The sequence below is a fragment of the Blennius ocellaris genome, assembly GCF_963422515.1.
Source record: "Blennius ocellaris genome assembly, chromosome: 6".
Lineage (NCBI taxonomy): Eukaryota > Metazoa > Chordata > Actinopteri > Blenniiformes > Blenniidae > Blennius > Blennius ocellaris.
This window is the reverse complement of record NC_137655.1, coordinates 11,687,132-11,975,489: the sequence shown is the minus strand read 5'-3', so window position 1 is coordinate 11,975,489 and position 288,358 is coordinate 11,687,132. Positions and strand designations below refer to the sequence as shown.

The following is a 288,358-nucleotide window of genomic DNA, read 5'->3' as shown; positions in this document are numbered from 1 at the left end:
CACCAAGACCACAAGATCATGCCCTACACTCATGGCTGCAGGCAAACAGTCCTGCAGTGTTTAGAAATGTACCCATCCACCCATCCTCGATACTGCTTTATCTGACTTCGGGTCACTGGGGAATGAAGCCAATCCCAGTTTCCAATAGGTGAAAGGCAGAGTAGACCCTGGACAGGTCACCAGTACTTCACAGGGCAAACACAGAGATACAGACAAAAACACACACACTATTTTCACATATATGGTCACCTATAACAAACTAGTTCATTTTATATGGATGTCCTTGAACTGTGGAATTAACCTGAGTACCAATATCATATGCAGAAAAAATCATTCAGACTCAAGTCCTCAAGCTTAAGATAAAACAACTGACTTTTCTATTCTATTTCTATTGGTGATGATGTTGATGACGCTTATAACATTTTTATGGATTTGTGGTTTATCCATTATGTATTTGATCATCATAGAGAACCTCAGTACATACAATAAACTCCAGTTTTGTATTTTGTTTTCCATGAGACATTGTTACAAATTCTCTGAAATTCACTGTCTCTTATGGTGCACCTCTTTATTGGTGTTTTTTTGTTTTTCTTCTTCTCGGCACTAAAATATATCTTCTGTAAATAACAATTCATGGTCAGCAAACCCAATAGTGATGAATAAAGGTTAAAAAATGAGTGATGCAGGAGAAACATAAAGGTTAGAGAAGCAGGCTTGTGTGGACTTGTGATCCCAATATTGATCTTCAGCTGCTCTCTGAAGTGTAAGTCGGCTCAGTGGATAATACATCAGACTTTACACTTACTGGGGACCTTCAAGGTGTTGTGTCGAACAGAGTCATCTAGTACAAGACAAAATGAAAATATATGATCATGTAAATGCACTGAACAGACATACTATTTTAAACAATACATATAACATATTGCAATAATTTTGTTGGACAATTGGTTGAACCAACAAATTTCTTGCAACAACATTTTATCGACAATAATACATGTTTCTGATACACCTTTTCCTCTTTTCCTCCACCTATGGTGTGTTTAAGGGAGAGAGGGGACAAAGAAGAGAGTTTGCATGGTTGTACCATCTCCCGGAAACCCCTTCTGATTGACAGGTAGGAATTAGCCATGTGTAAACACTTCACGCATCCATTTGCATCCCATCATCCTCGGTATCACTGATCTCAAACAACCTTCTTTCCCTATTGGTCCTTTGCACATAGTGTTTTCTGCTGTTTCCTGCATTTCCACTGTTTGAAGGAGAGACAGGAGAAGAGGGAGAGGGAGCTGGATAGACAGACAGTATTTTGCTGTGGCAGGTTCTCATGACAGTTTGACTGAGGGTCACCTTTTTAAAGGGAGACGAGGTGATCAACAGTCTTAGAAAAGTTTGTTTGAAAGATTTAACCCCAGATTACAGGAGCGTGAACTCATCCTTTACATGTAAAGTTCAATAGTGAAAATCAGTGGTTGCAAAATACTTAAATGAAGGCGCCTGCAGTTTATTTGTGCCAGTCAGTGAAAGAAGAGTAAAAGAATGTGCAGGAAAAATGGAGCAGATGGAGACAAGTATTACAAGAAAGTAGCGGGTGTCTGTGACAGAGGCGGTTTCTAAAGGTGAATTTGAATTGGAGGTTAGAAAGACGAGGATGTTGAGATTTTCATTCTGAATGACCAGGATGAACAGTGAAAAATGAGCAGATCAAAATGATAGCTCAGGTTGATCAGTTTAGAGATTCAAATGGAACAACCTGGGTGAGATGGTTTGGACATGTGCTGAATGAATCCAGTGGCTATTTTGAGCTCATGGAGAAAAAGAGATGCCTGGCAGGAAGAGAAGAGGAAGACATCAGAGATGATTCGTGGATATACTAAAGGAGGATATGGAGATGGCCGATCTAACACAAGAGGATACAGGGGATAGGGAATCAGGCAAGAAAAGGAAGAAAGTTAAGGGGGAAAAAATATGAAGCCTCTCTTTGTAGCCTCACCTAAACTCACCAAACCAAAGCAGCATACATGCAGAGTGGATTTTAAAGGGAGTGATGTTTGGGGCCCTGAACAGTGAAAGGTTTGGGAACTCCGACTGTGAAAAAGCCTCTCAGACTTTGGTCATCTGATTTAATGTTTTAGCATCCTGTTTTTGTAACATTCTGTATTTTACTTTTCTTTTTCTATGCCATTAAATTATGCAGAGACACTGCTGGTGACCATATGATCAGTAGCACATGTGATCACATACTAAAATAACAGTGTCAATTCAAGCCGAGGTGGATGCTGGTTGTGAATATTTTCAGAATCCAAGCTATTTTTATGTTTGTGCACCTGTTAAATGCAGAAAACACAATGTAGTTAGAAGATGTCTGAATAAGGCATAATAACAAAACACTTTTGGAAGTTGTTAAAAGCGGCCAGCTGTTCCCTACTAGAAAATATTTCTGATACTCAAAGGAAAAGGATTAAACAAATACAGAGCTCTGCAAGCTGAAGCCCAGCAAAAATGATTGTATCGTTCTCCGTTTTATTGAAACTGATCATAAAAAAAGCTTTGACTGCTTGAGATTACACATTCCTCAAACAGATCGAACGGAGAATTTCTAAGATCTTCTATTCCTCCTTCATGATCCTTGTCATGCTTCTCAGGCATTTTTTGGAGAACATTGTGGTAGCGTCTATTTCCGTTTTGCTCCTTGCCAAGAGAGACGATCATGCTGCCTGAATCCAGGCAGCAGTGGTATTGATCAACAGTCATTTTACTCACCACTTTCAAGGTTATTGATCAATCCTGAGAAGGTTGTCCACTTAACAGTGGGGAACTTTGAAATCTGCAGGAGAAAACAGTAAGACGTTGCAAGAAAAGATTTACGAGGTCAAACACAGCATATCACTAACATTGCTTTTTCCTTGTAGCATTCAGCAATTTCCATAAAATATTGTTATTTTCTATTACACATTTAACACTCTAATATTCTTCAAAATGTACAGTATTCTCTTAAACAACACAGTGGTGGCAAAAAATATTGGTAGACAGTTTCATAAATGTATAATATGGGACTTTTTCAACTTGATCAATCATATTTAAACATTTATCAAATGACTACGCTCATTGATGCTTAAGGTAAATCAGTCTGTACTGTGCAGAGGTCATACGAATGTGTTCTGTCTACATGCTGACGCAGTTGTCAAACTGTCCAGACATGATCTACCCAATGCAACAAATTCTGTAAAAGTAATCATTTGGCATGGAGCAACCACTCTTTGTAGCTTCAGTTACTGGCAAACGTGACAAATGCATTTTGATTGTGTTTTACTTTTGTTTCCAATTTCTGTCAAAAAAGTAAAATTCCTGCTGACTGAGTAATAATGATTAAGGAATTGCATTCACAGACTAGAACAGTCTTTATTAAATGTTATTTTTCAGTCACAAGCAGTTGTCTTTTTTGTATTTGTAGAGGCACATCGAAACTTATGGTGTAATATTAAAAAGTTGCAGCCATGCAAATGATAAGTACTGGGAGACTAGAGTTTTATAGCTCTATTATCTTCACTGTAGTAGGATGAACACACTATTAGTCTCAGAAACCATGACATAAATGCCCACATGAGAAGCAATTAACCCCCACTTCAAGTGAGGCACCATGTATGTATGTCTATGTAAGTGTATGAATGTACTTGCATATCGATGCTTCATTCTGGGAAATGGGTGAGAACAAGCAGAGATAAATGTTGGGTGATGTAAGGTGATGCACGCATCAATCCATTAAGATGCCTGGCTCTATGCGCTAATATGACCCTTAGCATGAATAAATTTGCCCTCTGACTATTTCACATAAACATTTTAAAATATTAATATATCCACTTGAGCAATTTTTGTGGCTGCACCAGCACTGGTATCTTGTTTCCTCTTGTAGCCACTACACTATGATAAGGCTGGGACATCCTTATCATAGCACAATACAGTCTTATTTATAAATCAAAACAAGGCATACAAGCGCCTCACTTTTTTTTTTTTTTTTTTTGCTGTGATACATGACCATGACTGCGTTTCCTTTATAGGGAGGCTTCTTCAGTTGCCTCTGTACTTGAGTTTGAGCACGTTCAAATGACTGACAAGCAAGCAGCAGCTCATGCAAATCAGGCAGTGGTACCAGAGTTGAACCCCTGCATCTGTCTTGCTGAATTCACATCTGCACTGCTCACAGTATCAATTACAACGGCACTTCTGTGGGCGCATGTGTGTGCTTACGTGTGAGTGCTCTCAAACACAAGTGCAATGGTACTATTGCTAATATTTATAGCCACCTCTTCTGCTACAATCTTGTTGGTTAGCAGTAACACTTAGAAATGTTTGCTTCAGTTTGACAAATGCTAGAATAACTTAATGGGCCAAAACTGGGTTGCATCATGGTAACATATGCTTATCCTTGGTTTGGCATGACAGTCATTTGACAGTCACATCTTGTAGGCATGGCACATGTCAAACATTTAGATATTGTTTAACGTTTCATGTCTAAAGATGAATAAATACATCTAAATAAAGTTTGTGTCAAAGAAAAAAACAGATTTCCAGTTTAATAATACCAATTTAAAGTAAAATCAAATTCAAAATGCAGATCTCATGATCAGCTATAACAACCATGGAATGAATCATCCATATCATTATCATTATTATTATCATTATTATTGTTGTTGTTGTTATCGTTGTTCATTTCAAATCAGTTTTCTAGTGGTTTTTATTCCACTATCAAAGCAAGGTGGTTGTGACTTCTACAGTATGAATGTGAACAGAAAAGCCTTCTCATGAATCCTCTGTAATCTGAAGGCACCATCTCATTCTCAACAGATGGCACACAACACCAAGTCTGACTGAATACCAATTTAGTTTTCCCATCTGTTTTCTGCAGCTTACTTTAGATAGCAGACATTCGACAGGGTGTTGCGGTGTTGTTTTATCCTCATATCATTTGTTGTTATTTGATTCCAATATATTCAAATTCAACACACTTTTGTGACAGCTTCATTACCTCCTCTCATATGTATATTTTTTATTGATATATCCAACGTATTGGAACTTTTTTGTGTGTAAATGTCATTCCTGCAGGAAAAAGTTGTGATGAGGTCAATACCGGTAATACCAAGAATCAGGGAGTGTAAAAGTCGAGCTGGCAGGAGTGGTTTACACTCCTAGTAGTGTCATTATGATGCGACAATTCTTTGACCTTTTCTCCTTCCATCCCATCATTTACCCCCACACAGCTCATTTTCATAATACAAATTATTGTTTAACTGCCAGTATTCACCACACCCTGAATGCACAACCTGAATGACTATGACTAAATATGTTGTGAGGTTGAATGAAACCATGGGAGTAATATGGTGTGTACTGGTCTGACAGGCAAGCCAGCTCTCAGGTCAAGGGGCAGAGAAAGGCTGCTGTACTGGACTTTTTTTTATTTATTTTTTTATGTCACACCCTTCACATATTGTAAATAGACAGATACATGAAGCAGCCAGCAAATAAAAAAAGTAACACAAAATCGAAGACATTTGCATAAATTAAGTTATTTAATACTGAAACCCAAAACACACCTTTGAACCCTGACTTGGTCACACAAACATGTAGACACACAACTGAACCTATATGAGGTGTGTGTCCCAATGGGTGTTAATGAGGGGTTATAAACCCAGAAAAGTCCCCATCTCCTGGAGTCCAGGGTCAGTAGGGGCACAGTCTTAAACCAATGAATTAAACATCAGTCTATCTGTCTGGCAGGTATAAATATTTCCCTTCCATTCAGACTTGAGCACTGTGACACAAGGCCAAAGCCTTTCCAGAGTCCCTGACACAATTTGACATAGCGGGGGAAGATGATGATTGTCGTGTAATGATACAGGGTGAAGCAGAGTTGTTGAGTAGGTTTTACTACATGGCTCGTAGAATTATTTCCTACTGCAGTGGTGCATCGTGCTTGCGTATGTGCATTGGTACATGTCTGTGCCTTTGGAGATTGAAAAACAAACAAACGTGTGTTTTTACATGGAGAGTAAGGATCACCTGCTGATAGGGGAAAATCAAAAGAACTGCTGTTCTCTGTGACTTTGAAAAAAGACATTAAACTTCAGGAGTCTTAATGATTGTTACCTTAACTATGAACTCACAGTCGCTTAGCCAATCTGGTAGACACTGAAACATTTCAATCAAACCAATAAAAATGCACAATGATAATGAAATATTGTTTCAATATGTATTTCAGTTGTGTGAGGAATTTCTGGAAGAAAAAATGCACTTAATTGTTGAGAATATCTTTAACACAGAACTGTGGATCGAGGCCATAGGGGTGTTCTGTTCAGAAATTGGTGAAGAAAACCAAATCATTTCTTCATTACCAAACTACATTTCTACAAAAGTGTTGCAGATTGTTTGTTTACTTTCAGCCTTTAGCTCTCTGTTGGCAGCCTTGACAAAATATCTTGTTTCACCCCAACCCCAAATTCTGACCATTTCTTTTTCTACTCTTCAAACTTTTGAGTTTGTACTCACCCAGGTCTTTCCTGAGGTCTGAGAATGAGAACAAAGGCCTTTGTTTGAAATCACAAGGTCGAATGGAGGTCAAGCCAATAGAGGATCAAAGCATGTGTTCCCAGGCACTGAGGAGGAACGGCTGCCTTTGATCTCCACCTTACTGTGGACAGGATGGTGAACTGCTGCTCGCTTCTTTGGATGTGTGTTTACTTTACCTCAAGGGTACTTTTCTAGAAGAGAATTTGATATATTCTCTGTTAGGAGAAAGAACAAGCAGAAGCACACAGATTTAGTAGATGCTAAGAAAAGGCTCTTTAACACAGTGACAAGTGGTCCCTTACGTAACAGGTTAGAGTTCAAATATTACCATCATTACTGCTTTTGAACAAACTATTCATGATGCCAAAGCTACATTTCAGAGTTTTATAGTACGGAAATGATGGAATTGTTTGACATTAATGGGTCCCAGGGTCAAAGTGAGACATCAAATTCACTAAAGCTGTGGCAACCAAACTTTGCTATTCAGTTGCCTTCCCTTTTGATTACTGTAGTTTTATCAAATAGACGTTGATGGTTAATATAACACTGTAGCCAGGCTGGCAAAACTACAGACCTGTGTGGAACCTTTTATACGATAAATCTGAGCAGTAAAAATTTGGTGAACTTTTGAAATCAGTTACATTTTGATCCTCTACGACTTAATGCCCAGAAGGATTATTGCCCTTGCATTTTCACACATAATGCATAATGGCGGACTTCCTGTTGGGTTTAGAGTATGGCTGTCAGTGCAGCTTGATGTGCTGTACATCCCTAACACATGTCTTGGACATAGGTGAAACATGTTATATGTGTTGCCTGTGGTAGATGTTACAAATGTGAAAACAATGGATCCATTTTGCTACCTGTGCAATGACCATAAAATATGAAATGGCTTACCACTTCTGATGTATGTAAATGTTTACAAAGGGTTGAGCATGTTTAGACTGGCAAAAATGCAGCAGTTCATGCAGTACCAGAAGAAAGTAACATTTTAATAATTCCTTGCATCCTAATAGGGTCTCGCCCAGCTCTGCGTGGGCTCGTATCCTGACAATATTACCAGGAATGTAGGGAAGAAATATCTTGATTTATATCTTTTTTTATTCCTGTATTATCTATTCCTGTGTCTTCCGCTGCCTCTCTCTTCACAGTATGTTTTTACAGCACAATGTCAAAGCTGGTAAAGCTTTTACATGTACTGCTACATGTTTTTTGTGAGGGACATAACTTAGAAAAGATGACAGCTTCATTTGTTGCAAATTAAATATTATCAGAGATGACCTGGCAACATTACAACTCTTTTAATCCTGGTGATTATGGGCACTAGAAGGAAAAATAAATAGTTTTGCACTATCATCTGCTCAGTCTGATGTGTTTCAGTTACAGATAGCTGTTTTGGTTGATTCTTTTCTGTTTTCAAGATATCAATACATTCGAGGAGATAAACATTTACAAAACACATACAAAAATGTACATCACTTGTCCAATCATGTCTGAAGAAATAGTCAACAAATAAAAAATCCTGACTAGTTGGTGTAACTTCTGCAAAACAAGACAATAAATGTAGGCAGTCATTCTGGGACTTGCATTACTATGGGAGAAGTATCTTCTCCTATTTTTCTGTTTATCAGATTGAATATTGATGACACTATCATGTTCTAAAATATTCTGAGGGTGACGTTTTAGCTAAAGTGGACAGAGTGAACTTTGTTTGCACCCCAAAAGAGGATTGCTTCATCTGCTGGCTCAGAACACTTTGTGATAAAAATATTTCTATACAACCACACTGTGATGACATTGGTCAATATGCTATAAAATGTGGGCTACTAATGGTTAAAATTTTATCACACTTTAACTGCCTACATTTCAGCAACATATCATGGAAGGATGGGAAGTTCCAGATTTTTGATTTGATATTAAGAATCCACAGATAAACATGTTTTGTTTGAGCCTTTAATGCTTCATGAGTTTTTTCACTGGATTTACAGTTGCAAAGAATACTGTGTCTCTCTCATCATATAAATAAGTCCTGATGCTGGACTCTGGTCATAAATCACGAGAAAAGGAAATTATTTAATAGATCTTATGAGATGAATCACACAATGATAAAACTGAGAATGCAGCTGTTTTGTTGTTGTTGTTGTTGAAAACAGTAGGTTTATTGAGAATGTTCACTACACAATGTTATTTAAACAGAACCAATAGCACAATAGTCATTCATGGTCCGGAGTAACTACTTACTTCACTCAATTTCGACTTTTATTACAGGTCACGTTACTGAAGCTGCAATGTGAGTGCAAAGGTAGGTATAAAGCTTGTGAGAAGGTTAGCAATATTGCTAATGACAGGAAGTAAATGGAGTACAGCTGAGGAAGCTCAGAAGGTGATGTAGGTTTGTACAAAAGGGTAGACAGGAATGGTGGGGCGGGTTGCTCTCAGCATTGAGGGTCCAATAACGAGTAAGGAAGACCCTGCAGAGAGGACGGAAGACTGTGATCGATAAGGTACACCGTGAGGAAGCAGAGAGATGTGTTGGGGCATTTGCCCAGGATTAACAAGGGCATTGTGTGAGCAGACAGTGAGTAAAAGACAACATTTAGCTGAAGGTATCTGCTATGTCTGGAGGCTGTTTGTAAAAGCATCCTCTTTGGAACGAAATATGATGAGCAACCATGACAACTGAACCCTTGTAGTTCAGTACCCAACATGCCCATTATTTTTATCGTAGCAGGATTGTTGCGTCACGCTTTAGAATTAGAAGCCTCGGGATTGGTTTAAGCCACAACCAGGTACTCGGGTCTTAGGCTGAAACCATTGAGACAAAAGCAGAATTAATGTGAGAACAATAAGACAAGAGACAAAATACAACTCTAAAGTTGGAAACCTTGTACTTCTACACAAGATATGTGACTATGGATGAGGGTGGTATATGAAACCGAAGCAGTAGATTTCCTCATTCTTGCAGCTGATGAAGAGGAGAGGTGAGTCGCAATGTTCTTGGGGAGATTAAGACCAACTCTGCTTTAGAATCAGTCTTCTGCAGAAAGTATGGGAAATGGCAAACACAGGAGTCCAGAGCAGTCTTGGCAGCCAGTCATCACGTATGGCTTCTGACCAAAGTAGCAATGTTCCATCACCAACAAACAGGTCTTTTTGTTTTACAGTGAATCTCCCACGCTTTATCACAGCAGTATAGTTTACTGCAGCTGCCTGTCCAACTATGCAGCTGATCTCCGGTGAGACTCAAGTGAGTCTGCTAAAAGGACAGCATCATCAGCAAAAAGCAAAAACGCTTTCCTGACCAAAGCTTGACAATCACCCGACAGAAAAAAGAGACAATGCACAACCTTGGGGTGTTCAACAGCCACCTTGAACAAATCCTTGAAATACAGAAACGGGATAGCCTGGAGTCTGTAAAAAAAAAAAACCAAAACCAATTTCCTTGTGGAATAATATGTCACTCTGAATGAACAACAAAAATACGTGGCTGGAGACAAACTTACTTTAATACTAGGCTTAAGCATGTGTAGCCCTGTGTAAAAAATACAATGATAATTGAAATGTGTAAATACGACAGAACCAGTAATACTATTTGTTAATACTTGTCGAAGATACTTGTTAAAGTAGATTTAAAGCTGGTTACCACCAAGTAAAACCATGTTTTGTTGAGTTTAAAAGTAACGTTTCTGTTTTTCACTTGGTTTATGTTCCTTAAAACTATTATTTCATTGTTATTATTATTCAGATGGATAAAAAAACAAACAAACAAACAAAAAAACAACTACTTTTAAAAACCTGAAGCCAAATGAAAATGTAAAGGGGTTATCATGATAGCTGCTCAAGTTCACAGTATTTACTGTATATACTGAACAGTTTGTCACCATTAAGGACAGGTTTTTGTTTTTGGGTTTGTTTGTTTTTTAATCAGTTGGGACTTCAGAAACTGAGATATACAGCTAAATAGCAAGTCACCTTGTCTTTCTGGGGCTTTAATCTCATTTGATACAAAATGTTCCGTGGTGCTCGGAGAAGATGGAATAATTTGTGTGTTCTTGATTGGGGGGTTTTTTGGGGGGTTTTTTTGCACTCAAAGCTTCACCTGACTGAATGGAGGCCCTGAACAATAGGGAATGTTGAGGCCCTTCTTGTTCCCGCTGTGCTCGAGGAGGTTGCTGGACCACGGCACGAACTATGCATTCACTTACACAACCAAACAAATGCTTCTTGTTTGTGGCTATTTGGTGTTAAAACTATCAGTAAAAGTTGGAAATCTCATTCTGAAATGTATTTTTTTTTCCTTTTTACAAAAGTAGTAGTTTACAGCTTATTGGAGGTAATTCAAAAGTGACACAATTCACCATGTGTAGTATTTGTGGTAATTGTTTCCATATACAGTTTACTTATGACTGATCAAAAACAATATATTATTCTTACAGTTTGATAAAATTATATTTTTAAAAACAAACTCTAATAGGTCTTTTGCAAGGACATGGGAATTTTTGCCAGAACATTTTGGAGCCTTTTCTAAGAAGTGTTGGCTCCCCAGCTTTTTGAGGAACTCCAATTAAAAAACAATTTAGCACGTGGCTGTACATTGGCAAGATCACAGTATGTTTCCCCCAACTTTTTTGTTTCAGGTGTTTTTTTTGGTCCAATTCTTGAAATTCTATTTTACAAGTTCCAAGTCACTTTTCTGCCTCGACAAACAAGAAAATTTTTCTGAATAGGCTTCACAGAAAATTGAACAGCAGCAAGTTTCAATCCATGATAATCCAACATTTATTTCATACCTTGACTAACTCCATAGTTTTTTTTATTTCCCTTTTTTTCCCCCTTCTCTGGATGGGACAGATTGATTCTTACATCCACCATTTTCATGCTGTCATCTTATCAAAACAGCCAACTTAAAGTCTGCAGACATCAGTAGAGGACGCTCTCTGTCCTGTTTCTGCGCTACCCAACCTGATCTTTTAATAGAGTAATGTGTGTGATGGTGTGTACAGCTAAGAGCTCTCTCCATTTCCACCCCCCCTCCTCCTCCTCCTCTCCAGTCTGCAAGGGATTTGCACGAAATTCATTTAACATTTGTTTCGCTTGCACCAGCAACCTCGGTCACCGTCAGAAACTGTGACATTTGAGGAGGAGTTAGGCCAAAGCCCTGTGCCCCTCCCCACCAGAAAAGAGTGGCTTGTTAAATTGCTTCTTGTCACGCAAGCCTCCACTTCTAGTTTTTAATTTATTTATGACCTCGTCACTGAAAAGTAAGCCATTGTCATCCTCAATGGCTTAGTCATTGTCATTGTCTACCTCTGTGGAGTAAACTAAAGATAGAAAGAAAAAGAAATATACACATGGAATCTAATGCAACATGTGGCCAATTGTCCCACTTTAGTCATCACTGTCTCATGTTTGACAATTTAACATCTACAGTATGTTCATGTTGATACAATGACACTTTAATGAGGTTATATGCTCAAAATCATTCATTCATTCATTCATTCATTAATTCATTCATTCACTCATTCCGTGAAGACTTGCATTACATAGGTGACTTGCATCTCTCTCGCTCACTGAGGTCATTGAGGCGAGTGGAGGATTTATGAAGCTCACATCCAGTAATGTAGAAACCAGCGTTGGCCGGGGCAACAGACAGTCACCATAGAAATGGTGTATTTGATTGTAGGCAGGTGGACTTTGAAGGACAATATCTACGATATTTACTGCATTAAACCACAACATGGCAACAATATGTCACCTCGCATGATTAAAACACAAGACTCCCACCCCCACCCCCTCTGCGCTTCTCTCTCCTTCATCCGTTTTGGTTTCTTCTTCTCCCACTGACACGGATGCAGAATAGAGAGTGCTCCTCTCTTTAGAAATTTGAGTGCAGTGCAAGTTTGTAAACACTTGGGGTCACTAATGTGTGCGCGTGTGTGTGTGTGCGCGTGTGCGTGTGTACGTGTGCCTTTCAGAGAATCAAAAACTAGTGCACATCTTTGCTTCGTGAACAATTGGTAACTGCTCACATCTAAAAAAAATTTCACTTTTATCAATACTTTTTTTCCCCAAAGAAATGTTTCCTCTTCTTTCAGTTTATGACTATATTGAATATAATGACTATATTCTATTGTTTATGCTTATTACTTCTTACACACTTTTTTTAATTAGAGGTTTCCTGATCTGACTAAGATTTGTTGCTTTTCTCTGGCTCTCTCTTCTCTGGTGTCATGACTCTCGACTATGTTGACGTGTTTCTCATGATCCTGAGCCCCAGGCTCTTTGCCTCTTGGGTCTATCCCAAGTCACTTTAAGTGTTCTGTGTTCATTTTGATATTCACCCTTTGGAGAAGTTGACTATATACAACTGAAAATAACCCTTTTTTAGGTATTAAAAATGTTTCACCTCATCATTTCAAGTGTGAATGTTACTTAAAATATTAATTAAATGAATATGTTTCTGTTAAAATTGCCTCCAAAAAAATTAATAAATGCAATTATATTAAACCTAAATGTAAAACAACAAATTTGACTAATGTACAATACATTAATCCAAAAATAAAAAAGTGTGTTGGTGAGCTTCATTGGAGTCATTGTAATTTTTAAGTAATTTCTATCCTCTTTTTTTAAACATATTTTATTTATCTTCATTATTTCTTATACAATGTATTCACAAAAATGTGCATATAATACACATCATGTGTAATATGTAATTTGTAACATGTAATTTACCTAGTATTTAAATCATGAAAAGCTTTGTTAAAAAAATCCGTCTCTCAAAGTAAAACCATTTTAGAATTAATTCCGGCATTCAAAGCTTGCATCAGTCAAACCAGACTAAGCATTTTCCTTCGTATTTTACTTCTTCTACCCTTCTGCACACATCTGTCTCTGCCTGCATGTGAGAGACTGAGTTGGAAGTGCAAATTATCCTCTCAGCATGCCCTTGCCCTTGCAGACCTGTTTTGATTCCTCTGTCCTCCCTCCTCTCTAGCGCTTTCCCCTTCCTTCTCCTTTCCTCCCGCTTCCTCCCTTTAATTTCCCACTTCACAGTGTGTTGGACAGGTTCTGTCTTTATCACAAGCACCATTTAATCTGCTTTGGAAAACACACTGTACACAATTGCAGAGCCCTAATTGATTTATACAATGTAATTACTCCATTCTCAAACGTCTCATAAACGACAAACCTGGTCCCAGAGCCACTAATTAGAAGGGAACAGGATTTGCGGCTAATATAATTCATTATTTCCAAATTAGAGCCAGATAAGTTGTCACAATGTAATGATCAGGCAAATGCAAGCAGTTGTTTTTTGTTGTTAGGTCTCTTGTTTTTTTTTTTCTGAAAAGAGCAGTTCAACATACTCATGCCTATTAATTTTATGGCCTGCCTGGTGTATACTCTCTGGGAGACATGTACACAGACAGCTACAGGCCCAGTGCCTTCAATACTACCTTGACTTCAAATTGTACACATGCATAGTTGATGGCCAACTGCTGAAGCAGTTTTGTGCCAATTTCCTCCAACAATTGTCGCTATTTTGTTTGAAAATGTAGACTATCTACAAATGTGTTGTTCTTTATTTCTCTGCTATCCATTTGGCCACACATGTCCCATTCAGAACACACAACTGTAAACTGTATTCTCCAAACTGGTCATCATTGCACACATGTTGTGATATTCACTGGTTCTCGTTGTCTCCCCACATCCCTGTGTATCTTGGTACAAAGGATGACTGTCACTTACAACACCCACTCTGCTCACCATATGTTGTTGAAAATTGACAAAACACACTTTGTAACTGTTTAATTTTGATTCAAATCATCTGCACCAAAAGCTGGACTCATCTGTACAAAAAAATAGATCATTAAAACATTAAAATTATATAATTCGTCAATTCACTCATTCAAGGTAATGAACAGTCTCTTGATACAAACTGCTTCCAATCATGACCCACTGACTTCCGGTTGGTGCGTTTCTTGTGTGGTTTGGATATTGAGTGATTTTACTATGGTTTTCAAATTTGACTTGTGAACTCGACCTATTGATGACCTTCATTTTGTACTATCTTTTAGCTCCTTCAATCCTCTCCTTCAAAATGCCTGGATTTTATATAACTGCAAACCAATCCTTACTATGTTTTGACCATGTAAATGTAATTATTTTCTTTCAGTTGTTTCATGTGTGCTCGTACCTGTGAACATTTATTTAAACAAGGATACTGGGAGTGAAAGGAAGGATAGACCTGCACTCTGAGCTATGAATTCCCCTGCTTAATCATAAATACCAACAAATTGTATCTCCCATGCACATTGATTAAAGCGACTTCAAAACATCAAATACAGTACTTGTCTTTTAAAGGTAAAGCAGAGAAATTACCTTTCAAGAGTAAAACCCAGAGGATTAAGTGTAAACCTCTCACAATAGGCATTACATTTATTACACTCATACATGACCAGTTGAATGAAAGGACAATACTAATACTAGTTTGATCAATCAGGATGTTTTTAAGGACAATCTCACGCAAATCCTGTAAATGTATGCAGATTTCTCACAAATGCTCAGCTCAACCTATTTACACATTTTTTTCAGGCAGCATAGATGTATACTGGGTACAAAGCCATCATTAAAAAAAAATAAATAAATAAATAAAATATGCGATGTTTGAGAGTTGCAGATTTGAAACCTTCAACTCGGAGAAAACTCTGAAAAAAATGTTGCACTTTAGTTGTCCTTGAACAAGACCCCCCCCCCCCCCCCCAGCTGTTATGGTGTTGTCACACTCTGAAAATTATTGTAACAACACGAACAGGAAACTTGCTCTGCATGTGGATCACTATATTTTCAATAATTGTATATGTTCAAACATGGTCATCCATGTTTTTTGGGTGTTTACGCCAAGATGTATGTTGACCATTGTTGACAGGTGTAAGATTTCTGTGGTCAAAATGCTTTGTGTGTGTGTGTGTGTGTGTGTGTGTGTGTGTGTGTGTGTGTGTGTGTGTGTGTGTGTGTGTGTGTGTGTGTGTGTGTGTGTGTGTGTGTGTGTGAGTGTGAGTGTGTGTGTGTGTGTCAGTTTGATTGCAAAAACTAATCCATTCTATGCCTGATGTTTAGGCTATTAGAACAAACAGCCATGGGGGTGTGGCTGTCAACACTCATTAGCACCGCTGTCACTGTCGCCACTCCAATAATTACTGCCACTGCAAACTCACCATTGCTGCTGAACTCGGCCCACAGCCACCTGAGACAGAAGCAGCCCACAGCAGTCTCTTGAGTCTGTCAATTAGCATGAGTCTCAACAGGTTTACTCGCACATGAATGTCTTTTTCTAATGTCCTGGTGAGATGGGCAGTTTTGCATAAATAGTGGGGTCACAAGAGGTCAACTTTAATGACTGTGCAGCTTGCTCTGTATGCACTGGCTGTTTGCTATCATTCTGTGTAACTTTTGTTCATTTGTGAAGGATGTGTGATGGTTTGGACATTTCAAAACAGTATATGTACTTGTATTCACAAAATACCTGGGCGGGCTTTTTGTGGTTATATTTTTCTTTCTGCATTTCAAATATCACACTTACTGTTTTATTTTTTAGGTATGAGGGTCTCATCAAATTTACCGTTATTTACATTTATATAACTAACCCTAATACATTTGCCTACTTCATCCATGTGTCATGTATGTCTTCATGAAATTCACAATGTGATGTGCTCAATGCACCTCTGGCACCCACCCTGTGTATTCGAGGGTTCACACTTGTTTTCAGGGTTTTATTAATTTAAAACAAACTCTGGGTCAAACACTACATTTGTGCGCTTCATGTGTGGACATGTGGACACTGCTCGTTGTCTGGTATGAATGAGGTCATGCTCAAAAGAGCTCAGCATATCACAAAGAGAGCAAACTTCATTCATTCATTCATTTTTTTTTTTTTTTAATCAGAAGAGACCAACACTAAAGAGTTCACATGTCTAAGGCTGTGCCGGTGTCATTGTTCATGGGTTTTCCAGGATTTGTAGGCCATGGATGAATTGTTTCTTCTTTTTGTTTTTGTTCTGTTTTTTTTTTGCCTTCCTTTTGCTGTTATTTGATATTTCACTTTTTGCTTACTTTTTTCTTATTTCAATTGCAAAACGTTTTACCTGTAATCTATGTAGATCCATTTCTTAAGACTCTTAATATTTGTTTTGCTTTCAACAATCCATGATAATGATTAATCCAACAATACAAGTGGGGATTTGCAGGTCTTATGAATGACTGCAGATATTTAAACTCAAATGTAGAACTAAAAATCAAATGTGATCTTGCAGAGGTTGTATTCAGTTTCCACAATCAAAGTTTGCGTACAATACGTAGATTTACAGACAAATCAGCACATTTAAAAATGCATTTCTATGTGGCTCCCTCTGCCTTGATATGTGTGGCCAGGGTGTTAAACCCTCCAAAGGGAGAATAAATACAATAATCTATGTGTTAGTCTTTGCCGTTTTCATGATAATATTTTTTTTCACCCTTACATTTCACAGTTGTGGTAATAAGCTCTGGAGAAATTTAATTGAAGAATCCCTGGTGGATGATCGAGCAGTAACATTTAATTTTCTTTTCTTTAACTTAAACTTAAATAGATGCAGATACCAGTTTGAAGATGAGATGAATACATTATCTCTCTGCATGACTTCTGTTAACCAGATTATGTCCTCCCTCTATCCATTTTACACTTCCCAGACATGGTGGAAGCTTATCTCTTCTCTTAAGTTGTTATATAGCCTATCAGTGTTTGAATTTGCAGCAGAACAAATTAGAAATGCCTCTATGTGTCCTAATGTTGATACACGAGAAAGCATTTGACTTTGGCAAGTCTGTGTACCGGTAGTCTTGTTTACCCACTTATTGTTTTGCAAGACAAACCCTGAACACATTTAGTTTTTGTAATTTGACATTTCTAATATGCATGTTCTCGATTGTTGTGGAATAATTGTTTGGCTGTAATGTGCTGGATGCTGGGTGCTCTTACTGCAGCGCATCATGAATACCAATGTAAAATACCAGCATGAGCAGTCATGCAACCATACTGTTGCTGTCAAGTGCAAAACATTAAATAAAAAAAAAAAAAGCATTCAAATAAATACTTTTTCTTTTCTTTTCTTTTTTTATTTGCTCATACTTTATTAATCACCCTTGGGGAAATGTACTGTATTTACTGGATTGACTTCCAATCCAATCCAACATTATTTATATGGCACATTTAACACAACAGCCAAGCTTGACCAAAGTGCTTCACAGTGAAAAGTAATAATAAAACAACCTGTGAGAAAAAAAAAATACTTGGAAAATTTATTAGAGCAACACAACACAACATGTACCTCATACAGGCTGGAAAGTGGAAAAAAAGATATAAACCACACTGTATTTTACTGCATTACAAATATCACTCGTGTCAAATCACATCATTAGCCTCCCTGACTGACAGTGTGAACATATATCTCCTTGGAAATGTTGCCTATACTGCACCTCCTGACCACCTAAAAGCTCTGAGAGTTCCAGATCGAGAACTTTTTTTTTTGTGAAAGAAGGTGCACTGTCTTCAATGGAGAGTTACATACAGCAGGCTTCCTTTTAAATCCGACTACATCTGCCATGACATTGGGTGAAAGAGAGAGTGTGAGTGCTGAAGGGAACAAAAATAAATGTGAGAAAGCGAGTGAGAGAGGGAGCACGCTCAGGGTAAAACAGGCCAGCAATGCTGGAATAGGAGAACCAAGGAGAGGTCGATCCAGGGTCGGTGAAGGCCCGGCGGCCATGGATCCTTCTCCAGGAGGACAGACTGTGATAAGGCCCAGGTTGCTCATACAGTGCTGAGGTTTATGAGGGCACCAAGATAACAGCCTGCTGATAGGACCAACCAACTCAGCTGGACTACAGATAAGAGGCAAGGACTTGTTGCCCTCGACAGGAACAAGACTCCTAATTTCTACAGGACCTTCACCATTTTCCTGCTGTGGCACTGCTGCTGTTCCTGTGGCCTTAAGTTCCAGGGATGCGTATAATTGTTATTTCTCTATGTCTGCTTTTTCTATTTTTAATTTTTTTTTGCTTATTCAGCTATATTCACATTACCAATCAAAATGAACTCGAGTGAAATGTTGACACCGTTTTATGCAAATTGTTTATGATTTTTCATTGTTCTCCCTTAATTTTCATTGATGTGTTTTTAAATTAATCTTTTATATCAAGAATTATATAGTAATTAATGATTTTCTCTATTTTTTAACACAATTTAAATATTAGAATGCAAATAATTATTTTAAAATGACTATTTAATACTTTTTGCACATAACTAAAATTAAAAAGAAAGCAAAATGCAGACACTTTACTAAGTAAAAAAATAAGTCTGTCATTGCATGCATGACAACAACACAAACGAACAGAAAAAAAAGCCACAAGGTAAACTAAAATTGGCCTGAATTTTCCACAGAGATCGACCAAATTGAAAAGTCCAGTGGTATTAACTAATAATAAGTATAGATTAGTAAACTCCATGGAAATGGTAATAACAAATTTCATATAGTTCATCCATTTTGTATTTGTATATCGGTGTATGTTGCATCATTTTCAGCTTCTCAAGACCCTTCGGGGTCAGAGTGGAGTCAATTTGCTTCTATGATTACAATTTTGAGAAGGTTTTGTTATTTTGTTATTTATCTTCTGGTTGGTCACTCTGCTTGGCTCCCTCAAGAAACATACTTTTATTGAGTTTGCATCAATACATTTAGCATGTTTCTCAGTATTGCTGAAAAAAAATGAAATCAATGTGATCAGCTGTTTGAATTGAACCATCTGTAGTAAATATGACGGTTGTGTGTGAGGGGCCTGACCTCCACCCAGAGGTGTGATGGACCTGAACGTACCTTTTTATTTTATTGTGCCTCATCTGAACAGCACGGTAGTCAAACCTCAACGCGGTATCCTGTGGACAAAAGACATTATGTAGGAAATGTTTCATTTGTTCTCTGATCTTCAACATTTAGCATTCCCCTCACTCTTCTCCAAGCCCTGCTCCCATTGTTTGAAGTTAACCTGGCCTGCAGGCCACGTTATTACCTTAGTATTCTAAATATACGATTTGGGAATGATTTATCACTATCCACTGACCCAGCCTCCCTCTGTGCTTGGCTCGTGCTGTTTTATTTATTTATTCTGATCATTTTTATGACAAATTGCAGCAATTGGTGCATTTTCAACTTGGTCAACATTCACTGCTCAGGGACAATGGAGGAGTCAGTGTCAGACAGTAGGTAATTGCTATTGTGAGACAGACCACTGTTTTTATTCTCTCTCAGCATTTGAAAATGATAACAATAAGATGGAATGTTTACTCATGTACTCATTTAGTCCGATGAGTCCAATTTATCCTTCTTTTTCTGAAGATGTGATGAAATTAACACAATTGAAAATGATTTTTTAATGCTCATCTCAATAAAACTGATACCTTCTCAGTACAGATTCATTGTATGCACATAATTATCTGTGTATGTCTTGTGGACAAATGTCAGTAGAGATCAGCCCATTATGTATTTACGTGTGATGAATAATGCACCATAAAGAGTAGCTTTACAGGAGTAGTTACATCTGCTCCATTATTTACTGTGAGCAAAGGTGTTTGGGGAGCTCAGTCACGCGATGGGCAAGCTATTCCAATATAGCACCATCTCATGCAGTCTGCCAACTTGTAATCCAACCAAAGTTAACTTTCCAAGTGGATTTTTTTGGATACTTCATGCTTTGATTGAACTTTATTAACCTTTTTAGCTATTCTATAAGTGTCATAAGAATTTCAGAGAAATTCAAATCTTATTTCGTGCGTGTCATTACTAGAAACCCTTTACTCTCCCATCAGAGTTTGTGCTTCCTACAACCCTCTTTCTTAATTAAATTTTTGCTGGAGATATTTAAGGATATGTTCATCATCTCAGCTGTCATCTGTTTACACATACATATGTTTGCACACACGCACAGAATGCGTCGCTCCATCTGTCCATCCTTGCATTTGGCAAAATCTCAGCCAGAATGGGAAATGAAGAGAGGGTAGATGAAGTTATTCATTTGCTTGCTGTAGCTGGTGTGAACACTTTTGTGACTGTACACTTATGTGGATTTGTGTAGTCAGGTAGGACGGTTTTGTGTCTGTGTATGTCAACAGTCTCCAGCAAGTCGAACTCAGTGAGCCAACTCCCCCCATGGCTTGCCTCCTGCTGTTTCTGTATCGCGCACAACATCGTGGGGGTGGGGTGGGGGGTGGACGGCGGGGGGCTGTTGGGGATGAGGAGCGACTGAAACCAATACAGCTACAAACCCCTGTGGATCTGTACCATAAGCTCCATTATAAATGGCAGAGCACTTCCCTTTCAACGATGTATTATATCCAGGTGCAAGTATAAATTCAGGTGGCAAGAACTTTTATGGGACCTATAAGGAGCCAGGGACAAGAAGTGCATGCGGGTGTGCACCAGTAGGGAGGCTGCATCCATTTGACAGCTTCAAGGAACAGTATTAGCTGTGCAAAGACGGCTTGTTAGCAGATGTTGCATGCAAATATCTGAAGGTCTTTTAACTCTTGAAAATTTGAAAAAAAAGTAAGAAACCATTGTAATACATGTAAGTCAATGGCGCATAACATAAATGTAATGATGGAAATGACTTACAACAATTAATGTCTTCAATTATTAACACTTTGGACTTGATTACTGAACATACCAAAGTGTTGGATGTAATGTAAAACCAATAAGTTTGTGTTTCTTTTGCACTGGTACAACTCACCTGGGAGCATGTAAAAGACCTCTGGTTGCAATCTGTCCTAGTTACTTGCTAAGCAATTCCTTGTCTGCTATCTTAAAACAATTAGACTGCATCTGAACCATTGGAACCATTTGCCTGCTTCCCCTGAATGCTGTTGCTGTTGTTGTTCAGACAACTTGTCTTTTCCCCCCTCCCGTTTTCCCGTCTGTTCTTTCTTTTTTCCTCCACATCTTTCATACTGAACACTCTTTATCCATGACTTTTGCCAGCTCGCTCACACTCTCTCGTCCTCTCCTGAGTCACCTTCACTCCTCCTCCTCCTCCTCCACAGCGTCCTCCACCTCCTACTCTGCTGTGTTTTATGGCTAAAAGCTGTTATTCCGCTCGGCTGCAGCCCGACTCCTCTCTGTAATATTTCATTCATCAGAACAATTAAAGCGGAACATTGGTTTCCAGGGTGATAATTAGGGTTTGATGAGTGAACCTGAACGCCACCAGGACAAGACAGCTTGATTACTCTCATTTGCCGGTCTCTGTGCTATTCCAGGGTTATTATCCATTGTCTTGTCAAGCAAATAGAGGAAGAAAACAGCCATGAAATGGAGCGAGGTGAGACCCAGAGAAACAGATAGAGATGGAAGCGTGGAGGTAGGAAGAGTCATGGGAGAGTTTGCTGGAAATGAGTGGCTTGTAATAGGAGCGGGTCTTTCAGATAGTGATACACCACATTAACTCAATCCCCTGCTGCTATTCAGTAAAACACCCATGGCATCTCCTAACCCTGTGCTTTGCACTGGGGAACTTCCTCTAGGGGAACTTCCCGCAGTGAACTCCAGATGCTCAGCCCCCGTTCTTTTGATGATTCTACTTTTATTTATAATTCTACATTTCTTCCAAATATAATTTTATTCATGAATTGAGCCAGCTCACTTCCTATCTATTTAAGATACCTTCAGGCAAAAGGGTTCATACACCCACCCAAATAATTATGTAACATGCAATGCAATGTTTCCTCTCATTGAAATGCTCGATGAAGAAAAGTAGAATAGTGTCCTACTGCTCTAAGACTTTTACAACCAGTCAAGATGTAGGTTATAGTCACATAAGGTATTAGATGAATGTATTACATGACCTAATGTTACTGACTTTTGACCACAACAATCTAATCAGTTCACCCTTGAGCCTCAGTAAGCATGCTCGCCAGATATAATGATTTTCCTGAAAGCACTTGTCAACAGTAATGGCATGGCATCCTTTTAGTATTTTGTCACCATAATCTACCATACCAACAATTGTATTTGACCAGACTCGGATCACTTCTGAATAGCTGTGAACATTTGTTGTCAAATTGAGGGAAATCTGTCGAGGCATTGTTGAGCTGTTGAGTCAATGAAGATGGAACAAGGGGACCGACATCCAAAACATTATCACCATACGAGGAAAATTGGTAGACAGACTGAAATTGGTGATTCTTTTTTTTTTTTTTTTCAGCCCAGTAAATCACATCAAATCAGTCACTAATGAGTTTTCAGATGGATTTGTTCACATTGTTTAGTCGCATATGGTGTGAACACATTTTTCAATGATAACAATGCTTTGGTTTTCCACAGAAGAAACTAATTCTGATAATTTTTCAATGTTTGTGCAACCTGATTGTGCACCATGTTTGTACTGCTCTCTACAGGGGGCATTTCTGCTTACAATCAGTCGGACTCAAAGTGCACAAATTGTTTTAAACTGCAGCCACAGTGACACTGAGTGACTGGTGCTACTTACTGGCTTAAAGTAGCTTTCCTCACTACAAACTATCTATTGAGTGAATGTCTCACTGACAGCCGTTCACTCTCGAGCTGATTGTAATCATGTGTTTCTTGACAGGTTGGGGTCCTCAGCAGATCCCGCAAGCCCCTGCCACTCTGTATGTGACAGTTGTTGTTTACAGGTTTAAGTCAGACTACCTCACGTCATGAAATTGAAAGGGCCCATAAGCGTTTACACTGTTTTATAAGTGTACAAGTCCCTAACTACAAGCTGTTTACAAACTACTGGTAATTGCTAATTGATCTACTATATCCATTGGTCGAAATGAGGCAGGATTTAATTGTGGGTTTTATGTCTGCTGGAAGCATCACCTGTGCTTCAGTAGTGCAAAAACAGGAAACATTAGGCAGCTTAAGCTTGAACTCCTTCCATTGAAACACTTAACAACGCTGTTGCGGCCTTCTTTCTATTACATTATCTGACTGATGCAACCACTGGGTCTTCTGTGCTAACAAATTAATTGCTAAATCATGTATACATGAATCAACAAGTGTTTGCATTGTTTGATATGCTACAGCATTACTCTATTGTTCTATATTACTTCAATTCACAGACATTTCTGAGTGGGTAGCGATTTAGTTGCATTGTGTTGCATAGTAATATTATTGTCACCCAGGCATTGAGGTGTGTAAGTGTATGTTTGTATGCATGTGACAGTTGTTGGTCCCTTCTTAATTCACTCTATACAGTATATTCCCTCAGAAGATTAGCAAATCAATTAATCTGACATTAACTATTCAAGGTTGTGACCCAGAAGGATCAACCAGTGAAAGAGCCATTTAATCTTGACCTTCTGAATAACAAGTAGCACTCTATATGTGTCAATAGAGCTGTGTTTCTGCTTTGCAAGTTCACTGTGAACTAAGTTAACACTCAGTTAACACACAAACACACAAAGAAGATGTAAAGTGTGAATGCAGTATGCATGAAGCTGTGATCGAGTGAAGGGGAGTTTGCACCCAACAGTGACCCAAATCCGTGAAAAGTTTGCATTTGCATGACAGGTAAGCAGCTGCCAGCCCCACCCCCCCCTCCTTTTTTCCTAAATGTAAATATTGTTGACCTTCTGGAGAAACTGTTTCTCACAGCGTGCAGTGCTAGAATAATAGCTATGTGATGTTTGAAGCCAGTGCTGACCTCACCGCGTGCACACAAAACATCTTTCCTACCAAGTGGAAGTAAATTGCTTCAAGTGCTTCCTCCCTCTCCTTTTTTAGGGCAGCTGACTGACATTTCATGGGGCCGTGGCACTTACATCTCAATAGTAATCACTTCAAAGTTGCGACGCTCCATTTGCTTAACGATTAAGCACGGAGAGGAGGCTGAAAGAATTTTGCTGCTAATTCGATGCTTTAATGAGCCTGGTAATTAGAGCTAAATGTTAATGAACAGTAGGTGCTGCAATTCAATGCCTGGGCAAGGGTTTCATCGAAATCCAATGGGACGGGGCATCTCGGAACTGCTTCAGTGCCACAAGATAAATAACAGCAACATAAAACTTGAGCAATGGTGTGCACTGCAAAATAATGGTGTAAACAATTGGTGAGCTGGTGAATTTAGTGAATGGACAAAAAGGTTGTACGGGTTAACAATGGGCAGCAACTTTACAGTCGTTTGTCTCTTTTTCACATTATTGACATTTAACTAGTTTTCCCCCGAATAACAAAAATCCTAATAATATCGTGACTCTCCTTTTTAATTTTTTAATAATTTTAAATATCTGTAAGAACATGATAAGGTTGGAAAAATTAAAGACTGGAAAGAAAATGGGAAGAAGTGCATGGGGAGAACTGGGTGGGATAGGTGGGGGAGGGGAGCAGGACAGCTGACATGAAGTGAGCATGTAGCCTGTGTGTGCGTGTGTGCGTGTGCGTGTGCGTGTGTGTGTGTGTGTGTGTGTGTGTGTGTGTGTGTGTGTGTGTGTGTGTGTGTGTGTGTGTGTGTGTGTGTGTGTGTGTGTGTGTGTGTGTGTGTGTGTGTGGGAGAGAGGAAGTGGTGTTCCCCCTGCAGCAGTCTGTCGGCTCTGCGTTCACGGTGGCTGAGCAGAGTGGAAGGCGCAGCCGGCCCGCAGGGAGCACTTGGCACGCCATCAGCTCTGCGCCGGGCACGCTCGCCGCCCAGCCAGCACAGCCCAAACACACAAGCATCGGCGATCAAAACAACGCCAAACAAACACACACCAAACACACTGACGACATGTGGGTGGGAGGGACGGAGGGGAGGGCGCACAGACACAGTCGCAAATTGGCGTGCCTGTGTCTGGTGCTTCGGCTTCATCCTGCTCTTGCTTTTGTTTACACACAAAGGTGAAAGCACCACTTAATTATACATTCACATTCAGAGTGCATACATCTAATTACCACTTATATTGATTCTGAGATGTAGACTTTGAATTCATTATTACACAATTAAAAATCTGCTGTATAAATTAAAAATCTAACTTCATTGAGCAGTGTTGCCAAAAGCAATATTTGCTTCCAAAGTCTGATTTGTTTTGATTTTACTTAGTGCATTTGAGCAAAGTACATCAGTCAAAAATGGCACTTTTATGATAAATAATTATGATTGATTATAAAGAATGTCTATATTGTTATCATAATTATTTCAAAAGATAACATTGTTGACATCTTGGGACAGAAATATTAAATATCAGTTGAGAGATTATCATAATATAAACTTCAGTTAATGTAATTTGTAATTACTGCTTTTGAAGGGTCATATATTATAATTGAAGATTACCTGCATTATGCTGTACTTTCTTTATAATTTCAGTTTTACACATGCACACAATGATACACAGAAGTAATTATCAACATTTTTGTTTAAGTTACTGAAAATGTGTATTTTATTACAGTTATTCAGCTCTATAAGGAGTAAACTATGAGAACCAATAATAACCTGTAACTTCTGGGTTGATTTTAATTCTTTTCTGATACGAGGATTGTTTAATAACATACACAAAGTTCACTATTTTGGTTTTGAAGCTAGTTGGATGGTTGTTATTTTGATATAATCTCTCTACAAATCACATTATGAAGAGTCTGCAAATCTCTTTATAAACAAGTAACTAAGATGACGGATTTTTCACTGAGACAAGAATATATTTGATATCTACACAAAATCTCACTAAATTGTTTTTATTATTTTTGATTAATTATTTAAATTGTGAACTTACTCTGAAGTGGAAGCAGTAAAATCAGTCCGATAGTGTAAAGAGTTCTTGAGTCAGTGGAATTACACACTAGAAAAAATACTGAAGTACAATTACCGATGCTTACTATCAACTGTAGTTATTTGTAGATTGTTATATCCTTGCCTAGCTATTTTCTTTTTTTTCTCTTTCTTTTTGAAGAGCCACAAATTTCTCCGTGAATATGGTATCAAATGTAAATTTTGAGATGCAGAATAATCAAAAATGGATGCAGAAAGTGCTAAACTGATTGATATATTCAAGTGATGGCCCCTGTTGAAATATTGCATGCATCTGCTGTTTCCCACATGATATTACTGAGCATTTCATCAGTTTCACAAAGTATCATCAGTATCTTGGCATCCACTGGTTAAGAGTGAAATATCTTGCTCCTCTCTCGCCTCTTCATAAGAGAGAGGCACTGTGCCCTCCCCCATCGCTTCCCTTCTCTTGTTTTCTGCTCAGCGCCAGTTGTCTGTGTGCCAGTAAAGCCGAAACAAAAAGAGACATAAGTGGCAGTACCATCAGGATTCTGGCATGTTGAAGAGTGAACAGAGGAGAAGACGGGGTTGATTTTTCAGTTGATTTCAATCAGCTCACTTTACAGCACAAGAGCCACTCTATCACCAGCCTCCAGGCAGCAGCTCATAGGATGCCTGAATATGCCAGCACAAGTGCCAATGGGAAGCCGGTCCCAGTTTTCAGGTTCCCTCTGGACCCTCCTGATAATGGACAAAACAGGTCTATTTATTGCTGATGCTGCCTCGGGTTCAAAACCTAAAAAGCGCAGTTATTTCGAGGCTTGTGCGGCATAATAGAGGCTGAAAAAGAAATGCCTCAGCAGGGGATGGAGGTTACTGAAGTAAACAAATAATTAGATCCAATATGACGATAATCATCACGGGGTTTATAATTTAACTTTCATTATTGAGTTCGATCCATATCAAGCCATTTTCCTTAATTCTACTGTGGAGATAATCTCTTTACATGTTGGCAGCAAAGGGCTCTAGTGGATACAATTCTGGTTCAAGTCTTGACTCTGGAGTGTTTACTGTGTGCAGTTTGCATGTTCTTCCTGTATGTGCAAGGGACTTTTTTTCCCCCCAGACACAATAATTTGTGTCTCCATTGTTAGGCTTCCTTTACTTTTCTCAACAGTCTTAATGAACTGAATGTGAACTAGTTATATTTGGTAGCGGGAATTTTTTTCTTTTTACGCAAATGTCCTTGTAAGTTTTTACACCACAGGTTTTCAAAGCACTCATTAACTCTGGCTGTAAAGAATGTAGTATCACCAGTCAACCATGATACACTAATTAATTAACAACTTCAAATTTGATGTAATTAAACAGGTTGTCAGCTCTGGAGTCCAGCCTCGAGACCATCATCACTCACCCTTTCCTGGATGCCCCACACACTTTGACTTGTATGTAATTAGACAGGTGTGGCCATTTTGATTGCTTTTTTTCACGTTAATTAGTAGTGGATAATTAGTTAGAAAGAACACTAACCCCAGTGATAGTGCTTTATCCTCCAGAAATGAAGAAAGTCAAATAGTTCAAATGTTAAAAGTTAAATAGTTATAAATATTTTTTATTGAGTCAACAACACAGTCCTTTTTAAATTCTTCTTGTTCTTCTTGTTCTTCTTGTTCTTCTTGTTCTTTTTGTTCTTGTTCTTGTTCTTCTTCTTCTAAACTAACAGGAGAAATGGTAACTATGGTTTGGTAACTTTGGAAGTTACGTGAATGTCAAGAGGGTTCAGCATTGTAGGTCTTGTATAAATAATGAACAAACCAAACTTTCACTTTTCAAACCTGCCAACTGATTTTATAGTAGGTATTAAATTTGCTACTCAATGAAACACTGTGAACTCAGTTCTCCATCCAGTGAGACATAATAGGAGTAATGATTGTGGCAATCATCACTATGAGTTCTAACTGAAAGTATTCAGCCCTATTATGCATTGATTGCTGCATGAAAAAAGTTCTAATAATAAGTGATTCAGTTCATTCCAATGCAGAAGTGGACAATTATATTGTACTTTCTCTTTAACACCCTACTTCCTTCTTTCTTGGCCTTCTTAAACATTAGCCTGCACTTTGTAATTTGACATCAACATTGTCGTCTTCGTGTCAGCTGGTATATTTGTACAGTTGGACATTTCAATAAATCTTCACTGAACTCATATCAGCCACATGGAAACTGGGTGCATACTGAGTAGTTGTTAACAGCATGAAACCTGAGCTTTCCTATGATTGGTCGATTCCTTTCCCCCCCCCCCTCTGATCTGAGTATCCTCTCTTCTGGGAAATTGTTTGAATTATCATGGAGAGCACAGGAGTCATTATTGGCCAAATACCAGACTACCTAATGTGTTTCACATTAAAGGATATTGGTGTGAGCTAATGTTTGGATCCATAGGAAATATATGTGCTACTTAGAAATCTGATGAGTCTTTATTTTTAGCCTACAACTGTGGCACCTGTCACACTTGTGAATTTGCACTCAACGAGACATATCTTTTCCACCATGGTTTATCACATTTATTTAAATGTTTTCTAGTGTCATCAATGAGGCTACAATATGGATATCAAAATGTCATTAAAGGTCCAAACTTTCATGGTATAGGACGTGTTTTAAAGGCCAAGTAAGGATAAAAGAAAAACAAGAGAAGCCATAGGTTTTCTTAAGATTAAAATTCTGTGAACTTATCTTCTAATTACACAGTTTCTTAAGCACCATATCATGCTTCCACTTCGTCCTATAAAAGTTAACCAAACCCTTAAAGATAGAAAAGGAGTGCTTCATGTCAATGTGCCTGCAGTAACAGCATTATATAGTGTTATTTAAGGCAACTGCATCATGCCATGCTACTGTTCTCAACAGTACAAAAAGTCTACAGTATTAGCACCTATGAATTATATATTCCCTTTCTTCTATTTTTTTTTTAAAGTTTTGCTTCAGTAAAGACTGCTGAAGCAGTGAGAGATGGATAGAAAAGGACTTCTTTTCCTTATTAATAAATCATTATCTGAAAATCCACACATGCACAAATACAGCAGCATTGAAGACATAACTTTACAGTACACATTGTTTAAGGTAGTGGGCAGCCTTTTTCTACAATGTTTCGGTTTAGCGTGCACCTGGAATAATATAGCACATTAAGAGTTAATTGATTGTTATTGTATCTGTGAAAAATCTGTAGTTTTATCACCTTCAACCATTAATTTTGTGTCTTGTTGTTGATGTGCTGCTTTGATACACACAGTACATCAGAGTACATATTAAATTCTAAGACAGGAAGTTTAAAATGCCACATTTTGTTCTTTCAATCAGATGGTATTTTATAAGCTTGGTTGAAAATGCCGACATAGAAGAGCCAATTATTAAATCAATTAATTGCTGCTCTGTGGAGTGACTGCAAATTGGACTGTCACCAGTCACCAATAAAACATCAGCTTAAGTCTGTCTGTCTCACCCAACAGGAGCCGTGGCGCTTGTTGTGTGTGGTGGGCGTTTAACCGCAGGGGTGGGTTGGCAGTGCAGTGGGGAGAGAGATGAGCAGGGGGTATTGGCTGATACTTGAAACACATGTGAGACCTGGCGTGTCCTGCGTCAGTCTGGCTTCCTCATTCCCCTGTTGGAATCAGTTAAATGATCACAGGGGATGCTTCCTGACATGTACAGGTGGCTGTGTGTGTTTGTATGTAAACTGTCAGTGTGTGCATCCGTGGGCATGAATATGTCTTTTTTCTAGCCACCATAAAAGTTTCTTGGAGCTCTTTTGTTGTCCATCCCAAAAAGAAAAGGCTTTCTTTCCTTCACTGTCCGGGAGGCAGGACAATGAAGAGTCCCATTGCCCGGCCCGCTGCAGTGATCATGCGGCTGTAGTGAGCCATCAGTCAAAATTAACAGCCTCATCGAGCATTCAGGACGAGCATCAATTAAAATCAGTGGAGCTCAATATTGTTTTATGGTATATTTACATTTTAAAGCTTGATTTAATTACCCAGGGTGCTGGGAGCTTTGACTGAGGCCCTCCCTCGCACAGCAACCATATATCACACCCTACCATTAAAATATGGATGAGACATAGAGGACAGAGCGAGACAAGACTCAGTGGCCAAAGAAACTAGCTCAAGGAGGGCGCAGAGTTCAAGTAAATACTTCAACTCATGATTGAAAATAGAGACTGTTGCATTGAATTGTTTTTCATTTTACATCTATCATCTAAAAGTACTTAATTTTCAGGTGACTTCAACATTAGTTCATCAGCTTTATTGTGCCGTAAAAATGATGTATTAACGAGGGGAGAAAATCAAAAACACTCACATCACAAGTAGGATTTTGTATATATATATATACTTTTCAAATATGTAACAATTTCTGCCACGATATCTACTTTGTTACCAGTTAAGTCACACGTCCCTTCTAACTATATTCATATATTTAATTATCGGACCACCATCTGGATTGTAATAACTAATAATTGTATTATTTTAACTGCGTGAGATGCTTTAAAACTACATCACAAACTACATTTACAAAAAAGCAATAAGGTAGTATTTGCGTATTGTATTGTTTTCCTGAGAAATCTGCTTTGCATGTAGAGATTTTGTTGATGTAAAATGTTTTGAAAGCTTGCTATTAGCATTATATAAATGGTCAAAAGTAACAAACAATTCCAGTAGTTAGTTGCGCTGATTTGAAGCAAGGCAACAGTAGTTGTATTTGAGTAAAACAGTTCAATACTCTTTTCTACCTGTTACAGTTACAAATATACAGCAAAGCATTGTGTCTTGAATCAAGACAAAATAGTTCTTAATTGATGCATCAATCATTTGAATAGAGGAACTTGTCAGTCAAAGAGGCCGTGTTGGAAAATATCACCATGGTTATTGCCGGACATTAGGGTGATCCAGAGCCTGTTGTTCCTGTAGGAGGTGCTGACAGTGTTGCTTAACAAGCTTTCACGCTGCATTGGCAGCAGGCAGTAGCTATCCATGGTGCTGAAGCAGCACTACTGCACATTTGTTCAATGCAGGGATTTTGTTCTCCTCTCACACACTGCAAAGATCATTTGTTTGGGTCAGTGGATTTTCTCTGCTCTTCTTTAGGTGCATTTTCGAAGATTCTCCTCTCTTAACCAAGAGCAGAATATTTGCAGGTGAATGTGTTATACTGTGTGGGATTAGTCAGCACATCATAATTCGGCATGACGTCTAATTTACTGGAAATCTTAAAAGGAGCTTTTTTGCCCTCTATAGAAGTAGTCCCCAACCCCCGGGCCGGTCTGTGGGTTGTTTGGTAATGGGTCACATAGAAAGAATAAATAACTTACACTATTTCCATTTTATTTATTATCTGAGTCTGTTTGACGTTTGTGAATGTTTGATTTTGAAAAATACATAGTGCTCATATTAAAACCACAAGCTATCAAAATGAGTAAAAAAAACAGCTTTCGAAAGTTTCTTTGCAAAAGGGAAAAGGCCCAGTGAGGAGACAGAGGAATAGCATACAAGTAAGAAGAAATACATACATACAGTGGATTCACGTTTATTATTATATTTATGAAATACCACAGTTTTTGTGTTGGTCATATCATTTTATTTTGTTGTATTTATCCGTCACACCTTAAAGGCCGGTCCGTGAAAATATTGTCTGCCTCTGTGGCGCAAAAAAGGTTGGGGACCGCTACTCTGTAGGACCATGAATAAAAATAGAAGAAATCATAGTTTGACTGTTGGAGAGTCGCAGCAGCAGGCAAACCTCACCTTCAATGTCATAGTAACAAAATTAATATGGTGGGTAACATTGTGAGGCAGTTACTGTGTCTTTAGATGTAGCTATCATGTCTGGTAACATGACTGAAGGCTGCCAACATTCACTGAAAAAATGAGTGCTGGCAGATGGGATGCTGATCAGCCCATCCAAGTCTAACTTCATGGTTCTCCCAAAGAAAATAATATCATGTGCTAAGTAGGCAGGGATGGAGATTGCTACTTACTGTACAATCTTCACTTCAAAGTTCTTGGATTTTGCTCACTGGTGATTTAGGAGGGATCATGAGATCAGCCTCTGATTCAGACAAATAGATATGGAAATACAGTTATTGTAAAAGACTGTTGTCGATTGTACGTATTAGATTTTCACCATCAGTGTGTACAAGTACATGTAATACATCAGTAGTCTTGTTATTTACTTGTGCGTTTTCTATTAGACTGTTACAGATTTAAATGTTGCTGTGCAGTCTTCTCTATAAAGTAAATAACAGCATGCAGTTAATAACTGGAGAAATTAAAAATGAAATAATTAGTGATACCATTGAAGTAATTTGTTTGACTTATATCAGTTCAACTCAGTTTGAGTCACAGTCCTGCTTTCTTCCATAGCAGCATCATTTGCTCCTGTTATATCACATTAACCAAAACTCATTAATTACTGATTGCTGAACAGAAAAAGACTGAGTTGGTGTTTCTCCATTTTTCTAATTGTTTTCATTTAGCATCACTTCACAATATTGCTGAGTTTCACGCCAATGTAACACAAACACTGTGGTGTGATAATGCGCCACATGTCTTGGATGAAGCTTTTTTTCTTTCTTTGACATCAGTCTGATAGATGACAACTATCTCAGTATCTCTTTAATGCCTCTGTATCTCTGATAATGTGTCTCATGTGTAAATTTTCTGATACGTGTATTTCTCAATGGGCCACACAGTCAAGGTTCTTTTGTTTTTAACATTTTCCAACCAATGTTTATAGAATGGCAAAAAAATGGCCCCCAACCACAAGCTCGATGAAAATGGGTGGATGTCGATCCATCTTTACAACAAACTATCTACATTCTAAAATGTAATACTTACGTGTGTGTGTGTGTGTGTGTGTGTGTGTGTGTGTGTGTGTGTGTGTGTGTGTGTGTGTGTGTGTGTGTGTGTGTGTGTGTGTGTGTGTGTGTGTGTGTGTGTGTGTGTGTGTGTGTGTGTGTGTGTGTGTGTGTGTGTGTTTTTATGATCCCAGTTGTGTTTTAATCCATTGCATGTGCACACGTCTCCCTTCAAACATGCTTTGTTTTTAAATCAATTGCTCTGAATAAAGCATTGATGTTATTTTCCCAATGCTGAGAATTTCAAAAGCAACATTAAGGCAACCCTTTATACCTGTCTTATAGATGGCAATTGAGAGTTTGGAGTGAAAACACAGTTCTGGTTTTGAAAAAAAGAGCACAATACTGTGAAAAAGTAAAGAGTTCGCCAGGCTGGGATTTGATTTTTGTGTGAGTGCCATGGCTGCAGGGAGTGGAGGGGGGTTGGCGGTTGGGTGATTGTTGGACTGGAAGAAATGCTGCTGGCAAAACAAATAAGGTACAGTAAAATAATGACAAAGGAGGAAGATAATATACAAGAGGAAGCACTCAATGTGGAGAAGGATGGAGTGTCTTGAAGGTGTGAGAAGAATGAGAAGTGGTAAAAGGACAAAGTGATGGAGAGAGAGGAATAAGATGTGGAAAACTGAAGGGCCATTGTATAAGGTACAATAATGATGAATTGTTAGAAATAGCATCCGTCGTGACATACATATGGAAGAAAATGGAAGAAAAAAGAAAACAACAGCAAGAAAGAAGGAGGCTGATGGATGAGAGAGCAAGAGTGAGACAGAGAGGAAACCATGTATTAAGTCAATGGATAATGATGTGTCAAAGCATGACCAAGCTGTGAAAATGGGAAAATGTCTTTCATCATCACTAAAGTGTCCTCTCCCTGACCCCTTCAGGTGAAAATTAAAATGGTGGGGACTCGATGGAAAAACAGTTTCAATTTACTTCTAAGTGGAGTAACATTGATTCTGGGTTGAAAGTAGTGCCTGGAGGCTTACAGACACCAGGGACTGAGCACTCTCCCTCTGCCTCTCTTTTTCTCATTTATCTGTGTCTGCATATTGATTTCCTGTATTTAATCACAGGATTCTTAATTATTTTATCTAAATAGCAGCTCTGATATAAGGTTTATTACAACAATTGTATTGTAAGGACACCTAATGGTGTTCAAAATGCAAAGTAAAACCATCAGAACATGTACAATTTAAAAACTGCATTAAGTATTTTTCTGCAAGTGTCATTTGCATATTCAGTTCATATTCTGAGAACTTTTCCATGAGTTTAAAGCATGTAGCCTATCAGATATTTTTGTAACTGGCCATAATTTAATGAATATTATGCTGACTGTGGCTGCCATGATACCAGCAAAAGCCTACCAGTGTAATGATTAGCTCCCTGAACTTTTGGAACAAGAGTTTCTCGGTTCATTTCATACTGTGAGCCAAACAACGTGGTTTCAAACCATTTTCTTGAAGTTTACATTCAGGCAATGTAAGTTTGAAAAGAACCTAACAGGAGAGTTACCATTCGAAAATAGACTGATACTGCAGTGTTTACTCATTTTGTCTTTGGTTTCATTAATTACACGCAATGCAAATCAGGGTTGACGTCAACAAACCATCCTGTTGAGCTGACATATGTTGTATACAGTAGATAGATGTTTGAGTGCTGCCCTGACCCAGCTAAGACTATGCCCTGGACTGGTCTTTTGTCCTGAATACTTATATTTTCCGAAATAAATTATTAATTGTATGAGAAAAAAGGCAGAGTAAAGAACCTCCAATCTCTTTCGACATTAATGACCCAAATATTCAAAGTTCATCAGCTTGCACAGGAACTCCATCAGCCCCGCCACCAGCTCCACAGTTACTTTAGATGCTCAGTGTTATACCACACTATTTAATATTATTATTTATTATTTTAATTTGAAAAAAATTTATTGCGTGCAATATGCAAGTAAATAATGACAAATGTATTGAACTGCTAACCTACATGTAATGAGAAGTGAAATGAGACATACATTTGCAAATATATTACAAATATAGGTTGACTTTGTAGGACATCGCGCCCTGGCTACGAGGCTCCCTGGAGATTTGGTCCCTTCGTCCCATAGCGTGTGTGCTGTAACCCAGCATGGAGGTTTTGCCAGTTGCGTGACCAAACTGTGCTTTGAGTGCAGGGGTGAGAAGGTAAAAGTGTGCCTCAGGCATTTACACACACACACACACACACACACACACACACACACACACACACACACACACACACACACACACACACACACACACACACACACACACACACACACACACACACACACACACACACACACACATCTTCAAATGTCTGCATGAAATGATCAACACATACCAAAATGATTGAGTCAGCAAAAGCAAAAGACAGCTAGGTATATTAACCAATAACTAATTTTTCAAGGTTTTTCTTTTTTTTTTCATGATTCATGCACCTAATTTAGGCAAACTGTTACATCCATGTTAAGACACACTGAGTGATGGCAACATTCTCAACTGTTTTTTTGAAATATGGCCACTTCACTGTCTTGACAGTGTGTTTAATTTTCAGGGAGAGTAACACAAATCAGCGCTAATATCTCTCTCTTCAGGGGGTCCTCATTTTGTTCAGCAATTAAAACCAAGTTCACAAACTCTAAGAAGCTTCATTTAGCACAAACTGCTATTTCCAGCAGCTGTAGAAACTCTTTGATGACAGATATTGGGTAGAAGAATTGCAAAGCGCAGCTGATGCATTACAATTAGTTACTACAATCATTTGAGATTGTGTAATATTGCTCAGTTATTGAGTAACCACTCGAGATGCTTGCTGAAGTACATGTTTCCTGAGAACTAATACAAATGATTGTTCAGCAATTACCTGTATACTGAGTAAATTGCCCCACTTTTGAAGATTTTCCCCTATTGGCCTTGGTAAATTGCAATGCTTTACTCATATAATCACAGTGATGCAACACGTATGAATGCTTCAAGAAAAAATAAGAGCTGCGACACTTATTGACTTATGCTGAGCGAGAGACAGTATTGATTTCCCAGTCAGAGATCCAGAGGAGGCATGCAGCAGTGGGGAACAAGTGTGGGCATATTAACTCACATTACTGTCTCGACAAAATACAGCAGGAAAACAAATTTACTTCAATGAACAGAAGGATAAAGAAAAAAAACCCTGTTGGATTTCAGGCTCCGGGGCCTCATTTATAAAGGTTGCTTACGCACAAAACGGGTGCTGAAAGATGCGTACGCCACTTCCCACGCATAATTTGTGATCTAAAAAGATTAACTTTGCGGGAGCATGTGCGTACCGTACTTCAGGCCTCATTTATACAACGTTTAAGTGAAAACAGAAAACTTTTGCTGCGTTTTGGGTGTTTGAAAAATTCCTTGAAAACGCTCTGACTCCATCTCCATGAAAACATGGAAAAATGCTATTGTTCTGAAACACAGCTATCATGGATGCAGACCATGGTCATAGGAAATAGTTCATCTGCACATGCAGGATTAGATGGAAAATAACAAACGGTTGCCAAGAGTGTCATGACCCCCAGCCCATATTCTCCTGGGACTTGGTATAGTTGAGTCACCTGGAAAAGCAATCCAACTTTATTGTTTGTCCATACAAATGTTCGTGTGCACCCCATTGTTCATGTTTATTTATTGTTCTCCGAGTGCATGTCTGTGGTTTCAATACAAACACTAACAACTGCGCCCACGAGTGGCTCAATGTCAAAATGACATCATTTTTTTATCGTTTCCATGTAAACAGACATGTTGTGCAAACACAAAACTGTCCTGCACAAAAATGCAAAAACAAATGGAACTGGGCATAAATCTTTGAAGTTGGAGTAGTTGGAGAGCCCATAACAGATTATTTCATGGTGGAGACATAGAAATTAGCAAGAAATTATGAAGTCAACATATCAATTTCTTCACTTCTGGGAGTCTCCTGGTGTATGAGTCAACGCATACTTCATGTTCCACAATTATGTCCGATGGAAACCTCCAGTAAATTGCCTGTAGGTGTGAAAGTCAGCATGTTTTTGTGTTTCTCTGTTTGCTCTGTGATAAACTGGTGAGCAGTGGTTTGCACCAGATTACTCAAGTAAACAGAACCTAATGCATGTTAAAGCCTCATTTGAATATTGCTCATGGTGTTAGTCTTAGTTGTCAAACTGAAAGGGCTTTCCATTTGCATGTACCTGCAATTTGGCCCATTATTTGTAGATTCTTAGTAAATCAAACTACTTGTTGCATGAAGCAGGGACACAACACAAGCAGAGAAAAAAAACAACAACACATCAAACATAACAAGGTACATTAATTCAGTGATAAAGCATATGCAGGTGGGATATTTAAGTCAAGTTGTGCACCACTTGAAGCGTCTCACTCACACGGTGCATCTGTGTGTCTTGACGGCATGTTATAACATATGATGCGGGTTGTCACGCTCACCTTGGTCAAGCACAGTGAGGTTAATGGCGGCCACATCAGCAGGTGACTTAAAAAGCATTTGGCTGTTATAATTGATGTTGCAATTACTGCCCAGAGACAGCTGAAATCTGCTCCCCCTCCAGCTTTATGGCAGGAAATCCAATGTATCTTTCTAAAGGCTCAACTTTTCTCCTCACTCTTCTCCTCTGACAACTGTCTTTAAAGAGAAAATCATTTTATCTCCTGGAGGCTTTTCAGATATTTTTTTCCCGCTTCATTTTAGATTTAAATAATTCATTTGGAGCCAAACTCACTTGAAAAATTTAACAAGTTATTCATTGACCAGGAAATCAGTAGTTGAAAGTGTTTTATAGCAACGCATTGCACACGAAATGGTCAATTTGATGGGTCTGCAGCAACCAACTAGAATTAATGTTGCCATTTAACCCACAGTCTCCAACACTCTCCAACACTCTCCTGTTGTTTCCAGTCAAGTGAAAACAATTGACCCCCCGACTCAGGTTAAGCTTCCAGGTGAACCAGTCCAGAGATGGGTCAGAACAATGCTCTGTCAAGGCATCAGATGCGTTGATTTGGGTTTGGATAGCCCACCCCTCACCTAATTAGAGCCTTGTGAGACCTCCCAGGTGGCCACTCGTGGCAACCTGCAATATAAACACAACCTGTCTGTGTGAGAAGCCTTCCTGAGTAACACTGAGTTGATTTCACACAGCAGGTGGGGTACTTTGACTGTTATTACCTGAGCGCCTTTATGCAGACAGATGCCTGCTCAGTAGGAGGCATTCAAGTGAGCTGCACGCACTTACACATGCCAGGGTGCACATTCAAATCCTGATCCGTGCACACATGTCTTAGAATGCAATTATGGGTGTCTCCTCGTGGAACATGACAAGATCCATATTAGTATGGTGGTGTTGGCCTTGCAATTCTAAACAAAATATTCAGTTAAGGAAAAAATATGGATGCATTTTATTGAGGAATGTTATTTTCTTTGGAGCAGTGAAGGAATGTAACTACTGCCAGTTATAGACCTGGGGAAAATAAAGAAACATCAGTCATAGTCTGAAAAAATTTAAATGATTTTGGTCATATTATAAACAGATATTGAACAAATGATTACTATTTTAGTATTGACGTGTTTGTTTGTTTTTTATTATTATTATTGCTCAATTTTTTTTATTTTTAGTCACTGGTTTAGCTGTAGCTAAAATACACATTAGCTGAATGACAAAACTATGTAATTTCTATAAGAGATAATTAACTGAATCATTTATGATAAATAGCTAACTTAGAGCTTCTGCAAAAATCAGTCATAACAAGATTCCAACTTTATGATTCAAGAGTGTGAAGTCATCCACACTTGTCTGAATGTCTTCTGGTGCGACACCCTGTTGTCGAGTGACATTTCCAAAGTTTACATGTCAAGAACAGTTGGTGTGAAGTTGTGAAAACGGAGATGGCAAACTTCTAAATGTAGTGCATTTACGAAACGGCATGATGACAAAGTACCATGTCATATATAAACTAAATGAAAATACTACATAATCCATCCAGTCATACATCCATACATAAATCCATACATCTATCCAACCCCCTTCTCTCCTCTCAGGGTCGTGCAGCGGTCAAGTCAGTCCCAGCTGTCTATGGGCAAAGATACATCACAGACAGGTTGGCCGTTCAACGCAGTTCAAATACTTTTCCCCTACAGGCAGTTTAGCGTTATCAAATATTTACTCAAGCGCATGTTATTGGACTGTGGAAAGAAACTGGACAATCATTAGACAAATCCTCATACATGCACAAGGATAACATGCAAACTCAGAAACACAGAAATACTGACAAGTCTGAGTTCACACTGGGAATATTGTAGCTTTTAAATGAGAGCGCTAACCACAACACCACTGTGCAGCGCTAATACATATACAGTACATACATATATTAAATCTATATATAATATATATTCTATATATGGCCAGTTCAGGGTCATGGGGCACTGGAGCGGAAATAGACTAATCCACACACACTCACGCACACGCGCTCGCACACACCTCTCCCATCTCCAGGCATATTTAGAGTCACCACCTTAAACACATGTTTGTGGACTGTGAAACCAGAAACCAAAGCACAGGGAGAACATGTGAATTCTATCCAGAAAGGAGTAGCGTTAATGCACAAACACACAAAGCCCTTTTGTAATATTATTACATTGTCAAATATCTATATTATGCTTCCAAACAAAAGTTAAATATGCATTGAAATGGGGACACGATAATAGGCTGCAATTATTTTTTTAAACATTGAGTAAATTGCATTTGTAATTTAACTAACATGACTTCCATTAATACATACGTTACACACAGTGCATATATGCATATGGTGTATATATAGTATATTATCTTGTTTTTAGTGATTTCAGAAGTCAAAGTTCTTCACATAAGATGCAAAAGACAAAATGAAAGTCCTACATTTAGTTGATTTGTCCACCCTAGCTTCTTCCTAACATCGAGTTTATGCTGCATTGATTTCCTCCCTTGCTTCTGACTTTAACATTGCAGACAATTTTATTTTAGATATAAATTTTACTTTACTAGTAAACCGCAACAGATTTTATGCTACAAATTTTAAGATACAAGAAGACCAGTGTAGCCGACACATTATCGTGCTTGCCGTGAAATTGTTTTTTACAAATTTTCCAGGAGTGGATTGTAAATATGACAGGTGACATACTGTACTGGTGCTGATGAGACATCATTCTCCCTTGGTTTCACTTTTCAGTCCATTACCTTTCTGTATGCTCGTTTCTTAGGGCTTAAAGCTTCTCCTAAACCGAAAACACACCAATGCATGATGATAATTGTCATCATACAATTTCTCCTTGTTACACACACTACCTGTCAGGCTGTTGCAGTTGTTTGAGCTGTCACAGTTGCATTACTGGTTTACTTGACAGTTTCTCGATGCATCTGTGTTTCTCTGAGACATTGTTGGTAGTGGCCGGCAAAGCGACAGGGGCTTGTGGCTTCGCACTTTACTAATTGGTACGCCTGTCAACCTGCGCTGCAATGCCATTGACCTTGTCTTTGTTTTGCTATCTTTCCATGCAGAGAGTGCCACCATTATGTCATGGTCTTGTTAAGAAGCTTTTCACAGCATGGTTTAGATTTTTACTGTGAAAAACAAGATGGCTAAATGAGTAAGAGAAATGTAACCTATAAGGGGCAGACATCATAAGTTCTACTTCTTTCTGCTCCTTTTCATTCATATGAAATGCTGTTGTTGCATTGTTTTAAATGAATGAAATAAATAATAAAATGAAAAAATAATAACAAATGAAAAAAACCTGTATGTTTTAAGAAGAGACGCGTTCAATCTCCCGGTGGGTGCTTAACAAAGGTTATGATTCGTTTATTCGTAAGCCCTTCATGACAAACACTTGGAGCAATATCTTGCTTTATACAAGCTTTACGTGCTCTAAATTAGATACTGTTATCATCCATCCATGTACATCACACTTGATCTAAATCAGCTCATTTTAGCTGATTATCAGTGAATACATTAACATATCTAGACAGACCACCAGTCCATCACAGGACCAAAACAGAAAGCATTAACCACTGAACCACCACCAAGGTCACATTGTAACACAAACCTACACACATATAACCAAACCAAATCTGTGTTGTAAACAAATCTAGGAAACATAATCACTTCTTTAAATGACCACTTAAAGATATACTCATTGGATTTATGTCCAATTTGTTTGTATAACCCTCAGTAAATATGCAAAACGTTGCAGACGTTAATGTATACATGTCACTGTGAATCATATTGCTTTAAGATTGAATGTTTCTCGGGTGGATCTCATGTGCGATCGAAGGACACCATTAAGTGACAGCACTGTCATTTTTTATTTAAATTTTTTTGTGGTTCGTGATTACAGATTATTTTGCTTTTAGATCTTTCTAGAATATGTTTGGATGGCAGTGTCCCAGTGAGTGCACTATATCTATCAGGCACTCAGAGACTCACTCTTAGAATACTGAGTGATTTTCCATCTCATGGTTCATGCAGTGCCAACACTAAATGGCCTAAATTCAGCAGAGATGACATGTACATATATATAAAGAACACTTAAGGTTTCATACATGTATCACCTTTACCTCCATCACAAGCAACAATGAACATTTTAATCAACCTGAGTTTGGATGACAGTCATGTTACCTTACAACAGAATGAATACATAGAAAATAACAGAATAAACCCACTGATTACTAATATTCTTTTCTAATCCAAACTTTACCACAAATGTTTAAGTAATGAGTCTAATGCTGCTGTAAATGGCAACTACAATATTTTGTGCTTTCTGTATAATTGGAAAAAAGAAAGGTGAGGGAGGTTAACTTTGGTTTGGTTAATTGAACCATTGCTTGAGTTATTGTTTTTAGTTTATTGGTGTTTTAATAATTCAGTCATTTGTGTTCTGAATTTGTCCAACGCAATTAAATGTAAACTTCAAACTTTAAAGACGTTATATTGATTGACGTTAGATTGCTCATGATGCTAATGTTGGAAATGAAAGCTCGTTCATTGTCACTTAAACCCAACAGTTGTTTTTATTTGTTTGTTTTGCCACTTTGTTCGTTCTCTCTTTTAGTGTCTTATTTATCCATTTGATAATCCATTCGTCCAATTCTTCATATAATTCTTCATATTCTCTGGTTAGTTAATCTGTTCACTCATTCATTTGTTTATTGAGTTGTTTATTTGTTTTGTTCATGCATTCATTTGTGTATTCTTTCATTATTCTTCATAATCTGGTTCATTGATCAGTTTGTTTTTCTTTCCCGTGTTGATTCTCAAATTTGTGTTTGTTCGTTCATTCGTTCATTTCTTCTCTTATTCATTTAGTTTCTTGTTTGTTAATTAATTTTTGTGGTCCATTTGTCTTCACATGAGTACATTGAATTGTATTTTTTTAATTATCTCATTCATTCATTTATTCAAATTTAGCAAGATATTTAAATTTCTTGTCATTTCTGTGCTATAGTCAAATTAACAATAAACTTAATTTAACATCTGCTTAAAGGCAGAAACACAGAAATAATATTTTTTCAATATACATGTACAGTATATAAATCAAAACGTTAAGAGGCTAACCTTCCCATCGATTTTGAAAACGTTTAAATCATACAGTTCATAATGTGAACCAGAACAAAGTGGTTCCTTTTGCCAATTAATTTCGCAGGTGTAATCTAATGCTATGAAACAAACCATATTCCCACCCTTCATGTAAACTTGAAAGCTGTGAATGTAATGGATTGCTGCATCGCATGCAGAAAAAAAAGAAATCAAAACAGCAACCATTTCCTCATCTCAAAATGTGTCCTTTTTTCCCCCACCTTGTCATTGCTTTCATCGGCTCTCTCATTACTCACATAATTCCGTTACCTAGCACCAAGATGAGACATCAATTCCTCTGCCACTGAGAATTGCAAATTAGCTTTGAGTTAGCTCTTGAGGAGATGGGAGGAGACGGGAGTGGGAGGAGGAGAGGAGATAAGCTGATGAGTATGTTTGAATTAGCCCTCGCTCGCAGTGGGAGAGAAACATCGCTGAGAAATCTGAGAGACTTTCAGTGACAAATTGGGGTGTTTTAATGTCATGAGTGACGACTTGCATCAAAACAGCACGCCGCGTTGGCTTCACTCTGGTGTGGCTGGGAGCTCACTGAGTGGTGACTGGCCAGGGGAAAATTAACATGCCGCCAAGCTTCAGACTGGCTTCGCAAGGTCAGTTGACCGGAAAATAATGAGCAATGAGCTAAACATGGGGAAGTTAGACTAACTGGTCAGCTAACCGTACCGAGGATGTGGTAATACAAATTGAAAAATGAGTGTCAGACTCTTTAGAAAAAATATTTTCTCCAATACTCATTCAGTCAATTACACATTAAATCGCTCATCTGTGTTGGACCCAAACCGACTGTTTATCAAAGCACAGTGTCACTCTCCATGTGTTTAGTCAAACACTGCTTCCTTTTGATATTTGAACATTTTTCCTCATTCTCTTCCACAAAGGCCAGACAGGGACAGATTAAATTTCAAGCATAAATAAATATTGTGAAAAGGTCACCTTTCCATCTGTTATTTGTGCAACCTCTAAAAGTAATTACATACAGAACGGTGTCGGCAAAGCTGTTTGTGTGGTTTCGTTGTCTAAACAGCCTATCTCCCAAAGCTCATTTCATATACACCTGTGGACTGTGTGATAGTAAACAGGTCCAGTAAACAGGAGTAAATATAAAATCTGATTGGTTGCGCTGTGGCAAACTGACTCAATTAAAGGTTTTAAATCTAAATTGCACAAGATGTGCTGATTTGTATGGAAATGTGCATGTACATTTAAGATCAGGAAGTTGGTTTTAATTCATACATGGTAGTCTCCTTAGTAATCATTGCTGGTTCTTTTTTTTTTTTTTTTTCAAATATCCTTCTTCAAAAAAGCACTACTAAAATATGTAAATCTTTTAACATAAAGAGCACTGTATGCCAACGTGCATATTATCATAAAACAATGGCAATAGACGTCATGGACTCATGGGCAGCTATGCATGTATTATGAATGACATAATATGCCGCGTCTACCCTGCAGCACAGCATTGCGTGCTTGCCTCCTTTTAAGAGAGGCAACAGAAAGAGGTCAAACGTGACATCAGGGGAAGGCAAGTGATGGCAGTGAAGGAACCACACTGCAGTTTGAAGAGAGAAAGGAGAACTTTCTCCTGGGACTGATTTTAAAGGCCAGGTGGCACTCAGTGCTGTTGAACATTTGATTCAGGTTATGCTGCCTGTTCTGCAAAAGGGGGGTATTTTCTTGTGGAATTATATTTGAGACCTTTCTACAGACTACAGGGCACTTCATATATAATTTGCAGTTATGTGAAAGAGGAACAATCTTGTATTTTGATTGTGCTAATCTTGCCACTATGTATTTGCTTGGGTTTGAATGTTTGCACGCTTAGTAAGAGTTCAAATTAGATTGTTCTTTTGTTTGACCCTCCGCCACCACAACAATCCTGGATAATAATATTCAATAGCTTGGCTTGATATTTAAAAAAACATGTATTTGATATGTATAAAAAATGTATTTCATCTGGTGACTGAAGAGGAGAAATCTTTATTTCTCTCCAAATTCAGAGGACAGAAGAAGAAATGACGGACCAATTTGGACTAATTAAACACAGCTAAAAGAGACACAAAAGTTTAGCTTAGTAGTCCAGATGTGGGGCTGCCGTCCCGTGCCTTTTTCATCAAGATATATACATATAGTATAGCACCCGACGCTCATCACTCTTCTGGTGAAATCCCAGTGGTCTTTAAGATCTGTAGTACCTGTGTGAGTTTTTGAATTAGTTTAAAACACATTTCTGACTTAAGGGTCTCGAGCTCTCAATGAAAACCAGCATTGACAGCAAAGTGCTGACACAGAAAAAAAAAACCCATAAAACGTACCATCTCAGTTTGTAACGTTGACACAAACACCCCAGATATGCAGACATGTCTTTCTTTATTTTGTTTCTTTATTTATTTCAACCTCTTAAATGCAAGTTAGTCTTATTTATATAAAACCTATTGCGACACAGCTTTCCCTTGGCGCTTTCACATCCAATTTGATACAGAGGAAAAATTAAACAAAAAACTCTTCCACATCAGCAAGCATTGGCGACCGAGGAAAAGAAAACCTCCTTTTTATCTGTTAGTAACCTCCAGCAGATCCCGACTCTGAGGGGACAACTTTCTGCTTGCAGCAGGTTGAAGTTTGAGATTGTCACAGAGAATAAGAGAGACAGCAAGCTATTCCATACACAGAGGACTTGATAGAGGAAGGGAACACAAATTACTACAGGCAAGAAACACTTGAAGCCTGATTTCCTAAGATCCGGCATGAAGGGTGCTAAATTACCTGCTCACACAAATGGAGCGCACTTAATTTGCGCACCTTTTTGCTACTGATCTACTCAGAATAACTCCATGTGACATTGTGTGCAAAAAAGGAGTATTCATTTGATGGCTTTACATTTTACACCCTGTTTACATGAGAATGAACTGATGGAAATGGGATCTTGTCAGTGGTTGTAGGTGATTTGATGGCGGAGGAAATGCTTCTCATGGTGGTAACAGCTGCTAAAGACTGAGCCAAAAGTGTTGAAACAGGTGCAATCATAAACAACACAAGCATTTTTAGGGCTTGTATTTGACAGTACTCATTGTACACTTATCAATTAGCATAAACTTCTCCCAAAAAAGTACAAGATCTAGAAGACACGGACAGTATTTCAAATTTGTGAAGGGAAATGTACCAAAAACACAATAAACAAAAGTGGTACTGTGCTCTTCCATCAGACACGATTCCCCTTTAGTGGATTAGCTTATACATGATTTTTGCATGCAATATCACATTTTTGCCTATTATTACTTGTACAAATCTTTAATAAATCAGATTGTCTTCCAGCAGTGTGCTGTTGATAGCTCTGACAAATCTGGCCATCAGTCAGTTTATTAAAATTTTAAGATGGCACAATGGGAACCCATGAATAACCAGAAGGTTTACAAATTCACCCACTTCCACCCACATTGCAACTAAAGTCTGTGTAATAAATTCAGATTTCTAATTGTACATTTCTTGAGTACTCTGCGCTCTTGAAATAAAATGAGATTTTAAAAGTCTTTCTGTGTATCTTTCTGCAGCGTTAGAAAATACCCATTGTCTCAAGTCTGTCCACTCTCCAAAATAAAACAAATTTATTGTGCTGCAAAAGTATCTTGCTGAGCAGCCTTGCAAATATTTAAACACCCATGTCGCCCTCCAACTGAATGTTCTTCCTCATCTCCATTGGTCTTCAGTGGGGTTCAAAAATGATGCAGGCCAGTGATTCCCAGCCATAGACTCACATTTCCACAACTATGAAACAAATGTAATCATATTTTATTTCACTCATGATTAGAAAAAAAAATGTTTTGTTAATCATCAGTCATGGAGGTGAAAATGTTTTGTGGAAAACTGTGATAATTTGACAACTCTTCATCACACACAAGAAAAAGGTGCAAACATGTCAATGAAATTCACATGATGTCAGTCAATTTCTGCAGTGCTATGAAACGATGAATATTATGTGAGCAAACATCATGTATGTTATCTTGTGACACTCACAGGTGGAAAAAGGTCGGGGTAGACTGAAGGTGGGCCAATTCAAAAGATGTGTGATAGAAAAATAAGGTTGAATTGAATTTTGATCTGTTGGCAGAGAACCATCAGAAGTTGATCAAATTGTTGCCTTTTCAGTAGCAACACAATTCAATGTGACAGTAGAAACCACAAAGGGAAGACATGCTTTCTGACATTTCATTATGTTCTTCATTAAAGAGCATTGTTAAAAATTGCACCATGTTGAAAATGTTCTTTGAAAATTCAACTAGATAATACAATTAGATTAGTCAGATTTTTCAACTCGTACCTCCGTGTACCAACTCAAATAGAATCATTTTAAGTTGTCGTTATAAGATTATCCTGTGTGAGGCCTCTAAAATAAAATTAGTTTGTTATTTTACAGCTGAATGTATTGCAATAGTATTTAATTCCTTTAAAGTATAACATTGGCTTAAATAAAAACCAGCATTGATGGCAGCAGATGCAGAATATACATAAACACACATCAGATATGATTGATTCTTCAACCTCATAAAAGTTACACAAATGCAAACTGGTTTATTGTCAACCTAAAAACATGCCTAATTGTATTGTACCAATACAGTTTGGATGGAGCATGATGTCAGTAAGGTGGATGAAAACAATTACAAAAGTGCATATGCATACTTTCTGTCAGCATTAAAAAGTGAATGATCCACGGTGGGATTGTGGAGTTGTGTTTTGACACTCCAGGACTGCACTTTTAAAACTCGGCCCATCTGTACCAAGGTCTAATCTGAAGCAGCTTGTCGTAAACTCTTTGTTGGCCTCGCAACCCAGGAACCATGAGGCTAATAACATCACTGTTGTTAAAATTTACTGTGTTTCTACACGCAGGAGTCAGATCCCTCATCGATCAAAGTAAATCAACTCTCACCAAACCGTAAAACATCATCTCAAAGTGATACCGCTAATGATCTGCCCCAGCTGACGAGACTCTCCGTCTGAAGGGCTGCTGCTGTATCAAAGCCATGCTGTCTGCCCCCCCCTCCCCACCCCATGGTCTCCTCACACTTCATCCAATAATGGGAATTTACTGCAGATCTTTTTTTCCTTGCTCACTTGGTGAGATAAACAGCCTGATGAATCAGGCATAATGCACAGGCTTACGGGCACAGACAGCGCGCAGCCCACAGTAAATATGTGCAGACAGGATCGGATTTCAGCATTAGCAGTGAGGAGATGCATTTATTTGCCTCTCACCCAGACTCATAACAGCACTAAGCCTCAATTACCACGTCTGAGAGGTGCAGATAATACATGCAAACGGCACCACTCCCAACCATTACCAGCACATATCTACAGTTTGGTTTTTTACACTGTCGGTCTCAACCACACTTCATTCAACAATGTTTTTTGACATATTGTCAAGTGATTACCTTCTCAATAATGTGTGTGTGTGTGTGTGTGTGTGTGTGTGTGTGTGTGGCATCTCATCAGGAGGTGAAGAGTGTGGTTTCACATGTTTGGCTCTTAAATGTAATGTGAGTTCAAGTGACTGACTACCAGAACTCCAGGAGTCCTGATGAGATTCCATGCGAGATAAAGCTCTGCACTTAACTCATGTTTCCTTCGATTTCCTTCCATTCCTGGCACAGTGGTTCGTGCTCTCACCTCACAGCAAGAAGACCCGGATTCAAATAGAGCCTTTTTCTGTGTGGAGTTTTCATGCTCTTCCTCTGTGTGTGTGTGTGTGTGTGTGTGTGTGTGTGTGTGTGTGTGTGTGTGTGTGTGTGTGTGTGTGTGTGTGTGTGTGTGTGTGTGTGTGTGTGTGTGTGTGTGTGTGTGTGCGTGCGTGCGTGCGTGCGTGCGTGCGTGCGTGCGTGCGTGCGTGCGTGCGTGCGTGGGTTTCCTCCCACACACGAGGTTAACTTATGTTAACACGTGAGGTTAATTTATGACCCTAAATTGCAGTGGTGACCCATACATTTAAGACCGAGGTCTTCACAAGTGCTGGATCTGAGTCAATACACCATTTAATAACAAAAACCATGTTGTCATACAGAAATGCATTATGCATCACAGAAACATACTCATGCAGCCAGAATAAATACCTTTACTGATTAAAACAAATGTGGGCTTCACAACTCTCCTTCTACTGCAGCTACAGTAAAAAGCGGCTGTTTTTCCCGAAACCTCTCGGGGTCAAGGACGGTGACAAACCTCAGCTTTTGGTGGTCTTGAAAATAATGTAATGGCAAATAATATGATCCTAAATCCTGCCATGGAAGTTGTGAGCACAAATAAATTGAACTGGACCTCCGTGCACTTGGAGTGCTGCGGTGCGTTCATTTACCTCTTGGAAAAGTGTCGTCCTGAAAATGGTTTGGACAATAAATGTGCAACAATATCTCTTTATCCTCTCCTTGAGCTATTTTCGGTTGACAAAACCGCTATTAAATAAACGCAACTATAATTTTGTTCGTGCAGCTCTACAGATGCAGTCAGCCTACGCGAGAGAGTAAACGCTCTGACGATCCAATCAGAGGGCATGAAAGCGCTGATGTTACCCTGGGCCTACTAGCAGGCCCTGAGTCGCCAACTCAAAATCTGATTGGTTGAAGCATCAGCGTGACTGACACTTATTTTACGCTGGAGACGCCTGCAGAATTGAATGTGAAGGCTTCAGGCAGATTTCTTCACCCTGGCAACAGATGATGGCTGTAATGTGATTTGTTAAAAGCTTTAATATGGACATACACAACGTAGTGGGGGGGATAAGCTATGAGAGGAAGAAGATACATCCTTTAGATTTATTGAACAAGTATTAATAGACAAGATATAATCAACATCAGTCTGTGATTCAGATATTTTTCTTCGGCCTGCAGAAAAGGCCTTCCAGGCCCTGACGGCCCGCCACTGTTAAATTGCCCCCAGATGTAAATGTGTGTGCTTTTCTGTCTCTTCATTTGTTCTGTGACGGACTGGCGACCTATTCAGGATGTATCCTGCCCTTGCCCATAGTTAGCTGGGATTGGCTCCAATGCCCTGTGACCCTGAAAAGGATTAAGTGCTATAGGAGACGGATGGATTTCCTTTTTTCACAGGGATCATTAGGCATTTAGGAGCGTTAATAATGTGGAAGTCTATACATTTATGCATCAACCAACTACAGCATTATGGCCACTGACTCGTTTAGTGAACAACACTGGGATTGTCTTCATGATTGCATTTGTTACTGTGTGGGACATATTGGGCAGCAAGTTGACGTTTTGTCCTCAAAGCTCATGTGTTAAAAGTAAAAAAAAGAAAAGAAAATTGCAATCGTTGAAGTGATTTTGGCCAGTGTTGGAACAGTTACCGTGAGAATGTAAAGTGATTACTGATTACGAGTTACGTATTTAACAAGTGACTGAGTTACTTTACTGATTTACTTGTTTTTAAAAGTAACTAAGTTACATCACAAGCAACTTTTTAGTTACTTTCAGCAGCTGGTGACAACATGCCCCCCTCGATCTCAACATAAAAATGACAACCAATTTGCCCAAAAACTGTGTTCTGATCACTGCCTGGCCTCCTCCTGCTTCATAGTTGACCTTTAACCTTCATTCTTTGTTGTATTTATATCTTAACCATGGTTTTATTATCAGCTTTGTAGTATTACTCGTATTTATTAGCACATAGTTGTAGTCTGTTGTTGCAATATTTATCTATTTATTTGCACTACCCGCTCTATGCGACCTTTTAATTGCCCCCCACCAGGGGGGACAAATAGTCTTTCATTGATTAATTGATCCAGAACAGAAAATATTATCACTAGGACAGGATAAGCAGTGTAGAAGATGGATGGATGGATGGATGGGAAAAAAATATGTTGTTTCACTTTTCTACCAGAAAGAGACGTCCTTTCAACGACCTGAAAAAGATGACTTCTTTTGCTTTTCTACCAAATTTTGATGTAGTTTAAACAGAAGGCAAAATCTTTTAAATGTTTTTTTAATCCATTGTTTTGCAGGGTGGGTATTCTCAAGTGCAAATATAACCATGACACGACCACTAGAAGATAATTTACCAAGATGTTTTAAGTGGAAAGTGTGTAAAAGCAGGGTTTCTGACAAAGGCTGGTTGTGAGGGAACACTGGTTTGGACTCTAGTGTGTCCTGTCATTAAGCTTTGACAGAACTGCACCACACAATGTGTATCGGAACTCCTTGAAGTGGATGTTAATGGGTGCACTCAAGTATTTGGATGGCAGTGTTCACTCTTCCACAAATGAACCCCATTAACAGAGTATTCGCACTGCAGTTAATTTTTATGGGAACAAACCATCTCGCATCGTTTGGCCAATGAAGTGAAGTTCCAGCAAGCAGGATGTAAAAGGCTGAGCTTTGTCTCAAGTTCTGTAAGACTTGACCTGAACTTTGCTCCTGATTAATGATGTTCTCTGTCAGACTTGAAACTTGCCTTGAATAATTCAGAGCTCCACTCACATAAAAATGATAGAAAACATATAAAACTTGCAGCTTTTGTGGTTTTCTTCATCTCTGCAGGTGTTCCTATAGCCAGTATAAGAAGGCTGTGCTCGGCGAGCATGTGCGCCGCAGTGCAGCGTTTGCGGGCTGGTTGTGCCATCGGCTCCCTCCCCTCTTCTTTGCCCACTGGATGTCAGCCCTGAATTGTGTTTTGATGTTTCTTCAGACCTACAATTGAGCTCCATTCTCAGCAGCCAAAACAGACATTTGTCAATTCATATGCATCAGGGCACTTTTTGCCCTCCTCCCTCTCGTCTCCCGCTACTTTCTCTCTCAAATGTGTCCTCCCCCTTTTTAACTCTGCTGCACTCAGTAACACCAATCCAGTGTGAGGATACGAGTGGCCGCGAGCCCCCCTGCTGCTTGTGGTGTCACATGTGATTACCATTATTTATAAAACTCACTCAGGCTCGGTTGCGTTGTCGGCCTCTCCCGGCCCTCGTCCCTGCACACTACAGTCAATATTTGCACGCAATCCTGAACTGTTGAGAGTTTCCATGGTGGTGAGAGCCTCCATTACATGAAATATTCAGGGCGCACGGAGACTCCCGTGAGGCCCAGCGCAGGGTTTTTACTCCGATTTGATTAGACGACATGATTTTTTCATGAGCTATGACAGTCCTGTTGAATTAGAGTCAGCTCTGAATCTTTGTGATAGTCACGGAAGCCAGAGAAGAAGAGGAGGGAGGAGAAGAAGGAGGAGGAGCAGGCTGTCCTCTAACTCTGTCTCTATGTAGCCCTCTCTGCCTGACTAAGGGGGCGGGCAATTTTTAGAGAGAGAGAGAGAGAGAAAAAAAAGAATCCTTTAAGAAATACACAAAATATACATCACGTGGAGACGTTCTTGATCTTATGTAACATCATCTTGACATTGACATAAACAGTCCCTGATATCACATTATTTGGGTTTTATCTTTTTAGGAAATATGTTGTGAACTGACATTTTTTTGTGACAGTCTTTTTATCTTTTCTTTAAAAAAAAAAAAAAACATTAAAATCTGTGGCCCAACTTTTTTTCTTTTTTTTAAATATAACCCAGCTAAATTAAGACATTATAGTTAATGGTTACTCACTTTATAGTGACTGAACAGGACTAGGCAGAGGCATAAGGCTGAGATCTATCTTTCAATGAAGTTGGTTTCAATTTGATATAATCCCATAGAAGGTGTATCTTAATCATTCTATGTCATGTTTTACTTCTGGAAAAATGTACATTTCTATCCTGACAACACATCTCACGTGTCAGGTGGATCCATACAATAATTCACCCTTTATTGGCAATACATGCTCTCGCATATTGCAATTATCCCTAGTAATTTAGGCTGAACCATTTATAATGACTAATTACGGCTAAGCTGTGCATGATGTGACGAACTCGGTGTTTGTGAAATGGTCAACTTGAAAGTCTTTAGTATGTGGATACATGAGCGAGCGTGAATTAAAAGTGTAACCATGGTTGAAAAAAAATAAAGGCAACACGCACAAAACCATCCTATGATAACAGCGGTGCCATCAACAGTTACGGTGTTATGAGTGTGAAATGAGCATTGGGAGCTTCTAATGGTAAAATCAGTCATGCTCCTCCACACAAACACAGCTTATGCTAATGCAAGCTAACAATACTGTATTGTCACTGTGTGGGAAATGTTAAGTGTTTCAAGCAGGGCCAATCCTGAAAGCCAAAATGCAACATTATGTAGAAAGAAATATTCTAGTTCTTCACTAGTTAATGACATGAATGAATTTCTTTGATAGAGCCTCTTTGTTGTGGAATATTAAATTGTAAATATTTAACTGTTTAATATATTTTATAATATGCAAATAATAACATGTTTGACTTGTAGGAGGACAACATGAACTGGATTATTAGGTTACATGGAGTTAAGGACAAACCGAAATTAAAGTGATTATTTAAGCAGGCGTTTTTTAAAGCTTTATTAGGAGCAAATACACAATAAAATTGTCCTTTTCCCAGCTTTACTCTTTCTTCTTCAAATATTTGAGAAGCAATCCTGATCACGAGAATTGACTGGAGGGTCAAAAAAAGTCTCAACACACACATTCTCAAAACCAAATCAATTGATTTGCTTAATTAATTAAAGTCTCACAGAAATGACATGAAAATTTTATATAAACCATCAGTGTAATAATATTAACAATTGAATGAGGAGCATCTACTATAATAATAATAATAAGAATAATCCCAAACCTATTTTGATGTCAAACCACAAAAGGACTACTTTTACGTCACTGTCAAAAATTTAGCAGTGAGGAAAATAAACATATTGGACAGTGTGATGACACAAAAAAACACACAAAGGCGCCGAAGAAGTTGTCTTGCATTCCATTATAGACATTACTTTTGTGTATTTCATTTACATTTTTGGGGGGAGAGTTGCAATGTTGAATTTGTGTGTGGTTCTGGTACTTTCTCATATCAGAAAAATACAGAGAAAAGGCAGATGTTTCTATTATCCCAGACACATGCAGTCGAATGCCTCAGTGGAAGTCTTTCAGTGAGGCTGCCGTGCCACAGCTGCTGTTTTGCAAATATAGTTTCTTGCTCAGTGAAGGTCCCGACATACCCACTCCTTGAACTACCACATTCTCTGATATGGCTTTAGGAAACATTATGAAATATAGATAGGGTTGGCAGACAAACACAAAACTCAGTAAATCGCTTCTACTGCCATTTTTTTTATCAACACTTACTCTTGATAAGACGTTACAGTAAATTATGTGACTGTGTTGCATTTCTTTTATTTAAGCGAATGTGGAAAAAGCTAAATATTGCAGTGTGCTACTCACGCTTGGCTCAGTGATGAACAGTTACTGTGATATTGTCAGACATTGGTACTCCTCACTGGGATGGCCAAGGTCATTCTCTACACCTGCCTTTGGTCCACTGCACCAGATGATTGTCGGCTGAATCCAACATTGTCGATTTGGCCTTTTGATTCTCACAGGCACACAGACACACACCTGCACGTGCACGCACACAGACTGTGCTAAATTATTGGCGCCTGGCTTTACCAGACTGATTCCCAGCCTCCCAAACACAGACTTGTTTATGTGTGGCCCAGCTTGAGACGTTATGACTGGTTGTGGCTCTCCATTGCGCACAGAATTACAGCAGTGGAAGTATGCTTGTGTGCGTTTTCAAAGCACTTCTGTGAACTGTCGCAAAACCACCCCAACTGTTTGTCAAAACTTGTGCTGGCCACTGTATCCTCGCTTGACATGGAAATAGTCTGAATGTCAATCCAGGTCCAAAAAAGAATGGACGGACTTAGAGAAACAATGTTTTTTTCCCGCGTAAATGAAAAGTCAATGTAATTGAGGCAATTTGTGTTTATTTTCTTTTTATAGACCTCCTGTGCACAGCAATGCCAAAACCTTGTCAAGATGAATACGCACTCATTCAATTCAACCTCCTGACCTCCAGTGCGTTTAATTTCAATACTGAACATGTCAGTAGAAGTTGCAGCAAATTGAACCCTGAACCCATCTGTGTGAAGCATGAGTCTTCCGAATGTTGTTGTCATTGCCATCAATTGTATTTCTTCATCTGTATTGAACAGTTCAATGTATCTGAAGTAAATTCCCACCAATCTAGCTGATGGAAGATAAATATGAAATATTCCACTAAGTGTCAGATGGGCCTACAATATAGATGTTAATAAAATAATATTTAAAATGTCACTCTTCATCAGCTAAATTATTGTATTGCATATTAATAATAACAACAACAATAATAATAATAATGATTATTATCATCATTATTATTATTATTATTATTACTACTACTACTACACACTATAAGGATATTTAAGTTACATAATTTTTATTTAAAATGCTTCTTCCATTTAAAATGATAATAAAAATATTGAGATTATTGAACATTTTGGTATGCCACAGAAAATATGTGCATATGGATGTTTATTATATCAGATTTATTTTCTATTGTAATATATATTTCACTGATTACATTTTTATTTAAATAAATACAATAAATAAATGTTAATCAAGGTCACCTCTGACTATAGATATACAAAATGTCCACATTTTGTGAGGTCCCTATATTTTCATTGAATAAAACTGACCTAATTTTCAAAGTGTGTTTTCATGTGTGCAGGAATTTCCAACACTATGAAAGACATATTTGTGGGAATGGATGAAAATATGAGCAATCCCTGTGTTCCCGCAGTGAAATTCCTGCCTTGTTCCAACATGGACACCTGTGGCTTATAGTCAAGTGCGGCCTACATATGTACTATTTTTTTTATTTATTATATTGCGCTGCGGCTTATATCCAGGTGCACTCAATAATTTGAACCCTAAAAATCTGGTATATTTGAATTAAAATATTTTCTTAATGTATAATACTGTACTGAATACTGTACTGAGTATCTCACAATGAACATTGTGAATATCTCAAATGAACTTGCTTAATGACAGCAGCCACCCAGTGAAACAACTCAGTAGAAGAGGCTTCTTAGGGTCAACAGACTGGAAATCCCTGGTTTTGAGCTAAGTGAGCTATTCACTCTTTTCAGTCAGTTGAAACTCCTTTGTACAGTTTTTGAGGACCGCAGCACCACACGGCTTCTGTCTGCCAGTGATGAAACTCCGTCTGGCTCATAGAACACCTGAAAATACCTGATGATGGAGAATTTTGATAAACTGAGCTGCAGACTGAATATTTTCTCTAATTTTATTTCTTGTGGGTAAAATCCTGACCAGCTTTTGGAATGATCTGTGCCTTTTTCTATTCAAATAAAACTATATACTAGGTATATTTGTGCGATATACATTATGCATGATAAAATCAGGAAATCTCGCAAGTAAATGCCACCCATCACAAATGCAGGGTGTGTGTGTGTGTGTGTGTGTGTGTGTGTGTGTGTGTGTGTGTGTGTGTGTGTGTGTGTGTGTGTGTGTGTGTGTGTGTGTGTGTGTGTGTGTGTGTGTGTGTGTGTGTGTGTGTGTGTGTGTGTGTGTGTGTGTGTGTGTGTGTGTGTGTGTGTGTGGGGGGGGGGGGGTCGTAGCGTAGCTCTCATCAAAAAGAATAGAGTAGAATAGAATAGAATCTACCCATGCAGACCTCCAATTAATCAATTTTGTCAGGAGAAAAGGTCAGGTTTGCATACTCACTGCTCTTAAGGGGCCATGCTTGCTGTTTTATCTCAGAAATGTGTTGCAGTGGTGGAAGCCTGCTGCTCTGGAACAAATCAAAGCCATCACTTGAGTGAACTGCTCTTTCTGATGACTGGGGGATCCAACTGAGCGACTGTGTCTGATTGTTTGACAAACGTGTCAGTCCGACTAAGAGAGCTCCACGAACGGCAGGGTGACTTTTACAGTGTCCCACCTCTCCCTCTAGATTGCACATATCCTGCAGTATATGACAGCCATTTTAGCTCCAAATTGATTTTGAAATGTCACTTATCACAACCAGTTAAAAAAAACTAAAGCGAAAAACATGTGCGCTGAATAGCACTAACATAGCAACATTTTTATCAAATTGATCCTCAGGAAACCCACGCTTTGACGTGATCATCATAAAGAATATACAGTTGCCCAGAATGTGGGATAGTAGTTTGAGAAGACTGCTGCATGTTATCACTGATCTAATTGAAGTGGTAGCAGCGACATCGTCACTGCCGTAGGGTGTGAAGAAATGAAGAGTACAGACTGTGGTTATCTATTATGACGCTAATTATAGGAATATGCCTTGGGCTCGGCAACTGTCCGTGGAACTACGCTATCTGAAATCTATTCCAAAACTTAAGAGTGCTTTACAAGGTTAGAAGAGGGCTGAAATAGGCATCATAGTGAATGTGGTTGATGTTGTATTATCTGGCTGCATTATCTCCCAACAAAAACAACAAAATTAGCTTGGAAATTAAAGAAAAAAAACTTTGATTGGAGTCATTGTTTTCCTGCACGTGCGTCAATGTGCATGTGTGTCCATGTGTGCTTGTATGTGCACAGCTGTGTGAACGTGATTATAGTGTGACAGCTGGTGACAGAGTGCCCGACTGGAGGCAAGTGAAGAGGTCTTAAATAAGGCAGTAGCTTTCTGAGCAGCTACACTCTTCTCTGTACACTTTCCCCCTCTCTGAAAGGCTGCAATTACCATGTCAGCTGCTATACTGCTAACATGAAGAAAATAGCTTAAGCTAATTATTCACTCTCTCGTTCATTCAGTATGAAAGGAGAGGCCTCGAAAACAGATAGAAAGACTGAAATGGACAGTCTTGGTAATGCCTGAAGCAGCAGACGGATTAAATGTGCTTTGCTGCTCTCCAGATGTTAACATTCAGCACACTTTGTCAAAACATTATTATGTTTCCACTAAAGAGAGACAGTTGCAAGTTTATCGTCGATCATTGAAAACTGAAAGGCTGGTCGTCTAACAGCACTGGGCTTTGTGTAAAGCCTATAAACTTGGATGGTTGGAGAGTTTTCGGTGTGGACTTTAGCTCAAAACAAAGCATCTACTATAATTCTGTTCTAACCTCAGCCTCAAATCTTCTCAGACTTCTCAGAGTTAAATCGTATCAATAGCAGCAACACTTGAGAATTCTTGCATTGGGATGTCTCATATATGTGACATAAAGTGGTTGCAGAAATTATGACAATCTCACTGGGTAAAGTCAGTCAGTTTAAAAAGTGATTGAGTCTGGTCTGAACCAGATTAGTTTGATTTAACCACGTCTATCAAAAACCTGTCGTTTAAAAAAGAGCTCAAACCTTACGTATTCAGAACGACAAAATTAACATAATCCAAGTGTTACACATGTCTATCAAATGAGATCAATAACAATATAATTTTTGTCAGTGGTAGTTTTGTTTGATAAGATTATGATGTATGTTTTGCTTCCACTCATTGACATAAGTTCAGAATTATTTTTTACCTGCCTTTTATCTAGTGAAAGAATAGTTCTCAAAACAAACGTGTGCCTGATTTGAACTTTTTGAAAAGGCAAAGATGAGCCTCAATTTGTGTCGTCATTGTAATTAATTTATGTGGAGCACAAGTTATTTTTTTTCATCTAATAAAGTACTTCACTTATTTGAAAGGGAGTAACTTGCAACGAGCACAAACACTCTGTGTCTGCTGTCCATGTGATGACCAGCAGATGATGAACTTAAAAAAATATATTTTTTAGCATCTGAAACTCAGCTGCCTTCATCATTATGATTGTTTTCTGAGTATGTTTCTCACCTGCTTCGTCAAAGTGTTTGAAATGTAAATATTCCTTTTTTTTTTAATGACTTCTCTGTTTGGGTCTGTCACTTTTGGGGAGTTTGTTGATGCTATCTGTGCTTACTTTGCTGCTCATCAGAAGGTAAGTGTCCTCTCAGTGCTGCATACATTTATATTTATGAACACATTGCACCAAGTTTCCTTCCTGTCCTTTGAGCTCAAAACTTTCACAAGTTTTAATAGCATCAGTCTCGGCTCCGAGGTCACTCGGATATTCAGCCACTTCTGGCAATTTGTGGTCCCCTGGTGTGCGACATGTTTAAATGACTTTAAAGACTTCAGAGTGATGCTGATCTTTCCACCAATGAAGCTATGAACAAGTACTTTGTTTTTTTTCCCTCATTTATGATGCCTTAGTCTAATGAGAGAGTGTTTCAAATAACCCTGATCACTTGAGGGAAATGTATTCATGGAAATCATTTCTAAATAAATAAAAAAATTGTAAACTGGAATTGAAGGGGAGATTATTTTTACATTGACATCTAAAATGTCATCAGTGCTCAGCCTCTGTGTCTTTAAAATGCATGGTAGGCCAATGAACTATCAATGAATATTCATATAGCCCATTTTTATCAGGGGGACAATGGAAAACGATTTGCAAAAGGTTTCCTTGCTGGCCAACAGAGCCTCTCTGTGTGGGAATTTCATATTCCCCCTGCGAGTGTGTGTGGGAGTTCTGGCTTTCTTCATCGATCTGCAAATGTTTTTTTCTAAGTTAATTGTATCTCTAAATCACTTGTAGTTGTGTGTGCATCCATGTGCTTGTCTATCTCTTTGTACCTGCTGTGTTGGATGAGTGACGCGGTGAGTTTCACCTTGTCGGCTGGTGTAAGCCCCCAATGACTGTCGTCCGGATAAAGAAGACGGGTGGTGAAAACAGTGGAAGTTGGGTTATACTGAGATTACAAATTGCCACAACTATTTCCAGGTAGATAAAACAGTATTTGAAAGAGAGCTTACGTCATCACAAATATTGATCTTGATCTATGACATAGTATGTACATGCAGTTTTGTTGTAGTTCATTTTTTTATGGTGTTTAGGCAAGGTCTTTTCCTTCTTATTTGCAGAAAAAACATACATGCATATTTCATCAAGCGCTTGACACCCCCAGCCAATGGCCCTCTCACGAGCGTGTACCTGTCCATGACTGACAGCAGATTCTGCCCTGTCATTGCTTATATTGCTCATACCATTGATTAAATTGAGTTGGATGGGCCCCTCTAATCCCCCAGGTTATTAAAATATTGCTAAAAATAAAATAAAGATGGGAAGATGGACAGACACCTTCAAATGACAAGAAAATCCATCAACAGGCTGAAAATCAGTGTTGATGCAGGGCTATTGATACCACCGCTTTGTCCAGGTGATTTCATCTAACTTAAAGGGACAAGGTAAAGATGCATCAACTTTTTTTTCTTTTCTTTTTTTAACTATGTGATGCCCTTCTGTAGGACTATAAACCACTAATTTTAAACCGTTAAATCAACCAATCTTTTCTTTCTTTTCTTCCATTTAGCTGATCAATTAAACTACCAAGCAGGATTGGAATGGTAAGAGTTGGCTTGTTGGAGAGTGCATGGGGCTTACTTTTGAGGGGCATCTCACACTTGAGAAATACGTTTCGGGCTTTTATATGTATTTGGATATTGACCACATCATTAATATATCACATGGTCACATTTGAGTGATTTGAAACAACAAGACAAACAGCAAGCATCATGCCAGTCTGGTCTTCATACGGCCGACTACTCTTATGAATTCCATTTTCTTCCATATCTAATGAATCTTGATCCAATTGTGTTGGAGGTTTGGGCAATGACTGCAAACTATTAAATCTCCAAAATGATTCCAAGTGAAATTTGATGCTAATTCCGATATTTTCTTTGTGTCACCAACTAGTGGAAAGCTGTTGCAGCTCAGTGAGCTATGGGCTCCAATAAATGTGTTTTCACCCACAGATGTCAAGTTTGTTGACTGAGTTATTATTGAGTTGTTTTCAGAGTAGATAAATATGTTTAGACAGCATCGGTTTGTTGTTTTAACAGGGAAATTGCAGTGGTTCTGAGCTAACTTCAGTCTGGCAAAAAGAAAAACACAAAGTATGAAAAGAGAGGTCCAATGGGAGTTGAAAGTTGGTTCACATTAGATTTTCTTGTGACTTGCTCAAGAAAATATTGGACTGGGAAAAATGTCCTAAAGATAAACTTGTTTGGAACAAGTTAACACAAGTCAGCTTAGAATTTTTAATTTTTTAAATTTTTTGGAGTTCAGTCAACTAAGCATGCAGTAGCATTGTTCCAATACTAATTTTAATAATTCACAAAATATAATAGAAGAAATGCAGCGTGTCTTTTAAGCTGAACTTTTTAGAGCAGACAAAATCTAGACAGGCACAACGATGCTCGGCTCACACAGAGGTCAGACGAACCAAACTCTGAAATGGCAGATATGACAGGACGGTGCACCCTCACCCCATTTAGCCACTGTGATGGATGGGTCATTTTATACACCATTAATCCTTTCGTTTGTCAATTACTTATGGAAATTGTGGTTGAGGATGTGGTGGGGGTGGGAAGGTTTCAGGAGCTAGCAAGAGACTAAATGCCACCTTGTATCACTGCTGACTTTAATTACCGAACCTGTCTGAAGAGAAATGGAAACACTCATCCCCCAAAAAGGATGCAGTGGGTGATAGGTGTAATCAAGCTTATTGGAATCCTGATTATTATCAACACTGTCATTTCCATTTGGATTCCATTTAGTATTTGCGTTGTGAACATAAACTGTTGAGTGCAATTCAGTGTTTTTGTTGTCTAATAGGCATTCACTATGGGACAAGTGCCTCACTGATTGGGAAGAGTATTCTCAGCCTCCATGAGAGAACATCATATGTAGAAACAATGGAGAACACAGAGGATTTGTTCCTCAACACATTTTGAAACTCATCCACTGAACAATGCGTTCACAGAAATTGTGGGATATTATGCAATTACACAATTTGTCATGCTACACTCCAGGGTCTGTCACATTGTTCCTTCCTTTTTGTCAAAAGTCTGGAGAGAAGAGGAGCACATTAGAAATGTCCTCCTTTCAATGAAAACCATTCAGCAGGTTATTTGCAGTACAGCTGTGAAGCACATTTGCAAATTGTAACAACAAAAGGGCCTTCTTTTTTGTTGTTAGTTATGGAGTATACCTGTACTATAACAGTTAGAGGAAAATAAACATTTGTGGTGACAATAAGTAAATCCAGGAGACAGAGTGAACAGACATGTTGATTCTCAATGGCCATTGTTGTGGTTTGGGGGAGAGAAAAAAAGATTTATGAAGAACTGCTGTCAGTTTCTGAAAATTGTCTCAGCTTGTGAGGTTGTCCTGTTTCTTTCCCTCATCTCTAAACGATGAGCGGATGTCTCTTTAACAGCTGGGGTTGCCGACACACCGGCTCGCTGGGCTGATGAGCTGCTCTCTCTATTTGCTCTGCTCATTCTCCTGAGCGCTGTGGCCATCCAGATTAGAGCCCACGGCCCATTAAGCAGCCAGGGAGGTGGGGAACCTGAGTGGTGCAGCACAAGTGTGTGGAAGTGTGTGCATGTCCAGGCACAGTGAGACAGTCATTCTGGAGAAAATAATGCCTGCGGAGTTTGTGCTCTCTTACTCTTAATAATCAAAAAATGGCAGGATTTATTTTCTTAAATGTCTCTACTTGACTTGGTCAGTTGAACATATATGAGGAGTTATTTTAACATGGAGGCCTGTACCAAAGTTCAATCATAGTTAGGCTGCGTGTTCATTCGTGACTGTGACCACACTAATTTGAGGCGAATACATTATAGAAGTATCTGGCTGCAGGAAGGGAATATGCTCTTGTCAGGCTCTGCTCCTCTGGACTGTGACATTACACAGAGAAATTAAGCTATCATGTCGACAAGTACAGTTCTTTCACAGTGTTTCTCATACATTCCATGCTGAATATCCACCTCCTAATTATTTAATTTAAACAGATGGTTCTTTTTGCACTGTATTCCCCAACTGTGGAAGAAAAGTAGTAAAAGTGTTCTCAACATCTCACACCAGATTAGACTTATTTCACATGTTCATGTCTTCCATCCATCCATCCATCCATCCATCCATCCATCCATTATCTACCGCTTATCCAGGGCCGGGTTGCGGAGGCAGCAGTCTAAGCAGGGATGCCCAGACTTCCCTTGCCCAGCTCTTGCCCAGCTCTTCTGTTGAAACCCCAAGGTGTTCCCAGGCCAGCCGAGAGACATAGTCCCTCCAGTGGGTCCGAGGTCTGCCCCAAGGCCTCCTACCGGAGGGACATGCCCGGAACACCTCCCTGGGGAGGCGTCTGGGGGTATCTGAAACAGATGCCTGAGCCATCTCAGCTGGCTCCTCCCGATGTGGAGGAGCAGTGGCTCTACTACGAGCTGCTCCCTGGTGACTGAGCTCCTCACCCTCTAAGGGTGTACCCAGCCACCCAACGGACAAAACTCATTTCAGCCACTTGTATCCGGGATCTCGTTCTTTCGGTCATAACCCATAGTTCATGACCATAGGTGAGGGTAGGAACGAAGCTCGACCGCTAAATCAAGAGCTTCGTCTTTTGGCTCACCTCCTTCTTCACCACGACGGACCGATACAGTGACCGCCGAACTGCAGACGCTGCACCGATCCACCGGTTGAGCTCACGCTCCATTTTCCAATGAGACAATAGAAGATGGGAAAGAAAACAGGAAATATCAGACAATATGTATTTAAAAGATAGAGAAGTGATGAATGGAAATGAAAAATGAAAATCCAAATGAAAGTATGACTGAAAAAATAATGAAAAGAGAAAAAGTAGAACTGGGATAAGCTGCAAGTGAATTCAAAACAAATGAATTACAATAATTAAAAATAAATAAAGAGTAAGAAGTATATTGAGTGAACCACGGTGTTCTATAGAGCCCTGCACACATGAACAAACTTGTCACACAGTGTAATTCATGTTTGGTTGCAGTAAATGTAGTGTGGGGATCCATTGACCAATATCTTCTCACCTTTCTTCCAGAAAAATGCTAAGAAAGCTAAGCAAACAAAAATAAAACAAACAAGGTATTCGATCAACAAATAAAACAAAAACAAACAATTTGCCACACCTTAAACAAAAATGTAAAACAATGACCCAATTTTTCACAAACAAACGACAACTATAAAGTATCAGCAGTCAATCAGCATCCTGTTTTGTTTTTACATACTCATTATGTGTTTTTTCACACTTAGGTTTTGTCAAAGGCACTTTCAAGGCTTACGTTATTTTGATCCTATCATTTTAAAATCAGTATAAATAAACACCAATGCATCTCTTGAAAAGTGTGAAATTGAACAAAAGGTGACAGTATGTCATGATTGAAGTTGGAATAAATTCTTACTGGAGATCTCACATTAAGCTTTCTCCTTCCGGTTATGGCATTGTTGACACTGAATGTGCAAAAATAAATACATGTAATCATCAGTAGTGAGAAACAGTTTTAAAGAAACATGGGAATAACTCAATGAGGCTACTTGCTATTTAAAGGGTTAAAAAAAAAACGGAAACGTCGGCGTGACCTTTGAGATATTCTCCAGAATATTGCACTTATCTGCAACTCTATCTCTCTAAAAGCATTTTTCAGGAGGCATTAGGAGAGGCAGTCACTCCCAGCCTTCCCAAAGTCGTTGTTCACTATCTGCTCAGCACCACACAGCAAACAAAGATAGTAGCAAGTTGCTGCTGAGAACTCAGATATTTTGCTCAGAAGTTGGTGAAGACACAAAAAGCGATAGACCAAGTAAATATTAGACATTTATCATATGGTTACAAACACAACTTCAAAAGAATGGTAGTGTTGTTGTGCTATTGCTGGATGTACAAATAAGTAACTGGGGCACATACACCTAAAAGAAGACGTTATCAGTTTCCTTTCGAAGCCTCGACTATCTTGTTTACAAAATGACAATGCAGCACCAAAAACATCCAACGTGCGACATAACTGAGCAGGTTTATGACGTTGATGATGCCATCACAGCTTTGCGTCAATCTGAACTACGTCTGTTCATATGCAGGATAAAGCTTCAGGAGTCTTTGCTTACAGGCCAGAGGACTTTACACAAGCACATCATGTAAATCAAAGGATGAGGAGACAAAGGACACTGTAATCCCAATTGGTTTTGAATTGTTGATTTTTAAATGTTCAATGTCAGCCTTCCCCTAGGAAAATGAATGAAGCTTTGCATCAATAATAAAGTGTCCCTCAGGACCAATGCAGTAATAAGGAATAAGAAAACAGTTTTGCTGTTGTTTGCTAAATCCTTTGTGTGCCATCAATGTGCTGAAGAAGAGATTCAAATTCTAATGTATAAACAACATAAAACAAAATGCATCTTCAATAAAACATTGGGGTGTGAATTTGTGAACTGTGTACATTCACATCTTGACCCAGCAAACTGATTGAATTAAGTGATTTATCTCTGCTTTAAGTGCAACACTGATGGGAATAATTAATACAGAGACTTAACTGGTTTGTAGACAGCAGCTTCACAGTGACTTTAATTACTGTGTCTGCTTGGATTGAACTTAATCAACAACAGTTACTATAAAGTAAAACATCTTAACTGTTTTAAAATGGTCCGATTTTACTTGTAGAGGATAAACTGTGTCCTTGGATTTGAACAAAATATATTTTGCAGACTTTTATATTCTTGCTGGAGGTGCCTCAAACAGAAAAAAGTCATTAAAAAGCTGAAACTATAACTCAAGCCAATGCCTGAAACTATAACTCAAAGTCTAAACTATAACTCAAACTCAATGCCTGAAATTTCTTTAAATGCAGGAGCAGTCTGTTTCAGATGATGCAAGCTTCATTACAAATTTCAAACTATAAGACTGACAACTTTTTTTTTGCCTCACTCGCTTCCCACTTCATTCTCTTTTTTTAATGTAGGAAAGCTCGACATTATCCATTTGGCTGCACACATACGGTCTATGAAAATATTCTAATAAACCATGTGAAAAAATAAGCAGGGTTGTGTTTGGCGTCTTATTTATTTGTGGTGAAAATGCTTCTGGTCATTCAATTCTTGACTTAAAAGTGAATATTCACTTTATTTAAAAATAAAGGCCACATTTGTAAGGAACATGCATTTGTTGGATGAGTGTGTGGGTTGAAGCCAAGGAAGATTAATCCACCAGTCCCAAATTATCAGATATTTTGAGTGTTGTTTGAGGCATACCAAACTAAGCAGCTGCTGTATGTAAATGAAAAATACAGGATCATTCACTTGCTGGTCAAGTCACTTCCTCCCACATGTCCTTGCTTGATCTCAATATGTATCATTTCCTGAATTTAGAAGAGTTTTGAACTTGCTTTTAGCTGTTTATTCACATGTAGGAGGAAAGAACAACAGTCACAGAGTGATCCAGAAAGGTTTGAGTCATAGGCTTCTGTTCACAATACAGAGAACTTGCAAGTCAATGCTGTAGAGTCAATCGTTATACACAGATGAATCACTATTTCTTCTTTTGCTGCTGCCGCCTTTTATTTTTGTTCTCTGCTCTGATAATTATATGTACGTAAACACAAGTAAATTGGAGCAGTTTCAAAAGTGGAACCCCCTGCCGTGGCTAACACGGAACGTTCCTCCTTCATTGTTGAGGCACGGGCCATAAATGCACCATCTGATAACAGAATGACGATGAACAGGGTGCAGTGGGATTGGGTGGAATTTCCCTTTGAGTTTCCTTTTTTTTAATCAGAAGCTTGGATTCAGTCCACAGGGTACTTCTGTGTGGCCTGGCACTTCATTGTGAGCAGGACATTAGTGAGCCTATTAGCGTTATAAAGTCTCATTGTCTCTGTCAGTTGTGCTGATGTGGTCTCGTTCCAGCTCTTTGCTTGTGATGAGTACAGATGGACGGAGCTTGTTCTCTCCAGACAGGGGGAATCATAGCTCACAGTTAGGCCCCCTATACACTACAGTCATACCTCATTGAGCACTATTACAGCAAAGGAAACCAAATCATTGGCAGGGAGGAGGGGTGGCAGTAGAGGACCTCTTTTGCCCTCTTTTATCATCGTTGTCGTCACTGGTTTTGCTCGCCGTAGCTTGAAAGATGATTTAAATCATCAGAATTATGTTCTGCCTTTTTCAATGTGGCAGTACGGGAGATTGGAAAGAAGAAGTTATTTTGCAAACACTGAACGCAAAGGTTTTCCTTTAAGTAGTTAACAAGAGTGCCATTTCAGAACTATAGGACAAATATGCTAATCAATTTGAGCAAAAACACAAGCACTTTGAAAGGTTTGCTGCGGAGACACATGGTGGTTGGGGAGCACATTGGCAGTTCACGCACTCTCAACAGCCTGAATTTTTTTAACTTCCTGTTTTCCTGATGGGCCCCACAATATTTATCTATCCTTTTATTGCTGCAATACATCTGCACAGTGACATTAATAGCTTGATCCATTTCTGTCTGAGTTTGCCATCTCCCTCCAGCTACGATAGACACAACAAGCTTCTGTGGTCAATATATTCTACTCTTCAGCCATGCAATGTGTTTGGACATAGTGAGTGCTGCACAAAGTCAGTAGGCAGTTGTCAGCTTCTCTGCATTTTTTTGGTGATTGGCTGGAATCTAAGTGGTGGTGACAGATTGTAATGTTGATGTATTTACCTCCTCCGTGCTGACAGGAAGCTGTTCTTACATCCTGATTGACTGGGCCTCATCACAGCAGCCCGCTTGGCTTTGTTTAACCCGGTCAGGTTGGGGAGGGTTTGCTTACTCACTCGATGAGGCGTCCATGAAGATGAGAGGAAGACCTTCCCTAATCTTGGCTGACATTGGCGGCTTGGCAGGCAGAGCAGCTCACTGTTGCACTGCGAATAGCTGAAACTACGCCTCCACTGGGATAAAGTTTGCTGTACTGACAAACCGAGCGGAAGACGGTTGCTCCAAACCAGCCTTATTGGAATGATTCCATCCATCCCTCATCCATCCATGATACCAATTTAATATTGTTTTTTCAAATACTTTGGTTGGTTTTGATTTCCTAGATTAAGGCATAGTTGTGCTTACTGAAATTAAAACAAAGAACTACCATATGATAACATAACACTTCCTACTCATCAGCTGCTACATGTAACTTCGAGCTCAAGCCTATTCCAGATATTAGATGCAGGGAAGTTTGCCAGTCCACCACAAGAATAACTAAATGATGCACACATGCATTCACATACATAAAAACAGAGATATTAATTTCACATATTACCTTAACAATGTTTCTTAATTGTGAAAAGAAACTCGGGATAGTAGTTAACACTCGCCTAACAGCACCTAACACATTTCTGTGTGGACTTTGCATATTTTCTCTGTGTGTGGGGGTTCTACAACTAATTGTTCTCGTTCCAAAATATGCATTTGAGATGAATTGGTGACTCTAAAACTGAACATAGGTGCAAAGATAATGTGTGTGACTGTCTCTCTGATTTTACCCTGTGATGGACAAGCAACATGAGCAGGGTGTACCTTGCCTTCACCCACTGTAAACTGGGACCTGCTCGGGGCCGAGCAGGATAGAAGTTGAACAGAAAAATTGAAAGAAGCTGGAGTACAAAGAGATAACCCACACAGGGAAAACATGTAACTTCCACACAGTAAAGCTAAGAGTCTTCTGACTTTAGTTCTATAGCGGTAATCACTACTTCACCATGGTGCTGAGTTAAAAATATGATATAGTAAATTACGCTATATTTATAGTTGTATTTTGTAATGTGAGTAACTATTCTAACTGTATCCACTCATATTACTGTATCCATTACCATAGTTCATAATAGACTTATTTATTTATAATAAATAAGCCTAATACAGAGGCTCCATCTGTGAATGAATAGATCCACTGGTACAGAAGCCTGATGATTTATCCTCATCACTTCCACCGCCTCTCTTCCTGCTGTTCAACTTCATTCTCCTGGTGTGTTCTGGTCAAATCTGACTGAGTTACTCATTTCCCTTTAGTAACATTGCACTCACAAGGCTTTGTGACTTTCTGCAGATGTGGTATTTGGACCTGTAAGAAAATATTGTATATTTTAGACTTTTTTTTTGCTTTGTGCAAACACACACGTCCGAGGTTCTCGGCTCAGTCTCTGACAGAACAATGGCCATCAGACTGCAGGTGAACCTGCAAGTGATCTGGACCTCACATTTAAACGTGACACTATTCTGGAGGAGAAGTCACTGCAGGTTGACAGTGAGGAGTCTTGAGAGGAGGAAGTGTCAGAGGTTGAAGACGACATTGAGTACAGCAGAGTGGGAGGACACCGACGACACTGATGAGGATGAAGATCCAGCTGACGTTGTGATTTCCTTTCAGTCCAAGAATTGAATTTTTTAATGGACGTCATCTCTACCAGAGAGAAGAAGTCAGAGTTAGTTAAAAATGTTGTGGTATGCAATACCCTGAGCTGATGACATCACGTACAGCCAGTGGAGGTGTTTTTTTTTGCATGTCATTGTGTTGGAGGGGGATTAATCAAGGACGATGAAAGTTACATGAAGTTATTGAAACAAGATGTGCCAACTGTGTGCACCAATAGTTTTTAGAAAAAATTTGAACAGACCATGCACAAAACTCAGTATATTTGACATTTTTATATTCAGATGATATCATGACACTGCCTTTTAAAGAGCTACAATTAAGTTAGGTTTCTATTATGTACACCATTGTTTTTGCTTTTGATAAATTGAAATTTCAAGTTTGATTGCGGTTACAAAAAAGCAACATTTGGAAAACATAAAAGGTCATATCCTCTGTGATTCAATGGTACAAATATATATATAAAGGTAAATATATCCTGCAGGATATACACAACAGAAGTGTAAAATGTAATTATAAATTCTCTAGATAAGTATAATTGTCGATATTTAATCGGAGAAAAAAATCATGTGCAAAAGTGACACTGCAATGTTAGCTTATAATAATCCATTTAGAATTTCGAGGGGAATACAATGCCGCTGAGTATTATACAAAGATGACAAAAGTTATATTGCTCCAATATTTAACTTAAATCTACAAGACGCTTCTCCAGTCAGATGTACCAGGTTACCTTATAGAATAGCACCTAGAGAAGTTCAAATCTGAGCAATTAAAAGAACACAATCAGTGATCTAAAACGTCCCGGTGTGGAAAATGGCAAGAAAAAAAAAAGCTGGCATTTGAACCATATAGGCGCACACACACAGACGCGCGCGCGCGCCATTACCTTGTCAGCTAACCCCCTCTAGTGCTGAGCATCCTGCACACAGATGCGCACAGTCTCCAGCCATAGAGCCGCTTCAGTTGCTCTCCCGCCGCATCCCGTTCATTCCCCCAGTCACCGTGCCCGTCTGGTAGCAGCAGACAGGGAGCCGGCAGAAAGCGGCGGCACACTGTGGTCCTCCACCGTCCTCCTCCTCCGGTCCGGTCCTTCCGTCACGACTCCGTGCGCTTCGAGGACGCTCCACGTCGCTGTTTCTATAAGTCTGTGAAGGCGCGCAGCAACGGCTGCTGAAGTCCGTGGACGTTTTTGCAAAGTTGTTGGGAGCTAAGCGTTTCTCGCCTTTTGTGAAAATTGAATTTCTCTGTACATTTTCTGTGACTTTCTCCGAAATCTCTCCAGTCCGTGACGGGGCTGCTTCTCAGCAGGTGAAAGGATGGACCGTCATACGGCAGCTCTCTTCGAGCGGGATCAATTCTAAAAACAAAACAAAACACCAGAACCAAACCTTTGGATCGGAATTTCTGGAGGAATCCAGACGCGTTCTGTATTACAGTTTATTTATCTCTTCTCGGGAAGAAGTATCCAGATCAAGTGGTGGTAGATGTTGCAGCAGACATGAGTTTCGGAAACAGATTTGTCCTCCTCTCACTCTTTCTGGGAATTGTCCTCACTCGGCTCAGCCTCTGCAACCAAGGTAAGACCCCGGCAGGAACCGACATCCACTCACACCTGACTTTGTGTCGCTTTTATTCTGTTTCTTCTCTCCCTGTATGCACTCCGTTTAACTTGTGCTTTTCAACTTTCTCTTCATTTCTCATTTAGTGTACGGCACTGTATTGAAATCAGTGTGTGACTGCACATAAACATAGGATATATACATCCTACATCCCAAAAAACAAACAAACCAAAAAAAACGGTAATAAGTTTGTGACACGCTCCAATTCCCCGTATTGTTTTCATTATTATTTTCAAAATGACTTAAATGTTAAGATTTTTTATAAAAGCTACTTAACTATTTTAACTCAACCTCCCCGTTTACAAATGTGATTCCACGCGATTACTCGCCTTTGATAATCTCATACCAAGCACTGTTTTCACAAAAGCGCACTATGACATCGCTCAGGCTGAGAAGTAAAGTTTATTCAATTAATACTGCGGTCTTGACGGGTGACAAACGAAAGCCTTCGTGTCACATATCCTGAACCTGAAGTCCAGCATGTATATGTTTCCCTGCTCCAGCACACCTGATTCATATTAATGAGTGGCAGTCAAACTCGGTTGAGGCTTGATTAAGCCAGCAGGTGTGTTTGTGGCCAGGGAGGCATCTAAAACATGCAGGGCAGTGTTACTTGAGAAGCATTGTGAAGAAAAAAAAAAAGATCCTGCGCTGCAACAGATGAATTAAATCAGTGACAGCGTGTGCACGTGTGTTCAGTGCAGATTAGCAGAGACTGTGAGTGGATGGGCCCCGAAACACCGCGTGGGAATGAGTGATCACAGGGAAACGACCCTGCATGCGCCCCTCTTTATGTCTGCGCACGCGGTCCACATGCCCTTTGTTAAGCTCCACGACTGAGTGCACGGTGACAGGGTCTGTCGCTGGCTTCTGTGAGGAGGAGTGTGGGTTCTTTCACACACACACACACACACACACACACACACACACACACACACACACACACACACACACACACACACACACACACACACACACACACACACACACACAGTTGCTGTATCGGTGAGGTTTAAAATAGTTTTATTGATTGCGCGTGAGAGCAGCGGGATCTACCCCCCAGGTTATATTTTATTGTTCTCTCTGTTCAATAAGGAGCGATGCTGCTCCCTGTTCTCCCGGACAGCTGCTACATTACAGGCTCGCTGTGTGTTTTTCTCTGCCACAGATTGAATGATTGAACAGATGCCTGCTTTCTACTGTACTTTTAGTCTTTCATATTGACTGGTCTGGGACCTCAGTGGCTCAATTGCAGTTGTTGTCCACCACAGAGCAGCTCAGTATGGAGGAGGAAAAAAAAAAAACCCGATGAGAAAGAAAAGTGCCTCATTAGATGTGGCGACATCTCACTTTGTTGTCTTCATGATTTTAAAATTATGATTGGATTCTTGCTGTGGATTGCAGCTCACAGCTTTAATTCTTTTATGCAGCTTGAATAGTCGATGACTGTGGCTTTCATTATTATAGTAGCACCCTGTTTCAGTAATTCAGTCACCCCATGACCATAAAGAAGAAACTTTCTTTAGTTTGTTACAATACACACCATGTTAGAGTGGTGGTCCGTGGACAAAACTCAATAACATTACACAGAGGGGGTGTAGATCAGTGCTTTTGAGCAGAGACAAGCAGAACTTCAAAGATTGGGGATTTCATGGACAAAATTGGCTGGGATGTCAGCTGTTGAGAGAACAATAAAGAACAATCACCTTCTTGCTTCCTGGGATGCCTCTCACAGCAACATACAGAAACCCAGCTGGGACGGCAGACAGTTATTAATAACGCTATCTTCGCTCACTGCCAAGTGAGTAAACCCGTTTTCCCCATCTAAACATCTCTCCCATTATCTTCACTTTTATTAATTTCCCCCTCTACTCGGCTGATCTGTGAAGCTGGCAGTCTAACTTTCCCAAATCTCATTTGTGACACTGATTCGTATATTCCTCAAAGAATTCTCCTCAGTCGAAGACTGCCGATGCTGAGAATAGTGGGAGATGATGACTCTGTTTCACACTGATGGATTAAAACAAAAAGAAAGACAAACGGATGAGTCAAATAAAACCGTTTTTTTTTTTTTTTCTGGTCAAAGGCATCTCAAACATCGCTGCACCTTTGTAGAAAACTCACTGTTCACCCCCGCAATTATCAGAGGTGGAACAAGTATTATAGAAGTAAACATGTTTATTACAAGTGAAAGTTTTATTGGGACATTATACAAAATGGCTCCAAGCAATTATAAAACACTCATTGAAAAAAAGTACTGAGTTTTAGTCCTTAACAGTTTAATGCTTACTGCATTATTAAGAGCATCCTTTTGACTCGGTGTACTGGTAGAAAATGTTTTCAATGTCCATTTCTTAGATAAAAAGTCAATAATTGAGATCACTTTGTTGTAGTTTGTCCAGTAAATTATTGCAAATAACTTTATCTGGTAAATAAAGAACCTTATTGGCAACACAATTGCAGGTTAAAATAAGAATTTAAATTTGACGCTTGACTTATGACTGCAGATTGCACTTAACCATTGCATGCTTATAATCATTATTGCTTGATTACAATAATGTGAGCATTTGTATTTAGGTACTTCAACTCCTTTTCATGAACAACTAACAAATTAGTTTTTTGCTGTTTGCATTGATTTCTATTGAAGGTGGATTCAAGCTTTTCTCATGCGACTCCCGCACTTCACTGATCTCACTATTATCAGATGGAGGAGATATTCAACGGTGGCTTGTTGTTAAGGAAAATCAATCCGCTAGCAAATCCTGAGCAGGCACAAAAAATGTTAACACTGCACCTTTGAATCCAAAGCCTCTGTGTTCGTGTAACATTTAGGGGAGAGTAGTTATTATGCTGGCGAACTAATGCGTTGACTCAAATTCATTTCATATTAGGTCTGTTTAAGGCAGCCAATACGATGTCCACTCGGGAGATTAGTACAAGTAGAGAAATGTTTGTCTGTTGCCTGTAGATTTATCCCTGTAAGATATTTAATTGTGCTCCATGTGAGTATTAAGTGGAGAACATGCCGCTATTTGTAATAAAGGGTCTTGCCACAAAGTTCTCCAGAGAGATTGAAATGGCTCCAGGCGGCAGACTGTTAATTTTGTCGGGGCTTGGCCTCCTCGGAAGTATTCCTGTGTGATCGTTGACTCGTACTCTGTGTGAGAATTATGCCCACCTGGTGCACGGCACTTCATATTTTATCCCTGATGAAAATAACTCTCTTTCCCAGTCATGAATTATCGAGCAAATGTAACTCAGTGAATGCTGTTGAATGTTTAAATCTGCTGTGGTCAGACTTACTTTCCTTAGGATTTGGTTTGACCTTCGCTGCAGATCGATCCATGCTCAGCTTGACACTGGAAGACTGTTTTCAAGGTTTTCTGCTGAAAGTGAAAAGTTTCTGTCTGCGCTGGACTGACATTTGAGTTGGAAGAGGTCTTATTTGTCTGCAGTATTGTGACATCAAGCCTCTTCCAGAAGTCCTGCTGTAATTTGTTAGTGGTGCTCTAGTCTTTGTTTGTGAAAACTGGCTTTGAACACGATTTTGAGAGTAAATAGCTTGTCGACATTGAATAGTTAACATGAAAAAGCCTTGTTATTCAATGGATTGTTCTGGTAGCAGTAAATATCCCAGGCAGTTAACTAAATCTGTATGTGCTTGTATTGTTTGTGATTAACCTTTTAGATTGAAAATTGACTCTGCCATAAACATAACATAATTACAGTATGTTATGAATATTTTGAAGGCCAAACTAAATAAGATATAAAAGCAGAAAGCTAAATGGTTTGCACAATCTCAGATTGTGCTTTTCTCCATGAGCAAGGTAATCTGATGCTTATCTTATTCCACAGTGCCATAGAGCTCTGCAGGCAGACCCTAATCACTGATGTCAGCGCACTCTTGTGGATTGAATAATAGCTAGAAAATGCCTGTTGTGGCAATACTCGTTGAACTGACTGAACGCGGCCAACAGTGCAGCTTCACATCCGACCTAGCTTGAACCTACTGGCATTAATTCCCTCTGCTAATCTGCCGTTCAAACACGCTTAGTTATTATCAGATCTAATCAACCACATTCAGAGATTTGCACTGCAGCCATTTATTACGGTGTCGAGTGTTTGATGTTGGTGAAGTGCAGAGAAGTGGCTGTCATGCTTGTCAGGTTGCTTCTGTTATGGATAGTTTTCCATTTCACACCAAATCATCTCGTCATCTGTGGAGCACCTTGCACTTTGTTTACACTACGAAATGACAACCGTGAAAAAAAACAAAAAAAACAACTGGTGGCGCCAACTGTCACAAGTTAATGCTAATCAAGCGTTCTTTTATGCCCTTTGAGAGTAGGATTATACTTTTTTTTTTTTTTTTTGACCAGAATGATTATATGGGATTTTTACAAATTAAGACTGAGTTTTAGCAATAATTTGGAAAGGTGGAATTATTCTTTGTTTTTTGAACTACAAAACATAATCCTTATTTGTGACCATTCATTTAGCATAGCAGATACCCTTTGAGTCACTAAGAATCCACTTCTCTGACGCATTTATAGTCACACTTTTCACAAATATCACAATGCTGCTTATATTCCAATGAATTCACTGCAGCTTTTGTCAAGTCATTTAATTAATTGATGGTTCCTTAATCCTCACAAAAATGTATCATTTTTGTTGCTTTGTATTTACAGTCGGTGATGTTCATACTTGTCAACAGCCAGTATTACTGAATCCCCACACTGCTCCCACTTGTAATTTACATGAAGTAACACTCGAACAGGCGGTTTTGGGCGTGTTGTTGGAGCTGCAGCTATTTTGGGGTGTTTGCGTGGCCTGTGAAAGCTGTGGGCCAGACAAGAGATGTCATCATTCTACTGGAGCTCCATATATTTATGAGTTGGCCAGCTCATGTTCTATTTATATCTCACCAGTGGAAGTCCCAAAGGACCCTCAGCTTCAGGCAGGGTCTGTGGGTGCCTTGCTGGAAGATAACTCTATACAGAATGGTTCCGAGTTGGTGAGAAACACAAAGCAAGGATAGATGGTCTTGATAGAAAAACTGCATGCAGGATTGTTTTTTTGTATGTACACTGGAAAGCATGTTCACGAGATACAAAGCCATGTGTCAACTACAAGTGCGAGCACAGATCCATTCCACTGCCATCATCTGACAATGTCACTATATTTTTTTCTCATAAACCGTCCATTTATTATTGTGGTTTGGAAGAAATAAAAAGCTAAAGCGACAGTGTATGTAGCAGGTTGCTGTAACACAAAGCAAACCCTTTAAATTTAAGGTTTCTTCCCCAAGCGCTGCTGCTTTCGTAGGTTCACACCTGTAACTGTTAGATTGTCAGCTGAAAACACTGGCAGCAGAGGTGTTTCATTTTCAAGCATTTCTTTTCTGCCTCTAAACATACAATCTCAATGCTGCACCTTATTTTGCTGTAGAGTTCACGAAGAGAATCAGGTGGACCTTTAAAACGCTTCTATTGAGCTTCAACCATTTTGTCCGGTGTGTTTCATTGTGGGAACACTTATGTATTTTCCAGCCATCAGTGCAGCATTATCAGCTGAATCCGTTGACTCTGCCTCCCACAGTAATGTACATCAGCTGTTCTTTATATATGGTGAGGCGAGGTGTGAATTAGCTCGCTGCGGAGAGCTGCACAGCCAACTCTCAGCAATTAGGCCAATCTCCAGGAGCAGCGCTGCTCACCTACCCACAGTAGCCTAATGGCGTCCATTAACACCGATGGCAGTGCCAGCTCGTCCCCCCAGCCTGGCACTGACTCGGCCATGGCACAGACCCGGCACTGGTAGGCAGAGAAAGGCATACAGCGATTCTGGAGTGCATCCAAAACCAGCCAATAGAGGAAATATTAAACTAAGCTAGCAGTGCAGAGAGGATGGGACTGGAAGATGAAAGGATCAGCATGAAGTCTCTCTGTGCTGCGCTGGACAGGATGGTCAATCAATAGATAATCCGCTGCATTTCTATATAAATCAATGTCCATTTTCTGCACTTAATCTCATATGTCTTCAGCACAACAGGAGTCATGAAGCACTTTACTTTTGCTGTTGGAGAAAGATAATTTTCTCATCCTTAATCATAAAGTATGTTATTAGATGTACTTTGCGCTTTAATAATGGGATCGTCTGAAAATCTGACACCACCATAAAGTGCCCCCTTCTGTAATCTCTGTTGTTAACTATTTTACCATCTTGTTGCAAATGTAATTTTCTTTGTTTACTTTTATTTCCTTGTGAAGAAACTAGCAGCATATTGAATGCCATCGTGTCTATAGTAATTTGTCATTTGATGACTCTTGTTTGATTATGACAATTGTGTACATAATTTTCTTGTCAAAACTGTAATTGAAGATATCTATTTTGTGACAAGTTCCAACAAAAGTTAAATATATATAGAATGTGGAATGGCAATGCTGATATCTGTAATGAGAAATATCCAATGCGATCGAAAGTGAGTGAAATCATTTGTGCTATGGAGAATGGCTTTTTATATGAAATGCTCATTTAGATTGAGACATGCACACTTTTTTACCAGTCTTTTGTATAAATGTTAAAAGCACTTATTGGTGCTTCATATGTGAACGAAACCAAAATGTATTTGATTATTGTTTTCCATATTCAGTGTCTTGCTGTGCATTTTGTCTGGTTTAATGACATGTGCTTGTCAAAGTGTGTGGTGGGCCTCCACTGGGGGCACCAGAGACTCAGAGGAGTGACAGTCTGGGGTTCATGGGTCTGCAATTTCTCGTTTTGTTTGGAGAGCAACTCATCAATCATCAAACTTGATGAAATTTTATTTGCATTAAAACACATGTTTCTAAAAATAAATCCCGTGTATTAAAATGTTATCCGCTTCATAAGTGTAACAGTTATAGCAGCTCCCTTGACCCAATGTTTCAAATTAAAAGATTTTAATTGGAGCACTTGACAGAGATTATGCTTTTTATTGACTATGGATCCCAACGGCTGTTATTTATGTATTGTATAATGTGAAAAACCTCTGGCAGTAAAGCAAAAACTACTACTTTGCATGAGACAATCCTTGTGCAGTTTGAACAACCTTTGCTTTCCTCTATATGCTATTCATTTAAATCAGGGCTGTCAAACATGCGGCCCGGGGGCCAGAACCGGCCCACCAGACGATCTAATCCGGCCCGCCATGTGATTTTTGAAGTGTGAAGTATAAAGATGAAAACTGACAGAGGCTGATCAAAAAACACTAGATTGGCAAAAATGACATTCAAAACCACCCTTGGTCAGAATTTGACTCCCAACATTAATGCATCTGTGGAGGTCACATAATGCAACACCTTTCACAATAAAAAATTAGTCCAACTTATGTGAAATGAAAATTTAGACACGTAAACTCAAAACAATTTCCAGATGATAACAAATTATTTTAATCCCGAATACGATATCCAGATACAGATGACTGAGGTTTTTTTTTTGGTGGTTTTTTTTGCAAATATAATATCTGATTTCCTTTAATATGTACCTACCTGTATCTACCTTTTATTGTCAACAAGTTATTGAGGACCACTAAAAACCCTTTCTTGGATGATTTCTTTGTGGAAAAAAGTACTATACCCTTCTAAAAGCCTTATGTGCGTGTTTAAAAAGTTGCTCTCTCTTCATATGTACAACGCTTTCCTTGAACATGATTTTTCATTGTTTAATATTTTCAATTGTAATAATTTAATCAGGCGAACTGACTGGAAGCAAGAAATTTACAATTTGTAACAATTTAATTATGTGTTGTGTGACTGCCACCATCATACAATTATTAGTTTGGAAGAAATGAGAAAAAAGTGCACAAATGACCAAATGTGGTCACTTTCCTCATAAAGTGTTCAGCTGTATTTTAGTGCCAGTATTTATATTGACTCTTAGTTCTCATGTAACTTCTCCTGTGGGGTTTCCCCTCAGTGCTGCGCTGCGATGTGCCCATTCAGCTTGATACTAAACAGATGCTACAATATGTCACAGGGATGTGCACCATTTAGATTCTCTTTGAGGTGAGAGGAAGCTGAAGGGCATTTAAGTTAGGTATAACACACATGCAATAGTGAGCAGATGCTCGGACAACTTCTGCTCGCAGGCTCCATTAAATGTGTTCTGCCTCATGACAAAGAAACAGATTAAAGTGTTCACTCGTTGTAACTGCTGCACAAATATACAGATTTCACTTTGTAATTTGCTAATGATCACAATCACAATATCATAGCAATGAAACTGTTTCTTTTGATGCACATTTGGCTGTAATAACTATCCCAGAGTAATGACGTTAATGGAGATTTATTCAGGCAAAGATGTCACTGATAGTGATGTGTGTTGGTTTAATGAGCCCCCCAAGGACCATTTAGAGAGCTCGGAGTGGACATTCATGACTGACTGACACTTAAAATTCAGTCCTCATTCGAATGGAAAATACGCTATGATTTGTCAGAAATCTGTGTCAGTATCGATGGTGGATGAACTACATTCAGGCAATAGAGCTGTATGCCAATGGATCTTTAAGGAAAAAAGTTTAAAAGATATTTTGCATTGGTCACTTTCAGCAATGATGACTCATCATGCGAGACAGACATGGTTAGTTTTAAATGACTGTATACCTCTTGATTCTAATGTTGCTTTTCTGCCAGCAACCATTCTCACTTTTTTCCACCCTCTCTACCTACTTCATGATGCAACACACTTAATTAGGACAAACTGTGTCTGTATTGTCAAATGCACTCTGTTTTTGGCACATTTGACTAGGTGACTGGAGGGGCTCCATCGAATATTTCATCCTCTTTTAAAAACTTACCAGGACATCTGTCCGTCTACTGCCTGTAGCCTAATCTCATCACGAGTGTGGGCAGTGTTTGAAAGTACTGTGTAAGAATGGATACACAGGCATATGTTGTTGTGGTGGCATCACACTGAGGCTGATTTCAGGGAGTTGTACCTGCTCCTTTTCACTGTAAATCACTTGGCACTGGGAGAACTGCTTTCCTCCTGAATTATTAAACATACTGTCCTTGAGAGCAAGACAAAATATTGACAAGAATAGCAATCTCTTCAACATTGAAATAACTTATTTTTAACACTACTTGAAGGTTATGCTCAAATGAATGATATGATTTTATCGCAATGAGATAGATGTCACCATATATCAAACCAACGCTTTAATTTACATGGAACCAAGCCTGCATCTTGATTGAAATTTTGCACAATGAATCACATATTTCCAAGGCACTGAGTGGGTTGATGACAAATAGATCAGCGTTTTTATCTCACACAAAGTCTCCGTCGTGGCCTGCAGAAGAGCATATTGTTGTTAGATTGAGGTAAAGCCGAAGATGGCAGAGGAAGGAATGAACTGTTGACAGCAATCTGACCACAATCCATCAGTCCACAAATTGCATGGCGAGTGGCAAAAATGTTGCTCCCACTGTATGTGCTCATGCTCATAAATATTCCTCCAAGAAACACATTTTTGTTAATATGAGAAATGTCTAGATGAGCATGCTTATGAATGATATTTCAATTTGCAGTGTGAAAATAGGGCTGTCCCTGCCTTGTCAGATTGCTAATGGTTGTATTTTCTCCCAATGTTTCCCCATTTTAGTTGTGCTGTTGGATACGACATCTGTGCTTGGGGAGCTTGGATGGAAGACATATCCTATAAATGGGGTAAGAAAGGCAACCCTGCAATTGATTATTGCTTTCTGTTTTAACTCTCCATTGTTTTGTTAAGGTCTGTGGCTTTTGATTCATTAATGAAATGAGTTACATTGACATGAAGCGGTATCACCAATCACGTATTCCCATTTTTTATTCTTCTGTTCACTTCATTCCCTATCACTTCATGGCTTACTATTTGACAGCGTTTTATACTTGTTAATGTTTTTTTTTTTTTTTTTTTTTATAAAAATTTCAGTGTCGTCTTCCTGCCGTATACCCCCAAAGTTTTTCACCCTCAGGAGAAGTTGAAAGATCTCTGTTAAACATTGTGCTCGCTTACAAGACACGCAATGACTGCCTCTGTAGTACGTTTTTCAGTATTTTTGTCCGTCAGCTATCCAGAAGGGATCATCTCATTTTGTTCTGGCAGTAAGTGCTTCTGGCTCCATGGCACTTTATTGTCTGTCTGAAAATCAGAACTTTGAAAACAGTAGCAAGTGCCAAACAGAAGGCATATTGGCATCATAAAATATGGATGTGCTGACAACAAACTGTAATGTCTTTAGATCAAAACGTGCGTGTTGCATCAAAAGCATCATGTCTTTCTACTGTCAAAAAAGCCCTGACACTCAGATTTGAAATATATTCTCATGCAGTGCGCGTTGAAGGTGGACTGATTATAAATCCACCACTGGCTTTAGTCTTATTTCCATTAAATTTGACACATGCCAGTTCATGACACTTTGAGATTTTCAGAACTTCTTTGAACTTTCAGGTTTGATTTATTTTGTGTGTGTGTGTGTGTGTGTGTGTGTGTGTGTGTGTGTGTGTGTGTGTGTGTGTGTGTGTGTGTGTGTGTGTGTGTGTGTGTGTGTGTGTGTGTGTGTGTGTGTGTGTGTGTGTGTGTGTGTGTGTGTGTGTGTGTGTGTGTGGATATTGGCCCAATAACTATCCAATGTACTATATTCAATTAACGACTCCTGATGTTTTTTTTTTTCAAAGGTTTGTAATTATTGGAGCTTGACTGATTGTATATTAACAACAAAGTATGAGGGCAACAGATTAGAAAACCAAACCTTCAGATATACCTTGAAGTTTCATTACTCATGTAGCGAAGTGGTTTCTATATTCCATCTATACATCTCTTATCTGCTTTATCCGGGATAGGGTGGTATGGATATAAAGCTAATCTTAACGAACACAGGACAGAGAGCAGTGTACCGACTCGGGAGGTATCCAGTCATATCTGTCTTATTTAAAACAAACATAGATAATCAAGCATGTTTACAGCTGCACTCAATGCACCACACCTGTCTTTGTGACATTCTTATCTGTATGTATGTATGTATGTGTGTGTGTATATATATATATATATATATATATATAATATACATGATATTGGTAGCTCTTGTATGTTTCACCTGTGATGAACTGGCCTGAATCAAGCAGAGAAAAGATTCCTGCAATCTGTCTTGTTTTAGGCTCTAGATAGGCTCCTCTGACCCTTGTGTTGATAAAGCTGGTACACCAATTTGCTTGAATTGACAACACAATTTTCTTTTTTTCTATACTGAATGTCCTTGATGGTGATTAATTCCACTGATGTCAAATTATTCGATCTATTCAAAATTTTTACATTCCATCCATTAAATTTCTATACCTGTCATTTAAGCTGAAGCCTACTTTAGTAAGAGGAAAATGAACTATTTGACTGAACTCGGCGAGAGTGCCAAACATTAAAACGCAGGTCAATATTCAAATTGTAAATATATATTTAGATGTTATTTTCATATATTTTAAGCATATTGTTGCATTAGAAGGTAAAAACAAAAAGCCCTTGCGCTATCTTGACTTTAAATAATCTTAAGCTTGGAGGACTCCAAAGTTCTCCCCTACAACCTTCTCTTTCTCTCCATCTCTCCTTGCATGGCTCCTGGGCCCCATATCAGGGTTATGGAGGTGATTACATCATGTAGGTCGTGGTGACAGCCGCCCACAGCGTTAAAGAAGAGGAGGGAGGGAGGCTACTGCCTCCATGATTAAGCTGTCAGTCCTCCCCCATCCTCACTCATCCTCTATCCTCCGATTTACCATTAATATTTAAGGCGTCGAGGTGAGAGGGCCTGAGGGAAGGTGTGAAGATCTGGGGAGGTAAAATTGTTTAAATCCTCCTCACTACCTGGCAGCCCGCAAGAGCAAGTCAATCTCCACCATATTAGACACAGCCCGGTATCAGGCCAATACAGCAGCACACCATGTAGCTGCCTATCAGAGTCACACAGTGGTCCAAGTTCTGGATATAACCTGCTGTCAGTCAGTCCTGGCCAGTGCTCATCTTAAAATAATTTCATATGCAGTAACTGCTCCAGAATGATTACCTGATGATGGGTTTTTTGGGAATAGAGCTGTCGTATGATATAAAATTGAAGGTGAAGTAGAGGGGCATATTTATGGAGGAGTTTTTTATCAAACGCTTGTAAATACTTCCTGTAACAAGAAGATGGTGAGTGGCTGTACACTGTGGTGGTGTGCAGGCTTTCTATTGCGGTGTCAGAACTATTTTATACAATTTGATTAACGATCATCAAAAAAATTACATTAAGTTCATTAACAGATAACAGTCACTTGGGTTTAGTTGTGGGATGGCCTGTCTGTGTTGAGTGAACATGTTTTCACGCTGATCATTTAGGTTTTCCTTCATATAATAAGTTCCTGCCACAATCCCAAAACATACAAGGTAGGTTAATTGTTTATAGCTGTATACAAGTGTATCTCTGAGTTAGCCCTCTGGTGGAGTAATGATGTGTCCAGGGTGCACCGTTATCATTTTCCCAATGTCAGCTCACAGTGGATTCAGACCCTGTGAGCAGGTTTAGAAGATGTCGGGAATTTGTCCAACAATGAGAGTGCAACAGAAAAAAAGCCCCCAAACTTTCAAATGTGAGGTTTTCAGGCACGTATAGGAGTGAAAACGAGATCATGCCTTTTTACTCATTCCCTGGTGGGTTTACACACAGATTTGTTCCTGATGGACATCAGAGATTATGATATCTTTCAGAAGCTCGAGTCGGAGTTCATTGCATGCAAATTGTGAGCAATTTGGCTGAAAGGGGGTTTTAAAGTACCCTCATTGAATCCCTGAGCCACTACAACTATCTGAGTACATTATTGAGTAGATTTGGATGGAGGTAGTGATCGTACCTCCATCCAATTTATTTTTTGGGGCATATCTTTATAGGCAACAAGAATAGCTGGCAGGGGTCTTGCTTTTGACAAGATTGGCAGAAATCAGATTGACAGACAGAATAAATGTTTTAATGGTGGTCTGATTGCGCTGTATTGTTTATTTTAACCAGGCAACATTAGCATAATTGTACCATTTAGAACATGCTAGTAATTAAGTGAGTGAAACATTATACATAGACAAATTGAATTTTAAATACTGGCACTACTAGTAAAGACAGTGAGTACTCCTGCCATCAGCCCGAGACAGTAGTTGTCATCCTTTAAATGTCTTAAAGGTGTTCTAATATATTGTGCTTCAACAGATAGTTCAAAGCTTTCACTTTCAAAAACACTGTGTTATTTTTCTACCTTGCAAATGTTGCACTAATTGCTGGTTTTAAGCAATAGTGGAACAGAGGGTAGAGAAGTGTGGGAGCTTGTGTTTTGCGGTCCACAGGTTCAAATCCCATTGCTGACAGGGTCCTGCAGCAGCTCACTACCCCTAGTATGTCTTGGCTATGAATAGAATGGATTAAATGCAAATAAATACTTGTGTTATAAAATTTGTTTAATGCATAAAAATGTATTAAAAAATCCAATTCAAGTTAATTGTATGGCTTTATATTACTTATTCAGATAGTTTGAACTGTGTTTTTTTTTTTTGTGCATGTTTTATTCCTCAAAATTTAAATTCACAACAATATAAAAGGCATGCCTGAAAATGTACCCCTTCCAAGTTTGTTTGAATAGGGTGCTAGAGGATATTGTACTTGTGCATTTTTCTCTTAAGAATTATAACCATATAATTTTTGGAAGGACAAACGTCCTTCCAAAAATTATATGGTTATAATTCTTAATATCAGAAAGAGCTCATAAACTAATGTCACCACTTCACTTTGCATTTACATGTTCACTCTTACTTATTTGCTGGAGGCACTGGTTATGGTTAAATGTTACACTTAAATTGTAGCTGTTGCGAGTTCATCAGCAATGCCTGACTATAAAATATTCGCATGGCCGCACTTGTGTGTGATTATCACAGTTGTCTGGGAATACTTTTAATTAAAATCAAAATTACAGGGAAACTCTGAGACACTTGAGCTACTTAATTGTGGTTGGTTTCCACTCATCCCTAGATTGCATCCCCCTGTTGGTCCACATCCAAAGTATCTACAGCAGCATTAGACTGCTGTGAACAGATGTTTATTCATTGCAAACATGAACATGTGTGTTGGTCATGCAAAGCCTCCAGTACCAAGGTGTCCTTTGATTATTTTATACCTCTTCTACTCAGAAAGTAAATAGACCTGTTTCAGCCACCCCGCAAGGGAAAACCATCCAAGGAGGATTGTTATGTTTGTTAATGACTTGAATCTTCTTATATCCTCTGGGTTAGAAAACACAATCACCCTCAAAGGTTATTCTCATTAGATTTGTGCATATTGAACCCAAATTGATCACTGCTATGTTTTTCAAGCATGTTGCCTCTGCAAATTTTATTTATTTCTGCATAATTTAATAAATATGTGCATTTGAAAATATAAAAGGCACATGGGTCAGTGGAGACCAAATGTTGGGAGATTTTCATGTGGCAGAGATGTGTCTCTATTCCCAGTGTTTCTCTCCACATGTTGTGAAATGCTGAATAGTGATGAAGAACACGGTGTCACAAGGGTAAATGAGAGAGAAAGCGGGAGAAAGAGAGACTAGAAGGGGAAGAGGGTTGATTTGGCGTCTGCATGCAGCCACAATAAGCTCTGCTCAGAATGGGCAGACACCGTGCTGAAATATGCATGAGTCATTTCCCAGTGGTGGTGCATGCTTGTGTCCATGTTTGGATGTGTGTGTGTGTGTGCGTGTGTGTGTGTGTGTGTGCATGTTGGGGGGGGGGGGGGGGGGTTGATTTCCACAGCTCATTTATTAAATTACAAGAAACAGCTTCAAGGGATTAAGAATGCATAATGTTGCCCTTTGTTTCTACTCATTAAAATTACGATGCTAACTGAGAAAAATGTTCGAACACAAACAATCATAGTTGTCCATCATCAAAAGGGAGTTAGTAATCCTTTTTTTTTTTTTTTTTTTTATATCTATTCTCAAGGATCCCAAGGATCCAAGAAGTCATATCTACTGAGGCCAAATAAACAGTGTTATGTAAGTGAGGAGCAGAGAGCTGGCACATTGTTTTACTGCTGCAGGAACACTGCTCAGTCAAATATTAAGCTGTTTGACCTCATTTCCACACGAGCTTTAAGCTCAGAGTGAGACATTTATGTCTGTATGCACTCATGTTTTTGGGCTATAACTCTGTTTACACAGTCACATTTTGTAGTGCAAAAACCAAGTTGTGACAAAACCATAATTTGAAGTGCATTTATTTCCATCTTTTCAACAGCTACTGGTGACAGCTCCAATATTTGACAGTTGTCTCTCTTTTTGATATATGACGGTGTCCACATGCCCTAGACTGAATCATGCTTATGTTGTTTCCAATGAGCCATACCAGGATATCGTTTTCCCAAAAGTTGGATTGAGGTTTTTTTCATCTAGGATTATTCACATGTATCCATGGATAGGTGAAAGAAGGAGGTACCTAATAAAAAGCAACCTAGCCAAACTCGCACTGTTCTACAAACCTTACACTTTGATTCTTATGATCTTATCAATGATGGTTTGCTCACTGCTGCGACTTTATGAAAACTGTATATTGAGGATAGTAATAGATAGTCTCAGATTGACAGACTGTCATAATATGTCTTTGAAAGGGTATTAATGCAGTGTTTCAGTGCTTTGTGTGTGAATAGAATGAACAGTAATATTTTAGTAATATGTTAATTAAAAACAGTAAAATACATTTAGTTCATTACAGTTTGAGCTGAAAAGAACAAATGGACTTGAACATCGAGGGCGTCAAGTACGTAAGAAAGATAATGTTAGATAGGATGAGTTTGTCAGTTTGAAATATAAAACCCATCAGAGATTGTCTTTGATGGCTCAAAGTTCAAGTGCTGATTGTTTTCATTCAATCGGATATCCTTAATAATCTCGAAATAATAAAATAATAAAAATAATAAAATAATCTCTTCTCTTATACATGTTTGGGTGTTAAAGTAATGCTAAATAGAAGACTTTGCAAGATATTTTCCTTCCCAAATGCAACATGATGTGAAACGGTACAAAGTTTTTACAAAGATTTTTTTCATCGTTTTCCCACAACAATTGGCCCAAAGTTCTGTAAAAGCATTGGTGTGTCAGTTTAGGAAAAGTCTTTTGGGGAAAAAGAGGATTGCCATCAGAGTTAGATTTTGACTTTGCAGGATGTTGGAGGGGATGGCAGGGGAAAAGACAATTGTGAAGAGAAAGGAGACAAAGAAAAATGGTTGTTGGGGATGATTGGATCTAACGTATAATGAGTAAAATGACTTACACATTAAAGTGCTTCCACACTCATGGATACACTTGTACACCCTTTCAAGCCTCTTTACTTCCCTGCATTCCTAATCCTTAATCTTTTTTATTGCAATAATTAACCACAGTAATTGATTGCAACTGTGCAACCCAAGGCTTATCTCAAAGCATTGCCTCCATCCCTAATACTATTAGCCTTGAGAGTCCGCCTGAACAACAGTGAGAAGAAGAGAGAGGAAAATCTGTATGTCAGTGTCCTTCATAGCTCAGACAAACTTCTCTATGGCGTGCTGCTGAGTGATGGCCGGCAGCTCTGCAAGTAGGAAAAAAATAAATAAAAAAGGGAATAATCCAGAATCACTCCACTTCTCCCCATGGAGGCTCTCATATAAAAAAGGTATGATGATTTAGCACACCAGTGTTCGTCTCAGGGACCTCTGCCATAACCGGGCTTAAGCAGTGCTGGGGGATTCCTTAATTGGCTTGTTTCTTGTCAGGGACACGCTGAGGCCAATATCTAATGCGCTCCCACTCGGCATCTCACTGACAGCAGAACATATCCTGACAGCTTTTTGGGCTAACCCTCACCGTGTGAGGAATACAGCGAAGTTGAGTTAGTGGAAGAGAGGGAGCATGTGGGAAGGACAGAATAGATGCAAATGGAAAACAGAGAAGGGGGAAGAGTGAGGAGATTATTAGTGCCGAGCTGAATACATGAATGCAGAGAGTCGTCGGAACTGAGAAAAGAAAACGGATTGTCTGGTTGCTCTTCGAGAGGTAGTTCAGACACGCATGTCCTTCTTCTGAACAATGAAAAGCTGTGAAATGCTCCCAAATACACACAGGTCAAGAATTTGGCCAAAATAAAAAAAAGTCCCACACTCGTTTTCTAAGCAGTATTTAAAAAAAGAAACCAAAAAACTGTTAAGTGATTCCACAACATTAGTTTTATAATGGATCGTCTTCAATACATTAATCGTACAGCTCACTTTCATGACCTGCTGAATGAATCAGTTTCGCCTATAAAAAAGAGAGCCACATTTTTATTGCCGTTACTTTTAGCAACTCCATGAAACACATTAATACAGAGAATAAGAATCAAAGAAGCTCTGTGATCAACTGGAAAGGAAATGATTAAAGCACTGGGCACTGTCAGTCATGGCGACTGAAGGAGTGCCAACGTTTGAGGAAGCAAATTAAATTACACAATTTATTAGCTGAATGCCATTCCTCCCACTTTTTTCTACATCCTTTTCAAAATGAATATTTTGGTAAAATATTTTTGTAAATCTGTAAATCTGTCCCGTTTTCCAACCACATATTTGTGTGAGGAGTACCTGCAGCAGAACCTATTTCTTTGGCCAACATGTAGCACATAGTTTGGAAAGCATGCCGCTCAGTGTGTGAAGTGGGTTGTTTTCTAATGGCAAGGTTGGCAGTTCCCCAGCACACATCTGTGTCAAAGTGTCCTTTGGCAAGACACTGGACCACAAATTCTGCTCATTGGAGGTTGATTGCCATTGCTGTGATTGTGAATGAGTGGATATTGAGATTGCTGTGGCTGAGGAAATGTGCTATGTAAGGGACATTTACCATTTAGAGGAAAATGTATGCTAAATGTGCAGGATGCCAATCATATGTACTGATTACTGTGTCCCATAATGCAAGTGGGAGGGTGGTGAAAGTTCCCCTGTTCCCTTTTCAAAATAAATAAACAGTTGGTAAATTGTTAATTGGTTCATCATCATCACTATTCGCTGTGGAATATTGTTGGCCTGTTTGATAGCTATGTCTGACTCAGCTATTTGATAAAGAAATCAGTGACATTTCCATTTTAAATTATGTAAAATGTGACTCAAAATCATGCAGTGGAATCTGCACTCTGTATTGGAGCTTTTCAGTGATAGGGGCTTTTTCTAATATGATATATAAAAAAATAGTGGACTTACCAGGAGTGAGTCATTTAAAATGATAAAAAAACAACAACATGTTGATGTAACTGAAGTATAGGTTAACATGAAAACAAAGCTATCATCCCATGCACAATTGTGTTCAGAACATAAGCTTACATCAAGCATTGCAGTCTGGGTTAGTCAAAGCAAGTGTTCATCCCAGTAGACGTGCAGCTTTATTCCTCATGCTGCTTTCCATTATTAAACCAGGAGTGCCAAGCAGTATTCTCCCTCTTCCTTCACTCAGTGCTCTTTGGGACACAAAACTAGCAAGTACAACAATGGACTTGGATTTAATCAAATGTGGTCTCGCTCTTACCTTATGTAGGATATTGTAAGCTGCATGTTTGCTCAAGAAATAATCAAATTTTAATTATGCTGTGGATGATTCATATGTGACATCCTGATGGGATTTCAGAGCAGAAGCCAGTATTGTTTTGGGAAATTGGTATTTGACATTTACTGCGGCAGTATTGTTCATTATGTGAGCACTTCACAGACTGAAGAGTGGTATAAGACCCTCCTTGTCTGTATCAAGGCATTTTTGTTTGTATAACCTTTCATCTCATTTTTTTCTTCCTCTTGTCCTCTTCCCCTCCGTGGTCTCCAGAATTTTTCCACTCAGCCTTCCTTTGTCCAGCCTCCTCACCTCCCTGTCCACTTCACCTTCAATGCATTTTGATGCTAAAGCACAGAAAGGGAAAAGAATAAAATTTCTCTGAGTAGGGCATGTGTATGAGATGAGCTGACAAATGCAAGCAGAAATGTTGTACTCTAATACATAGCCTGAAAGTAAGCAACAGAGAGGAGACAGCTGAACAACGAAAGGTTAAAACTAAAAAACAACCATTACATTCGTATAGACCTTTAGACAAGCAGCAATATAGACATGGGGTTAAAACACTTTTCCAGCACTTGGTCGTGCCTCAGCACACACGAGCAGAAAATCTCAAGTAGGATTGGGACATTTGAGAAACAAAAATATTCACATAAAGGAAAGCTAAAAGTCACGTTTATAAAGTTATTATATGTTTCACCTTAAGTAAAGTCTACTTTTATTTATTTATTTTCATTTGAGCACTTAGGTTGACCAATCCCATTCATATGTAGCCTTGATACAAATACAATGAGTAGTTGGAGATTCAGGGACCGATGTTAAGGCCCATTTATACGACAATGTTTTCAAGTGAAAATGCAAAACTATCGTGACGTCATGGGAGTCTTTTTACACGACAATGGCCCATAACCACTGAAAATGCAACTTTTTGAAAATGGCTCCCAATGTCCATTTTTAAAAAAATGCTCCAACTCCATCAACGCATAAACGGAGGAAAACACAGTTTTTCTGAAAAGCTGCTAGTGTACATGTGCCCCGTAAATAGAACATAGTTCTTCTGCAAATACGCAAGTCAATAGACAATTACAGACATGGCAGCTTCCAGAGTGACGGGACTATTTTCTCCTGGGACTTGGGAGATTTATGGTTGAAAGTCAGTGTTAATGACAATCCAACCAGGCTGTCTGTCCATATGTATGTCCATGTATTTGCCATCGTTAAATGTTTATAATGTATTGTTTTCCACGCATGTGTGTGTGGTTTCATTACAAAAACAAACAGCACATGCTCGAGGCCGTACATAAAAAAAACCCCATCATTGTGTGCATTTCTGCCATTGCAATTGAAATGGTCATCAAATTCCAAATGTTGCTATGTAAACGTGAAATATTTATGAAACGAAAACTTAAAAATTACCGTTTCCCTGTAAACGGGACCTTAGTAGTGATAATGACATCCTCTATCTAATAATCCTGCCTATCCTCGGATTCAAACCAATGGCATACCAGTCACTCTCTAAACTTGTGAGTAATCTTTCAGACAGTAAAACAAGACAAATTTTACCAATATTTTAAGTGATAAGATGAAACTATATATACTATACAATATGAAGTTGTTTTTTTGTTGTTGTTTTTTTCTGACTGGTCGCTATATTTAAATTTTTTGATTACATTCAAGCAAATAAATTAGAGTAGTAGACACGGAGTTCCTGATCACCAGGTGTTGTAAGGATGCTGCCATATGTGCACTCTGAAACTCACAAACTAAGTTTTGGGTGTTGATCATTTCTCCTTGCCTCTCTTTTCACCTCCGCACTCTCGTTGCACCCCTGCATTCACATACACATCCACCTTCACATACACACACATACACCTTCATGCGTGTGCCAAAAGAACAACAAGGTGACCCAGTTAGAGTAAATCTGTCCAAAGTTGAAGTGCCTTATCTCCAGTTGGATGTTTACTTCTGTCTGTTTCGCTTGACTTGCATCAGAAAGTATATTACAGTGACAATGATTTATTTCCACAGTATTCCCAACCTCAACTTCAACTCTGCTGTTCCCCAGCACTGGATTTACTGCAGTGCCAGAGTGATGATCAGTGCCTCAAAAAGACATTACAGCCTGGTCACGTCAGACAATCACTAGGCCAAACGGGGCAAGCAGTGAGGTTGTTATAGTTCTGTTGAGGCTTCACACTGTGATGCGAGATATCTGGCTGAGCAAATGCTTTCTAAATTGCTGTTTCATCTTATATTAGCACACTAGAATTTGTGCAAGTATTGTCTTGGTATACAAAAGCCTACCAAATGACAGTCTTTCTTTTCTTTCTACACTCTCTAAGCACAAAAGAAACAAAGCCGAAAAACGACTAATTAAATTTTCATCATCACATAAACAACTTTACAGGGTATTACTCAACTTATTTATATCCTATACAACATATTAAAATATTTTTTTTTCTACACTGACAGACCATTGTACTCAAATTCACACCTACATTTCTTAAGAAGCAAACTGGTTGAAATGCAGCAGAAGGAAATGTTTGACTGTAGGATGAGTGTCTTGCTCTTTCTATCAACTGTTGAACATCTTTCTTTGTCTCCCAGATTATGTGTGGTTGATTGAAACAGGATTTTTCTTTGGCGCTGTCTATATAGTCTTGTAATAGCTTTGTGCCTAGCAGAGCAATCGCAGTGCTCCATCAAGCTCTGACACATCCATTTGTCACACTTTCTGTGGTCAGATAGAAAACCAAGGGAAGACACACACACACACACACACACACACACACACACACACACACACACACACACACACACACACACACACACACACACACACACACACACACACACACACACACACACACACACACACACACACACACACACACACACACACACACACACACACACACACACACACACAGAGTAAATAACTCCAGGAATGTTGTCCCAGTACGTGAGGCGTTATCATATTTCAATGTGGAAAAGAAAATGCATCTTCACCTGTTGTATTGTTTGGATGTGGGCATGCCGTGAGCTGCTGAACAAGTAACTGAAGAAAATCTAATGTGACACTTTCAAATGGAAAAAAAAATTTCCAAACGGAGATTGATCAGCTCAAAGGTGACATTTTACCCCGGGTTTGTTCCGGGGAGTCGACGAAGTGACAAGCTTAAGTAGATCATGCATTATCAGTAGTCAAACGAAAGCATGGCTTTCCTGATGATGTCATTGGTAATTGTTGAATGCTTACATGTAATTTACTTCCACTGCTTAGCTTTGCATGGATCTCAAATGCAATAGATCTGAATGTTAAAGATTTTACAGCAATATATCGCCAGCACTTACTAAAACATTAAATATATAAATATACAGTGAATACGTCAGTGGAATTAACTAATAAGGCTTTTATGATAAAAAAACAACATTAAGCTTTAGCATCACCCACCTTGTGCCATGAGGATTACCCTTCAAAGCTCTTTAATCCTGCAGAATTGTTTAGTATGCACAAACTGTCAAAAATGTCAACCAGCAAGCCCTCAAGCCCTTTGCTAAATTTCACAATTGGACTGCCCCGAGGCTTTAAGTTATTGGGAAACAGGTCTGTAAGCCTTTGACTGTCAGGGTGAGAGTAAACTGGCTGTGGCTACTCGGCTTGTTCAGTTTTGTTTCATTGTTATAAAGTAACCAATAACATAAAAATGACTTAATGTGCCAAATTATTTCCATAATTAAAATAGTTTGATAAGCTTAAATGATTATTTTGAAATATGTCACATTCTAGTTTCTGCTTTCTTTTTCTTATTTCTTGTTTTTTACAGTATAATCACTTAGGAACAATCAAAAGATGTTTCTGAATCTTTTACTTGAATTGAACTGAACCCCTTTGAATTACCCTATATTTACCATTAACATCCTTTTGTCACATTTGTGTATCACACCTTAAAATAGCATTTTTTTTTACTCTCAGTGATAAAAGCCTAATAATTTCCACTGTCCTAATCAGTAAAGGTTATACTTCTTTGCCATGCAGAAACTGCGTGGTTCCTGTTTGTTCAAAAGGTCATATAGTTCTTGATCAGTTCAAGCATTTCACAGTTGTTGTATCTGTCACTCAGTTTCAAGAGAAGTGGTAAATTTTGGATATTACCAAATTTTCACATTCATATTACCAGCAAATCAAGCTCACAGGTTTCAAGTTTCCTTTCACACCTTGATTCATGTTAACAAGTCCTCAGTGATTGGCATAGTCTCTGTACTTTTTAAAGCGTTTGTCTCCAAGATTTCCAAAACATACTCAAAAACTGCAAATCATTGTAAGAGATGAAATACAAATGTTTGGAAAATATAGTATTAAAATTTGTGATTTTAAACAAAATTCACACAAGAACCAACCAAGTCAAAGCAGTTGAATCAGCTCAACCGGTCTCGTCTTGAAAGATGTTTTGTCCCTTATCCAAGTGGCTTCATCAGTTCATACTACTCTGCCTCACCAGAGTCTGAGATTATTCCCATCTGAACGCATGAGAATATGCATAAATAAGAACTAACATTCCGAATACACAATTATATCGAACATTGTACACATAGCACATTTAAAATTACTAATTTGAATGTCTATATGTGTTGCAGGTCCTCAAAAGGTTGTGTTTTCTTATATTGTGTTTTTCTTGAATGAGTAAAATAGAGCTGCTGTTGTGGTCGAGGAAATACGGGGTCACTTGGCAGACTTTCATCACCCAGAGTTAAACAGTTTATCTCCGCTGTCTCTTTTACAAGCAGTGAAGCAACTACAGAAACCTCTTGTTTGCTTCTCAGCTCTCCTGTTTAGCTTCGGTCTAGATGTTCGTTTCTGTATGGGGATGTTGATGGAGGGGTGTTTGGGGTCAGAAGATGGTTCCTGGTAGGGGGATATGGTTTCATTTCAGATGGATGTTTAGTCTGGCAAGCTCTCTAAAATGCACTTAACATTTTATACAAATTCTGAGAATGCTGAAAACCATACCTCACCACATGCTTTCTCTATCTATCTCTCCACTGCTCTCTCTCTTCTAATTGATCGAGCTGGCCAGACAATCCCGTATGGTCCGCACTCTTTCCAGTCAGGCTTGTTTAAGCCTTACAGACTGGAGTCAGATAGCTTGGCGGAGGGAAGACGTCTAATACTGTTACCAGAAAGACAGACAGGCAGGCAGGCATGGGTAGGAGATTGCAACATGCTAAATTGATAGCCGAGGGAAATGGAACAATCTTAGAAGCATAGTAATGGATGATCAGTACATATAACATGAAAAAAAGAGAAAGAGTTTAACATTATAAATCTTATACAATAACATATCATGCATTCCAAAACCTTCCAAGTGCCTGGTGTGACTTCTTCCGATCTATTAACAAGATAATTGTGTTCTGTATCATGTCCAATCTTATTACTTGATATTATACAGCCCTATCCTTGAACTATAGATTGTGATCAGTCAATTAAATTCAAGAAAGAATGAACACTTGAATAAAGGAAACCCATAATAAAGCAGTCCCAGATATTTCCAGTTTTGCCAGTCCTATGAAAGACTGATCGTGTATGGGTGCTCAATGCGTGCACCCATACAGCCCCTATCAACTTTTTATATAACATGCTTGAATTACATTAATGCATATTCGCATTATAGTTGAGCCTCAAACAGCGTCACCTTGCATGTCTTTCTTGGTAAAGGCTTATGCAGTGGGATTTTCTAACTGGATCCTGAATGATTTTGAAAACTGATTCACTGTGATTTTCTCCTCATAAAAGCCGAAGTCGGCTGGTAACCCTTTAGTGTAGTAATGCACTTAACATTTCTTGTTCTTTTATTTACATTTCTTTAAAAATCGTGAGAGATTGGCTATTCTAAAGTTGACTGAAGTTAATTTTCAGGTTTTTTGCATTTTCATTTTTTGATTAGAGTCCCTTTACAAGATTCACGATTCGTCTTCTTTGTTCAACATTTTCCTGTTAGGAGTTGCCCTAGCAGATCATCTCCTGCAGATACCCTCCGTTTCCTGTATTCTCCATCCTAACACCATACCTAGAAAATTATTCAGTGTGTTGTAATCTTATCTATTTTCATACTGTACCCAACTGTACACCTGTTTGTCTAATTCTATAAGACTTTTTTCTCCTGAAGAAATCTTGTTTTGGTCTGGTTGATGACTTTCCAAAGCTTCTCATTCTCATCTCAACAGTGAGCCCTTCAACATGTGAGAGTTACTCTTTGTTATTTGACATTGTTATCTTTCCAGTTGCTCCTGTGCCAAGAGCCTTCAAAAGAATTACCTAAGCTTGCAGCTAAAGTTATTTAATCTTTGGATTTAAGAACATACAGTGTAACCTTACAAAGGTGACAAAATGAAGCAAAACATATTAACACTTATTAGAATGTATTTGTGTGACAGTCATTGCTTTAACTATGGTATATCTTGAGAATGCAAACTATGGATCTATGATTTATTTGTGTGTTTGAGAAGGCAAGGGGACTGTGAAACACAGACTTTATTTGATGAATTCACTTTATAGTTTGAACATAGGTTTTAAATTTGATGGCTCCACCTTCTTGGCAATTTTCCTTTTTAGTTTTTCACTGAAGATTTAATCTGCAGCAGTCACAGAGCTTCAGAGATGTCCCACCATCCTAACCCCTCAGTAATCCTGGCGCTTATCTCAAAGTTCAATGTCTATCTTAAAGCATCCCCTCGAAATTGTTCTCTGCTTAGTATTTCCCACATCTTTCAAATTCTCTTGGGAGAATATTGACCCTCAAGCATACACAATTGTTGCAACACACACATCACCACATGCTGTTCTACATTAACCTCCCTCTACCTCTTGAATACTCTGTTTTACTGTCTGGTGACTATAGTTGCTGCTCATCTCCCTTCTGTTTCCCTCCTGACATCTTTCTTCACTTTACTGACAGCCTCTTAACAAAGAGCAACAGACTGGTAAATCAGGCAAGAGTCGATGTGTTGTGGGCGTGTTTGTCTGTGTCTTATACTGTATGTCTGCAGAGGGAGGATGGTATAATTAACAAAATGAAACATTGGGACCGAAGTGATATTTATGATATTACTCCAGATAACACTGTTATTTTATTACATCTGTTTAATCATTGCTTGTCGTATCACTTTACTGCCTGCTGGAACACTCTGGGGTATCATGTTTTGAAAGGTTTTAGATTGGGGTGGTTGTTAAATCAGCTCTTTAACACTGTTTTCGTTTGATCTGTAATGTGTTGTTGTGGTCGCTGTATTAACCATGCAGACCTCCACTGTAGATTGTGTGCTCCATCCTCTTTGCAATGTGGACGACATTTTATTGGCTTGTTGGAAACAACTTTGTTGGTATCATTACATCCTCCATTCATCAACAGTAGTTGATGGCAGCATAATATTACTGTATCTCAATCAATGCAATAATATTTGTGCAATACCATCTTGTGTGCCAAACCAATAAAGCCAATGTGGATTCAATTGAATTGAGACTGAGATGAAATGATTAGAAAGATGGAGGTAATGGTGACCTTTTCCACAGTCTGAAATGCCAGCATTGGCTTTATCACCGACTTCAGGGTTTGACTAAAATTGACACTGGTCAGGTGCCTCCTTTTTACCACAAAGCTGATTTAAAGATACTGCCTGAAAAAGAACAGGTCTGTTAATTAGGCTGATGGGCATGCAGACATTAAATCTCTGATAAGCCTCTTATCTAATGAATGCACATAAAAAAAAAAGGAAAAACAAGCTCCAAGTCATTTACAATTGCCGCAATAATGTTTCGAGTACAGCTGTCCCAAAATGGAACGAAGATATAACAGCGTATATTTGTCTGCATAGGCCGTATTTATGTGTGCCTGCATGGTGTGTGGTGTGCTTTCTGCTACCTGGATGACCTGCTCTTATCTAAGCCGTCTACGGCTGCGCCCCACTACCTCACCCACTGGCAAAGTCTGTGTGTGTGTGTGTGTGTGTGTTCATTGTACTGCTGTGTGCAGCCGTCACTGTGATCTCACATCAGTCAGATGCTGCTGAGCTACACATTGACATTCCAGACTGCCTGCCTGCCTCTCTGGCAAAAATAGATATGTAAAACGACAAGCTCGTTCCCCCCAGTTTTCCCACGCAGTTTGTCTGAGCTGGTGGGGGGGGGGGGGGAAAGAAAGGTCTCTGGTATGTGTCAGCTCAGCTGAGAAACAGTCAGCATGTATAAAGGCAAGTGACACATCACCATTTAGGCAAATGAGATAGAAAAGAAGTGGTTGAAATGAGTCAAGGGACACATCTCAAACCAGTGTTGATCCCTCAAATATGTAGTTTTACTGGCAGGTTTTTCTTTTTTTTTTTTTTTTTAAAGAGCAAAGCTGCTGATAAACATTTTTATTTTTTATTTTTTTTCACCAGTCATGACGATAGGTTGAAATCTCACCGTTGGTCTGAGGTGGATGTCATATTCGAGGCACCATTTAGACTGAGATAGACGGTGCAATTGTGAGCAGAGATGTTACATTAACATAAAATGACTAAAAGCCCATACTCAAAGCATTTACCAAAGGAAAATAGATTTTCATAATGTGGGTTACGATATGACTATTTGAACATCCACATTTGTTCAAAGACAAACTTCCTCCTTGGACACATGAGCAGCATAGTGCAGGTTACAGATATGCATCCGGGTGGTCCTTGTCCATTGAAAAAATATACACCTTTGATCCCCCAAGATATTTTTTGCATTTGATGACAAAATGTGGTTTGCAAAGTTTCACAAAAATCTAGGTATTTTTAGATGTAGATCAAAAGCCCTGAAGTTTGCTTGTTTGATGGGAATTAGGCATTATTTGCCAGGTGCATCATTCGCTCCTACTGGCCATACATGGCTTTTGTTAAGGAACTTTATAGACCACATTTTTTTTGTCAATTGGAGGATTTTGGGAAGGTAAGAACATGAGATTTCAAAGGTTTATTTAATAAGGGCCACCCTAATAGGCATGAGTCACAGTTTTGTTCTCGTGAAGTGCAAACATGATTCACTTAAACGCCCTGACTTCTAGAAATAAAGGCCATCAAAGTATATATCACATTTTATTTTAAAGAAGAGAGTAAGCATAAAAGTTTGTGTGCATTCCTACCAGCCTTGTTACATTTAACACGGCAAGCAGGAAGAGTGATGTATAACTGACACAACCACATGATAGATTGAGACCTTCTCTGGAGGCCATAACCATAAGTGATAATATACTGTAACAAACGACATAAATACCTCATGCTGCATTAAATATAAAACACTTCAGACATAAGACAATGGAAAAGTCATTCGTGTTAAGCATACAAAGCTTCAGAAGTCACCTGGCCTTGTTTTCATGTAAGGTGACACAATTGTTTTATTATATATTTCTATATAACGATGACATTTATCATCAGACACTTTGCTGTCTTTTTAAGGAAAATATATATGTGAATTTACAAGGTAAATTCATTTTGTATAGATGAGCTGTATTATGAGGGAATCAATAACCCCTTGATGGATGGCTCTGATCATTTCACTCGGTAGAGGAGCAGTTGTGAAACACCCTTCCCCCATTCCCTCCTTCAGAAACACGTTTATCTCTTGTCTCAACTTGCATGCCAGAGGATATTTCACTGCCAGCTCTAATACATTCATAAATGCGAAACCACTATCCTTTCACTCTTCTGTTGCCTCAGTGCCTGATCATAACATTTTGATGTTGACTTTAAACAAGTGTATACAAGTATTGTCTGAAAAGCTTGCCCACAGTGACACGGAGGGCAGAAAGTATAATAACCTAAGCTGTACACTGTGAATGTAAACCGCTCCCTTTGCTTTGGTTTGGCTTTTCTCAGGTCTGAGTTTGCTGATGCTCTTTTTTTCCTCTCTCTTTTAAGATATATTGCTTGTCCAAGTTAGTCTGCTCAGTTTCAAATGTTTGTTTCAGGCTGGGCTTGAAGAAAGCAAAGGCAGAGATGGTGAAGTATGTGTTAAAATAGTGCTCTGTTCAATTTTGGTTTATTGCAAATGGAAGATGAGCAAGTCTTATTTTGTGCCTTTAGCGGGGGTAGGAGAGGATTTTTTGCCACAGTTGCACAACCAAAGATGGATACATAGTGCAGTCAAATGTTTTGTTGTGTCCAAGTTTATAAAGCCCAGGTGAGACTCAGAAGATTTGTAAAATTGCAGAGGAGCATTTTCCTCAAACAGGCTATTTACCTCAATATGTTTAGAAGGCCTTCTCTGACCAGAGCTTTTGTAAATAGTTAAATTATTCTATTGTCAATGTCTGACCAAAGAGTCCTCGCAGTGTAGGGGAAATTTATTTAGCTGTCTGTTAAATCTGCAATCAAATGTGCCTCAGGGGAACTGCAAGCACTTAACATCATTTTATTAGCGTTTGCTCTCACTGGTTGTCATTCATTTTCTGAGGATTTTACATCCTGGCTAGATTACTTTCTAGAGAAAACACTTAATATGTGTCATTTCGGTGTGTTCTGTTAACTTTTAAAAATGATCAACAGGGAAAGCATCCAAACATGACCTCCAACCATCAGCAGTCTTTCAAATGTTGCACAGTTTGAACTATTCAGTGCCCCGAGCCAACTTTGACTTGGATGACTGAGGCCTTGACCAACATTGTGTCACTTTGTGAGAGCACCGCGGGGATGACAGATGGGTGCCTCGGCTCCACCCCGCTGGCTACCCATCCACTGTGATGGATGCGGGAATGAGAAGAGCACAGGGTCTTTGGATTTCATTTGCTCACCGCTGCTCACTTGCTCCTATTGATTTAGAGGTATGCTGGTGATGGGCGGTGGGATACTATGTTCTTGTGTGTGAGTGGAAGAACAATGTGGAATCTACTTGATTTTAATTGGTGATTCACTCCTTAAAGAATGCATATAAAGAAACGTCAGAAGTTTCAGGTTTTATGATAGATATCAAAACGACTATTTATAAGGCTGTTATTATATAACAGCAGTTTCAGTCAGACTTGAAAATAGTTGTTTTGTTGTAAAATGTGTTAGCCTCATCCCAACAACCTCACTGTTATGGGACATTTGAATTCACAATTAATAAGCATCCATTAAGATTTTCCAAAAAATCTACATTGCCTTAGAAAAACCACCCTGGCACAGTGATTGCATGCAAACCTCACACAGAACAACCCCAGTTCAGGAGCAAAAGGATCCTAGATAGGTGCTAAATACCACCCCACTGTGCCACCCAACCTGCTGCCAAACTGGGAAAGTAATGTTCTGAACTAATGTTACTTTTAGTTTCAAAATCTGCCTGCCAGTGTTTTTACTCGGTACTTTATTATTTAACCCAAGAGTGTGTCACCATGTGTGCAAATAACATTAAGTAATACTTATGACCCAAAGCCACTCAATACTCAAGCTTAATCATTTAAATAAATAAGCGTTTTTGCTGTGAGACTGATACGTGCCCTCGAGACAGCCCTTCCTCTGAGGCCAACATTCACCATCTAAATGGATGTGGCAGGTGCATTATTATGATCTCATTAATTGCTTCCGGTTTTACTTTTTTTTTAGTCTTGACAAATTTCAGAGCTGGACTCAAGTGTGTTCACAACATACCCAACTGAACTGTCCCTTTTTACCTATAACATAATTTCATGAATTCCAGCGTATGCAGGGACTCGGGCAGTTTAGAGATGAAGTGTGTAACCAGGGTGATTTTCTAAGATTGCACTTTAAACATTTTATATGTGGTTCAAATAATAAATCTTGCCTGAATGTCTGACATTTATCTTTAAATACAAATTACAGGTGTCTACCGTCTGCCCCCACATGCATTAAAAGATGCTACAATTTCCATCAGCCTCAACACCATGGTAATGACTATGAATGATAAATGACTCACACACATTGATAAACAATGTGAATTTCAGACATCAGACAATCAAGTCCAGTAAAGTAAACTGAACAGATGTTTCTGAGACAAATGACGTGCCCTCTAAGGCTGACGCTGTTTACAGCATCGGCTTATCTTTGTTAAAAGAAAACTGAAGTGCTAGAAAAGAACAATATCCCCACAACTTACTCAAATTAAAATGATCTCGACAACACATCTATTGTAAGAAGTGGAGAAAACGATCCCAGCAGGAGTTTACTTTTTAGCAGATCAACAATAGCCCGTTAATTTAATGTGTCTGACAAACAATAATAAACTGTGAAACCAAAGCGTGAGCACATTTTGCACACACACACCTCGAGGAATCAAGTACTTCTTGTAATCAACTCCACTATCAAAAGAAGTTCTGAAAATTTCATGAAACGATTTGCTGATATGTTGTGAATGAATGGTATATAAGTACAGTATGTGCTTTTGGAGTTATAGAGTTTGCAGAGAATATAGTCACATTAACATTATATTTGTTGCAGCCATTAAAACAGGACATTCCACGAGCCCATCCGAGACACCTCTATGACAATTTTAATACATGTTTTTTATTTTGAGTTTGACTCCTTTTATATAAACTATGAGTTTTAGGTAGAGGTACCGATTGTATTGGGTCCCTGGTGAGAGAGCAGCAGATTGTTTTTACAATGAAAATTGTATTGTATCAGTTTTCTCCATGTCCTCATTGGAATGACATACTTGGACATGTATGTGGGAACTGTGGATTGCTGTAGGTGGACAGAGGGCTTAAACCCCTTTACCCTTTGTTGCAGATTTGGCAGGCTTGTTCCTCCTCACAGCTCCCACCACTATGATGAGATGTAGCCATGACAATTTAATTTTTTTTTTTTCCATTGAGCTATTTGTGATATTATCCTGTACAGCCTGTTTTCATCTATTCCTAATTTGGCTTTTTATGAATCAGGGCAGCATAGTTGATGGAGTTGTTACCATTCCCTGTGGCAGTGATACCATTGTACACATAGAGAGCTTCATTATTTACATGTTGTCCCTGTGAGATTTGACCATTATGGGTAAAAACTTTGTTTTAGGAGAAGTGTGTGTGTGTGTGTGTGTGTGTGTGTGTGTGTGTGTGTGTGTGTGTGTGTGTGTGTGTGTGTGTGTGTGTGTGTGTGTGTGTGTGTGTGTGTGTGTGTGTGTGTGTGTGTGTGTGTGTGTGTGTGTGTGTTTTGGCCGTGTGATTGACTGGCGACTTATTCAGGTTGTAGCAAGTATGAATATTGTCAGCAGAGATCTGCTCTATTTCCTGCCAGGATAAGTCCAACAAACATGATGGACAGCTGAATGGATATTTTAGAATCATCTCGTATTTATATTTCTGTATCCACAGAGCTACACAATTACCAACTTCAAGCTCTTCTGGTCAGTGTACGTTGAAAGTATTATTATACTTCGAATGAGAAAATCAACTAAATTCTGATGTAAAACTGCATCAGTGACCGCTGTTAGTTCATCATTATTTCTTTGTTTGAGATACCTTTTTTGTTTTTTATATATGAAAATGATGCTCTTTGACTTCTCTTCTTTGTTAATTGCAGAATGCAGTGTTGTTTCATCTCTGAAGTGCTGCAGAGAAATAGTTTAACAACAAAAATTAAAACAAATCTTGGTGCAGTATTCAAGTTCAAGTTTTAACCTCATTTCCTCATTATTTGTAAAATTGTTATGCATTTGCTGTCCTATTGCCGCCTTGTCTTTTTTGCGAGTACGGACAGAGTGGACATTTTTTGTCAAACAGATGTGTTTAAGAAATTGCCTCAAATTATGTTACCAAGTATTCCACACAGATGTATTTAATGAATCACTACATATCAAAAGAGCTGAAATGAAAAGCAGATGTAGAGAATCACGAGGATGATGCATTCTGAACATTGCCACTCTTGATGGTGCAAGCATAATGAATACTTCCAGCACTGGGCAATAATCTGTCTATCATTTTTCCAAAGTGTCAATGCAAAAGGTTTTCTGACATCTTCAGTATTGTGAAGTGGGTTTTCGTTCACTGTCAAGTCCTGCCAATATCCCTCATTGGCACGCCCTTTGTAATTTAATTGAAAGTCTTCAAGTACACTGTGACAATCTATTTTCATAATCCTCCAATCAAGGTATTGACTTTCTTGTTGACATGCAGTTGTATACAGTGATTCAATGGATGTTGCCAGATATTGATGGAAATTCCGAAGTTAGGCCACACAATATGTGTGTATTGCAAGTTTAGAGGGAAAGTATCCCCCAGGATGGGGGTCATGACACCAAACGCAGAATCGCCTTTGGCTCTGAATTGAGCTCAATGGATCACAGGTTAAGACCAGTGATGGAAGCAGGCTTTATCCTGCATTTCACTCTCATCTCGGACTGTACTTTTGATAAAGCACATATAGAAGGAAGATAGGGTGTGTGGATATATAAAGGGATTCATGCAGATCCTTGTCTGATTTGCGAAGAAATCTCAGGCGAACCTTGATATACAAATCACACATAAGAAAAAAATATTTTTCATTCTTAAAAAAAAAATGCACAAACTGTCAGACTTTTAAACTACATAGCTGCAACTTTCAAGTGAGCTTTGGATGTTAAGCTGTTTCTGATATTCTTACAGTCCCAGTAGTATTAAGTCAGAGGGCGGGGCTTTGTGGTTACTTGTGTCATATTTTACAGTCCAAACCATCCAGGACTCATTAATATTCATAAGTTATAAATATTCTGCAAGGACAGATTTAATTTCTCGTCACTTCTTATCCCCCCCTCACATTTTCCCCTCTTATTTTAGTTGTGTTACTTTTTTCTCGTTGTTTGTTCTTTTCTCATCCCGTCAAGGAGCTGACATGAAGCTCCCCAGTGTGCATAGACTCTTCATCCATCTCCCTAATAACTATTTGTTGTGTGTGTGTGTGTGTGTGTGTGTGTGTGTGTGTGTGTGTGTGTGTGTGTGTGTGTGTGTGTGTGTGTGTGTGTGTGTGTGTGTGTGTGTGTGTGTGTGTGTGTGTGTGTGTGTGTGTGTGTGTGTGTGTGTGGTGCAGGTAGTGTTTTTTCATCAATCACAGAGGGAGGCTCCAGGATTAAATAAAAAATCTCTCAATCCCTTCAACAGTGGCACCACGCACGCACACGCTCGCACACTTAAGTGCACGAGAGATATGGTGTGTGTGGGGATGACGAGTTTAGAAAGTGCATCAGATAGAGAAGACAAACAGAGGATAGACATGGGGAACAGAAAAGGAAAAAAGAATGAGGAAAAGGAGACATATAGTTTGAAACAGAGAAATGAGGAGGCAAAAAAAGCAGGACCATGGTTGGAGTCTGGAAGCAAAAATGACGAAATGTTAAATTCTTTTCTTATATTAGATGTTATCTGTAAAGAGATAATGAAAAGGCTTCCCTAAAGAGAACTGTGCAGTCTGTTATGTTAAGTGAGTGATCACAATTAAAGCCCTTAAAATAAGCAATTAAGTGATCACTTTGTGCCACAAAGGGAAAAGTCAGATTGAAATGCTCAGTCCAGCTGCGCTGCTGATTCGAGTTTTATCTCTTCCAAAGATTTGGGTTAATGGGGCTGAGCTGCACCTTCTACAGCCAAAATGTTAGATACATGATGCACTATACTGGCTGCTCTAATTATGTTGAGGAACATGTCGTTGTAAAAAAGCATGTAAATACTCACGACTTTCACTTTGATGTCACAATCTAATATGAAACCAACTATACGGGTATTAGATATTATGTTATTATACTAGAAAAGTTTTACTTTTTTGTCAGTCAAACCCAATGTTGACTGAGCAACATTGATGCTGTGTTTACAAATGTGAGCAACAAATAAATAACATCCTTTAACTCCTATGTTTTATCTCTTCATGAAGCCAACCAAGGGATTTGTCTCCACCGTGCATTCATGCCCCTGATAAAGGGCTACTGAACTGAGTAGTAGATAGAGGTTGACCCGACTATCTTATATCTGTGTGTCAGATAAGAGCCGAGAGTGCTTCGTAGACATCTGCTTTATCACCTGGCTTAGCAGTGATGCTTAATGCCAAACCAACCTCAGCAAATCCGAGACGGAACAACAGGTTTTGTTTATTCCCACAACTGCATCAGCTTTAGTGCCGTCTAAGAAGGCAAAAGGGCTGCTGATGGCTCAGATGTTAATTATTATGTGTTGTTTGTATGTGTGTCTTGCATTTATCTTCAGAAATGGTAGAAGGAAACAAAACAAAAAAATGGCAGATGGAATGCTATAAGTAGATGTGAGTTGGAATGGATTTTTTTATTTTTTTATTCACTTCCATTTTTTTAAATTTTAGCATTAGTTGAGAAAATACATTTGGAATGACACAGTGAGACATTTGTTTGTGCACTGATTGTCATTTTAACAGTTCTCTCTGCAGATGTACATTATGGAAACTTGTCAACAGGTAAACAAAAAGTCCCCATAAGTAAAACACAATAGAGTTTAAGTGAAGAAGTTTATACTTGGAGTAAGGTGAAGCTACTGGAAAAGTTAGTAGTATAATATTTTCCTAATTATAAGATGCCGCAGAATATAAATCACTATCAAAAAAAAAAATATTGTGAAGAGGATTAAACCATCTAGTATACAAGGTGTATTTATGTTGCATTTATTTTGTCATGCTCAGATATAACTGGAGCATCAATAAGCCTCAGCCAGCAGCTGCTTTCAGCCCTCGATTAGCCTTCTTTGTTTCTCATCTTTTTCTTTTGTCCCTCACAAGTTTCTCAGACACTTCTAGCTCCCTTTCTGCTTCTTTGTGTCTGTTTCCTTTGTCTGTTATTTAATTTTAGTTCAAATTTAGCTGTATACCTTTGTTTTTTCAATGGCATTTCGCTTGTCAGTCAGAAGTAATAGAAGTTGGTCCTGGAGCAACATTTTCACCATCATACGGTGCTACCTCGTGGCATGAGATGATATATATTGGTATATTTTGACCACGTGGCCAGTCTGAAGAGAACTGTATTTACATTTGAGTTTAGAGGAAGTCTGCAGCACCGTATTAAGTTGATTATGTGGTGTGACTTTAATCTTGTGTCAAGAGTTATCTATTTGTTTTAACCTGAAAACTACTGCCAGTCTGCCGAGTAATATGAAGTGCTCCTTTTTCAAAAATTCCCTTAATGACTTAGTTTTCAAATCATCTTTGTATAGACCATTTTGAGAACATGCCCTGTGGCCTGCTCACAATGTCCCTGTAGGCTACAATGTGCCAGAAGGCTTCACCTGCTCGATACAGTTTCAAGGTCCTGCATGGACTTTTGCAATAATTGAGAGGCCAGTTGTCATTGAGATAACATAATGTAGAATCCTTATACAAAAATGCTTATATATTACATAGGATACAAATGCTATGGAAAATCAGCATCTGGGGGGTTTTGTCAAATTCCCATTTGACTCCTTGTATTCATCAGCAGACATTGATTCTTCTTTGCTTCGTGCCTTATGGCAGTGGGACAGATGTGTTGTTTACTCCTGTCATGAATGCCTCAAGCCCTAATAACAGCTGCAAATGGTATCTCCATCTGCTATGTATTAGCTTAGTTTCTTTCCAGAGACAAAATGCACAACAACGATGTTAACAGCACAACGTCCCAGCAGGGTCTCACTGTCTCTCCTTATTCTGTAGTGTTTTAATTAGACTGCATATTCAAACAGGAAAGGATAATCACATTAAAGGTGTGTTTAGTTTCTTCGCATACAGCCAATTCATGTGCAAAACCTTGTTTTTGTTTTTGCAAGATACATAAATGTTCACACCTGTTCTGCATTGACGATGTACTTGGAGATCATGTTGTATTGATTCTACTATAGATGCCGAGGTAAACAAGCAACAGACACAATTTCACTTTTGCAAGGTTTTGACAGATTCCACAGGTATCAGTACAGAAATGCAGACAAAAACCAATTTCGAGACCAACTATGCATCATATTTGCATTGACAGTATTGCCGCTGGGATTGAAAATGAAACATAAAAAATAAAAACTGCAGAAGAATTTAATTGTGTCAGTAATCTCTTGTCTACAACCAATCTCGTAGTGAACCTTTTTAAAGTACCGCTCTCTCACCTACTCCACGGTCGGTAATACAATAATTAAATCTTTTACAGCCGGTCATAACACACCGTCACTTATTCAGAGGGACATTTTGGTTTTAAATTGTATAAAATGTCTGTCTACTGCATTGTACCCAGCCGAGTGGCAGAAATGTAATGGGATCTCTAAATGTTTAATTCTGACTGAAGATGAGCAAACCAGCTATAGTTAGAGGTGCAGGTCTCAATAGGGCTCCAGGTTTCATAGTGTTAATAAAAGGAGTTCAGCCCTGGGCAAGTGGCCAGTAAAAGGACGAGCTCTCTTGCATGTGTGAGAGGGACTGGCTATAAAGGTCTCAGGCTGCAATCAATCAACCACACTTTCTGACATTTTCTGTTTTTTAATTATGCATGTTAAAGCTGGATGGCAAAGTACTGAGCTGTCCCAGGCTGGGTTTATCTAATAGTTTTATTCATTTTGAGAGAGCATGTGTTCCATTATTGACATATCGGTGATATACACATGGCAAAGTGCATAATAGTAGATCAAGTTTACCTTAAAATGTGTCTTTAAAGTACAAACATGAAACTTGTAATACATGCAACACGCACCCTATATTGGAATAATAATTAAAAAAAAAAAGTTATCCATTTTATTGCACTGCTTGAAAGACATTTGGGAAAAAATTGAAGTCTCTAGATTTTTTTTTTTTATATACAATTGAAGTGATTTATTCTACGTCTTGCTGCCATAGCTTCTCAACATCTGCTATGTGACTAGACGTTCAAGTCACGGAGGCCTGGAGATCAGCTGTGGATGGTGTTCAAAAGGGATTCAAATTGCAACACATTGACATTTGGGCTCATTTTATTGTCTCTTCATCATGGTGATTTCCTTTTATTCTCTCATGAAAAACAATTTCTTGAACTTGGACCTCCACACACTGTACCTTCTTTTTTTTTTACCCATTTTTGTTTGTTTGTTTGCTAAAGTGCAATTGCACTGTCAATATTATAGGTGCCGTTGTCTTTGGCTGAAGGTTGTTTCTGCGCACACTGTGCTCAAGTCATCGCGAGTATGAGACCTTGTCTCAAAGTCAGTTGAGATGACATGACTCTGTCACTTTGGTTTTCCACAAACCGCCCTGCGACCTCAGTCTGGATAGAGCAGGGATAGAAGAAGGATTTATGGGATTTGATTGGGTCCATCTAAAGTGAATTAAGTGAGAGTGATTGTCCTCATGGTTTAGCTTTCCAAGAATCATGAGCTCCTGTACAGACAGGTCTGCCAGCGATTACGTTCAGTAGCTTGCAGATGAGTTGCCGAAGACTAATCGGGTAACGACTACACTGGGAGTCTTCACACAGATTCTCAGGTAGCATATCATTGGTTATTGTGATGAGCTGACGGAATATCTGTCATCCCATCTTTTATGCCCGAGAGACGTACAACCTTGCACATTGACACTGAGGGGGCAATTTAGAGTCACCAATTAATCCATCCATTCCAATCTCACTATCGCCAGAGCACCTTGGAGAATTTCATCGACTTTGGCGTTCACATTCTCTTTCACTTATAGATTAACTGATTAGGTTTCGCGGATCAAAAGTTCTTTGTGTGTCTTCAACCGACATAAATGTCAATTGTTCCTTGGTCCTTGTGGGTGAAAGTACTTGGGTTTTTAGTGTTTGCAACAATGCATTCGTTATTTTAAAATGTCATGTATTCTCAAACCACCATGAACACAATCACCCTTCTTTTTAAATGGCAGAATATTAACTTAGAAACCCTTTAACACATTTCTATATTACCAAACATAATTTTAATCACTCTGACAATGTTATTTTAATTAGGTGATATCTGATTAAGTAAACACGTTTGTGTTTTGCGTTGAATCTCATAGTCAAGCCTAACCTTCATTATCACCAGCCTTACTTTGTCAGCATCGTGTTCCTACTCATTTCCATAGATTATCATGATGACCTTTTTCACTTCCCGACTCTATGTGGGAGACGTTGGGCATGTTTCTTTTGAACTGAGGCATAATATTCTTCTGTTTTCTTCTGTAGCATCTGTTTATTCAGTAATGTTCATGTCGGGATATCTTACCTCATAAGAATCATTGGGTACTATTTATGGAGTGAGTTCGGGCACGGGGTACAATTTATGTTGCATTTTGGCAGTTGAGCTATCAATAATGATTAATAATTATCAATGATAGTTATTGAATATGTGATTGAAATTTTTATCTGATCTGTATCAAACACCTCGGGAGCGCCACATGTTTAACAGGAAATGATGGCCAATTTAGTTATATCAGTCTCATAAGATATACAAAACAGTTAATTAGGAATTGCCATAAATGGTTACATTTATACAATTACCAGAATTAACAGTAAAGCTTGAATGATTTTGGAGTGCTTGATACAGAAGAGGTCGACATTTCATTCACCTTTGTGCACACTGTTTAGACTAATAAAACAAACATGTTTGCCCTGGATCAACTTGTCCATGTTGTACCCTGCTCTTCACCCATTGTTAGCTGGGAGCGGCTCCAGTGGTCTGTGGCCATGGATAGATGGAATGAAATGACAGTTCATGCTCATCAAAACCACAAGCAAGTGACATATTTAACAAACAAAATACAAAATTAGAGCAGACTGTCGCATGCATGTGACGGACCACGTCACATCTGATCAACAACTGTAATTCAACAATTACACCTTGAGGGAGGAGCAGATTAAAGCGAGTAGTCTTTGGATGATTGAATTAGAACATGTTGTTAAAATGGATAATGAGTGCGTGAAAGCAAACATCAGGTGTTGATTACCACTCTCATCAAGAGGTGATATTCAGCTCAGTGAAAATCGGCTTATTAAATGTACAGTACATGCTTATCAGGCTAGTAGCACTGGCAAATTAACCAGCAGCTCTGTCAAGACTCTCTGACTTGTGTTTGCCTATAAACGAGCAGTTTTCCAACCATTCATTAGAACAGGATCTCTCTTTCCAGGCTCGAGAGGGCAAATGCAAGGAAGTGTGCACTTGTAATGTAGTTATTGCATTCAAATACAGAGTGGTAGTCATACCAAAGCGGTGTGTGGCAATATCATTAAACTTCACTTAACCCCTCACTGCATTTGTCATTTGACTCTGCAGTGAGACAGTGTTGATTATAGAGTTTGGCTCCGAGCAGGAGACAGGTGTGCATGTTACAATCCAAAAGTGTGCAGTGTTTCATTACCCGTGCCATAATTGTCAGTTTGAGCCCCTGATGACCAAAATGTATGTTTATGGTAATGATGTGCAGTCGTTGGTTTAAATAAGACCATTCCTGTTAAATCCCCTCTCCCTCTTACAATTTAAATGTATTTCATACAAACTTTAATTCAGGTCTACGTAGTTATGTTATATTAATATTAGTGGAAGCAGCAGTGGTAGTGCTACTGAAAAATGTAACCCAACCATTTCAGGTACACCATATAAGCAAAACAGTCTGAATATCAGTCTAAATATATATCTCTTACTCACACATAAAGGCAAACTCTGCAGGTTTTGGATGGTCCAATGCTGCTTTGTAAGCGAAATGATTTGAGAGGCCTTTTTCCCAGGCAGGTAATTTGATTCTTGGAGGTCGATGTTAGGTGGTTTTGGGGTCGCCGGCTAGCCAGTCCCCACTCTAATAAAACCACAGTGCTGTGCGGGACCAGGAGGCTAAAAACCCCCATTAACTTCTTTCCCATCAACACAGGGACAGGTAACCTAATGACCCTGCAAAGCTGCCGTGCGCCCTGATCACGTGACCTGGGAGCTGCAGAGCTGATGACTAGGCAGCTGGAGTCAGACATCCTTCTCACAGAAAAACTGTCTCGATTCCTGAAGGAATAAAAGTAAAACAGATTGTTAGTTTACCTTTATTTTTCGAAGCGGCCTCGGATGGTCACGCCGTCTGTCTAAACTAAGGCTCATGGCCCCTCAATGAGATGTTTGATAGACATATATTTGACGTGTGTATACTTGATCTGCTGCAAATATTCTACTTTTGCTCATTTTATTGAAATAAAAGGTTTGTTTGAATCCAGATTGTATTTACCATCCATAAAACTCCCAACATGGTGACTCCTATTGTTACTAGTGACCTTATGCTCCTTTGGCTTTGGAGACCATCTGGCAAGGATTTTCACTTGTGCACAACAAACACCAAACTTCATCTCAAACATAATTATGTTCCTCAGAGTGCAATTCTTTTTCTATTTAGGTCCTTCACAGCGCTTTCTTCTTCTTATAATGGGCAAGGGCTGACAGATTGTAATGAAATTTTCTGTTTGCACTGGATGGCAGGCTGTATCCGGATTAAGTGACCCCAGTGGTGTTGCCGTTCCCAGACTAAAATATAATTTTGAGAGCTATTGGGATGTTGTTCTTTCTGTCACTCACTTTCATACTGAATACTGTCATCTGTCAGCATTTCCAGCGGCGCGTCAGGCATTTGTTCTTATCGATTAATTACTTTCTTCCCACTTTGTCTTACAATCATGTGTTTTCTCCCCCTTCCCTCTGCTGTCTTGTTATTTCTCCTTCAGTGGGACGCCATCACAGAGATGGACGAGCACAACCGACCCATCCATACGTTCCAGGTTTGCAATGTGATGGAGCCCAACCAAAACAACTGGCTTCGCTCAAACTGGATCTCCCGACAGGCCGCACAGAAGATCTATGTTGAGCTCCGTTTCACTTTACGTGACTGCAACTCCATCCCCTGGGTGTCTGGCACCTGCAAGGAGACCTTCAACCTCTTCTACCACGAGACAGATGAGACTCATGGCGTCAAGTTCAAGCCCGTCCAGTACACCAAGATTGATACCATAGCTGCAGATGAGAGCTTCACTCAGATGGATCTTGGAGATCGCATTCTCAAGCTCAACACTGAGGTGCGTGAGGTGGGGCCCATGACCAGGAAGGGCTTTTATCTGGCGTTCCAGGACATCGGTGCCTGCATTGCCTTAGTGTCAGTGAGGATTTACTATAAGAAATGTCCATTCACGCTGAGGAACCTGGCCTCATTCCCAGACACAGTGCCTCGTGTGGACTCTTCGTCACTGGTGGAGGTGCGAGGGGCTTGTATAGACCATGCTGAAGAGAGAGACACGCCCAAGCTGTTCTGTGGAGCTGATGGAGACTGGCTGGTTCCCCTGGGACGATGTGTGTGCAGTGTCGGCTATGAGGAGATTGATGGATCGTGTGTGGGTGAGTTTATCAGCCTTTCCATCATTTATTTTGTTTTCCATTTTCTTAACTTCAGCATCTATAAACTCTGAAATCACATTTTCAGAACTGATTAAGAAAAAAAAACACACAATACAGGTTTTCCCGTACAGAAGTATTGTTGTGCACCACACCCAAAACATACATAAACAATTTGTTACCGTGTTTGATTTGTCATTTCAGAAATTTTCTACCTGCATTTCTCACATAAAACTGTTAGGAACATGTCTGTGGGAATTTTCACAGATTCTTTCACAAGTTATCATTTAAATATCTTCTGAAACCATCCATCATTCATTTTATTTTATAAATGAAATTACATCCTAGAGTATGTAACAAAGTTAAACAGAGTTCAATATAAGTTATTTTAAGTATTGATCGATCCTTGTATCTGATAGATACATAACATTGAAGAATACAATTGCTAATAAAGTATCCGCAGGGTTCTATTTCCATCCTCTATCTGTCCGCTGTATGGCAGTAATTAGTGATTGTTTATCTTAACAACTCGCTCCCTACAGCTTCCGTTCATACCAACTCTTCCTGCGCTGTGCTGTCAAACATCAAACATTTCCAAAATGTGGTTGTTACTATTTTCATATTGCCCTCCCCTCTTCATACCTCCTTATCACTTATCCTTTATTCTCCTTCTTCTGCTCCAGAGTTATTATTAGCTTTTAACTCACTGGAGATTCAGATAAGATGAAGTGTGAGAGGTTGTGTGTGTTTTGAATTGTTAGCGTGTCATCAGAGTGCTTCTCTGCTGCTTTCTAAGGCTCGGTGTGTGTTTCATAAAGACGGTGTCATTGTTGTAAGAATCTAAATCTCCCTATTCAGTCTGAAATATTGGCCCAGGTTCAGGACACAGTTGTCAGTTTTTACACTTGTCCAACAAAGTTCAATTAAAACATTTTTCTTTTGTTATAGTTTGCCTGTATATCTGCAATATTTCATCAATGTGCATTTTTATTGCTTTTATGATAAAAAAATTTTTTTCACTTAATATCAGTTGACAATTAAATCAATTATTGCATCTGTTGTAGTGAAAAGAAATCACCAACCAACCAAAACAAAAATCAATCAAGAAAATCCATTAATATGTATCAAACTGCATGTGGAGTTTTGCATAAATTCCCTTCATAGGTTTGTAAGTATATCTGAGTAATATAAGCAATCTTAAAAGAAATATATATATATATATATTTCTTTATATATATATATTTCTTTATATACGTGAACTACTGTTAAATCCACATGGAAGCACTTGAGGTTCGGATGTAACAGACCTCCAGAAAATGAAATTATAAAATGATACTGTATTAATTAATGACATAAACATTTGGTATTTTACTATCAAATACATTTCACTCTCACATCATTTGGTATTATCCTTTTATCCTACAGTTGCTTTATATTGGTATGAATGCTGTGAATATTTGAAAGTTACCACTTAACAGGGCTAAAATAAGCTGTATGTTTCCCAATGTGCAAGATTCAGGACTTGGTTTTATATGACACAAATCCTTATCATGATAAGTGTGAAGGTTGCACACATTTTCAAATGTTGCTCAAATATTGAACTTGTCAGTGCCGGATTTTGGTCTTTTTTTTTTTTGCTCATAAACCACTACTGGGCTGCCATGACAGTCAAACATGTTAAAGCCAAACTCAGCAGTGTTTTTTTTTTTTTTTAACTATTCCAATGGACCAAATACTGTGTAGAAGTATCTTTTGCATGTATGAATGTGTATGTGTGATTGCACATTTGAGACACATGAGACAAAGACTGTGTGTAGGTGTGTTGCCGTGTTTATCACAGGTTTACCACCCGTTGTCCCAGGGGCTTCCTTGGTTTGACGGATTACCTCAGACGGCTTGGTCACAGTTTGATCTTGGGCTCTCTGATATGGGCTTTAGGTTATCACTGGCATGGCCACTCACTGTGAATGCTACCTTCAAGAAGCTCTAACGAAACTTCTCTTCAAACCCTGTGAAGGTCTGATGTCAGGCCAACAGACACACACAGCTGTGATCTACAGTAGATGGATTTCAAAAGTACACGATCAATATACTGGCAGGGATTTTAAACTTTAAAATAAAGATGTCATGAAAATAAAAACACACTTTATTTTCCGATTGTGCAGTGTGACATTCTTAAAATTTACAGCTAAACACAAAAGTATGGTAAGATGCACAATAGACACAAGTATTTCCTTAAAATGACAAAATACAGTTTATTTGATCCCTTCCAAAAATGATCTATCGATCCAAGATCACCACAGACTGCAGCCTTGCTTGTGGTGCTTCTTTAGAAACATGCCGCCAAGACTGCTCACTGGTTGTTTCTTTCCATCACCAACCAGATGTCCTTGTGTAGTTGATTACAATTCATCTTGTGATACAGGTCGCTTGGGTTTCTCAGCTGCGCTTGCAGCTGCATTGCAATCAACAGGCCAGGGGTGAGACTGCAGCTGTGATTAGTGCCCAGTTATTCAGAAGCAGTCCCTTTACTTGTGTCGATTCCTTTATTATTCCCCCCTCTATTCTTATTCATTAGTTCTGTGACAGAGCAAGATCAGCCAAGGTAGATACATGCTCATCTTTGAAAACTTTGAAGAAAAAAACCCTGACAGCAAAGTCATTGTGCTTTTGAGACAGCTTGAGGTGGATTTGCAGGCTTATTCTTTATCCTGGAGACAAGGACATGATGTGGTGCATCCCTGCTGTCTGCTCCGTGCCTTTCAGCTGGGCTGCATGTGTTACTCAACATGTTAATACATGTGCAGAAACACAGCCCTGCGAAATGAGCAAGTGGCCAACACTCAGTTTACTGATATATGCATTTGTAGTATATAACAAATTTGCTGAATGTTGCATTGAAATGAGTGTTGGTGGGAAATTGTCTCTATACCTTAGGCAAGTCTGTCTACAGGAGCTGCTTCTGCTCAACATTGTCATTTACAATTTCAGGCAACCTTTACATTGTTGCCCACAAGCCTAGATATTGGCCCTATATAGTGCATTAATTTCTATTACCTTCTTCCTTCACTCCCTTCTCCTCCAAACCTTGCTCTCTCCAAAGCAGATTTCACACTTGGGTTAAATTCAGCCCTTTGGGCAAAGTGATGGCATTTTACTGCAATGTCAGCCCCGAAATGCAGCTCCTGTTCATTGTTCCGGCTTTCAAACAGGCTTCGTTATTAAAAGCCTCCACACAAAGTGCCACTGGAGCACCTTGGGCATTGAAGGAGAAGAGTGAAGGGGTGGCTAAGCCAATCCTTCAATTCCCAGTTTACAAGCAGCTGGTCTTTTAAATGCTATGCCTGCTTGACTTGCCTGCAGATGTGACAGATTTGAACGATCTGTGATTTCAGTAAAATGCCATAAGTGTTCAAAAAACACATCATTGACCTTCATGCTCATCATATCTGCTGTTATGATGCAGAATTGACAGTTGATGCAGGTTCTATGGTTCTTGTAAATCAGACCGGTTAAGTCTTAGTGTTCAGAAGCTTCGCATGTGAAAGAGAAAAGCAACACTAATGTTTTCTATTGTTTGGTACATTATTTAAGAGATGATTGGTTCAGTGTTTAATACCCTAATCTGGATAATTGCAAAGGCCCTATTGGTGTCTACATTATAGTATACAGTCATTTAAAATACTTCAATTTTCTTCAGCACGAGTCTATGTAGATAGGTGAAATTCCTTGAGTTCTGCCTTGTGAAGTTTCATAGATACACAAGAAATATGCTGTCAAAAGGTTGAATAGGAGCTGTTGCAATTGTGAGGTACAAGTAAAGGACATGTTCTCCACAAAGCTCAAGTCGGAAAATCTTGGATCTGGATGCAGCTGCTTGATCTCTACCCATTTCCACATAAAGCATGAAATGCCACTGAGAGACTGAGCAATGCGCATTAACTCATGCTTTCCATATGTATAATCCTCGACATTCAAACAAAACAAATGTATTACTTGAAAGACTTTGTTAGGCATGTTCCTGAATTGAATTGAACAATGTCAGGATACATTTCAATGCCAAGTGTCAGTATGGTCGTGAGCCTAAAGTGTTCAACTTCATGTTATTTTTACAAACCTAAAAGGAGACTGAGACTGGTTTTCACTAAGACACAGTCTTGGATATTATAACTATAAGTTGAAGGGGACAGGCGTTGCAACCGTTGGTATTTTCAGCTAAAACTGTGAGAGCTGTCGAGAAAATGTTGGAGGCAAGCATGCGACAATATTTGTAGGCTGAGGAATCAGAGACTGCAATGGAGCATTTTAATGGCCCTTTAATGTAATGAGATAAATGTATCTGTCACATGTCTGAGAGGAAAGTTCTGAGTCCCTTTAAGAAGCGAAACTGTTTATAGTTACCGTCATCAATAGGTGCTGACATACAGTGGCTTGACTCATTCTCCCTTTTGACACATTGATTCAGTGAATTAAGCAAAATGTAAGAAAAAATGGGAAGGAAGACATGGTAAAACAGAAAATCTGTATCAGAGCACATCTGTTTCATCTGCTACACATGCACAAGAATGCACGTAGATGGGCTGCAGTTAATGAGATACTTATGATGATTCCACTGTTCTCCTAGAGGCAGTAACACATCCAATTCTTAGTGCGTGAATTAGATCCTTACTATAAATATGCCATAACCCCACAGTTCAGTTTGAATATTATCTGTGTATTTGTGACAGAGAATGTTCCTTTATTACTGTGCAACATCTATAAGCCAGATGCATAATGCTGTGAGGTTGCCTGTCTGATCCACATTGCACCGGGGAAGCCCTTAACACAAAACGAATCATAGTCATTCAATTATAAGCATCGACTCTTCAAAGATGCTAACATTTCATGTGTCCATAATTTGTAACAAAATAATGTGCTAGTCACACATTCTCACTCAAATGTATTTATCCAAGATGATTTTTTTTGAAGATCAATAAGCTTTCTCAAGGTTTCTTTGTAGATTTTGCTCTCAAGTGTTTCTCAGAGAAACAGCCTGTTTTCCAGCACCTTTTGTAACAACAATATCAGAACAATACAGTTTTTGTTCTTCTAAATATCCATTACTACATCCTTAATCTAAAATTGTTGGGGGGGGGGTAAGCACACAGACAATACTATATACTATTTACCATTGACACACCGATTCAAACATTTTCCAACTGTTGTTAGATTTAAACGAAATTGAACAGCACTTATATATTAGCCAAGTAGCAAAAACAAATACGGAAGTACATGAAGCAGAAACTGTTCTCTGCATTGTATAATACTAACAACTACTCTGGACTTCACTTCTACTACAGTCACCAGGCTGTATCTACAGTGTTTGCATTAACAGCTGTAAAAGTCCTTTGTTAAAGGTCCACATTATAGTGCTTCTTCCTTTGAATGACCTATGTGACTTCAGCTGAATCTAATTAGTAAGTCTCATGTCACAAGTATCGATACTTATATGTGCAGTAACTGTCACATGCCTTTTAAAGATGTTTATACTAACTCTAATCAGCAATGATGGTTTCTTAATAATATTTTACCAAGTTGTTTTAGACCCCAAACCAAACAACCTATGATATTTACAAACTAGTGAGCAGCCTCTTTAAAGATTAGAAACATGCTGAAAACAAAAACTGAGAAAGGAGTTAGCAATGCGTTTAACTTCAGGTAGTGTTGTGTTTTTTTTGTTTTTGTTTTTTAATGTTTACATTTTTTATCCTGTGTTCTTTGATTTCTAAAACAAGTGGTTTGTTTCACATGCTCTGTCCCGTAGTAGTTTCGTTATTTAGCATGCATCCTTTTGTTATTTTGGTGACGTGAACAACCATTTTTACATGGACTTCCCCCCCACTCCTTTCTAAACATTTGATGGATGTGTATGCTTGTTATGTGTTCCAATACGCTGCCTTTAAACGATGACAATCTGTACACTTTCCTTCTCTTCCCATGCCACACACACACACACACACACACACACACACACACACACACACACACACACACACACACACACACACACACACACACACACACACACAAACATCAATAAGTGCAATCCTTGCTGTTAATGCAAGAGGACCTTTTGCTCTCTAAATGATTGACACACACATGCATTCAGTCAATCAGTGTCTCTCTCCATCTCTCGCTCTCTTGCACGCTCCAGCTTTTCCCATCTTTCCATCCCTCCCAGTGTAAGATAATCCAGTTGATGCTGTTATCACTCAGTGTTTTACAGCGGCTCTTGTGTGTTTGTCGGGCTCCTCGTAAGAGCTCTCAGCAGCGCTATGAATAATGTAATCACAGTGTGTTTGTGAGGGTTTATTTATATGTACGTGTGGTCCTGTTTTTGTGTCATTGTGGCTCTTTCCTGTGTTGGGCTGAAGCAGACTGAGAGGAATCTGCTTACGTTTCAAACTAATGTTATGCTACAATGGAGAATTGAAGCACTGCTCATCTTTTCAGAACTTGATAAAAAGAAAACAACACACAAAATAAAAAGACAACAATATGCTGAGATATTTTGTGGCTTGACTGGTACTGTTTTATAGTCCATTAAGTTTTAAAGTCAAAACCAAAAATGTTTAGAATGGGGGGGGGGGGAGGAGGGAAAATGCCAGACTGGATTTCTCTCTTGAGTACTGAAGATAAAACCAGTCATGTTTTATGGAGGGAAAGTAACAAACTTTAAGGTCTCAAATGAACTTTAAAGAAAATCAACAATCTGCAAGTGTTATTAAAAAGAAAATGATACTAACTTGTCTCATCCAGCATGCCACTGAATGAACAACATGTGTCTGGGGGTAGTTACACATAGGTAATTGGGCAGGTAAGTGGAACAGCTGTGTTAATCTTAAATGGCATGCTGCTCTAACCATCTTGGCGAAAGTTTCACTGATAAGACATTTTCAATTACGGCATGAGAACCGTCAGACAACAATTACAGCACATATCCTTCAACCTGTCAGCCCACCAAATGAGATGTCACACACACAGACGCACTTACGGGAGGTGGGGTGCTCGGATGCAGACGCAAAGACACGCATAATGAATCCCGTGAAACTAACAGGCAAAATGCAACTATCTCTTCAACACACCCACACACTTGGCATCATGGGCAACACACACGCTAAATCCAGGGTGCACTCAGGCATTCACAACAGTGTGTTAATTCTCGAGACAACATTTTGCTCCAACAAAACACGCTCTAACAAACACACACAAAGAGACACACCAGGGGGCTCAAGCTGGCATCAACAACAGAGCGGTTTACAGACGGGCCACACGGCAGGGAGACACTGTGACATTTCAGAAAAGGATGGTTTTAGTTTAACAAGCTTGGGCCTTCAGGCTTAATTGGGAGTGTCTGGGGAGGGAGAGGGAGTGAGAGGGTGAGGGAGAGAGAATGTCTTCTGTGTCTTCTGAGCCTGGTCATGGATCGTAACCTGCCAAGCAAAATTTAATCTGGCCTCATTCAATGTCAGCGCTAATATGTCATAGATCTCATGTATCCAGTCTGTTGGGCATCATGCTTTCACAGTTGTTCACAATTGTCCCGGGAATCACAAATTCAACACAACCTCTTCATTAGGATCCCGATATATGATATAATGTGCCCCAGTCAAACAACTTTAAACAATAGATGTTTGAAATAGGTTTTATTTCAACTTGCAATGGCTTTACAGGAATATAGATTATTGTATTTTGCAGACATGTCCCAAATATTCCAGCTACTTCATTAACATACATCTGTAATGACACATTTACTGTTTTTCTTGATCACATTAGATTGTCCCACTGTATCTGTGGCCACTAAATTTGAAGTTTCATGAGCTGTAGATCTTGTGAGCTGTTGAAAAACTAGTTTGCAATGGATACAGTAGGTGAAACAAACACCAATGTAATGATATTCCCATGTCTTATTTCATATAATTTTCACAAATAACCATGACGTTCAAGTTGATCAAGTTTAGAATTGCTACTTATTTCAAGACTGTAATTTAAAGTTTCAGAACACAATATTCTGGAGATTTAAAGAAGATACATTTATACAAGAAAAAGATAACGGCAATATTAATGGTTTTATCCCTATATATATATATAAAGACCTGACTATGTGACTTACACATTTAGTCTCAAAATAACATGCTTCCCACAATGTTAATTATTACTTAGGAATACCAAGAAGTGTTAACAGCTATACGTCAATGCGATTACATTTTTTTTTTACATGTATTGTAACACTTTTATTAAATCAACGTATCTTGAAGCCATTAGCGCTAATCCCACCCACAGTTGTTACACTGTCTTTATTAATCTAAAATCCTTTTCCCCCCTATTTTTTTCAATCCAGAGCCCTATGTCATTAATCCCTGTGTGAACCCAAACAACACGGCTAAACTTGAATGCCCGGCTCTTTGCTTATTGTCTTGACAGTCTGTGTGCTGGCTTTTGCTTATGGTGCCGTCACAAAAAATATAATTGACCCTTTTGATGCAGTCAGTATGCTAATGCCGGTTTCCCCAGAGTTGTCATTAAGCTCAGTGTACCACTGAAAGGCGTCGAGTTTCCCTCCTAAAGACTTGATGGGGTTTGAATTATGCCCAGTGTAAATAGTTTGGTGTCAGCCCACCGCTGCAGTCTGTGTCACTGCATGCTGACAGCATGCCCTGCACACAATCAGTGAAAAAGAAACACAATCATTAGACGTTGTTTCAAATCAAAAGAAACAGCATGACATTTTAGCAATCATAACGCTAATGAATCAGACATCTGACTGCAAGAAAAAAAGTTAAACTCATATGTGGTACAGGATGTAGTTTGCTTCATGAAACTGTTTTACTAAGAGTAGTATAGTGATATTAATTCTGACCTGAATCCGATGCCGTTTACATGCTGTGTCACACCTTCAGCTAATCAAATTCAAAACAACAAGCCCTCGATGTGTCCCTCATTTTTTACGTTGGTTGTCTAAATGATTTCATTTAGACAAGCCAGAATAAAAAGGGACACTCTATTGTTGGTGTTTCAAGACACAGTTGCTTGCTTGTATCCCTCAAAGTAGCAACGGAAAAACAAAGCACATCTGAGGATTAATGCTTTACCTTGCTAATTAATTTAACAGAATACAAGATGTAGAATACAGAATACAGAACTACACTCGTTAATTAATAACCTTACCTTCACTCTACAGTCTGGTTTTAGTTGTTGGCATGTGGCTGATCTGTTAAATCATGCATGTGTGGCTATTACAGATCTTTTAATGTAATTTCAATGTATACCAGCGTGATTGTGTTACATCGCAAGCCTTGAGGTCAATGCAGTCAGTGTTATTTGGTAAGCTGCAGAGCATGTGCATTAAGACTGGAGCTCATTTGTGTAATAGGTTGTGATGCCACAGTTTGCCAAAAACATACATTTATGGTTACTTGGTGACTCTAAAATTAGCCCTCAGTCTGTATGCATGTGGGACTATGTGTCTCTCTCTACTTCTGTTTGCCCTGTGAGGGACTGGTAATCAGTCAAGGACATACCCTTTCCTCATCCATAGTCAACTGGGATTGGCTCAAGTGCCCTGCGATCCTAGATTAGATACAAATGTTATAAAAGATGGATGGATTGAGTACAGGATATAATAAACGATCCATTGTAAATAGACAAAGTAGGCTAGTGATGTGCAATACCACAGATTTTCTTTCTGATCCCTCGCTATGTAAAACAGACCAATGGTATTGCCGATACTGATCAGATACCGATTGGATTCAGACATTTTATAAATCGTGGCCACTTTCCTCGTAAGTCTTCCCCACGCTGCTGTTTTAACAAGTAGTCATTGGTAGTCACAGCCTCTCACACTGCACGAGACAAGTGTAAATAATCATGTCTGCAGACTGTACGAACACATGCTGGCTCGCAGCTGGAATGTGTTGCATATTGCATTATCGCATCGAATGATTCCATACACATGAACAGAGTCTCAGCATTTAACATTGAAAGAAATCCACAAAAAAGAGCAGGAGGAGAATATGGATGCGGTCATGGCTCATAGAGAGAGGACAACCTGGAGGATCATTTTGTAACAGGAGCTTGAGATTAGTACTTGTTCGCATCTATTTTACGTGAGGATTTCCTGTTTCAAGTGTTATGTTGCTCGGAAGAGGATGAAGTTGTGGGACCGCTGCCTCCAGGTGGAGACAGGAGGAGTGACACTATGAACGTTTCAGACCGTGATAAGACTTTCATGTTGTTTCAAACAGGAACGCTTTCTAAAATGAATGCTTTGATTGTTTTCTAAATAGGTGGGAATACTTCTGCAGGAAACAACCTGAGCACGGCTCCATCTTAGCTTAAATATATGTGTATAACTTTGCTGATTGTTAAATGTGTTCAAGCTTTTTGAAAGATTGCACACAGCATGGTTGCTGTTTTCACAGCTGAAAAATCTCAAAGCATGTCTATGTCCGCAGTCAGCCACTGTCGTCGCCGGCAAGCACAGTTGCACACAGCACAATTACCTTCTGTACCGTCTGCACTGCCAGTGCAGCAGGCTGGTGCAGCTCGAGGTCCGCAGTATGCATTTCCACACACAGACGAAATGGTCCCATAAACTGGTGAGAAAAATCTATGATGGATTAAATTAATAATATGCACATAAAGCATTCAACTTCTCTCACCTCGGTATGTTCTTTCGTAGATCATGTCACAGTAGCTGGTTAAAGAAGAAGAAAAAAAAACCTTGCCAATACAGACAATGTTGGAAATGCAAATATTTCAGTGAGGTAGCCTTTTTTGTAAAATCCATTCTGGACGGAGGGGGAAAAATGGCTGTGAATAACGTCTTTATGTGAATATATTGCACAAGTGTGAATAATGTGACTGGAGATGTTTTACTCTGCACTCTGGGCTGTGTGACGCAATGACTTTTGAGGTTTAGCTCTTGGTGGGATGAGGGTTTATGTAACCTTGCAGGGGTTTTTTTGTTTTTTTTGCTGCCATTTTGGTTGCTTCACTTTCCAAGAAATAATCAGCTATCGAACGAAGAGTCTGATGAATGCTAAGTTTCTCTGTCACATTGTTTTCAGATTTACATAAACTGATGAAGCTAAAGGGGATAAAAGCATGTTCATATGTAAAGTGTGTGAACACGACTGTCCTGTTTTGCATTTGTGATTCACGGCTGCCTCTGTTTGCTTATTTACATCACATCTTGGTAAAGCTTTACCTTCCTCTGCATCGCTTCAAATCACTCACTTGATGAGCACGAGACGCTCTCATGTTGTCGCCCTTCAATCCATAATTGGAAACAAATGCAGAGAGGTAGAGTGTTTAATTGACGTTGTCAAGCAGGGGGCGTGCTTCTTGGGCACCTAGAGATCTCCTCAGCTTTTTGCATTTTAACTGTTTAGTGAATAAATTATGTAGATTGTGTATGTGTGTGTGTGTGTGTGTGGGGGGTTACAGGGCTCATTTTTTTTTGAGAGAGAGAGAGAGTCCTAGTTGAGATGTGAACTTGCGGTGACTTCTGCTCAGCCCCCCCTTCACTGAGAGTTACTTCAAAGCCTGAAAGTGATCAAAGACTGCTGAAAAAAAATAAATTCCCCAACGTAGCGGCACCCTGCATACATACAGCGCCTGCCTGTCTCAACACCGCACACTCTCTCAGTCAGAAAACAAAAGCAAGCGACACCGTCTGATGATTTTTTTTTTTTTTTTTTACTTTTTTGTCTCCTCAAGCACAGTCCTGTCAGACATTGCAATATTTCAATTGATTTCCCTTTTCCCTCTCATGTGTGTGAATGTGTGAATGTGTGCATGTATGCGTGCGTGCCTGCCAGTGTGTGTATGTGTTCTATTTTAGTACGAAAGCCAAGAGACTGAATTAGTCATTAAAGAGTATGTATAGCATGACATGGCCCAGATAACACATCACAGGGCTCCATTGAAGAGCAGACTTGTCATATACCAAAGAACATTTAAGGAACTGGAGACAGCTTCTACCAAGGAGAAGAAACCCGTAGGAGAAACGAAACAGGGGTTATTGGGGGTTCAGCATCAGTTATGACTGTGTTTCATCTCTGTTGCAGTCTGTTGACACTACAAACCTAAAATAAAATAATTTATACTCGTGTGTCCGATAATTAACTCGTGCTCATCTACATGTTTTATCTGCCATGTCATAAATGAATCATTTATAAGCAGTTCTCATTAGCAGAAGAGGAGGGGATGAGGTTTTCAAACTTGGTGTAATTAAGATATCGCTTTCCAACTTTTTCTTGTGCATACTGATGGGCTGTATGCATGAGCCAGAACTGCTCCACTCACAGCTCAATCAACACAAGTGAGGACTCGTCTAATGTGTGAGCTGGCTCCGCGCCTGAATACAGAGATCGCTGTCCTCCAATCTCACTTCCAGCTTATCGGCCTCGTCACTTTGCTGTTCGCGACAGGCACCAGCTTACAGGATGTTTGTGCAAGAATTTAGTTTGCTCTTGAAATTACAAGTGGAACTTTCCCCCTTGATGTGGGAACATAAACACATCTTTCTTTCTTTTTTTCACTTGTCCCAGAAAGTGCCTCTCATAATTTATTTCCACCTTCATCACCCTCTGAGCTCCCTGTGAATCTGTTTCTGTTCGAGTGGAAGATGTAGCACTGATGAACAGACACTGTTCTAATTTGGTCCAGATTTTGGCCTAACACTTTTCTCAGTGCATCATATGTGACACACTATCCAAGAATAAAAAAAGGTGAAAATTGCTAATATTGGTGGCTAATGGAAAATGTACTTCCTTGGCAACACATTTAAAATATTGCACATAGTTTACACTTTTATATGAAATAAGTAATGAGTTCAGCTTGAGCCTCAAGCTTTATCAACACTGTCAAGACATTTTAATTTAAATTCTCCTGAGGGATTACTCCCCTGAGATGATGAAAAGGATTGTTGTTATTAGTCTGAGGAGCGCTTTCAAAATAAACTATGTATGTCGGTGTGGTACTCTGATGTGTCGTTATTGGGATTTAGGCTTTAATTGAGCCTCACGGCTCGGAGGAATGAGTTAAAAGACATTCTGGTTGCCCCAGCATTATTATGAATGTTGTCTTTCACAGAATTCGTGAACAATTGAGAGTTTTAGGAGAACTCAAACATAGTAATCTCATGCTCCTTTTTTCCGATTAGTTTTGATTTTTAAGTTGGAATTTCAGTTTTGCTCCTTCCATATTGCAATAATTCCCATATTGACTCCATTTCAAATTGTAATGTTTTGGTTTTTGCCCTGTAGGTATTGTTCATGCATCCCACTCTGTCCTTCTATCCTTGTCAAGTTAATTTAAATATATTTATTTTATTTATATTTGTAATTTTGAAGAAATATGAAATGAAGTGTGTTGAAAATAAGCTACATTTTAAAGGTATTTGCAAATGTATTTAAGATTGGGATTTCCTCTGTCTGAATGTAAATAAACATAGCAGTAAGTAGATTACAAATTGTGAATTTCTGAGACCTTTTTACTTATGTTTTAGTTCATCAAATGAAGATTATCTTTCACCAGTCACCAATAAAGTCTTTAATAATCACTTCAGCTAATATTTGCAGTTCTTTTAGTTAAGTGGCGTTTACGGTTTGTGCGGCATTGCCATGAAGAATATATTTTAAGTACACTATGTGTTGTTTTGTTTAAACTCACACAATCATAAATGATTTACAGGACTTTACAAAACTACATTTTTCACTTTGCACAATGCACAATGTACCGCATCTATTTTACCCCCTGCACAAATGTCAGCACAGTGACAGCAGCTTCCCCATTTCTCATTCTCTTCCCCAGCCGATGCTCCTATGTTCTCCTATATGACCAGTGCAGAAAGTGAGCCAATGACCCCGGGGTACGCTAGGCTTTAACTAGCAGTAGGTGTCTCCCAATATGCCAGACTGCAACAGCCAAGCTTGTTAGTCACACTAGTGGAACTACACACACACACACACACGCACACTCACATGCACACACACACACACACGTGTCCTGTGGATAGACTTAATCCAGCCATTGAATGCAGCAAGTAGTGATAGCAAAACTGGGTCAGTTCTGGAGAAGAGTGCGGTGAGAAACTGTCTCCCTGAGGGTGGATTGAGGTCTGAACTTTGGCTGACCCTCCTCGCCAACAAGTGCGCCCATACAATAAAGACCTCAGAATTTCAATCTGCTTAAATTAATGCTCACAACTTCCCTGATCAGCCTAAAATGCAGGCTTAAGCCTTGGGAAGAGTATTTCTGACACAGATAAAATAGAGTAGCTGTAATTGGGTTCTCTTCATGCTGAGATTATTGGGGAAAGAACTTAAAAGCAGAAGAGCTGCAAACGCTGGTGAGTCACTTCCCTCATGGTTTGTATTTCACTCGCAGGTGAAAATGGTGAGCACTGGTTTTTCTTTTCTTTTTTTTGTTCAGGGACCTTTATGCCTGCATTTCTTTGTATCTGTCTGGAAAGAAAGTACTTTGACTTGAGACCCTCAAACAGCTTTAAGGACCTCACAGTGATCGAGTGGTTAGCACTCAAGCCTCACATTGAGAATATTGCGATTTGATCCTGGGCTTGAGGGCATTCCTGTGCTGAGTTTGGTCATCCTCTTGTGTGACAGCTTTCATTAGACACCCCAGCTTCCTCACACGGTCCATAAACATGTGTCTTTTAGCTGATTCTAAATTGGCAGGAGGTATGTGGATGCGATTGTGTGTGACTGTCTGTCTCGTTGCTTTATCCTGATGGGCTGGTGGGACTTCTGGATTTTCCCCTGGCTTCCATTCTGCTGGAATTGGCTTCAGTCATCCGAGACCTTAAGTTGAATGAAGCCGGTGTTGGAGATGGATGTAGGAATGTATGGATAGACAAAGGTTTTGAAAAACTTCACACCAAGAGCTTTAAGAAATGTTAATCTGTTTCAAAAGTATGTTGCACGTTGGGGAAACAATGTTAATTGTGAGGTATAAGTATAGCCTTCAGATCACAGCCAAATAATTTTTTACTGACTTTTTGTTTGGCTAAACTTCCAAAAGCTTAAATAGCTACCACAGCAATGTCTGTTTGAACATAAGAAGTAAAATATGCCAGTGCAAAGGATAGGCCTGGACAAGTACAGACCTCTCAGCGACTCCTTGGGGCTAAAAATCATCTGCATGATAATTGTGATATGTAAATATTGATAACATGGAGTAGTAGTCAGAGCTAAATAGTTGCAAAGTTGCTGTTTCTCACTCGCAAAAGGACAATTATGTCAGAACAAGACCGTTTTTAGCTATGAACTAACAAATAAAACAGACGTTTGCACCAACAATAGTCCAATAATATTCCTCTCGATTTGTTTAATTCTAAATTGCATAATGTTTATAAAATTTGATTTTTTTATTGGCAACTAAAAATATTTTGATTATTTTTCAGGAGTGAAGCTTTCTGTCGCTGGAACAAGCCCAATGTATCACAACATCAATGTATATAAATGAGCAGAACAACATGATTCTTGAGAGGCACAGTGGAGATAAATAGTGCTCTAAAGACATGAAGTAAAAGTGTTCCATCCTCCAGCAAGGCTTTAATACTATTATTATTATTATTATTATTATTATTATTATTATTGTGTGTGTGCATGTCTGTGTGTTGGTAGTGTCAGGTGAGTGGACGACAAGAAGAGTCAATCTTTGGTTTTAAACAGCTTTATATGTGCTGCAATTCACTTTGTACTGACCAATTTTATGTGGTTACGAAGCTGAAAAGCATTGTAATAGAAGATAATGTAAATGTGACTACCCAATACCCTTTGCGTTGTGCATTCCTTTCCTCCCTGTGCACATCTGACTTGTGTGGTTTCCTCCCTGTACGATGGAGGTCGCATTGCGAGTGGTAGTACTGGCCCACAAATCAGTAGAATGTTAGAATATTGCCTTTTAGAGCCATTTCAGCTGTCATTAGTCTTTACAATGGTAACACTTTGTACCATTAGGCTTCAGCAACCAGTCAAATGGATAGGCCAACTGAAATTTATAAAACACCTAAAATGTAAAGTGGCTTTTTTTTAACCGCAGTAAAGGCCAGCAGTTAGAGACAAGAGCACTTTAAAATGTTCTATTCTTTATTAGGTGTGTGTTTGTCATAGGTGTGTGTGAGCTGAAGAATGAGGAGGGGCATCGTTGGTGTGCGTGCATTGTGTGTGTAGTTGTATGTCTTCTATTGTATTCAAATAGAAGATTTCTTGATCTGTTCTCAAGATGCAATTTTTATTTTTATTTAATTTTATTTTTTATCATCATTATTGGAACAAATGCAAATACATCTATGTTTTATTGTTTGTAATCTGCTTTGTAAGGTCAAAGCCTAATGACTTACTTGTGGGGAAAGATACTGAGCCCGAAAATCATTGAAAAATTATTCAAGAGTTAATTTATTGAGCGAAAATTGTATATAGGATAAGCGTTAGTCGCTTAGTTGTGATGTGATATGAAGTATTTATAGGGGAAGTGAGTATTTTGCTTAATTTCTGTATTTCTCCCCGGTTCTTTTGAACTGAAAATAGCAGATGAATACCAGTCACAGAATAATTAACTAAATAGTAGTGATATGAGTTGGGAGAGGTGTTTTCTGGACGATTCTGTGGCTTTGTTAATTGCTTTTGCTTCTCACTTTCCTAAATAACATGCAATATACCTTGCTGTGTTACCCTCTTTGCTTCAAAAGCATTTCTACTTGCAAGTTAATGAACCACAGCATGAAACACTTCCCTTTACAATATGAAAACAATGATGAAACTATGCATGAATGTAAGCCGCGTCCACATAAAATCAACCCCAGTAACATTAACTTCCTTTAAAAAAAAAAAAAAAAAGTCTAATGCATGTATCAGTAATTGTGTTAATGTCCACATTTTATACAAAGTGTTGGAAGGTCAAAGGTTTTTCAATCTGTGTACAATCTTGTTGTACTTGACATCTCCTCTATATGAACTGCATGTAAGGCGTTCACTCAAGTTTAACGTGTGTACATTTTGTGCAGATTAGTTGCCATATATTGCACTTGAGTCTGTTCATATGTACACTTGTTTGATTGTCTTTATGATCTATTAGCAGATGCAGCTGGTAGGCAGCTCGTCACACTCCTTACATTAAAGCTGATGTATGCTTATTGAGCAGCCAGAGACAGAAACCAGAGACCTGATTTATAAACCAATACAGCTTGTTTTATGAGGGATTGATCTGCTTGTGTCTCCATCGGTGAAGCGTTCTCCTTTTCTCCATTCAGACTGACAGCGTGTAATAACGACGTGACAGTGAAAGTGAGCAATGAAAGTTTACTGTTTCACCGGTCATTGGTAGCACGTTTCAGATATTTTGAAAAGTTCAAAACTTTTTTCCAAACAGAATGGTACATATTGATGCTGTACACTGTTGAACTACGTTCCAGGATTATTAGTTTTGCTAATGAGACAAGTATGTCTTGAAATAAAGTAATCCAAAATACCTATGCATGTCAAAAATAACACTTTTGCAAAGGTATCACAATTACAAAAAGCCACTAGTACTATGGGTTGAAACAGCATCAAATGAAAGCCATTGAACCAATACATCATCCCATAAAATAACAGAAAAGGATGAAAAATGTGATGTAACTTAATTACAAAAATGCATCGTTTATCACCTGTCAGACTCATTTTGTATGACATTTTTGTGTGTGATTAAAACTGTGGTGTTACGTGAAATTCTGTTGTGAAGGAGTCTGCAATCTAATCTTTTGTCAAAACCTCTTATTGACTTGAGAATTACTGACTGATACAATGTAATGGATGTTCTTTTCATGTTTTGATTTATACTTTGGATGCCTGTTAAAGAAAGAGCCCTTGGCCATCTTCTTATGCTACACTTGGATGTAGGGCTGTAAGGGTGTACGGTCACATGATTCACAATAACTTTATCCTGAGTAATAATGTTTAGATTATAGGCCGTGATTACCATCATGTGGGTGCCGGAGCACCAGAAGACCTCACTGTGTCTGACCCAAACCTCTCAAAGCCAGACACACACACACACACACACACACACACACACACACGCACACACACACACACGCACACTTGCATGCAAAATCAATGAAAAGGCCGCTTACTGGCCACCTGGTTCTCTTTTTGCAGTTTCTTTTCCTTTGTGCAATTTCAATCAGGTGGAGTTGAAAAGAAATGGTAGTGTAAGAGGAAAATACCTGCTGCAGCTGCGGTTTTCAAAGCTCCAGGCAACAAGACAACACACACACACACGCACACGCACACAATGCCAGGCCATTGGTTGGGAAAGTGCAAAAGTGACTGGGGTCCACCACTTCAACAGTGTACCTGTTGGATCAAAAAAAAAATTTAACACAACAAAAATATAGCCTGAAAAGAAATGCAGGCACCAGCATCAACTGTGGCATCAATCAACATTGGATGGTCCAATATCTTTTTTTTTTAATTGTAATTCATATTTTCAGAGTAGAGATCATGATAAAAAAGGAATGAAAAAGAAAAAAAAACCCATTTATTTACAAAAACTGCATTTAAGAACTGTAACCATGAAATAAAATATAATACTCTCGGCTTCTAATTAACTTGTGTTTTTTTCAGTTTCAAAGATTTCCAAAAATGATCACACATAAGAAAAATGATTGGTAACATCTGGCACTGTAGAATGTATAAGGTGTAAGGTATTATATCGCTATTTATACATAATGCACGCTTCCGAACAGCGTGGGGCAGATGGCAGACAGCGTGTGTGGCGTTGTGTGGGTGAGCGGTTTGCTGATCTCAACGTTGTGGATGGAGTGGCCCATGGTGGCGATGGCATTATGGTATGGGCAGGCATATGTTGTGGACAACACAGGTGCATTTTATTGTTTGCATTTAGAATGCACAGAGATACCATGACGAGATCCTGAGGCCCATCGTTGTGCCATTCATCCACTACCATCACCTCATGTTGCAGTATGATGATGCACGGCTCCATGTTGTAAGGATTTATACACCATTCCTGGAAGCTGAAAACATTCCAGTTCTCGCATGGCCAGCATACTCACCGGACATGTCACCCATTGAGCATGTTTGGGATGCTCTGGATCGGCGTATACGACAGCGTATTCCAGTTCCTGCCAATATCCAGCAACTTGGCACAGCCATTGAAGAGGAGTGGACCAACATTCCACAGGTCACAATCAACAACCTGATCAACTCTATGTGAAGGGGATGTGTTGCACTGCATGAGGCAAATAGTGGTCATACCAGATACCCCCACCCACCCAGACCCCCCCAATGAACCAGAACTGCACATTTGAGTGATCTTTTGTTGTGGCCACCCTGAGGCACACCTGTGCAATATTCCTGCTGTATAATCAGTGTCTTGATATGCCGCACCTATGAGGTGGGATGGATTATCTCAGCAAAGGAGAAGCACTCACTAACACAGAGTATTTAAATATTCCATTGCACTATAGCTGTTATCCTTGCTATAGCTATGGTGCAATGATGGAAAGTTACAGATTCCCAATTGACCTTTTGCAACTCAGCAAATACTTTAATTTGTCAGTTGTTGTTTTTTTTTAACAATTGGAAATCTATTGGACTATTTTAGGAAGTGAAGCATTCAGCACCAAGATGGAGACTCCAGTAAAATGAACAATTTAAGCTGCCACCCAGTTTGTCATCTAATTAACAAAAAATAGAAAAACCAAAAAAGAACAAACAAATTTGAATGTGAATAAAAAGCTTCTTTCCCAAGTGGTTAAATTCTAGTTTACACCATGGATTGAGGAGGATAATTTTCCAATAATTCATGTTTGAGTGGCACATTTGCCATCACTATCCTGGTGATATTGCTGGATACTTTTCACTTAGCTTCTCCGAGTAACCACGGTTTTTAAGCCTTATGTATTTATTGGCTGGCATATGGCAGAGTTCATGTGTTCCCTTCAGGATCATATATTCCCACCTGGAGCATGCAGCAGATGGCACGATAATATTGTTATTTTAATAAAGCATGATTAGTCATTTTCACTAAAGTCAAATGCATAACACGACTAAGAAAACATATCATGCTTTTCTCATAGTTACTGCATTTTGGAGATTTTCCATTTATTTCCTTGTTCTCTTAATTAATCAGAAGAGACTCTAGTCGAGGTTCATTAGAAATGTCACAGTATTCATAACCCAAGCATAATATATTCTAATAATCAGATAACAATGTGAGTTTAACTTTTCAATCGACTTCACTTCAAGCTGTTTGTAATAGAAATCAGAAGTTCTCTCTTAGATATTTTACTGCCATCTGACATGCTGATCTTTTCCTTCTATTACCAAAGAAAACGATGCACACGTTTCCTTTTAGAATGAATTGAAATTTATGTGGACACTTTCCTCACAATGGTTGCTCTGCAGGGAGAAGAAAAGGCTTTCTGTGGTTGCCCTATAAAGACGAGAGGGAACGCAGGTCTGAGTCCTCTCTGTGGGTTCCCCACCAGGATGTGCTTCAGAGGGCAGGGAAGGGGGACACCTACAACTTTTAGATAAATCTCCAACAGGCAAAAGAAAAGATGACTGGGACTTCAGGGAATGAACAAGTACAATGGCTGCAGCGTATTTGGCTGTCGAGTTTCCATAATTCTGTTCAGGAATAACTCACAGCTGCTTAGGTGTATGAGACGTTACGGATTGGAAAATGGGTGTTCAGGTGTTTGATTCCCAGCTGTCTCAGCTTGTTACAAAAATCATTACAGTTTTCTGGAAAGATAATTGCTATAACAGATTTTCATACCTCAAATTAAGCTCTACATACTTGTTTGTGGGAATTTTTATACCGCTTATTGTCTTGTACCCCTGCTAATCTGTGCTGTTACCTTCAAGATTCAAACCTTGGAAAAAAACGAATATCTGCAAGCTTTGTTTTCCATGCCTCTATAAGAGCCAGAGGACTTCTTTTTGGGAATGTGTCTCAGCTACACATTGAGAATATTTAAGTATTTAGTGCTAAAAGTCACTATGATCCATTTCTTCTGGTACTTATACCCACAGTATTTAGCGACGGGTCCTTTCACACCTGATGCTTGTTTTTGGGTGTACACAGTTGAACTGTAGGGTGGCATAGCAGGTCTGAACATGACCCTCACACTCTTCTGCAGGCCAAAATAAAGCTGCAGCAAAACAAATTCTTCAGGCAGGCCAGTCGAACCAGAGTGTGATACAAGTGTTGTGTGAAAGTCATGACACCACAGTGCCCACTCGCTGTCTTTTGTACTCAATAAATCTTGGCTAAAAGGATTTCTGAAGCATGACCAGATACAGTATGTATGCTGTCAGATACGCCAGAAAAAATGTACTTCTCATAACGACAGTCCTGTTAAATGTACAATTCCTCTTGTTGCATTGAGCAAAACATACCAACAACATGCGACCACTCCAACAATACTACTGGGGCTATGAAAGCAGGTGTGAATTCAACTTGTCCTAATTATAACGTATATCATGTTTAAATGTTGGTCTTTACCAAATGTGTGCCCTGCTCCATACTAAAAGGTATGAACTCGCCCTTCTTTCAAAGTTTATGTTGAATTCAGGCCAAAACGTTCAGATGTAGTCAAGATGAAACTATTGAAGAGAAGTAACTGAAGTAAAGGGCAGTGAATTAACTCTTATTTGAAACACTAAAAATGACACAATTGTATTTAAAAAAATACAAGAGGCAAATTTGTAATTTAATCTGACATCATGAAAGTCAGTGTCTGTGGGCAACAATATTTGTAGATTACAATGTGATTTGTGGTGAGATTACAAAGCGGCTGGAGAGAAGATGAATGAAGGTCATTAGAGATCAGACAGAATACATGAATGAACAAAATGGAGACGAGCAGAAAAGTGAAGATACAAGGAGCCAAGATAGTGAAGGTATATCAGCTGAAGTACCTGAAGTCAACCATCCAAAGCAAGGGACAGTGAGTAGAAGTGAGAGCAGGTAGGGCGGAGTGGGTGGAGAGGAGTGTCAGGGATGGTGTGTGACAACAGAATTGAAGCAACAGTGAAAAGGAAGGTTTCCATGGCAGTTGGAGAGTTCGAGACAGGAGCACTGTCTGAAAGAAAGGAGGCTGGTTTGGAGGTGGCAGAAGATACTAGGATTTCCATTGTGGGTGACGAGGAAGGACACGATTAGAAATGAACAGATGAGAGGAGCCGAAAAGATTGAGCAGTTTAAAGATAAAGCTAAAGAGTCTTTAATATTATAATATTATTATATTGATATAATAATATTATATTATTATTATTATTATATCAATATTATTTTATTTTTCAACACACTTTCCATTCCTCTTTTGCCATGGGATTGCTCACATTTGAGCCCCCTCATCCCCACCTAAGGAAGTGGGTGGGGATGAGTGGGTGGGTGGGTGGGACACACACACACACACACACACACACACACACACATAGTGGCGCCGCCAGCTGGAATATTGTACGCTCTGTGCGTACAATTTTTTTGATGGTGTGGGAAAAAAAAATGCCCGGGCTGCTGTTTCTGTACGCGATCTCCCCGTGGCCGAGACGAGTTCGTTGTTAAAGTTTTAAAGGGGGGGGGGGTTGTACTATGGAATTGAATCCTGGTGGTACCACTGCACACACACCAGAAACATACTCAGTGTTCTGATTTGTCTGTCTGATAGTGTTGTCAGTGAGACTAACTGACAGAGAGAAGGAATCTATTACAGGATCAATTTGGCCTTGCAATTAGGTGGCAATAGGAATTTCTCATTTCACTTTTCTCTTTGTAACACTCGTCTCTTGGGAGCTTTGATGGAGGGATAAAGTGATATAGTGTGAAGGCTGGCAGACGAATAAAGAAGAGGCAGGATTATGAGAGGAGGAGAGAGTATATGTGCAGTAGTACTTTGGGAAAAAAAATGTATATAGGAGCCCATAAAGAAGCGGAAGAGCCTCAGATCACATTTATCTTTCAGTTCACGTGATTGCAAAAGCACAAGGTCCTATTTTCTTTGTAATCTGTCCTGTTCTCCCCGCCACACTGCTCATCTTTCTGTACCTCATCTTATTTTCATGTCTGTTTTTTTGTGAGTCAGATTTCTCATCAGTATTCCTAAAACTTTGTCATCAGCCTTTTTGTCACACTTTGAGTTCCAGATAATTTTTAAAAATACATTACCCATACAGGGGCCCTAAACTTTTGATAAACATCCCCGACAATTTGACAATTTGTGTGTGTGTGTGTGTGTGTGTGTGTGTGTGTGTGTGTGTGTGTGTGTGTGTGTGTGTGTGTGTGTGTGTGTGTGTGTGTGTGTGTGTGTGTGTGTGTGTGTGTGTGTGTGTGTGTGTAAAACAAAAGTAGTGTATATATGTTTCCACCTCAATAATTCCTCCCTAAATGATCCATTCCTAATGCACATTCATGCTGCTGGCACGTTGCTCAGGCTGAACCGCTGCTATGGTGTAGCTGGAATATTGAGTAGTTACACACAGTTTTGTTGTGTTTTTTTTGGGGGGGGGGGGTTTAAGTCTTTGGCCGACTTTTCAGTTGAAATAGAAAAACCAACAGTCCATATCGGCGTATAAATGCCAGTGATGTTGAGCACTATTTCTTACAATGGTGGTGGAAGGGGGGCGGGCCAGTGTGCCCCTTTTGGTTAAAAATAAACCGAAGCTCTGGGATGAACTGAACACCAGGTGAAGGTGCTGAACGCTCGTCATAACAATAACCAGGTGCAAAGCTAACTCACCTTGCATGGACAATGTGCAGTTCTCAGTTTGTAGTAATATTGTGCAATCAATACAAATCATTGTTTTTCTTCTGCAAATGATTTTGCTTTTGTGTGTTTTTTCTGTAAATTGAGTTGTTCTGATCCAGGAAAATGAGCACGGAATTGAACTACCTATGCTCCGATGGTCTGCACAGTGGTGCAGTGGGTAGTGTTCTCGCTTCATAGTTTAGAACTCACAGGAAATACAGGCACAATGTGGAGTTTGCATGTTCTCCCTATGCAACGGTGTGCCATGGGTCCTCTGATGTTCTCCTACAGTGTGGGAAGTGAATCTAAGTTGCCCATCTCTCTGTATTCACCTGTCTTTGCCCTGGGATCTGCTCCGGCAATTCCTCAATATTGAACATGTGTAAAAGATGAATGGATGTCACGCAAATGGAAATAAACTACATTTGGTTCTCTTCCAATAAAATGATCAAACTCACGCATGCATGCACACAAACACTGTTGTGGGCACTGTTGGTACCAAATTCATCATGTACTCTTAGTAATAAAAATTTCTTTCAGGGGGCAGTATGGAGAACAAATGATATCTAAGGTGCATACAGCTTGGCCGCTTGATATTAAGTATTGTAAATGTCTTGAGGCGTTGATGGGGGGCTGTGGTCTGTGTGTGATGCTCTACCACCCTTACTACCTACTGCATGTTCTTCCTATTGTCCTCTGCACACAAACAGTGCAGCAAACCTTTGTGTGGCTGGATTTAAAGAAGTTAATCAGCACTGTGAAATGGAGGTGAGAATTGTTTCAGTTTCTTGAGAAAGTAGAGTCACTGTTGGGCCTTCTTAACCTATTGAGGTCAGCTGAGATGTCCACATAATTGAATTTGAAGCTCTCGACCCTCCAATTCCTTGCCTTGTATGCAGCGGGCAGTACTCAATATGCTTGTTTTCTGAAATCTGGTGTCATTTTCATATTTATCTTGACTGGATCTCAAATATATGCATGTGAATCATTGAGATTAAGTGATTAAGTGAAGTGCATTATTAGCCTTTATGCCTCATAATATACTTAAGTAGCATAATACATTTGGCACCATGAAGAACTAAAACATTCACATTTTCACACAAAGAAAGCTGACAAGCCAACAGCAGTATCAAGCTGTTTCTTCTGATTTCATCTTGTAACTAGACAATCTTATCTAATGGTAGCCGGAGTTTTGCATCAGGACATTGCCTGGCAGGACGGAAGAGGCCAACGGAGAGATTTAATGAAGCTTCCTCTGCTGGCTAATTAAAATCTTCCTCTCTCCTGCTCTGCCATTAAGCAATGTTTTAAGAGGAAGACAGAGGAGAAGATAGCCTGGGAGTTTTTTTTGTCTAATTTTATTTTGCAACTCTGCCGTCATACCAGGTGTCTGTGTGTGGGTGGTGACGAAAGGGTCTAAGAACAGTATGTTCTCTCTGTGAATACGTTGCTGTTTGTATCTACATGTAGTTATGTGCATTGTTTTGCCCTAATTAGATAGGAAGAGAAATAGTAGCATACAGTGCAGCAGCCTCGAAAGAGGACTAAAGTCTCATCCAATATTCATTCTTTTTCACGCCGTCCATGTGCCTGTGGATAGGCTAATGGGATGCGGCATCATCCTCTGACACAAGGCATTTTTCCAATATATTTAAACTGCTGGAAGACTCCACTGGGGTTTAATTGCCAGGGAAATGAACAGATATGTACTTAATTAAATCCCCTTACTGAACCATGTTGTTGTATATTTGCATTTTATTTGGAGGTGGAGCCAAAACTAGTAACCACAATGTGATTTAAAGGATAACTTTTCAGTTATTTCTGGTGGTCCACTCAGTTTTCTGTCTCAGACAGGCGCTGGCTCAAGGGAGCCTTTTGCCTGACTGAACTTGTTGGCGAGCTGCACATTCAACAACTTTTGAAATATTTTCAATATGCTTATTTTGATATACTGCCCGTCTCCTTGAGGGAGTATCTAGCCCTGGAGCTTTGTGACTGTGTTAAACTTTATTATGCAGACTTTAAAGCTGCATCACAGCTGCATTATGGCAAATACAGTAAACCCAAAGTGAACAGAAAGTAGTGCCCTGCGGTGCGAATATTAAATATTACAGTAATAAACCAAAGTGGAAATTGGAGAACTTAATATTGGAAAATTGAATCCCTTCATTTATGGACTTTGATCCTCACACGGTTCAAAGACTGTACTGACAAGGCAAATTGGTTCAAGCGCTACAATTTCTTTTTTTTACAAGAGCTGCAAAGTTAAAATCACCTAACAAGTTTACTTAGGTAAAAGAACTTTATCATATTCATTTATATTAGGGTTTTGTTTTTTTGTTTGTTTTTGTTTTAAACTTTTCTTTACTATTCATGAAATTGACACTTCACAGCAACATGAACATTAACCTGTATATTTCAACTGCAAGGGTGGCCAAATAACTTTCCCAAGCTAAAAAAAAAAAATATATATCTGGCAAAAGTCCACTATGTTCTCCACAAATGACGCACGCAGCTTTTTGTTTGAACTTAGTAATAAAGTACTTTAATGTCCATGTATTGGTTAAAAACTCAACAGACATCAACCTTTTTCTTACTTCAGTTGTTAACTGTGCCGGGCAACACAGGCAAGAAACAATTGTTGATATGACCACAGGTATGAACATTGTACCATTAAAATAAAGGCAAAGTCGTCACATTGCATCATGAAAACAAGTTTTCTTTTATTTGCTTTGTAATATGTCATTGCTGCTGATCAGGGAAGCCAAAGGGCTGTATGTTGTAGCACGATCTATTCTGGTCTGTAGACGCATGATGTAAATTTCTGTAGCAGTTCTGAAGATTCTGCAACAATGGAGCCAAGAAATGAATATTGACCACTGCATTGGTTAGCAATACATTTATTTGTCCTTGTTATGCTAGTCTTGTTGTTCTTGTGCACTTTACCAAGAGTAGTGTGTTTGTGGCTTTGTTTTAAGATTAAAAAACATCTTAATTTGCTCCTTCGATAGACATTCTATGAGCTGCCTAACAAAGCACACTGGTGGCGCACGCCATCTGTTCTAAAGTTTGCCATGAAACCTTGATATTTAGAAAGAACAACCAAATCTTCCTCAAATTAAATTCACAAGGCCCTCCCATGACAGCATTAACTGTATGACGGACAGTGATAGGAAAAGCCCCTTGTGGAGGTTCCATTTATCCACTGGAAGCTGCGTTCCTTGGTCCAACAGCTTCCAGCAGTGCCAGTGACAGCTTTAATTTGGTAGCCGGTGGTCAACATGATTAGCGAACGGCAGGAGGCTTTTACAAAGTGGACCAACTGCCTTTGCCACCCACAGTGTGGGAGGAGAGGAGCACGGGATAAGCAATGAGAAGGTTGTTAAGGCATGTATCTGTTAGCTGTGAAGAGCACATGTGAACCTGTTATAAACAAGTATTATTTTTAGCATTTTGGCAAATGAAACTGGCAAATGTTTTCTGGGGGTTTTATTCCCACCATATGAGCAACGCATACAGGAATATGTTCAAAAGACATTCCACTCATTTAATTTGACAAGATGTATGGCATGTCAAGCGCAAGATGAGCAATGTTTTTCCCCACATAACACACACACATGCATACACGCACACACACGCACATCATTAATACCTTTATTTCTTATGCAAGCAGAGGCCCAGCCACTGCTTCATTTTCCAGTTGGCAGGGAGTTGATGTGCTCAGATATGATTTATTGATCATGTTGAGAACATTAGTTTACCCACTGTGTTCAGTTAAAAAGCAATAACACATTTTACACCCTCTGTTCCATGCGAATGCAATAACACTAAACTAATTACATAAACTGGGGACAGCAGCATGATTTGTAAAAGCCGGAGCTGTATACTGACTCTGAGCCAGTCTCGCTGAGATACTAAGAATATTGGAACTAATACGGCAAGATGTGATTAATTCATGCACACCTTATCTCTTTCTGTTTGTTGGTTTATACGGTAAAAGAGCTATAGGGCAAAAACATGAGAAAATGTGTTTACATGTTGGTGAAACTCAGGTAATGGCTTTTATTCTAATTTATGTTCACCTTCTGTGATCCATGCTGTTTGGTTCTCCTCATTTAGATTCTTATCATACAAATTAGTTGTTAAACATGCTTATCTTATTAATCATTGGCAAGAAACAGATATATTTACACATCTGAATCAGTGGGCACAGACATACAGATTCCACAATGAAGTTCTCACTAGCCATAATAAATCAAGTGTGGAAATGTCACATCTTCATTACAAATAATCAAAATGGAGATATGTTGGATAGTCCAACAAAGCAAAAACAAAAGCATTAACTAAGAAATAAAGCAAAGTCATGTGATATGATTCTATATAATAATAGAAAAAAACCTATTTGTAAAAACAGCCCAGACCAAGAAAATTGTAACATGTGACCAAACCCTACATAAACAACTCCTGTATGAATAGTAACTGAATTCATCTGAAGCTGTCTGAGCTATTTTATATTCCAGCCAGACCTGAATTGCTAATCGTCCCAAAATACAAATAGATTCTAAGTTAATGTAAAGCTCAAAAGTTTGGATTTCTTTTGTTCAAATATATGTAATAAAAGTGAAAACGCAATGCTCAATCAAAGTACACTATTCTTGAAAAGGCTGATCAAATATAACAAAGAACCAACACTTTATTTGCCACGTTTGAAGGCTTTTGCCCCTCATTGACATCATCTAATGGCCTCCCTCGGCTCTGCTGGCTGTGACACTGTGACGGAGTAAATGTGATTGAGCGTGAAGATGGAGGGAGTTTGTAATTGTACTGATAAAACACAATGAAAGCAACCATTTGAAAATCTTAAAGCTGTACCATGTGACATCGACGGTTTACTTGCTTGTCATCATTACAGCACGTCTTAAAAAAAAAAGCTTCTTGAAACAAGTTATATTTTAAAGGTTTGGCAAATCACTAGTGATTAGTAGTGTTTTATCCCTGCAGCCAGGCTGTCCAGGGGAAGGAAAAGAAATCAACATTAGCCTTGTAGCGCCAAATGTAGTTTGTGTATGTGTATCTGCGCGGGCTCTTTCAAGAAAGTATCTTACTCAGGGTAAGTACAACATTGTTGCATCAGAACTGAATTTTTCTTCAAAGAATTTAGAAATTTTATTGAATCCCACTTTGATGAAAATATCGTTTGTTACTTTGTACTCACAGGGGTGCATACAACTGAAAGCTCATTCACATACACACAACTTTTAAAAGTGCTGCATTTTTGCCCCCATCATATCTTTTATTTGGCCAATCATTCTAATTTTTTTTTTCACCATATGCTGTTATCGCTCTATGGAAGAAAAAAAAAGAAAAGCATATTAAAATTTGAATGCAAACAATAGCACCGGATTTGAGGAAATGTAGCATCCATCAGCTTTTTTCCCATTCTCCCATCAGTGGTAATTGATATTTGAGGCCTCGTTTTGTGCCCCGGCTTCTCTTTCCTGAAATGAGCTTTCGAAGCGCAGAGAAAACAGCTGAGGCGGTGGAAATGGAATTGGTTGTGTGTCGGTGCATGAGAGAACGGGATTATCCCAGCGTAATGTCGGCCTTATTAAACACTATTACACTCTATAGATCAGGACTGTGGAGCCGAGGAATCTGAAAAGGATATACTCTCAGTTCATCTGCCTGTGGTCTCGGGGACATATCAGAGTAGTGCTCATGTACATCAATGCATATGTGTTCACACTGACCGGTAACAAGCCAAATGATTGGCACTGCACAATGGGACTGTGTAATGCACCATACAGCTGGGTATACTTTACTACATAGCAGTTTTGCTTTGATTATGTAATTTATGTATGGCAACCATGTAGTAAATGCAAACAGGCTTTGTTATAAAAGATGATGTTTCGGTGTTAGCGTGTTGAGTGCCAACACCATGCTGTGCCAGATCAAAGTGGCTGTAGACACGCTACAGCCTCTTTGTTTCATGTTTGAGAGAAAGACCAGCTGCTGTCCAGCAAATATTGTGTCCTTGCAGCAAATGTTTCAACCACACGGAGAGGGAGAAATAACAACACACACAGAGGAAATTGGAATCAGAATCATATTTATAAGTGCAGATCATCAATGTGTCAAACCTATGGATTCACTAAAACCATATTTTTAATAATTTTTTCCACGGATGTCCAGACATCTTTTTGTTAGTGTTTCACTTGCATGAACATAAAATCGATGATATGAAACAAATCCATGTTTTGTAGGTTGTGCTGGTAACGCGCATGCATGGCACAGAGTGAGGAGGTAAAAGACGGCTCACAGCCATAAATTAGATCAAGGCAGGCCCACAACAATCACTGCGGAGCAGCAGTGTCGACACGCTGATGGATTATCAACAATACAAATATCAATGCACAGCAGCGGAGATATTATGTTGCTCTCAAACAAGCAGTGTCTTTGTCACTTGGAGCAATCTGTGGGATGTTTGTGGTGGAAAACATGCTAAACATGCACTTTACTTGCAGTCCTTCGTGCTCTGTGATGTACTATGTACTTTCCCAGTGTGTATGCTCCCTTCAGCTGACCTCATGCAGTGTATATAAGAAAGAGGAGTCCATCATGTTTATTCAAGCAATGAGATTTCACTCACATCAAAAGGTATGTGTAGGTGAATCAGTGTTTGCTGGACATCTTTATTTTGGTGATGAAACATCATGAACAACACTATGAACCAGAGTTTTTCTTTTTTTTTTTATGAATATCAAAGCAGTTTATGATGATGTGCTAATATTTCAAGTAGTAATGGCATTGACAAAATTCTTAGTTAATACCTGTCAAGGAAATAAAAGTCAATATTTAAGCTCCCTGTGCCTTTAAATATTTGATTTATGTGACAGTAGTTGTTTATCAATAAACAAAACCTGCTTCCAATCTAACGCTGCTCACTATCAAGGTGGTGAATTGCTTCATGCTATCCTATACAGCTCAGCGGGAGCTCACTAAGAGGACAAAAGTATTATTTATCTCATTCAGTGTGTGAAACAGAACTATGAGCAGCACTGGAGGCCTCAAACTCTCCCCATGCATCATAAGCATTCAAGGCAAAACTGTGCTCATGAACAGGAGCTGCACAAGCAGGAGTTAGCCACATTATTATCCTGCAAACAGCTTCAACATTTGGCTTGTGACATAGTAGCAGCAGGCTTGTTTGCCTTACTTTAATTGGTTATGTCCATAGTGCAAATCCAGGTTAAAATGAATGCCTTGCTCCCAGGAAAAGTTTTGTCAATTTAATAAAAACATAGTGTGAATTTCTACTGTCTGTTCCTACTGAGTTGGTTGAATCCACTAAATCGTTCAGGAGTTATAATATGAATAGGAACTTGAAGCACAGAACAATTTTACATTCTTAAAATGACACCAAAACTCTCTTCAGCCTAAAAAAAACAAAACATATTGCCTGAACCGAGCACCTCTACACTACACTCTATGGTGACCATGGTCTCTGGCTACTTAATCGCAGGACAAAAACACAGTTCCTAATTTAAACTTTGGCACTCAAGACCATCCAGGCACTACCTACCAGTACATATGGCACACACTGCAGATGAGTGCTGACACTTTTAGCCATTTGTGACCCACAGTGCAGGCTCCCAGTCTGGACCTTTTCCTTCTTTCACAGCAGAAACATTTAGGCCAGAGAAAAAACACATCCATCTCTGACTTGTTGCCAATAGGAAGGGAATGGGGCCCAAAGTTGGAAGCACTTTAGAAACTCTGCAGGACTGTGCAGCACGTTTATATATAATTCATCCTCGATAAAGAATAGTGTCCTAATGCACGGGCATTTTTCAACTCGGCCCTATCATATCTCAATACATGCTGTGGTCCATTGACTGCAGCCTTCAAAGGAGGGGACACACTCAACCTCTTCCTCTCATCGAATGTTGTTTGATGAATCTGGTTTTGATGTGTGCTATTGGCTGATCCAACTGATCTGTGACAAAGTAAAACAGCTCTGGTGTCAGTGAGTCTTTGAGAATGTTAGGGTGTTATTTGAGCCTGTGTGTGGGGAGAGTCTGCTGTCCTCAGATCATTAACAAGAGGAGCTCGTGGCCCAATTGTGCTTGTTCCTTCCTAATTACTAGCAAATGATTCCCGCTAGTCCCATGAAGGTAAACTCCATCATCCCAGATGACTTCACTTAGAGTGTTTTCTCTACTTTTCCAATGAAAATCAGTATTAAGTCAAAAACTAATACAAGACTAAAAAGTAACCCAATTCATTGTTTTGTTTTGGGGTTTTTTGGTTTATTGATAAAGGCTGAAGTAATTTGCGATCTTAGCATAGTGGTGATTAAATTTAGTTTGTCTCTAATTAAGCGTCGTCTCTCACCCGGTCATTCACATGATGTTTGATTGCTTAAAAAAACATGTTATTTATTAGCTGAAGGAATTTATTTTCTCAACACAACAGATAAGCCATAAAGATTAAAACGTTGGTCTTTTTATGAGCTTTTGCTATTACAATAGCAATCCAAAAAAGCACGTATATTAATGTAAATATAAAATACAGTTTATATGCAGCATTTTAAATTCTATATTTCACTGAAGAAAGTAAATATAACTCTAGTTACGAATGACTTATTTTAAAAGTAAAAGAGTTTTCGACTAGTAACGAGCTGTGGTTACATGGACCATAAAAACAATCTTATTAAATGCCAGTCTGATTTGATTATTGTGTCATGGAAAGTTGACTCTCTGATTAATTAACTGCTGTCAACTGTTTTGAAGAAGATGGTGTAACCCTGTTTAGGATCCAATCAGATGGTCCTTTCTGTGGGGAATTTTGAATGGCAGTTCTCTTCCATAGGCCAATACATAGATTTTATTTGTATTGATGACTCCAAAGATTCCTAGTTATAAACATGAGTGCATGTGACTGTGAGCTACTCTGCCGTCACTTATTGTCAACTGGGTTTGGCTACAGAAGATGGATGGATGGATGGATGGATGGTTTTAAGTGTTCCTCGCAGTCAGCATTGTAGGGGTCAGTCTGATGAATGATTTATTCGGTTGAATGTAGATCAGCATGAAGACAGCAGCTGACAGGTCATATAAGGGTCAATTGATGTTTATTTAATACTCCCAAAGCCATACGACATTGTTGGTAAAGGTTAGTGTAAATATTATATACTGAACTGCATTCATGTGCATTCCTGAATTTGCACTGACTAATACTCATGTTTGTCTGTCAGACTTGTTTTTGACCTTGTCTTTTGAATGGATAAATTCCTCAATTTAATCTACATCATACTGTTATTTATGTCTTGCAGTCTTTTGGAATTTTTTGCTGAGAAACATTTTTAAATTGTTGCGTTTACGGTCTCTTAAAGACCAAGATTAAAACCAATGTTTTCGCTAGACGCATCCCTTTGTCCCTTTGCCTCTTTTGTTGTACCTGTCCCAGTGGACGTAAGAGATGTTCAAATACATTGGCATCAAATACACGTTATATACTACTGATTTTCTTTCTATCAATATTTTATAGGACAATCATTCACATGTTTCTAAATTGAGTTTCTGTGAACAGGCTTCCACAGTGTTTATAGCCACTTGTTTTTGGGTTTTTTTTGGTACTGCAATTAATATATGCTGTCCTAATGTTTCATATTCATTCAGATTTGATGACAGTGTCCATCAGGTGACATATCTTTACAGCAGAGGCATCATATTTGCCATTGTTTATGCTAATTCTACACAAGCATTTCCAAATTGAATGTGTCGTATAACCATTATTTCCCTTTTTTATAATTGTCATTAATTCCTCAATGCTAGTTTGGGGAAAAAACAGGGAAATATGACGAAGTTACCAATCATAGTTGTTGCCCAATACAGTGTTTATCCAACACAGTTTTCTCAGATGTCATTTTGCCAGGAAACAGTCTGTCTCAATAAGAAATAGTGGACTGAACATTCCACTCAATAAGAAATAGTGGACTGAACATTCCAATCAACCACCCCTGTATTTCCTCATCTTCCCCTTCTGTTTCAGCTATTACTTTGACTCTTCCTCATTTGAATTTGGAAAATTTGTTCTGAAATACTGTACATGCGATACCTATAGTGTGACAGCAATAGTTTCTCACTTCCATTTGACATGGTGCCAGTATTTCTACAGCTGCTTCAGAAACGGCACCTTCCAGCGACACCTGCTATCTGTTACAATATCGCTACCATCATCATCATTACGTCTCCCACATTTTAATTTTCCAGTGCCACACAAGTGCCCTCAACAGCATTCTCACAGCCTCTCAGATGCATTTAGAAATGTTCTTCATTAATGTTCCCAACAAAAGTGTATGTGTACCATATGTCAAAAGGAAAAACGCTCACATTTAATTTTCAAGGTCTGTTAAAAATCTCTCACGCTCATGTTATGCTTGTGGTGTAGTTGTTTGGATTGGTAAATATTTTTCTCTCTTCTTTGAAATGCACTTGATTTGATTGGATCCTGTGGAAATGATTGTGAGATTTAGGGAGAGAAAAAAGAAAAATACAAGAACAAAAAGGCGAGAGTACCACTGAAGGCATTTAAATTGACTGATCCATTTTAATTTCACTCCAGCTCCATTATGTTGATGTTAGTAAAGGGCTGCCATGTCATTATCTTCCTCCATTGTTTGTGCTGTTTTTGAGAAGACATTGCTGTTGTTTATTTTACACAAGAAGGCCCTCATGCTAATGCGACCTCTGCTATAGATGATTTGCACTCGATTTAGCAGTGTGTTGAAACCACAATCAGCATCAATCATACAGAAAAAGGCAAGAAGCGAGGGGAAAGTTTGGGGCTAAGTCATGCTAATCTTCATGACACCTTACAATAAATTCATGAAGTTTCTCTCGTCACGTTGACATCCTTTGTTTGTTGTTCCAGAGTCATGCCACGTTTTCTAATTATGCTAAGTGACAGCAAATACAGTGTGACAAGGATGCATTTTAGCCACCACATTGTAGAGGAAGGCAATGAAAGCTGTGTTTTAAAAGGTCTTTTCTAATGTAAAGGCAGCATTTAGGATCCCCTCCAGACTTACTTTAGGGTCTAAGTACATAAAATACTCCCTTTTGATTAATAATTTATATCCAATATGGGTTTTACACATAAACTAAGGATTGTAAATCTTGAAAATGACAGCTACTCATTCTTCCTCATTAAAACTTGCCAGAATTACAGAAACCATGAATATGTAAATACGTGTCATTTTTCATTTGAAAGTGTCAAATGTCTTTTTATTTACTGTAATTCTTTCTCGCTACTTGGAGATTTCAGGTTTCTGCCTGCATCTGTTGAATATAAACAACCGTTAAACAATAAACAATCATTCTGCATAGTTTGGCTCACACATTGAAGTCCACAAACAAAGCAAATGAAGAATATTGTTTATGGACATTCACTTTAAAAAAAAAAAAAAAAAAAGAACAAATTGAGAACTACAGTAAAGTGAACATAAACATTGAATAGTAGGGGAGATATTGAAGTTGTTGCCTTGGCCTCAGCGAATTGAATAACACTGACTGAATAGCTTTGCACCTGTATGTGATTGGATTATATATGATGTCATACATATTGTTTATGATATATATATATATATATATATATATATATATATATATCATATATCAGAGCATTCCATGGAGGGTGTTCCCAGTTTACAATGGTCAGCATTGCTCCAAACCAGTCCAAAGAAGGAGAAGCATTCAACCTGCAACACTGCCATTGCCAGGAAACGCCGAATGTCTTTGAGCCTTATTTGCGTCATCTGAAAAAAATCTGGCAATGTCCCTTTCTTTTTCTCGACCAACAGGTTGCAGTCGCGCGTAGCTTACAGCTTTGTTTACCTTTAATCTGGTGATACTTGTTGCGCCGCTTGCAAGTGTCACATTTCAACAGTTAATAGTAAAGGGCGTTTTGACCAGCAATACGACCTACGAAAGATTTACTGCTGGAGATTTCCTGATACGAGTCAGCGCTGTCTGTGAGCCAGTCGGTGCACCGTCTCAGCAGTCCAGCTCAGGCTATAAAAACAAAGCCTTCCTGTCCACTCCAATGCCTCCTCCAGCCAGACCTTTGTCTCTAAAGTAAGATTTACAGAGAAACTCTGCTCTTGCCCCAAGTTAACGGATGTCGTTTGAGAGGTTTACTACTCCGTTAGTTCATTTGGCCCAACACTCGTTCTGTGCTGCTATAAACGCTGCTATAAAGGGATGAGTACGGCTGTCCTCTGTAAAGTTCATAAAAAGATCTGTGTCTTTGATAATGTCAACGATATCTAAGAAATGGCCACCACTGAATGATCTCACCTCACACTGTGTGCAGTGAAAACGGGATCCTACCCTTCTTCTTTTTTGTGCTTGCATTTACAGTTTATTATCTGCTTGCAAATTAGCTTCTTTCCTTTTTTGCTCTTTTCTGTGAGTTTTCCTCTGACCTTTATTGCACTTAAAATGGCAAAATTGAGCTCAGTCACTTTTTTTGTCACTGCTTTTCTACTTGTTTTTTATTGTATAATGGCCACACTGTGACACTGATGCCAAGTTCCTGTCCTTCAGATGTGGCTGCATTCATTGCAGGTAACATGCTGATTTCAGACTTGAATAATCCTCGTACATCTCAGCCAACTAGTTACTCTGGAAGCATTTCCACTGCCAACAACAGATAAGAGGACTGTCACCATAAGCAACACTTGGAAAGAGGAGCAGGGTTGGGTTATTTAAAGCGGTGGGAAAATCACAATATATAACAGCTGCAAGAGCAGTCTCTCAAGTACAAATTTATTCTGTCAATATTGGTGTTACATTCATTTATCATGTGACATCTGTAACAATCTTGAGTTTTTCTTAGATCCTTGATAAGGTTTCTGATACAGTTTTTCAATCCTCAGTGGGAGCAGTGATTGTATGCGACTGTTTTTGTTAACAGTGTTGTCTTCTAAAATAATTCTCCAGTTATTGTGCTTTATCAGATCCTGATTGAACACAATGAACCTTGATTGTTTTTAAATACCAATCTATGAAATAATAATAAAAAACACAACAACACACAAAAAAGAGAAAGCAATACTGCTTATCAAATTCAAATATTGAAGAAAATATATATAGTATTCCACAAAGAAAAACAAAATACTTCTGCTACATGGCCTCTCTCCTGTTTGTCAACACGAGGACATACTTCCTTTCTTGACCATTTTAGGACTATTTTAACTGAGTTTCTTCAGTTTGTTGTCGTAGAAGTGTGTACAGTAATCAAGTCCTTGTCATTTTTTAACTTACAATATATTGCAGTTCTTTGACATTACTGTGTTTTTCTGACTATATAAAGAAACGTCCACCACCAATGTGTCTCTTGCCGTTCAGTCTCACAAAGCACTGTTACTCTGCTTTCTTGCAGTTTGTGACTTTTTGGAATCACAGACATGGTGTTGGAGTTATGTTTAATGGCGTATGCCAAATACTGTCAGCCACAGCAAATGTGGGAGTGAAGTCCCCATTCCTCTGAGCCCCAGCTGAAATTCATTATTAGAAACATGAAGTGGAAATATATATGATGCGTTTATTGTTCATGATCATCTTAATAAGACAAAAAGCCCGTGGATTATAGGTGCTGGAACAATGTATTGCATATTACTCAAAAACCAAGAAAGTATCCATGCTCATATTTGGTGTGTGATGTATATTTGTCCTTGGCTATTCCGAATTATTACAGGAAAACTTGTTTTTAATATGCACAAGTTAGATATAGGCCCAAAAATAAAAGCAAGTTAAGTAATATTTATTTAAAATATTAAGCAAAGTTTGCAGTACTTTTTCAACTTGACCAAATAAGTTCAGTGTTGCTGCTTGAATTTAAACAAGAAGATGGTGCATTGAGTCAGTTAAAGAAGGGACAGGAGTTAAACCAATGTCCAAAACCAGTGCCTGAAGGTTTTGCTATTACGCAGTGGTGTAGTTTATGGGATGAACAGGTACATGACATTTACTCACTGGACCCAATAAACAGCTCAAGAAGGGGTGAACAAGTCAAAACGTAAGCACTATTCTGTCCTGCGCTTTAAAAGGACTCGAGACCAGACAAGACAAATTAAATAGTGCACCTTCAACAGAATTAAAAACTACAAATATAAACATAAAACATGAGGAAACCCTCCTAAATAAGCTAGTACTCTTAGAAAGTGGCTGTTTAAAAGTGTTTATATTGCAAACAAAACTTTATCTGCATAAAACGACTGCATATTGCTGAAACTATCCCTGTGAAGGTAGTACGGTGGAATTACAACCTTCTTTTATAAGAACATAATTGGAGCATATTCAGCGATGATCACATTCATTTCTCAAACTGAAAGGAGTGTAAAAAAAATCTGTACTTCACTGTAGCCTCTAAAACTCTAACATAAAAAACAAAAGCAAACAATAACAAACCACACAAATGAAACGGAAAATTCCAGGCAGTTACTCTACAGCACTTCAGCAGAGTTGTGCAAGAGAGGTCCACTGATCGTCAAGTACAAATCAGTGATGGCTCTCACAGCTCGGGCTAATGAAGAGAGTGAGGAATCATGATGAGTAAGTGAGGCATACTGAAAAGGGAGAAGAGAAGAGGCCTTTTCATTTAGAGTGTTTGAGTGCTGTTTCTGATTACATGTGAAACGTGGCTTTCCGAGCGCCACCACAACCGGCGAGGGAGAGGTGTGACTTTTCATCATCTCCACTGTCAGCATGCAAACTGCATTACAACCTGAAGCTGCGGAGCTGAATGTGAGACTACATTGTTAGTTCTGCCACAGACATCAGTCAGTCTAAGAGTTTTTTTTTTTTAATGTTTGGACACCAGAGTGGTGCATGAGCAAATCGGAATATTTTTGATCTGGGGGATTACACTAATATTTTGTGTTGAGATTTAAAAAAAAAAAACAAAGAACATTACAAATATTGTAGATATGTGTGAGCAAAATGTGTTCTGTGCCAGCCCAGAGAGAAAACAATACGTATTTTATCTTTATTTTTATTTTTATTTTTTATTTACTTTTTTTCATGATATGGACACTGAGAAGACTGGGTTCTGTGTGAGATGAAACAAAAATAGTTCTTCCCTTTGTTTCTTTTAATGTATTCTACTATATGTAATAAGTTTCAGGCTGCATCCTGCTTAACAACTCCATCTCTGCAATGATTGCTCATCCTTTGCATCGCCTGCTCACCACACTGCCTTTGATTTCAAGAGCTGAACTATTCTGCAACATTTGTTGATGTGGTTCTGCAAGTAAATGCTGCAGAATTGTGCTCCTCTTGGAATTGTTCTTCTTCACTGGCCACCGGGAGAGGAACCTGTTGTCATCGGCTGTCCATTGCAAATACTCAGTGAGCATTAATCAAGCATTTGCCTGTTCCAGGTTTCTTGTTAAGAAGGAGGTTAAGGTATGCTACGTGTTGTAAAAGTAAACTGTATGTTCATCAAAATGAGTCTTTTGAAGTGCTCATACAGCATTTACACTCAAACTAGACTATGTAAGGGCATTATTTCCTTTGAAGGAAATTACAACAGTTTGAAGACCCAAAAATTCAATTACATCTGCTTTCATTTTCTCAAATGTCATTATTTTCCAAAATTTGCTATTATTTCTGTTTCTTCATGCACTTAATCAAATTAAGCATTGTTGTTTTCAAAGAAACATTAGATATGATGTTTTAAAGCTCATATAGTCTACCTCCGGGTTTGGCTCTGTTCTATCTGTCAATGTTGACTTCCTCAGAAAAGCACACTCCAAAGCTCAAAGCTGTTTTGTCCACATTGTGAACACCTCATGTGTAAACCCAGTAATGAAGCCCTTGCTGCTTCCCTTCCTGCTCGGTTCAACATGCTGCAGACACAGACTGAATAAGCCTCTCTCTGGTTGAGATCTCTGGACTAATCACATGTTGGCAGACTTGGTCAATTGAATTTGCTTTTAGCATCAATGTTGTTGGGCTCAGTTGGACACAGTGACCATGCAGTCACCTGTGGCCTTTCAAGAATACCACAATGCATATGCTAAGGAAGCGAAAGTTGTAAAGTGCAACTCTTTTCAGACAATCTGTGTGAAAATAATACTGACTGCCTCACAAGACTTTCTGGAAAAAAGACGGTAAATATTTATTTGGATAGTGAAAGTAACTGTGACATTTAAATGGATTGAAATATTATTATTTCCTATTTCTTTTTCAAATGCTACAGTTGACACATTGTCTTGTCAACTCCACTATCAGAGCAACAAAAGCTGTGATGTATCATCAAAGTGACTTTGAAGGGGTCAGGGTCATGTTACTGAGGCTTACATTCACCCATCTTCTTTACCCATTTCATCCAGACACAGAGGATGGAAGCCTACAAAGGTGATACATACAGCTCATGTGGCTTCAACCGAGTGACTGAAATCCAACTTATGTATGGGAGAACATGTAAACTCTGTTTAGAATGCCTGTGCTTCAATCTGGGGTGTTCAGAATGCTAACCACTATACAATAATGTGGCTCAATATAGATCAATTTAAAATCACTTTCAAACTGGTGCAATTTACTGTATGCTTTCATATAGATGGGAACGTGTGTATCTCACCTTGCTTTTCACCTTTTTTTCTCATGAAATCAAATGATAAGGATGATTGTGTAAATCAGGTTACATTTATACCCACTTTAAAATACATTGGTTTGGATATAACCCACTTTGACACTGTAAAATGAAGAGAATGGAACACATTTAGCACACATATATATTATGGGGTGTTTCCACAGATGATAAAAGCAATTACCACAATCAGTAAATATATATATCACAAAAATCCAGATATTGAGAGGAAATAGTCAACTATTTGTTGAGAATCTTTGTGACCGATCAAGTAGGAAACAGTATGAGAGCAGACTGATCTACTCCGCCCAACATCATCGACCTGCGATTTGCTCTGGTGGCGTTCAGGTCCAGTGATTATGGAGTAAAAGGCCGGACTAACCAATCTGCCCCTTCTGTGTCTGAGGACCCAGTTCAGGGCTTCGAGCCCCAGGTATGAACATGCTCTGGATGATTTCCACATCTCATTAACCTTGGGCTGAAGGTCTAGAATTAGATCAAAAGCCCAGGGGCCAGTTTGGCCAAGACAGTATTCTCTCAGCTGCTGCTCAGCTATAATTTATTTGCCTCACAGATTACAGTATGATTTTTGATTTTTCAAAGTCAAGATTTACTACCCTTTATTTCAACGAGGGAAATAACAAAAGAGACATTTCCACTTTGGCTTTGGGAATTTAGTGACCTGTGCTGTTGACACTGAATGTATGACTCACCTTTGTGATGTAAAGTTGACTTTGAATTGATTTTCTTTGTACATTCAAGCATTTATTTTACAGAGCCATCTTGGAAACACACAGTGCTATATTATCTTATGTCAGTTTTACAAAGGCTCCCACTTTATCTTTACAACAGGTGTAAATGTGTTCCAGAGGATGAAACAAGGGTTATTTCATGAATGAGTGGAGGATATTTGTGAGGTTTTATTTGTTACTTTGTCGCAGTCCTTATGATCAAAGTAGGATTGTGATGATGAAATCCGATGTAACATTATCCGGTTATATAAGCTGCAGTTTAGTCAGACACATCACAAGATGTATTATGATAGTTTAGGCAAATGTGTCTTTCATGTTTTCAATGTTTCTTTGGACTGTAATTGTTGTTGATCCTGGATTCATAAGTGTTTTAACAGGGATTTGCAGCAATAACAAGACAAACATCCACTTTCACCCTGTGCTGATTTCTTTAGACACTCATGCTCACTGGTTAGAGCTTATTAGCTCTCTAAAAGTACAATTTTTACCCAAAGTACTTTAATTCAGTGCAGGTCAAAAGTTGATTTTGTTCAAAACAAAAATGGTTTTAAATCAGTGTAGATGTTTTGCTACTTGTATATAAGGTGCAAATAGTTGCCCTTGGACGATCAATAGTGGTATTTGATTTGCAGACTGCGGCTTTGCTCTTTCCAGTCAAAATTTCCAGGCTTCATTCACTTTTGACAGGCTGTCCAATCGAGTCCAATGTGCTGTTTGTCACTGCTTTGGCCCTGTCCACCTGTGTGTGTGTGTGTGTGTGTGTGTGTGTGTGTGTGTGTGTGTGTGTGTGTGTGTGTGTGTGTGTGTGTGTGTGTGTGTGTGTGTGTGTGTGTGTGTGTGTGTGTGTGTGTGTGTGTGTGTGTGTGTGTGTGTGTGTGTGTGTGTGTGTGTGTGTGTGTGTGTGTGTGTCCGTTGTCAGGTGACGCATGCTCAGCCATTGTATAGCACGACTCTGGCCTTGGAACGGGGCCCGGCCAGACAGATTGCAGCAGGATGTGGCGAGGTTCGAAAAGGAACATCCCCTCAGTTCAGAGAAGGTCGGACAGAGGCATCATTAGGTTGACAGAGTCTAAAACAGGGTCCAGTGGAATGGGAGGAGGTTGACTGACGGTTTTTGACTCAAGGACACGTCGGTACCAGAGGTTAATGATGAAGGTAGCCTTGGGACGCCATGGGGGATGCCACTTATCATACTGATACAAGTAGCATATGTGTGTTTATATGGCACTTGCTTGAGTGTGTGTCAATATCCACGGGATATATTCAAAGCAAAACCTCAACATGAATACATGAATTCAACAATTTTTCCAGGCTGCAAATAATGTTTGACCTGCTGCACTTGGGGGGATGCAGCTGGTCAGAATATGACAAGACAAAGACATTTTTTACTTGAGCTGCAATGTGTATATGTTTTAATGATTTTATGCAATTTTGTATGTATGTTTTCTTTTATCTATCTGCTTGTCAATTGGGTTTTTGTTGTATAGTCATTCTATTTGGTTTAGAGTCTATTGAAGCAAAAGCTTACTTAAAAAAAATTGAAAAAGCAGATATCTTATTTAGTTGAAGTAATCATGCTCTGCAACATTTTAATAAAACAAGCACATGACAAAACAAACAATTCACCATGTGTGTGGGTGTGTGTGTGTGTGTGTTAACCTTTTTGTCTCTGTCCTAATTGTTCCCATTTGATCAGTGTACTCGTGGTTTCGGGCACTTCCTTGTCTTCCCTACAGCTCCATTTATCACAGGCAGCAATGGAAGCTCACAAAGGCACTCGGTGCTTCAAGGTGAATCCTTTCAAATGGCTCAGCTTGTGTTACCTTGTTAAATCGATGTGCTTGGTGACAACCAGTAGTGGTGGAAATCTCACCAGGCAGGAGACTTTTACATGTCTTTGCCACTCAAAAGTGCTTTGGAGGTTGAGGAAGTAATATTTAAAGGTGTCTTCAGTCATCCCCTTGTAAAAGCTTTTTAACTTACTTTTTCTTTCTAATATTTGTCAATTTGCTCTTTATACAATGTAGTTTTAAGACAAAAACGTCTTATTTTGTGGTTTATATTGTACAGTTGATGCCAACGCATTGAAAATGCATCATGTTTTACCAATTGAGATCACTTCTTTGACTATAGACAGCTTTGGAAAAAGGTTGAACAAAGGTTGTTGTTTTTTTTTTTTTTAAGCCCATAAATGTCAGCGGGACATATAGGTACATGGAATCATTATCAATGGGAGTTATCCAATGAGAAAAAAATGTATTTGCTTGCAAGAGGTTATGATTCAATAGTGCCAATTAATTGACGATTGAATATGCATTACAGTGCACAGCATTGTGGGTGTTTGCACTCTTGTTTCACAGAGATTCAACTACAGTTGGGTTCTAGGCTTTCGTGGAATTTGCATGTTCTACTTGTACTCACATGGATTTTCTTGGGGTATATTGACATTATTTCACAACCTTTCTTTTAATTGCTATATGTGTTGAGTATAGGGGTTCTTACCAGTGCCACAAACCAACAGGAAGCTGCATTTTCACTCAACATTGCAACTTCCAATGGCATGATTCTAAGCAAAATAGATGTTATTCATTTAACAAAAGACAATTAAATATTTAACGTGTTCAATATGGAGGTCAAGAAAGAAAACAATACAGCAATAAACAAGTAAACATATCTACTACAAATTTGAGGAAAATCCCTTTACTGTGATGTAGAAGACAAAGACACATGGCTGACATCTTTTTAGTCAAACAAGACAGAATGGCTGAGAGAAGAGGGAGGGGGGGGGGGGGGTGTCGTCCAGCCTCCAGGAAGTGGGTGAAGATACCAAATTAGATCACACAGATTGATGCCTTTACCATCCAACTTCTCACCACCTGAGGTGTACATTTCTCAGTGAGTGTTAGCTGACCAGGGTGTATCCTGCCACACAGAGCAGGTCAGGATTGCCTCCAGCTCTTCGCACTCATCAAGCGTGTTTAGAGAAAGCATAAAAGAGCATTTCTATTATTGGCTGTTGTTTTTTTTTTTTTTATTTAAAACATTAATTCATAATCTCTAAGTGCATGTAAAAGTGAATAATACTGATTACCTTGTTTCTGTTAAACATTTTGCCCTGGTCATGATCAGTCATGGGTTTTTGATCTTCAAGGGTATTAAATCCTCGTTTGTGTCTGAAACAAAATATGAAATACTGTAGCTCACATTTCCGCAGAAGAGAAGGCTGGTTCTAATTTGATATAATGAAATAAATTCATAAATGTCCTGCATATGGTGAGCAAATGGGGCAATTACACAATAGTAGGTTTAGTGTTATGGCTGATCATTATACAATCTGATGCTGAGTTGCACACACTCTTTTGATCTTGCTTCTGTAATATAACTGAAATGAGACAACGGTCTTTAGGAAACCTTTTTGAAAGATTTTCCACTGCATTGATGCTGGACTGGAGTATTTTCTGTAAGCAACCATTGTTTTCTTTATGCCGAGTGCTCTAAAACAACCCTGGGGTCTCCCATTTCAGTACTGTGGCTGAATACCAGGAAAACCAGACATGGTCTTTACTCGCTGGAGGTTTTATTCTTTTTCTAACCTCTTCACTGTTGTATTCAGAATCTGTTTAATATTCTAACAAGACCAGACTGATTTCTTTTGTGTCTTCTCAGTAACTGTGTTTTCATGATATCCCGAATAACCCTTTGACACAGCAGACAGTTTCAATTGGCTGAGTAGGAAAAATACCATTACTACTGATAGTAATAATGACTCCGCTTTCTTCACGTTTCCCAGACAGCCTTATGAATGTGGTAATGAAACACCTAAAATGTTATTTAGGTCCCTTTAATTGTATTATTTACAGCTGTGCTCTCCTCACTACGACATGTCAGAGTGTATTTTGTGAAGGCCCAATGGAATTATTCTTCAAATAATGAAGAATGGACTTGTGAAAGGCCGTGCAAAACAACAGTGGATAAAGGATAAAAATGTCCAGGGAAGTATTTTATCCGAGACTCACTTGCCCACACTAAGCTGCAGTCACTTTAGGTTTAATGAGGCTGTGGATATGTTCCACTTGTACTGTGAGTGTATCACCCTGTTAAATAGCTTGGTGCAGAATAAGGCACAGTATGTATTTGCATGCTAAGCAGGGTACTAATAATATTGGCGATGGCTCCTTTCGTTTCGATCCTCACTGTGTTCATGTCTAAGTCGACCAGCGTAATACAGCGTTGCCATGTAAAATATTTCTATCTACGTCTGTGAATTCACTATTTCTTGTGTGGTAGACATGTATATACAATGTTTGCATTTTTTAATGGTTATATTTACGCGCACCATTTTTGATAGTTGTAATGTCATCTTTTTGAATTACTCAAAGTAATAGTATGGATGTTTGTGTTGCATGGATGTTTGTGTTTTATGGATTATTTCTTTCACTTATTACAATATTACAATAGCATAATGACCACATTAGTGAGTGCTTACAATATTTCTTGGCAATATATCTTTGCCCAAATGTTATGTTTTGCATTGGCAAAGCAAATTTATTCCCAGAGCATTATTCAGACAGAAGGCAATTCACACTGCTTCACAAAGAAGTAAAAGGAATACATTGATGGAAGCAATTAAGAATCTAAATCCCAAGTGGTTAAGAGTATGAAATATATTGGCAGAGAAGATTTTTTTTTTTAAATTCATCTTCAGCTGTGTTGCTCATCCCACAAAAGTATACGTAACAAAAAATATAAATGCAACACTTTTTTTTTGCTCCCATTTTTAATGAGCGAAGCTCAAAGATGTGAAACATGTTCTATATACACAAAAAAAACTATTCTTCGCAAATATTGTTCACAAATCTGTCGAAATATGTGTTAGTGAGTACTTTTCCTTTGCTGAGATGGTCCATCAACTTGCCACACTTCACAGGTGCGGCATATCAAGATGCTGATTAGACAGCAGAATTATTGCACAGGTGTGCCTGAGGGTAGCCACGATAAAAAGACACTCTGAAATGTGGATTTTGATCACACCGCACAATGCCACAGATGTCGCAAGTTTTGAGGGAGTGTGCAATTGGCATGCTGACAGCAGGAATGTCCACCAGAGCTAATTTCCCCAGAATGAACGGATACAGGTGTATTTTATTGATGGCATTTTGAATGCACAGAGATACCATGATGAGATCCTGATGTCCATTGTTGTGCCATTCATCCACGACCATCACCTCATGTTGCAGCATGATGATGCTCGGCTCCATGTTGTAAGGATCTGTACACCATTCCTCGAAGCTGAAAACATCCCAGTTCTTGCATGGCCACTATCCAGCAACTTCGCACAGCCATTGTGGAGGAGTGGACCAACATCCCACAGGCCACAATCAACAACCTGATCAACTCTATGTGAACGAGTTGTGTTGCACTGCATGGGGCAAATGGTGGTCACACCATCTACTTACTGGCTTCCTGACCTTTTATTGTGCCAAGACTAAGCTACACCTGTGCAATAATCATGCTGTCTCATCAGCATCTTGATATGCCACACCTGTGAGGTGGGATGGATTATTATTATTATTATTATTTTTATAGCACTGTTATTAATCCCCAGAGGGAAAATTACTTTTCCAAATTGACCCCCTCGATAGCAGCTGCACAGAGCGGCGTTTGGGGGAGCTGGGGGGGCTGAGGGTCTTCCTCAGGGTACCCCCAGTACATGTTTATTCTCGGCACCAGAGAAGTGCTCAATAACACAGATTTAGACAGATTTGTGAACAATATCTAAGAGAAATAGGTATTTTGTGTATATAGAAAATATTTTACAACTTTGAGTTCAGCTCATGAAAAAGGGGAGCAAAAACTAAAGTGTTGTGTTTATATTTCTGTTCAGTGTATGTTGTTTATGTGGCAATTAAAGGGGAAAGGGAAATAATTGAGCTTTGGAGTGACCTAGAATTAGTAATCATTATCACATAAAAAAAAATATATAAATACAAATGTCCTTACTTTATGTACACAATTCAAAGTATGTCGCTGTTTTAGCGCCATTTCTCTCACTGAGCCCCTTTGAAAATGGTCATGAAGATTGTTATTGAAATATTCCCCACTAAATTAAAATTAAATGTTTTATTCCCAATAGCTGTTGGGCCATCATGTTGTGTTTATCATCAACAATAACTATAAAGAGGACATTAATGCATTCATGTTGCGTTTCAAATTTCCCCCACTCAAAGTTGCTTGTGCCTTTTTTCTATACTTTGACTAAATATTGTGAACCTCAAAGCAGAGAGTCTCATTATATTTGTGAACTGCCATGTGCAAGCTATTCTCTCCGGACTGTCTACAGGTTTATAATGTCTGACTAAAGATAATGCCTAGTATTGGTCGCTTTTGTCTTTTTGATCTGAAATCAAATGGGACTATGTGATATTGGTCACTAAACTGGTGATGCTTTGCACTCAACACCTTGCCTTGTTGTCTTTCTTTCATCCTTAGCCTGCCACCCAGGCTTCTACAAGGCATATGCTGGAAACATCAAGTGCTCAAAGTGCCCTCCGCATAGTTTTAGCTTTGGAGAAGGAGCTGCCATCTGCCGCTGTGAGAAGAGCTTCTTCAGAGCTGAGAAAGACCCTCCGACTATGGCGTGCACACGTGAGTACACCAAAAATAAGCTTGCTTCCGCGTGACTGATCTGCTTTTACAGTCAGATGATTATGAAGCTAATATAGAAGCAAAAGGAAGTGTGTTTGTGTGTGTGTATGCGTCTATGCAGTGAGCGGTGTGTGTATCTTGTGTCGTCTCTCTAAATTGGCTTTAGGTGTGAATAGAGCACGTGTGATTGTCCCTTTGACAGTTTTCACACTGTGATGAGCAGGCGACCTGTCATGGACACAACCTGCCCTCATCCATAGTTAGCAGGGATGGGCTCCTGTAACATCACTATTGCTATTGTGCTTAAGAATTTGTATGTGTGTATTGTAATTTGGGTCCACACTTGAATTTGTATGTGCATAATTAAACTTCAACCTCAGTGCCCAAAAAACTCCATAATGCTTGCAAATTGGGTTATGCACAAACACGTCAGTGCACACAAGAATCAATTCACACAGAGATACAAAAGTTTGGCTCACAGAAATACATCAAAATCAAAGAAAACAAGGGGCCGACATGTCATTGTCAATCACATACAATAGCAACTATGGGTGCACGTGAGATCGTTTTTGTAATTTTTGTGCACTGACAATGAAATCAAACAAGCTCAGTAGCTTATGCATAGCAAGAACACAACCCAGCAATTTTGTTATTGTTTTGATGGTTCACAGAGGCACTGCAAGGAAGGGAGCAGTCGAGAATTGGCTCTTTGAAAACATAAACCCTTTTGTAGACTGACCACCTATCAGATTAAAGACTTGTGCAATTACATGCAAGCCTATCTCTGAATATAAGCCCTCGTTGGTAGTTGAAAGTAGCAATTTTAACCACTAGAAGGTGCTGAAAACAAGGTTAACATGCACAACCCAAATGAGAGCGTCATCCCTTGCCGTCATAATTCCTCATTAGACATACATGTTCAGGCCTATGAATCATCATTTTCGATGGGAGCAGAGAAACAGGAGAGTTCTGACTCTCGCTGCCATCGCTCATCATTAATATTACGGAGATAGAAGTAGTCATTTTGTAATTTGGTCTGATTAAACTTTAATTAACTCATTGTAAATTCACATTAAATATTTCTATACTTGTGCATCCCCGACAGTCTGGGTAAGTTATTACTTTGTCTACAGAGCCAGTGGATTACTCCAGTGTGCTCTCAGAATTCGCTGCGGCTGTAAATCCAACCTCGTCTTCTGGACTTATCTGGTGTGAAACTGAGCATTAGAGAGCCTCTGGATGAATTACATGGCTTTTGTTCGCCTGCCTCGTCTCCATCGATGATTCACTGGCTGTCATTACGACTTCATATTTGCATTAAATTACAGTTTAACCGGACTAATTCTCCTTTAATTAAAAAGCCATTTAGCTGTCACTGAGATAGACGGGGGCCGCGTTTGAGAGCTCTCCAGGGTGGAGGAGTGTATTTGTCTTTTACGAGAAGACAAAGCCAAGTCATTGTGGATATGTTGTTAGTTTACAGTGTCCTGCAACATGCACTGTTTACATTAAGGTTCCTCTGTAAAGCACTGTATTTCTTTGTTTGTATACCAAAAACCAAACTGAAATCAATCTTCTATTCCCATGCATGTTAACCAATAGATTTAGTTGACAGCAATTTGAGTAGTTAGTTCAGCATGGACTCCAGTCTTATCTACTCACTTCACAACATTCCGAGAGTCAGTTTGTAACCAAGTGGGCTTTACTTTGGGATCTAGCTGTTTATGTGCCATTCAAAAATTAAGATTTTACAGAAATGGCTGGCTTGTATGTGGCATATTTCCCCCCGAAACAAGCTAGTAATGAATTGGGGAGTTGAGTCAGAATTGGAACAAATGGACTCCGGGTCTCACTAAGGACACACAAAAAAAAAAAAAATCACCTGCTCCGACACACAAAGTTGTAATTCAGTGCATTGTTCAATAGCTTGTCAACAGATGTTTGTTTTCAAGTAATATTTTCCCAAGAAAAACACATTTGATATCTTCAAGGCCACTCTAGCTTAAAGTACAAGCACAGCGGAAAGCTTTGTGGGGGTGTGACAACCTGGCAAACTAAGAGGAGTCGCCCAGTGTACCACATCTATTTTTATGAGCTGTGAGCTCTGTGTTTACTCACATAATGCATTTTAATCAGGAGACGTGCCGGCCGGAACATAAACTACGTGCTTGTTGGTGAGGTGAGGGGAAAAGAGAAATGGAGATTAAAGACTGAGGGCCTAAGAGGTAGACAAAGGTATGGGGGGAGAAAGAGAAGATGTCACAGGAAGAGAGATAAAGGCGGCGGAAAAGTGTAAAGGCTGGATGGAGTAGACAGCCAGGAGAGAAAAGAAGGAGGGTGCTGATACCAATCTCCCCCTAGAGGAGAATAGGAGCTGATTGATGGCAGAGGGGTTGCTCTGCAGGAGGGGCGGTGGGTGGACTCTCCTCGATGGAGAGAATGGCGGAGGTGAGATAATGGCCGATAGAGGCAGAAAGAGATAAAGAAGGAGAATGGACACGCTGACAGAGGTGGAGAAGTGGTAGGAGGGGCTTTCCTGTCTGCTGAGATTTTGAGAATAGTGAGGGAGAGAGCGGGATGAAGGGATGGTGGAGGAGAGGGAAACATCCTATTGTCCTGGCAGACAGTGAGCTTGGCAGGACAGGAGTGTTCAAATCCCTCAGGCCTTTTAACTCCACCCTGTTGACAGCTGGCTGCCTGCTATAGCACAATGCTTACCCTGACACACACACACACACACACACACACACACACACACACACACACACACACACACACACACACACACACACACACACACACACACACACACACACACACACACACACACACACACACACACACACACACACACACACACACACACACACACACACACACACACACACACACACACACACACACACACACACAGGGAGCACAAAAATACCTCAACCAAATGAAATCTGAAGGAGTAACATAACTTTCGCTGTTTACTGCACTGGAGAAAAATGCCCAGAAAAATGTGCTTTCACTTGTGAGAAATATGGCTATTCTCTTAGCAGAGATTTGTCAGAAGACATTAACATTGAAGCTGATGTCTCTGTCAAATGGTTTGAGCATTACTCCAGCCTTGGTTCACCTCATGGGGCAATTTTGAGTTTTGTGCTTATTTTGGGATATGCATCTTCTGAGGTCCCCGTAGTCACATCAGTAATGGGAGCCATTGAAACTTTTGTCTGGATGATGCGCAATTGTATCTTCCTGTACAGCATAGTAATATCGGTGGCGAAGTAGCTCAGAATTCATGGAATAATTTACAGTCCAATTTCCATGTAAAAAAATAAAAAATGACATCTCTTTCGAAAGTTTCGGGCTTGTAAATTCACTGATGTCCCTGTATATAAGTGTTTTATATTTCCCTGTGAATATGATCACGTTTTAATGTTTAAACTCTATTTCAAATCACTGTGCTGTTGTCTTTGGTTTCATTGGGACTCGGTTGAATAAGCAAAAAGAAAAATAAGAGCTGTAGTTGGAGTGCCTCAAAATCCAGCAGCAGAAAAGCTATCAGTTATCAGCAGAGGTAACAAATGCTCTTACATTTTGTGCAGAGAATAAAGAAAATATGTGAAAACTGTAGAACACCTTCAAGTAAAAAAATGTAAAACAGTTAAAACTTTGAAGGACATTCCTTCCAACTTTTTCCTGTTCTTCGTTACTTCAATATTCTCTCTTAAATCTCACCTTTTTTTGCTCAAATGTCCCACTTCTGTTCCGACTGATACATTTTCTATTGTTTCCATCCAGGAAATGCAGGGACACAATAAAACGTATATTTTTTTAAGTGTAAATTTTAGTGCAACATATACTATCTTAATTAATTTAAAATAAAGTATATAAATCATGCCAATAGAACTGTTGCTAAGTTTACTTTGGACTTGCACTTTGAGATGTAAATAGATAAATCAGCTTGGTGTGATGTGTACCTCCCAACTTGAGTAAAATCATCCACATTAGTGAGTGCTGTTAAATGCAACCCAAAGTATTTGTCATTATGCTATTGTAATGGTGTTTTACCAGCTGAGAACTCAACCAAACGGGTTCAAATCAATAGTCAAAACAATTGAAAACATCTGTCTTTTTTGTGCACTAATACCAACAAATAGAATCTGCGACAATAACAATTCTGATGCCGGTTATTTAATGATTGGTGGTTTGTTTCAAAGCATTTGGCCTATCTTGCTTTCTTATTTCTCACTTCAAACCATATTAGTTAATATTCACCAGGGTTTAATTGGCAGTACTTTTTCTCTATGTGCTTATAACAGCTTGTTTGTTGTAAACAATTAAAATCTGACATTTAACAGGTCCTGAACTAAATTTAAAAAAAAAGAGTTTGAAAAAACTAGTATTGAAAACTACTGCTAATATGGTGCTGGTAGAGGCAGGACATAGTTGATTTAATGTCTTAATTTTTGCTCGAATGCTTTGTGATTATATGGTCGTCAGTTTACTATTGAAGGTGGTAAATTATGTACAAACTATAAAATATGACATCCATATGCTGATGAATCAAAGTCATCGCGGAGATGAACATCTTAGAGTTATAGCGACATCAGAATTGAAAATCTTTAGATTAGGATTTATTTACTGGTAAAATGATTTATTACCCCAAGTTGAACTCTGGATTCTTCAGATTTATCACCGTAAGTGTTAACATACTGTTCTCAGGTGATTCCAACCTCGTTAGCCCTCTTAAATAGCCGCTGGTTTTGATAAGTCCTCCAAAGAGACTCATCTTCACCTATTCGAGGCACACCATAAGATTTATAGTTACCCCTTGCAGTCATATTATTTATGATAAAATAAATATATGGAGGCAGAATGCAAAGTATAAAGAGGAAAAATTGAATGGGAATAGAGCCAACGCTCTGAATCTGAATACTGATGTTTGAGTCCTTTCTTCAAGAATGACCTTAAGCTTACGTAAATGGATGAATAAGCGGCTGTATATTATATCATAAACATAGTTTGTTGTGCTTATGATGCAGAAGCCTATTGAAATAAATGTGATTATCGCTGTCACCAAGCCAAAAGGAACATTTACTGTTCATTTCTTATTATTCTCAACCTCACCAAATTATATAACCAAATTTAACTGAAGAGCCACCATGAAGTCATCTATTTGATGATACCGTGCAAATTATGATTTGTCAAACGTCTCAGCAGTTCATTCAAATCATTTTTTGTTCACAATAATCTGCTGGTTTGATAAGCAGTTTAGTGTGTCTTACTCCTGCACATCTATTGAACTGACTTCACCAATATGATCCATTCTTAAAGCCACTCATTCCAGTTAACCTGATGTTGTGAATGATTTTATTCTCTACCCCTGAATAGGTTTTCGACAAAATATTTCTGTCATACAACTGAGATGTTTGTTGTTGTTATGAATGCTTTGGAAGGCACAAACAAATCAATGCTGTCAATATGTCATTACCTCAGTATGTTTCTATAGAGTAGAAATAATACATTTTGCCAGTTTATGAGGCAGCTGTGGCTCAGTTGGTAGAGTGGTGAACTCAACCTGTCCTTGGACAGAAATACACGAATAAATTAAATTGACCAAATATTTTAAATGAAACAATTTTTTTATCCACCCCCCCCCCCCCCCCCCCCCCCCCCTACATAATTTGTTTTAACCATGTTCTGATTTGGCAGGTCCTCCATCTCCTCCCCGTAATTTGATGTTCAACTTGAACGACACCTGCTTGTTGCTGGAGTGGTCGCCTCCCAGTGACACCGGCGGCCGCCGGGACCTCACCTATAACGTCATGTGCAAACGCTGCGGCCCCGACCCCAACCAGTGCCAGCTTTGTGAGGAGGACCTCCGCTTCCTGCCGCGGCCACTCGGCCTCACCAACGCCACTGTCACGGTCATGGACTTCACCGCTCATGCCAACTACACCTTCGAGATCGAGTCGCTGAATGGCGTGTCAGCATTGAGCTCGTTCCCTCGCCAGGTGGCCATCATAACTGTCAGCACTGATCAGGGTGGTGAGTACTTCTATCCGATGTAATGTTGGGTGGTTGTGGTCGATTTGATTCGTATCTTGTCCCTCCTGGCAGGATTCTACATGTGGTCTTCTATACCAACAACTTTTTAAAATCCCCAAACAACCATGTAAAAGTAAAACTGTACTACAGCTGTACGCTGAAGTACTTGTCATTCAGGTGGCCCCAGGACTGCCCCAGTAATAATGAAAAATCACATTTCCAACACAGCACCACATTTCATCAGCGTTTCACACAATTGTATCATTGGCTTCTCAGCCCCTTCAACACACACTGTTATACTGAAGAACTGTAGTATAATAAAAGTTGACATCACCTTAAAACAAATGGGCTGAATCATTACCTCATTGCACTTTTAGCATTTTTTTACCACTATAAATTCTACATAAATCCAGGCATTGTAATCCTAGGACACTGAATAATAAAAGAGGTGCATTCAGTACTTCTGTTGGACTTTAAAAAAAAAAAGCGTGTGGTGGAAACAGTGTTCATGCAGTTGAAAAAACAATGTGAGACTTATGCAAATGCCATTCATTTTTGATAACTCTGATCATTTGAAGAAGAAGTGGTTTCTGGTTTTTAATTTAACATTATTACTGTAAATGTAACTCCTCTTCTGAATTTATACTGAGAACACAGTGAAACTAGAGGAGTACCAGAAGATACATGAAATTCGACAACACCTTTATCTATAGACAGTAAAACTGGGTAATATGGCTTGTGAATTGTTCTCTGCAGATTTGAACCTTTATTGCAAGCCCTTATTTAAGTTTTTATTTCACCACAAGCCATTACAACTATTTTTGAGCTATGTACATGATAAACCACTTTCAAAGGAAGCAATTTATAGTATTATAAAGTCTCAGTGAAGGTTTGTACTTTCCGACTGCTCTTCCAAAATTTCAGTTTACATTCTCGTATAATGCATGTTATTCACTGTTATTCTGTGGAGTTTTTGCCATAGATTAGAGAGAGAGAGAGAGACACCTTTATTTTTGTTGACCATATTGTAAATGATATTAGTGTTTATACGGGTGTTTCCTTAGCCGCTGGTGTAAATGACAACAGAGGCCCAAGTAACGGTGGTCTCTTCCCTCCAGTTTTCTCCAAATAAGGTTTTTATGCTGAAAGGCCCATATTTCCTCTGGGACACTCTTTGTTAGATGGCGTGCTTATGCTTTTAATTTGTGATTTGCAAACACTGTGTTTTCTATTTTCTCCCTCCTCCCTCTCGTGCCCTCCCTTGACTATTCTCTCACCCCTTTTTTTCCCTCCTGGATGTTTGTCCTCTTTCTCCTCCTCCTCCTCCTCCTCCTCCTCTTTCTCTCTCTCTCCCATCTCCAAACATGTTTGTTTTTTTAACCTTCCTCTTTGTTCTCTCCTACTCCTTTCTCTCCTTACCGCCATCCCTGGGCTGCTGTGGGAGGCTGTGTGAAATACATTCTTTGCATACACCCGGAACACATTAAACGCATTATTTTGTGTCACTGGGGACAGCTCTATAGCCTTTACAGGTAGTGCAATGTTACGCATAGCCTTTTTATTTCATTAATATGCTCAGTTAAGCACATACAGTCGTGGCAGGTCCCTGGGCTATCGACAAGACACATTTCAACACAAACATACCCAGCTGCAGCCATTTAAAACATTCAAGGGAAAGGCAGATTTATGGCCTTCAGACAGTGATAAGAAGAGTTATAAATGTATTTTACCACCATTACCTTGACAGAAACTGGAGTTTGGTGTGAGAGTAAATAGTCTGTGTCATCCAATTTAATAGAAATCATTGGAAGTTATTGATTACAGAGCGATTTATGTAAGCGTATTAGTCAGGCCATGTACTGATGATCCAAGTATTTATTAAATGTTCACCCTGCCTTCTCTGCTGTGTTGTGACTTTGAACAACTAATCAATGATAAGTCTCTTCAGCTTAATTTCTTTCTCGTAAGAATGGCACACTGTACATATCCCCAAAGTTCTGTATATATATATCAAAATTTACTGAAGAGCTACAGGAACAGAAACTAAGTTTTACCACTAGCTTCAGTTGGACGACAGGAGGAGGACCCGCCATGACAGTGATGGACTAGAGTGAACTGTTTGACTTCGTAGTGTGAAACCTGAATTTTTTTTTAAATTGCTTGACTGACCGTGACTGCATGTAGATTCTGCTGATTACTAAATCCGTACGTAGGTTTTGGAAATATCGCACGGAGCATCTTTGCTGTTTTCACAGCTGAAGAAAGCTCTACGCTTGGCAACATTTGCGATCAGCAATTATTCCTGTACTTCAGTGCAGTAGAGCAGGCTTGCATATTTGTACAGTCACACATTTTTATAACACGCAGAAGACAAAGGTGACAATATAGTTTTAGATAGTAAATCCCTTTTAATATAGTTTGGGTGATATCAAGCTATTTATTTTGAACAAATACTCTCAAGATCAATTTCACATGAAAATCGATCGAGAAGCACATCCGCTATCATAAAGTATCGATAATCTTCTATGGATCTGCATCTGTCGCCAGCTCTCAACCATTGTCAGTTCCAGGTCCACATTACCCTGCTTTGGATAAAGCAGTATATACCGTTTCCAGTTGCTGTTTCTATATAAAAAGAAGCAATATATGAGCTGAACGTGACAAACCTCTCAGCTTCCCGACCTTTTAACTTTGTGGCCGTGCCGTAGACAAAGCCATTACAACCTCCAACAATCTCGTACGAAATCTCTGAAGTAACAAAGTGTGGCTTACGTTCCAGCGCAGGTGTTAACTTATGTATTTTCCCCTCCGGGCTCGCTGCAGCTGACAAGCTCGTTTAGCACCAGTGAAAAATGGGATGCTCCACTCAGTGTTCACTAATTCCTGCGTACACTCGGCACCTTCCGTACACAGCAAACGGTTTGCCCGTGCAAAAGAATAATGAACAATGTGCACTGGGAATTCAACGAATGTGTTTCTGTATCAGTGTCAAACTTTGAGGGCTCGGTGGCCTGGAGATAATATTCCTGGTTGCTCGGGAGTTCAACCTGATTCATTGCTCCACTTTTCTCTCTCTCCATAGTTTATGGATCTTTTCTAATCATGATTTTAAGTTTGTTGGTTTAAAATTGTTTTACCTCTTTAATTCAGTTGCGTTATATTTTTCCTTCAAAATCCTTCTTAAAATTTTTCATCAGTGCTACCGGGCAACATGCACAACTGAAAGGTGTAAGATGCTGCACACGTACAGTTACTGAAAGTAGGAAATATATATTTGATATTGTGTTCTTTTTCAGATTTTAAATATGGATTTTAGGGTGATTGTTGAAATAAACATTATACATTTTTAATCTTTCCCAAATAAAACATTGTGAAGATGGCCAACACTATCTAACAAAAGAAGGGGTTTGGTTTTATTCCAGGCCAGGGTTTCTGCTGTGTGAAGTTTACATGTCATTCCTTTGACTACATGAGGTTTCTCTATAATTTCCTTCCACAATCCAAACACGGGCTTGCCAGTTTACTCTGAATTGGCCTCAGTAAATCATGATTGGATGATGGTCTCTCTGTGTTTGCTCTGTGATGGACTGGTTCAGGATGTAACCTACCATTCACACAATGTCAGCTGGGATAGACTTTAACTGCTAAAGGAGGGGTGGAAGATGGATGGAGCATCATTTCCAGATTTCTCTGTTATTTTTGCAGAGAAATATAATATTTCCTTGCTATCTGCTTAAGTGTAGCGCAATAGGTTTTCAAGTTGCACATCAGCACTTTTTTGATTATTAATACAATAACACCTGATGTTATTGAATACTGGATTTTTTTAATTTTTTTTTCAAATTTTACTTTTGCCTTTTTTTTCTTCCAGTTTTATATATTTTGCGTCGTTACTGTGAGCATGGATAGAGTGCAATATCACTGGCAGCTTGTTGGTGGGGACAGAAATTGTACTTCAACCATTTTTGTGGAGACTGCTTTTTGGCTATGTAGATTGCTGCCATTAGTTTGGAATGTGTCCGCACTCATACGAACAAACGTTGGCTTCGATGTTCTGCAAGCGGAATGGGTTTTATAGCACGGTGATGCATAATCCTGCCGTCATCGCTCCATGAAAAATAAGAACTCCTGTTAACATTTATCATCTGAATCATGTGAAAACTGTTGTTTCTGCACTTGTACTATGAGACTACCCTGGATGTAATTATTATATCCTCCTCAAACTAATGCACAGCAATATATTGTATGTATTTGTAGAGACTGTTGGTACAAGTGTATATGAATCATTTCCACAATTAGTGCCTTTGCTTTGACATTAGTCGTACTTACACTTTTTTGTTTTTATGCTAATTTGCTCTATATGAATAACATAAACCTGTGAACTAAAGCTACAATACAACACTGGAAGTTCACTATCTTCTTCCAGTCAAATGGCCTTAATGGCGAGTGACAATTCTCATATTGTCAGCAATGTGAAGAGTTCATCACCCCCTTTTTTTTTTTTTTTTAATGAGGGTACATAAGGTCAACATATTTACTTGAGGCAAAGATAACCACGCAAACCATCTGAAGAAAGGCAAACCTTGCATGACACAATGATATGCATGCATAGTTTGGCACATATGCTTTCCTTGACAGATCCACCTAAACCTTTGCTTGATGGGCTTGTTTGGAAGGGTGTGCAGAAAATTCAAACACCATTAGCATAGCGTTGCCATCAGCAGAAATAAGATAGCCCTGCCAATTTCTCCCTGTTGCGAGGAATATCAAGAGTCTTCTGTAGAATTGTACTCTGGCCATAAATAAATGAGAGTTTGTCATTATAATGCAGATGGACATTTTGGTAAATGCTTCGTGGTATTTGATGTGTTGTGGCTGTGATGTGCTGCTTTCTGGAAAAATGGACACAAACATCCATATAAAAATAAAACCGTACACGTGCATAGATTAGAAAAGCATTTACAAAAGTCTGCTTATTATGATGTACATTGAATAATTGTGCATCAATAAGTCATTAAAAAAAATTTTTTTAATAAAACAAGGCCTGATACTCTGCCGATATTTAAACCCATGGGAGGGTCTTACTTCTGAGTAAAATCCCTTCAAGAAGAAATAGAAACTGATCCATGAGAGATATTCATGTACAGTATGTATTTATGGATCAGAAAGCACAAAGAAGATGGCACTGCTACAGGCTGGGTACCCTTAATAATTTAAAGTCAGCATAATGACAAAAAAGTTCACAATCAGAAATGCTTCCCAAGTTTGCATTTGGATGAAAAGCAAAGGGTAAAAAGCAACAGAGAAAAAGTGACAGCGAGTCGAGAGGATGCAGAAGGTTTAAGATTAGGTCAACTGGAGACCCGGGAAATTTGATGATGGAGAGAGCCCGAGTGGTAAATAAAGAAGGGGAGAGAGTTTGGAAAGGAAAATAAAGATAGGTGAAGGAAGATGGAAAATAAGCGGCAGCGAGTTTGAGAAGATGATTGAGTGAGAAGAGGATCGAAAGAGCAAAGAAGGGGGTGGCAGAATGAAGAAAAGGGTAAATTAGTGGACAAGAAATGTGGGCAGAGGATAAAGTGGTCGCAGGGGAAAGACGGACACTGAAGGATGTGTGTCTGTGTGTGCACCTGCATGCAAATACTTGTATTTTTCTTTTTGGTAAATTTAACATTTTACATACAGATAACAAACTCCTATGCAACCATCCTGGTTTTTGTTCTTTACTATTAACTAAAGAAAGTACTTGGTATCTAATTAAAGTCGGCAACACCCTATCCTAATCAAAAACATTAGGACAGCAGTAGGGTCAGGTTAAAATAAATATTCACTCCACACAAAGCCTTTATCTGGGTTTGACCGTCACCAGAGTTACAAAGTGAAGAGGCAACCTCATCAGGTCATCTGTTGCAAGTTCTTTTCTAAAATAGACCTTGTGATAAGGTGATGGCAAAGTAATGCAACAGGAAACTTTTTTTTCTTTAATTCTGGAGGTTTTATAATAGAAATCATTATGACACTGTGTGTACAAGTGCAGAAACAAAGCTAAAGTGGAGGCAGAAGAAGAAGAGGAGAAGTAGGGGATGGTCCGGTGTCCTAATAGGACTGTTTCTTTAATCACAGGAAGCAGCTGGGTAATTGTGTATGTCACCAAAGGCAATGAGAGACTGATTGGATTCACAGTTGTTGTAACGCATCACAACATTCTCAACGCAACCTGAGAGACTCTAATCAGACTGTCTTTTGTAGATGAAAAGCAGGTGGGTAAAACTAACAATCTCCAGGTTGCATGATGATGTGAAATAACACCAGAGGAGTTGGAATGAAGAGCGCTGCTCATTGACTCACCAGGGGTCCGGATCAATTTCTTTTGATTTACAGAATTACAACCTTAAGGATGTGCAGCTACAAAGATATTATTCCTCTATTCACTCAAACAAATGTGACATGAGTGTGCTTGTGTGTTTGTAAACACACTATAGTGTTCATGACTTCAGGGTGTTGTGTTTGACGTGATTTAGATTCCAAAAACTTTGTCTCATGTGTCTGAGTTGCCAGTTTGTTTATTCCTATACCTATGTGAAGACACATACATATACCTGCATTTCTGTTCATTAGTTCCATTAACAATGATTAGACCTGCCTCATATTCCATATACCATCCTTATACAGTTGAAAAACTCTGACTCATTGCGATGTGGACTTTGCAAAAATACTTCCTCACAATATCAGGCATGGTAGGAGCAGATCTGTCAAGTTCTCGACGTTGTGAGGTTGGACGTCTGACAAGTTACGCTGATGCTCGATCAACCTTTCGTCTAATGTATTGGGTGGGAAGTGAACACCTTCAGTTTCTGTTTTCTGTTCACACAGTATTTCAACATTCAGCATCTCTGGAGAGTTGTGTGTTGTCTTCCATATTGTGTCGATGGTTGATATATGTCATGTAAGAAAAATGTTCATGACTGACGAGACTCAAGTTTTCAAAACGCTACCATCATCTCTGCCTCTGTCAACTTGTGATTTCTTCTCACACGTAAAACCATCCACATGACATAAATCTATTAGTCCAGAGCAGATGCTCACGTTGCCTTTAATATGTGCTTTTGACGCTATGTGCTTTTGATGCTTGGTTTCATGTTGACCAGGTTGAGTTTTGAGACGGAGCATCACGTGTTCAAGTATGTGTCATTTCCTTACATCTGTTATAAATAGTACAAACTGCTTGTTATTTGTTCACAGCAATGCTTTCTGTTGCCTTGAGATAATAAATATTGTTATGTTGAGGAAGAGTGTATTGGGTCAAATGGACATTTTTGACAAGTAAATGAGGACTATGCAATGAGCTGTTGTCTCAGTTCCTGCTCTACAAGGTTTCATTGGTAAGCTGTAACATAAAAATGCTCATATTGCTTTTTTTTCCCAAGACAAACAATAACCGAGGCAAAACGATTAAACTCTCAGTTGTGTAAGTCATACTTTTTTTTTTTTTTTTTAGCTTTATTACTGTTGCTGTTTCACTGTCACTAAATGTACAACAGATGAATGCTAAAACTAATCTGCCCCTGCTTTTCAATTTGGAATTGCCAGTTGCCTCTTCTTTGTGATATCCACATTACAAACACCTCAGGATGTTAATGTAGATTAAAGTGTTTCAAGAAACCAATCACAAAATATTGCGAATATTCTAGATTTAACTACATGTTTTATTTCCAAAAAAAAAACTAAATCAAAGGTTCTCAGCAGTCCCTATGCTGGCTGCAAATACATCTGTCAAAGCCTAATAGCACCTTGTTCACAATGTGGTACAAGTCAGATTCTATACCGGAAATCCTCTCTGTGCCCTCTGCTCTGCCTCAAACCAGCGCCAGTGCAATTATGCAGCATTGCCTTTCAATAAACAGTGTGTATTAATCTTCTGGCCTTCTCAGCCGCCGTACTCCTCCCAGGCAGCCCTCTCTTGGCGTTGTGCCACGCTCTAACTAACTATGACAAATTAGCCCCACACTTAATTACTAGCCTGGGAAAATCACAATGATGTTTATTAGGCGCGGCATCATAAAGCGGTGTGTCCGTGCCCTGAGACCAAAGCACTATACGAGAGAAACACTAATAATAACAACAACCATACAAATTGGCTGAGCAGAATGACCGGAGGCCTCAAGGCACGGGCTGATGTGGGGTGAGGAGGAAGGTGACTTTCCGTGGATGAATCAATACTGTTCTCCACTGCGCTGTTGTACTGAGCTCCCGCTTTCAGTACAGCCTGACATAACCGCTGTGTGTGTGTGTGTGTGTGTGTGTGTGTGTGTGTGTGTGTGTGTGTGTGTGTGTGTGTGTGTGTGTGTGTGTGTGTGTGTGTGTGTGTGTGTGTGTGTGTGTGTGTGTGTGTGTGTGTGTGTGTCACAGAGGCAAACTTGCTTGAGAAACCCTTTATCGAACAGGAGTAATGAAGCACTGATGAAAAATACTTAATATATGACATCACAGGAGACATTTTTCCTCACTTGACATACAGATACAGGCTGGGGGATCTTTGAAAGGGCCCCGATCTGATAAAGATGAAGTGTGTTCATCTGTGTGTGCGAGACCACAGTCGTGCCTGTGACTCCGGCCTTGTAGAAAGAGGAGTCGTAAATAGAGGCTTGATGCCTGCAGGCTTATTAACAGTTGATTTATTTGCCTCCCTGTACGGAATGCACGCCCTTGGCACCAGAGCCCAGAGATCAGCCCCGGGGGGCCCCAATTACCCAGTGTCATATGTGTATGTGCAGGTGTGTCAAGGGAATATTCCACATTGCACAGTGTCATGGATGTCGCTCATGTGCACGTGCCTTATGTTGCCATATACGTCAGCGCCAGGGTCATCTTCATCATCACTCTTTCCTCTCACTATCACACCCACACATTCACACAAAGCCTTTATGCCTCCTGTGGTGAGAGATACAGGGGGGAATAATAGAATGGGATAAATTTATTCAACAGCTCTCTGTCTTCCCTGTGATTTATTTTAGCATTTATTCTGCGTATGTGCCTTTATAATGTGTCTTTTTCACTTGCTCCTTCATCTCTTCCCCTCTTAAATTTAGGCCAGTTTACGTTTGGCACATGTGCTTATTATTCTAAGTATTGACATTACATGGCATTGATTTACTATATTAGGACTGAACTTTAGAGTCCTCATCTTAGTTCCACATAACGTTTTGGTTTTCATCCTTTCTTTCCTTTTAAAAATAAGTTTCCTCAAAAATACCAGGAGTATAATGTCACAATAATCAAATCTTTTGTCAATTTTGACATGGTAACTAAAACAATTGAATAAATAGCTTTCCACATATAGAAAAAGCCACCTAAATCTTTGCATATTGTTGGAGACGTGACCTTTTCAAGTTCTTTTTTTTTGTACGTATAATGTTCTGGACTTTTTTTTGTCATGTATACAGGGAACATAGAAAATCTTGGGTTTTGCAAAGAATTAAGGTGGATTCTGTAAATATTGAAATCTGTGTCCATCCTCCCCATCATGCCCACATATTGCATGGTTGGCAATAATCTTTATTAGCATTTCTTTTGTTATCCAGGTTTGGATTAGACTTAAGTTGGATTTCTGTACTATATTAGGTTTTTCACAATGAGAAAAGCTACGCGACTGTGCACATACAAAGCAGAAAGCCATCCCTGATTCCTATTTAGCCGCCCATCACCTTCAAGGAAGTCACCCTGTACAATGGCACAACACTCCCAGAGTTTTTGCTGCAGTCCGAAAGCTCTCTGGAGGCTCACTTCTCATGTCAAGTACCACATATGGTGCTTGACGCACACAAATCCCCTCCACCATCTGAAAAGGCCAACACTTGAACTTTATATTCCAGAGGAGGCGGTGGTCACAGGAAACCAACCCGACAAATAAATAGATGGTTGGCAACAGTGGTGTTGATGGCCAAAAATGCCTTCATGCACTGGGACATGATCAAACACCAAAGTACCATCATGCTATAGCTCAAGGGCCCCGTGTTTAACTGTTGAACATGTACAAAACAAAGCCTGAAGGAGACACTCAATACTTCCCACACAAATGCTGAGCTCTTTTAAAAAAATAGCTTTGATGGGCGAACATGGTCACTGTATGGCTACTCTGACCAATGCCTGCACGTGTTCCGGAGACAAGGGAAAGATGGTGGGTAAAAGCCAGAATCATCATAACAGTACATTTTAATATTTGGATGCTGATATGTGCTCCAAGAGCAATTATTGCCTTTTCCTGATCATCTCAGATATATTTATCACCATGGGTGTGCAAGTGCAGTAACAGCTCTCCATAGACTCCAGCAGTCTCTGCAGGGGGGGGATCGCCACCATGAAGAAAACGTTCCACCTTCAGAGCAGGTATAAAAACGCCACGGATGCAGTTGACCCTATCCCAAAAGTGAAGAAAGCTTTACAGATATACTCATATTCGTTGTCGTGTAAACAGAAGTCCACTGTAAAATAATAGAAATGGGAATCGGCTGTGTCATAGTATTCTGTGTTACTGAGTCTTAAATAGCCCAAAGGCAATTTTCATCTGCTGAAGATGAAGGTTGAAATCTCAAATCAAAATCCGCTGAATATTCAATCATGTATCACCATTACAGAATTGCCACTGCTGGTCAGTTGTGAAAGCTGTTTGGAGCTGAAAGGCAGCTGACATATTCAGGTGATGCCACGATGTGGCAGGTGGCAGAATTAAGTAAAGTCGGCCTTGTTTCACCAACTTCTTGTGAATAGCTTCATCTTCATGTCAGACATGTTAGAAAGCAGAAATTACTAATTAGTATCACTTATATATAAGAGCCTAATTTATAACCAAAGAGTTAGGTGTTCCAACCAGATTGGTTTAATTGAGACATTAGGTTTTACACTTAGTGTGTTTTAATCTCAGTTACAGGCAAGCTTTGTTAAGATGTTGACCATTTTGTTATGGTCCATCTTTAAAATCGACCATTTGTTCATTTTGGTCACAGTCCAGTTGATGAACTTATTGCATTACCCAAAGCACCCACTATTTCTCACTTCCTGCATTTTTGTTTGCTTTTGGCTTTTCATATTCACACACTTTGTCTTCCTGGAACCTGTTTGTTGTCATTACTCACTGCAAAGAACACGGACCAGCTGCATCAGCATTCAATGAAAGTTTTACTTTGCCCATTTATGTGGACACGTTGAGAGCTCAGTCCATGGAAGTGTGTGTATAGTGGCACGGTTTCACAGCACTTTCTGTCGCGGAGCAGGGCGGGTTTTCACACGGTCTGACTTTAAAGTTGTGGCTGGTACGGAAAGAACCTGCAACCAATGGGTACGATTTTCCGCTCCCCCTCCGCTGAGGTACCGAGCACCCAGGAACAGGTCTGTGAGGTGGAGCGACTGCACCGCCTTCTGCTGATTGGTAGTGACGATCGTCACTCTCAACTTGCCCACAAAATTGTATTATTTCATGCGCTGCTTTGCGCTCACTGGTTGAGTTGTTAACTGGGTTTATTGAAATGTCGGCGTGCTCCTCTCAGGAGCAGGAGCTGGACGCTGAGAAAGTGAGAAATGAGAAAGTTTAATGAGAAAATAGAAAGTTTAACCTGAGTCACAACAGAACGACTTGGACGGCCGCCGGCCACTTCCATGTTCTCTTCTCTGGACATCTCCGAGACGTTCACAACCCCACCTACATTTTTACCGTACTTTTTGTTGTGGGACCACAGTTTTATGAATCTATGGCACACCATATTGTTCATGCATACACTTCCAAAATGGATTGAATGCACTGTAATACAAACAATATCTCAGGTATTTTTTGTGCAAAATATTTTGCCTCCTGTGCCTCAGGACGTTATGGCAGAAGTTGCTACTGACAGTTCAACTCTCTGGGGCAAACTGATAATCACAACTCATGTTGACCATGCAGAAAACATCATGCTCTCCTTTTTGATTGTGACTTGTCTCACCTCCACTGGTCATGGAAAGCATTTGCTCTTCCACGGGTGAGACTGGACACGTCCCTGAATCACAGCATTTGAATAAGGGGCGAATTGTGCTCCAAGGCTGAAGAAAAAAAATAAATAGTCCAGTCTATCTGAAATCTGTGAATTTGTTTGATGTGCATACAGCCTCTCAATACACGGTGTGCAGTCTGCTTACCACATTCAGTTAAAGGAAGAACAAGAGTAAGGAGTCATTTCAATCCCAAAAGGTTTAACGTGAAGAGAAAGACGTTCATAACCTGGGAAAATGTTAGGAGACTGAAGAAATGTTGGGGTAAAACAAAAAATGCATCAGTACAAGGTGCAACTTCCAAATTGTCTGAAATTGTGATGATGGTGCATTGACATAACTGTTTTCATGTCAGACATGGAGAGCCATGATTCCAATTAATGCAGATGGTTTTGTTATTTTGAAACAGTACGTGAGATTCCACCTAAATACTCCTGTTGCTCCTACATTGGAGTAATTACCATATTTAAACCAGTGCTGTCACCTAGCAGTTGCACAAACCTCTCACTCACTTCCAGTAACGGTTTGCGTTCCATCCGCATCTTTAAGGTTTTTAAATTAGAATTTTCTTTTTAAAAAGTGCTAAATAAAAAATATTAATGCATTTTAGTTCGGCCTCACTCAGCTGCACATTAACTGAAACAGCTCGTGCTGCAGTTCAGTGAACATATGACTCTTTGATTGCATTTCTGATTCTGATAGCACTTGGTTATCTTTTCATTCCTGGTTTTCTGAAAAATGATTACTTTGTCTTGTGAGTTCAAGCATTAGGAAAAAGTACCTGCTGCAGCTTGTCTACTCCCCCTGGTGAGTTGTACGCTGATCTCCGCTGAACACACGGTGAACACAATTTGCAACATGTACACGTGAAATACACAGACTCAGTATCTTCATCATATTTCGTCAATTAATGGAGACTAATTGGCAATTTAGACTAAGTGGAGCTCTTCTAATGGGCTGAATTCATATCTAATGCTCAAGTTTTAAATTGTTTATATTCATGTGTTTGAAGATATTCCCAGGCACACTGGCTTGTCCTCGATATGTTAAAATGTCTGAGTTGTTGATGTACCGAATAATTAGACTGAGACACTCTGCAGTAGTGTTCTTAGCCATTAAAAAAATATTGAATGCATCAAATATCATACCATTGCACCTTCTGATTCATGTCTTTCTATTTCTATTTGATCACGTCTATCTTTTTTTATAATGTTTTCTACGTTCGTAGTTTGTGTTTTAACATGCTCGTCTTGAAAATGAACATGTCTCATAGAGATTTCCTATATATAAAAAGGTCAAATTAAATTTTAAAAAAGGGCTAAGTGTCAGTAACCCCTCACTACAGTGTTTTGATTTCTCTGTAGTGTTTTTACAGTTCTATTCAACCACATCTGACTGACCTTAGCACCCATGGGTGACTGATCCCATCAGGCACTCACTGCCAATTCTTTACTCTGGCATCCCTTCATCTTCCCTTCCACACATGCACTGCTCAGCTCTGGAGCTGAATAACAACCAGAGAGAGCATCAGCTGTATTACTGTAAATTATGAATTTGTTGTCTCATGCAACTTAATATGAGAAAAAAAAATGTCCAAGTATAGTAGAGAGAGAGAGAGAGAGAGAGAGAGAGAGAGAGAGAGAGAGAGAGAGAGAGAGAGAGAGAGAGAGAGAGAGAGAGAGAGAGAGAGAGAGAGAGAGAGAGAGAGAGAGAGAGAGAGAGAGAGAGAGAGAGAGCGCGCATTTTTTTTTGAAGCGATGATTAAAAGACTAATCACACTGGAAGAGAGCGCTGCTGTGTTAGATGAAAGGGAGATTGATGTGACTTATGGATCGTTAAATCTTTTAACAGTATCTATGTCTGAGTGGTTTATGTATTTAAGCTTGCACATGTACATCGACTCCATCACACATACTAATGTTGAGTGTGCCTTTCTTCTCCATGTTGGGGCTCCTGTATTACACAACTTGAGAAGCGGCAACTTTTCAATACAAATAAAAATCAATGAGGATAAGTGTTGTCCTTGCCAACTGTGTGACTGCATGTTTTATATACAAGTATATTCAGTTGTTTATGCAAGCTCATTGGCTTTCCAGACGTCACCATTGCAAACCACAGACCTCTGGGATATGCTGGCTGAAGGTTAAGCCAGACATTTCATTCTTACCCTTAAAAATCTATATTATTGACAGAAACAACATTCAAATTATGAGAGGAGGTGTGATTGCTCCTTCCTTAACCAAAGATGAGAGGACGTTATCAACTGATATATAACCAACAGCATTGGTATACTGGGATCAATGCTAAAAATGCTTTGAGTCAAATTAAAACTCAGTTTGGAGTCCAAGGTAATCAATGGCTAAGGGCAAGTACAACCTGATGGAGCCTGCAATGGTTTCTTCACGCGCTGATGCTGTTTGCTTGATACAGTATTTGTAAGGAGTCACTGGATTACATTGGAGGAAAGTGAAATACCATATATACTGCGCTGGTTTCATCAATACTTGATGAGTAATTCCACAGATGATCTATAAAAATAAAAAAGGGGATTTTGTATTTTAATGGAATAAAACTGATATGCTGTGATAAAAACAGGACCAAGTGATCATTCATGTCATCCATGTGAAGTCAGCTTCTTTTTGAATAAATGTCTGTTTAATTTAGCTTTACGAGATTGTGTTGAAAATTTGAAGAACGAATAAAAGTATAAGCTTTATAAGTAGATTGCATATATATATATATATATATATATATATATATATATATAATCCATCAAGAGCTTAACATCACTTGCATGTCACATACATGTAGCATCTGTGTACAGTATGTATAACCATGTGGCTCAACTGAATTTTATTGCATAACGTTAGTTATTCTTTGCTTATTATTAGAACCCATGTGCGTGCATGTGACAGCCGCCCCACACACTCTGCACCCACCCGTCCTGCTCTTACCGGAGAAAAAGAACGTACAGATATAGTGCATAATTTATAGAGTACTTGAGCCAGGAAAAGAAGAGATCCAGTGTCCGGAAATTCAAACTCTCAATGTACTTCATCTTCTCATCCTGCACCATATTGAAAGCATTGCGTGATAATTCCATAACAGTGCTGGGTTGAATTTTTTTATTGCACATAAATACATACTTAAAGAGCACTACCGATTTGTATTTTTGTGCAAGCTTTTGATAAAGCATTTCGTGGAGTCAAGAACTTTATTGCCATATGTACAAAAGCACGCAGTTTGGTACAGATTAGTTTTTTGCACAGGTCTGAAGGGCTAAATAGCTTGGGAAACGGGGGTGTCTATGTACAGAGCATTGGGTGAGAGGGGGTTATGCATTAGAATAAACATCAAACAATATGTTGGATAAAAGATTCTTTATATATATATGTATATAACACAGTTTAAAAAAGAACATGTAATGAATTGTCTGTGAGTCCACCTTATTGTTTTTGTATCTGACTGCCATTCTGCTTAAATTTGCTGATAAATCTTTACTCTTTAGACTCATTTGATGTTTTGACAAATATTATTTGAGTCTGCTTATTTTTAATGAATATTGGCACATCAACTGACTCAAGAGGGTATTTATGAGTATGCCATTTAGTTGTAGTTCATCATCAGCTGTTACACCATTCCACATGACAGATAAACTTGGTCTAACTCAGACAGACTGTGTGTGACTCACGGCTGCTCACTATTACTTGATGCAAGCAACCAGAAACAGCCCCTACACTTCGGAGTAAAAATCTACGCTTATTCAAAAGCAATAATGACTTGAGTGTCACTCCTTCTCCTGACTGTCTTTACACTATACAATTACAGCACATTGTTCTGCCCTCTGTTTGTAATCATCACCACAATTTAAGTGGGAAACACAAAAAAGGAAATCACTGGGTGAAACTGACTTTTTAAAATATGTTTGCACATGTTCAACCTAAAAAAAATAAAAATATTGTGTGTGAGTGTGTGCGTGTGCGCGTGCGTGCGTTATATATATAACCCCTCGAGTGCATTACAGAATGTGGTTGTGTCTATAAAAGCACTATAAAGCTGATAGTTTTTTTTGACTGGGCATAGGCCACCATAGCAAGAGGCAAAAATATGTTGCCAAAGCTGCTTTCCGTAGGAGCATTGGAGTGCTCGTTCTCCACAAGGGGAAGTGTGGGTATCATTTTAATCTCTTTATAGTCACTCTGTGCTGTGGAGCTTCTCACATCTTTATTGAGCAGACAAGAGGGTCTCAATGGTAAATGTGTGTTTGGTTTTACACAGTTTATGAAGCCGACCAACTCTCAAGCTCACCTATCTGTTTTAGTGCGTTAAGGAAGCTTTGTGTGTGTGTGTGTGTGTGTGTGTGTGTGTGTGTGTGTGTGTGTGTGTGTGTGTGTGTGTGTGTGTGTGTGTGTGTGTGTGTGTGTGTGTGTGTGTGTGTGTGTGTGTGTGTGTGTGTGAGCGACAGAAGCATCTTTCAGTGTGCGCATAATGCTGTTTGTTCTCTTCAGGCACTCCTGACTTTTAATAGTCAAATCCTCAAGGAGAGCAAGCACACACACACGCACATAAAATGCACTCGCACTTTCTTTTACCCACTTCAAGGGGCATTATTAATCTCCACATTGAAAATGATCTGTCCATGAACTATTCAAGGCAGTTTAAGGCTGCACCAACCTCCTTTGGTTGAGTTGGAGATATATTTTTAGTTTTTATGAAGAATCAAAATTCTGAGTGCCAAAAAGATGAAACGGTAAAAGTTATTCTCGACCTTAGGCCAAGAACCGCGTATTCATTTTAATTTACTGTTTAATCCTGCCGTGCAAAACCTTAGTCTTCAACAAGGCTCACATACGTTTGAGTGACATCAAAAGTTTTATTAACGGTGCTCATTCTCGAGAGTCATCCCAGGGCTCTAAACACCGTCAGGCAATGCATGAACTCAGTGAATACAGGAAAAAATATCTCGAATCTTGACATGGAGAGGATGGAGGAGGAAAAGTTTTATAACTTTTGTTGAATGTCATAGATCCTGAAATGACTCATTTTACAACCTGGATTTCTTTCATTTTTGTGCACTCAAACCAAAAAAGTAGTTTTTCACATTATCATCGGGCTTGATTAGAGATGAACTATTGAGGACATTGAAATCCCTCACGAATAATATTTACTGAAACGTTTAATGTTTCCAAAGGGAAGGTATATGGAATATACAAATGTAAGCTCGCGCCTCCAAAAAAATGCACATTCTGGATGTAAAATAGCTAATTACTCTCTTTACTAGTGAACTCATAAGTACTTTTTAATTGTTTGTGGTGTAGTAACTGACTGCCCTTGCAAGCTGCAGATTGGGACAGCCATCATTTATGAGTTATCAGTGAAGTTTTAGAGGGTGACTTAGGCATTGGTGGTGGATCAAAAGCCTTTCAAGGTACATTTCAAGGGAAAAGCTAATATTTTTTCTTTACACTTGAGTATTATGTTGATGACATTTCATGGTCATTTTGTGCTCCTTTGCGGTAAATCCTGATCATATTTAGCTTTTATTTTATTAGTAGTATTTATATGCAGACGCTTCACATTTTCGCCTTCATATATCTTTCAAATCACTTTGACTCTACTTCCTATACCTCGCTTTGCCTGTTATATGTTGTGTTTCTATTTTGCAGAGGCAATAAATGAATTCAGAAATACGCAGTGTGTCTATATTATACTCTGCAAATGCACCAGTCAAACAGAGAGTCTGAATAATCATCACTGTTGGTGATAATCAGCATCTCAAGTCATTGTCACAGAGTGAATGACAGCTTGACTCTACGCTACACTTCCTGTTACTTTCAACACAGCGTTTTAGTTCGAAGAAAGTTGTTGTTGGATGAATGTCTGTAACTGCTGGTGCTGCAGTATGAAGCTGTGAAACTGCACCAGGTGTTGTCATTCTTTTTTAACTTCCAGCAACAAAGTTTAAAAAAGATCAACACATCACGTGTTGTGTGATATAATTTTTTTTTACAAGTTCAAAAACGCGAAGACAAAATCCAACAACAGCTTGTCACCCTTTCTCAAAAGCTTGTGGAGGTAAACTCACAGTTTTGTTCGTGCCAGTGGAATAATGCTGCATTCGTAAAAAATTAGCATGATTGAGTGCACTTGTCAGGAGAGACCGCTGTATGTATCTGAAGAGGGTAATGCTGTGTTTGCAATTGTGCAAATAGCAACGTACACACAAACACACACATGCAGACATATGCATAACAACGGCACAACAGAACGAGGGCTGTGTAAAAAAAAAAAAAAAAACGCACCTGTAATGGAGTGATAATGCTGACTAAGACAGACACACTCATGCACACAAAGACATTATGACTATAGCTCCATTTAACTGGTGGGGGATATGGAGTCAGGACCGAAATGGTTCAGGATTGCAGCATCATTGGTGATTACCACTGAAAGCCTTGTGATATATTGTGCCTATAAACAGACTGTAGGGAAACAAATTCCCTTTGGAACTCAGTCTGAAACAAATACCACATATCAGTCACGTCAAGGCATCCCTGCACATTAATTACCATCATCAGCTCTTACAGTAAAGGCAGCGCGACTTCAACCAGCTATATTGTGGGAACATCTACAAAGGAGCTTGAATGCGTTTTTAATTAGCTTTGCTTTTAACATTAGTTTTCAGTTTCATATATGGACGCGTTTTATTTCCTGTTGCTTAGTTTACAAATGGGCTGCAGGAGGCACATGTTTCCATGACTACTCGCAGCATTCGTTCTCACAAATTAAATCGTTTTGTTCATTGTTGGTTGACTCAGATAATTTAGCCCTTTGGGAGTCAAATTAATTGTCTCTTGAAAACTCATTTATTAAACAACTGCCAGAAGTCAGACTCACTAGAGCACAGGAGACATGGAGCAATGCGGCAGCCTGGCAGCAGGATTAATATGATCCATGTGTGAAAGTTAAGCTAAATGTATAAGGAATACATATGAATTTGATATAATCCTACATTAAAAACAAGGTTAAAATGTGTTCAATCCTCATAACACTCAATGTGAATATATTTGCATTCGCTGCAACTGTTACTATTGTTTCAGAATTACTATTTAAGATGTTCTGACATTTGCAGCTGAAGTACGACTCATATGTTATTAAATTCCAGCTCTTGCAGGGATATTCATTTAACTGGATTGATATGGTAGTCTGTCATGTGCATAAATATAAAGCATTTCACCTAATTGCATCACGTTATTGAAAAATATTTAATGCAATAATAACATTATTTATGTGTCAAATCTGCATTTTAAACAATGTATTATTGAGCTCATTGTCGTATTATTGAGATAAATTACTTTTTTCACAAGAAACAGTTAAGTATTTCTAACTAAAAATATAAAGTCTACAGCATAAGCAGCAATGAATCAGAGAACTTCACCATGTGCCTTCATGTCCCAATTTTAACATATCCCTGTGTATTGTATAGCACTCTGGTAGGTTAGAATCATTCCAAGGTTACCAAACGATAAGATTAACATTTTCATTTGATTCAAAATTCAGAAATCAATATCGATAGAAAACCGATTTTGGAAGAGAGGACAATACATCTTTCAATTTAAAACTATCTGACCTTCAGAAATGTAATGTGTGAATTTAAAAAGCCATTTCTTTCCAAGTTTCACAGTAAAATTTATTATGGCATTGTGAAACTGCCCAGTCAGGAGTCAGATGAAATGGGGGGCCACTGCTGAAGGACAAAGTAGAAAACATAAGATAAGTAGGAAGTTATAGGGGAAACTAAGAACTGTCAGAATGGAGTAAAGGTAATGCTGACGACACATATTAGTTGGGTATGTCAACAACAAGTTAATCCTTTTTTTTTTAATTTAGTACTTCTTTTCATCCTGATTTTTAGGAAGTATTTTGGGCTCAGTCAAGCACAAGTTGTTGTTTTTGTATTTGTGGTGCTGTGAAAGGGCCTGCGAGTCCCACACACCTATGAACATCTCAAACATTTAAAACATCACAACATCAAAGCATCACTGTCACTACTTTATTTCACACCCAGTGTGCCAGTGTACCAAAGCCTGTAAAACATGCCTCTCTTGTCATGTTTCCCTCCTTTCAACAGGAGACAATGCTCAAAATAGAAATCTTAAGAAACAAGCAGAGCACGTGGGACAAGTAGAAAATAGCCCAGAGGCCTTTTCAAAGATGTTGGCAGATGAAAAAGGAAAAAAAGGAGTGAAACTTAGGCAAAGCTTTGCCTGCTCGTCTGTCTTAGTTAATTTTTCTTAGTGAAGAAACGTCAGTAAAGTGACCCTTTGACCTGTGTTTGGTACACACATTTTTCCTCTGTGTTTTTATGTCTATGCAGATGCCTTATACATTATTGATTCAGTCTGCTAATGGCCAAGTGTCTGAATATATTTCTGAAAGTGTCACGGAGAAGTCACATCTATTAGTTCCTCTATGTGTGTGTGTGGACATTAAATGCCCATCTATCCTGTTATTGTGTGTGCGTGCACGCGTGCGTATTTAGCCACACCACAGATGGATGGCAAACATGACACACACACACACACACACACACACACTTTTCTGGCAGTAAATCCCTGTAGACTCCACAGTCCTGTTAACAGAAGGTTTCCCTGTCAAAGTGTCCTTGAGTAAGACAGTCAGCCTTTGCCTGGTCACTCATCATAAGTCAAAGAAAACCCTCTGCGACATGAATAAAATGCTGTGTGAATATTCTCTACCACAACAGCTCTGTTGAAGCTCTGTAAAAGCAAATCGATAAGTTGCTTCAGACGCTTGTGAAAAGTTTTGTTTTCTGTGTAATTTCTTTTTGTTGAGACAACGATTTTTCATGTCATGAACACAGACATTGTGAGTCTTGAAATAAACACACACGTCAGCTTTCTTTGAATATCTATAAGACAGAAAATGTGTTAAAGCAGGAGAAAAAAATGGACATTTGATAGACAGAAGTGAGCAAAGGACAAACTGAGAATGGTTGTCCCCTGTGTGATTAACTCTCAGGGAGAAATGGACTTGAGACAAAAGAGACGTGGGAAGTGTAAAGAACCAATGAAAGTTGCGTGCGTGTGCAAGTGAGTGAGAGAAAATAATACATGCATCTGTCCAGGAAATTAAACGAACCAGCAGAGAAAGAGAATGAGCAAGCAGAGCAAAGTGGGTGTTTATACACACACACACACACACACACCCACACACACACACACACACACACACACACAATATAAAATGTTCACTGTCCTGCATCCTGTAACTGTTATAACTGTATATTTGCCATTTCAACAAGTCGATTTCATCAAGGGACTCATTAAACACCCATCTTATGTGAATAACAAATGTGAGTGAGAGTTAGGGAGATGTTTGGAGCAGATGCATTGAAAGAGAGAAATCGAGACAGAGATTTGGAATCAGCGAAGCGAATCTGCTACCGGCCGATGTTGTCATTGACAGGAAGTGAAGGGTACATGCCTTCGTCAAACCAGCTTATCCTGCTGACCTCGTGTGTGTGTGTGTGTGTGTGTGTGTGTGTGTGTGTGTGTGTGTGTGTGTGTGTGTGTGTGTGTGTGTGTGTGTGTGTGTGTGTGTGTGTGTGTGTGTGTGTGTGTGTGTGTGTGTGTGTGTGTGTGTGTGTGTGTGTGTGTGTGTGTGTGTGTGTGTGTGTGTGTGTGTGTGTGTGTGTGTGCGTGCGTGCGTGCGTGCGTGCGTGCGTGCGTGCGTGCGCGAGAATGACACAGGCTATGGCTTCATCTTATATATTTCTCCTTGCAGGCCAGAATGAATGACGCTCCCAGTGGCTTGGTTTCACCCCAGTGAATTCATACGACGAACAACAAAGTGCACAAGAGTGCATGTGTGAGTGTGATTTAGTGTGTGTGTGTGTGTGTTTCATTTGGATTCTGCTTTATGCCACAGTGAATTGGAGAAATAGATATCGTTAGAGTTTTTTTGTTGTTGGTTTTGTTTGTCTTTTTTTCACAGGGGGTCACCACAGCGAGTGCACTTGCACAGCTTGGCTACATTTTCCGCACAATAATCTCTCTGCCACAACCAGTTTTCAAACCAGTTCTCCAACATTCAAGTTCACCCCAAAATGGCAAAACAACGGCACAAAAAACTCTCCCAAAAAATAGAACTTAATTACATCTATTAGAATGAAATGTTCCAATATAGACTAGTCCCAAATCAAGGTTTTTCCTTTTTTTTTTCTTTTTTATCCCAAGAAAATAAAATATCTCTTTGAGTTCTTATTTGCCAAATATTAGTTCTGTTGCATGTATTCACCACTAGCCACTGCTCTATAGCATGTGGTCAATCAATATACATAAATTCAGCTACATTTGGTTGTTGGGACACATAGAGACATATGGATATGGATCGTTCACAGTCGGCTTGATTCTATTATCCTAGATTTGTTTTTGGGTTGTTTTTTGTTTTTTTTTGTCACCACACAAATATTACCCCTAAAGTGGGATGCAGGGCTGTAATGAACTGTAATGAGATAACAGGGGAACTCCTGGATAGAAGTAACTGTTATTACCAATTACTATGCGTGTGAATAGGATAGAGGTGGAGTAGCAAAGATGAGATTGAACCTGATTAGTAGCTGCTGCAGGGAGCTTAAATTATCAGTTTGTGAGTTGGTGTTCAGAAAGACCTGAACAGTGAGTTGTGAAGCTTTGAGCTCATGTGAGGCAAGTCGCCTTTATAACCTTTATACATCCATCCTCTGGATCCCTTCATCCATCTTAAGCTGAAATGGACTTCATAAAAAGTGATTAAAATGATCTTAGAAATGATACTGGGGAAAAAATGACAGAAAAATGAACAGCTGTGAACTAACATGCCAGTGTGAATGATGTTTCTTTTTTAATGTGCTTTATTTTTCTTATATACAGTTTCCTTTTGCAGATACTCTAGAGTTGAGCTTGAAGTAACACCTCTAAATGATTACTTTTTACCTTGCCGTCCTATTCCCGCTGAGGAACACAGTCCTCGAGCCTGTGTCTTTGCTCTTTCGTCCTTTTAGAAGGCCTTTTACTAATTACCTTTGGGATGGTGCCTCCACCACAAAGTCCCTGACCCATGCTTATTCTTATCTCTGCATGCTTTTCATGGTTGCGGTCCCTCGTGGCTCACAGAGCCTAATAAGTGCAACTTATCTTTGTTGTCTGTAGAGAAATGTGCGTGTTAAGACCAGTTTAACCAGCCTTTGTTTTTGTTTTTTTTTTCTCAACTCAAGCGATGGATATTTTCTGATTTGAGCATGTGCATGTATTTTAGCAGAAAATTAAAAGAAAAACATCCTTAATGTTTGCTGGCAAATGAATTAGATGTCTATTAATATAGGTCTTTACTGCTCTATACTACAATACCAAATGGCATTTTAATATTTGGATATTTGTACCAAATCAAAACATTAAAAAGTCTTAAAAAAAAAAGCGTATTAAATTACCCCATTGTCCCTAACACCACAATGCGTCATAGTAATACAGCAAGACATTTAAATTACAGCTGGTTTTGTAGAAAATGTGAAATCTATAGAACAGGGGCTCAACTCATCAGTTGTTTGCAGATAAAGCCCCATTTGGGCTCAGTTGGTCCGAACCAGGAAAATTATATCGTGTTCCTTTATAAATATTGACCAATAAACTTCAAAAAATATATCAGTTTGTTTTATTTTTTTTACAAACTATGGTTATATTTTCTCCCCAAAAATGCAACATTCTCACAAAAAGTGCAACAAAAATTTTCATTTGTAAAAAAAAAAGCCTATAGCTCCTCGAGATGCATGAATTCTGCATCCTTTATAGCAAGCGCACAAACTAACCTTCACAATATTCAATAATGGGAATGTACTTTTGTTAACAAGGGGCTAGTTTTCACTGCAGGACCTTGCTGTAAATGACCATCCCTGATAGTTCTGTTTCTGCAAATCTTACATTTATCAATAGCAGGTACTTACAAATTTAAAATACAGTTACTGTAATTTTTAATATGGGTGTAACCTTTGGCACCCAGGTCCAGTGCATGATTTTTACTGCTTTCAGTCCTTCAAAGCACCTGTACAGTTGATTGTGATCAGCTCTCAGGAAGCTACATACTTGCAAGAGCCGTCTTATATGCTGTCACAGATGTAGGACAAGGGCAGCAGAAATAGGGCATACCAATGGTTATGGGCTGGTGCAACATGCTGAACAATGCAGAAAGTGATACCTAAATAATGTGATGCCTGTTGCAAGACTTTAAAGATACCGAACCCAGAAAGTGAGATTTCCAGCATTACCAAGTCAATGCAGTCTTTATCAAGTGAGTGCAGCATGCATTATTATTATTATTATTATTATTATTATTACTATAGAACCTGTTGAGAAGGATGTGGAATGAAGGAACTGCACTTACACAATAAGAGCATGTCTTTGTGGCTGCGTGTTTATATGCATGAGTTATTGTATTTTTCATGAACAGCACCTATGTGAGTTGAGTAATTGCATTTTCTCTTCTCATATTGTTATCCATGCTCGAAGGCAAATCCAACCACCACAGTTACCTTTGAGTGTATGGGGATTTTCGCTGTGATATTGTGCCTTGAAGATTAGCTTTTCTTCTCTAGTTGTATAAATATGAGTGTTACAGCTGAGCTTATTGATCTGGGAGTTTGGGCGGTAGTGTTTATGACTTTCCTGCATGCATCCACTTATATTTCCACTTCATCCTATCCTTTTTATCCTGCCTGTGCGAGGTGTTGCACGGCCAGAAAGCAGCCTTGCATCATACTCTGACATATCTTGATGCAGATGTTGTTTTTGTATATGTACACACTTATACACAAACATAGCTGAAGGCTTACACACACACACACACACACACACACACACACACACACACACACACACACACACACACACACACACACACACACACACACTGCATACAATAAACCTGAGCTTAGTGAATGCCGTCCTTTCGTCTTTGTTGTTCAGGCATTGCTATTCTAGCAAACAAAATACACAGATTAAAAGAGAACTTTTGTACACAGAATCAAAGCAATGTTGTGAAGTTGAGAAGCGGGATAAAATACCCTAGAAAAAGAATAAAATCCATGCACGCATGTGTTTGTATGGGTGTGCGTGCATGTGTGCACTGGTGTGACAGCCTTCAGTGCAGCACTTCTTGGCCAGCTGATTCCCTCCCATCTGAGATCCTCAGCAAGGATTATAAAACCAATCAGCAGACGGTGATTGCTGCAGCCAGCCTGTGATTGGATCACAACCCAGCCACTGCCATCCGCTCAGCTCGGCAAAGAGAAGGAGTGAAAACGGGAACGAGATGCGGGGAAAGAAAGAGATGAGAAAAGAGATAAATAAAGACAGCCGTCATGGAAAGACTAGTGTGTGGAGGAGAAATGGAGAGGACGAGACAGAGAGAACATAGGATCAAGATATCCAATATTTCCCATCAGTCTTCAGCTGTCATGTTATATTCACTATCCTGAACATAGATATTCGCTCCTTGGTGTGGTCCTGTGTTTAAAAAAATAAAATAAAATGTCAGGTGAACAGACATTGAGAATACCTTACTCCTTCAAAGCCATAACCAGAGAAAATTGCCTTAAAACCAACAGTAAAAAGTCATAAAGGGAACAAGTACAAGAAGGGCCTTTGTTAAAATATTGTGTTTAAGGCAGTACAGGCAGGCATTAAGGATGCAACCAATGCAAGATACGTGTGACCAGAGCTGCAGCTCACGTCAGACCGCAAGAGGAAGTATGGTATTTTAAGCAGTAGCAACTCACAAACAGAACCTGAGATACACCAGTGAGCGGTCCTGCTTCTGTGATCTGAACCTTTTAAAAAAAATAAAGCAGGCATCGATGGATGGATATATAGTTGGACAAAAACAGATCTCATTCATACACTCAAAAGCATGTCTGTTTAACTTGCAAAGAGGTTGACAAGCTTTTTACAAAATCATTTTCCTGACATAAGTTGATAAAGTCAAGAAACAGTGTTCTGGGCTGTCCAAAAAAACTTACTGGAGGCTCCACTTGTATTATTTCCTCTAGTTTTTGTTTTGTTTACTCGGAATCTTAGAAAACTTATTGTCTGTGTTGTGTCATTTGGGAGAATTTTAAACTACTTTCACGAGGACAACATAAAAACCAACTGAACTGCAGAGTTGTGCCTGTGTGGGTTTTCTTCTGTTACTCCGCTTTCCTTCAACAGTTCAAAAACGCGCCTGTGGGGTTAATTGTGGATCCTAAATTGCCTGTAGAGGTGAATGTGAGAGTTTGATTTTCTGTCTCTTTGTGTTTGCCCTCTGATGGACTGGTGATCGGTCCAGTTTGTACCCTGCCTCCATTCAGAGACGGTGCAATCCTCTCCAACCTCCCGAGGTGCATGAAGTAGTATCGGAGATGAGTCCATGCATGGATAACGAGTTTTCATTTAGCTTTAGATTTTCATGATCTACTTGTTAATCCAATAATAGAAAGTTTTAATAGAAAGCACCCTGCCCAGGGAGGATAAAACGGGTATAGAAGATGGCTGGATAGATGTGGATGGATGAACACACAATTTGTTATCCCATCAAAAACTGCTTTTTTTTTGTTGTTGTTGTTGTCAAAACCTCCATCTGACAACAGCATCTATGCAGCACAGCAGCTGTTTTTGCAGCCATACCCCAGCTCCCCCTTGCAGAAGCCAATATTCACAGCTGCTTCTTGACAGCTAAAATGAACACAGAAACATGTCTTAATGACTATGGACCCATAACACCAACTCTGACTATGATGAAGTACTTTGAAGAACTGGTCATGACAGGCATTTGGGTCATTTTACCAGCAGCACCAGACCCCTGATTGGTCACACCGAGGATCTCGTCTGTGTTTCCATCCACGCAACATTTTTTATTTTTTTTTTCACATGCGAGCTGCTGTGTGAGAGAGCCTCGCGCAGACCACAACTCTGTATTCAACACAGCCCCCCGAACCATCAACTTCGACCCCAGTCTCTTCAGCTTCAACCACATTTTCAACACATTATTCATTAACACCGAGACACCGATGCTTGTCACATTCGCTGGCGACCCTGCTGTCCTTTGTGGGTGATGATAAAAAGCTTCACTGAGGAGACATGGCAGGTCTCTTGACATGGTTTACAGGCAACAATCTATCATCAAAACACAACAAATGATTAATGGTGTATATTTTATCCATTCATAAAAGACAACAACAAAAAAAAATCATTGCTCCAGGATATAATGCCGACCTAACATGCCAAATGTTTATTTTCATAAAACAGATTTTCCAGGAGATTGACTTTTGTTGCACATTATTGAGACACTTACTTAAAGAAAATTACAGCCTTGCATAAAAGAGCTTCGAGTCTGACAGCTGTTTCATGTCACATTTATGTTTCAGCAGTGAGGTAATATCTTTTTATTCATGTTTTTCCAAGCTGATTTCAAGGGTGATGTGTTAGTTCACTGCTTCACAGCTTCAAGGTGGCAGGCTTTAATCTGCAACAGCGTCCTTGCTGTATGAGCCTTCCATGTTCCTTAATTGTTATCAGAGTTCTCTTTAAGGTACTCTTTAGTTTCCCATTGTCCAATTGTCCAAAAATAGTACAAATTGCATCACGTAAAATAACTGAAGATTTGGCCATGCTGGTCTATATCAGAGCTGCTCTGGGGACGTTGTTGTCCTGCTCTCATACTGGAATATCAACCCACAAGGCAGTTGCTGCTAATTAGCAGCACTGTCGCGATGACCCCCATTCTGTTCTTTAAAGAGACAGAGGTGTCTTGGAAATGACAAATGGGTTGATATGGATATTATTAGCATTATCAATTAGCATATGATCTATTCACTAGTAACTAAATAATAACCACAGTGGATTCGTGGCTCTTCACAATCCCCTAAAATTGGGTTTTTTGCAAAGATAAACTTGAGACAACTGAAATCACTATGCAATTCTTAATAACTGCAATGAGCTTGTTTTACATTGCAAGTCTTTATTGTTCACTGTTTTTGTGAAATGATATCTTTGCTTTCAATATGTGGTGAGATTTTTCTGAATATTCTGCCGTGTCTTTGTGGCGTGCATTGGGCGTGATGTCTCCAGGTGGGTTTTTAATGTGTTGAGCTTCATGCTGTCAACAGCCAGTGTTTTCAAACATAAATTATAAAACTTCATTTTTTTTCCTGCATTTACGGTAAACCCGAGAGCAAGATAACGCATCTTTATATTTTCTTTTCTTTGATTTGGATTTATTAACGCCGGCGGAGTTTGTCTTCTATCTCTCTGAAGCACCTTCTGGTTTTCTTTTTATTTCTGTGATAAACTTCTCAATTTTCCAAACTCTACCTCCTGCTCTGTCTGGCTGTGGCTGAAGGTGGAAATCACCATGGAAACGGGGGCTTATTTACAGCCCCTCAAAATGATTCCATAAAACAGTACTTCTGCACTGCATTTTCTGACCTGTTGTACCTTTTGCAAATTTGAGAGCCAGTGCTTTAGTTGGACAAGACAATGCGGTGTCCCCATCTCACGCTTTCCATTTGCTAGTGTCTTTGAGCATGAATATTCTCAATGTCCATACATATTGGCAGTAAGGCTTCTCACCAGATAACCAGGAGGTTCTTCAGCAAAGGAAGACTGGTGTGTGCATGTGTGTCAATTTGGAAATGTACACATGCACTATGATGTTAGCAGGTGTTTACTCACTGGTTTTGTTAGCTTTTTCTCCCCTGGGACCGCAAGTCACCTGGGGCATCTGTTGCCCCCTGCCTATTTGCTGCCCCTCCGTGCCCTCATATATCAATGCCCATGACCTGCTGCTACCCCACACACTAACAAATGCACACACATGCAAAAATAAAGAAAGCTTAGACTAATTCAGTTGGGGCTGTGAAGAAAAACAACAGATGTTGCGACGTTATACCTGCACTAAAAATACTAAACGTTTGAACTTTGGCATATCATAAATCTGCAGGTGAAAATGAGAGGGTACTATAATAGTTGCTCTGTTCTATGAATCAGGTATTATTTGATTTGTGGTGTAATGAGTGCTAAAAAATTCAAAGAGTAGATAAGAAAGGGCAAATTATCACAGCTGTGAGATCTGTACCTATGTTGGCCTTGAATCTGTTTATTTGCATTCAGCATACACCATCCAAACACTCACCTGTTTAATATGGATGTCATCACATGGACTGGAGACAAAGTCATTAAGTTACCTCAAACTTCCATAAAGGATCTGAGATTTTTTTTTTTTAGGTGGTATTGCTCATCTTGATGCATATTTTAATCTTAAATATGCAATTTTGCTCGAAGGAAAGACACTTCAGCAGAATATATAGCAAACTCTGTCTTTCTATTCAGAAGTATGTCAAGATATTCCGCTTAGAAAACAAAAATATCAACCTCACAGTGAGAGGGGAGATTGGGCTGCCAACCCTGTGATTAGTGGGACAATATGCTCTACAACCTGAGCCACAGCCTCCCCAGTGTTCAGCCAAATGTCTGCCGGAAATTTCATCTCCATCCATCTATTGCTTCTCGTTTCAATCAAGCCCAACTGGATAAACTAGCTGATATAGTGTGATTAAAAAGAACTGGCAAGTTATTTAAGGGGATTTTTAGAAAAGAAAGTGTGTAAATCAATGATGTTAAAATGAGGCTAACAGAGATATACCAATGTAGCCATTATGAAGTGCGACAGTGGCTTAAAGTATCGACCACTCCGGTGCTTTTTGCAGTCAAAAGTTTTCTTCATGACCACAGTGGATCTACAAATCTCCCTGTTAAGTCATCTTGACTGTGGCTGGATGCTGGAAAATACCTACATGTCACCTTTTTACTCAAAGTTCTGAAGGCCATCATGGAGCTGCCCACATGTACAGTGTTATGTGTGGCCATATATATCTTCAGTCAGCTCCTCTGAGCCCTGCAGACATACAGTAAGTCACCTATTCACCAGTCAGCGTTAAGAATAGCTATTCCCCAGGATCGCTATTCAGCAGTGTTCAGAGCAGGTGGGGAGTTTGAAGGAAAAGAGATTAGCTATTTCTACTCCACAAAATGATTTATGCTCAGACTTTTATCAGGAAGCTTCTCCCCTCCTGCAAAGATCATTTCCCCTGACTTCACCTCACAACGGGAACTATTTTAAGCATTGGCTCATTAATACAGAGTGATTGGATTCATTGTTCTGCAATCCTGATGGATGTTCTCTGAAGTTTTCTCTCTCTCAAGTCCCACCTCAATCCTCTCTTCAATCTTCGGGTTGAATTTCCTCCCAAGAATGCAGCCCCATTGTCTTCTGAAAGTTAGATAAATCAGTCGCCAGCGCCTTTTGTCGGTTCAGTTCATTTAAATGAAATTGCATTAACCTCACTCCATCAAACTATTCACAATGACAGCAGTTCCAGCTTAAATCACTGTGGACCTTTATATATTTTAACAACCACTGAAGATACATCCAGTTAAAGGTCTTACAGTTTGCACTTCTACAGTGCTTTCAAAATGAGACATCAAACAGGACTTCTATTGTCCAACCTGCACGGCACAGGATGTGATTCGCAACTCATTTATTCGAATGTTCTTACAATGTCAGAGTTTCTTTCCATATCGATCTTCAAAAGCACTGTCCTCCCTCAACACATGTTGTAGCTTTGTTGATATTGATCCGTCCAACCATTTCCCATCTTCAGGCTGTCCTTCACCAATAAAAGCCCCCGCACTTCTGCTGACGAAGGAGATTAACAGGATGTGGAAACATCCTCGCAAAATGACATATTCTCTCTTCCACATAAACCACGAAATTGACCTTTTGCACATTTACTGATGAGGCTTTGCCAGAGATTGGACAATGGAGGGCGTTTATTAGGTTTTGCCATGTTCACTGTCACTACCATGTTCATTATGAGGGACTTCATAGTGGATCCTTCTGCATTGAAGCAATCCTTCATGACCCAATCACATAGCGCCCTGACAGCAGCAGCATGTGCTGTTTTACCTCCCAGGTGGTTGACTTTGACAGCAGACTTATGTATGGATGGCCCTGCTTGAGATTTGCTGTATAGGAAAGTGTGTTCTGCTGCAGTAAGTCTGATGTGGGTGCTACAGTGGGGTCGACTGCTATTTATACTGTAGCGTACCTCCACTGCAGTGGCACTTCGGTCCTCTCCTTTTGTGCTCCCAGTTGGAGAAAAGATGGAGGGAGATTTTTAATCTGCTGAAGGTTTTCTGTCCTCTTCTGCCATTCGGTGATAACTTCTTGTACTCCAAATTTGATTTCAGTGTGAAGATGAATCTATTCACATTGTCCTATTGTAAGTCCTTTCTGAAACATATTATTATAATCAATATCACCATATTGAGTCTACAATTGTTATCACTGTAAACAATAGTGTAGTTGATAATATTTCTGGATTATGTGGTTTTCCTCACGCATAAAGATTGTATGAATTCAAAGCGATCACAGCAGATGATTTATTGTGTTTGTGTGCTCAACAATAAATGGGCAATCAAGTGAAATCCAATCATATTAGATTGGAAAGTCACAAATTAAAGACAACGGTGACAAAGCTTCATCTTTCAAATGTGAATGAGTTCATGTGCCCGACAGTATTAAAAAGAATGACAGCTTTCCTTTCAGCTTCTCTCTGTCACACCTGTTAGAATGTTACTGTACGCACATTGACATTCATGTCAGATTGTATCTGTGTCACTTCCCAATATGGAATTCTTGATCTGAGCTATAATGAAGCTTTTAAGTAGACGCATGAGAAACGGACAGGGTGTTAAGGACAGGGACCGGCAGGGAAATCAGCTGTCAGCAGCCAGATACTTCCGTTCTTCTCATTAATTACTTTTGGGGAAAGAGAGGTGGAGGCCAAATGAGTATTGATTGTGGTGGGCCAGTATAGGGCTGGTTTCACTGGCCTTTTCCACACGTCATTGCTTCTCCACATCCCCATTAAGTGGGAACAAGAGGGATCAGTGGCAAGCTGGGACCTTATTAAAGATAGGACCTCAGGGTGTCAGACAGGCTAGCTAGCACACAAAGTGTCTCTACGTGACAGTAGGCAACGCTTCTTTTCACTTTGTATCTGTGTGTCTGTCTTTTAATCCCCTCTCCACTGATTTAATGCAGATTGTCGATGAGGAGACAAAGGTTTGAGTGCCGTTTGCTGCTTGCAGGTCAGACATTTGCCAATGTCAAACTTAATATCAGTAAGACTCTTTGATTTGTTTGCCTTTTGTTTTCTTTTAGTTGTTACTTTTCTTACTTGTGTTTATCTCAGATCCACACATCAAACCCTCAGGAAGACAGTAAAATGGCTCTGAATGTACAGAAAGGTCTTTCCCTTCCCACCTCCCTAGTCTCTGCTTTTGTTGCGTGACTGATGATTTTAATTACCTGTTAACTCCCTGTACTCAGCAGATACACATGATAAATGGTCCAGGAGGTTGTTAAAGCCACCATCTGGATGGGGCAAAGGAGTCTACAGAGCTTTTATCCAGTGTCATACCAGAGACAGCCTCCACAGCAGGTGGGGGTGGGGGGGGTGCAGGTGTAAGGGAGGACAAGAAAGTGTCCCAGTTTAGATTCAGTTGACAGCTATTTAGTGTCATGAGGGTCACATCCATTTTTCCTTTCTGAAACTGCGAGGAGCGACAATATGACTGGAGGAGAGGGAGTCCGCATGAGCACTCGGCGGTGAGAGGGAGAGATTGCGGGAGACGATTGCCGAGCAAATTGCAGCATTTTGTATGGAGATTGTAGTGAAGGAGATGGAGGAAGGAATGTGAATCAACAGAGGAATGGATTCAAAGCACCCATTATGTACCTGAGCACATAGCACAGGTGCTATGCAATGATCAGTGTGGTTTTAAGCAGGAAGCATCACAGACAACTAGACAGTGAAAAAGGCACAATGCAGCACGGGAAAATGAACAGCATTTGATGGGCAAACATCTATTTAACATGGGACGTTTTCAAAATGTGAGATGTGCACATGGATAAGCTACATGGACTTGTTTTTTTCTATAGTCCACATTCTCTACATTTTTGGACATCCTGTTTTATTAAAGCTCAGGGTCATGAAAGACACTCACATCGCCAGTTGCAGCCATAAAGAACGTGTCTGCAGTACATGCTCAAAGACCCAATGAGCAAATAGGTCTATTATTCTTTTTAGACTCACTTTACGCAGACTGGAGTTATTGGAGCTTCATCATGAACAGGTCACCAGTTCATCTGAGGGCTAGCACAAAGTACAGTTACACAAAATACAGAGTTTTCACCGCACCTGTATTGTCAAGCCTGTCCTTGGGTCGGATGTAGCCAGAGTACTAGGAGAGCAACATATGTATGTTCAAGAAAAACATGAGATCAAAACAGTTCAGTAACCCCTTTTCAAGATGTCCTTTCTGCAATATGACAATTCTGGCAACTATCACAGGCCAACTGCTTATAAATAAGAAAATAACAAACCTTGAATCAATATGTTTCAGTAAAAAATGTATTTATCAGGAATATTGCTTGGATTTTTTATTTTTATTTGCAATTGCATCCATGTAATTTTCACCCATAAACACTGGTAACTCCCTGTAACCAGAAAGTATGGCTACAAATCCCCTCCTTCATTATTGTATACTGCTTTCTACAACTTTTGGCCACAGGACGCTGGAGCTGACGCTGACTGACTAAAGTTGAATTCACCAGTCCATCACAGAACTAAGACAGAGATAGACAACCATATCTACACCTGAACTCAATTTAGAGACGACATTTTGTAAAGGGAGAACATGCAAACTCCAAACTGAAAGGCCCCTTAAATCTGAAGTCAAACTGGGGACATTTTTACTGTGGAGTGAGAGAGCAAATCACCACTTCAATGTGCTGTAATATCTTATAGTGTGTTTTTCAACTGTATTAAATTGTTCTGATTTGATGGAGCAGGAAAGCAATGTTCCTGATTGTCATGTCTGATAAAATGGTAAATGTAATTATGAGGAAATTTGAAGAGGAAATTCTTCAAATGTTTGAAGAACACAAAGTATTCTCTAAACATTTGCAACAACGCTGACACAACAGCACACATGTAAATTCCACATGGAAAAACACAGTGTTAAGTGATAATTAGTTAGCAGGTGCCATGGTGCACTTTCCCGAGCTGTCACTCATTTGGGTCGGTGACACAGCCGCTAATTAGACTTAAGCCCAACAGCTTATTTGCTTGTTGTCACGTCTCTGCTGTGTGTGTGTGTGTGTGTGTGTGTGTGTGTGTGTGTGTGTGTGTGGTGTGTGTGTGTGTGTGTGTGTGTGTGTGTGTGTGTGTGTGTGTGTGTGTGTGTGTGTGTGTGTGTGTGTGTGTGTGTGTGTGTGTGTGTGTGTGTGTGTGTGTGTGTGTGTGTGTGTGTGTGTGTGTGTGTGTGTGTGTGTGTGTGAACCCAGTGACCCACAGTGCACGGGAAGTGACCTTCAGCATTAATGAAGTGTAATGACGACCGTCCCCCAGGCCAGTCACATTTCACCTCAGTTTGGTTTTCTGCTTTGTAAGAGCACTGAGGCACAAAAACACATGCGCACATTCGCACCACTCAGACAATTTGCATTCCACAAAAGTGACATTCCCTCAGCTGATTACTTAAGTCCCACCGGTAACGGAGACAACTTCAATCCAGTCATTCATCCTTTTTAGTTCCCTCAAGCAGCGACGAAGTGTTTCTGAAGCGCTCCACGTATTTGACATTGGCAGACCATGCTGGGAGTTGAGTCAAATACTATTGAATAGAATAAATTCAAATCAGATCGGATCAAATGCAGGTGGATTGAGTATTTGTGTTTTCTTAGCATGTGTGCACTCGCATCTGTTTGCTCCCGTAAAAACCTTTTCCATCTATTCTCTCGTCGAAATTCAGACTGAGAAGTCCATTTGAATGCAGCATGAGACAAAACACAAACAGACACACAGGAATAAGCAATATCGATATGACAATTTTAAACAAGAGCAACCAAATTATGTGTATCTGTTTTTATCTCTCTATCAGGATTGAATCGGTGGAGTGTTAGGACATCGTTTAAGCTCTCGCACAGCATCAATACTGGCTCTATTGATTTTTTTTAAACAGTTAATGGAAGCCTTTAGGGCAGGAAAGCTAATTAAAATCATATGCAGGTCAAGCTCATTTAAAGACTCCCTATTAGTTTATGTTGAGCTTAACCACGCTTGACTGGAAAATCCATCCATCGGGCATCGTAATTGACTGGTGTTTCTAATGGCTTTCCAGTGCTCCTGCATCTTTGAGAAAGATACTGAGTTCCTCTGGCAGATTTCATGCTGCATCTTTAATATCCCACATACAAAATCATTAAGAACAATTGACGTGTGTCCTGTGTCCTCAAAGTATCCTGTCATCGCCTGGGGACAGTGTTTTCTTTAACAACAGGGAGCATCTTTGAGGCCTGTGAAAATAATACACTCTGACTGAGGAGGGAAAAAATGTCTGGTGGGTCTCAATCTTTTATCTGTTTCATTTTCACAGACATATATTCGAATGTATTTCTTATTTGTGAGTTGTTATTGAGACTGTAGAGATTGGTTCCAACTGATTGTAGACATAATCTCAAAGCATCATGTTTTTCTTTGGGTTGTCCGTCCACCTTTCTCCCTCTCATGAACACAATATCTTTGAATTTCTCACATTTGCAAAAGACGTTCAACTGGACTCAAGCTTTAGTGAGCTACTGTGCTGGTGTAAGATTAAGGTGACAGTGCCTCTCGTTTGTCTCACTATCGTAAACACAGCATCTCAGGCATACTTTGAGAAAGCTCTCGAAATAGATCGCGGTGATCACTATTCAAAGCCTCTGTGACCTACAGACACTTTGGGCCTGATGACTCTATAAAGCTAGTCTAACAGGATGTACTGAGAGTTGAGTCAGACAAATGCACAACATAACACACATTGTCCATTTAGTTTCATGATAATGCAATACTGGGTGTCTGTACCAACCATTATATTGTTTAGAATTCTTCCTGCTTTTAACAGATTTGAAATGTTGATGCACATCAGCTCAGTCTTCAACAGAGATGCTTCTGTTATTGTGCTTAGAGGTATTTATTCAACTGCCTCACCACAACTTTTACTTGCTGGCTATATTATTGAATATTTTCTGTATACCCTATACCTTCATCCAAACCAAATGGTGGGCGGTGCAGCCTCTGTGAGCATGCATTTTATCAAACGTTTTAAAGGATCTTAGTAAATCTCCGCAGCATAGTAAACTAAATAAAATAGTTATCGAAATGTAATGCAGTATTTTGAATGAGTACTGTAAATTGCATTTTCACCTCTCTTCTCAGCTCATATTTTCAGCCATTGTTAGTGAATAAGTTCGCATTTTCATCATGTAATATTGAGTTACTTTTTTAATGAAATACTAAAATCAGCACACCTATTATAAATGATAATGAAAAATAACATTGTGTAGTTACATGGTGACCATTAGAAACCACAATTGTAAAGAGATTTACATTTTGGCAGCATGATAGGAATTATTCTGCCGGGATCTTCAGCGAAAACAAAGCAAAGTGGGCTTTGACTGCTGAGTCACGATTCGTGTTGACATGCAAGCTGAGGCAGAGGCATCTCGACCGGATATTTTACTGCCAGGCCTTCCCGCTCAAACAAACATATTTTTTTACAAATCAGTTCTCAGCTCTGTTGTGTGCACAAACCTTGTGTGCACGTGCTCCTCTTATTATGAGATCCCTTGTTTGTTCTGCCGCTCATGTGAGGCTTGTGATGGAAGGTGGATCTGAATCTGAGTCAGAGAGAGATTGTATTTGAGCCATGTTTATTGTTCCCTCTCAAGGAACAGTATGCAAACAACCGATGCCCATGAATTGTCCGTGTTTTAGCATGATGCATCCATAACATGCGTCTTACCACAGGCTGCATCACCTTGCGACTGCTGTCTTAAATCCAGCTGGCAAGAACAGCAGAGGAAAGCCCTGCGACGTCACAACCTCAACAGAGGGCTTTATTAGACAGAATTAGATCAGATAAAATCGCAATGGGATGCTTGTTTGTTTTTTTGTTCTCTGCAACTACGAAGTGGATGCAAACACTCTCTGAGTAAAATAATCATATGAGAGCTAATATACAATAATAACACCAAATAAGATGTCAGGAGCGTTCGTTGATTGTGTTACTGGTAAAATGTCTTTTTCACACTCCAGCTGCTCTTTTCAGGTAAAAAAGAAAAAAATTATCTTCATGTACACACACTCACATAGACATGCACGCGCTGCCCTTTGAGCTTGATGATTATGCTAATTATATTAACTGTTTTCAGTCACGCATCACATTATGTGGAGTTACACTGGCACATCAGACTACCTACCTAATTTTAAATGCCTATTAGGTTGAGTGATTATTAAGGAGAAGCCAAGCATTAAAATACATTTAATGTAAAAGTGACTGTTGCTCTATAGTAGATGCTTCATGATTCACATCATGCCAGTAGTCCTATTTCACCGCTCACCTAGTTTTGACTTAGTTAAAATCATTGACCTAAGTTGTTGGCTGCTTGATTAACTGCATGTTATAGTGATATGCAAGTGTGAACATCATAGGTTACTCATATGCATGAGGGCAAGGTCCTTGTGAAGTGAGCTACAGCTTTGATGAAAGCTTAGAGATCTGTTCACAATCATCTTGTGATTATTTTGGGATTACAGTTCTGTAAGACACTCTTGTCAATACACCAAGTGTAATATGTAACAGTTTTTCTGCTTTTCTTCTGTTCAACATTGTTTAAAAAAAAAAAGTTTGGATTAGGGTTGTGGCATTAGAGCTCTTAAAAGCTGTCAAGTTTGTCAAAAACTTTGAAATGTTCCTAGTTATGCGTGAAGAACTGTGTAATAGGACTGTAGACACATCTGAAGGGAATCATTTCTTTGTTAAATAGCACATTTGCCTGTTCCACACATAACGTAGCAGTGATTCATATTTTTACAGAACTATATTTGCTGCCATGTATCACAAACACCAAAGGAAAGCTGTGTAATTGGGCATATGAATTAGTAAATGGTCAGTTGTAGCTTTGTCATGGTGTTGGCAGCTTTTCACTAAATAAATGATTCAGCTCTTCAAACCCTGAGCCAGGATCCCATCTCTTCCATTTGTTTAGTTGGAAGCTTCATACATGTTTTGTTTTTTTAAACCTACGTAGTCAGGCACTTTTTCAGTGACAAACATCTGTTTTGGCCATCCTTAGTGCTTAGCAAAGGCTTCATGGTGAGTTGCATTTGAGGAGAGTAAGAAGTTTCAACACAAAGGCATTCATCCTCGTCGAGTTGTCTCATGCATAAAGCCACTTGAATATATTCCCAGCCGATTCTTGTGGTGACAACAGCCTTTTTTAAATGTTAGCATATAATTCAATCTTAGTGCCTGGCTTGTTCCATACATTTTTTTTTTTTCTTAGAGGGTCTGAATGGGGCATTGTGAAGAGTTGAATGGATAATAATGTTGTAGAGTTTCGAACTTTTGCCTTAACTTAGCTGACAGTTGAGATACTTTAAGGATTGTGAGACTTCAGGTCACTGAAGCATGCTACAGGACTGTGATGGGCTGCCTTTACACAAAAAAGTTGACCTCCACAATTGTCATTGTGAGAGCCGCACTTTCACAGTCATGTACACCCTTAAAGTCATGCATCACTGCCTGTGAGAGTCTGTTCCAAGGAGGGGAGGCTTAATATAGACTACAGGCCACACAGATTCCCCTTAACAGAATAAAGAGTCAACCTGGTGAATGTGAAAATATTCTGTCAAAGGTGAGAACACCAACAATATCTCTAAACAGTCTCTATCAAGCATGTAGCACAGAACTCCTGTGTAGGTTAGTGCCCTCTTAATATACTTATATTCAGTTTATTCCCTGACCGTATGAAGAGAAAATATAAAGTAAGGAGCAGAGGACAAAAGATAAGGATGAAAGTAACACAGGTGTTCACTTTCAGCTGCTTCTAATAGATTTGTAGCAGCATGTTTCTTAGTGCCTAGCTAAGAGGCTCAAACCCCTGCAGCCCATAACTATAATCTTATCTAACACCCAACCCCTAACCCCAACTCCCTCTTCCCCCACCACCAAACCCCAAATCCCCACTCTGGCTCCCTCATCCTCCCCCCTGAACCCAAAGCTGCCAGCCTCTAATACGCAGCTTTAGTCAAAGCAAGAACTGCGGGCAGCTTCCCCAGGCACACCATTGTAGAATAAATGAAAGAAGAAAAAAAAAATACAGCCTGTGTCATCATTTCACTTTGAATGCACTCGAGGAAAGCAGGCCTACATTTTATATCCACATAATGAGTCAGCTCTGTAACATTAGATGATATAATATATAATAATGACTCTCAGGGCAGTTACATCTGCTGACCTCTCTTGGGGGCTCAGTGCAATTATTTACGCTGCAGAAATTCATCGAGGAAAGCTAATGCAATTCAGTCCAAGAAAGGTAGATGTTTATTCAACTTGTTTTCAATTAAACGAGACGATCTCCTGGGAGAAGGGAATGGCTATGTAGATGTTTTTCACAGCGACTTGAATAGCCTGAGGCATGTTTTTTTAAAATAGAGAAAAATTGAGTGACTGTGGTTGTTTGGTGATCATCACCGACGAGGCGGACAGGTGGCAACGTGAACAAGCGATGAGGCTCCCGTACCATCACACAGCCGGACTGTATAAAACACTGAGACAAAGACAAAAACACTGAGTCTGGATTCACTGCATGTTCTTAACATATTGCGTTTTCCTGAGGTCAACCGGTTCTCCGCAGGCCGGCAGACTTAATGCTCCATGAGGTTGGAATCAGTGTGAAGTTTAGAGATATGGGTGCATCAGCATTAACTTACCCGGTGTTTAACGTAGTCATTTAATTAGGTTACCATGCCAAGAGGTGTTTATTGAAATAAAGAACAGATGAGGTTGAAAGGGAACCGTCGTTCCTTTTATGAGTCTGAGGCCATAAACAAGCAACGGACGTTAACGAACATCACACCTCATTGATTTGCATTTAATCGATACGTCGCAACTTAATTTCACTGTAATCTGAACACATTTATTACCACAGAGATAAACAAATAAACGACACGGTTTAAAGCCGTCAAGTGAAACATCAGTCAGGTGCTCTTTTGTGTAGACATGATCTTTATACGGTGTGTAACAATGGCATCTATATTTATAATGTGTTCCTCAGGTTCTTCGATCTGGTCTTTGAAAATTAACATAATATATTAATGTTGCTTTATTCTAACAAGCAGCTCGTGCAAATTGTGTACTTTAGGGAAGAAGAACAAGGCAAATCCTGTATGTTGTCACACTAGAAATGTGCAACAAAATGTTCTCTCCATTTAACTTTAACCTCTCTGCCTGGGTGTGCCAAGAAACAATCAGCACACTTGATGCTCCCAGTATGTTTTTCATTGTTGAATTATAAGCTAATTACATTGCTCAGCTTTCACAAATAAATCACAAGTTATTTCTTAAGAATGGTAAATGGTAAATTGACTTCACATATAGCAGTTTAAACTGTGTGAGCAGACCCAAAGTGCTTTACAACACTAATCACATTCAACCATTCAAACAACATTTACACACCATGGCACGCACCATGGGGCGGCATGACTGCAGTAGGTTGAGCGGTGGTTTGCAGGTTCGATTCCCATCTCCACCTGTCTATATGCTGAGATGTCCTTGGGCAAGACACTGCTCCCATTGGAGTGACAGCGCCATGTATGGCCGCAGCCTCCATTGGTGTGTGAATGGGTGAATGTGAGGAATGATGTAATGCGCTTTGAGGCAGTTGTAAGGTACTATGTAAGTGAAGTCTCATTGCCATCAACAAAAAAAATACAAATATTTTGTCTTATTAGAATTTCTCCTTATGGTCATGTCTTCTTAGTACTACAGAGATTTTGGGGGGAATTTCTTAAAGTACAGCCATTTTTATTCTTTCTTGCCATTTACTGAATGCCCACTTATATAATGTAATGTATACCATCGCTCGATCTTTGCCAAAAAGCCCTGCAGTGTCTCTCCATCAGTCGACCACAGCTGCTACATTGAGGTGAAGTTCTAGAGCATGTCTTCGCTGCCATGGTGCAAAACATTCCGTGAATGTCGGAATGGTTGCTTTTCTATCACAGTGCTGAAACAGTGTTGGAGAGTCATCAACACCTATACTCACATCTGCACCCAGCTTAATCATCATTTAAGACTTTGAGTTATGTACAAAGAACAATCGACTCAGGCACTGTCTGGAATCTCGATATCTGAAGTCTTTTAGACAAGATCAGAATGTGTGAAGTTCATTCAAGATTTGATGAAGGGTAATGATGGTATTCATGTAAAATGTATATATTGTTCATTGAATTTATTCTTGTCACATTCTTGACACGTTGCTGTTCACTGTCACACACTCATTGTGCACAGGAGCTACAAAGGCTTCCAGTTCTGAACTAAACCATTTTTTCACACAGTCACATGTGTCTAAACACTGAAAACATGTTTTGTTGTTTCTGTTGTGTTTACAAATCAGGTCCTTCTCTGGTGGGAGCTTTAAAGAAGGACTGGGCCTCTCCTAACAGCATCGCTCTCTCCTGGCAGCAACCCGAGCAGACAGCTCTTCCTGTCCTCGACTATGAGATAAAATATTATGAGAAGGTAGAGAAACACTTTTTTTTTTAATCCAATTCCAAGGGTAGAGCATGTAAGTTGTTTTTTTAATGGAAATAAATTGTTCAAATATCAGCAGCACAGTGATTCAGATCAGATTGGCATTACAACTACATTAACTGTATGTTATAAAACACGTCACTGAATATGTTTCTGAACTTTGTGCTACGAATAGCAATGACAGGTGCTTACAAGCTTCTTTTCATCTCAGTGGAGCAATCGGCAGTTGTAATTGTGATTGACAGTAAAAGACACAGTCACTGAACAAAGCAACCCAATCGTTTGCTGCTGCAGATTAGATCTCAGTAAATTTTGGAGGGCCAGATAATGTTTCGGATGTCTAAGCAGCGCAGTCTAGATGAAATATTTCAAAAATGTGTCTTACTTATAAGACTTCCTCTCTGTCCCTGCACTCTGTCCTGCAGGAACACGAGCAGCTGAGCTACTCATCGACCCGTACCAAAGCTCCCAGTGTGATTGTCTCAGGTTTAAAACCAGCAACCTGGTACGTCTTTAGCGTGCGGACCCGCTCGCCGACTGGATACAGCTCCTACTCCCCGAAATACGAATATGAAACTACAGGAGATTGTAAGTACCTCTCACTTCAATACATGTTTACTGACGACCATGTTCTCTGCATTTGTGATTAATTTAACAATGAGGATTAAACAGGTTTTATGAGAAATTAAGTGAGGATGAAGGTCATATTTAAATGAAACAGGTATAATGAGTTACTCTTCTTTTATTAGTCCAACATTGAGTATAATATATAACCAGAGCACAAGCAGTTTGGAAATCCATTGACAAAGTGACGGGCTATATCAAAGCCATTCCTGTAGCTATTACATCACATTAAAACTTTATCAATTAGGTGAATTGGGTTCAAGCTTTTTATTTTAAGTTCATCTTTAAAATGTTACTTTTTTTCTTATTTCTAAGGCAGCAAGTCAGAGATTGAATGCTTGCTTGTTGCAGCCGGGAGTTCAGGGTCAGATGAAGTTCATGTAGCCTGGAGCAGCACTCAGGGCAATCTGTATCATGGAGACACCAGCAAATAATAAAACTGGATATGAACCCACCACAAACTTCTATCATGGCCTTTTTTACCCTTAACTTTCTTTTTCTTTTATTGTAAATAACCGATATATACCAATACATACGCAAAACAGACAAAATTGACTTGAAGGTTTTTGGTCGTAGGTGCTAATTTGAATGTTCAGTGTAACAGACTTATTGCTGGGATGAAAAGACAACTAGTACTTCTTGAATCAGTTAAACATCATGTACTCTACATTAAGTCAAACACTAAGTTGGCTGGAGTAGGATCCAGACCCTCAAGGCTTTCTTCAAAACTAACACTAATATGGTGTCGTGAGCAGGATGTCATCCAGTCGCACTTTATAGATTTATTTTTGATCTACAAATTATAGAAATCAATGTAATTTTCATCAGTCTTGCACTTGACAAACAATTTATTCATGCAAAGATTTCATTTATTTGTGTTTATCAAGAGCGACTTGTGTTGTAATTACAATGAATAGTATGACATTTCTCACACTCATAATACTGAATTAAATGTTGAAACACCCCATTTGAAAATGTTTAAGTGACTGTCCTATGGATGGATGGATGGATGGATGGAGGAGGATTTTGCTGGGATGGTAAAGCATGCCACATACACTTTCTCTTTCTGGAGAATTATCTATGTGAAATCATTCTCAATTCTTGCCAGACTAATAGGCATCTTCTGAAGCCCTGAAAGGACAATTAACACTATAGCATGTCGACACCACACTCTTCAACGTCAATGACTTTCCTTATCGCCTGGAAAACGCTAAATGTCACAGGTTTTGACAAGACAATTTCAGCCACTTGCTCCCTAACAAGACTTTAATCATTTGTACCTTATTCAGAATATCTGATAGAAACAGATTACATTTTAAGAAGTGACAACTATATATATTTACTTCCTTGTTCCATTTTTTTTAATCTATCTCTTTTATAAAGATAATGTTAGGTGTCCTTTGTTTGATTAGTATCTTCTTCATTAACAGAGACTCTTTGGACAAAACTGCAATTGTCCAAATATGCCAAAAACAAAGTATATGAGGTGAATTGACACTGAGGCTTTCCTCAACATTTATTAGGCATTCGCGTCTCTGCAGTAGGAATTTCTCCTCACTTGCATCCCCTCATACCTCTGAAAGGTCATAATATCCGTTGCAACGGCGATCGAAGAATTGAATACAATCAACCAGGGAGTCTGATAATACGGCCTTGATGTTTCGAATCAATGTTTTACGTGTGTGTCTGTGTGAGTAGTTGCTTCATTGCAAGTCCTACTCATAAAATACAAAGGTCCAGCTGCCCTTTTATGTTGGGTCAGGTATTGTTGAGGGGTGATTTGGCTTCACAGTGGCCCTCTCCCTTCCAAAGCTGCAGAGCTTTGCTTTATCTGTGGATCAGGGGGTGCTTGGCCAAGTCTTTGTACCGCCTGGCCTTTCATCTGAAAGAGAAAGCAGATTTGGCCTCCGTCACCCTCTCCTTCACTGTCAGTCCGTCGTTCCACCTGTCAGTCACTGTCGCCACGTTCATTTTTTTCATCCGTCTGTCACCTCCACCTCATGTTTGTATCTCTTCTGTCATCCGCTTCCTCATCCCCCACCTCGCATCCTTCATCCTGTCCTCCGCTGCCCTTCTCACTCCCTTCACACGCACACACACACACACATACGCACACACACACACACACACACCTCATTACAGCAGCATCAGTCCAGCGCAGCTGTTTAGTTAGTGATGTGAAGAGTCTGTGAAGCTGACAACCAAGAAAATTGTCTTGCGTGATCTGACCACCGCCACTTTCACTCTCCCTCCCCCCTTGAACGGGCTGTAATTACTTTTATCAAGCACAACACTCACACGCACACTTTCTTGACAAATCTCGTACATGAATCCGCTCTGAGCTTTACCCTCACACGTACTCTCATACTGTATAAATGAGCCCGATTCGGTGGGCCAGTGACCATGCACACTGATCTCCAATTCATATTCATTAAGCATGAAATATTATAGAAATAAGTTTGGTAATAGCAATCATCTTTCAATTATCTGGGATTCGTTAGCCTTGTGACAAGACACAGAAAAGGAGAAATCATGAATATCAAATGGGCTCAATTTAACCAAATGATCATGGACTAAATCACAATTTCATGAATGAATAATAATAATTAAACAGCAGCAGGCAAATGAATCATTCCAGTTTGAAAGCTGATAGAGGTTTTTTGCATTACAAAGACCTGATCAAACATATCTCCATAATATGTGGCTATCACCGGAGCGTACATGGTCTGTGTTTGACGGAGTTGGAATAATGGAGTTGATTTTGCTGATCTTCTTTTTTCCACAATTCCCTCAATTCTCTTCTTTCCCATCTTTTTCCTCATATATTATCTACTGACCATCGTCTTCTTGTCTTCACATTTTTTTTCTCACCATTACATTTCTTCTCCACTACTTTCAGCATCAGACGTCGCCTCTGATCAAGGCCAGGTGTTGGTCATCGTCACTGCAGCGGTTGGTGGCTTTACCCTTCTCGTCATCCTCACTCTCTTCCTCCTCATCACTGGAAGGTAAGAAGAAATCACATCTATCTGCTTAAATCCAGGTTTTACTGCATATTCTCCCCAGGCTTCATACAGCTAGTATGTAAAGCTGAAAACGACAGTGTTGAATCCTTTTTCCAATGACACTTTCCCACCATTTGACATTTTGACAATATCAAAACTCTGATTAATGACAACTTCAGTATGAAATTATTGAACTTGATTCAGTGTTTCAAGGGTTCACATTGATATAGCCCTGGTATGTTTTCCCTCACCTTTCGCTTGTTGTTTTTTGTTTTTTGACTTATTGGGCATATGTATAGTTTCACAGGTCAAGCACCTGTGTTTCAGCCCTGATGAATGAAATGAGGTAACCTTGTTTTTTGATCATCTTTAATGTTATCTACATGAAGATTGTTTTATTGCCAGCTCTTTAAAAGTACAGGAGCATCATGACTGGCAGTTGCTTTGTATGAAGAAAGTATGCCTACATGTGTGAACTGCAGTTTGAGCATCATCCACAGGAATACTGAAGGACTATTTCTTTTCTTAACCCTTTAATCACAATGCTACTGCTATTTCCACTTGTAAAACATCCCAAGATGACAGCTGTAAAAATGCCAGGTGAAAGCAACCTTGGTGTCTATGGAAAAGACACAAAAGAGGAAAAATCCAAAGTATCTTTTTCAAGAAACTGAACCAAGATTTGAAACCTGCAAATCCACGAAATGCAATGCAACAAAAATGAAGGACAACAAATGCTGCGTCCATGATTGTCATGGTAGTAGATTAAATGCATCACACTCAGTAACCATTGATTAACACTGTTTATATTGTGCACAAGTATAGAGTGTAGGAAGCAGGAAACTGCACTGTTGCTGAGGGCTACAATTACAATTTTAAATAGATTTTTATTATGAACTTCTTTGATCGTGATGTTCAAACTAACATCTACCAGCTAAGTCAGTGAGATATGAGATTATATTAGCAAGTAGATTTTTTCCCCACCATTTTGTAATGAGTAAATAAAAAAATTCTAATCGGCAATTCACAATTGTTTCAGCTGGTTAAGAATTGATTTGCATCAGTGAATGTGCAGTCACGTTTGAGCTGCAAATCAAACATTGTGGTTTATTTTCCTGTGTTCTCAGGTGTTTGTGAGGAATCCACACCAATGAAAATAATGTTGAGTCTTATATTGTAGTCTCTATCCTGAGCATCGTGGCCACCAAGACAACACGAGTGTTCATTCACACTTCCTGACTAAGTTCAGCTTTGTACATCAGGGAAAATTGTTTTAAAAGGGTTTATCTTTCTTTATTTTCTATGGGAATGACAAACCTTTTACTGTCAAGGACCTTTCCACAACCATATGAGTTTTCAGTTTGAGGGGAACAGACTGTACTGAAGTGATGAAGATCAATGCGGGTGAAGGTGATCGATGAGGTCGCCTGGTTCGACTCGTCTGGGACGTCCTGAGAGTCGAAAGCTTAAATAAAGGAGACTCAGTCAGGTTTGAGATTCTATTTCAGGAGATTGCTGAAGGAGAGAGGAAAAGAAAGGGAAACGGGATAGATCGTGCTGGATGAGGTCGACAGGTGAATGAATACAAGTTGGAATGAGGAGTGACTCTGCTCTTAAATTTGGTCGGCAAATTAACTTCGCATTTTGTCATTTGGTTTGGTGGCCCTGCTTGTCCCTCCACTCACACAACAACCTTTCATTTCAGGTCTGTGTGGATGTACCGATTGATATCTCTTCCTCCCTCTTCACTTTGCACTCAATCTCTGACTCTTTGTTGCACACAGTGAAACAGAGAAAGCAATCCAGATGAGCAGCCTTCATAAGTCACACTGGGACACTTGTTAAGCTGTTGCCATTTTAATGTTTACTCATTTCTAGCAGATTAAAGGAGAAATGTCGGCAGATCCACTCAGTGATCTGAAGGTGTAGAGATTTTAGCTGTCTCTTGGAGACACTAATGGCATTAAACAGAAGCTTTGAAATGCGATGCAATTTTTAGATACATACATTTGATGAGCATTTGGGGGGAAAATAATAATGGGATCTGTTGTGTTTCCCCTAAAAAGATTGTGTTAAAATGTAAGAGAAAGCAAGCCTCTGTAACAGGAGACATTTTGACTTGTCATTGCAGGAGAACTACAAGTGCATTTAATACCTTTAAGGAGGCCTCTGATCCATTTAAGTGTGACTGTAAGCTTTATATTCGTTGGCTTACCGTAATGTATGTGTTCAATTTTGCCTCCCGGGCATTGGCAAACCTCACACTACATTTTGTTACAACAATTGCCTTTGGACACAAGATACCACTACAGCAAGGGGAGGGAAGTGCAGACGGGTATTAGGATAATATGAAGAACAGAAGTGTGTGTGCAGGAAGGTCTGGTGTTACATTTGTGTGCCAAGGCTCAAATAATCCTCTGCCACAAAACCACAATCGACTATTTTAAGACTAATTGCAATATCAATATCTATTCATTTTACATCTTGTTACATATGGGTATTTAGTCTTGACAAGACACGACAGGTCTTTTTAATGAAGCACACAGATATTGATGCTCAAATAAATATTCAGAAGAATGACAAATGTAAATCAGTCATCTCAAATTCACAACCTTGTTTTGTGCGACAATGTGTAACCATCCGAGACAGAAATCAGCAGCACTTTACGACTATATTTCAGAAGTGTGACGTTTAGGAGGTTTGTTTGTTTCACTCTGAAGATGCCGTACGAAACATAAATGGAACTGCTCACAAACACAGACAGAAATATATAGTAAACAAGTCCCTGGACTGTCTCACATAAAACATCCTATTTTAATGTTGTGGCATTTCCATAGAGATTCTTGAGGACTCCACTCTGATGCAAATGTCAGGCTGCATTTTAAAGGAAAAAACTGTGATGAATTGTTCTTGTGAGTAACTTAAAGTAAAACACAATGAATTTCTGTTCGAAAACTGAAATGAATTTGTCCATCAAATGCAAACCGTCTCCAGTTTGAACACCCAACTGGTGTGACTCATTCATTTAAACACATTAACAAAGGTATGCATTACAAAATAACATTCAACACTTTTGGCTGATGGTTGCTACACATTGCTGGCTAACAAGGAGTTAATAGGTACCAGTGCAATGTCAAATAGTTCAGAATAGTTCACAGATTACAAAGAGAAAACTTATGTACATATAAAACCTTTTACCTGCACAGAAATGTTGCTATAACATTAGCTCTTTCTCTTTTAGCTTTGTTTATGTATTACCGTGAGGCACCTGGAGAATACGTACAATAGATGATGCACAATTACATGGAGAGTGACCTTGCTCAGTCAGACTTGCATTTCTACCCAAGTGTATGAAATCCTCATTGCACTGTCTAACAGTTAATAAACTGATGAAATTATTAAAGTGGCACAGATGGAAAATAAACCCAAACTTAGGAAGATCAGTTAAGTTGGATGCCAATTACAAATTTTGTGAAATTCAGATAGGAATTCATTGAACCAATAACTGATACATTGTGCTTCACAACAAAGTATTTAAAAAGATATATTTGAAAGAATAGCTAGTGTCACTATGCTGCGCAAACATATTTCTCTATCACATGCGTGCAATATTTACTATCTTTTAGGATCCAATTATCATCAGAGAAAATGTTTTTGTGTTGTGTTTAGTGTTGCACAAAGTCATGATAAGAATGTAATGTGGTCTAGTTTCATTTATTGTCTTGGGTAGTTTTTTACGGATTTGTAAACCTCTTCTCAGGTTCATCATTGTTAGGGGGTAAAAAAAGAAGGTTTTCACGGATATAGACACCCTGATGTCCTCTCCTCTTTCGGGCAGTATAAATGCGCAGCTATCACAAACACTTATAATTCCACAGCAATATGGGCAGCCTGGCACTCACTTGTTTTGCCAAACTGAAATTACTGCTGGGCTTAAAATACCCTCAACATTCAGGATTGGACACTCAACCAGGACAATAATGTCCCGGCAGGGCTCGTAGGAAACAGCTTGAGCGTTTACCTGGTCTCAACAGTCTGTGTGCAAAACAGAAAATGGAAGAATAAGAGACTCATCGATCAAACCTCTGAAGAGATGTAGGCATGTAAAGTAAGTGAAGACTGTGCAAGGGTATCGGAGGTGTGTGTGTGTGTGTGTGTGTGTGTGTGTGTGTGTGTGTGTGTGTGTGTGTGTGTGTGTGTGTGTGTGTGTGTGTGTGTGTGTGTGTGTGTGTGTGTGTGTGTGTGTGTGTGTGTGTGTGTGTGTGTGTGTGAGAGGAAGAATCAGACAAAAACTAACAGGTGTTACACATATAAGCAAATAAGCCCATTTTTATGGAAGCCAGCATATGTATTGCATCTTTCATGAATTAGCCTGGAGCTCCACCAGTAAACAGGAGTATACTGAAATAGTGCCAGAGCTGCTCCTGACTGGACACAACAGCCTCAGGTGAAGCTAATACTACACTTACAAGTCCACTCAGTGAGCAGGATAGAGAGAGGCAGCAGATCTCTTACCAAAATGACCAGGTAACAAGTTATATCTTACATTTTAGTAATCATAACAACATAGTAACCTATTGCTGCCATGAGTACTGTTTTTATAGGAGCATGTCACGCTGTATACATCTTATAGACAACCTTTAATGCTTATTTAACAGTGAATACTTATATCATTGTTAGCTTAATTAATGTAACTGATCAGTTCATGCTGTTAGTTTTTTTGTTTGTTTTTTCTGACTCCCGAAAAGGTTTGTTACTTCATCATATCATTATGTAATTTGTGTTGCCATCAACAACAACAACAATTCTAAATTCTCTTAGTCTCTCCAATATTTTTAACAACTTCATGGAGCTGTGTTATGGACACCAGTTTAAATTATCTCAATTTTGTTTGTGAGAAATCCTGTTTGGTCCATGTTGGCAGGGACATGTGAAACGCTTCAGTACTCATGCCAGGTGCAAATCAAAGGACTGGCAAAACCAAAACCATTCATCATTGCAGCTGGGAACAAAACGCACTGCTCTGTTGCTGCTGAATTCACTCGCAACTGCCTCAAAATTCAATAGTGGATTGAAATGAGATGCAGGTGGTGGATCTTTTTTTTTGTCTTTTGTTTTCTTACAATCGTGTTTGGCTCACACCCACATGACGTGTGCACTGTATATGATAGAGCCTCCGACTTTTTCCCTACAATACCTGCTGTTTGTCAGTGCAGTTTCTCATATCCCATGTTGATGTTTTCACAAGTTATACTGGCCCAGTCTGTAGAGGCAGTTCAACCTCAGGGTGGGAAACGAATGGTGATTGCAGTGGTAACTGCAGCCTGCGCTTGCACATAGAAATTCCACAAGTGAGCATTGAACTTCAGTGATATGATAGCGAACAGCAGACATTCAAGATGTGCCACCATATACAGGAACCCTTTATTGTCGGTATGACTCAAATGTCATGAGACGTTTGAGTCCATCACCTGTGACAACAAAAAGCTTCAAGCTGCTATTGTACAGCAGGGATTTATGGTGTATATCTTATTTTTGTGGATGCGATCTGGGTGTGTGTAGGCGGATAGGTGTCCCTACTTTATTAAAAACTCACACACCAGGTGCACCAAGAGCTAAAGCAAGCCCTTTGGCTTTTTGCATTGAAGCACAAGGTGGACCCCCCCCCCACCTAAATCCAACTAAAAGCAGACACAAGAGTAGCTGGAGTGTTTTTAGACCCCATCACAATCTGTCATATCTGCAGTCCCTCTGCCCTGTGTAGGAGGGACTTTCACTCTCTTTTAGTTTCAAAAAATGTGCTTGAGCTGCCTGAGAAAGATGAGAGGTTTCAGTCACGCAGCTTTTACAGAAGGATGTTCTACATAAAGTAAGTAAGGATACATATTGGCCTGCACGATGCCGTTTGTTTGAAATATGCATCTATGTTTGAATCTGCTTTGCTGGAAAATATAGAACATGTTAGAAAATAAGGTTTTTGGTCAATCATTACAGTTTTTCTCAGTTTCTTGACATATTTATTAATCCAATGATTTTCATTGAGCCTTTTGTTGCCTCTGCAGTAGACCTACGTTGCCTGAGTGAGGTGAATGTGATGGATGTTGGGGCAAGAGAGGAGTGGTTTGAATTACACCGATGTTATGATTACAGCTTTAAGCAAGGTTATTCCACTGAGCTATGTGGGTGTGCAGAGTGCTCGCCGATGTGTGTACAAATAATATGCAGTATAACAATGCTCAAATAGGCTGGAGAACAGTGAAAGAAACCAAGGTCTTTGTGTGCGAAAGCATCGTTGCGTGTGCCTGTGTCTGTGTGCGGCCTCTTTACAACATGAAAGCCTGCGAGACAGAGGGATAGGAGGATAAAGGGGATCAGAGGATACGACTGGAAAAGACTGATAAAGGCGCATGTCACTATTTCTTTAATGAACAACTTGACCCCATCAGCGGAGGTCAACAGGCGCTCCCTAAATCTCCTTCTTGTCCCCTCGGCCAGTGTTCGCCACCATGTTATCTGCTCTGTCTATCAGTGTCCAGGATCCCACAGTCTTCAGTTTGCGGAAGCCCAATCTGGCAACCTGCAGCTCATGGCCCTCTGACACCTGCTCTAATCTGGCAACCCGGATTATGTTAAGTCTTCAAAGAGAAGAAGGCTCATATGTGATCACAGACACACACACACGCACACACACTCTCTCTCTTTCCCTCCCAGTAGATTGATGTGAGGGTGCGCACTCACCACAAAAGTTATTCGGTCATGCTATCCTCGCTTCTGTTAGCTGCTTTATTTGGCCAAATATATTCACTATCATGCTGTGGAGGTAGTCTATGTTGATTAAAAAGTTACTGAGGCAGCACCATTGGCCCGCATCACGTTTGAGGCAGAAAATCTGAAATCTTCTGCATAATTCATGCAGATGCTGATCAGACCCAGGGAGAGGAAAAGAATCAGTCATGAAGTGGCCAGATTGACTCTCTGGGTTGTTGCTTTTTTTTTTTTTCTAAGGGCAGCACTGATCAATGCCCAGTGTGGATCTCTTAATGTACTGTCTTTCAAGAGTCTTTCAGCTTTTAAAACTTGGAGATTATGGGTTATGCCCATATCTAATGGCATGAGGCAAATGTCCTAATTATCCTTCCAAAATGACTGTAGGCTGAGTGATACTTTCTTTTTTCAAGAGATTAATAGGACAGTTGTGTAAATGAGTTGGATTACAAAACTAAAATATACAAATAAACACATCTTCCCATACAGTGGAACTAATTATTATTAATAGCAATGAAAAGCCTTTTTTACACAAGTTGTTTAATTTACCAAAGCACGGTCACATCCATGCATTGAAAACAATTTAATGCAACAGTTACTAATTGTAATATATGAGAAAACAAGTTGCATGCTGATTCTCAGATGCTTCTTACACAACAGAGTGCAATTCATATGTGTATAAATCACAATTACAAAAGATTGTTTGTCACTTCCACAATACACATCTGTGTTCATAGTAAGAAGGTAGACTTCTTAGGTAAAGACAGAAAACAGAACAACCAAAATCATCCAGAAAAATTGGTCCTGCAGTATTGATTTCAAAGACCCCCACAGTACAAATAAAACCCCACAAATCACCTCCACATGCACATTTGCTTTGCCCCATATTAACATTGTATGGCATTAAAAGAGGCCGAAAGAGTAATAAGCTACTATAAAGTTTAGCAGCGCTGCAAACACCACAGTTCCCCTTGACATTCCAAGCGATCCTCAATATTCCTCTTCCTCCACTCCTCCATACTTCTACATAATCTGCTTTATTGTACAGTGAAGGTACTGTATTTCTCTGAGATGGATAGATGATCCAGTCAGACGGTGAAGGCCTGCATTTATCTCTTTGACCAGCACTGAAATATCTGCACCTGCTGCACCATTTACAGCACATTCTCAGGTCTGCCGTGGAGCTGACTTCCTCACCCTTGTCATTGCTGGAGCCCAAATCACTGTAACTTTGAATGGGGCACTTAGTAAATGCACAGATAAAGCTGTTAAAGATAAGATAGTCTCCACTGAAACTGACACCAAGGCTTATAAGCAAGCTTACAGGAGGGCTCCCTGCAACCAGGTCCAAGGCAAAGTGTCCCCAGATATATCTTGAGATGCCTCCTACAGCTAAGCTTTCATATACCTGTCATACCATACTTTGGTGCATGATCATGCAGTAGTTTCATGCATTTGTACACACTGCACTGCAAGTTGTTACAAAGTTTAGCACTTTATCTCTGTAATTCTGTCTGTAGCTGTCAGTAGGAAAAGGTGTGTTCGTGTGCTTTTCACGGCGCCGCCCTCTCTTTAGGGTTATTGTCACACTTTCCCTTCTGGCGTGTGATGGGCAAAAAGCACTCTGTAAACATTTCAGTGACAGAAACTTGCATCGCAGGTATAGTAAGTGACAAATGACCTTTTACACGATGAGAGTCGATTCAGTGTTATTTGTTGAAAACTAAAACATCTTTGCATCTCAGAGTTCATCCTTAGAGTGTGATTACATTTGATGAATTTGTTATGCCTTGATACAGGATTTTTTTTTTCAACTTTTATTCAGTTTTTTTTTCTCAGACAGAGAGTATTGGATTGTAATACAAGCGATGTCAGCCTTGGCGATATAAAGTGTTGTGCAGATTAAGGTTATATATTGCAGTTACTTCTTTAAAAAGTTATGGGGTGATTCATCAAATAATACACCACTGAAATGCTCCTACTTTTGGCTGAAACTCAGAACTAACAATTACTGAAGTCTTCATGATCCCGCTACTTGAGTTATACATGAAAACAGTTGGAGCTGCCCCTCTCCTCCCTGGTACATGTTGTTGGATCCTGAACTAACTGGGTCCCTCTGAGCGCAGGTGTTATGCAGAGTTCTGCATGACTGCTTCAGATTGTATTCCCCTTGTGGGAACGTGTGCAGTCGAGCACTTGCAGTTGAAAATGCCACACTTTATTAAAAATCCAAATAACGTGTGCATAATGGTTTGACTTCCACAGCGAACTGATGTAACTTCAGCTAAACCTAATGAGCAAATCAGTCATTAAACTGACCCACACAGAGCTGACCCATTATTTAGACATATTTCATTGGTGAGGATGCCAAGTAAAGTGTGAGTACTTTAAAATGTTACTGGATATTTTTAGTGACTGTTTAATAATTACAGAAACCAATTCTCAGAAACTTGTCCAACATTGTTTCATGTTTACTGTTTGTTTGGTTTTTTTTGTCTGTAGAATGCTGTAATTCAATCATACTGATGTTGAATCTATTGCAGGGCTGTTGTAGTTTTAAAACTCATGATTAGTTTTAAGTTCACTGAAGCCTGTACGTCAGAGCTTAAAGCAACACACCCAATAAAGGAAAGATTGTGGTCAAATATAAATTTTAATACATAAAAATGTACTCAGGCCTGAGTAGTATTCAGTTAATGCTTGTTGTGTCCTTTTTCACTTGTACTTTAACTGATTTATGTCATCTTTTTTGCTTGAAGTAGAGTAACATTTCATGTTAATAGCATTCCTGTCCTGGCTCCAATCAGACCCGAACAAGCAGTAAAGCTTGTCAGCACCAACTTATCCTGTCAGGTTCGGGACAAGCGGTAGATCTGTCCCTCAGCTCCACCACCTCCATCTCCTGTAGGGAGATAGCATCTTCCCTTTGGAGCAGAGTGGCGTGGGGGCGCAGCTCTGTGGGAGAGTCGGAGCTGTCTGCAGCAGTGACAGTGAAGAGAGGACTCTCCACTGAAGTGACAGTGCGACTGCAAGACTTCTGTCTGTTTCTGCTTTGTCTCTGTTGGGGGTTTGGGTCAAGCCTCTGGGCTCTGCTTCTTTTCTACTTTACTGCCACTCATTTAAGGGATAGAAGTTCCTTATTCTCATCAAATCCCTTATAAAACAAAAGAAATTATTTACTTTTCCCACAAAAGCATTCTAAAGCCAAATTTTGCTTTTTCCACAGTCAACCTAATTGTCTTTAATTACTAAAAAGATGTCACTTGCCTACCTAGAATGTGTGCATTCTGTTGTATTACTTGTTCTTAATATCTTTTATGCAAGAATATATCCTGTATATGGCTCGGTAATGGCAGGCATATTTGAACAACTATGGATATTATCACAAACAGGAAAGTTATATTGAGAGAGAAAACAAAAGATAGAGAAAAGAAAGAGGGCATAAGCACTTGAGGTTGGCCCTTAAAGAATATCTTTTCAAGCCTCAAAAAGGACATCACACCCATGAGCCATTGGATTGAAATTTAGTCGACTTCTAGTTAAGGAGGACAGTTATTCTTGCATAATAAGGACGTAAAAGCTAAAAGTTCTATTTCAATGGGGGTGTAACTTTTCTAATCTTGCAGGAAGCCGAGTATTACAGTATGGAGAGAAATGCTTACCTGCCAAGTATTTTTGAGATAGTGTCAAATTAGTTGTGTTTGTTCTTGTGAAAAACAGACGGCCACATTTTTTCATGCTAGTGGTATGTGTAGAATATTATGTGTGTATGTGTGTGTGTTTGGGGGGGAGGGGGGTGGGGGTGGGAGTAAATGTATACTGTGAACTCATGCCTGAGTTGGAAACAAAATTTGGATTTTGTAGCTTATAAAGTAATGAAATATGAGAAAAGTTATTAGGGGATCCAGAGCCACAGGTGGGAATGAGTGTCCCTCATGCTCATGGTCATTAATTAAGCTCACTTCTGCAAATATGTTTTAAAATTCATCAGTGCTGCAGCCTTCGAGAGAACTGAGAGCAGCTTTCATTATTTCCATCTGGCTGCTCTCCTACATCAGTCCCACCTCTTCAGTACTTCACATGCAGACCTACCATGCAGGAGTGTGAGGGGTGGCCATTACAGTTATTCTCTCTTGGGTCCGTCCCCTCTCAACACACAAGCATACAAGCGTGCACACACATAGAAGCATTCAGGATAATTTTGCTCACTGCATGTAATAACCAGTCTTTGATACCATGAGCCAAACTGATGCTGATCTTGCAGCCTTCGATGGCCTCCATCCATCACAGCCACATTATGTCTGTCATATCTAAAATCACTTCAGCCTTGCTGCCAAAAGGAGCTCACACCATATGCCTATATGCCCAGAACAAATAGCCATCAAGAAAGGCAGAGAACTTCATTATAGGCCTACTGAGCGTGACCAAGTGGATTATAGCTCCTGACCACACAGTAGAATTCCAACAGGTACACTAATTACATTTCGCAGGACATTAAAGGTACAAAGCCCTGCTTTGAATGGAAATTTAAAAAAACAAAAACTCACATTAAAACTGGTGTCAAACTCCAATTCCATGTTGTTCTTTTTTCAACTCTCATTTTCAAAAAGTGTATTCAATTCAATTTTAACTGGCAAAACATTGAAAAGTGCCCTATTTTGAATGTCTTTGAATGTGATTACATACAGTAGCAAATGAGTTAGAAATCCTTTCTAAGTATGTTGCTGCATAGCTGCATGCCTTTTCTCATAAACTTCCCTTGACACTGTTGTTTTGATGCTAAAGCTATTTCATTAGCAAAATGGTGATCCGGTGAGCACAATCACTCCTTATAACAGGTTATGTCTGTTCTCATTGAATAAATGAAAAGCTGTGGCCACATTAAAGGTTTTCAACAATATCATCCTGTGTCCCAGAATGAAGTATTTGACCACCCTTGGCTCACAGGCCACATGTTGGACACCTGCATTAAAAGTTTACCCAATAAAACCTCAGAATGTCCTACTATTTCCAACATATTTAGTTTCTTGCTGCCTAATTAAAATCGAGAAATGTCCGTACCTTGACGAAAACCATGTCTCTTGTTGAAAGTTTTATTTTAAGCATTTTAGTGGACGTTAAATCAAGTGACAGAGAGTTAGTTGAACACTGTATGTAATTCCATTCATTATCAAATGAGTGTTTTCCAGCTGCCGAATGTATTCAATAATTTTTAAAAACAAGGATTGTTTTAATTAAAGGAAACCTACTTTTGCATATACTTGAAACTGTTATACACACTGTGAGAATGTGGTAAATGGAGAATAGCAATTACAAGCAATTGTAGTGTTATCAGTGATCGGTGACTTTTAAGAGTGTGTGAATGGTTTTATGCTTGAGGGGCCTCACCTATTATAGCTACGCAGCAAGAAATCATTTTCCCGCATGACCCCGATGTGCTTCACTGGGTACATTTGTGATATTTACGCCCTGCTGCCAGGTTTAAGCAGCACCTCGATAACAATAAACCACCTTTGAATAATAGAAAGACATAACTTGATCATCAGAGCAGATGCTGAAGCTAATTGATGAGTTTACCCAAATTATTGTATTCTCCTGCTTATCATACCTGATACCTCACCATACAGATGGTTATTTATTGAATCATAAAAATGTGAAGGTTTTGAGCCTTTGAGATTTCACTGTTGTTTATTGGAGTTTGCAGGAGGATTTCTGAAGGCAAATACAATAACAGCTGGTTCGGTTATAGCTTGGTACCAGTCCTTCTCTCGTATAAAAAACCTAAAATATCTAAATGTGAAAAAGTGATTGTGTTATAAACTTCTTGCTTTTAAGTCGTATGGTTGTGTCAGAATATGTATGACAATGTTCTTGTATTTTGACAGCAATGCTAATAATACAGCCCATGGGAAGACGATAAATGAAATGATAGCTTAATCCCTCCTTTTAATGACTATAATTTTAAGCGGTTCCTTGTTACTTTGGATTGTCTCAAATAGTATTCTGCAATTTGACCCCAATTTATTAGTTTGCAGTAAAATCTCCCCCCAAAAAATTCAAAAGAATTTTGTGACTGTTAAAGCGGATATCATTGCAGCTAGGAAAATCCAAAATGGCCTTTTATGCATTTCATTGTTAATCCACTCCCATGCTGATATACTGAAAATGGTAATATTGTGTCAATGAGTTACTGGGAATATTTTAAAGGCCCTTTATTACATTGGGTAAAAATCTTAAGGCTTTTAAAGTTTAATCTACTGGAAAAACTGAACATTTCAGAAAGCTACGTGGAACTAAAGTGACACTCGACATGATGACAAGTGTACATCTACATTATGACAGGAAATAATGATGTGGCTTTATCCTGCCTGGCTGGCTGGCTAACTAACGCATCAGTATTTCAATACGAGAAAGAGCTAAATCCATGGATAACGCTGACTTTACAAGCATTATTGCATCTGTATGCAAGCTTATATGTCGCTGTTTCTTATGTGAATGTTTCTAACCAGGAAAAGGTGCTTACGCTAACACAACTGGTATTTTCTAAGGTTCCTTGCTGCATGAACTTCGCCCTCTAACAACCATTAATGTAATACCTGCCAGTAGTTGTGCCACCCCCAGTGTGGACGGCCCAAATATGTCCCTTTCCTCACCTTAGTCCTCAGTGTCCTGCCATGTCTCCATATCACTAGGCATGTCTTCACCTATGGTGTGTGTGTGCGTGTGTGTTCACCTGCTTTTTATCCAACTATTTTGTCTTTGCACTGTTTTTAATTCTTGTGGAAGCACTTTGTGTTGCTTTAATGTATAAAAAGTGCTATAGAAATAAAGATTGATTGATTGATTGATTGATTGATTGAGTAGTTTAATCAAAATTATGTAACAACCTGCCGATAGTGTAATAAGAAATTTCCCCTATTGTCATAATACCATTAGTGGATGGGACGGTCATTATATTAATTCACTGAGGATACATACACTGCAACACTCTTGTTTATGGTCTTTTTTCCAGTTTATTACGTTATTGACTTTATTACATTCAGAATGGCCAAAATCATTACATAATTGGCAGTTATTGTGTTACTGGTTATTGGTTGTTATGCCACCTGTTTACATAGACACAACAACATAGTTGAAGCTGCCTTATAAGGTTAGTAAAAGGAGATCAAATATTTTAGTTTGTTTTTTTCTATTACGTACACAGCCTCTAATGTAAAACCTAATACCTGCTGTACTGTCTGAATGTTTCCATCAAACTCTGTTTCATCATCCCCAGTAAGCTGGTCCACACAGTTCTTGGCCATGAACGGGATTCACATGTATTTTTTATTTTTATTTTATTAATTTTATTTTTTTTTCATTTTTTATTTCAAAGTAACCTCCAAGCATCTATTTGGATAAAGTCCTCTGTGGTCTTTTGCAGATGCTGTCATCTAATCTCTCAGCTTTTCAGACTTTTCTTGGCAGCAGCTTTTTATCTGTCGTTGGCTGTCTGTCACTCGCTCGGTGCCCAGATAAACTCTCCCACAAACTCACACCCTCACATTCGGGCAAGCGTGTGAGCTTACACATAGTTATATATTATCAATAGTTGTGTGTTGAGGAAATGTTCTCTCTCTTGACTGTTCAGGTGAATTAAGAGGATTTGAGTGTATTTCTTGTTGACTCACATGCTTCTTTCATTTATGTTGAATAGGTGCCTATGTGTTTAGCTGCAGATGCAAATCACAGATCAAGTTGTCTTGCGATTTAAATAGATTGAATATCCTTTGAAAGATCACAGCCCCGCCCTCATAGTCCCTTCTATTGCCATCTGGTTCATTGGGGTTTTTTGTTGCTCTCGCACATTCCCCTTTTTACCATCTCTTTCCAGTTTTTAATACAAGCTAACACATTTTTCTTCACAGTGTGAAGTTGTTAAATCACCCCCTCCAATCTTTGGAAGAGTGTTTTTGCATGCGCATCTGTCTGAAGTGCAACATTTCTGAGAGGGAATACAAAAAGTTGTTGGCGATAGTTACCTTAACAAATCCTTATTTTACCTTTTCAGTGGTTTGTTTGTTTTGTTTGTTTTGGGGTTTTTTTGGGGGGGGGTCTGCACAGGGGCTCATCCTTCCACACTTGGAAGACCCCTGGTCATGTGCTGGACTATTTCAACTACACCTTCTGGTTTCTGCTGGTTCCTGAACCTTCAAAAACGAATTAACTATAATGATGTCAAATTGCAACGATCCCCACATATTTGATTGACTGCCATTCAATCTGTCTGTTTCAGGTGTCAGTGGTACTTTAAGGCCAAGATGACGTCGGAGGACAAAAGGAGAACGAATTATCAGAATGGACATGGTAAATAGTTTTCTCTCTCTCTCTCTCTCCCCCTCTCTCCCCTCCTCTCTCTCTCTCTCTCTCTCCTTCTCTCTCTCTCTCATCCTCTCTCTCTCTCTCTCTCTCTCTCTCTCTCTCTCTCTCTCTCTCTCTCTCTTCTCTCTCTCTCTTCTCTCTCTCTCTCTCTCTCTCTCTCTCTCTCTCTCTCTCTCTCTCTCTCTTCTCTCTCTCTCTCTCTCTCTCTCTCTCTTCTCTCTCTCTCTCTCTCTCTCTCTCTCTCTCTCTCTCTCCTCTCTCTCTTCTCTCTCTCTCTCTCTCTCTCTCTCTCTCTCTCTCTCTCTCCTCTCTCTCTCTCTCTCTCTCTCTCTCTCTCTCGTCTGGATTTGATTTATAGGCATGATGGATGTCTGCTCAGTCCACTCAGTGCAGAACATATCATAATATTTACATTAACATGAGTTGTGCCAGAACGCACAACAATTTGGTGAGAAACAATTATGTTTTCTGTTTCGTATCTTTGCCAGTATACAAGCGAGCCACCTGCCTCCCTCTTTGCTTTCAATGTACTGTGTGGTGCTGCCCATCAGAATATTGAGTCGTTCACTGACTTGACCGGCTGTCCGTTCAAACACTAGACTTGCTATTATCACAGTTACAACTGAACCTCCCAGAATTCGGATGCCACACAAATAAACTAAACATAATCTTTCAATCCCCTTCATCTTTCTCTCTCTTCTCCTTCTTCTTCACAACATCCCTTAAGGTTTCATTTGGTGGTCCACTCAAGCTTATTTTTTCGAGCTCAATTACATTTTTGGAGTAAATTTAAGAGTGGTTGCAAAGCTGAAACATGAAACACCTGCTCCTGCACTCTTGTACTTCTCTGCCTCTTTTACCATCCTTCTGTCTTCAATACTCAACTGTTCATTCCTGTCATGAAAACCACAAATTGAAATCACAGATTTGAGGTGGGGGCTAAAAGATGTTTGAAGGTGAACAAAAAGATGACGATTCTGGGGGGGTGCGAGGTGACGGGGAAACTGCAAAAGAAGAAAACAAAAAGGAGATAGAAACGAGGATGAGGGTGTGCGTGATGAGAGGGAGAGGACATAGAAAAATGAGGAATGTTCGAAGAGGACAGCTGGACTGAGGCCAGAGTGCCAGAAAGAGATGGAAGAAGGTGAGAAAAAATATATATATCAGATTAGTTTTCAAAGGTGCCACATAGGTCTCAGATATTCAAGATTAAAACACACACCTTGTGGACTGAGTGGGTGTGTGTCGACTATAACTTTGGTCTTCAAAACCCTCCGTCCCCAGTGCCCGCCCCCGACTCGGCTCTGAATCTGACGTCGAGCAGAAGATTTGTGAGGAGAACGAGATTCCTGGGTTTTCGGGGTCTGCTTTCCTACATCAAGAGACAACAGATTGTTTTAGGAGCTTTGTTATTTTTTTCTTCTTCTTTGTTTTGTGATACTGTATCGATCCCTCAAGGAGAAACGGCCTTTGTGCAGGCCCTCTCTGCTGAGTCGCCGGGTCAGACACAGAACAACCTGTTAAAGATTCATTGACTTGCTCAAGGACACTTCGGCATGGCTGCATTAAACGGCGGCTGATAAGTGGCTTAAATACTAGCTCAGCACTCGGTAGCCTCTCAGCAATGCTCCATTCCTGCTCTGCAGGAGGAAAGATATCGAACTGTGTAACACTCTCCCTCCCTGCTCATAATCAATAGCAGTGGGGTTACGTGTCTCTGTTTGACGAAAATCATTTGTCTCGAGAGTGGCCAAGTCACTGTTGCATTGGTTCATATAATGTCCTCTGATTCATTATTGATACAGGGTGGGAGAAACTGAAGAAAATGCTTATTTCTGCTCTGTTAATATAAGATGTGTGAATGTGTGGGTTTGTCTGCATTGATCAAGATTTTTTAAATAGATCCTTGCTGTTCCAACAGTATATTTCAGTCATATAAAATAACTTGTGTGTGTGTGTGTGTGTTTTATGAACTGGAATGTGTACTTTTTGTCACAGCATGATGACTGGAGTCTTGTGCCTTCGGATCTTTAGCATTATCATTAATTGTGATTATGAATATATTAAAGTGCATCCTCATTTGGATTCAGAGTCCTTATAGCATTGGTGCCTAATATGACTTCTGGGCCCTGCAGCTGGGGTCCAAGGGGGTCCTGTGGTCTTACTCAATCTGAGCTTATTCAAATTGGAAAATTCAGATTTGCACATATAAAAGGAAACCATGATAACTTGTATGGAGTGCAGATCTGACCCGCTACACTTCACTTTTATGTTGAAGGCTTTGCAATTTTTTGAGAGTGGCTGCATCTGTGGAAGCATCCACACTTAGCGGATATTTATATCAGTGCAGGCTGCAGGAGTATTTGTTGGGGGTCAAGTACCCGTGGTTGTGTAGTATCAGTAATAACCACAGTTCCTGTTGAAAAAATGTCCAACTATAGGAGAGTTAAACTGTCGATTTACCTATTTATAAAAAAGTATCAATATGTTTGATTTGCAGATTTATTGGTGGATTTATTCTTAAGCCTGGTAACAGTATTAAAAAGCTCACTTTCAGACACGTGAGTTCACTGCATTGGTTATTCTCTCTCTGTGTCTGCAGTCCCTTTCCCAGGCATAAAGACGTATGTGGATCCTGATACATATGAGGATCCCACACAGGCTGTCCACGAGTTCACCAAGGAAATCGACCCAGCCAGGATTCGCATTGAGAGGGTGATCGGAGCTGGTATATACACACGCATATATATCCTCAAACTCACAAGCCACCACACACTCCACTATCCACTTGTGCCTCACTGGTTCATGCCAACAGCCTGTGGAGATAAGAAGATCATTTTGTGTTAGTTTGAATAACAATGGCTTTATATGTACGTATGAGATGATCAATTTTCATTCTACACGTATAATTGCTGTGAACCACCTCTGCCCTATTGTGTAAGCTAAAGAGGAGGATTTCTGCTCCCCATTTCCCAGTGTCTCACTGTCATTTCCTCAGCACCCACTGTTGGAATATTAAAGCTTTAACAGTTTTAGAGAACAAAAGAAAGTGTAAGAATAAATTCAAGGCTTTTTTTCAAAGGTGAAAAAAAGAAATTGAACTAATCAGAGGAGACTCACTAAAGGAGGCATTTAGTTGGGAACTACAACACTGCCCCCAGGTGGTTTACTGTGCAGTTTGCTGATGATGAGTAGTGAGCAGGAGGACTCACTTCTCACCTTGTTCATGTCCAATTAGTGTGTGCGTTTATGTTTTTGTCACTGTCATTTTGGGACTCACTTCTCTTTTGGGTGACCAAAAGATGCATCTCTATAATATGATCTAAATCAAAAAGTAAACTATTAAACCTTGTGGTAGATTGTGTTTTAGGCAAGATTTTGAGGGCTAAATAAGCAGTTTTGCATGCATGTTTTCCCTCAGGGGAATTTGGTGAAGTGTGCAGTGGCCGCCTGAGAACGCCGGGGAAGAAGGAGATCGCTGTGGCAATAAAGACACTGAAAGGAGGCTACGTCGAGCGTCAGAGGAGGGACTTCCTGCGTGAGGCATCCATCATGGGCCAGTTTGACCACCCCAACATTATACGACTGGAAGGCGTGGTGACAAAAAGTAAGAATTGTGACAGGAGAGGCTTAGATATAGAAGGCATATGTATATAAAGTAATAGCTGCTTTCAATGAATGCCATTTTGAGAAGAGTTTCTCATATGCACAGGTTCTGTCACATTTTATTTCTTAAAAAGAATATTTGATTGCAATAGAAAATGTTTTCAATCCATTTGTTTTTTTGTTTTTTTTATTGTTTTAATACCACCTTATCCTCGTCAGAGTAACATCCAGAATCAATTCAATTTGTTTGTGGGAAAAGGCATTATACACCACACACACACACACCCACTGTGTGTGAGGTGTGTTTAATATGTGGGAGGAAGACAAACTTGAAAGAAAAAATGTGCAACCCTCAGGCAGAACATGTAGACTCACAGAAAAACCCTCCTGACCAACTCTGGACCCACCCCAGGGCCCTGACCATTATGAGTCTCGAGTGATTTGGAAACGTTTTCCTGTAATTTTATCGAAACAAAGAAACCTCCATTTATTTTAAATCGATTACACATGTGCTGAAACATAAGAAGTCTTTTTTTCAATGTATTCTTTCTCATTTCAGTTTGTTCAAAAAGCAAATTAAAAACATTATTAGGGTTTTACTTTTTATTAAATTTTTTATCTTTTCAGTTTGTGTTAAAGGGTGGAGAAAATGAAACAATTCACTTTGTAATAATATTTTTAAAAAAATTGAAAACACCATAACAAAACTGTAGTTCATTTAACAACTAGCACCCTCTCTCAGCTCGTAAAGGTGGAAAAGGAGTTTTTTACTTCTTCATCTGTACTTTCCAGCTATATGTGACATTTTCTTTCATGGATTGTTTGTCTTTTGTCGATATCTGTAACTCATCCTCTGTCCCCTTCATCCAAAAGTGCTGCATTGTTGCTGAATGCAGCACTCACACCGAGATCTCTGCTGAAGCACAAAATGAAATGTAACCGTGTTGTCTGAAGTCGCTATCTCTTTACCCATCTCCTCGCTGTTTATCACAGTGCGCTGGATAAATTTACACCTTTGCTTGTCTGAGTGGTACATTTCTGTAAAAACACCTGAGAGTTTGCGGCAATCCCATTTCCAAGTATTGAATAACAAGCCCCTTTGTGAAAAGGCTTTGCTGTTTATACCCACGGCCTTGTGCCGCACCCTGTGCTTTGTGCACTAGTTTCCTCATAGCGGGAGTCAGGCTGAGTATTTTTTGTGCATTTCTGTGCCAAGATTATGTACAAGTACGGCTGTGTACGTTCAAATAGCCCCCATTTATGCTTTGGTATGCTGTGGCCACAAAAGATGTGCACGCAAGTGTGTGTGTCCGTGTGTGTTACCGAGCGGGGGCTTGTTAACGAGCTCTGTTTTACGGGGCTCACCCGGTGCAACATATGGTTGTTTTTACAGGGGGTGTATAAACTGAGACATCGCTGTGAATATAAATGTGTCCCCTGAAGACTTCTCAATGCACCCCCCACCGAATACAGATAGAGGACACTTTGCAGCTCTGACCCTGCCAACAGAGACCACAGAGATAAAGAGTTGTGTTTATTTAAGCGCAGATGCTGACATTATTGAATTGAAGCTGCTGATTCTCGATCATTTCACAAAGATAGATGCAGCTAAGTTATGCTGTCTGCTGCGATTTGGTGAGAGGATTCCTCCCACACAACACACAGATCATCTCGCTCTCTCTCTCCCCCCCTCTCTCTCTCCCTCTCTCTCTGGATTGACTTTTGAAGGAAAAAGAAAAACATTTTGAGTCACTATTACTGAAAAAGACTTTTCATCCCATCAGAGGTCAACAACTGACTGGCTGCACTAAAAAGACTTTCAGAGGTCTGTCATCAGTGGATAGCAGCCTATTTAAAGCTACTCATATCGTTCCTCAGTCACTTTATTAAAAGTAGCTTTCCAATATTGACCTTTTCAACTTTGAACCATGAAGTGATACTGAAACTACATTTTAATTAAAGTTTGAAACATGTAAACAACTTGTGAATTTAAGTTGGGAAAGCATCAACTAATGCAAGATAAATTAAAAATGTATTCATCTTTGATTATTTGAGAAGGATTTATCAGAGCAGATCATTTCCCCGGATTGTCTATCCAGTAGTGCATGCACACACACACACACACACACTTGCACAACACAGAATCCACATCAAACCATACAATCAAAAGCCATTTGTGTTTGGCAGTGGGGCCTCAAACTGTATGTAGGGAGTCATTAATTCAGAGTATCCTTTCTCTGTCTGCCTGCCTGTCTGTTTGCCTTTGCCTCACTTGCTCCGTATTTCACTCCCTCCATCTGCTGGTGTTCTTCAGAGACTAATTATGAAGAGTATTCTGCTGTGACTGACTGCTATACCTTGCTCTGGAATAGCAGGTGACACATTAGATTGTGGCAAACAGGTGCGTTTGTTTGTGTTTGGGCGATACACGGTATAATTATATATTGTTTCCAGACCTCTCTAATTAGCGCAGGAAAGCTAAGCTTGATCAAATAATGGGTTTTTTTGCGTCAGTCCCTGCTGGGTTTTCATCGAGGGGGGGAAATATCAACAATTTTAAGGGTTTGGTGGTGGGATCAGTAGATTTAATACAAAGCATCATTTGCCTGTTTAGTTCGAGGTAAGTGATACTGGTCGGTGCTCAATTACTGATACATCACAAAATCATCCAGGTTATTGTGACTTTGAGTATTAATGTTCATGTTTGGTTTCCTGGCATCAATACCAAGACTGACTCCTCACACAATATGCAAACATACCCGTTCATAGGATTGAATGAGACATTTATCGTTAACAAAGAAAATCAGGCTTGACTTCATTCAACATGTATTTTCTTGAAGTGTTTTAAGATGCCGTTCATTACATATTCTTTAAAGAACACGTCGTTGTGGGAATACTGAATCTGCAGTCTTACAACGAGCACAGCTGCCCCATCAGTTCATTTGTTTTGTTTGTTTTTTTTAATTATGGTGTACTTTGGAATCTTGCAGATGTTTCACCATTAGAAAAAAAAAAAAAAACATTGAGCTGTTGGTAAGAGGGTAAATAACACTTTGAATAAAACCTTGTAGCTCAGATTTTTTTTCTTACACATAAATTGCCTTTGAGTGGTATATGCGTCTTATTTATTTATGAGACAAGTAACTCCTGAATATGTAAAAATGTCTTATACTTCACAATCTTTTATGAACAATCTGACCTGCCAACATGTTCCTTTCTCCTCATGCTGATGTCGCCGATTGTTTCGCAGTGCACAGATTTCTGAAACTTTTACCATGTATGTATTCAATAAAATCAATTAAAATATGATGCTCATGCTATTTCACAAGCATTAAGGCTGCATGGATTATTGTCATCTACTGTTTTGCTTTATGTCTACCTTTTAGCGATTCATATCTTACCAAGGGTAATGGGTTACAGTTGTATGTGATTGCAGAAACCAGGAAAATGAGAATAAATGCTTCAACTCGTGAAGTGACAGTGACATATGCGATTAATGCTCTCCACACCCAGTGAGACGTCCAGGAGGAAACCTTCACTTTTACATCTCCTTTAACCATCCGTCACATAACTTTAACATTATGGTGTGTGTTCGAATCCCAGTCGAATTGTAAGTGGGATATCATGGTGTTACTTCACCTGGGAGACATTTTTATTTGTCTGTCCTGCAGTTCAGTGTGTTTTGGAGCTCGCCAGCACAACAAGCCTGGACAGTTGCCCCGTAGCTGTAAACCAGTCAATCAGTGACACTGTTGGGATCCCGTGTGAAGGAGCAATACCATTCAGAAAGAGACACTGAGCCTGCACTTTTTTCTTACTAATGTTCCATGCCAAGCACGAACTGAATGCTGATCAGGTCCCATTTGGCTGGGTGGACATATTGATATGAAAAAGTGTTATGAATTGAGCTTCTTGACTAGATGCATCAATCAGACTCACACTTGCTGCAATGCCAAAAGCACGCAATCTCTCTCACACACACACACACACACACACACACACACACACACACACACACACACACACACACACACATTGTTCCAACTCAAACATATTTGAAAGTGTCGTTTTGGCATCGAGAACTGAGTATGTCAGGTACATGACTAGAAATATTATCCGATGGTTTTTCACCAGAGAGTTTATGCTATGATATGTCAAATGATAATACACCACCCTGTTCACTGAAAGGAAATCCATCAGGTTTAACAACTGCATTATTCATCAGTCAGATGTGATTCAGTGTACACTGCTATTTTCCATGTCAGAAACAGAGTGACTGGCTTTTTCTCTGTATGCAGAATCCACTTTTCGAGGAAATGAAGTGAACTGACAAGTGATTTGAGGCTGGAAAAAGTGCACTCCGACTTTGTTGTGACTCCAGTTTCTCCTGTCTGCTCTTCTTACCCTCTGCACTAGATCGACTCTAATAGTGAAATTAATCTCTTATACCAAGAAAAGTCATCTCAGAGAAATGTGTGTTTGGTGTGTTTGCAGGCAGGCCGGTGATGATCGTGGTGGAGTACATGGAAAATGGATCACTGGATTCATTTCTGAGGGTGAGTGGTGCAAATGATTGGAGGGTTTGAACATTGTTATAGCCTCAGTGGACATTACAGCCACAGCTATAAATATGGTGTAATACCCTTGCATGTCATTGGGTGTTGGCCATTATAACACCGTGCAGACAAATAGCAAGATCACCCTCAGATACTATTGTGGCCTGTGTGACTTATTGAATCTATTTGCTGAAGCACATCGTCCTTTTAATTTATAACCAGCATAAGCCTAAGTTAACTTTTCTCTTTACTTAGTAAGATTTATTGAAGATATATTGTATTTGTTCCAAAGGCCAGTATTTTTTTTGTTCGTTTGCCCCTGGTCTCGTTCTTTTCCTCCATCTCCACCCTCAATGTGTCTTTGACTGTCTGCGCTGTCTCAGTATTTTTTATAATGACTGTGTATTTTCCTCTGCATCCTGCTCTCCCTGTCAGCAACATGATGGTCACTTCACTGTCATCCAGCTGGTTGGCATGCTGCGTGGCATCGCCTCAGGCATGAAGTATCTGTCGGACATGGGCTATGTTCACCGAGACCTGGCAGCTCGAAACATCCTGGTCAACAGCAATCTGGTGTGTAAAGTGTCGGACTTTGGCCTGTCCCGAGTCTTGGAGGACGACCCGGAGGCTGCTTACACCACAACGGTACACATGATACCCTCAGCCCTACTAAAACCAGCAGCTGCTGCAGGTTTTAATGGAGCCATGATCACGTAATTCTAATACACATCAGGGAAATACTTTGTTATTGCCCAGGCTTCACGCTGGGGTCAGACCAATCCGTTAATTTGTGCTTTGTCGGTCACCTTGCTCTGAAAGCTCTTGAACCAGACTGTTAGGTTGTTTGTCATTTGCCACGCTGCCCAATTTTCTGTAGTGTAACAAGTACAAATTGTATAACAGATTGCCTTGAGCCCTCCCTCAGACTATCGCCCTCCTGTCAACTGCCTGGCTAATGACACCTGATCAAGTTGCAATTGAACGAGTCGTACAAATCCAGATACAGGCTGAAAAAACAATCAAAACTAGATAGTTTGCATCTAAATTAAATCAAAACTTTATTTATTTTGCACTTTTTATACAGTCTGTAGCACAAAGTGCTTTACATGCCATATAAGACATTAAAAACAAAACAGAGATACACAACATCCCCACCACTGAGGCAAGAACAGTCATTAAAAAGACAAAATAAGACATGTATACAGTCATTTTTAAAAGAGTCTCCAGATCTGGACGTTTGGGAGCGCTTTTGCCCGAAATTAAAGGAACTGAAAGCTGAATGAAATATTTATTTTTTATCCTACAAGCTTCTGAGCAGTGCACACAGCAGTATTGAGGCTGTCTCCTTCTCTTTATTCTTTTTTTATAGTTGGTCACAGAAATACCAGAGCGTTGATAATACAATAAAATAGTAATATATTATTTTCATATTTAATTTTTTTTTTTCTAATAATACCACACAGTAATATCATTGATATTACTGTTTTCTTCCCCTTCTTCCAGTTTCATTTGCTGCCAGTTGGCCAGCTGTAGTCTCTTCTTGGCTTTGCTACAGAACCTCATTAGCAGGAGAAATTGAAAGTTTTGAACTATGAAAGGGACGGGAGCAGCTGTAGAGCCCAAGCAACAACAGTTCAATTTACTGAGATCTACTGAGGGGTTTGCGAGGTACACTTTAGCAGCTGTTCTGTGGCTGACCCTACCCTGTTTCACAAAGAAATCTCCCCCAGTCATGTGAAATCTCCGCTTCATCCAAAAGCTTGTTTTCAGCATTACATCAGGACTGAAGTTGGAGATCAACTTTACTTTTCCTGCACCAAGCTGCTGATCTTTTATCTTTTTTTGTAACTCTAAACAAACTCTCAAATGTCAGTGCCTTTTGCAGAAAGATAAACACTGAAAATATTCGCACACCAATGCTATCTGTATAAAGTTCATACATAATCTAGTAGATCCATCAATCAACAGTGTCTTGATTGATAATCACATGTTTTGCTGCTTCTCCTCCAGAGGCCAAGTTTAATCTGCCTTAAATTGCAAAAGTCAAACCGGAGCTGAAGACAGTGTTCTTAAAATCTGTCTGGGCCCAGTGTGAGCTCTTTTTCCCAGCCTTTTCTTGTGTGAAGGAAATGCTGTAGTTACGGTTGTGAGTTGAGCCTTTTCGCCCTCACAAGCTTGTGTTGCAAAATCACAGAAGGGAAGTGAAAGGTGACCTGAGGTGAGAGGAGAAATCCAAAGGCACTAATCACAGAGTATTCTGAATGTGGAAGCACTGGTGACAACAGTTTTATTGAATTATTAGATACGTTTTAAAATGACTCAGTGCACACTTGAGCTTCCTGTAACAGCTGCTTCTTTCAAGTTGAAAGCATTGTGGGAATCTGCACTTGTTTGGGATTATTCAACAGGGGAATTCAGAGCCTGAGCTAATAGATTAAAGGTAGAAATAATTTAGTTTAATAATCTTTTTATAGATAGAATATTTACCATTAAAACATGTTTAACAGTAGAGGTTTATGCAGTTTGATGTGTCAAATTTTTTTATTCATGTTATAATTTCTGTATGTGAACAGGGTGGTAAGATCCCGATTCGATGGACAGCTCCTGAAGCCATCTCATACAGGAAGTTCTCCTCAGCCAGCGATGCATGGAGCTACGGCATCGTCATGTGGGAAGTCATGTCATACGGAGAACGACCATACTGGGAGATGTCCAATCAGGATGTGAGTATTATACTCTGCAGCAGTTGAGGATCCAATTATTCCATCGAGGATGAAAGGGTTGTGATTTATGATCAGTGAGGGATTATCTTGTTTTTCTCATTCTTGCTCGACCAGGAACAGAAACTTCAAAGTCTTAAAAAAGTTTTCACACAGCGTCCTGCACAATCACACTTGAAAATTGTTTGAACTGGATACAAACATTACTTTTTAGTAGTTAGAACACCCTTTTTATTAAATGGTAAAAGATACATATTGCATTCACTTTGAAAGTTGAACTCTTCAGAGGGCCAAAAAGTGTGGTTAACCCTATTGATATAAAACAAATAGACAATTAAAGACAAAGCATTACAGCTAGCATGGTCTATGTGAGATAAGTAAAACGTGTAGGTTAGTTCATGTTGCCTTATGGGTAACAGAATGCCATAGTTAGGTTTGATTTAATGGTTTAATTGATTTAAAAGAATGGTGCTTTGTCAATCTGTGCCTCTGTGGGAGAACCCGGCGGTGGCAACCTCAACTGCCACAGACCTCTACTTCTTTGATTTGATTTGTTCAAATGCATGTCAGAGACTAGTTCCTCTCAGAGTCCTGATCCTGTAACTTCAACCCAACAACTATATTGACTTCACGGATCAAGCCCCGCTATACTGAGTGAATTCTGAGTTTGTTTGCCACTATATCTATAAAGATTGGTGCCCTTTCACCTGATCTGTGACTGTTTACTCACATCAAAAACCAACCTCTGAGAGGGGAGGTTAGGAACAGAAATGCTGGTGTGATCCACCAAAAGGATGAAAAAGATGAGTAAAGGGGGAATGGAAAAGAGCAGTAAAGGTCAGAGGTTCAGAGGACTTCGGTCCACTCGCGGGGGAGTTTAAAGCTGTGGATTCAGTGTGGCTGAGCAACCCGCTGATCCCGGGCTGTGGTCAGGGATTGAAGGAAGCCCTGTGGAAGCATATCCATCCCTCTCTCTGCTGAGTGTGAAAGCTCCACCGTAATCCTTTCAACCCTTTACACACAGACTTATACACATCTATACATGCTCCGCACACGCACACTTATTCACTGAGGTCTCTGGGTTTGGGCAGGATTTGTGCTGCTTGGGAATTGCTTAGCAGTGCTGTCCAAGCCAAAAGGCAAGCCGCGCCACAAAACCTTAAGAACAATATCTCAGCCTGGTCAGCCACTTACCACTGCCCTCTGCAAAGATACATAGAGATAGTCCATACCATTTTCCCTTTGATAACCAAGATATACTGTATCCAGGTTAATGCACATATTACCTGAAATAATAGAGATTTACAATGGCAGACAGTGCATGTGAAAGTTTAATTATAGTCCAGCTTGAGCACAAGAAGAAGATCAGTTCAGCTTTATTCACGATACATAGCATTTCTAATCTGGTCTTTTGTTTATTAATGCAGTCCTATATATAAGTCCTTGCTTTGGTTTGCTGCACTATAAAATATTAAGCAGAAACAGCTCTGAGACTTTTAAAAATGCAAATGATCTGATGTTTTTACCAAATTGTTGTTGTCTTTTAAATTGAGTCTTTGCAACCCGTCCATCTGTCTCCAGGTGATTCTGTCCATTGAAGAAGGTTATCGGCTGCCTGCCCCAATGGGCTGCCCCATGGCTCTCCACCAACTGATGCTGCATTGTTGGCAGAAGGAGAGGAATCATCGGCCCAAATTCACAGATGTCGTTACCTTCCTGGATAAACTAATCCGTAACCCCAGCAGCCTCCTGCCACTGGTAGAAGACATTCAGAGGTAGATCACGGGAGCGTTTCTGGTGCAATGTCGGCTAATTTGAATGCATGTGACCCAGTTACAAAAACCACTGAGCTATAACAGAACAGCTCTGATTTCACAGGAAAAATTGAGTGACGTCCTTTTCAAGTTGACAAATTATTTTACTTTTAAAATATCTCCACACTTTGGGGCAGGGATGGGCAATCCTGGTCCTCGAGGGCCGCAGCCCTGCACGTTTTAGATGTCTCCTCATATCAATACAGCATTAGTGGCTCCTTGTCAAGCTTTCTGCAGAGCCTCATCATGATAACAGGTGTGTTTGAGCAGGGAAACATCCAAAACGTGCAGGACTGCGGCCCTCGAGGACCAGGATTGCCCACCCCTTTGGGGACTTTGCCTCAATGCCACCAGTTTTCCACCTTGAAGACAAGTTGACATTCACCTTTCTTCTTTTTCTTTTTAATCAGTCTCCCAGAGTCCCCGGGGGAAGAAATGGACTACCCAATGTTCATTTCTGTTGGCGACTGGCTGGACTCCATCAAGATGAGTCAGTACAAGAGCAATTTCATGGCAGCAGGCTACAACACATTGGATTCTGTGGCCAGGATGAATATTGAGTGAGTTGAAGAGCTAAAACAACTTTTTCTATTTACTGATTGAACTTCACAACCCACTGATTTTACTCATGTTCAGCCTGTAAATGTCTCCTATGACTTAATATTTCTAAGGTGAGGGACATCACCAGGGCCTGTCAGTAATGTGGGTTCTTGAATCTTGAGAACATGTAGACACCAACAAGTTAAGAAACTTTAACTCGCGCTTGTTTGATTTTGACGAGCCATTCTCTCCATGTTTTGTACAAGTGTAATGATACATTGCTGTCGTCCTCTTCCGATGAAGAATTTATCATCCCTTATGTCATTCACACCATTTTATTTCCCTGTCATTGTTTTGAAGGTGAAATATTTTAGCATAATTCTGTCTGAGCTATTCAGTGGTTTGACTTATTTATTGTTGACGTGCGTCAGGTCTGTGTAATGTGCTTTTCATTAGCCACACTGCCTGCATCCAATGTTCAAATCCATAAGTAAAGCATCTGGTATTTACACATGTCTGCAGCTGTTACACTTATTGTTTCACACTTTATCATTGTAATTAGTTCTAAATTTAATAATGATTTTTTTTATTTTTTTTATAAGATTTATATCCTACAGTCAAGGAAACAAAAATCATGCTGGTTGAAGGAATACCACTTCACTCTGCCTAAACTATAATATGAGATTTTCACTGGTATAAATACAGTCCTGAAGTGTTTTTGTATTTTTGTGTGTGTGTGTGTGTGTGTGTGTGTGTGTGTGTGTGTGTGTGTGTGTGTGTGTGTGTGTGTGTGTGTGTGTGTGTGTGTGTGTGTGTGTGTGTGTGTGTGTGTGTGTGTGTGTGTGTGTGTGTGTGTGTGTGTGTGTGTGTGTGTGTGTGTGTGTGTTTCCCCTCTCCGCCTAGAGATGTGAGGCGTATTGGCGTCGAGCTGATTGGCCACCAGAGGCGGATTGTCAGCAGCATACAGACCCTTCACCTTCAGCTACTGCACGAACAGGAGAAGGGTTTCCATGTATGAGGACACCCTTGCACCCAACCTGGGATGGACAGACTGAAGCACCAGATGGAAGTGAAGTCTAGACCGTATGACAGACAGTCTACAGCCTGTGCCTGAGTCTCGACCCTCGTGCAGGAGGGCATTGGACAGAGGACTCCAGCAGACTCCTTCCCTGGTCTCCCACACATCCCATAGAAACAGACTTTTTCTACGACGAACACCCCTTACACAGTCTGCCTGGTTCTGCAAGACTATTACAGCCTGATAGAGTTCACAGACTGGCCCAGGCCTTCACTTAGGGGAATGTAATGCCTTGTTGCAACAGCAGTACTTTGTGTGGAGCAACAATATCTAGAGACATAGATTTGCAGACGTAATCTACTGAATCTTTGGACTTCTTTTGTCTTCTGGTTTTATTTAGGTTTTTCTTTGCTCCAAGTTATGTGCTCATGTAGCTGCTATCGGGTGTGCAATTGAAACATTTTGTCCTCCTATGAGCCTATGAGAAAACAAAAAAAAAGATCCACATTATTTTTTTATTTCTAAGGTTGATAATTTATCACAAAGGTTTATTTGGATTGTTTTAGTTGTTCGTTCTCCAGAGAAGCTGATAAACTAATACTTGAAGAAAGAAGTGCGAGAGAAGGTTGCAGAGATTTATTGAATGTTTAAAAGTGTATAGACAATTAATAATTATTAATATAACCGAATATCAATATATGTGCAGTCCTGTATGTGAACGCCCTAGTAAATCTGGATCTTATTTAGATTATTTATTTATTTAAAGTCGTTTTCGAAAAATCAGCAATACAGTCTTATGCAGTCACCTCGGTATCTCAGCGAGATGAAGAGTCGTCCAACAACAGCTTCTGTTGACATGTAAACAAGAAGCAGACATACTATCCACCTGTTTTAATGTCATAATCTAACCTTGCAGAGATGGATTTTATGTGTTCAAACTAACAACCATACAAGTCTATTTGGACAGTTTATTTGGGTTTTTTTAACAGCCAGTGTGATCACAATGCGATGTGATGTGATCCCTCTTTTTCTTTTTCTTTTTTTTTTTTGATTGTGAATGTTAGACTTCGCCTGAAAATACACAATCTCCACTGTCTTAATATATGAATGTTCACAGAACTTATTGTGCAATTGATACGAGACGTTTGAAACTATTTGGAAATTCAACATGGACTTATATGGTTGTTCAGAATTTACCGAAATCCTTTCATCTTTTTTTTTTTTTCCCCATCCGGACACACACAGGTGGACATTCCACAAAGGGTTGTATTTTTCTGAAAACTCAAATTATCTCAAGATGTCAGAGGAGAATGAATCCGCCTGTGGTAAGAGATTACCGGTTGGCTTGATGGAGTGAGCACACTCCAGCCTGGGCTTTCATTGTGGTTATGTAAAGGTTGTGGCTTTTTGTGGCAATATGGGAAACCAAGTGTAGATAAACATATGAATGAATACTGTTCTGATGTGCAGTAGAAGATGTAATGTTCTCAGATTTTTGCCATTGAAATCAACATTTTCATCATTCTACTTATCAATGATGAAGGCACAGAATATAAGTAGTTAGTTGAGTCAGAGGCGGCAGACGGAGCTCTGATCCGGTTCATGGGAATCAATGAGATTAAAAGGTGGTAGTGTTTGTTTTTGTGGACAGGATAGAGATGTGCAGCAGAGGACCTTGGCGACTTCCAGTTTTTTCTAAAGATCTAGTTTGTTTCAACCTGCTGTATTCCCTAATGATGTGGACGTTTATTGGAGCTTTGTAATTCCTTCTAACTTTGGCCTCTCACATTTGCTGTGGGACATTAAAAGAAAGGCAAAGACACATTCACAGTCTGTACCAAAGCAGAACATAAGGTCGTCTGTAGCTTTCAAAACACACATGTTCACAAGTTTTACTGACCAAAGTATAACATAAACAGTATAGTGGCCGAGGCTTACCTAATTACCAGAGGGCAAATGTATGTAAGATCATATAGTTTTGCCAGTCACAGCCACATTGTACAAAGCAGTTACTTTATAAAAAAAAAACAGAAAATGTAGCTTATTTTTTGTATTTTCTTATTCAAAATTTTGAGTTTTTTTTTTTTTTTTTTTAGGTTATGTACTGTCTAATTTTAAATATTTTCAAATTGATTCAGCTTTCAAAAACCACAACTTTCCTCCATTTATCAGCAGAGGGAGCTCAGGTACCAGTGGTATTACCCTCATCACAGTTTGAGTATTGATTTACTATTGCAGCAACACGTGGACTCCCCTTAGTTACAGTGCTATTACAATGAAGGTCACCATCATAAGTGAGCTGCACATCATGAGTATTAAAATACAACAAATGACCCCAGATGGGGGGGAAAAAATTGATGCAGTGAGAATTGGCACTGTTTCAGTTTGTGTTGATCTTTGGTCAGACTCAAAATGACTCCAGCTACAAAGACCTCAGTGTTCCTTGCTCTGATTCACATTGTGTGCATGTGGTGCAACTCTGCATTTCTTAAAAGCTCTCTGAGAGAAGAGGAAAGGCAAAACTTAGCCAAAGTTACACACCGTCAACGCGCACATAAACAAACACATTGAAAGTAAATACAGCACGTTAAATTCTACCGGATTTCTTCTTCCAGGAAAGCAGGGAGTGAACCAACACGAACAGCAGCATCATAACTCATCATGTTTTCATCCTTACATCTACAGTGACAAACACACATGCACAAACACACACAAGCAAACACACACAGAATGCCTTACAGTCTGTTAACCATGCAAGATAGAAACACTATATTGTAGTTTATACGTTTCAGTGCAGTCACAGGACCTAGCCATTAGTTTGAATTCTTTGACAAGAACCACCCTTCTGCAGCTGTTTTTTTTTTTTTTTTTTTTTTTAATGACAAACCAGAGCTCAATGATTAACGTCAAGGGCAAACTGGATCTGGAGATCTGTGCCTTTCGGTCACAGCAGAGTCATGTATCCAGGCCTTCAGGAGTTGGAAAGGTGCACGCACACATCCAAACATATTTGCACAGACACACACACACACACTCAGAGTCACAACCCCTATACAGAATATGGAGAATATCAGATGCTGTTTGTTTAGCATGTTCTACTGCTGAGCAATGTTAGAACGTTCTTTTGTACAAAGTACAAGTATACTTACAATTCTTGTATTTTATTTTTTTATAATTTCCAAAGAGATGTTGTAGATCTTGCACACTGTAAGAGGCAGTTACAGCGACTATTTATTTGCAAATAAAGATGAACAGTTCTTGTGGCTGGTTAATGTTGTACGATTCTTAACCCAAGCAACCTGACAGAACCCACCCATCTATGTGTTCATCTACCTTCTTTACCACTTCATCCAGCTCAGGTACTGAAGGTTGGGTACAAGAGACAGTTTCACACAAATGCGCATCTACAGAGACTGAGAAGGCCAAGAGAAGCATTTTGTCAAAGAGGAGTGGTTTTTGTTTCCAGTGCTTTGGGCAATGACTAAATGACTACATTTCATTTAAACAACTGAGAATGCAAAAAAAATATATATATATTCTGAACTTGCTTTTTTTGCTTTTAAAATTAAAATGTATTCACATTTTACCCTAGGCATTTTTTATGTCATCATTCACATCACAAAAAGTGAATCTGTTGGACTCCTTACCACCTCAGACCTGCATGTGAGAAGGACGATTCTAAGTATTTTTAATTCCACAGCTTTGTTTAACTAGTTCTTTTTTTCCTGCTACCCTGTATGCTTACCTTTCTCCTTCAATTGAAGCTCTGCTCATTGCTGCTGTCGCGTTATGCAACTTGCCCTGTGAGTTTGGAGACCTTGTCATTCTTCTCAAGCACAGCTTTCAGTTTTGATGACGTGAACATCTATATGCTAACTGATATCTTGGCAAAAGTAGTCTGTGATGCTTGTTTATATCAATTTTCAAGGCTTGTTTCAAACTTTTCTTTGAAACTTGCATAACTTTACCTTACTTTGAGCCTTTAATTTCTTAAATTCAGCTTTTACGGCTTCAATATTAAAAAAAGAAAAAAACAGAAAACTGCTGCTGTTCTGAAATGTGAAGGAACTTTTAAAGCATTCAATAATGGGTGCATTTACACCAATAATTTCTACCTATATGACCTATATACATTTCAATGCTCAAAAATGTGTATAATACATTGTTTGAAACTGTAGTGCGAAGGTGACACAGACTACAATGTCAGGACATTTCAGGTGTTGGAGTGAAACCATCAAATGCATGAGGGTGAGGGTGCCTGGGAGAGCTCCAACCTCCACGATTAGGTCACCGGGTGGTTCACTGAGCTTAATTCGTCCTAATAGGATTACCTGTCTCAAGCTGGAGTGTCCAACAGCGTCCCAGCTTGAAACACTAGTCACAGCAGGGACTGGAAACGTGCAAGTCTGAGACTATGTTTGCTATTAATGTTTGCTTTCATAGGAAATTGCAATTTTAACATTTTATTCAGTTAATTAGACCACCTATGGGGTGATGTATTGAATGATTTGAATAGCATAGCATCAAGTGAGTGCGATGGGGCTGCTGGACAAGCTGTCAGGCTGGCTCGGCCTGAAGAAGAAGGAGGTCAACGTTTTGTGTTTGGGACTGGACAACAGCGGCAAAACAACCATCATCACCCAGCTCAAACCGGCTAATGTAAGTTCTTCATCAACTGGACTTTTTTAAACGACCATCATGAGATTTGTATTTGTAGTTATGCCATAAGAGTAGAAAGACCTTTATATGCTGAAAGCTTCTGTATCGCCATGATATTTAGGGATACATGTGGTAAGAAAGCCTGTCAGACATCTCATCATTCACTGAGTGCTTGTTTTCAGCAGTCGAATCATTTAGGCCCTTTGTCAGAAGAGTGGAAACATGTTAGTCAGGTAAAGCCCATATCATACTCTCCTCATTCTGTTTCCTGCTTGACATACTTTTGCCATTACTTGTCTGTATTTGTGTGTGCGTGCTCGTGTGTTATGTGGTGTCCATGCAGGCACAGGCTCAAGAAATAGTCCCAACAATTGGCTTCAACATTGAGAAATTCAAGAGTTCAAGGTAGAATGCAACAGATATTTGACTCCTTGAAAAAACGATTTGGATTAGCTAATCCTCAAGTGTTGTCTGCCTGATTCTGAACTGTTTGTTTATTTGTTTGTTTTTTTGTCTCTTTGCGAGCAGCCTGTCGTTTACAGTCTTTGATATGTCTGGCCAGAGTAGATACCGAAACCTGTGGGAGCATTATTACAAGTAATAAGAGCAAACTCACACAGCATCAATCAGATATTGACAGATGTTACTTGTGAATTATAAACTTTGCTTTTTTTCTTTTGTAGAGAGAGCCATGCCATCATATTTGTCATTGACAGCAGTGATAAACTAAGAATGGTTGTGGCTAAAGAGGAGCTGGACACACTGCTGAATCATGAAGGTATTTATGAACTGCAAACTTTTTGCTTTGTGTGTCTTCAGATCAGCTGAATGACCTTTGAATAATTTCAACAGTCACAAACTATCAGTTTCAATCCATAACTGCCAATCTCACCTGTCTTTCTCATTCAGATATCCGCAACAAAAAGATCCCGGTATTGTTCTTTGCTAACAAAATGGACCTGAAAGATGCAATGTCTTCTGTCAAGGTCTCACAGATGCTGTCTTTGGAGAAGATCCAAGACAAACCTTGGCACATCTGGTAAATTATCCCTTTTCATTTCCCTTTGCAATGCCAGGCATTTCCGAATTTTGCAGGAATGTCTTACATTTTGTGCCTAACAAGTTGAAGCTAAAGAGTTAAAGAGTGATGCAACATGTTTAGCCACTGGGTTACTTCCTGGGTCGTCTTATGTATTTTGCCATTTCTGCTGCCTTACCGGTTAAACATTACTGTCGAACGTCGCTGCTCTCATTTTCTGGCTTGTTTAATCATTAGGCAGATGGAAGGCCTGTGGATTAAGAGCAGGACAGCTTTCAAACATCCGGCATCCAAGAAAAGTCATGGGAAAGTAAATGTGTGCCACACGCAGATTAACTCCCTGGCATCTTATTTTTCAGTGCGAGCAATGCGATCAAAGGAGAGGGCCTGCAGGAGGGACTGGACTGGCTGCAAGGTAACACGTTCAGGGAGTTTAATCAAATCTGGTATACAGGGTCAAAACTGAAATCAATCTGCACCCTGCATCCAAATTAAGACTTGTTGTTTCTTTACACCCATAGATCAAATTGCACAGTAAGTATCGTTACGCCATCAGCATGTGAAGTGGTTGTGCTGTTAGATTGTATTTATGGGATTTAAATCATGAGAGGCTGAGGGAAGAGTCATTTAACAAGTCATTTAACCTCTCATGCATAAATAAATCCTGTCCAAATCAGGCTTTGTGTGTAGTGTTTTAGTTTTTTGTTTAGTTTTGGAGGTTTTTTTCCATCTCTTTGTGTTCTGTACTCCTCTGGTGTTTTCCACCGAAAAGCAAAATAATCTGTGATGTCACTGAAAATGTTACTTATTATATTAGACCCCTGTGTAGTTTCTTAAAGTCAGATTAGATAGATGGAAAAAAACCATTGGAATCTCAGTGTTTTCTACTTTATTGTAATAAGATGTATGTTGTTTTTGTTGTTGTTCTTTTGTCAGATCATTTCAAAACAATGAACACATGAATGACTGAAGTACCTGAGTGCATTGGCGTGATCTTCTTCACCGACTGGAATATTTCTCATCCTTGATGTTGTAGGCCTTAAACCTCACTGTTAAATAACCTAGTCCATCCTCTGCATGCTAATCCTTTAGGTCTGCATTTATATTAAGAGTTCAATCTGATTTTAGCCATGTGGAAACCATGTAGGATTTGGATGTATATACGATTACGGCGAACCCAAACTGTACTTATTGTTTCTGTATACAGTGTTAAGTGTTTTAAGGTTGTTGTTGTTGTTGTTGTTGTATTTGTTTTTTTATTCAAAGCTGCTTCTTTTCTATTCTGTGCTTTGTTAATCTGTTCCACTGAAATGTTTTTTTTTGTTTGTTTGTTTTTTTGCACGTGTTGTAAATTCAGAATTTTCAGGATCTCAATAAAACCTTATTTGCTTGCATCTTTTGTGTGACATAAGTTGAAAAAAAAAGAGGCTTTAGAAACCACTGAACAATAAGATCTTCAAGGAGAAGTATCAGTCTAAGTTAAACAAAAATTTACTTCTTTCACCAATATTTACATGGAGCTGTTTCAGTAAGTTATAAAAAACATTGTCACTTTCAGGGAATTAATATTAAATAATACAATATAGTTAAAGAACAACCTTTCAGAACCATTTGAAGATGGAAAAAATATTCAGTTGAACTGAAACATCTAAAACCAAAACATCCTTATTCAGGCCAATCTTCACTCCTTTCAATAATTTTGTCATTTTAATCCATATTGAGGAACATGCAGCGTAATTCACCGTGGAAGCGATTGCAGGAGTTGAAGAGGATGTGCCGAGTTTGACAAGTCTACCTTTCTTCTTCAGCGGTTCTCTGAAAACACAAAACAATGTTGACTTTTAATTACAAGTTTCAAAACTGCATTCAAATGAAACCAGCTCAGAATTGTTGGGATAATTCAGAGCCCCTCTCTGCGATCCAATCCACAAAATAATTTTTTTTATTTCTTATTATCAACTTGCCATCCCTGCAGTTAATCAGATGTCAGACTAAAACACACGTGAAATAGGAAACATCGACAAATTTTTACAAATACATTTGTGGACCATGTTTTGCTATATACGTATGAATTTCTAGCATTCATACATTATATGATGATATATTTGTGTGTGTGTTGTAATCCTTTCTTATTCTTTTAGATAAACATCTGACTACATCATAAACATGAGCAATTTCAATAGTTTTAATGATTTCTAGAATATTTCCCTGGTGTATACGATGGTAAAATGTGACACTCTCCGGGCAACACAGGTCCATAAAGTTGTCGTGTAAGCAAGGCCTGAGATATCAGTGATGCTGCCATGAAAACTACCAAACGAGCATTAGCCTTAATGTTGTCAGGGTGAGTTTGAGAAAACTCACTTGACGCAACAGCTTTAGAAAAGTTGTTTTGTTTTTTACATTTCACTGTATTTTGCACCAGAAGGTATCAATAGTATCAATGTAATTGTGTTGATAATGTAATTTTTTTTTTTTAATCTAATTGATAAACAGCATCCTGAACTTTAAACAACCCGTCAGAAACGACGTCCACCACTGTGCTTGACACCTTGTGCAAACCAACTATGCTCAGCTGCTAATCACAGGATTATTCTTCTTGACTAAGACTATTAAGTGTTCCACATTCAAGTGGCGTCTCCCACCGACAGACCTTGGTGAGGATCATCCCCTAACTATGCAGCTCTTACAGAGAGCTGAAGGCTTCATGATGGGATTCAGACGAAGAGCTGAGGAAATGTGCTTGTATACCAACAAGATGTCATGGTAGGTTGAGAGAGAGAGAGAGAGAGAGAGAGAGAGAGAGAGAGAGACAGAGAGAGAGAGAGAGAGAGAGAGAGAGAGAGAGAGAGAGAGAGAACACCACTTTTTTCCGAGAGATAATGACCTCGCGTGGGTGGCTGCACAGTACGTACCAACACATCGAATCAAACTTTATACCTGTAGCTATCCACCAAAAACATGCTCACAGCTCCAGTATTGTTCTGCCGATTGTATGTATTAGCCTGAATGCTCTGGTTACTAAAGTGTCTAGTTGAAAGGCTATTTCATCTTCTATGCAATTGTGTTCTATTTTATTATCCACAGGTCAGAGATGCAGAGCTGAGAAAGACATGGCAGCACGAGTGAGGACAATATCTCTTCTGTCTATCTCTTGCTGTGCCTCTGGGTCTTACGTTTGACATCGACCCTGTTTATCCATCTGGAGCAACAAGCCAGCAGCAGGATTGTTGCTCCTGTCATCTGTTACATCATGCTGTCGACTCTGACAGGGATAAGGCCACTGATGGTGATGATGATGATGATGATGATGATGATGTTGTCTATAGCTGGCCAGTTGCATAGCTGACAGTCCTGCAACAGACGGAGCTGGTCAGTGCCGAGTCACTGCCAATGGCTCTAATTATCTGGAGCTTCTCCAAATACGTCTCTGCATCTCAGGACGAATACACCATCTGGACACCTGTGACTCTGTAGTCGACTTGTTGGTAAGTATCCCAACTTCAAGATTTTTTTTATTTCACTTCATATTCAAAATCTGAGCAGTAAGCAGCCCTCTGACACAAATTGATTTTGAAGTTACTGCCCATTTTTGGGGGGGAAGATTCTAGAAATTGTCAGTGATTAAAGTGGGCTCATATCTGTTTTCGAAGCAAAATAAGTCTCATCACAGCTTTCCCTTTGTTCTCGTTGTTTATTTCTTGTGCTGTCAGTACACTAAATCATTAAGTGAACACAATCAGGCTTCTATGTCTGATATTTTAAGCGGCCCCAACAGTGCCAGCTCAAACACTGAACAATGATCAGGCTTTATAAAAAAGAAAAGAAAAGAAAAGTGGAAGTTAAAACAATGCAACTACAGTTTGGTTTCTTTGTTGTGAAAAATCAAGTCATTCTGAGAAATCTTTTTTCACCCAATATTTTATCATTGTGGAATTTTTTTTTCTGATTTCTGCATTTTTTTGATAGAAACCTTAACTTTTGTTTTAAAAAGTTGTCCTCTCATTGTACAGTCAGATGTCTTCTTTGAGGAAGAAAGCAAATCACTAATTACTCTCAAAGTCAACTTTTCACAGGGTTTGGGAGGGGATTGTACTCGCTGTCCAGAGCTACAAGTTACATTTTCCGCAGTTGTAAATGTAAAACTTGAGAGCCACTGGAAATTATATCATTTTAGCCATTATTCAGTCACTGCTCCCTCTTTTCCTTCGAGTCACAGTTTGAGGGCCAGCTGCTTGGAGCTCTGTCAGCAAGTCATTCAGGCCCTCGCTCCCAAACACCCTGTAGAGCTGTGAAAAATTTCAAAGTTAGTGGCTTATGGCCGCACTCTCAGCTTGGGTGACTTCTGTAAATGTTTAATTTCCCCTCTCTCTCTCTCTCTCTCTCTCTCTCTCTCTCTCTCTCTCTCTCTCTCTCTCTCTCTCTCTCTCTCTCTCTCTCTCTCTCTCTCTCTCTCTCTCTCTCCTCCTGAAGGGTAGCAAAGAGCTTAACAAATAGACTGCTGTGGTTTAGCCTCCAGAGGAGAGCATTAAACAGGTGGAGCTGAACACTGTTCTCATTAGTTACACATGCAGTCACCTGCCACTCAGCAGAGACTGATGCCAGCATACTGAAAGTTTCCGCTGCTATTTCTGCTCACACCCAGGAGACTTTTGAAGAATGGCTCCGGATCCGTGACTGGATGTAAGCTCGGAGGACCCTAGCCTGCTGCTGAGGGCCGAGCGGATAGCGAGGAGGATTCCAGCCTGTAGAACAGTCAGTACTACATTTTTACACCCTTTCTTCCCCATGTCTTGATTTATTGTATTGTCTGTGGGCTGAATCCAGTGTGTAGTTAATAACATGAAAGGTGCCTTTGAGAGAGCCATCCAGTTGTCTGTTTATTTTCTTTTGAACTGCACATTTGTACTTTGCAGTTCAAGCATCTGTCCCGGCCGATCATGGCCAGCATGGCGGTTCAGGTCCTTGGCTTCTTCTTAGGCCAGCTTGGGTTTGCGGGTACTGTCGTAGCAACCCTGCTGCCTCACTGGCGCTGCACGAGCTACGTCGGCTCCAACATCATCACAGCCACCGCTTACTTGAAAGGCCTGTGGATGGAGTGTGTTTGGCACAGCACTGGTATTTACCAGTGTGAGGTGTACAAATCTCTGCTGGCGCTGCCTGAAGACCTGCAGGTACTGGACTAACGGCATTATCTGAACGCTTCTTCCAAAACACCCGAGGCCACCATTAGAGAGCCAACTACATTAAGATTATACACTAGTTAAAAACAAATGCTCGGCAGTTAATTTCTTTCATTTTTATTAAACTTGATTTACTCTTTTAATTTGTTTCATAACATTGTTAAGGGAATATTTTTGCAGTTTAAACTCTTATATTTGTTTCAAGAAGGTTTCTTAAACTTCTGGCTGTCTGGCTGTACAATGGTATGAAGTCTTTATGTAATGTATTTTCTGTATATAGAGTTAGAAAGTCCAACTTTTGAATCCCAATGTTGCTCTAACAATGTTAGTTACATAATTTGTATTCAGGATGAGTTGTTGATTGATCATTATGCACCTTTGCTACATTCAAACAAAATTACACAATGAAACCGATGAATCAGAGAAAGAATGATTTGACCTCATAAAAAATAAATATATTGAGCCTGGTTTCTCTGACAAGAAGAGAAATTACAGCCTCGCGGCTCAAAGAGAATCAGATAACAGAATAACTTCAGCGCAGCAACATATTTTCCTATCCGGGGCTTTTTTTGTTTGTTTAAATCATGGGTTTCAAATAACTGAAAAATGTCTGGCTGAGGGCTGGTTTTTACTTTTACACTTTGGGTACTTTTTCACTTTGATTCGACTAAAAAAACTTATGCCAGTATTTATTTACTCACTTCTACTGGTAATTCACCATATTTCCACTAACATGTAACATAAGTAGATAATACACTTCATAAAGAACAGGCTTCCTTCTTTATGCTGTGTTTTTAATTAGTTCACCGTTATGTTAAATGACACAATGCATTCATCACCACACAGTAACTGTCAAAATGATATGAAGTCAATATAACATAATGTTATATATAAAGCAGGTATAATAATATAAAACTACCTGTTCATTGTGAAATAAAGAGGTTTAACTGATTGCCTTGTGCACAATGTACCTGCTACAGTACAGTTGCGCGGTATGGCCTTTGGCTAGAAAAGGGCTTTAAAACAAATACAAAGGCTTTATGTTCTGTCCTCTTCTTCCCCATTAGGCTGCCCGGGCACTCATGGTTCTCTCCTGTGTCACCTCAGCCTTGACATCTGTGGTCTCTGTGCTGGGGATGAAGTGTACTCGATTTGTCCGCGGCTCGGCCATCAAGTCTCACCTTGTGCTAAGTGGTGGGATTGGTTTCCTCTGTGCTGGGCTTTTATGCCTAGTCACTGTCTCCTGGACCACCAATGATGTCGTCAAGGAATTCTTTGACCCGTTTCTCCCCAGTGGGATGAAGTACGAGATCGGCCTGTCCGTGTACCTCGGATATGCGTCGGCTTTTCTCAGTTTGACCGGGGGACTGGTGCTGTGCTGGAGCAGCGGCAGCGGAAGGCCACAGAGGCCCCTCCACACACACAGGAATCCCCCTTTATCGCCTCCACCTGCTTTCAACAACATTTACCCTCCTGCTCCACCCTATAAGCCTCCAGAGGCCCTGAAGGACAATCATGCTCCATCTCTCTTCTCCCTTTCAAGCAGTGGGTACAGACTCAATAACTATGTTTAACACCACAGCGGATACTGACACAGTAACTGTGATACTTCAGAGTCTGTGTATGGATGACGCAGGAACATTTCAAAAACTTTCTTTGGTGCATTGATTTATCCACAACATTGAATGGGACCCAAGCTGGATCTTACACCATGGTGTAAGATCCAGTGACTTGTGGCGACCCCTGCAAAAAGAGAGGACTTGAATATGCACTTATCAACATTTTCCTCATTCCTCACACACAAAAAAGACAAAATGAGAAATTGAAGAGAATGTTTAACCAAAGATCAGCTGCCACTTTTGCTTTTGAAACAATATTTAACACACGGTTTAACCTTTGCTCTTTTTCTTCACAACAAGATTTCACAGGGAACTCAACTCTGCTGCTGTGTCCCTGAATTGCCACAAGGTGGCGAGATTATACTGTATATAAAATAGTCACAAAAGAGAGCGAACAAGAGAGACTGTTTTGCTACAACCACAATGAATGAACAATGGGATCTGTTACTTCCGTGTTTTAACCTAAATTAAGGTTTGACTGTTTCTGACAGACAATATGAAGAGACAATAGGCAGATTGTATCAATGTGAGGATGTCATGTATAAATAATTTAAATACCAAAACAAATCAAAAGTTATGCAACAAGTTGATGCAGCATTTGACATTCAACAGTAATTGATGGAGACATTTTAACACTGTGAAATTAAAGGCCAAGAAGCTATTCAAACTTTGTATTGGTGTGACTTCAAAGGTGCCCATAGTGTCTTGGTGAGTGAAGTGGTGTTTGGTCATCTCCTGGATCTGACAACAAGGAGAGAAGACTGAGGAATACTTAACCGCAATCCTTGTAATATCTCTATTTTTTATTATTATGGCCAGCTAAAACATATCCACTAAACAAGGCTGACTGTAAATATACTGACAAAAAGTGATAGGTTATGATTTTTAAAAATCTAATTGTTGGTAATCGAAGAGATAGACCAGATCACATGTATACGAGGAAAGTTTCTTATTTAATCTGACCTTGTCATTAGTCATGTTTTGGTCCAAATTCATTTACTGAAGCCCTCCATTCGTTAAAGGTTTTCTGTAAAGCTTCAAGAAGACACTAGATGGCGACAAAGGTCTTTTCTGGAGACGATCAGTTGCCTTAAGCGAGAGATGCTTTGTGTTCTTCGTGGTCGCATTTATTGATTCATATAACATTTATGAAATTATTCTGGTTATCTCTTACATGTTCTGAATCATCAATGTAAATAAGCAAAATAAGAATATAATAATCTTCTGAGTGTGACTGTTGATTGCTACTCTCTGAGGATGTCCTGCACTAACTGTAACTGTGTGGAAATCTTTATGAGATTTATTTGGTGGATAACCTTCCAATTAAAGTTGCCCTGCCTGACACACGGTCAGCCGCACAGTCTCTAAATTAGAATATCTGTCACCATTCAAGCAAGTCACTTATGTTATTACCAACATACAACTATAGGCTACATCTTTGTTTACATACAAAAAGATGGCATGGAATAAATAAAAATGAATAATCTGGAGTCTAGTGAGGATTGTACTTGCTTATATTATGAAGTAACTATTAGCCATTGAGAATTATTCTAGAAACTGATTGTATGACATTACAGAAGACTTTACTTGTTTAAGTCAAAGTGGCTAGAATAGAATAGAATAGAATAGAATAGAATTTCTATTAAAAAAAATATAAGGCGTCAATTACAGCTTGAGTCAAAATGAATGGCTGCGTTGCTAATGTGAAACGTGTGAGTTCAGCACCATGGACAGTTATGCTCGTTTTAATTAGCCTTACTCCATGGAGTCGAAGAGCAGAAGTCGACTAATGCTAAAGTTGGACTTCCTTTCGTTCACTTTCCATCTGTGGTTTGAATGCAGCCTGTATATGGCCATAGTTTTATAAGCTCACTATGCACATAGAATATATTGTGTATTAAATTAACGAACTAAAACAAAAGGTTCACCCTTGAAATGAACAGTTACATCCTTGAAATGTATACGTTTTCTTAAGTCTGTTGAAAGAAGTTAATTTGATAAATGACGTGTTCGTTCAATGGAAGATTTTGGAGGCACATAAATCGGGCTGCCGTGCGTAAAGGAGGCCATAAAATGAGAAGCAACTATGCGGCGTTAAAATTGACAGCGTTCCAATCGCACGAGTCGCGTTTGCAGTAACTGGGGTGCTTTAATCACTGAGCAGGCGGGAACCTATACAGAATCTTATATCAGGCCTCTAATTTAACCTGGCAAACTAAAGGTTTCATCCATTGCCAGTTTTATTATGATATTGTCAAGCTTTTTTTTTTCCCCCACCGAGGCTTTACGTCATGCCACTCTCTATTAGGTGCTATTTTCGTCCTGCCCTGGAAGACATTCATCCACAACCATCTACCCACCCTGACAGCACCCAATAAACCCACCACTCCCATTCATCTCCACCCCTCCACCCACCTCCACCCGCCCCCCCTCCCTCTCTCAGTCCCCCCTCTCCCGTCTCTTTCCGACGAGCATTTGTGACTCAAAAAACAACATAGGTGAATTGTGTTTTAGTCTTTCAGGAGGAATAATAAGTCGATCCGTTTTTTTTCTTTTTTTTCTCATATAACATTAATCTTCCACACTCTTTCTCTAACTCTTTGGAATCCCTGCACCTGTGGTCTATTTAGCTCTTTCTCCTCGACTGAAGGTAAGATCAAGCTAGATTTTGAAGTAATTTTCTTCAACAAATGTTTTATAAGAGAATGCAATTGCATTTGACAGATGATTTAAAAAGAGATCAATAACGCAGTGTCGGGGTCTGGAACCGTGGTGTCAGCGAAAAGGGAATAGGAAAACCGAGGATTTGATTCTGAATCAGCACATTAGACTTAAAGTCTTGTTCCCATCTGTTTTGGTTCTCTTTCAATTAACTGTGCGTTGAGCTTTGGGAGTTTTGCTCACCGTAGCTCCACAAAACCCAACCATACTTGTCATGATTAGTTTTCCAGGTTTGTTGAGTATATTGGACTTGGACATGAAAATGCAAATCTGCCGACAGGTTACCACAACACAATGCGTAAAGAGCATTCTTAAAGAGACTCGTGCGTAAAAACCGCTAAATGAATTCCAAGCTTTACTGCACGTGATATGAGAGTACCAATACCCTGTAAACTATTCCAGATTTACCTCTAAGCTTATTTTGATTGACTTCTTTTCTGATTTTGTTAAATTATTAACAAACGATAGGTTGCTGGAGTATCCTCCTCCTTCCAATCACTTGGACACGGTAAGTCGCACCGATAGTTTTTCCAAGTAAGACGGTGTTTTCAATGTGCTAACATATCCTTACAGTTGTTTGTATAGACATATCAGCTAATGGGATTTTGTCACGTTTCTGCTATTGAAAATTCGTAAATGAATAAAAATGAACATAAAGTGCGCTTCAGGCGCCTTTCATTCCTAATCGATGATCGAAAGAGCAGTTAAAGGTAAATCTTGAAATTATTATTTCAACATCAAACATCATTTCAGTTATTCTAGTCATAATTAGAAAAATGTACAATTCGGTAGCATGTTTTCAACGTTGTTGAAGACAAACTGCGTATTTATATAGTTCCATTTTGTCAAACCACCTTGTTCAAAAGACTGATATTCCATTTTAATCACTTTCATGCAATAGAAACGTCTGGCTGTTAGTTGACGTGTGCAAGGTGTGGTCCCCCTTCAAAGACAATGTGCAAAAAATGATAATCGTGTTTGTTTCATGAAATTTGTTGGCTTAGAATAGCATGCTTTAATGATTTGAATTAGCTCTAGTAGTTTTATTTTATCACCATCATTGCTTCTCATCTGGAGTCATCACTTTGTGCGTAATACGCGCGGCAGTTCTCGTTACTTTAATTAAATCCGGGGGGAAAAAGAAGATTTAAAAAATTATGTCACATGAATGTCGAGCATTTGTTCTGTTTCAAAACAAATAGCGTCATTGTGGAGGGAAAATGTTTTATGTGTCTTTCCTACAGGTTCTCCATGAGTTTCCAGGAGCTGAGTCTCACCTGATCTCGGCGTGAAGCGGACGCAAGTAAGATGACCATCCACGCCGAGGGTCTCGTCGCTATTGTGATTTTTTACGTCTTGATTCTGTTCGTGGGGATCTGGGCTGCCTGGAAAAACAAAAACTCTGGAGTTGCCGATGGCGTGGACAGGAGCGAGAGCATTATGGTCGGGGGTAGAGACATCGGGTTGTTCGTGGGAGGATTCACAATGACCGGTGAGTTGCGGACAATCTTTGAATTTTGAAGTTTTTGTGTTTTACGCACGGACCTCGGCGTGGTCACAAATGTCACTCTTATTTATAATGTGTACAAAATAAATTTCATGGAGTCTTACCTACTTAAATGCAAATGTATATCTGTTTCCTCAACACTTTCTTTTTCTTTCTCCACTTCAGCCACTTGGGTGGGTGGGGGCTACATCAATGGGACGGCAGAATACGTCTATCTGCCAGACTACGGCCTGGCCTGGGCACAGGCACCCTTTGGTTACGCCCTCAGCCTGGTAGTAGGTAAGAACGATAGACTGTAAAAAGCAGGTAGATAGACCCATGTACATAAAGCAGATCAAATAATCCTTGATATTGTATTTTTTTTAATCAACTTTGTAATTGTAATTGTAATTCCCTACAATTTCTTTTAAATAAAAGTACGCATTGATATTTATCACTGAACTGATACATGTTTTTATGTTGTGGATTTTATTATACATCATTGGTATGTGGTACTGAAAACCACAAAAATAACACAGCTCTGACAATAAAGTAATTATTGGAACTGAAAGTAAGACTTAAGTTTAAAATCATGTTTGAATGAATGAATGAATGAATGAATGAATGAATGAATGTCAATTCTCTCATAAAGATGCCATTTGAACATTTCTTAACGTTACTTCTTATTGTCCATTCAGTCTCCCACCTCTCAATATAAAGATTTCTTCTCAGGCTTGTACAACATTTTGCACACTTGGCGATCACTGTCACATCTGGGACAGTTTGTCAGCCACCAGCTGTGATTCTGATGAAAGTTGTTTGAAGCAATGTGAATTGAAAAGCCCAGAGATAGTAAACCCCGGAACAAAATGTTGTTCTTTTCATCTATTGATGGTTATTAAAATTCCTGACTGAATTAGCAGTCTGTGTAACACAGACGTGTGCGTCGTCTCTTTCTGTGCAGTGAACATGTTTCTGAAGAGTCATGCAACTATATAATCGTGCTGCAGTATGCTTAAAGTGTTCTGGGGTGCCATATAAGTGCCACAATATTTACCCCTGGTGTTGAATTGATAGCTTTTTTTTATATTTGTATTTCATAATATACACTCTTGACTGTGTTCATTGTATGTTATTTCAATGTCTGATGTCATTCAGGTGGCCTTTTCTTTGCCAAACCCATGCGATCACGTGGGTACGTCACCATGCTGGATCCCTTCCAGCAGCTGTATGGTAAAAGGATGGGTGGGCTGCTCTTCATTCCTGCACTCATGGGAGAAATCTTCTGGTCTGCAGCCATTCTGTCTGCCTTGGGTACGTAGAACATTTAAAACGCCATTGGCCTTCATACTCAATTGAAGCTTAAATATCACCAAACAATACTTTAAGGTCTACAGATTTGGGTGCAGTTTTTCCCACATTGTCATTGATTGTTTGTTCATGCAGGTGCCACTCTCAGCGTGATTGTGGACATAAACATCAACATGTCAGTCGTGATCTCAGCACTCATCGCCATCTTCTACACTCTTGTTGGTGGATTATACTCTGTCGCGTACACAGATGTGGTCCAGCTCTTCTGCATCTTTTTAGGCTTGGTGAGTTTATGATTCATTTCTCCTCAGTTAACCAAAGTGAATAGTGTTGAAATGTGTCAAGCATTAAAAATGTCTTCATTTATTTCATGAATAAATACTGGAAATTTAATAGGATATTGAGCAAACTGCATCCAATGGTCAGCGACATTCATAGTGGGGAGGTGTTTTTGTTATGTTATAGGTATATCATTGTCATCCTTCTATTCTGATTCCTTCCTCTATCAGTGGATTAGCGTGCCGTTTGCCCTGTCCAATCCTGCCGTATCAGACATCAGCATTACAGCCAAAGAAGTGATCTATCAGTCTCCTTGGCTGGGGAAGATTGAACCTGAAGACAAATGGCTCTGGGCGGACAATTTCTTTTTACTGGTAAGCTTTAACTTTGATTTGAAGCTTCTTCATGAGATACTAAATACTATAAAGTAAAACATGGACACATTTTGTTGTTAGTAAAACTGCAGAGTGGGTTAATTCAGCTGAAGCACAGGATGACAGTCTATTAAGTGACAGACTTCTTCAAAAAGACAGTTAAACTCAATGTGTTCTTTCGTTTGCTGATTCCAATGCGTCGGTTTGAAGTCTGTATTTACCATGGATGTTTCTGTTTCTAGATGTTGGGAGGGATTCCCTGGCAGGTCTATTTTCAACGGGTTCTTTCTGCCTCTTCAGCTACCTACGCACAGGTTCTCTCTTTCCTCGCTGCCTTTGGTTGCTTGGTCATGGCCGTCCCCTCAGTCCTCATAGGAGCTATAGGGGCTTCTACTGGTAAATAAACAAAATTGCTCAAACACACACACACACACACACACACACACACACACACACACACACACACACACACACACACACACACACACACACACACACACACACACACACACACACACACACACACACACACACACACACACACACACAAATGTTACATTTCCATGACATGCATTTACTTACATAACTGTCCTACTGACTTACTATAAACGTAGTCACAACTACTTGTTGCCTCACACTAATATAACCCCAGTCTCAGGATGGTCCAGGGTGTTTTGTGTCCCTAACCCTAACCCTAGGTTTGTGTGAAATCAACTTTAGGTCCCCACTTGTATAAAGTAACAAGGTCACAGAGACTAAACCTAAAAAGGAAGTCTCTGTGTGACTCCAGTTGAATGCAGTTCGGTTCAAGTGTGGTGTGAGCATGTGTACCAGCTGCCTCATGTACTCACAAATTTGAGCTGAAAATGTTTCCATTTAATAAATGATACCACTCAATGATAAAATATTTTTATAAATACAGCTGAAAATGCCAACAAGCAAATCCTAGAGTTGGCGCCTCATCGATACCTAAATACTGTTTAACAACCTCATGGACCCAATTCAAGAGAACAGTGATAGACATAGAAAGGGGCTTTAATTGCTCGCACATAAAAACCCCATAAATCATGCTCAATATATCAAAGAGCATTATCTAGTTGTTAATAGAAAAGGAGAACAGGATTTGACAAGCTTTACAAAGTGCTTGGGGGTGAACTGGTCAGTAGCCATGTTAAAATGGCATTCCCCATGTCGTCATGCCCAGTAGTCACAGAAACATGATGGCCTGCCAGTTGCTGCAGCATTTGGAGAAGAATGGCTTAACAAGATTTGTAGGCAAACCAAACTAACATCACTGTATCAATTTACATTTTGTTCTGCACCAAATATGCTGCCTGGGCCACAGTCACAAGTTCATTACCACCACAGTAACAGCTCACATAACAGTCACAACTGCATTCCTAATTTCACCTTCAAGCTACTTACAACTGTAGCTCCAGTGCCACATATCAACCCTCAGATAGATGGAAATCATTTCAGGTCCTGTCATTGTCACTCTCAAGGTGAGATCTGTCCCACATCCCTGAAAATGAATGCATTCAGGACACATATTTCAACACACACTGATCAACAAATTGCATGTGCGCATGCAATAATTAAGCAGTTAATGAAACATCACAAGATCATCAAAACATCCAGGAGTCTGATCCCTTATCCAAACAGGAAAGTGTGATCAAAGGGAGCGCTGTGCCTTCATGGCTTGTTTACATGCCAGCCGGTTGGAGGTTTTTTTTTTCTTTTTCAGATGTGTAAATGCAGAAATATACAGTATCTGGAGTGTAAACAGCAGACGGATCTCGTCACGACGGGCAGAGCAGAGAGCCATCAGACCATGCTGATTTTAGTGAATACTGCATCTGAAGATGAGCTAATTAATTAGATCCATCTGAAGCTATTTCATGTGTAACCAGCAGTAATCAACTGTGTCTTCTCAATATCCAGGGATGACAAAGAAGGACACAGATTGGTTATCTCTGGAGGAGGAGAGCAGAGAAAAATAGTGGCTCCTATTTCAAAGGATGTTTTATGGGTAAAATAAAAGTCAAAAAGTGTCCATAAAAGATAGTGACCACAGTGGAAAACTGAAAAATAGATCAAAATGGGACAAATGTGTGTGTGAAGTGAATTTCAGACATTCTGGATGTTTGAAAACGTCCTCTTTAATCCCAAAACTTGCAAATGTACTGTTGTTCGTGTCTTTGTTCTCAATAATGCTATGCCTTCATACACAGTTAGAGAGCCCCAGACTAATTGCTTGATGTTAATCATTATCAGTGAAATGCTCATTAATTAAATGTACCATTAAAATACAATTGAGCTGCATAATGTTGTCCTTAGTTTTGACTCACAATGTTGTATTTGTAAACTGGTGATATTACATGGGTGTTAAGTTGTAGTTTTGGGTTTTGTTTTCCATCTTAATCATTTCTTTTCATTAATTATGGCCTTTCCAATGTATTTTGACCAACAGTAAAGCATTCAATTGATAATCGTTGACGTATTCTGGTGCACAAACAAACTAATCTTTTTTGTTTCTCAGCAACTAAAGCACATGGGGAGCAAAATAAGGTCTTAAAGTTTTAAAGTTGATATTTTTGTCTGAAAAGCAAAGAGCATTTTAGCATTAAAAAAAAAGTCTACATAGTTCCCAATTTACTCAATTCAACAGGTTAGCCTTGAATGGGGGTCAATAATTAAGAAAAGGGATCATGTGCCAACAGCTTCTTCAACATTAAACATGTTCTGTTATTTCTTTTGAGAATATTATGGTATTTATCTGTTCATTTCAAAATTGTACTTTATACTTCGTTCGCAACACATCCTGATGTTTTAAACTTCTTTCTTCAGACTGGAACCAAACTACTTATGGTTCCCTCCCTCCAAAGGACAAGGATCAGTCCGATATGATCCTTCCCATAGTGCTTCAGTACCTGTGCCCGCCCTACGTCTCCTTCTTTGGCCTTGGGGCGGTGTCGGCTGCAGTCATGTCCTCCGCAGACTCATCCATACTTTCAGCCAGCTCCATGTTTGCCAGGAACATCTATCAGCTCGCCTTTCGGCAGTCGGTAAGAGACCCCCAAAATAAATACTCACACACATCTGCAGAGTTTGAGTCATTGTTCGCCTGTGTCAGTTATCCAATCAATACGTTCAATTTCAAGAACAGCCACAGCGCAAATTGGATTTCTTTTTCATACTTCTGCTGAACAGACAAAAGGAGTGCAAAAATCCTCAGACAAGATTAAACAAAACAGATATAAAACTCCTTACAAACGACTATAGGAGAGTAAGTGTTCATCTTTGTTTAGCCAAAGATGTTTTTGATTAACTATTTAATGTAGACATTTCTGTGAACCTCAAACCCTCCCAAAGCAACACCATTAGACTTGGTAGTATTCACCTCTGAAAAAACATTTCAACTTTCAGATATGACACAGGCATTAGTGTTGCTTTCCAGATGAAGTCCAATACACTTTGCAATCCCTGACTTGAATTTTTAATCTTGCCTAATCACACAGCTGCCATCATTATTTAGAGCTTTATATTGAGTTAATTATTAGTTATGTAATTATGCTTTAGGATAATGACGAGTAAACATCTCATTTGCAACCTGCTGTCACGTACAGCCTGTCAGATCCAAGCTTTATCTTCCTTGTTGCTTTCGATCTCTCTTGTCTTGCCCTCCTATTACCAAACCTGTTTTCCATGTTTCCCCTCTAGGCTTCAGATCGTGAGATTGTTTGGGTGATGCGCCTCACCATCTTTGTATTTGGAGCTCTTGCTACTTCGATGGCGTTGTTAACCGGATCCGTCTATGGCCTGTGGTACCTGAGTTCTGACCTGGTCTATGTCATCATTTTCCCTCAACTCCTTAGTGTGCTGTTTGTCAAGGGAACCAATACCTATGGTTCAGTGGCTGGTTATATCTTTGGTCTTTTGTTGCGCATTGGTGGAGGGGAGCCCTACCTCAAGCTGCCTCCGTTTATCTATTACCCCGGGTGGGTGATCACGGAGAGGATCCACCACGTCACTGGAGATGTGGAGCACTTTGTCCAGCAAAGGTTTCCCTTCAAGTCTGTGTCCATGGTGGCATCATTTCTGGCAAATGTGGGCTTTTCTTATTTGACAAAGTATCTATTTGAAAGCGGCATGCTGTCACACAAGTATGACTTCTTGGATGCTGTGGTGTCCAAGCACAGCAAGGAGATCATGGACAAGGCTACACTAGTGACCAACCACGACAACATCATTCTTTCGGAGATGGCTCCTGTGAGGCAGTCACTGGGCGCTTCAATGGCTGGTACCTTCACCAATACTGAAGTCCTCAGTGACGATGGGGCGTCTAGTCCAGAGGCTTTTCACATTGATGACTAGAAAACAAAGGCACAAACCTGGAATCAAGGAATACAAAGAAGAAGGAATATTTAATAAGGCATCCCCGTTCTCCAGGAAACTTGCTACTGCCACACTTGGAGCCACATCAACAGGAATCTGCTGCGGCTTCCAAGTGACTCCACAAGTCTATCTAATAGTGATGACGTGGTGCCTCCTCCAACTTTGAGATTGCTTGTCGGGAAAAAAAAAAAACATGACACTGACTTTCATTCAGCTGCGCAAAACATAAAATACTCATTCTTTGTTTTCTTGACATGACTTTGTGAATCTGCAACGATTTTAATTTAAGTGCTGCTACAGTGACCAGGGGGATTTCCAATGAACATGCAGTTGACCTGTATGAAAAGGTCTTCATAGATTTATTGCATGTCCTGACAAAAGTGCAATATATAACCAAGGAATCGTGTCCATGTCGATAAAGTATTTCATATGTATAGGGTTTTTCTTTCATGCAAATGTGTACATCTGTCAGTGATGCACCATCAGGAACTTTTTTTACAGTTTGAATTTTGTTTCAGTCGAGTAAGTGTATTAATAGAGCAATAATATTTTAAGGATCTATGTTGTACAGATAGGTACACTAAAACGAAGTTACAGAATACATCATTAGTTCTAACTTGTGGCAAACCGGTAGCATTTTACAAATTTAGTTTTGTGTGTTTATCTTGCTCTTAATCCTTCTACTATGGCCTCTTATTCAGACACAGTGGGTAATTAAGTGGGAACCTCATACCATTGTGATATTACCAAACCCTGGACTTACCAAATAGAAAGTTGAATCTTAAACAAATGTTAGACTTTTGAGTATTAAAGGAAGCATAACCAGACAAACAACAACCTCATTAAATCAGTGAAGCATTTTTTTTTTTTTACATCAATTTAGAGAAACATCAGCTCACTTGAAACTATGAATCTTGCTTATTGAAAATATATGCTTTTGTGAGTGGTCTCCACAATCTCCTGGGGAAAACAAACAAACAATAAAAGGTAAATTGAACCAAAATCTGCTTTTTAGCCATTCTTTTTCAACAATATGTCTCCCCAGCCTAAATCTAACGCTAAACTCATCGTGACCCAATCAGCATCACCCATTCCAATCAGCCTTAATAGACTTCATCCAATACTGGGAGAGCAGCAGGTCCTCACAGACTTGTTTTTGAACTCCTCACCCTCTAAAAGAGTCAGGCCCACCACCCTGGATAGAAATCTTGTTTCAATGGGTGTTTTTTGCAAAGCAGGAGAAGAGGTGCAGCAGATCTACATGTCACTCCATGATAATCTCCTGTGCTCATTGGATATGCAACAAAATAATTTTTTTATAAAACGTTCCCAATCCAACCTCTAACTATAAATATTGAGACATTTGAATGTTTACCTGGTAACTGTCCAGGTCCCCTTTGACCTCTATTTATTTAAGAAAACAATTGTTTTCACTGTTGTTGTTGTTTTTTGTTTTTTTAATTGTTCAAATGATCGTTCTAATAGCTGCAACTCAAAGCTACCTGGAAAATATTGAAACTCAAAAATAACATGACAGACCACTGAAGATTATCAAGACAGTACACTTTTTAAATGAATATATTGGTCTTTTAACATGATTTCACAGATGTTGTTTTGTATTTATGCATATGTATCTGTGTGTCTATGATGGTTTATTTGCTCCTCCTGAAGCTGTATTGACTGAAGAGCCACAGCAGGTTACAGCAGACAGGAAATAATTGTTCCTCCCTGGATGGTGTTCATAGCACCGGCTATTATAGATCCAATCTCCAATCGATTAGGCCTCAGGACATTTGATTAATGCTGGGCAGAGGTTTGAAACAACAGTTTACAAGGATTCTACAGTGTGTTGGATACAAAGATTAAATCTGAATTGTTACTGATCGAATATCCTGAAATGCTCCCATTTTCCAGTTTCATGTTATCACAGGACTTACAGTGAAAACTCTGAATACGTCGTTGGCTTATATACTGTATGTACAAAATCCATGTGAAGGAGTTTTCACTCTCCATCGTAACTTTTGGCGAAGCTGAGTGTCGATGAGTGTCGCTGTTGTCTGGTTGACCTCTCCATATTTACCTCCTGTCTGCATCATTGTGCTTTGGTGTCTTTATGAAACTATGGACTTGCCTTAATTTGCTAGTGGAAAATGAATGGAGTGGAAACATGTTACAAAAGTAACAGAAATAATATTCTACATTTTATTCATTGTCAGCAGTCAATACCAAGTATGACTAAGTGTGACTACGACGACCACGTATGACTAAGTATGACTAAAAACAACATTAGAGTTTTATGACTTCTAAACATCATCTGGTCCTGAAATCAGGAATTAAAATGCATTTTTTAGGACTCCTTTAATCTGCCAATAAATAATACACACTTGGTTATCAGTTTCAGGTTGACATTTAGCAAACTTGACATACATTGATATAGGGGATCATGTCAAAGGAAACAACATCATTGTGTATGTTTTAAGGCAGAGGAGGAACATTTAAAGGTGGAGCCTCAAAGTTGTGTGGAAGATAGTGTTAATGTTTATTTTGGTCTTTTCTTGCCATTCTGGTATGATATGACTAATGGTACAATACCAGTCCAATTCCTTTAAATTAAGGAGGCAGGATGTCTTTGTAGTTTGTCATACCCAAATATAAAGAGTGAAGGACAGATCACATGTGCTGTCACATCTGCTGAAGTTTGGTAAGACGTGATAAATCCTGACCTGATCCAGCTGATGTGACACAACTCCGAAGATAAATGGCTGCTGCTCTGATGCTATGCAAAGTGTCAGGCTATCTTGGACTTCATCGTGAATGTAAACTTTCCTCCTCATTAGACTAGTGTGTCATAGCTTTGGTTCACCAACAAACCTGAATACACACAGAAAAAAAAGGTCCGTGTCAGACTGACACATCTGTGGCTCTATGTCGTAAATATGGAATCTGTATTTTTGTGTGATAAATGTATATACCAAAAAACAAGAAAGAAAAGAAAACAGTAGGAGCAAATTAGTCTTCTTTTAAAGGCAGTATTGAAATTTACGTTTGTTGACAGTGAAATGACAGCTATTTTATTCATGCAGTGTCAATAAGAATATAGTTGTAAACATGTGAATAAATTATATTCATTTAGCTCAGCGCTGAATTGGTCGTCTTTCTCCGTGTCTACATACTTTTTTTTTGTGCGTGCGTGCATGTGTGTTTGTGTTGTTTCAAATGGACATCTACGGTCCTTCTGGTAAGGGTTTACAGTGAGTGTAGCACTTGTGAAAATAACAGTGAGAATTAAATTAAATCTGCAAAATTGTGAGTGAATGAAGGAATCTTTCAGTTGAGAAAATAAAAATCAGTGTGTGTGTGTGCATATGCTTGTGTGGACTGACTACCAGAGGGTTTAATCTCGGGGATGCCGTCTGTGGGGAGGCATCAATCAAAATGCCCACCTCAGAACCTTATGAGAGCAAAAACTGTCAGAGCTGTCAATCAGACACATGCACGCACCCACACGCGCACATCAGTCTGGCCATGTTGTTTTCTTTATGTGAAGTAAACTGTCAGAATTCAAATCTGCTACTGGGAGAAAAATAGGACTGGATCTGGAACACATTTTATAAGTGGAAAAGAAATTGTTGCATACAATCATGTCTGTGATTTCATATTTATTTTTATCAAGAAGAAAAACTTATACAATTTAGATAATAATAATAAGAAGAATAAAGCATTTTGGTTTATCATATAATCTAATCCAGCACGACAACAAATGTATCTACAAATTATAAAATCAGCTAAAACATTTTATTTTTTTTTAGATCTTTGGTCCTGATTGTGCAACTGTGAACTGATAAAGTGGCTTTTTGATTCACTCAATTTTCACGGGAACAATTGATGTACCTTTCAGTGTTGGATGGAAGCAGTCATGGTCAAATCGCTTGTGGTTTCAAAGGTAATCACATGTCTGGATGGTACATTTCTCACTGCCAGTTCTCCACTCAGCCAGAAACATGTGTACTTTCCACAACACCAGATCGACATCGAAGAACACACTGTTATTCTGCGTGCAGAGAGAAACTGAAGTTTGTTCAGAAGCCATAATGGTTTTTAATGCAACTGCCAAGGAAACCTGCCACAGCGTCACATGATGTGCCTGCAGGTTACAGTGCTGTACCTGAAATTGGTATGACTATATATCAGTTGTAAAACTGGAGCCATATTGCGGGTTCCAGTCTTACACATTCTTGGTGGAGTACATCTGTAGTAGCTGAAGCTGAAGTAAACAATTACACATTAATTCAAGTCAGATTAATAAGGGAAACATCGAAAACAAACCATATACAAATTTATCAAAGAAAAAATCAGTTGTCTTTAAACCAATATTCTGCCAAAGACAACAGTATTACTGTTATGCTCGAGGCCATAAGATCACATACCATGCTGAATTTATTACTGAGATTAGAATTATATATGTCTCTTGACTTTTTTTTCGATTCAAGGAAATTGCTGGTACATTCTCCATATATGTATATATTTTTTTAAATATTGTCACAAAAAAGTTTTCAGCACTGAAATTCATGCTTTCCAAAATCTACTCTAAATTGCCCTATAAAGTCTCATGTAGTTACAGATATTCATTATCTCTGAGTGAATAAATACTTAAATGTCATTTTTCAGTCGCAAGAAAAACAAAAGCATCTTTGTGGAGAGAAAACCAAACAGATCAGATAAGTTTATGGACACCCCAAAATGAATAACACTGAACCTTTTAATTTCTCTAATTGAAGCTTTCAATGCTACTGCAAATAAAATATACTGTAAATTGCTGTATGGATAATCAGTCACACCTTATGGTGGAAAGATTTAAACTTATTTATACAACTTTAACACTCCACTGTCAGCTAGGGTCCCTAACTCAAGTGAAACCAAGGAAGAAGAAAAATAACTAAAGAAAGAAAGACAATAATTTATGAGTTGCCTTTAAAAGTGTGCATTTTGATTCATTTTCCAAATCAAACGACTTGCCAATAACCAGGGAAAAAGAAAATAAAAACTTGGATACATCACTGGCTCATACATGATCTTCTAAAAACACACAACCACAGCCCTCTGATTGAACCCCTGGATGATCAGGGAGAATTTTTCTCTGTCGTTAGTCATATATGTACCTCTATGAACCCTGCAGGCAGTCCTTGGGCTTCATAACTCAAATGTTGTCCTTGCTGGTGCTTCTGCTGTGTTTAAGACAACAGAGAATTCCCTGAGCGTCATCAGTAACATGCGCTTCACACACGCAGCGACGGACACAAACACACTGAGCCCTGCAGCACAGCTCATGACTTATTCTTGCGAAAACAACAAAAAAAGAAGTCAAGAAGGCTGTTGGAAGTGCTGATGAAAGGACAGAAAATTATTCTCTGGGACTCTCACATCTTTTATTAATTGCCTACATATAGTCCTATTTTCTGATTGCTTTGAGCTTTAAATAAGAGCTTTCATTAATGTTAATACATGAGAAGACTATAGTGTAGTATCTATCTGGGTGTGACATGGACATTTATTCATGTGATGTCTATTTAGCTGCTGTGAAACTGACAAGATCATCCAGCACTCTGTTTTATCAAATGTTTAAGTTCATTTGGGTTTCTGTAAAAAGATTTAAAAAAAAAAAAAAACCCCAGTGGAAACACTTAACATAATACTTCTGAAGGTGCTATATTATAATACAAGTTAATACAAGTTTAGGCATGTTAATTTTCACTGCTATACAGACTTTTTTGTGAGCTTATGTAACTCTGCACCATTCCTGCCATGAACCATGCAGCTACAGTTTATCAGCACAAGATTTAAAATGCTGCGGACCTTCCTTTGCAGCAAATATGGCCACTCTCCAGTAGCTCCCAATAGAATTTATAATTCAAATTAACATTTTAACAACAATCCATATTTTACAAATGTTATATCAGCTGGGCTCCACTAAATGTCCTTAGCTTAAGATGAGACCAGAGTAGGATTTGTTGTATTTGCTCAAGAATTTTGTAGAAGTTTATATCAAACTATCATGTTAAGTCTTTTATTGTTCATTGGGTTTTTTTCTTCTTTTATATACATCATGCTTTTCATAATTGTGATTTTCTTTCAAAAAAGACTTCATTTGGAGGCAGCAGGTTGCGTTCACTGCTCTGAGTTATTTTGCTCCAATGTGCAGAAGAGAGATGAGTTAATTAATTTAAGCTATCCATTATTTTTTATTGGACAGTGTGAGCCAAGCCACCTTATATATTTTTAAACTGATGATATAATACGAAAATGGAATAATATGGGAGGCAAATATGGCTGATGGGGGAAAATGAATGGGACTGAAATGTAGTCAAAGTTTCCATAATGATGACATGAGAAAGTCTAAACAAAGGTTTGAATCATCTTTGCTTAATAGTAACTGGACTTTAGCTTGCCAGTGCATTTTAACACTTTGCATCCATCACATATACTGCGTCCATTTGCTGACACTGGACGCTGATGATTGCCATATGAGCTTTATTGCACAAAATTGGGAGCAGTTTGGGGTTCAGTGTGGCCTGAACCACATGAGCAAGGCAAGAAGGGATATCAGAGGAAGTAAACTTGTTCTACCGGCATTATTGGTATCATCTTTGGTGTATTTCAGAAATCACTATGGTTAGACTGATTAATGTAGAGGCATGTAGAGGCCCTATGAAGTGAACGGAAATGAGAATGGAACCAGCACACAAAAACCGATTGAAAACACACATTGAACAGATAAAATGCATTTTACAGAAATCACTTTTATAAAATAACAAAGACTAGTTACAGGATTGAGGTGGAGAGTATGTGGAGGTGGAGATGATGTAATTTATAGCAGTAAATCTTTGCCCATTTAGTGCTTTCTCAATGAGGACAGTGGACAAGGGCCAGTCTGGAAAACAGTCATTGTCATTATTCACATTAGACTAAGTGCTCTACTTCTCAGGACAGAGGGTGGAGGAAGGAGAAAGGAATAAATGGCGGGGCCAGACAATTACTGTGGTACCCTTAGCGCATATGACGAATGGTTTCGACTGAGAATTTCCAACCACCACTTGTGTCCTTGCTTCTGTCCTTCATCACTAAAGAGAGGATATGATGAGAAAAGTCTTCCTTTCCCATTCAAAGTGATTATCTGTAGGTTTGAAATGGGTTCTTATTGTTGTTTGTTTGCAAGTATATCACTTGCTCAGTGTGCCTAATGATGCCTGGTGTTTCCAGAGTGAAACATACTTTGACTGCTTTACCGTCATTCGAGGAGCCTAAGAAAATCTATTGCAGTATATTATCATTATTATCTTTGTTGCACATTCATGGTCCACTGTGTGGATCTGGAGCAGTCGTTCAACAGCCATCATTACTTAACCAACAATCTCTGTGTCAGATCAACACTGTCCCCATATATATTTGTGTATACGTAACTGTGTATGTACAGTTTGTGTGTGTATTTTCTTAAATGTTCTTTTCTTTAACTCGATCTTGCATCATATTCAGACTAAAAATATGTTGTGTCATCTGCTTCGATAAACTCAACTAATGAAGACACTTTGTCAACGTGGGAAAAGTCCCAGAGACCGTGCTGAAAAGTAACCACACAAGAGGACAGTTCTTTTGTTCCCATCTTGATTGAGCAAACAGCGAAATTTCAAGATTTGTTGTTACAGACCTGCACTGGTCCAGTGCATGCGTGGTCCTTGTACATCATGATAACCTGTGTGATATAATGACTACAGAACCAGCTGCTTCTCTCAAGCACATAATCAAATATTTGACATACACCGTCTTGTGAATTCTGATGCTATGAATGTTTTCAGTACTCTAGACAGGAAATAAAATTAGCAAAGAATCAGTGGCAGTTAAAATAAACATGTTTCACTCGAGCATGAATCTCATTGATGCAAACTCTTAAAATCTTGATTAAACTGGGTAATATATGTAAATCATTTATCCCTGAGATATTTCATTGACAACTACCAACAGAAGATGCAGCAACTATTAAATTATATATTGATGTTTACCTTTGATATCGATGTAAATGATGTGTTATTCAAGGGGTAAAATCACCTGGAAACGGCTGCTCAGAGAAACAAATGGCTCCTTTAAAGCACCTCTAAATCTTTCTAATTACATGTTAAAGCGCAGTGTTCAATTCCATATATAAATGTAGACGTAAAACTGATAAGTTGCAGTTTTATAGGCTATTTCGCAGGTGGTGTAATAATCTCCTGATGGCTGCCAGGCCGTCAGCTGAGACTCAGAGACATTATGCAGCTGCCCCAGACCTCACCAGCACATATGTTTTATTCTAAAGGATGGAACACATCATATTATTGTGTTGACTCTTTATTCCCAGTGCTGCACTTATGCTCATCTAAGCATTCACATTAAAAAACAATAACAAAAGTATCATCAAACAAATCAAATTGTTTTAATGACCATTGGTTTTATCTCCCGGTACATGTAACAATTGGGATTTGTATATTTCAAACATGTCTTATACATATCAAATGTTGTACAAAATCTTCTCTTTTCATATTTGTTTACAAACAGTGCAATTCAAAAAGATTTTCTTTTATGTATCTTACATCAGGTCAACCATTTAGGCATGCTTTCCCCAACTGTGCACCATTATTGTGATTGATTTTGATGAATGGACCCTTGCCAAAAGCCTAATGAAATTATATCTGTTGCTTGTTATCTGTGTTCTGGATGTAGTCAGGATAATGCATGTTGATGGGTAGGGTATCACATTAGACAATTAGTCATGGAAAACTCATGTCTGCATTATGAGGAAGCTCGTGTACAGAGTCATTTATTATACTCACCCGTGTTCTTCATTAATCAGTATTTTTTAATTTCTTTGCTTGTAAAAAGCACTGTAGTGCACATCTCAAAACAAAACGGTTCCTGGTTCAAACTTAATAGTCAAGCCTTCCTGTGTGAAGTTTGCATGTTCTATGTGTGGCCATGCTTGTTTCCTCCAAAGACACATTGAGTAAAATGACTCTGATTCAAGGTGGCGATTTTTTTGTCTGTGTCAGCCCTGTGATGGGCTGTGACCTGTTCCAGGTGTTTGCTGCCTTGCAGCAGTTGTCAGCTTGATTGATTCTTGGTCCTTGCGACCGTTCTGTGGATAAAACTGAGAGCTGCAATGTTCGCTTGAGTTTTTCTCTCGATCACATGTACATGTCTCATTTTATGTGTGTCTCTGGTCTTTTTGTTCATTTTACTAAACGTAAAAGCTTCACATTTCAGACCCACTCAGGTTTCTTCAACTCACCGACTTCCTTTAGTTCCATTTTCATTTGATGCCATGAAATTATCAGCTTGCAACATAAAAACAGTGAGTCAAACATTGTCACCTGCTAATTCTAATGATTGTAATGGGCTCAGCTCAGTTTTGTATCTATTTAGATGTTCTATTCAATTGAGAAAGATTTGGTCCCTCTTGTTGAATTTATATTTTGTTTCACATTTAACAACAGATGAAGATTTAAGGTCCTGGTATTATGACCCTGACTCTCAGTTAAGTGTAACACTAAGCTATTATTATTAGAGATACTCTGTGATTATTACTATAGCAAATGTCAGAAAACCAGTTGAAAACTAGTCCAACACATTTATATGTTTTCATAAATCTTCCATCTATCATCATCAAGCAATCATGCATGTGTTCCTTGTTTATACAAACCATTTCATTTTCTTTTGTTTCAGCAGCAGGAAGACAAAGTTTTGACAATAGATTACGGCATGATACTGTATTTCATCATTTGATGTGATCGGCAGTTTGACTGATACACTGCGCATATTGATTTTCTGCCACTGTAAAAAACTATATGGAAATGCCATTTCACATAAAGTGTCTCAGGGGAGCTGCAATGTGTGACACATGCTGTAGATTACACAAGTGAAACCGTCCTGCTCACTTCCGTTCTCTTCTGTAATTGGTATTCCTCACCTCAGCAACAGTCTCATATATTTGAACTCACTGTACTCTGAATACTCAAATGCATTTCAAAATGCATTAAGTGAAATGTCACTTTAACTCCCTCTACTATTTTCGGTTCACTGATGGGAAAGCCCCCTCACCCATCTGCATTATGGGACATAACTCAGCCTCAGGGGCTTCCGTCTTCTGACAGACTCTCTTGCCTTTCTTATTACTGCAGCACTAACAGATTGCTGTGGTGGCTGCCTATGTATTGAACTGCACTAAGTAATGAAAATGGTGTGTATCCGCCGTCGCTTTGCACATTGATCCCATCAGTAGTAAGTAGCTTTGCTCCAATTATGCCTTTAATAAGCCCGAGAGGAGACGTGGCAATGAAATGTGGGGAAATTTGAGTACACAGTTACATATGAAAACAATCATTTTCCCCGACTACAAAAAAGAAGTTAAATAACCCAGCATTAAGACGAAGCATTCAGGAAAATAAAATGAGCCTGGCCACTTTAATCACAGAGCCAGCTTCTAAATCCTAAAGTGCGCTTTCCCCCCAAAAAACCCCCACAAAGACTGGAAGGAATATGTTATTTATCTCCTTATTTATGTGAAATGTTTGTCACAATGAGAAATCTCAAACAGTCAATTCTTCTTTTTTTTTCCTTTGGGTGATTGCCAATTTAAAGCTGCTCCTGCCCACAGCTGCATAAAGCTCACTTCTGCATGTTGCTGAAGAGCTGACAGGAGCTGACTCTTGTCACAGCGATGCTAACGTAATCAGTTGGACCCACACAACCTCCAATGCACAAATTGAATTACTCCATAGTTTGGGGTGCAGGAGAGGCGGGGCCAAGTGCCACAGTTATTTAGTTAATGGTCGTACTCTCATTGAACGGGCTGCAGCCTTGAAGCCAGTTTTGACAGGCTGTATACGTGTGTATGGGTGTGTGTGTGTATATATGTTGCATGTATCTATCAAAAGATGCCCTGTTCTTTCTCAAACGAGGCACGAAAAGAAAACATGCAAGACTGAGACAAATTGAGAAAAAACTGGAAGGAGAAATAACCTTCATACATTATTATGGAAGAAATCAAAGATTGTTCTTTCGTTTTAGAGTCAATTTTTATTCAATAACATCTTCACTTGGCACAGATTTATTCATTCTGTCTGGATCAAAGAATAGCCAAGTAAATAATTATTGCATTTGAAATTGTAATTTGAAAAGTGGATATAAAAGTTACACATTGTGCCATTTTAGACAAGAATCTTATTAACACTCTACCATCCTGAGACATTTTCCACTTTCTTTCATCAAAGCTAAAAGGGAAAGAAGCTTCACTTCACTTGAACAGAATATTAGAAACAATATGTTTGACTTTCAATGTAATTTAATGCACAATTTTGTGTATCATCAACTTGAATTAAAACTGAATAGTAATCTCCAAATAACAAAGGCCCACGTGATCAGTTGCGAATTTCCCAACACCAGACTTTCTCCCAAATCGAAGCTGAAGCTACAGTATGCAATTTTATTCTTGTAAAGCTATTGATACTGAAGTTATAAAGCATATTGGCTTGGTTTAGCTGTGAATGTATGTCCAGCACTTAGTCTGTCCACAATCCAACAACTAAAATTGAGTTTGAAGACAAACTAGGTAATAGATGAACCATGTACCCCTACTTGTGGTTATTGTATAAATCAGACAATTGCGATTCAAATTTGGACACGGCTTCTAATTGAACTGGAAAAGAAGATGTCGTCCATAATGAAACACGAGATTTGTTTCTCAATTGTATTCAAGATTAAAGCTCTTCTGCTATATACATTAAAGCGTAGATAGCAGATTGCTATTGCTCAAAGCACTATATTTTGAAAGAGGTAATTGGTTCTGCAACAGCTGTCGCTCCCTTTTCCTAGTAGCGTCCAGCATTGCACGCCTTGTTTTGACAGCACATCCACACACACATCTCGAGTTGTGCTTCTGCCATTTGTTGAAATCGTATTTCAGTTAATCGAAATGTGTATTTAAATAAATATGTGCGCTGTTCCATTTCGTATGCACACTTGTTGCAGCAGGCAGGATGTGTTTCTGATTAGAAGTGATATCAGTTGCTGGCTAACAGGCTAACTGGACACAAACATTTATCCAGCGAACTGAGCCCTGACAGGGCCTCTCTCCTACGCTCTGCTCGCCGTAATGCTTTATGACACTGTCATTTAAGGATGACATATGATAGAGGCCAATTTTATATTGCCAGCACCCCCAACCCCCATCACACACATAGAGAGAGAGAGAGAGAGAGAGAGAGAGAGAGAGAGAGAGAGAGCTGCTGATGAGGCAAGGCAACCCGGGTCATAGAAAGAGTGGCAGAGATGGATAAGCAGCTCCTCTGCGTGTGTGTGCTTGCTTGTGTGCGCTCTCTTGGCTCGGGTAGTCTCTGTTATTTATTTGATCTTTTTTTTTTCTGGTTTTACATCTCCCATGAATCAAAGGGGAACGGCAGTGTGAGACTCTGGATATTGGCCATTCTCTCTGTTCCGATTCTGTGCGTGTGCGTGTGTGTGTGTGTGTGTGTGTGTGTGTGTGTGTGTGTGTGTGTGTGTGTGTGTGTGTGTGTGTGTGTGTGTGTGTGTGTGTGTGTGTGTGTGTGTGTGTGTGTGTGTGTGTGTGTGTGTGTGTGTGTGTGTGTGTTCAAACCAGATGGCTGCAACACAAGTACCACAGAAGACAGTGTATTGGGCCCAAGTGACCACTATACTCCCATAAGGAATGACTAATTGAAGAGAAACATTACTTATTAACTAATCAATTAAAAATTGATTAATTAACAAGAGAAAGTGAGTCCAATGGCACAATAAAACCTCATTAAGACAAAAAGCACATGAGCAGATAGATAGATAGATAGATAGATAGATAGATAGATAGATAGATAGATAGATAGATAGATAGATAGATAAATACTGTATATACTATATATATATATATATATATATATATATATATATATATATATATATATACTAATACTGTATTTGAACATTTCCCTGATCAAAAAGAGCCTTTCTCTGATAAATGTGATCTGATAAACAAACCTTGATCAGCAAGAGAGATAATACTACACAGTACGTGTGTTTTAAATTCTGCATACAGAAGGATAGGTATGTTCAAACAAGAATCCTGAAAGTATACATGTCCCATTGATGCATCAAAGGTAATCATAATAGCAATTTAAAGTGACATGTATTTGTTTATGTTCAACCCACAGAGTTTCATTGGCTTGTCAGGATGACAGATATTACCAAAGTCCTGCTTTAGGTTATTGGATGTGGAGAAGGATAATGTTCACCTGCTTTAACATGTTCAAAAATGTTAATCATGCCAAAATAAAATAAACAGGATCCATGACAGTCAGAACCAACTGGATAAGGAAGACATTAAACAGCTTGTTGGCCCTCTCCATGGGAAATGTGAGTACAATCATACCCAAGACAGAACAGTTGACCAACATAAAGTACACACTCTGCAGGAAGGAGTTTACTTAAAAATGTATTATGTTTAATCGAGATAATCTAAATCAATCAGCACTAACAACATGATTAATCTGATCAGAATTGTTTACCGTTTGACAGCACCACTTCTGTATATGTTTGATTTTTGAATGAGTTGGAAATATTTTTAAACCTTTGCTACTACAAAAACATTGCCAGTTGAAATTAAAAGTATTAAAGGTTCATCAGCTAAAATCAATGATTTTGATGAAGAGAGGCTTTTGTTTATCCGGGATATTTGGTCTCTAAGTGAAATTTATGGAAAATTTAAAAGGTTCACGCGACAGTGATGAAATCTCATCATTTAAGTTGAAGCATCCAATGGGGATTTCCTCATCTCAAACAATTTCTTGAAACAAAAGTATCAGTTCACAATTATATGCAGTATATAAATAAATGTACCTTGCTTGCTTTAAGCTGTGATTTTTCTCATAATTGCACATTTTTAAAACTTGTGTCACAACTGATGGTAGCAAGCAGCTAAAGCTTCATTCTTGTTTATTGTTTGCATTGTTCTGTTACCAGACATAAACCCACACTGCAACAGAGCAACAGAAGGACGAAGCTAAAGCGCAGAGTGAAATGTCACAAACGACGGTTTTCGTACTTGAAGTACTTTGCTGGAGTTGTGATTCATGTCGCTCTCTACTCTGTACAGGAAGCCGCTGAGGATGATTAGATTACCTGTTCTGAATCGGGAAAGATAATCAAATCCAACATGGGCTAACCCACTTACCAATTTATTTTCCATGTTAGGGACTGGGACACCCTTACCGAATGCAGAGGAATGGCCTTTCAATTAAAATCAATAAATGTAAACCGCAATTATCCAGATTTACATTTTTGCTTTTCTGTGACTATAATTGTGTACATGGTTGAGTGTTTCAAGTTCTTGTCCTTTAAGAACATGTTGATGGGTAAACTGTGCTTTTTTATGATTTAATATTTATGTTAATATGATCTTATTTCTGAGGACCTTTTTTGTATTGCGACATTAGCCCTTGTTTTCAGCTGGAAATCTCTTTCTTCTCTTTGCTATATGTCTCTGTTTTGGAGTTCTTAAGTACACTGAGTGCATCATCTGTGTCCCTAAAGAGGTGGGTTTTGGTTCGGGGCCCTGAGAGTGAAACGCTAAATGGATAAAGCCCTGAAGACTGTGATGAAGCCACAAAAAAAACAAAAAAAACAGCAGTTTCTGAGTGACAGTGGTAAAGCAGACTTTCAAAAGGACTGTCTGCTCCAGATACTAAAGCTGACCCAGAATGAATGCTGATGCAGCAGCACACAGTCCGAGTGTCCATCACCAACTAAGAAGGACACATTTGGATAGTACTAGTGTGTAACGGTGTTTATACGGTAAAGGACTGCAAATGAAGTATTAACGCCTCTAATCACGCCAAAAATATGAAAGTATAAATGAAACAGAAACACTTAAAAGTCTAGTTTTTAAAATGTGAAGTTTGTTCTGGAAAACCGATTGTAGAATATAAGACATTTGGTGTTAGGGTTAGTTTTATGATAGCACTTTTCAGGCTGAATAGTACATTTCTTCAATAAAAGATCACTATACTGTTCATTTCTGGCACACTTTCAGCTCTCTGAAAGGTGATACAAATTAATATGTAGCCTTTAGCAAACATACAAACTTATAGTCCTTGCAGAGACAGACAAATGCGAAATTAATGCCACAATTAGCATGGAACCAGTTTCTCAGCAGTTTCAGTCCATTAAAAATCATCCCTCTGCATTGATTTGCTTGACAAAGAGTGAGTATAACAGAAACTGGGGAGGAGAGAAGGTATTGACTTTGCCATTCTTAAACTAGGAAGCGTACCACATTCACAGATGTGAAGAAAGTGCTTTTCATTAATCAGAAGCACAATTGGAAAGGTGACATTTTGACACCTAAATGTGTCCAAACATGAAAAAAAATCTAAGTTTTTGTTTAGCCATGTCAGGCCAAGGCGTGAGAGAGAAATGATGAGAAACACTGGTTCAATTTTCTTTTTTTAAGAATAGCTATCATCACAGCTCCCTGTTATGAATGGCATCAGCAGCAGAAACAGTACCACTGTGAAGTAACTCTTTCTCTAAAATGAAATGGGTTCTTCGCGAAAGGCAACGAGGCGATTTGTCTCCTGGTCCGAACAAGCTGATTCTAAATAGAAGATCAATACTGATATCTTTAGGCTGCTAACTGCTCCACTAATATATTATTGATGTTTGGGTCTTTCTAAATTACATTTGAGCTGCACACAACAGTTCATCTTGATCAGGGTACAAAAGGGAGATGCAGTGATGGAAGAACACCAAAATTCCAGAAGAAAAGTACATATGTAGCTCATACAGCACAGAAAAGGCGGCGCTAAAAGAACTGCCAGAGAGAGTAATGAAGAATCCTGCAGACTGTGACAGGAAAAGGCCATCACAGGGTTTGTCCAGATGTGTAGTTTCAGCAGGAATGCTCATCAGGACCTTAGTGAGAACTGAGCTAATTATCGCTGGACTGTTGACTGAACAGACACAGTAACTAAGCAGATAAATAAAGTTTCACACCCTTCATTGCTTCACATGACAGGTTTTCTATCATTACAAATTGCTTCAATTACCAGTAGCCTTATTCGAGTAGTCAAATGGCAAATAACAATTATTATTATTACTGTTGTTTCTGTTGTTGTTGTTGTTGTTGTTGTTGTTAATGATGATAATATTATTATGATGAATCTTATGAAGATCCAGTCAACCTCGCATTGCCTTGTATTTGTTATGTACTAAGATCCTGCAGAAGTCCTGCGGAATTGAACATCAATCAAATAGATAGCAGCTTTAATTTGTGTACGGTTTGCTAATGATTTAGAACAACGCGAGGCATGATGTCATGTGCGCACATAATTCTATAAATGAGGGGTTTTTTGTGTTTTAAGTCGTGTTTATATTAGATATCTTCTAAGTTATCGCCTGTGCATTCACTATGAAGTGATTAGTTTGAGCACTGAGCATCAAAAGAGCAACAATATGAAGCTGCATTTGTTGGTGGAAAAAAGAAATGCAATGTTGGAATATGATCAGTCATAAAGTCCTGGCTGAGGTAATGCCTCCCACCTCAATAACAGCAGCAGCTGAAAGCAGAGCCAGTTTACAGAATCCATTCAAATGCTGTACAAAAAACGCAAATGTTTTAAGAAGCAATAAATCACATTGCACGTGTTACATTACACTGGATCAGCATAAACTCACATTGAAGACAACCACGCCAAATAGATAGTGTGTATTTTGAACGTCAGCAATACATCACATTTAGTTTCCACCTGCCAGTGCACAAATATCACTCTTGCTCCTGTTTTTATACGTGTTCTGATTGTTTTGAAGGTTTTGAATTGTTAAAAGCGCATGAAATCATGTTGGCTGAAATTCAGAAGATATAAAACTTGAAAAAGTCAAAACAAGAATAAAATCAAGTAGATTCATTCAACATGAATTCACATAATGTATTATAAAACATTATAGATTTGGTACCAAGGCTACAGTGTGAATTGATTTTGCTTGAATACAGATAATAATGATTTAAGAAATGCTTGATTTCACTTTGAAACAGAAAATGTAATTGAGATAGGCATATTTGTCTTTTCAAGCGTGTTAAAGTTGAGTATTTCATATTTCATGTCGTGCCTCAGGTTAGATTCTTGTTCAGTGTTTTGTTTGATGCACACCCTGGTACTTACCTTTTCCCACTCATTTCAGACCTGCTTGCAATAATTTTTGATCCCATTAGCTCTTTGTTGTTATTTGTAGTTTCAGCCATTCTTGCAAGCGCCTTTTGTTATTCGGATTCTTTTAAAAAGTTTGAGCAAAGTAAAAACTTTTAGATAAACAACTACAGTTCCTGCGTTGTGCATTTGTCACTACATTTGTGACTTGGCCAGTCACCGTGGTGCTCTGCTTTTCTGTTTCGTGTCTTTGTGGTTTTCCAAGTGTGATTCCCTTTTGTTGACTTTTGGTTTTAATCAATGTCATGCCTGCTTCTAGCTGTTGTTATATCGTAGGATTTGACCAGTTAAGTGTTTTCTTGTCAGGTTATAGTTTATAGTATAGTATATATATTTTCATATTCTGGAACCTGCACTACGAAGCATGATAAACTTGCCAAGATGTCTTTGTTCTTTGGATTGATTTAACTACGTATCCTCGATCTAAGCAGGCTGAACGCAGGATTTCCCAATGTCCCTCCGCACATATTAACATAAAAGTGTAGGGGGACAGAATCAGAGCCTTTTCAGAAAGTTCCACCTTCGGAGCCATTTTCAAAAAGCTGTGTTTTAAGTGGCAATGGGCATCATGTAAACAAGATCTTAGTTCAGCCTCTATGCCTTATTCAGGGTTGTTTAACCTGTAGATTTTGTTGTTCCTGTCGATCAGCTATTTCACGTCCGTGTCTGTACTTGGCTCCTTTGTCAACGGACCCTTACACAGTGAGTTAAGCACATCTTCAGTTTCTCTCTTCTGACACGATTGTCTTAATGCGTGGCTCACACTTTATCGGAGCTTAAAGGTTTAATAGCAGGTGGCCAATTTGAGTATTCACTTCAGTCCACATACTAAGTGCTTCTTGCAAAACGATATCATAACTGATGGATTACCTTTTGGAATTCATTAACTTCCTTCGTTTATTCATCCCAATCTGCAGCACTCTAACGCTGCTGTAATTCCACTAATGGAGCGCTCACTGTTCACAGCCAGTTTTCTGACAGAGACTAATGCTTAATTGCTGAAAAAGAGTGGTTCACCGCCTTTCATTAAATACAGCATAAGCACATATACAGGGCTCTCATCATGATCTTCCAAGACATGTTACAGTTAAACACTTCCTGTCTCACATGGGAGTAATATCAATTGATAAGTCTGAATATTAATGCTGAACCAAGCATTTCTGTATCTCATGCACAAATGAAAATATATTATTTTGCAGAGCTCCATGCTTTGGAGGTGGACTATGGAGAATAGAACAGTACAGAAAAAAATGTAAAGCAAAGAAGTATTAAACCACATAATCAGCTATATTTAGTGAAATGATTGAACACCATCTTTTACATTTAGGATTGGTTGCTGAAGTTAACTGGTTTGCGGAAATAAATATGTATTTAATGAGCATTTTTAAAAGGATTTCTCCCTCATCTCTCACTTAAAGCAGTCACAAACACTCACGAATGTATACTAAATGTATTTCTATCACTATTAAGTGATAATTTATTTTGTTTTCAAATGGTCTAAGACTGTGAATGTAGATGCAGTTCTTTTAAGCCACCTGAAAATTTAATGATGGTGAGAGATTGCTCATAGAGAGCTCCAATTCAGTTCTCCTTGAAATAATAGAAAGCAAAGGACAGTATTTTTGAAGCCTCTGGAATTTTATCTGTATGCATTTCCAACCATTGTTTATGTATATATACAGGATTTTGCAGGTATGCAATGCTAATCAATAGTTACTGTATGCCCATTCAGCCATTAGAACAGCCATCTCTTGCTGTGACGTCGAGATTTTCTAGGAAAAATGAGTTTGTTCATTAATAAATAACAAAGAGATAATGAAGAGAAAAAAAACACTGCTGTTTCACTGCTGACTGGTATTTTTTTTTAATGTTGGAGCTAATTTACAGTTGCCTGCAAATGCTGAGCTCATCAAGACTTCACATGCTGTGTGTTTGTGTGTGTGTGCATGCATGTATGCTTGTGTGTGTGTGTGTGTGTGTGTGTGTGTGTGTGTGTGTGTGTGTGTGTGTGTGTGTGTGTGTGTGTGTGCGCGTGTGTGCGTGCGTGCGTGCGTGCGTGCGTGCGTGCGTGCGTGCGTGCGTGCGCGCAAGTAAGCATACACTGAGAAGCAGGGCTACTCTGAGGGTTGGCCAGCACTTCCATTATCTCTGATTGAAATTGAACAGTAGAGATGAAATACATTCAGTGAAGGTTAAGAGTCTTCTTCCATATGCACACAGGCCAGTGGTTACAGGCCGTGGCTCCTCCAGGCTGATGATGAATGACGTGAAGCACAAGAGAGGAGGAAAAGATGTGGAGAAAAGATGCATATAAGGAAGACAGAGTGAGGGGGGCGCAGTATTTCAGTCACACTTAGCAAACAGCTGTCATTGGTGAATCCAGATGCCTCATCACTCTCTCAGCCATCAGCTCCTCTGCTATATCTCCACCGCTGCTAATGAAATCAACGCTGACCGGATGTGTGCATGCGTGCGTGTGTGCATGTGTATTTCCCATCTGCATATACTGTATGTGTTTGGTTATTTTTCAAAAGATTCAGTGGCGCTGACGTTTCAGGGCTGCCTCACTTTCCTAAGTGAATGTGTACATTAAGCCTGCATGGTGACTGAGTTGTGGAGTAATGCTGAACACACTGACACTGAAAAATATCATTTTCACTGATGATCTTAAGAATTACATTTGCCATTCAGCAACAGCTGGCCTACTTCGGTGCAAAGCTATTGCTGCTCATGAACTATGCACTGCGAAAAGATCCTAAACGCTTCCAGACTTCTGGATAACTACCCTCATCATCTTCCCCTGGAGAAACACTTGTTGGTAGTTATTTTCGCCACAGTAAACCTGCTGTCTGGAAATGGTGTCAACACCGTCGCCGGATCAAAGGCTGGTCTGACAAGCTTCTCTGCAAATCATCAATATCAATCAGTTTAAATATTTATGAGCCAATAATGGATTTCATACAAACATACTGGGATGGATGGATGGATGGATGGATGGATGGATGGATGGATGGATGGATGGATGGGAGGTACCAACAACAATGTCTGGACCTAATTGGCTAATTACATCCACCCAGAGTTCCCATCTGATCCCAGTTGACTATCAGTGAAAGCTGGGTACACTCTGGACAGGTCACCAGTCAGTCAAACACATCTCAAATGCATATTTTTGGACTATGATGGGAAACCAGAGTGGAATGGAGAAAACCCAAACACACAGTGGGAGAACTATGAAACTCCCCACAACACAAGCTTGGGGGACATTCGAAAGTGTCAGCCTTCATGCCACTGTGCAGCCCCCAAAGCTGTCACATTTCAAGGAAATATATGTCGGGACTAAAATGCTTGGTTCGGTTAAGAAAAGATGGAGAGGAGAATATCAAACTTTATAGCATTAATACACTACAGCACTAACAGTGAGATACAGGATGTTCAGACTGCCCTGTAAGCATTCAGAAGAGAACAGCAACGAATGGCAATGAGGAGGAAGAAGAGGAGGAGGAAGAAGGGAGGAAGATGCTTGTAATCAGGGCTGGGAGGTGGTGCAAGTGCAGACGGATGCAGGTTGTGCTCATAGTCCTTGATGAAGTGCTTTGCTCCTGCTGAGCCACCAAACTATTTATGTACAACACGCTGACAGCCTATGGCCACGGATGAGAAAACTGCTACACTTACTGCTCTTTCTTCCTAATCATCATTTGATCACTCGCTTGGATCTTTCCACTCACACAGCAACAACAAAAACAATTGTATACATTGAACCTACAAAAAACTTTATCTATGATGGTTTTCTTTGACACATTCAAGCAAAAATGATGTGAGTTTAAAAGCATAAAGATTAAAAACAATTAAAAACTTCCCATTTATGCTCCATTAGATATAAAATAGTGGATGAAACAGGTGTAAATAAAAGTCCCCTGCATGTCAAGCTGAACCAGATATTTGCTAATATCTATTTGCTTCTGTCTGAAAGAAAATAGGACAAACTGAGAGTCAGATCATCCTCAAAGGTCAAATATACAGTTGTGGGTCATTAGATCAGAGGAGCAGCAACAGTATTCAACTCAAACATCATCAATAATTTAAGGGCATCACCATGGTAGGGGCCTCCCAATGCTTCTGTAACGCACATACACACAGATACAAACTCCAAACAATGTAAAGTATATTCTATGTATGTGTGTGTGTGTGTGTGTGTGTGTGTGTGTGTGTGTGTGTGTGTGTGTGTGTGTGTGTGTGTGTGTGTGTGTGTGTGTGTGTGTGTGTGTGTGTGTGTGGATATTAATGGTTTAAAAAAGTTGACATTCAAAATTATTACTTAATAATACATATGACTGATATTTTGATGTAAAAGCTACAGTCGATAGAAGAGATTAGTCAAAGCATTGTATTTTACACATGTAAACAAACAGTGATGATTATGTGGGAAAAACTACTTGCACTCCTGGTTCAACTGAAGTTTTCTGCAATAAATAATGAATGCTAGTATTGTAACGTACAGCATGACAGCACAATATGTCATGAACAATACCATTTGAACAATGAGGTTTTTATTATTATATTTCAAATTCATATAACATTTAAGTAATGTAATTTATGGATGCATGTTTATTTTTAAGGAGTTAAAAAAAGAACGACATCTCATCCACAGTGCCTGCTTTTAGTTAATAACATACAGCCAATGATAGGTTACATTTTCTTGGGATTATGAAACAGAGGCCCTAACTATTAACCTGTTATGTAAGAAGTCATTGTTATTAACAGCCGCTCAAAACATAACGACGTATTCTGTCATCTTTCACGAGTGTGAGCTTTGGTCATTTATTAGAGAGCTGCGCTCTCTGGGTCTGGAGGGGAAAGAACAATCTGAAAGGTTCAGTTCCCACATTAATACATTAATAATATTAAAATGTCAACGCTATATGTTAAAATGTCAACCCTATTAATGGTACTGCCAGTCAGTCGAGGTAAAATGTCAGGAAGAAAACAAATGTGGGACACAATGAGCAAAATATGGAGCAGAGCGGTGTAAATGCTGTGTAAAGGTGATGGTCTTATCTCGATGACAATTTTGAAGCTAATGCAAATTGTTTTTAGAGAGATAAAAAGGCTGAAAAGGATAAATACTACAAATCCTATCATTTCACAGATTGGAGATGCTGATTATTGGAAATAATTGAGAACCTTTAAAAGCTAATAATTCAGATAAATATTTGTTTATTGGTGTGACATAAACAAAAATGTAATTATTGTGTCTCTACAATCAGATTTGTATTAATTCAGGGTATAATCATTGACTTTCTTTCTCGACTTCCAACCGGGCCCCACTGAGAGGCTTCAATCACACTCTAGGAGTCGGTGGCTCCCACCTCACTACCCCCAAAGTCACCTTTCACTGATTGGTATAGGGGGTGGAGTGCAGCAGAGTGTAGGAGCGAATGGGGAAATAATGAAGTAAAGGAGGAGAGGATAATAACCTTGCAGGGGGTTTTTTTCCACACAAAATCTTCAAGTGAATTCAAACTGGCCCAAATTAAGGTGAGAGGGCGGCAAGAAAAATAGATGAATGCATCTCACTGTCCTCATTTGCGTGAAATGTGGTTGATGTTGAATCAAAACTTGCAGAGGAAAGTGAGCAAGAGACAGAAGCATGAAAGAGTGTCTGTTGCTCCTCCTGATAGACCCAGCCAGGTCATTCATTACTCCCTGAGCGCCAGCCACTGTCACTTATATTACTGCAAAGCCATCCCTGACTGACGTCCACGAGTGGGGGGAGAAAAATGGCAGCAAAATACTGCTCCGTGCCCTGGGAGAAAACAAGGGAGGGGCGGTGATGGATGGGTGTATTTGACCCAAACGTGGTGGAAAGCAGAGACAGGTCTCTTCCAGATGAGACAGGGAGTTGGCAGAGTCTCTGCCCCTCTGCCCAGAGCTCCCCACCCTTGACAGGATGAGCGGCACCTCGCTAAGTTGCCTCCGTCAGTGCTTCTATCACTTGTGTCAAACGGACGCTGTTCATATTCAACAGATAAAACTGGACCTCGCGTGAGAGGAATAAATACACTCAGCTAAGACATCAACTGAGTTTATGACAGCCAAGATGTGAGGACGAGGGCAGAAACACCCACCTCCTTTCATATTATTATTATATTATTATATATATATATTTGTACTTATTCTAACAACTTTTTTATTTGAGTGACTGATGTTTCAACACAAGAAATAAGAGCTGTGTATGAACACTATTTGTTGCACTTGAGAATACATTTTTCCAAACATCTACACTTTAGTCCTGAAATGTTCCATACATTCATTGATAATTGAGAGGAGTTTTCCCTTTATGTTCCTTTTCATCACCAGCTAAACTTCTGCATACTGTTTTGCAATACAGGTTAGGAATTTAGAGTGAATGGGGATTTTTTTTCCGATCATGTCCTTTCTCTCTAGAACAACCTCCTCTGGCTGACTCTGAATCTCACTTTGATTCCAACCACATGGATGGATGCAGTAGATACCAAGCTATTATCTCAAAGAGCAATAACATTAATTGCAAGATAACACTTATGGAACTACTAATAAAAGAGAAAGTAAATATTTCCTCACATTTCAGAACCTGATGTCTTTCAC

The 288,358-nt window shown here is 39.1% G+C and overlaps 4 protein-coding genes across 4 annotated transcripts; all 4 read left to right on the top strand.

The window, feature by feature from the left end:
* Positions 1–70,618: 70,618 nt before the first annotated feature.
* Positions 70,619–241,368, top strand: LOC308131207 (ephrin type-A receptor 6-like; the record flags this gene model as incomplete). Its single annotated transcript, XM_080497845.1, has 17 exons — positions 70,619–70,697; positions 80,380–80,444; positions 111,970–112,633; positions 160,352–160,507; positions 166,211–166,546; positions 208,223–208,347; positions 208,785–208,947; positions 211,883–211,991; positions 227,029–227,099; positions 229,717–229,842; positions 230,536–230,721; positions 235,215–235,276; positions 235,712–235,921; positions 237,850–237,999; positions 239,578–239,771; positions 240,221–240,370; positions 241,254–241,368. The coding sequence occupies 17 exons, from the start codon at positions 70,619–70,621 to the stop codon at positions 241,366–241,368; spliced, it is 2,961 nt and encodes a 986-aa protein (XP_080353971.1).
* Positions 241,369–245,904: 4,536 nt separating this feature from the next.
* Positions 245,905–248,036, top strand: LOC308131781 (ADP-ribosylation factor-like protein 6; the record flags this gene model as incomplete). Its single annotated transcript, XM_080498620.1, has 9 exons — positions 245,905–246,027; positions 246,210–246,260; positions 246,371–246,432; positions 246,556–246,624; positions 246,711–246,805; positions 246,937–247,066; positions 247,426–247,481; positions 247,588–247,600; positions 248,003–248,036. 9 exons carry the CDS (start codon positions 245,905–245,907, stop codon positions 248,034–248,036), a joined length of 633 nt encoding a protein of 210 aa, XP_080354746.1.
* Positions 248,037–252,006: 3,970 nt separating this feature from the next.
* LOC308131175 (claudin-14-like) lies at positions 252,007–253,823 on the top strand (the record flags this gene model as incomplete). The annotated part of the gene is made up of 2 exons (XM_080497793.1): positions 252,007–252,240; positions 253,317–253,823. The coding sequence occupies 2 exons, from the start codon at positions 252,007–252,009 to the stop codon at positions 253,821–253,823; spliced, it is 741 nt and encodes a 246-aa protein (XP_080353919.1).
* Positions 253,824–257,897: 4,074 nt separating this feature from the next.
* Positions 257,898–264,413, top strand: LOC308131878 (high-affinity choline transporter 1-like; the record flags this gene model as incomplete). Its single annotated transcript, XM_080498757.1, has 8 exons — positions 257,898–258,081; positions 258,262–258,375; positions 259,234–259,389; positions 259,522–259,670; positions 259,896–260,039; positions 260,282–260,435; positions 262,887–263,104; positions 263,760–264,413. The coding sequence occupies 8 exons, from the start codon at positions 257,898–257,900 to the stop codon at positions 264,411–264,413; spliced, it is 1,773 nt and encodes a 590-aa protein (XP_080354883.1).
* Positions 264,414–288,358: the final 23,945 nt, after the last annotated feature.